General features: G+C 48.3%; 1 protein-coding gene across 3 annotated transcripts; it reads left to right on the top strand.

Annotated features, from left to right (window-relative positions):
* The first annotated feature begins 88,787 nt into the window (after positions 1–88,787).
* Positions 88,788–237,723, top strand: LOC147097981 (pleckstrin homology domain-containing family A member 2-like). Of its 3 annotated transcripts, none has more exons than XM_085971172.1 (12): positions 88,788–89,143; positions 123,016–123,179; positions 156,078–156,134; positions 165,112–165,160; positions 178,746–178,843; positions 182,973–183,113; positions 211,879–212,028; positions 213,978–214,046; positions 219,546–219,610; positions 219,771–219,834; positions 231,060–231,143; positions 236,914–237,723. In XM_085971172.1, exons 2-12 carry the CDS (start codon positions 123,039–123,041, stop codon positions 237,325–237,327), a joined length of 1,332 nt encoding a protein of 443 aa, XP_085827298.1. In that variant the 5' UTR covers positions 88,788–89,143; positions 123,016–123,038; the 3' UTR covers positions 237,328–237,723. The 3 variants fall into 3 exon arrangements, with proteins under 3 accessions (XP_085827298.1, XP_085827300.1, XP_085827299.1); XM_085971174.1 differs by having other exon boundaries at positions 231,060–231,116; XM_085971173.1 differs by lacking the exon at positions 88,788–89,143 and adding an exon at positions 122,320–122,514.
* Positions 237,724–276,018: the final 38,295 nt, after the last annotated feature.

Raw genomic sequence — 276,018 nt, forward strand, 5'->3', positions numbered from 1 at the left:
TCCGCCACGCTCTGCATTCAGACGGCACTAAATAATTCAGCGTTTCCACGCTGAAATAGGGGCAGTAATTCATTAAAATGTGAGACAGGAGGCATTTGCAACAATCATCTTTAGTTAGAAATCTTTGTTCTGCTTTATTTCTGTTGTCGGTTTATAACATTTGAGCTTTTAGAATCGTATATTTTTGTACTGCTTTCCATTGACGCTTAGGAATTTTGGAATTTATATTTAGACTGCTGTCTTTCATCACTCAGAATGCATCAGCTCTCAGTAGATTACATACAAGCCCTGGAAGAAAGTTATATTAGTTGTCCTGCAGTGTCAGCTGTGGCTCAGTGGGTAGCACTCTCACCTCTGAGGTCAGAAGGTTGTGGGTTCATAGTCCCACTCCAGAGACTCGAGCACAATAACCTAGGCTGATGCTCCCAGTGCAGTGCTGAGGGAGGGCTGCGCTGTCAGAGGTGCCGTCTTTCAGATGAGATGTTAAACTGAGGCTCTCAGGTGGAAGTAAAAGTTCCCATCACTATTTCGAAGAAGAGCAGGGGAGTTCTCCCCGGTGTCCTGGCCAACATTTATCCCTCAATCAATGTCACAAAAAACAGATTATCTGGTTGTTATCACATTGCTGTTTGTGGGATCTTGCTGTGTGCAAATTGGCTGCTGCGTTTCCCGCATTACAACAGTGACTCCACTTCAAAAAGTACTTTTTTGCTCTTTTTTGCTGCTCACGATGCGGTCTCCTCTACATTGGGGAGACCAAACGCAGATTGGGTGACCGCTTTGCGGAACACCTCCGTTCAGTCCATAAGGGTGACCCCGAGCTTCCGGTCGCCTGTCATTTTAATTCAACGCTCCATTCCCACTCGGACCTCACCGTCCTTGGCCTCTTGTATTGTTCCACGGAAGCGCAACGTAAACTCGAGGAACAGCACCTCATCTTCCGATTAGGCACTTTACAGCCTTCCGGACTCAATATCGAGTTCAACAATTTCAGATCATAACCTCGGCCCCTATTTCATTTTTTCTTGTAATTTTTCCACTCTTCCCCCCCCCCCACCCCTTTCCTTTTGTTTCGCTCTCACACCTGGCAGCTATCCCTTGCCCTGCCAGTACACTTTACACCCAATCTCAGCCTATTACCATCTCGTCTAGCTTCTAACACCTTTCATTGTCTCCTTTTTACTTCTTTTGTTTCTTTTATTCTTTTGTCCGATTGCAGCCCTGCCTCCGATCCATCTTTTCTTTCCAGTTTTGAAGAAGGGTTCGACCCGAAACGTCAACTCAAATTTCTGTCCACGGATGTTGCCTGACCTGCTGAGTTTTTCCAGCATTTTCTGTTGTTATTTCAAAAAGTACTTAATTGGCTGTAAAGTGCTTTGGGACATGCTGATGTTGTGAAAGGTGCTATATAAATGCAAGTCTTACTTTTCCTTGTACTGTACTGGCATCCCAGTGATGCAGTCAAGAGATTTGCTCACAACATGGAGAAACGGGAGCAAGCAGATATAATCCAGGGTCCTATCAGATAGTCTGGGAGACTGGAAGGTATAAGATCATCACTTCACAAGTGTATTAGTACATTTTATACATGGGGGTAATATATAGTTGTGTGATAGTTAGCAAACCACAGAGGCTGGTGTCTATTTTCCGCTAGAATCATATCAAGGGGCTGAGATAATGTCATACGGTGCTCAACATCTCAAGCCTGGGATTTCCCGATGCACACTTTAAGCAAGGTGAGCCCACACACGACACAAACATGGAATTCAAGAGGGCGGTTTTATTTCAATACCGGCAAGTTGTGTATTTTTAAGGAGATGGAAGATCTCGGCGACTGAACAGAGGCTTTTGAAGGTGGGGAACAATGTAGAAAGGCCGAGGGGTTTAAGAGATAAATTCCAGAGCGGAGGGCAGTGATGGTGAAGGCTCCAATGCTGCCAGTGCAGCAGAGGAATGGGGGTCAGCAAGACTCAGACCACTGGAGGGATTAAGCTGGCATGTAAGGTTGGAGGAAGCTGCAGAGATAGAGTGGAGCAAGGCCATGACGGGATTAATAGATAAGGGTGATGATTTTGAAATCCAAGACTAGGCCTATACTCTCTAGAGTTTAGAAGAATGAGAGGTGATCTCATTGAAACATACAAAATTCTTACAGGGCTTGACAGGGTAGATGCAGGGAGGATGTTTCCCCCTGGCTGGGGAGTCTAGAACCAGGGGTCACAGTCTCAGAATAAGGGGTCGGCCATTTAGGACTGAAATGAGGAGAAATTTCTTCATTCAGAGGGTGGTGAATCTTTGGAATTCTCTACCCCAGAGGGCTGTGGATGCTCAATCGTTGAGTATATTCAAGACTAAGATCGCTAGATTTTTGGATATTAAGGGAATCGAGGGATATGGGGATAGTGCAGGAAAGTGGTGTTGAGGTCGATGATCAGCCATGATCTTACTGAATGGCGGAGTAGGCTCGAGGGGCCGAATGGCCGACTCTTGCTCCTATTTCTTATGTTCAATGCACGTGGGATGAGGAACACCTGGAGGTCGGTGAGGACAGGGATGATAGATGAGCAGGACACAGTAGGGAGGAAGATTCAGGCGGCAAGGTCTAGAGGTAACCTAGAGCTCAATAAACTAATGCAGAAGTCAAGACAAGTGGGTTAAGGTCACCTCACATTGCTAACCATGATCTACCTCTGCTTACCATATACATGGCATTGAGCAACCCAGTGTCAAACTAAAATAAAGGCGTTGCGTACTCTTGTGTGAGTCCCATAACACAAGATGAGTAATCAAAATGCAGTGACAGTCAATTAGCTCCAAGACTGTCATTGTATCCTGCAGAGGGGGTTTTGGAGTGCATTAACGGGGGGAAAGAGAGTTTCTTCCACCAGTTTTGGCACTTCTTTGTCTCTTCCTGGTGAGTTGCATAATTCTAGGAGATGAGTGACTAACGGGGAAATGTGGCGATAGTTTTGATGCTTGACACAGAGGATTACCGGGTGACTCAATACTTACGTAGTTGCACATGAACGATGAGTGTTATAAATCTCATCATTCATCAAGAAACTACTCGTGAAATAACGCTGGACGGCCAGCTGGTGGCGCCGTCCAAGGAGTATAAATACTCAGGTGTCAGCCCCAGCTTGCCAGGGACATTTTGTAAGACAAGGAACTAGTGAAGTACAACTAGACCTCCATGTTCTGAAACAAGTTGATTAAAGCCTTGCTTTATGCTCGAACCAAGTGCGTAGTGAGTTTTATTACATCAATGAGTAAAATGGATTACTTTCTAAAACACTGTTAACCTACAATAAGTGGAATCTAAATGACATTTAAACAATTACAAAGAAATCCGAGAGTGACTGGTTGGTGTACAACGGATTGCAGCATGGACTGGAGGGATAAGGATTCGCATTTCCGATTTTCAAGGAGTGGAGTTCTTGACATCAGCTGGGTTTTTTCAGGGGGAGGACGGGCGGTTTTCCACGGAGCAACCATGGAAGTAGCTGTGGTCTGGAACGTCCTGACTCGAGTTAGCATTGACGTGGGATGAAAATAAATGAGCGTGAAAAATTCAGAAGGAATTGACAGCCAAGTCCCCCTCTTTGTGCCTGGTTGTATAGGGAAGTTAGCAGTTGCCTGGAAGCAAACCATCTGTTGGTCCTCTTGGCCAGGGAATGGTGGTTGCCATGGGGAGGCCTGAAGGTGTGAGGAAGAAAGAAATACTGTCTCAAGGCTGCAATACATCTCAGCATTTAAATAGTAATTGTCCGGCTCTCAAAGTTTACAATCATTGTTCATGGCATCATCTAAACCTCTCGATGTGTTACAGGCACAGTAACGTAGAACTATTCCTACATTATTATAATAATATCCTATGCTTATCCAGTTTTACAAAATGAGGTGGCGAGCTTTGTTAGTGAACTCAGTAATATCTATTATCCTTGACCTGTCATGATTACTGTTGGACTTGGAATGATTTATTACAATGAGGAAAGATTATTTTAGGTTTAAACAAGGCTTTCAATGTTCAGATGCTATCAAGCAGCTGCCAATGTTATTCATAGGATGGAATGCAGAAGTTACAGGGGGAGAAACTTATTATCGCCCCGTCTGAGGCAGTAACTTTCGAAATCCAGAAAAATTAGCACCAGGCACTAATGATTCTCAGGTTCCACGAATTTGGGTGTTAGCGCTCCAGGAAGGAAGTGGAGTGCTAAATCAGGTGCTACCACTTCCCTTGGAGCGCTAACAGTTGGCAGGAGGGGGCGGTAGCGGTGCAGCGCTGCCCAGTGTCGAGGGCAGCGCTGTTGGGAACGGAGGTTCCTTCCCTCCCTTAAAGGGATGGGCCATCGCTGCAGGCTCTGCAATGGAATGAGGTCCCTCATCGCCGATGGCAGTGGGAAACCGCCACAATCAGCCCCAAGCACTCCAGCAGAGAGTGCAGGGCCGATCGATCGCGGCCCAAGAAAATCATAAAAAATTGCTGTTAAGCTTCACGAAAAATGTTTTCCCCTCCGCAGCCATCGTCCCCTTTAAACAATGCTCCCGAAGCGCCCGGCCTCCCGAACAGCGCCTCCTGCAGCTGTCGGTGTTGTCACCCAGCGATGCTGCAGGGAGCTTGGGTCCGGGGCGCTACCGGGGCGATGCGCAGGATGATGATGTCACACTCTCCAGACGCAGGAGACCATGGCGCTATGGGTTACCGTCGCCGCAAACCTCCAGGTGAATTTAGCGGGAGCCGTTTCTTTTGCCGCGCTCGGGCGGTATGTCATTAGCGCCCCATTATCGGCCTCCCAAGGTGCTAACGGGAGGCGCTAAGGTACCGAATTTCTCCCCCACAATGCTTTAACCCAACAACCTGGTTATCGCAGCAGGAGTCTGGTACAGCACCACAATAAGAGTTATTCTCATTGCAGCAAGCTTTGATTTAGAAATTCGTTGAAAAGTGAATCCTACTGTTGAAAAATGCTAGGAGTCAGCATTGCAAAACTACCTTCTTGCAATTTAGTATACTGTATTCGCTGCTCACGATGCGGTCTCCTCTACATTGGAGAGACCAAACGCAGAACAAACAATGTTCCACATATCCCACAAAAAGGCAGGCATAGCTAGGACCCATGTGGGTTCCCACAGTAACACCTTTAATTAGGAGGAAGTGAGTGGGGTCAAAGGCTATTTTAGATCTTGTATTGTGTAATGAGACAGGGTTAATTAGCAATCTCATAGTAAAGGATCCTCTGGGGCAGAGTGATCATAATATGATAGAATTTCACATTAATTTTGAGAGTGACTTGCCTAAGTCCAAAACTAGAGTCTTAAACTTAAATAAAGCCAATTACATAGGTGTGAGGGGGGAGTTGGCTAAGGTAGATTGGAAAAATAGATTAAAAGGTATGGGAGTAGATAAGCAGTGGCTAGCATTTAAAGAATTTAAATAATTCTCAACAAAAATACATTCCATTGAGAAACAAAAACTCCATGGGAAAAGTGATCAATCCGTGGCTAACTAAAGAAGTTATGGATAGCATTAGATTGAAAGAAGAAGCTTATAATGCTGCGAAGAATAAGCCTGAGGATTGGGAGAGTTTCACCAAAAAATTGATAAAAAGGGGAAAAATAGAATATGAGAGAAAACTAGCAAGAAATATAAAAGCAGATTGTAAGAGCTTCTATAAGTATATAAAAATGAAGAGAGTAGCAAAAGTAAACATTGGTCCCTTAGAAGCTGAGACAGGAGAAATTATTATGGGGAATAAGGAAATGGCAGAAACGTTAAACAAATATTTTGTATCTGTCTTCACAGTAGAAGACCCAAAAAGCATACCAAAAATGGTGGGGAACCAAGGGTCTAATGAGGGTGAGGAACTTAACGTAATTAATATAAGTAGAGAAAAAGTACTAGAGAAACTAATGGGACTAAAAGCCGACAAATTCCCTGGACCTGACGGCCTACATCCTAGGGTTCTAAAAGAGGTGGCTGAAGAGATAGTGGATGCATTGGTTTTGATCTTTCACAATTCCCTAGATTCTAGAATGGTCCCAATGGATTGGAAGGTAGCAAATGTAACACCGCTATTCAAGAAAGGAGGGAGGGAGTAAACTGGGAACTACAGGTCAGTTAGCCTGACATCAGTCGTCAGAAAAATGCTGGAATCCATTGTTAAGGAAGCGGTATCAGGGCACTTAGAAAATCATAACATGGTTAGGCAGAGTAAACATGGTTTTATGAAAGGGAAATCATATATTACAAATTTATTAGAGTTTTTTGAGGATGTAACTAGCAGGGTAGATAAAGGGGAACCTGTGGATGTAGTATATTTGGATTTCCAAAAGGCATTCGATAAGGTGCCACATAAAAGGTTATTACACAAGATTAGGGCTCTATGGGTTGGGGGTAATATCGTAGCATGGATAGAGGATTGGTTAACAGACAGAAAAGAGAGAGTAGGGATAAATGGGTCTTTTTCAGGTTGGCAGGCTGTAACTAGTAGGGTGCCACAAGGATCAGTTGGGGCCTCAACTATTCACAATCTATATTAATAAGAAAGAAAGAAAGACTTGCATTTATATAGCGCCTTTCACGACCACCAGATGTCTCAAAGCACTTTACAGACAATGAAGTACTTTTGGAGTGTCGTCACTGTTGTAATGTGGGAAACGCGGCAGCCAATTTGGGCACAGCAAGCTCCCACAAACAGCAACGTGATAATGACCAGCTAATCTGTTTTTGTTATGTTGGTTGAGGGATAAATATTGGCCCCAGGACACCGGGGATAACTCCCCTTCCCTTCTTCGAAATAGTGGCCATGGGATCTTTTAAGTCCACCTGAGAGAGCAGACGGGGCCTCAGTTTAATGTCTCATCCGAAAGACGGCACCTCCGACAGTGCAGCACTCCCTCAGCACTGCATTGGAGTGTCAGCCTAACTTTATGTGCTCCCACAACCTTCTGACTCAGAGGCGAGTGTGTTACCAACTGAGCCACATCTGACACTAGATGAAGGGACCGAGAGTAATGTATCCAAGTTTTCCGACGATACAAAGCTAGGTGGGACAGTAAGCTGTGAGGAGAACAGAGAGTCTGCAAAGGGATATAGATAGACTAGGTGAGTGGGCAGTAAGGTGGCAGATGGAGCATAACGTAGGGAAATGTGAGGTTATTCACTTTGGTAGGAAGAATAGAAAAACAGAATATTTTTAAATGGTGAGAAACTTTCAAATGTTGGTGTTCAGGGAGATTTGGGTGTCCTCGTGCAAGAAACACAGAAAGCTAGCATGCAGGTACAGCAAGCAATAAGGAAGGCAAATGGCATGTGGGCCTTTATTGCAAAGGGGGTTGGAGTATAAGAGTAAGGAAGTCTTGCTACAATTGTACAGGGCCTTGGTGAGACCACACCTGGAGTATTGTGTTCAGTTTTGGTCTCCTTACCAATGGAAGGATATACTTGCCTTGGAGGCGGTGCAACGAAGGTTCACTAGATTGATTCCTGGGATGAGAGAGTTGTCCTATGATGAGAGATTGTGTAGAATGGGCCGATACTCTCTGGAGTTCAGAAGAATGAGAGGTGATCTCATTGAAACATACAAGATACTGAGGGGGATTGACAGAGTAGATGCTGTTTCCCCTGGCTGGGGAGTCTAGAACTAGGGGGCATAATCTCAGGATAAGGGGTCGGCCATTTAAGACTGAGATGAGGAGGAATTTCTCCACTCACAGGGTTGTGAATCTTTGGAATTCTCTGCCCCAGAGGGCTGTGGATGCTGAGTCGTTGAGTATATTCAAGGCTGAGATCGATAGATTTTTGGACTCTAGGGGAATCAAGGGATATGGAGATCGGGCGGGAAAGTGGAGTTGAGGTCGATGATCAGCCATGATCTTATTGAATGGCAGAGCAGGCTCGAGGGGCTGAATGGCCGACTCCTGCTCCTAATTCTTATTCTTATGTTCTTATTTCTCAGCGTGTGGCTCAACCCGCCTCGCTGATCTCCCTCTACTCCGTTAGTTTCTTCTATATCGACAGTTGCTGCCGCTGAGGCTCCCCTCTCAACCAATCTTATTTACTCTGTTTTATTTTCCAAGCGGTGCATCCCTGCCTTCTCTTCAGCGAGAGCGATGGCACATCTGTCTCACAAATCGAAGGGATAATCAGCCCGGAGCCACCCTGGCACAACAGTGGCATCGGGCAAGCTCCTCACAGCCAGTCACTTGCCAGGATGCAATGGTGGATGCAGAATTACCGTGGGGTGGGGTGGGGGCGTCGCAGGAAGGAAGAGGAAACAAATAACTTAGCACCTTCAAAATAAAAATGACATTTTAAACTGGGTGCATTCCCCGTCACCTCAGCTTCATGCTGAAGATTCCTCATCGACCAATCCAAAGAGCGTTCCTTTCGTTGCACCTGATGTATTTAGGTCAGTCTGGTTAACATTATTGCCAGTATGTTTTCCTTTCTTAAAGTCTATTTTTCTCCCCTTACTCTGGGGTCTGGCTCCCTGGTAGAGCCCCCCTCAGTTGAGCTATACTCTGGAATGCTGATCCTCACTTACGGCACAGATGGAGGCCATTCGGCCCATCGTGTCTGTGCCGACTGAAAAGGAGCCATCCGGCCTAATCCCACTTTCCAGCTCTTGGTCCGTAGCCCTGCAGGTTACGGCACTTCGAGTGCATATCCAAGTACTTTTTAAATGCGATGAGGGTTTCTACCTCGAGCACCCTTTCAGGCAGTGAGTTCCAGACCCCCACCACCCTCTGGGTGAAAAACACTCTCCTCAACTCCCCTCTAATCCTTTTACCAATTACTTTAAATCTGTGCCCCCTGGTTATTGACCTCTCTGCTAAGGGAAATAGGTCCTTCCTATCCACTCTGTCTAGGCCCCTCATAATTTTATACATAATTTTAAGGGAACGGTAACATAATGGTAATGCTACTGGACTAGTAATCCAGAGCCCTGGACTAATAATCTGTTGACATGAGTTCAAATCCCACCACGGCAGCTGGGGAATTTAAATTCAGTTAATTAAATAAATCTGGAATAACAAGCTAGTGTCAGTAATGGTGACCATATCATAAAAACCTGTCTGGTTCACTAATGTCCTTTAGGGCAGGAAATCTGCCGCCCTTACCCGGTCTGGCTGGTATGTGACTCCAGACCCACAGCAATGTGGTTGACTCTTAACTGCCCCTCTGAAATGGCCCAGCGAGCCACTCGAGGGCAATTAGGGATGGGCAATAAATGCTGGCCTTGCCAGCAACGCCCACATCCTGTGAACGAATAAAGAAAAAAACGCCTCAATCAAGTCTCCCCTCAGCCTCCTCTGTTCCAAAGAAAACACTTGGCCGACAAGGAGTGCTGCTTGAGCCAAACCCTTTTGAATCGGCAACCTATGATTTGCAGCGTGGTGCTGCTTCCAAGTGGCCCAGCACTGCACGCTGAGGTTTCTAATGACTACCTAAAAATGCAACTGCGTGGACCAGAAGTCCTGTTAAAAAGACACTTCGGACTAGATTTTATGAATGGAGATGTGTTGGAGGTGGGACTGCTGCTTGCCTGGTTTCAGTCCCGCCTCCATCAGCCTCTGACCGCCCGGCGGGCTCAGTAGGCCAATTAGGGGGAAGTCAGTGACAGAGCACGTCAACGTATGATGTGTCATCTGTCAAGAATTTTTGAAAGAAGAAATGTCATCGTTTGACAGCTCTGTGAAGCTGTCAAAACACTGACATTCTGTGTAGTTTGATGAGTCCTTGTGTTCAGGACTCATCAAACCTTTCTACTTTGTAGAACTCAGATGACTGTTGGATCGGAGGATCCAACAGCCAGTCTGTGATCTCTACAATGGAGATGTTGGGTCTCTGGCTCCACAGCGGCTGAAGGCTGTAGGCAGAAACAAAGGTAAGTTAACATTTTCTAACACTTTACACTCACCACACATACTTACCACTTCACACTTGCACCCATCACTCACCTCTACATTGCAATTTCAGACTCCCTCCGACCCCTGCAGACCTCCTACTCGGCTCCTACACCCTGGCGGGGTTCCCCCAGGTCGGGAAGCCCGCACTTCGGAACAAAAAATGGGGATAATCTTATTTTCTGCCTGTTAACTTCCTGTTAACACGCAGTTAATAGGCTTTAATCCCTTCCCGCCTCCAAGGAGACGGGACCCCGGGGTAAGAGGGCACGGAGGTGGGTTGGGGGCGGGTTTGCCACCTGTCCCCAAGTTCTGCAACTTTCCCGGCAGTCTCGCCTCCATACCCGCCTCCTCAGGGCTGGGAAAATACAGCCCATGGTTTTCTTTTTCCTGCTCTGGTTCAATGCTAAAAAATAAATAAAGTTAGCAGAGCTTGGATCCTGCCAGGCCCACTGTAACAATGCACGCCTCTGAAGAAACGTATTAGTAAAAGGGAGAGTTGAGAGTAAAATGGCCTGGACCACTATGTGGATGTCGCTGCAAGTCCCATGTCTGCAAGACAGCTCTGTGGTATCGCCAGTGTTAGGGTAGGTGCAGGGGACTGCGCTCTGCCAGTTTTATTTATATTTAAAAATGAGTGGGTGTATTTCGCGTGGGCTGTGCAAAATATCCCAGTTAGAAAATAAAAGACTAAGTACAGGCAGCCAAGTCTGAACCACAATGACTGCACGAGGGGGTTTGGGCTTTTAGTGTGAAAGTATGGATGTTGACAGTACAGCTACAAGCTGACCACTATTTTTCCATTGTGCTGAAAACCTTCACACTCAAAATATTTTTGGTTTAATGCTCATGTGCTGGTCTTGTATTTCTGTGATAGAAATCGCTTAGGAAAGTCACGTATGCAATGTTCACACAATCTCAAAACTTGTTCCAACACTGTCTTGGGTAGGCTGACCGTACGTCCCCATTTCCCGGAGACAATCCCCGTATGAGGTACAGTGCCCCCGGGCAAATGGCGTCCTCGGTTCAGGAAACGCGTCCCCGAATAGAACTACATTCATCGGTCCACTGGTCGGCAGGAGTTGGATTTTAACTTTATATTTGGATAAACTGGAAAAATTCAATCTTTTTTTTTTAACACGAATGTACAGAACCCCCAGGGGTGGGGGAGCTTCTCGTCCCGTTCATGCCCGGTTTGAGTTCAGGAATGGACCCCAGGAGCTGGTTGAACGGAGGCGACCATGGCGGCCCGGCCTTCCCACAATGCAGCGCGGCAGAGAAAAGGCCCCGTCGATAGCTCGGGCCGCACTGCACTCTGGGTGGGGGGATTGAGTCACCTGACCCCGTGTTTCGGCCAATAGTGACGGGCCGGAGGGCGGAACCTTTAAAATGCACGGGGGAAGCCGAGGGCAGGGTGAGAGCTGGTGGGTGAGTAGATTTACTTTACCTCAGAGATCAGCATGGTGCATCGCGTTTTCCTTTCAATGAATAAGACAAGCTCTAAATTCTCCCACCGGGAAGAGGTTTCTGAAACCTTCTGAGACAGAGGGTGTTTCACACCTTATGTGGAAAATCTCAGGCTGTTTGGAGCAGATTTAAAATTGAGAAATTAAAACTAGGGGTATTCGGGAACGAGTATAGATGGTACAGCACTATTACCAGAACACACACAAGATTCGGTGTGAGGTGAAAATAAGAACATTACATAAGAACCTAAGAAATAGGAGCAGGAGTCGGCCATTTGGCCCCTCGAGCCTGCTCCGCCATTCAATAAGATCATGGCTGATCTACTACCTCATCTCCACTTTCCTGCAGTATCCCCATATCCTTTGATTCCCTTAATATTCAAAAATCTATCGATCTCTGTCTTGAATATACTCACGACTGAGCCTCCACAGCCCACTGGGGTAGAGAATTCCAAAGATTCACCACCCTCTGAGTGAAGACATTTCTCCTCATCTCAGTCCTAAATGGCCGGCCCCTTATTCTGAGACTGTGACCCCTGGTTCTAGACTCCCCAGCCAAGGGAAACATCCTCCCTGCATCTACCCTGTCAAGACCCGTAAGAATTTTGTATGTTTCAATGAGATCACCTCTCATTCTTCTAAACTCTGGAGAATATAGGCCTAGCCTACTCAATCACTCCACATAGGACAACCCCCCCATCCCAGGAATCAGTCTGGTGAACCTTCGTTGCACTCCCTCTATGGCAAGTATATCCTTCCTTAGGTAAGGAGACCAAAACTGTACACAATACTCCAGGTGTGGTCTCACCAGGGCCCTATATAATTGCAGTGTCTCCTCGTGTATTCCACTAGCAGAAGCAAAAAAGACCGGTTTTCCTGGCTACTTTGCTGTGCTCCCATGCTGAGTGTCCCCGGATTCAGTTTTGAAAATATGGTCACCCAAGTCCTGGGGCATTTCCCCCCCCCCGCCCCCCCCCCCCCGCTTCCACAACTGGTGCTCAATCAAGGCTCTTTCCAGAGGAAGATCTCACTGGTTCAGTATTTCTTCAGACTCTCAAACTCATGGAGGTCTGTCGGAGTGCAGCTGACAGCGGACCCGAGCCCAATTTGACTTGCACGTTTCACTCTGGTGTGGAAGGCCATATTTTGTTTTAATACACTTCCACTAAACATCAAAAGAGGGTAGCCCTATTCACCGAACACAAATTAAAACGGACGTTTGCAATCACCAAATGGATGGTGGGGGGGGGGGGGATTACGAAAGACGGGTCCCTGCTCACTCAAAAGAAAGAAAGACTTGCCCTTCACAACCTCAGGACGTCCCAAAGCACTTCACAGCCAATGAAGTACTTTTGAAGTGTAGCCACTGTTGCAATGTAGGAAAGCTCTCCTGGTACAACAATTCTCGTACACGGAAGGTCCCAAGTTCCTGTGATGAAGAATATTTGAATTTAGCCGCAGGCAAGATGTCTCTTGGCTGGGCCGCTGAATTGGTGTGCTTCATGACAATACCGCACTGAGATTATCGTTCGGTACTGCAGACACCTCTGTAATGATCAGTAACCTGTCATTCTGGAATGGTACACTAGGTGGTGCTGTATGTATATAAGAGTGGGCTACCCACGATGCACTAGGCTACCCACAAGGCAGCAGTCAAGATGGAGGCCTCTACAGATACTGTACCTAGTCCACATGTGCTCAATAATGTGTCTAGCAAAAGCTAGCTGTTCTTAATAAAAATGACTAGTTATTAATGAACATAACATGGTACCAGGAGTGGTAAGATCTGCTGAATATTGTGCAATGCGACATGGAGAATTTGAAGCCACCAGAGCATTTGAAACTCACAGGAAATGTCAACTACAATTGGCAGACTTTTAAACAACAATTCGAACTCTACATTGCTGCCATTGGGTACGGTACGAAGCCAGACGCAAGGAAAATAGCGTTGCTGCTCACGGTTGCAGGCCCACAGGCGATAGAGGCATTTAATACATTTGTATTTAATCCAGAGGAAAACAGAGAAAAATTAGACGATGTGCTAAAGAAATTTGATACACATTGTTCTCCAAAACGAACGAAACCTATGAGAGGTATGTTTTCTGTTCTCGGACACCAGCAAAATGAGGCTTTTGATAGTTTTTTGACTGATCTGAAACTGAAAGCACAGACATGTAATTTCCCTGAGCTGAAATCATCCATGATTCATGACCAGATTGTGTTTGGTGTTCAGGATAAAAAGGTCAGGGAACGTCTGTTGAGAGAAACCGAACTGACATTGGAAAATGCTGTGAAAATATGCCAAGCCAGTGAGCTAGCTCGACAGCACGCGAAGACTTTCAGTGAAATCAATAATGATGCGATTGTAGTAAGTGCTGCTGTCGGTGCTGTGTCTAATAAGGGGAAGAAACATGGGCAGAACAGAAATGAAAAGCAATCGGAGGAAGGAAATTTTAATTGTAAACGCTGTGGTTACAAACACCAGTTAAAAACAATGTCCAGCATTTGGAAAAATGTGCACAAAATGTCATGGAAAGAGTCACTTTGCCAAACAATGCTTTTCAAAAGTAAAAACTAAGAAAGGGCAACGAGTTAATGTAATTGAGGACACTGATTTAAGTGAGACATGTTTTGTAGGAATGGTGTCATGTGACAATATCAAAAAGGATACAGAAAATGTGCAGCCCTCAGGAATTAACAATGCTGAACATAAAGTTAATGCAGTAAAAGAGGACAAATGGATGATCCCACTGCAGGTAAATGGAGCATTAGTTACATTGAAACTAGACACTGGGGCAAAAGCAAACTTAATCAGTATGAGTGACATTAACAATTTGAAAGAAAAGCCCAAAATACAGAAAAAGTCAGTACTACTGAAGGACTATAATGGACAGAAAATAGATAGCTTAGGTGTATGCAGACTTAAAGTGACAGTCAAAGACAAAGTGCATCATCTCATGTTTTCTGTTGTGGCTGAAGGACTTGATTCACTACTGGGTGACAAAGCTTGTGAGGACTTAGAACTGGTCAAGAGAGTCTACCGTATAAACTGTGCCATAAGCAGACCAGATGACTCGATGGATTCTGTAGTGAATAATTTCCAGGATGTGTTCAAAGGATTTGGAGTTCTACCATTCACTTACAAGATCCAGCTGAAGGAGGATGCTCAGCCAGTGGTACATGCTCCACGAAGAGTTCCAGCACCCCTGCGTGACCGGCTCAAGAATGAACTGGACAGAATGACCACACTAGGAGTCATCAGGAAAGTTGAAGAGCCAACAGACTGGGTTAACTCCATGGTATGTGTAAAGAAAAAGAACAATGATCTAAGAATATGTATGGATCCAAAGGACTTAAATGCAAACATAAAACGTGAACACTACCAGATTCCCAAGCGAGAAGAAATCACCAGTGAAATGTCAGGTGCCAGATACTTTACAAAGCTCGATGCCTCACAAGGATTTTGGCAACTAAAACTGGATGAAGAGAGCACCAAATACTGTACCTTCAACACACCATTTGGCAGGTATTGTTTCCTCAGAATGCCTTTCGGGATAATATCTGCATCTGAAATCTTTCATAGAGCGATGGAACACATAATTGAAGGTCTGGAAGGAGTTCGGGTCTATGTTGATGACATCATCATCTGGGGCTCCACACTGAAAGAACACAATGAGAGACTGACTAAAGTGCTACAGAGCATACGCCGGAATGGACTGAAGCTCAACAAAGCCAAGTGTCAGTTTGGCGTCCAGGAAGTCACTTTCCTAGGAGATAATCTACCTGGTAAAGGAATAGAGCCAGATATGGAAAAAGTAAACACCATACTCAAAATGCCCCGACCCACTGACAAAAAAGGAGTGCTACGCATCATGGGGATGATAAACTTCATTGGAAAGTTCATTCCTAACTTGTCAGCCAAGACAGCCTGTCTGCGAGACCTGCTACGTAAAACAAATGAGTTCGCATGGACAGAAAGACATGAACAAGAGTGGATAAACCTCAAAACAGTGCTGACAACCACACCTGTACTCACCTTCTTTGACCCAACAAAAAGAATCAAAGTGTCAACGGATGCATCAAAAGATGGCCTAGGTGCGGTCTTGCTACAAGCAGAGGGTGAAGATTGGAAGCCTGTTGCCTATGCCTCCAGGTCTATGACTGATACTGAGTGTCGATACGCCCAGATTGAAAAGGAATGTCTAGGCTTGGTAGTTGGACTAGAAAAGTTTCATGGCTACATATATGGACTTCCCACCTTCACAGTTGAGACAGACCACAGCCCACTGGTTGCCATCATAAAAAAGAACCTGAATGAGATGTCTCCAAGGATTCAACGACTCATGATGAAGCTGCAAAGATATGACTTTGAACTGATCTACACACCAGGCAAATACATAGTGTTAGCAGATGCACTATCCCGAGCACCCACAATGAGTCATGTGAGCTCTACTGAAGAAGACGTGGATGTTCATGTGAGTATGGTCACTGCTGCTCTGCCTGTGTCAGACACAAAATCAAAGCAAATAGCAGAAGAAACAGTAAAAGATACAGTATTACAAGCAGTAATAGAGAACATTCATCATGGCTGGCCAAAAGGTTCCTGTCCAAAATATTTTCACATAAGGTCAGAATTGAGTGTCGCAAGTGGACTATTACTAAAACAGAACAGAATAGTCATTCCACAGGCTCTACGTCAAGACGTGCTCAAAAGGATTCATGAGGGACACCTCGGAATTGAAAAATGCAAAAGGAGAGCAAGAGACACTGTTTATTGGCCTGGCATAAATAAGGACATTGAGAACATGATAGGCAAATGTGAGACATGTCAGAAACACCAAAACAAACAAGCAAAGGAACCAATGATAGTAGCTGACATACCAACCGCACCATGGCAAAAGGTTGGTATGGACCTTTTTCATTTAAATGGTAAAGACTATCTAATAGTGATTGACTACTATTCTAACTATCCTGAGATGGCGCTGCTCTCAAGCACCACAGCAAGCAGTGTCATAATGCATGTGAAATCCATCTTCGCCAGACATGGAATTCCCAGGATTGCCGTTAGCGACAATGGTCCGTGCTTCAACTGTAAGGAGTGGCAACAGTTTGCAGCACATTATGACTTTCAATACAGCACATCCAGTCCTTTGTATGCTCAGTTGAATGGTAAGGCAGAGAAAGGTGTTCAAGTTCTCAAGCAGCTACTGAAGAAAGCAACAGAAAGCAAGTCTGATCCTTATCTCGCCCTGCTGAGCTACCGAGCCTCACCTTTAGACTCTGGTTCTTCACCTGCTGAACTCCTAATGGGTCGCAAGTTGCGTACCACGCTACCCTGCTGTGCAAAAGAAAAGCAGAGTAAGGAACTGAGACAGAGACTTCAACTGTTAAAGCTGAAACAGAAATCATACTATGACAAGTCATCCAAAACTCTGAAACCATTGACAAGGGATGATGTTGTCAGGATTGAGGATCCAGATGCATGGAACAGGAAAGCTACAGTTCTTGAGGAAGTAGGACCAAGGTCATACACTGTTAGAACTGAGGAAGGACAGATTCTCAGGAGGAACCGCCGTTCCCTCCTAAAAACACAAGAGACTATCGAAGAGCAAATCGATGACAATGCCGCAACTGAATCTTGTCACTCACCACCAGAACAATCTAACACAAACACACATACAGGCTCTCATGAAAACACATCAGACTTACCTGTGCTGAGAAGATCCACACGTGAAGTAAAAAAGCCTGATAGACTTAATCTTTGAGTACAAAGAAAACTACATTGAAAATGTATTGACTGTTGAAGATGTTTATGTTGTTATTGATTGATATTGATTGATACTGATTTTGTTTAACCTCAAAGGAAGGGGGATGTAATGATCAGTAACCTGTCATTCTGGAATGGTACACTAGGTGGTGCTGTATGTATATAAGAGTGGGCTACCCACGATGCACTAGGCTACCCACAAGGCAGCAGTCAAGATGGAGGCCTCTACAGATACTGTACCTAGTCCACATGTGCTCAATAAAGTGTCTAGCAAAAGCTAGCTGTTCTTAATAAAAACGACTAGTTATTAATGAACATAACAACCTCCTGTCACCCAACACAGAATGGCACTGACAATGGTTATACAGAAGGCGGTGCGAAAGATTGCTCTGTCCTTCGAGTCACGTGATATGGGAAGGAAATGAGGCTTATGATATAAAATATGAATTTACAATGCCACCCAAGTCCCTTAAAGTGCTCCTGTAATTTAATGTATACAGGAGTGTTGGACCTGTGCGAAATGGCATTGTTCCTCTTTAAAACTCTTACTTCCTGTCAGAAGCCACCCATTATAACCCTGGTCCACTGTCATAATAGTGTTGAACAACCCCTCATAGGAAAATCGGAACTGGAGCCTGTTCCGCCATGATCATGGCTGATCTGTATCCTAACTCCATTTACCCACCTTGGCTCCATATCCCTTAATACCCTTGACTAGCAAGATTCTATCGATCTCAGATTTTAAATGATTAATTGAGCATCTACTGCTTTTTGTGGGAGAGAGTTCCTTGCTTCTACCACCCTCTGCGTGAAGAAGGGCTTCCTAACCATCATCTTGTCATGCGATGTCGAGTTACACTGAAAAGTTGAGAGCCTCACGCTGGCATATAGCGGGGGCAAAGGAAGCTACAAACTATATTGAGAAACCTAACGTCCAATTAAATATTGGGAAGACCGAAGCCATTGTTTTCAGTCCCCGCCACAAACTCCGTACCCTAGCCACTGACTCCATCCCCCTCCCCTAACATCTATCTGGAGGCTGAACCAGACTGTTCGCAACCTTGGTGTCATATTTGACGTTGAAATGAGCTACCGACCACATATCCGCAGCATAACTAAGACCGCCTATTTCCACCTCCGTAACATCGCCTGTCTCCGCCCCTGCCTCAGCTCATCCGCTGCTGAAACCCTCATCCATGCTTTTGTTACCTCTAGACTTGACTATTCCAACACAGTCCTGGCTGGCCTCCCACATTCTACCCTATGTAAACTTGAGGTCATCCAAAACTCAGCTGCCCGGGGCCTAACTCACACCAAGTCCCGTTCGCCCATCACCCCTGTGCTCGCTGACTTACATTGGCTCCCGGTTAAGCAACGCCTCGATTTCAAATTTCTCATCCATGTTTTCAAATCCCTCCATGGCCTCACCCCTCCCTATCTCTGTAATCTCCTCCAGCCCCACAACCCCTGGAGATATCTGCGCTCCCCTAATTCTGCCCTCTTGAGCATCCCTGATTATAATCGCTCCACCATTGGTGGCCGTGCCTTCTGTTGCCTGGGCCCTAAGCTCTGGAACTCCCTGCCTAAACCTCTCGGCCTCGCTACCTCTCTCTCCTCCTTTAAGCGCTTCTTAAACCTACCTCTTTGACCAAGCTATTGGCCATCTGCCCTAATTTCTCCTTATGTGGCTCGGTGTCAATTTTTTTGTCTGATAACACTCCTGTGAAGCGCCTTGGGACATTTTACTACGTTAAAGGGGCTATATAAATACAAGTTGCTGTTGTTGTTGATATACAAAACTGCAACCAAAACGGAAATCACATTGGGCTGGATGTTGCCAATGGGGGTGCATTGGGGGCGGGACTGCTGGTTGTCGGGTTTTAGTCCCGCCCCCAATGACATTTAGTCCCGCCCCCAATATTTTCCCTTGATTGACCTTGTCAAGCCCGTCCTGCCAGCTTAGCCAGCCAATTAAGGGAAAGCCGGTGACAGAGGACGTCAGCTTATGATGTTTCATCCGTTGAAAATTTTTGACAGATGAATTGTCAGCGTTTGATAGCTTTGAGAAGCTGTCACTCAAACACTGACAATCTCTGTTCTAAGGTGCATCCTAGTACTGAAGACTCACCAAACCTCTCTCCTCAGCAGAAATCAGATGGCTGCTGCATCTGAGAATGCAGCAAACATTCTGTCATCTCTGCTGTTGAGATGAGGCACCTCCAGATCCCCAAGGGTTGAAGTCTGCAGGAAGAAGCAAAGGTAAGTAAACTTTTTCTAACACTTTACACTCACCTCTCATAATTACCTCTCCACACTTACACCCATCACTCACCTCCACAGCGCACTTTTTGATCCCTCTCACCCCCGCAGACCCACTGCTCGCCTCGCTGACCCTGGCGAGGTTTCCCGACGTCGGGAAGCCGCACTTAGAGGGGTAAAATGGGGTTAAGCCTCAAAACTGCCTGCTAACTACCTGTTAACAGACAGTTAATTGGCTGTAATCCCCTTCCCGCCTCGAGGAGACGGGTCCCTGCGCGAGTCGGGGACCCGCCTCCTGGGAAGATGGCACGGAGGCGGGTTGGGAGCGGGTTCGGCCCCCACTCACAGTTTCTGCCATTTTCCCGGCAGTTCCGCCTCCACTCTTGCCTCCCCAAGACTGGCAAAATCCCCCCCCTTGAGTCTGGGAGCTGGAACACACTCCAGCCTCTGATTACAATGCTCCAGCTTATCTCTCACTTTATATGCTATATAATGTAAACTCCCTCGAGCACACAACCACATGGTTTATTCTTAATCTATAGCATTCCTATCTGCCTATAATTCTGTCCAATAGTACAACTGATGCAAAACTGTTTACACCAGCCCAGCGATAAATAGGTTCTGGGAAACATGGAATATGCCTTGAAGCACAAAGTCAGCTGTGCACAGACCAAACTGAGTGTGAATCCGCTGAGGGAGTATTTTGTCTCGTCATGCCCAACTCTGCATAATTTGATAGATACAAAAGCGAGTCAGTATTCAAAGGGGGAGAAAGGCCTGCTGACTGGTCAGCTGTCTGCTCCGGTTACCAGAGCAAAATTGCTCACTTTATCTTTGGAGAAAGAGGGTTCCTCAAGCCCTTTCTATAAAGGCAGCTGTAAATTCAGATTATTTCCGACTTTGCCGAGTATTCATTGGCGTAGACGTTCGCCTCGGCTGGTGGCGCAGAACGAGCGGTATCAGATCGGCTGCCCGTTAGACACAGCTCCATTTCAAACCGAGTATCAACTGCTGCCTATAGCCTGCGGCCGATCCGACCCCGCCCGTTTTGCGCCTTCTAAGTTATGTTTGATGTCTTTCTCAGTCAGGCCTCTTACACCCCATCTAGAGCCATCCTTTGTTCCTTAACCTGTCCCATTACCACCTCCTCCCGCCTTGAATACCTCTTAATGTCTATCAATGTCTCTTAATCTCTCCTGCTTTCTATCCTATCACTGACCTTCCCTTTTGTTCTTTCCTCCCCTCCCCCTTCTCCCAGCCCCTAAACCTGTTCCATTTCCTGCTTTTTTCCAGTTCTGATGAAAGGTCATCGACCTGAAACGTTAACTCTGTTTCTCTCTCCACGGATGCTGCCCTGGCCTGCTGAGTTTTTCCAGCGTTTTCTGTTGTTATTTCGGATTTCCAGCATCCGCAGTATTTTGCTATCGTACTCTTCCGGATCTTATCGATCCTTTGTCAACTAGCCAAGGGCACAGGTGAGCAGTACGGTGTCTCTTTACTTCTTTCCAAAAATGAGCTGGCCGTTACTGTCAAAACTCATCCAGCGAGGGGGGGCGGAATCTATCTACAAATGTCAGTCGAGCCTCGGTTCTGAATTCAGATCTCCTGGTCCAGGGTCCAAAGGCATTGGCATCTGAGGACTGAAATATAGGAGCATAGGAACAGAAGGAGGCCATTCAGCCCCTCGAGCCTGTTCCGCCATTCAATGAGATCATGGCTGATCTGTATCCTAACTCCCTCCGCCCGCCTTGGCCCCGTATCCCTTAATACCCTTGGCTCGCAAAAGTCTATTGAGCTCAGACTTAAAATGATTAATTGAGCATCTACTGCTTTCTGTAGGCGTGAAGAAGTGTTTCTCAACTTCTCTCCTGAACGGCCTGGCTCTGATTTTAATGAGGAAACACTGGAAAAACTTGGGCTATCGTAAGGAGATGTGTTAGAAGGGGCGAGGGGGGGAGTGGGAACAAAAGTATTGAAAGTAGTAAATAGGGGAGAAAAAGTAAATCTGGAAGGCACCTTCTTGTTAAACCAAGATATGAGTTTAGAAATAAAAACAGAAAATGCTGGAAATACTCAGCAGGTCAGGCAGCATCTGTGAAGAGAGAAACAGAGTTAACGTTTCAGGTCAGTTCTGACGAAGGGTCATCGACCTGAAACGTTAACTCTGTTTCTCTCTTCACAGATGCTGCCTGACCTGCTGAGTATTTCCAGCATTTTCTGTTTTTATTTCAGATTTCCAGCATCTGCAGTATTTTCTTTTTGTATATGAGTTTAGAAGGTTAAGGGGGATCTACTCAAGGTCTTTATTATCTATATATATAAAGTGGTTGGTTTGTCTGTTTGTCAGTCTGTCTGTTTGTCTGTCTGTCTGTTTGTCTGTCTGTCCGCTATACACTCAAAAGTTATAGAGCGTACCTATACGTATGTTATATCAAAAGAAAGGTTATGATCAGGGGAGTCTAATAGGCATATTTACTTTTTGGTCAGACAAAAATTGTTCGGACAGTAGACAAAAAACGTTCAAAAATCTGCTCATTAGCGGTTGACCAATCCTACCTCTCATTAGCATTGAGTGACGTGATGGTGGACCAATCCTACAGTTCAGTGACCTGATGGTTGACCAATCAGTGCATCACGGGCGGGACCTAATCCTGCAGCCTCCCGAAACTTCGCCGCCATTTTTTTCATCTCCACAGCGACAGCGCCAGCCAAACAAACCCCCACATTGCGGCTCCTGGAGCAGGAGGTGAGTTGGAGTCACTCGGCCCGGGCCTCACAACCGCTCAGCCCGAGACACAGTGGATTGAGAGAAACTCTTTCCTCTGGTGGGGGAATCCAGAACAATAGGGCACATTCTTAAAATTAGAGCTCGGCCATTTAGGAGTGAAATCAGGACGCACCTTTTCACACAGATGGGGAGTGGAAATCTGGAACTTGCTTCCCCCAAATAGCTGTGGATGCTGGGTCAACTGCTATGATCAAGACTGGGACTGATAGATTTTTGTACGGTAAGGGTGCCAAGGGAGATGGAGTTACGGAGCAAAGATGGGTAAATGGAGTTGGAGGTCAGCCATGATCTAACTGAATGGAGGAACAGGCTGGAGGGGCTGAATGGCCTCTGTTCCTATGAGGGCGCAGGTTACAAGACAAGTTCTTCCTCACAGGCAGAGCTGTCAATACATGAAACAGACGTCCAGGTAGGGGAGTAGACACCTTGCAGACCTTTCACAACATAACTTGCGATGAGGAGCGAAAGCTCGTTTCTGGATGGATGAGCTTAGTTGGGTCAAATGGCCTTCCTCATCCAGATTTACCTTGTGATCGCGAGCTGTAACTCCAGGGTATAAGTTAGTTTTTTTTATTTCAGAGGGCAGCTGTACGCCACCTGGAACTGATTTCAAACCAAACACCGAGCAGGTTGCTTTAAATCAGGTGGGGGTTAATGTCTTGTCACGTTTCTGCACGACACACAAAGGATCTCGTGAGCTGCATCGCTCGTTCCACAAAAGCAGCTGCCACGCATGGTTTTCACAGGACTGCTTCTGTTCCTTGTGCAGACATTAAGGAAAATGATGAAAGCTGACTCTAAAAGCAACTGTTTCTCTGCTCTCCATGTGCAACTGAAAATTGCAGGCAGAACTGCAAAAATGGCAAGACATTAGCCCCAACCTGATTCTAAGCAATCTGCTCTGTCTTTGGTTTTGAAATGGGCTGGTGCCACAGCAATGGAGAATTGCAAATGTTACACCCTTGTTCAAAAAAAAGTGCGTAAAGATAAATCCAGCAACTACAGGCCAATCAGTTTAACCTTGGTAGTGGGGAAGCTTTTAGGATCGATAATCCGGGGCAAAATTAGCAGTCACTTGGACAGGTGTGGATTAACTAAGGAAAGCCAGCATGGATTTGTTAAAGGCATATCGTGTTTAACCAACTTGATCGAGTTTTTTGATGAAGTAACAGAGAGGGTTGATGAGGGCAATGCGGTTGACGTGGTGCACTTGGATTTCCAAAAGGCATTTGACAAAGTGCCACATAATAGGCTTGCCAGCAAAGTTGAAGCCCATGGAATAAAAGGGACAGTGGCTGCATGGATAAAAAATTGGCTAAATGACAGGAAACAGAGAGTAGTGGTGAACGGTTGCTTTTCGGACTGGAGGAAGGTATACAGTGGTGTTCCCCAGGGGTCGGTTCTAGGACCACTGCTTTTCTTGATATATATTAATGACTTGGATGTGGGTGTACAGGGCACAATTTCAAAATTTGCAGATGACACAAAACTTGGAAGTATAGTGAACAGTGAGGAGGATAGTGATAGACTTCAAGAGGACATAGACAGGCCGGTGGAATGCGCGGACACATGGCAGATGAAATTTAACGCAGAAAAGTGTGAAGTGACACAGGATATATAAACTAAAGGGTACAATCCTAATGGGGGTGCACAAACAGAGAGACCTGGGGGTATGGGTGCACAAATCATTGAAGGTGGCAGGGCAGGTTGAGATGTGAAGGAATAAGCCATATAACCTATTCAGAAAAATACACCATTCTATGAAAGAATTCTGGCCTTACTAAAACATGACAAACTGGGTCTGGAAATCTAGAAACCTAACTATGAAAAAGCTGTGATAGCATTCTGGCTATAGAGATAAGATAGGTTGTTGACACTGTATCAATAACCTTATTGAAACAGAAGGTTAAAGGCTCCTGATAGTCTGAACCTTTGGGAAAAAGACAATAGTTCACCCTGTACTAGGTGTTCTCATTTACACCTCGTAAAGAAGCACAAAAAAGTAACAAACATCTGCCTTCGTAAAAATGACATCAAGTAAAATGCACCTGCTGTTACACCGTTTTTTATGATAAACTTAGAACACCTAGAGAGGGGACATAATTCTGTAATGCTACCAGCTGAGGTGACTGGAAGAATTGCAGGGGTCAGCAGAAAAATGACTAGAGATAATTAGCTTACATCAGCAGAAAACCTTAAAGGAAATACCACTGGAAAAGGGTATAAATATTGAACTCTCAAATGGGAGAGTAGACTCGCTTTAAAGGAGTAAAGCAATTCTTGGATTCAGAGGCGGCTCTGTAAGTCTCCAACTCTTTGCAACTCGGGGATCAAAGGTGTTTGATTTTGGTGGATATCCTGAATAAACTTTAAGAACTGTAAAACTATAGTGAAGTTAAGATTTGAGAGTAAGAATCCCTGATAATAAGATTGTAAAGCTTTCTCTTTTTGGAATTGTTAATGTTGCGATTGACTCACCAACTGTAAACTGCATGTCGGTTCTTTAATAAATCTATATATTTTTAGAATTGTCTCACAAACTCGCGAACTCAATCTCTGTACACTCTTTGGTGAGGAGTTGCAGAATTCTGTGGGAGTTTTCCGGACCCTCATAATATCCGGAACGTTACAGTCTAGCTAAACTTATTAAAAGTGCTAACAACATAAAATGCTGGAAAAACTCAGCAGGCCAGGCAACATCCATGGAGAGAAATTGGAGTCGATGTTTCGGGTTTTGCTATCTAATTAAAAGTGCTATTTGGAGGACGGTAACATTTTCAGGTTGTTCCTTTCCTTTAGGGAGAGATAGTCCAGACCTTTAGACCCAATTAAGCGTCTTTAGGATTCGGCCACCTCAAACTTTAGTTGAAAGTGAACGTCTGAGGAATATGCCTGATCCGGGGTAGCCCTAAAGGGGCTAGGACTAGTAATTATCCCTTCAGAGAAAGCAATTAAAAAAGCTCACGGGATCCTGGGCTTCATGAATAGAGGTAGAGAGTACAAAAGCGTGGAAATTATGATGAACCTGTATAAAACACTGGTTCGGCCTCAATTGGAGTATTGTGTCCAATTCTGGGCACCGCACTTTAGGAAGGATGTGAAAAGGGTGCAGAAAAGCTTTATGAGAATGATGATTTCAAGAATGAGGGACTTCAGTTCCATTGATAGATTGGAGAAGCTAGGGTTGCTCTCCTTAGAGCAGAGAAGATTGAGAGGAGATTTGATAGAGGTATTCAAAATCATGAAGGGTTGAGAAAGAGTAGATAGAGAGAAACTGTTCCCGTTGGTGGAAGGGTCGAGAACCAGAGGACACAGATTTAAGGTGACTGGCAAAAGAACCAAAGGCGACATGAGGAAAAACTTTTTTACGCAGCGAGTGGTTAGGATCTGGAATGCACGGCCTGAAAGCGTGGTGGAGGCAGATTCAATCGCGGCTTTCAAAAAGGAATTGGATAAGTACATGAAGGAAAAAAATTTGCAGGGCTACGGGGAAAGGATGGGGGAGTGGGACTAGCTGAAGTGCTCTGGCAGAGAGCCAACACAGACTCGACAGGCTGAATGGCCTCCTTCCATGCTGTAACCATTCTATGATTCTACGATTCCTTAGCAACCACACATTAAAGGTAAGGGACCAAAATTAACTCATTATTAAAATAATCCCTGAAACCATAGCTTCAACAAGACAACTTGCATTTATATAGCGCCTTTAACATAGTGAAATATCTCAAGGCGCTTCAGAGGAGCATTGTCAAACAAAATTTGACATCGAGCCACATAAGGAGATATTAGGGCAGGTGACCAAAAGCTTGGTCAAAGAGGTAGGTTTTAAGGAGCGTCTTAAAGGGGGAAAGAGAGGTGGAGAGGTTTAGGCAGGAAATTCCAGAGCTCGGGGCCTAGGCAGCTGAAGGCACGGCCGCCAATGGTGGAGCGATTAAATTCGGGGATAACAACACGTTGTTGTCTCAGATGAAAACAGACAACATTTCTGTATATGCCCCAAAACAGAAAACCCATTGGAATGTTGTTGGACAAGGCTCACAAGCACTGACGAGCGGTGGCGCAGAGTGAAGGGAGATGAATTTCGATCAGCTTTCACTTCCAATTCGTTCCATTCAAGTCGATTTGATCTGCGTTTTCAAAAAAAAAGATCTCGTCCCCCGTGGGTTCCAGACATTGCACACTCGCCTACCCAAAGAACAATATTCAAATTAGAAAGAAAGATCGCCAGAAAGTATCATTTGATTTCCTGTGTCTGTTGCGTTCTGCATCTGCGCTCTACATTGCAGCAGTCCAGATATTGCTGTTGGAAGCCAGATCTCCCTTTCCCTGACAATATCTTTATGAAGGCTGTTTATTTTATTTAAGCAGCGAGAAATTCCAAGTGATAACCTTTAAGCCATTTCACTGTGAGATATGGCCACATGCTCCCCTTTCTCAGGCTATTTACAGGCCTATATTAAAAATGATCTAAATATTTACAATTGCCGTGTCATTTTCTCTTGGCCTTTATAAGGGCTTAATGAGGAAACAACAAGAACACGTTGTTCCTTACAAGAACATAATTCATTATTTTTTCCCCCCCATCTTGATCATAACTCTAACTCTACACCAATAGTCCTCTTCACAATTGTTACTTCTAAAGATGTGCAGGTTAGGTTGATTTGGCTATGATAAATTGACCCTTAGTGTTAGGGGATTAAATACGTGGGGTTACGGGGATAGGGTGGGATATGTGTCGGTGCAGGCTCGATGGGCCGAAATGGCCTCTATCTGCACTGTGGGGATTCTGTGATTCTGTGATAAACCAGCTAAAATATGAGTCGCACAGGAACGGTAGCATAGTGGTTATGTTACTGGAAACCTAGGGTGCGATCTCGCCAGCCCTGGGGAGGCAGGTATGGAGGCGGGACTGCTGGGAAAATGGCAGAATCTGGGGGCGGGTGCCCATTCCGCCCCCAACCCGCCTCCGTGCCATCTTCCCAGGAGGCGGGTAGCTGACCCGCACTGGTTCCCGTCTCCTTGGAGGCGGGAAGGGGATTACAGCCACTTAACTGCCTGTTATCAGGTAGTTAACAGGCAGATAAGAGAATTATCCCCATTTTACCCACGCAAGTGCGGGCTTCCCGAAGGCTGCGAACCCCGCCAGGGTCACCAAGGCGAGCAGTGGGTCTGCGGGGGTCGGAGGGGTGCCAAAGTGTGCTGTGAAGGTAAGTGTGGAGAGGTGAGTATGTGAGGTAAGTGGAAAGTGTTAGAAAAAGTTTACTTACCTTTGTTTCTTCCTGTAGGCTTCAATCATTGGGGATGCGGAGAGTCTCGCATCTCCGTGGCAGAGGTTACAGATGGCTGCTGCATTCTCCAATGCAACAACCATCTAATAAAGAAAGAGGTTTGATGAGTCTTGGGGGTCGATTTTCCCGAAGCTGTCGGGAAGAAGGCGGGACTACAACTTTCGGGTTTTAGACCCGCCTACATCGATGTCTGGCCAATCCGCGCAATTTTCCCTTGATTGACCTTGTTGAGCCCGCCCAGCGGGCTCAGCAGGCCAATTAAGGGCCACCCGGCAACAGGTGATGTCAGACTGCAATTTCATCTGTCAAGAGTTGTTGACAGATGAAATATCAGTGTTTCACAGCTGTTTGAAGCTGCCAAACACTGACAGTCTGAGTTCTAACATGAGTCCTTCTGCACAGACTCAGTTAGAACTCTCAGCAGCACTTAAAGCTGAAGGCTGTCACTTTTCACAGATCGCAGCCATTCAGCTTTAAGTGCCGGCTGAGTGATGGACTCCCGACGCCTACAGGAAGAAAGGCTGTTAAGGTAAGTACAGGTAAGTAAAAGTTCTTTACACACTTTAGACACACCAAACACACTTACCTTTGCACTCATGCACCCATCACTCACCTGAACACCGACATCGCGACCCCTCCAACTCCTTCAACCCGACGGCCCGCCTGCTCTAACCTGGCGTGGTTTGGAGCCATCGGGAATCCCACATGACACCCCTCAAAGTAGGGATTAGGCTAAAAACTGCTTGTTAACTACCTGTTAACAGGCAGTTAATTGGCACTAATCGCTTCCCGCCTGGGGTCGGCGGGTCCCAGTGCAGGGCGGGTACCCGCCGCCTCTGAAACTTGCGTGGAGCGGGGTTTTGGGCGGGATGGTGTCGGGACCCCCGAATTCGGGATTTTCCCCCCCACGTGCCTGAAACCCCGCCTGACGGCTCCAGGAAAATCGACCCCTTGAATTCAAGAACTCATCAAACTACAGAGAATGTCAGTGTTTGACAGCTTCACAGAGCTGTCAAACGATGACAATTCATCTGTCAAAAATGTTTGACAGATGAAACGTCATACGCTGACGTTCTCTGTAACCGGCTTTTCCTTAATTGGCCTGCTAAGCCCACTGGGCGGGCTTAACAAGTTCAATCAAGGGAAAATAGCGTGGGTTGGCCAGAACTCAATGAAGGTGGGGCTAAAACCCGACAAGTGGGAGTCCCGCCTCCAAAAGCTCCCCATTGGCAAAATCCAGCCCTTGAGTTCAAATCTCACCAAGGCAGCTGGGGGAATTTATATTCAGTTGACTAAATAAATCTGGGATTTAAAAAAAAAGCTAGTGTCAGTAATGGTGACCATGAAACTACCCGATTGTTGTAAAAACCCATCTGGTTCACTAATGCCCTTTAGGGAAGGAAATCTGCCGCCCTTACCCGGTCTGGCCTATATGTGACTCCAGACCCACAGCAATGTGGTTGACTCTTAACTGCCCTCTGAAATGGCTGAGCGAGCCTCTCAGTTGTACCAAAACTGCTCAAGGGCAATTAGGGATGGGCAATAAATGCCGGCCTTGCCAGTGACACCCACATCCCATGAATAAAAAAAAGGATCAATGTTGGTGTTCTGGAAAAAGTGTTGATTTGAAACATGACTGCCTGAATTCCATTCTTCTATTTACAATGGATAAGTACTTTGCTGAAGGCTTTTACTTGAGTCGGGGCAGAGCGCTATCATTAATGATGATAAATGCCATAACAGAAAAGCAAATGGCACAAGCAAGAGTGTCGAACTCCTTTGTCCTAGTACACGGCACTTAAAAAATTTACTGTATTTATTTTCCTCAGAAGGTTGACAGAGGTGAGGAACCACTAGAATGTGCATCTGCTCCATTGTAGGTTGTACAGAATAAATGGCAATATTGCCGCTGCTTCAGTTGCTCTCCACAGTAGCTTCCTCACTTGGTATCACTCCTACCTGCCCGCTGTGTCTGTTGTGTCAGCTGTGGCTCAGTGGGCAGCACACTCTGCATCTGAGTCAGAAGGTTGTGGGTTCACAGTCCCACTCCAGAGACTTGAGCACATAAAGCTAGGCTGGCTCTCACAGTGGAGTGCTGCTCTGTCGGAGGTGCCATCTTTCGGATGAGACGTTAAACCGAGGCCCCATCTGCTCTCTCATGGTGGACGTAAAAGATCCCAAGGCACTATTTTGAAGAAGAGCAGGGGAGTTCTCCCCAGTGTCCTGGCCAATATTTATTCCTCAACCCACATAACAAAAACAGATTATCTGGTCATTATCACATTGCTGTTTGTGGGAGCTTGCTGTGCACAAATTGGCTGCCGCGTTTCCCACATTACAACAGTGACTACACTTCAAAAGTACTTCATTGGTGCGTTGTGAAAGGCGCTATAGAAATGCAAGTCTTTCTAACCTAGCCAGCACACTGCCAACAGTGACCTCTCCCATCCCTGTATGGTCACCTCAAAGTGTTTCCAAGGTTGTCTTCCGTTCCTCATTGACATGCTGCACCTTGACGACATGATGCAAAGGCATCGGGGCAGCTTCTAAGTGAATGCTGACTGCGCCCAGCTCTACCTCTTCCAGATCACCCCACATGGAGCAGCAGGAGTAGCTCCCGGTCTCAGCCACACCTCTATGGAGAGGGGTCAAGCCAAGGCCATGCTGTTTCCCCACAGGGAAGGAAAGAGAGTATAGAGGAGAAGTGTCTGTGGGTGACCAGCCCTGCAGTCGGTTGACAAGTGGCATTGGAGAGGCTTGGAAAACATCTTCTACCAACCTAGTCTCAGTGGGCAGCACCCTCGCCTCTGAGTCAGAAGGTCGTGGGTTCAAGTCCCACTCCAGGGACTTGAGCACAAAAATCTAGGCTGACACTCCAGTGCAGTACTGAGGGAGTGCTGCACTGTCGGAGGTGCCGTCTTTTGGATGAGACGTTAAACCGAGGCCCCGTCCGCTCTCTCAGGTGGTCGTGAAAAGCGCAATAGAAATGCAAGTCTTTCTTTCTTTTCTACTCCACTGCAAGGCAAGAGGGTAAAGAACTAAAATCAACAAGCAAAAATAAAAAGATATTGTTTGCTGAGTTCGTGCCCGGAGCAGCCCGCCTCTGATCCTGTCATTTTTGAAAAGTTAATTACATTTTCTTTAATTGCCTGTTGAAAACATCAGTCTATGTGCGTTGAAATCCGAGATGATTGCTTTGAAATGACAAAATGGACAAAGCTCGTTTGAAATAGGCCTCCAGTGTGGCATGGGCAAATATTATTCAATAACCGGATCCGTTCATTGGCTGAGAAAGTCTCTGTTGCTTTACCTTGGCAAACCAAGACTATAGAACACAACTGGGTGTTATGAAAGGCAACGGGTCAAAGGTGAGGTTATATTTACATGGGCAGTTGGCATGAGATGTTAACAGTTTAGAGCAAACATGTTGCACTAGGTTTGCACCCTGCATCCTAGAATCTTCTCCAAAACAGTGTGGGACAGTGGGCAGGGCTCGTTTACCTGCCTGCGCCTTGTTCTCTTAAAGCTATTCATGTGTCTGCCGCTGATTGAACTAAGGAGGGGGTGTGTTCAAATCCCTCCATGGCCTCATCCCTCCCTATCTCTGTAACTTCCACCAGCCCCACAACCAAGGGGCCCATTCACAGTGTCGCGCATTTAACGCTGGAAAACCCGGTCCCTTGCTGCGCGGGAGCGGCAGAGAACTGCGCGGCTGCACGGCTGCGCAGCTTAGAGGGAACGTTGCCTGCAACCCTCTGAGACCTCTGCGCTCCTCCAATTCTGGCCCTCTTGCGCATCCCCGATTTTAATCGCTCCACCATTGGCGACCGCGCCGTCAGCTGCCTAGGCTCTGAGCTCTGAAATTCCCTCCCTGAACCTCTCCACCTCTTTCTCTCCTCCTTTACAGGGCAGCACGGTGGCATAGTGGTTAGCACTGTTGCCTCACAGCGCCAGGGACCCGGGTTCAAATCCGGCCTCGGGTGACTGTCTGTGTGGAGTTTGCACATTCTCCCCGTGTTTGCGTGGGTTTTCTCCGGGTGCTCCGGTTTCCTCCCACAGTCCAAAGATGTGCGGGTTAGGTTGATTGGCCATGATTTAAAAAAAAAAATTGACCCTTAGTGTTAGGGGGGATTGGTTACGGGGATAGGGCTTGGGTGGGATGGCTGTCGGTGTAGGGACCAGGTGCTAGGGTTTGGATGATCAGCCATGATCTCGTTGAATGGCGGAGCAGGGCCAAATGGCCTGCTTCTATGTTTACGGCGCTCCTTAAAACCTACCTCCTTGACCAAGTTTTTGGCCAATTGTCATAATATCTCCTTATTTTGTTTGACAATCGCTCCTGTGAAGCGCCTTGGGAGGTTTTACTACAATAAAGGCGCTATATAAATGCAAGTTGTTGTTGTTGACATTTTCCCGTCGACATATATTTCAAATCAGAAACATACATTGTTATTGCTGTTTCTGTCGATTTTTAGAACATTTCTGCCTCACTTTTCACACGGCAGCTTGTCAAGTGTTAAGTCTGTGTGTTCTAGTTATTGTTAATAAGAATCACTGCACACAGACCACAAGAGTAAATTCAACAGGTCTTTACTAGTCGGAGGTCAGGCTGAACTGCCCAATAAATCATTACACAGCACTTATATACCGGTGTGGTCACCACCGGTATTACAGTATACAGCAGCCAAGATAAAGTAGTGCATCTCTTAAAATAGTTCTCTTAAAGGTGGAACGGTTACATACACCACAATCCTCCCTTTTTAGCTTAACAGTATATATTCCCCATTAAACATAACATAATAACATATATACACAACTTCATGTAAAAAACAGTTCACAGATTCAGTCTCTGAGGAGGCCTCCTGATCCGAGACGGATAACGCCTTTCAGGGGTCTCTGGTTCTCGTTGCTGGGGTGACTCATCTAGTTGATCCCCTATGGATAGGACATCATCATCAGGTATATTCACTTCTGAGGTAGATGCTTCAGGTTCACTAACTTCCTCCACGGTTGTCTCTGTCGTAACCATGGGCTCGACCCTTGTTCTCGATCCCACCAGTTGGTCAGCATGACGTCGCATTACATTTTCACCAACATCTACCGTGTACATCAGGGGTCCTTGTCTGGCCCGAATTGTTCCAGATTGCCATTTCTCGTTTTTATAGTCCCTGGCTAACACCGGTTGTCCTATTTCAAAACTCCGAGTGGGCTTGTTATTGATATGCTGGAACTGTTTGTTTTCGACTTCCCTCCGCACATTTGGTTTTAACAAGTCCAACCTGGACCGCAACCTCCTGTTATAGAACATCATGGCAGGACTTTGGTTTGTTGTTGCATGGGTGGCGTTTCGATATGCCAGTAGGAAATTGTCCACCTTGTGTTGCAGTGGAATCTGATCTTCGCTCATGGCCTTTATTGCCTTTTTGAACGTCTGTACAAACCTCTCGGCCAGCCCATTCGTAGCTGGATGATATGGGGCAGAGGTATAATGTTTCACCCCATTCTTCTTCAGGAATTTCTGGAATTCCTCTGACACGAACTGTGGTCCGTTGTCTGAACATATTTGCTCTGGCAATCCATTTCTTGCAAATATCGTTCTTAGCACCGCGATCGTCTTCTCCGAGGTAGTGGTAGTCATTTTAATCACTTCTGGCCATTTAGAATGTGCGTCCACCGCAATTAAAAACATGGAATCCATGAATGGACCAGCAAAGTCAATATGTACACATTGCCATGGGGTTGAAGGCCATTCCCATGGATGCAGCGGTGCAATTGGAGGTGCATTTTGGACTTTTTGGCACCCTGAGCAGCTTTTCGTCAGATCCTCTATCTGTTGGTCGATACCCGGCCACCACACATAAGCCCTAGCAAGGCTTTTCATCTTGACTCCCCCCAGATGACCTTCATGTAGTTCTTTTAGAACTCTCTCTTAACTTAGGAGGGATAATCACCCTTGTTCCATACATCAATGTTCCCTGACAGATGGACAGCTGTTCTCGTCTTGCTGAGAATGCCGGTAACAGTGGATCACCATGGGCTGGCCATCCCTTTACTGTCAATTCGTAGACCCGGGACAGTGTCGGGTCATTCCTAGTCTCCCTTTCAATATTTGCATTGGTGACAGGTAAACATTCGATGATGGTCGAGTGAAATAACTCCACCGGGTCAACCGTCGGTGCCTCCTCCTCAGTAGGTAGTGGCAGGCGCGACAGCCCATCAGCATTACCATGCTGCTTTGTACCTTTGAATTCTATCTGATATTGATGTGCCCCTAGGAAAAGGGACCATCTCTGGAGCCTCTGTGCTGTCATCACCGAAACACCCTTCTTAGGGTTAAAAATGGATACCAACGGCTGGTGGTCTGTCAGCAGTGTAAACTTCTGGCCCTGCAGGTAATGATTAAACTTCTTTACTCCCCACACAAGGCTGAGAGCCTCCCTATCTATCTGAGCATAGTTGCGCTCAGCGGAGGTCAATGATCTGGATGCAAATGCGACTGGCCTTTCCAAGCCATTTGGCAACTTGTGTGAGAGTACTGCTCCAATACCATAAGGAGAAGCATCACAAGCTAAACGAATAGGTAGCGTTGGGTTGAAGTGAGCCAACACTTCCTCTGAGGTGATCAATGCCTTGCTTTTGCGAAAGGCCTTCTTACAGTCCTCGCTCCACTTCCATGGTACTTCTTTCTGCAAAAGAGCGTTCAGCGGGTGCAGCACCGTGGATAGATTTGGCAGAAACTTATGGTAATAGTTAATCAACCCTAGGAACGACCTCAACTGGGATACATTTTCCGGAGCGGGAGCCTTCACAACAGCTTCGATCTTGTCAGGTGACTTGTGCAGCCCCTCCTGGTCAATGACATGACCACAGTACGAGATCCGTTTCTGAAAGAACTCACATTTCTGGCGATTAACTCGAAGTCCATATTCCTTCAATCTGGTGAGCACCAGTTTCAAATTTGCAAGGTGTTCCTCATCGTCATCTCCTGTAATCAGGATATCGTCCAAGTAACATTGAGTGCTTGGAATTCCCTGTAATACCTGCTCCATGGCCCTCTGCCAAATTGCTGGAGCCGAAGCCACTCCAAAAACCAGTCTATTATATCGATACAAGCCTCTGTGCGTGTTGATTGTGAGATACTGGCGCGACTCTTCCTCAACTTCCATCTGTAAGTACGCTTGCGCCAGGTCTATCTTGGTGAAGTGTTTCCCGCCAGACAATGAAGCAAAGATATCCTCAATCCGCGGAAGCAGATATTGCACCGTGTGAAGCACCGGATTAACCGTGATCTTGAAGTCTCCACAGATGCGGACCTTCCCCGGTTCCCCTGGCTTGTTACTCGATGAACGCTTCATGACGGGAACAATGGGCGTGGCCCACTCACTCCAGTCCACCTTAGACAGTACTCCTGAACGTTCTAGCCCTTCCAGCTCAGCTTCCACAGCAGGTCGTATCGTATAAGGTACCGGTCTGGCTTTGAAAAATTTTGGGTTTGCATGTTCTGCAATCTTGATTTTTGCCGTAATTCCTCTCAGTGTTCCCAGTCCCTGTTGGAACACCTCTTTAACCTCATCCAATATTCTGGACAATCGTTCAGGTTTGACATCTTTTTTTTTTCCGGAATCTACCGTTATTGCTTTTAGGGAGTGCCAGTCCATATTTATTTTCCTGATCCACTCCCGTCCCAGAAGTGGTGGACCTCCCTCAGGTAGTACATATAAGTCCATTCCTTGGTGTTCTTTGCCCTTGTGTACCACCTTGACTTTTATCTTTCCGATGGGGTATACTCTTTGCCCCGCGTATGTCTGCAATACTATCTCCGTATCCCGTAGGGGAATATGTGTGAATAACCTTTTGTAATCTTGCTTATTCATGACCGTCAATGCCGATCCGGTGTCCAATTCCATCTTCACTTGGACTCCTGCTATCTGAAGTGTGACCCAGATAGTTTGTAGGTCAGCTTCCTTACTCACATTGTGAATTCTCAGACTACCCAGTTCCTTGCTGTTGGAGTCTGAATCCGAATTCTGTTCATCCGAACTCTTCTCAGCCACCTTATGTACCTTTCTGCACTTTTCCTGCGGTGACTTTTTGTTGCTGGTCTTCTTTCCTGACCGGCATACTTTAGCTATGTGACCAAGCTTGCCACATTTTCTACATTCCTGATTTTTAAACCAGCATTGGTTCTGATCGTGTGTTGTCTTTCCACAACGATAACATTTCGCTGTACCCAAAGCCATTTGATCTACGCTGAGTACCGCTGCCTTCAGCTGCATTTCCGCAGTGCCTCTCGCTGCGGCTTCGTGCGATGCTGCAATAGTGACAGCCTTATCAAGTGTAAGATCATTCTCTTCAAGCAGCCGCTTTTGTGTTCCTTCTTTCGACAATCCACACACGAATTTGTCTCTCAGTGCCTCTGTCAGTCTTTCCCCAAACTGACAGTATTTCGCTAGCTTACGCAGTTCAATTAAATACTCTGCGTTGCTTTCCTCTTTCAGTTGCGTTCTCGCATAAAATTTAAATCGTTCCGCTAACATCAGCGGTGTGGGGTTCAAATGATTTCTCAGGACAGCAACAATATTAGCGAAAGCCTGATCCGCCGGTTTAGCTGGTGATAGAAGATGCTTCAATAGCCCGTATGTCTTCGCACCCATTGAGTTTAGTAAGGTTAGTGCTTTATCTTCATCTGATACTTTATTTGCCTTACAATAAATCTCTATGTGTTCTACATACGTGGCCCAATCTTCAACATCGGAATCGAAATCGTTGATGTTACCACGCTTAGGCATCCTCGCAATCTTCCTGAAAAACAAAAAGAATTTTTTTTTTTTTTTTTTTTTTCAAAATGGCGGTTTCCCGCGCTTGTCTTCTTCCCCCGCCTACGAAAATGGTGGCTTCCCGCGTTTGCCTTTCTCCCCCGCTGGCTGTAATGGCGATTGCCGTATTGCTGCGTTCGCCCTCCCCAGCGGTTCTCAAATCGTGCCTCCCAGCCCCTCTTGCAGTCCGGTCCTTTCCCCCGGCTGCGGCTGAGTTCTCCGCGTTTTTTAAAAAATTTTATCCCGCGCCTCGCGGCCTCGGTAGCTGCCCGGCCTTTTTCCCCGGTCGCGGTCGAGCTCTCTCTCGACGCTGTTGCGTCTCCCAGCCCGCTTGCAGCCCGGTCCTTTACACCAGCTGCGTTTGCATTCATCGCGGCTCCCGCGCCTTACGCTGCCCCAGTCTCAGCGCCTCTGGCCCCGACTTCTGTCCAGCTCTTTTCCCCGGCCGTGGTCGAGTTCTCCGCCCTTATATCCTCCGTTTTTCCCTCCCCTACTTCACAGCCAACGTGGCCGACTTGCTGCTCGTCGCTGATCGGCTTACCCACCACCGTGATAGAAGGGATGATCACTGCCTGTTGCTGATGGAAGGCTTCGTGTCAGGATTCTTCCTTGCTCTTCAGACCCGAGTCTTTTCTCAGCAGGATGATGAGGGCGGATACCTCTTCTCGACGCCCGTTAAACTGCCTTGGATATATCTCTGCCGCAGGGTAAGATCGTCATCGTCGCCACTGTTAAGTCTGTGTGTTCTAGTTATTGTTAATAAGAATCACTGCACACAGACCACAAGAGTAAATTCAACAGGTCTTTACTAGTCGGAGGTCAGGCTGAACTGCCCAATAAATCATTACACAGCACTTATATACCGGTGTGGTCACCACCGGTATTACAGTATACAGCAGCCAAGATAAAGTAGTGCATCTCTTAAAATAGTTCTCTTAAATGTGGAACGGTTACATACACCACATCAAGCTGCTGGTTTTTTTTTCCGAACTAGTGAAACATCTAATGGAGTGGAAAATGTTACACGGGGTGACATCAGGGGAACTCGTGCAAATCAGAATCCGACAGGGCGAAAGAGCTGAATTGATGCATGCTGGTGAAGCAACAGGTTGAGGGAGCCACCAGTTAACTCACATCTCTTGCACTGTCGGACTCCAGCTGCTCATCGAAGCTGTGTTATAACAGAATTACTCTTCGGGTCGACAGCAAAGGACAGACGCACAACAAGGCGGAGAGGCATCAAGATCTTCTGTAACTGCTTGATGTCAAAAAGATTGGGTCGGATATTCCGATCCCTGCGGGTGTGTACGCACTGTGCACCCACCCATAGGGACATCGGAAATGCCAAGCGCATGCGCTGAAAACTGGCATTTCCGATCTGTCAAGAATCCTCTCGGCAGATCCTCCGCCTGCCCTGGAGAAGGGCCTCTGCGGGGGGAGAGTTCCGGTTTCTGGAGAACCTCCGCCTGCTGAAAACCCTTAGAAATCTTACACCTGGTCAAAGCGGGTGTAAGGACTGCTTTTACCAGCATAAGATTTGAAATAAAGTAATAACAAAAAAAAATTTTTTTTCACTCATTTATCATTTAAAAATACTTTTTAAAAAGGTACAGTACGTTTATTTTTAGCCCTGTAAAATACTTTTAATTAATTTTTTCAAAAAATTAAATTTTTGTTTAAAATATTTAAATTATTGTAATTTCAACTAATTTTAAAAATGTGATTAAAATTTTTTTTTTAATGCTTTAAAGTGTTTTTGGGGTGACCTCCATTCATATATTTGACAGATTCTCTTCTTTGATTGGCTCCCCATTGGTCCATGTGATCCCAGGGACGCTTGCGAACCGCCTGCGCCCCTGGGATACGTGGGCCCTGCGCACCTGGAGTTGGAGAGGCCCAGGAACGGAAGTGTCTGGACCTCGGGAGCCTTCAGGTAAGTGCGGGAAGCCTCCGATCGGAAAATACGGCCCGGTATAGTTACGGAGAGGGCAAGCGTGGGGTACTTGTAGCACCCAGCAGGGGATAATCCCACCACATGTGCATGCTGATCCTCCGACCAGCCCTCCCTGTGAGTGTCCACTTCTCGTCACGAACCGGACCTTTGACCTCCCACCTGTAACTTGTGTCAAAGTTTGCAGGACTAGTTATTGAATGTCATTTCTGCTCACATCACACTGCCCTGTGTAATAGCATGTTACAAGCCTTTTACTATTCTCAAATCAACCAAATCACAACATATGAGCAACTTTTAAAAACCATTTAGATGCTTAAATACCTAAAATTGAAAGTCTGCATGAAATTGTGCAACTTAAAACATAAACAGTCTCGATATATTAGAAATATAGAAACATAGAAAAATAGGAGCAGGAGTCGGCCATTCGGCCCTTCGAGCCTGCTCCGCCATTCAATATGATTATGGCTGATCCTCAATCTCAATACCATATTCCCGCTCTCTCCCCATACCCTTGATGCCTTTTGTGTCTAGAAATCTATCTATCTCCTTCTTAAATATATTCAGTGACTTGGCCTCCACGGCCTTCTGTGGTAGAGAATTCCACAGGTTCACCACCCTCTGAGTGAAGACATTTCTCCTCATCTCAGTCCTAAATGTCCTACCCCGTATCCTGAGACTGTGACCCCTTGTTCTAGACCCCCCAGCCAGGGGAAACATCCTCTCTGCATCCAGTCTGTCTAACCCTGTCAGAATTTTATACGTTTCAATGGGATCCCCTCTCATTCTTCTAAACTCTGGTGAATACAGGCCTAGTCGACCTCATACGACAGTCCTGCCATCCCAGGAATCAGTCTGGTGAACCTTCGCTGCACTCCCTCTATGGCAAGTATATCCTTTCTTAGGTAAGGAGACCAAAACTGCACACAGTACTCCAGGTGTGGTCTCACCATGGCCCTGTATAACTGTAGTAAGACATCCTTGCTCCTGTACTCAAATCCTCTTGCAATGAAGACCAACATACCATTTGCCTTCCTAACTGCTTGCTGCACCTGCATGTTTGCTTTCAGTGACTGGTGTACAAGGACACCCAGGTCCCTCTGTACATCAACATTTCCCTATCTATCACCACTTACCACATTGTGCAGGAAGTCTGCTGTTCACTGAGAACAGGCTTTCGGTACCAAAATACAGTACTCAATTCACAGAACTGTTTCTGGACAAGGCATGGTGAGAATAAATGGAGGTTTAACACAAAAATGAACAAACACGAACCTGAACTGCACTTTTATTGATTTGATTTGCTGTGACGTGATGGGAAGGGAACTCCTGCTCCATCTGGCTCCACAGAAATGAAACCTTTAATGGTGGATTGTGGCCATTTCTTGAGCGGCCTTCAACTACTGCTGGCTAAACCACCGGGTACAAATAGGCGGTGCTTGCATGGCACAAGCAATGCCCATTTGCATCTGAATTTTGCATTGGAGTCCTATTTTACTCAATAGCCTCTACTTGTCCGATCAATAGAACAATTTGCATTGGACGGGACAATTAACAAACCAAAATCACCCCCTCAAGTAAGATGCACGCACTTGTTTTTTACATATCCGGAGTTAGGATCCCGATTTGCATGTGCAAGGTGCCTAATGCTCATTTCAGCCGGTGCCCTGGACGCCTAAAAGACGCCCTCTTCCAATATGGCTACTGTCGGGCTTGCAGGCCGAATCGGGCGCGGAAGGTCGCGACCCCAAATTCGTCCCCTTGTCGATCATTTTACGTCCACAAAATGGACAAAATGCAGTTGAATTTCTCCCCCCCCCAATATATTTTTATTTCCCCCACTTTTCCCTGCATCACTGCCATCTGGCTCAGTGGGCAGCACTCTCGCCTCTGAGGCAGAAGGTCGTGGGTTCAAGTCCCGCTCCAGAGACTTGAGTGCAAAAATCTAGGCTGAAACTCCAGTGCGGTGCTGAGGGAGTGCCGCACTGTCTGATGTGCCGTCTTTCTGATGTGCCGTCTTTCTGATGAGACGTTAAACCGAGGCCCCATCTACCCTCTCAAGTGGACGTAAAAGATCCCGTGGCACTATTTCAACAAGTAGGGGAGTTATCCCCGGTGTCCTGGCCAATATTTGTCCCTCAACCAACATCACAAAAACAGATAATCTGGTCATTATCACTGTGGTAAACCACTGTTTGTATTCCACTGTGTACATGCCTGTACATGCCTCGGCTGACTCCTCCCACGAATCCAGGTATAAAGGTGACTGCTCCACAGCCCCTTTGTATTCTGGGCTGGTCGACCACTCGAGGCACACCTTCATTCTCTTGTTAATAAAAGCCTGTAAATTACTCGCTTAATCTCAGTCTTTTGAGTTATTGATAGCGCATCAATCACATTACTGTTTGTGAGAGCTTGCTGTGTGCAAATTGGCTGCCGCGTTTCCTACATTTGGGACTGCACTTTAAAAGTACTATCATTGGCTGTAAAGCACTTTGGGACATCTTGAGGTTGTGAAAGGCGCTATAGAAATGCAAGTCTTTCTTTCTTGCGGTCAGGAAAGGTGGGACAGTAACCCAGAGCCGATGAAATCAGATCCTCGTAAACTTCCAAAGCAGCCAAAGGAGACACACCGCCTCTAAATGTCCCTTGCGAAAACAGCCGGGCTTCCATGTCGTCCTTCCCCATTCCAGTGCAGCTGTGCTTATGAAATCAACAGCGTAGGACATAATGAAAGAAAGACTTGCATTTATATAGTGCCTTTTACAACCACTGGATGTCTCAAAGTGCTTTACAGCCAATGAAGTACTTTTGAAGTGAAGGAAACGCGGCGGCCAATTTGCGCACAGCAAGTTCCCACAAACAGCAATGTGATAATGACCAGATAATCCGCTTTTATTATTTTGATTGAGGGATAAATGTTGGCCAGGACACCGGGGATAACTCCCCTGCTCTTCTTCGAAATAGCGCCGTGGGATCTTTTACATCCGCCTGAGAGAGCAGACGGGGCCTCGGTTTAACGTCTCATCCGAAAGACGGCACCTCTGACAGTGCAGCACTCCCTCAGCACTGCCCTGGAGTGTCAGCCTAGATTTATGTGCTCGAGTCTCTGGAGTGGGACTTGAACCCACAACCTTCTGATTCAAAGGCGAGGCGTGCTACCCACTGAGCCACAGCTGATGGGGGGAAAAAGATCATCTCGCACCACGTAACGGAGCCATAGCTCCTTTCTCAGCTGTGCCACAGCACAGCACTACCGAGATCTTTATAGCTGGGGGTGTTATATAGCTGAGAGCCTTTATAAGGAGGGGGAGAGGTCCTGTTCCTTCTGTACTGCCTGCGATTCCAAATAGCTGGAAATCAAGTCTCGAGGAAGCAATTTAGGGTTTGTTAATTGTCCCGTCCAATGCATATCTTTCTATTTATAGGACCAGTCGAGGCCCTTGAGTAAAGCTTTGCTCCCGTACAATGTCCTCGCATTGCCATTCCAAATAAAGCCAGAAGGGCTCCACCAATAACACTCTTCACTCACAGCTGTTTCCGAGCAACAGCTTTGCCACGTACGTTCACAGACGGGAGCTTTTATTGGCAGCTGTCACTGATGAACAGCTCCGGCATGCAACTTCAATTACCTCTGCCCATATTTAATAAGCCGCGTTGGTACGGCCCGCCTCTCACAAAGCCACAAACCCCTTGCGGCCTCGCGGTCGTGCTGGCAAACGCGGCCGCAAGATATATTGGCGGTCGCCCAACTCATTAGGCCATACACTTCTAGGGGGTAGGGTAGCATAGTGGTTATGTTGCTGGACTAGTAATCCCATAGGCCTGGACTAATGAGCCGCCAGACGTGAGTTCACACTCCCACCACGGCAGCTGGGGAATTTAACTTCAGTTAATTAAATAAATCTGGAATAAAAAGCTAGCGTCAGTAATGGTAACCATGAAACTACCGGATTGTCGTAAAAACCCAACTAGTTCACTAATGTCCTTTAGTGGAAAGAAATCTGCTGTCTTTACCCGGTCTGGCCGATATATGGCTCCAGACCCACAGCAATGCGGTTGACTCTTAACTGCCCCTCTGAAATGGCCGAGCGAGCCACTCGGTTGTACCATACTTGCTACAAAGAAGTATATGAGCACTGTGGGAGTGCCTTCACCACACGGGACTGCAGCGGTTCAAGATGGCGGCTCACCACCACCATCTCAAGGGCAATTCGAGATGGGCAATAAATGCTGGTTTTGCCAGCGACGTCCACATAGAATCATAGAATGGTTTGGGAAAAAAAGGAGGCCATTCGGCCCGTCGAGCCTGTGCTGGCTCTCTGCAAGAGCACTTCAGCTAGTCTCACTCCCTCCCGCCCTTTCCCCATAGCCCTGCAATTTTTTTTCTCCTTCGGGTACAACAACAACAACAACTTGTATTTATATAGCGCCTGTAACGTAGTAAAATGTCCCAAGGCGCTGCAGAGGAGTGTTATAAGACAAAAAATTCTACACCGAGCCACATAAGGAGAAATTAGGGCAGAGTTGGTCAAAGAGGTAGGTTTTAAGGACCGTCTTAAAGGAGAAAAGAGAGGTAGAGAGGTGGAGAGGTTTAGGCAGGGAATTCCAGAGCTTAGTGCCTAGGCAACAGAAGGCACGGCCGCCAATGGTTGAGTGATTATAATCAGGGATGCTCAAGAGGGCAGAATTAGAGGAGCGCAGATATCTCAGGGGGGTTGTGGGGCTGAAGGAGATTACAGAGATAGGGAGGGGGCGAGGCCATGGAGGGATTTGAAAACAAGGATGAGAATTTTGAAATCGAGGCGCTGCTGAACCGGGAGCCAATGTAGGTCAGCGAACACAGGGGTGATGGTACTTATCCAATTCCCTTTTGAAAGCGGGTACGAATAAAAAAGGGTATGTAGGGCTCAAGATGGGGTGAGGGAATGGAGGGATTAAAAGACAAGGACAAGAATTTTCAGTTGAAGCACACAACATGGTTTGTGGCCTATTACATATGTGGTAAGAGAAATATCGTTAAGTAGGACGGTCATCAGACACAGGCTTCACGGATAATGGTTTGATTCGTACACAACCAAGGGCAAATGACCTTTTTGTACCATTTTGCTTTTGACAGTAAGTGCAGTGTTTATGGTAACTTTATATTGATGTAGACTCGATAGCAGCTTCACACCGGTTTGAAGTAACTGCAAACCAATGAGTTGCTTGGTATTTTTTTCTTTAGCTTGCCACGTCAACTCAGTCCAGGCCAGTTGGCAACGAAATGTTTTCACAGCAAAGTCTGGCTTTGATTAGAAAACGTTGCTTTTTAGTCCGGTTTTCTCCATTCACCCCCTGAAGGTGATGAGACATGATGGAGACATGATTCTATGGTGGCCAAGAGCTTTCTGGTAGCTCACCCTTGTGGCTAGACTTCATGGGAGACCAGACGCAGTCTGGGGCGAAGGAAGAAAGAAAGAACTTAAGGGCGTAGAAATTCATCTCGAACGGTGGCACTAAATGGGCGGTTTCGGATTGGCCGCCCGCTATACGCAGCGTCTGATATTCGGTCTCATTGCCGACCCGATAACGCTGGTTCTGCAGCACCGCCCGAGATGAATTTCTCGGTCCTTGCATTTATATATTGGCCCGTATTTTCTGATGCCTACGGGTGGGTACGGGCTGTGCACCCACCCGTAGGGACATCGGAAATGTCGGTTTTGGGCATGCACAGCGCCTGCGCTGAAAAACGGCATTTCCGATCTGTCAAGAATGCTCTCGACAGATCGGACGCCTGCCCTGGAGAAGGGCCTCTGCGGGGGGGGGGAGAGTTCCGCTTTCTGGAGACCCTCCATCCACACAAAACCCTTAGGAATCTTACGCCTAGTAAAAGCAGGCGTAAGGACTGCTTTTACCAGCATAAGAGTAAAAAGTAATTTTTTTTCACTCATTTATAATTTAAAAATACTTCTAAAAAAGGTAAGTTTATTTTTAGCCTCGTAAAAAACTTTAATTATTTTTTTCAAAAAATTTAATTTCTGTTTAAAATATTTAATTTAATGTAATTTTAACTCATTTTAAAAACGTGATGGTTTTTTAATAATTTATTTTATGTTTTAGTGTCTTTTTGGGGTGATCTCCATTCATGCTTTTGACGGGTCTATCTGTCAAAAGTATGAAGGGAGATTCCCTTCACCCATTGGCTGGCCTGGCCCGCGTGATCCCAGGGACGATTGCGAACCGCTTGCACCCCCCGGGATACGTGGGCCCTGCGCATTTCGACTGTGGAGAGGCCCAGCATCGGAAGGGACCGGACCTCGGGAGCCCTCAGATAAGGGCGTAGATTTTTTTCCAAAAGGAGGCATCCGCACACAGGAAGCATCCGATCGGAAATTATGGGCCATTACCTTTCATGGCCTCATGACATCCCAAAGAGCATCACAGCCAACCAAATTGTAATGTAGGCAGACGTGGTAGCCAGGGTTGTGCCCAACATGATCCCTCAAACAGCAATGAGATAAATAATCTGTTGGTGAAGGGATAAGGGACAGTGGAGGATCTCCCCTTGCTCTCCTTCGAACAGTGCCATGGGATCTATGTCCATGTGAGAAAGCAAGTGTGGCCTCAGCTTACCGTCTCACCTGAAGGAGGGCACCTCTGACAGTGCAGCTCTCCCTCAGTGCTGAAGTGAAGCGCCAGCGTGGACAATGCGCTCAGTGTCTCTGGAGTGGGACTTGAACCCACCTCCCATTCTGACCCAGAGGCCAGAGTGCTGACCAGTCAGCTGAGCCTGACACTGGCTATCAGAGCACAAGCTAATCCTGTCCTCATCTGACATCTAGAGCAGTGGACTTTTCAGTGAGATTCGCTGGCTTGTGACCAAGAACGAGGGCGGCCAGCTAATTCTACCTCTCTGGAGAGAGAAGCAGAGTTAACGGGCCTGATTTTGTGGCTTGTGTGGGAAATGGTCGGATTCCCCCGAATGTGGGGTTCTGACACACAAAAAAATGGGGTCAATTTTCTGGCCGCCGTCGGGCGGCTTTTCATGCGGCCGGGGGCCGAAAATCGGCGAAAAAGCGGGTCGGGACCCCCCACCGCCTGATTCCCCGCCCCGTCCGACTTTCAGACCGCCGTTTCCCCGCGACCCGCTTCAGTCCCAGCCGCCGTTGGCGGGACTGGTCGTCGGCACACTAATTACCAATTATCAGCTTGTTGAGGTAGTTATTCCGGGGCCGTTGCAACTTTGGGGCTTTCCCCACATCAAACCCGCCTGCGGGGAACCCCACTGCTGAGACCTGGCGTGAAGCTTGCCGGCTTGCTTGCTCTCAGCTGCAGGTCAATCGGAGAAGCTGCGATTTAAAGGGCCAGCACTTGTATGTTGAAGGACCTTGTTGTTGCAGGTTTGGGGCTACTTCTTCAAGGCTTAGGCACAGCTGTGGAAGGTTGGAGCCTCACACACTTCTCCAATGTGATCTCCTGGGAAGCCCCTCTCGCCACCCTCGCTCAGCGCTTCCTCAGCGGAGGCATCTACGAAAAGCATGGGACGCCTTTTTTTCCTTCCCTTCTTGCCATTAGAGGATCTCCAGCAGCAGAGGCGGCAGCAGCAGAACCAGGAACAGCAGGATGAGCACCAGGAGCACCAGGCTGCTGCTCACTCACCTGAAGCTGCACAGGCCAGAAGGGGCCAGTGCTTGGAAGTGGCTTGAGAGCACCTTGCTGCGCTTTAGGGGGTCATGGGGACCCATTTCTGCACTGGCAGTCCTACTCAGAAGGACTTCCATGAAGATCTGGTTTCTCTGTTCAACAGATGGCCAACGCTCCTCAAGAGATGTCATTCTCTTATGAGCACTCACCATGTTTTCCGTACCCTGGCGAGTTATCTCCTCCATGGAGGTTGCCAACCTTTCCATGGTGATGCATTCATGCGCCAATGCGTCCACAAAGGCTCTGCTCATGGTCGCTATGGACTCCTCCATTCGCTACACACTCACAGCGACCCTGGAGACAAAACCTGCCAGAGACTCCTGCATCTGTGCATGGAGATCCATCACCTCTTCTCTTGCGGATGGACCCAGAGGCAGAGGGTCGACATGCAGCGCAGCTGAGCTGAGCTGGCAGAGTCCTGCGCCCTCCGACGAGGACTCTCCACTGCTGTCCCTGTCTCCAGAATCTGCTGAGGCTCACTTGTGAGCTGTGAAACACCAAGTGACAACACTACTCTATGTCCCGAAGGTCCCCCCGAGGTGTGAGTGTCTGCACTGGTGCTGGGTGCGCTTACTCCTGCTGACGCTGTGCCCTCAGAGGTTGGAACTTCCTCTGAGGAGTCTGGCTGCACAGCCTCTTCCTCCTCCACAGTGAGGACGGGGGCTCTGGATGGTACTGTGGGGGAGTAAAGGAAGGAGTTAGAGATGTAATGCCAAGGTTCTTCTGGTGACTCCCAGCGAGTTGGCATCTGCTGACACCTGCATCCATGCATCTTTGGTCTCAGTGGGAGGCCTCTTCCTCCCTGACCTAGGGAAGAGGACCTCCCTGTGGGCCCTAGCCCCATCCAATAATGCCTGCAGTGAAGCCTTGTCGAATTTGGAGGCAGCTCGGGGTCTGGCACTGGCCACAGCTGCTGCAGGCTCCTCTGCCATCCTGTATGGTTCGTTTGGAAGCCTTCAGAGGATGCAGTGCTTGCTATGGACCTTGAAAGCACCACGAATGATGACATCATACTGTGGGGATTTCTGACTCGAATTGGACAAGGCTTCCCACATGCTGGGAATTAATTGGCCACTTGAGGGAAAATTGCGTGGAGCTGGCTGACACTTTTTTATGTCTGTCAGAAACCCCACATTCGGGGAAACCCGACCATTTCCCACACAAGCCAAAAATCGGGGCCAATGTGTCAGCCAGCTCCACGCAATTTTCCCTCAAGTGGCCAATTAATTTCCAGCATGTGGGCAGCCTTGCTAATTGTCCATTTCTAGTCAGGAAGCCCCATAGTATGATGTCATCATTCGTGGTGCTTTCAAGGTCCATAGCAAGCATTGCTTCCTCTGAAGGCTTCCAAACGAACCATACAGGGTGGCAGAGGAGCCTGCAGCAGCTGTGGCCAGTGCCAGAGCCCGAGCTGCCTCCAAATTCGACGAAGCTTCACTGCAGGCATTATTGGATGGGGTTAGGGCCCACAGGGAGGTCCTCTTCCCTAGGTCAGGCAGGAAGAGGCAGAAGTAAGTGCACCCAGCACCAGTGCAGACACTCACACCTCGGGGGGACCTTCGGGACATAGAGTAGTGTTGTCACTTGGTGTTTCACAGCTCACAAGTGAGCCTCAGCAGATTCTGGAGACAGGGACAGCAGTGGAGAGTCCTCGTCGGAGGGCGCAGGACTCTGCCAGCTCAGCTCAGCTGCGCTGCATGTCGACCCTCTGCCTCTGGGTCCATCCGCAAGAGAAGAGGTGATGGATCTCCATGCACAGATGCAGGAGTCTCTGGCAGGTTTTGTCTCCAGGGTCGCTGCGAGTGTGGAGCGAATGGAGGGGTCCATAGCGACCATAAGCAGAGCCTTTGTGGAGTCATTGGTGCATGAATGCATCACCATGGAAAGGTTGGCAACCTCCATGGAGGAGATAACTCGCCAGGGTATGGAAAACATGGTGAGTGCTCATAAGAGAATGACATCTCTTGAGGAGCGTTGGCCATCTATTGAACAGAAAAATCAGATCTTCATGGAAGTCCTTCTGAGTAGGACTGCCAGTGCAGATACAGGTCCCCATGGCCCCCTAATGCGCAGCAAGGTGCTCTCAAGCCACTTCCAAGCGCTGGCCCCTTCTGGCCTGTGCAGCTTCAGGTGAGTGAGCAGCAGCCTGGTGCTCCTGGTGCTGATCCTGCTGTTCCTGGTTCTGCTGCTGCCGCCTCTGCTGCTGGAGATCCTCTAATGGCAAGAAGGGAAGGAAAAAAAGGCGTCCCATGCTTCTCGTAGATGCCTCCGCTGAGGAAGCGCTGAGTGAGGGTGGCGAGAGGGGCTTCCCAGGAGATCACATTGGAGAAGTTTGTGAGGCTCCAACCTTCCGCAGTTGTGGCTAAGCCTTGAAGAAGTAGCCCCAAGCCTTCAGCAACAAGGTTCTTCACCATACAAATGCTGTCCCTTTAAATCGCAGCTTTTCCGAATGACCTGCAACTGACAGCAAGCAAGCCGGCAAGCTTCACGGCAGGTTTCATCAGCGGGGTTCCCCGCAGGCGTGTTTGATGTGGGGAAAGCCCCAAAATCGCAACGGCCCCTGAAAATCGACTTAAACAAGGTTTAATTGCTTATTAGTGTTCCAATGGCCAGTCCCGCCAGCGGCGGGCGGGACTGATTCGGGTCGCGGGGAAACGGTGGTCCGAAAGTCGGACGGGGCGGGGAATCAGGCGGGGGGGGGGGGGTCGCGACCTGCTTTTTCGGCGATTTTCGGCCCCCGGCCACCTGGAAAGCCGCCCGACGGCTGGCAGAAAATCGGGGCCAACGTTTCAGGTCTGGGCCCCTTCATCAGAACTGGAAAAAGCTGGAGATGTAACAGATATTAATCGTTAACTCTGTTTCTCTCTCCACGGATGCTGCCTGGCCTGCTGAGTATTTCCAGCATTTTCTGTTGTTATTTCAGATTTCCAGCGTCCGCAGTATTTTGCTATTATAATTCTACCTCTCGCCAGCTGTCGGGTGGCAGCCAGGTAGCTTCTTTGGACTTCTGGCTTGAATTTGCACTTATTTCCTCAGCATAATGACAAACAGAAACAGTTTCAAATTAACAAACATGATTAGGGCTGTGGGTTTGCAAAGCTGTTTGGGTTTTCATTGCTTTCAACAAAGTAATAATGGTTTGCAAATTAATACTGTACTTCATAAATGATGGAAATAGTTTGTCATTTCACCTGAGCAGACTCATGGGGGCCAATTTTCCTGGAGCCGTCAGACAGGCTTTCAGGCGTGTGAGGGGGGGGGGAAAAAAAAAAAAAAAAAAATTGCAAAAATAGGGGGTTGCAACCCCCCCCCCCCCACCAAGCCTGATTCCCCGCCCCGTCTGATTTTCACCCAGGCGTTTCTGTCCAACCCGAATCAGTCCTGCCTGCAGCAGGCGGGACTGGTCTTCAGGCACCTTAATCACCAATAATTGGCATCTATAATGCCATTTTAAGGGGCCCTTGCTATTTTCAGCCTTTTCCCACGTTAAACACGCCTGGTGGGAACCCCGCTGATGAACAATATCGGATTGCTGACTATCAGCTGCAGGTCAATCAGGAAAGAAGAGATTTAATCAGACATCATTTGTAGGTTGCAGGACCTTGTTCTTTCAGGCTTGGGGCAACTTGTTCCAGGCTTAGGCACAGCTGTGGAAGGTTGGAGCCTCACACACGTCTCCAGTGTGAGCTCCTGGGAAGCCCCTCTCACCACCCTCACTCAGCACTTCCTCAACAGAGGCACCTACCAGAAGCATGGGAGGCTTTTTTTTCCTTCCCCTCTTGGCATTAGCAGACCTCCAGCCCCATTCGCGAAATGACACACGCCACAACTGCAGAAGTTGCCATCAGAAATTTTATTTACAATAACCAACTGATGGCATTTTTCAAATAAACACAACATTTCACCCAAGTGACTACCCTTGTGACTATTAGTGCTTTATTTTCCTCTTACGCGTGCTCCTACGTAGTGGTTCCCCTGTGGCTTCAGCAGATGTGGAGGCCCCTTGCTCACTTTCCTGCTGCTCCTGTCTCGACACCTTTGGCGGGTGTCCTCTGGGATGGCGAGCCGCGAGGGCTCGCCAGCAGTCTGCTGCTTCTGCGGCTGTGCAGGGGTTGAGACCTCTATCTCCGTTGGGTGTGGACTCCGGCGGGGCTCTGACTGAGGGCTGTACAGTGGCATGGAAGTGTGAGCACTTGGAGAGGAGCTCCCACTTCCTTGAGGTCTGCCACCAACCTCCCTCTCATGGGTCAGGTCACCCTCAGTGCCTGCAAGTGGCTTGAGAGCAGCTTGCTGCACATCAGGGGGGCCATGGGGACCCGTTTCTACAATGGCAGTCCTACTCAGAGGGCCTGCCATGAAGGTTTGGTTTCTCTGTTCAATAGCTGACCATCGCTCCTCCAGAGATGTCAGTCTATTCTGAACACTCACCATGTTTTCAACACTCTGGTGACTTAGCTCCTCCATGGCCGTAGCCATCTTCTCCTCTACTGTAGCCATCCTTTCCACGGAGGTTGCCATCCTTTCCGTGGTGATGCATTCATGCGCCAATGACTCCACAAAGGCTCTGTTCATGTTCGCTATGGACTCCTCCATTCGCTCCACACTCGCAGTGACCCTGGAGACAAAACCTGCCAGAGACTCCTGCATCTGTACATGGAGATCCATCACCTCTTCTCTTGCAGATGGACCCAGAGGCAGAGGGTCGACATGCAGCTGAGCTGAGCTGGCAGAGTCCTGCGCCCTCCGACGAGGACTCTCCACTGCTGTCCCTGTCTCCACCATCTGCTAATGCTCACTTGTGAGCTGTGATACACTGGGTGACAACACTACTCTATGTCTCGAAGGTCCCCCCGAGGTGTGAGTGTCTGCGCTGATGCTGGGTGCGCTGAATTCTGCTGACGCTGCGCCCTCAGATGTTGCAGCTTCCTCTGAGGAGTCTGGCTGCTCAGCCTCTTCCTCCTCCGCTGTGGGGACGGGGTCTCTGGATGGTCCTGTGGGGGAGTAAAGGAAAGAGTTAGAGATGTGATGTCAAGGCTACATGCACATTGGATTTTGCAAATGTTCATAAGTCCAAATGATGTAGCTCCTGAATCATAACAGCGACTCATGCTATGTCAATGAGAGAGATGGAAAACTATTCTGTCACCAGCTTGCGGGACTGCTCCTGTCTCTCCTTCCCCAGCTTCCGCAGCCACATCAGCCCCGACAATTTCCAGCACTCCTTCCTCCCAGGGGGTGAGGTGGGCTATTGAGGGTGGGCCTCCTCCAGTCCTGGCTCGCTCTCTCCTGTTGTGAGCTCCCTTTTCCTGCAATGAGGGAGACAAGTGGAGTTTGAGTGAGAATGAAGGAGTGAGTGTAGAGATTGCATAGCATAGATACTTAGAGGGAGACAAAGATGGCGTGAGGCTGCAAGACCAAGAGGGAGTGTGAGGGCTGCATGGTGGAATAGTTATGTGAATGTGAGCATAGAGAGAGAGGGAATGGGTAAGGGTGCATGGATGTGACTGTGAAGTGGGATGTGGAGGAAGAGAGTGCTAAAGCTGAATGCTGGTGGGGAAAGGCAATGGGGATCAGTTTGAGGGTGATGGAAACTTCATACTTACTTTTCCTGTACGGTGAAGGTCATGGAATTGTTTCCGACACTGTATCCAGGTTCTTCTGGTGACTCCCAGCGAGTTGACATCTGCTGCCACCTGCATCCATGCAGCCTTGGTCTCAGTGGGAGGCCTCTTCCTCCCTGACCTAGGGAAGAGGACCGCCCTGTGGGCCCTAACCCCATCCAATAATGCCTGCAGTGAAGCCTCGTCAAATTTGCAGGCAGCTCGGGGTCTGGCACTGGCCACAGCTGCTGCAGGCTCCTCTGCCATCCTGTGTGGTTCGTTTGGAAGCCTGCAGAGGTTGCAATGCTTGCTGTGGACCTTAAAAGCACCACAAATGATGACATCATATTGTGCGACTTTCTGACTGGAAATAGTCAATTAGCAAGGGTTCCCACACGCTGGAAATGAATTGGCCAATTGAGGGAAAATTACATCAATCTGGCAGACCCATTTACATTCGTGTGGGAACCCCGACATTCGGGGAACCCGACAATTCCCCACACCTGCGGGAAAATCGGCCCCATGGAGTCATGGTGAATAACAGTAAACGGTGGGGCTAGAAATAGTACCTGAGCTCGACTACTTCTCGCTATGTCCATGATTAATCACAGATTGTGCTTAGACAACTTCATTTTGCCACAAAAAACAACGGCCCGTATTTTCCGATCGGAGGCTGGCCCCCTGCGTGCGGAGGCCTCCGATCTGGAAAAAATCTACGCCCTTACCCGAGGGCTCCCGAGGTCCGGCCATTTCCGCTCCTGGGCCTCTCCACAGTCGAAATGCGCAGAGGCCCACGTCACCCGGGGGCGCAGGCGGGTTCGCAAGCGTCCCTGGGATCACGTGGGCCATGGGGAGCCAATGGGAGGAGGGAATCTCCCTTTATAGACCTGTCAAAAATATGAATGGGGATCACTCCAAAAACACATCAAAACATTAAATTATTTTTTTTTTTTAATCACTTTTTAAAAATTAGTTAAAATTAGAATAAATTAAATATTTTAAACAAAAATTTAAAATTAAAAAAAATAATAATTAAAGTTTTTTACAGGGTTAAAAATAAACTTACCTTTTTTAAAAGTATTTTTAAATTATAAATGAGTGAATTTAAAAAAAAAAAACTTTTTTAAAACTCTTATGCTGGTAAAAGCAGGCCTTACGTTTGCTTTTACCAAGTGTAAGATTTCTCAGGGTTTTCTGCGGGCGGAGGTTCTGCAGAAAGCGGAACTCTCCCCCCCGCAGAGGCCCTTCTCCAGGGCAGGCGTCCGATCTGTCAAGAGCATTCTTGACAGATCGGAAGTGCCGGTTTTCAGCGCATGCGCTTCACTTGCCTGAAACCGGCACTTGCGAGGTCCCTGCGGGTGTGTACACAGCTCGTACCCACCCGTAGGGATCGGAAAACAAGCGCCAACAATTGGTGTTCTTTTGCACGGGAGGGAACATTTTCTAGGCCCAGTGCTACGTGGGCGCAATGCTTCCTGAAATTGCACTGGGCTCATCTGACAGAATTCCCCGAGATCGGCAGCCGCACTCCACCGCAGGCACAGCACTGGCAGTGGCTGCGGAGCTCGCTTCAGCCATTGCCTGCGGTGCCCCATTGACACTCCAGACATGGGCCTCTATCCGTCGCTTGTCCCCAGGGTCAGTTTCGCGTCTCCACACTGGGCTTCATCTCACGACATGTTTGCCTGGCATTTCTTACCTGCCCTCCTCCCCACCCATTTCCCACTTCAGCCTAGTCAAAGGCTGCCGGTGACTATAGGGCTTGAAGGCTGGAAGAAGTTTTGCTCGTTGAAGCGCCCACTCACCATTAAACTGTCACATCGCCCCAAGCTTCACCCACACACTGATTTCCTGGCCTTCTATTAGGCTAGCTCCATGCACAGAGTCAAAGCTGCATTGGAAGCCGCGAATAATTGCGCCAATGATAGGACCACAGAAACTTGGCTGCAGTCAGCATGCTACACATCTGGCGAGATCAGCTGTGGCTCAGCTGGTAACACACTCGCCTCTGAGTCAAAAGGTTGTGGGTTTAAGTCCCACTCCAGGGATTTGAGCACAAAAATCCAGGCTGACACTCCAGTGCAGTGCTGAGGGAGTGCTGCACTGTCAGAGGTGCCGTCTTTCGGATGAGACGTTAAACCGAGGCCCCGTCTGCTCTCTCAGGTGGACGTAAAAGATCCCATGGCCACTATTTCGAAGAAGAGCAGGGGAGTTATCCCCGGTGTCCTGGCCAATATTTATCCCTCAATCAACATCACTGAAACAGATGATCTGGTCATTATCACATTGCTGTTTGTGGGAGCTTGCTGTGTGCAAATTGGCTGCAGCGTTTCCCACATTACAACAGTGACTACACTCCAAAAAAGTACTTCATTGGCTGTAAAGTGCTTTGAGACGTCCGGTGGTTGTGAAAGGCGCTATATAAATGCAAGTCTCTCTTTAGAAATCAGCCATTCTGTACCGAACTTCACCGGGACCTGCAAATCTATTCCCATGAGTGGATTTGATTAGGTGCGTTAGAAGGTATTTCACACAACTTTCTATTCCAAATTAATTAGAGACCTGATTAAACAAGAGCTGAAGTGTCTGGAAAAATGAATGGCCATATCTCTGCTGTGAGCACAGTGAAAAAAAGCAGAGCTTTATCATTCTGAGGCAATGCAAATTCATGGCAGGGGAAGAAGGCGGAGGAGGAGGAGATATCTTCATGTGTGGGTACATCTGTCTCGCCTCCGTGTCTCCAGAGATTTGGCTATCCCAGCAAACCATTCCTGACCGCTGTCAGGAACTGCAAACTAATTTAGAAGCAGACTTGCCGTGAGCACAGGGTCCTGAAGAGCAGTGAAAGTGACAGCTGTTCTCATTCTTTCGATACATCCGGCATCTTTCAGTCCCCTGTAGGTGTTGTTGTAGATTCCAGCCAGTCGACCATCCGCCGACTGACCAGGACAAGCGAAAGGTGACGTCTTAGGGCATCTTTGAGTAGACCCGACACAAGGAGTAACAAAAATAAAACACGCTGGATTTCCTTGCTGGCCTTGAGATTCACAACACATGCTAAAAAACGCTCTCCCCTCCACAGAATGCAGCCAGATGCCACAACTGTTTTCACTTGTGCTTCTTGTCAATGATGACTTTGCTCATTTCCCAGCTTCCGGTCAAAGGTCATCTGTTCCTCATCAGGCAATGACTATCTCCAACAAGCGAGAGTCTAACCAGCGCCCCTTGACATTCAACGGCATTACCATCGCCGAATCCCACCACCATCAACATCCTGGGGGTCCAGAAACTGAACTGGACCAGCCACATAAATACTGTGGCAACAAGAGCAGGTCAGAGGCTGGGTATTCTGCGACGAGTGCCTCGCCTCCTGACTCCCCAAAGCCTTTCCACCATCTACAAGGCACAATTAACATAGAAACATAGAAGATAGGATCAGGAGTAGGCCATTCGGCCCCTCAAGCCTGCTCCGCCATTCAATGAGATCATGGCTGATCATCCAAACTCAGTACCCTGTCCCTGCCTTCTCCCCATATCCCTTGATCCCTTTAGCCTTAAGAAATATATCTAACTCCTTCTTGAATATATTTAATGAATTGGCCTCAACTGCCTTCTGTGGTAGAGAATTCCACAGGTTCGCCACTCTCTGGGTGAAGAAATTCCTCCTCATCTCTGTCCTAAATGGCTTACCCCTTATCTTTAGACTGTGACCCCTGGTTCTGGACTCCCCCGTCATCGGGAACATCCTTCCTGCATCTAGTCTGTCTAGTCCTGTTAGAAGTTTATAAGTTTCAATGAGATCCCCTCTCATTCTTCTAAACTCCAGCGAGTATAAGACCAATCGACCCAATCTCTCCTCATATGTCATTCCTGCCATCCCAGGTGTCAGTCTGGTGAATCTTCGCTGCACTCCCTCCATGGCAAGAACATGGTAAGGCGTGTGATGGAATACTCTCCACTTGCCTGGATGAGTGCAGCTCCAACAACACTCAAGAAGCTCAACAAAGCAGCCCGCTTGATTGGCACCCCATCCACCACCTTAAACATTCACTCCCTCCACCACCGGCGTACCGTGGCTGCAGTGTGTACCATCTACAAGATGCAATGCAGCAACTCGCTAAGGCTTCTTCGGCAGCACCTCCCAAACCCGTGACCTCTTCCACCTAGAAGGACAAGGGCAGCAGGCGCATGGGAACACCACCACCTCCAAGTTCCCCTCCAAGTCACACACCATCCTGACTTAGAAATATATTGCCGATCCTTCATCATCGCTGGGTCAAAATCCTGGAACTCCCTCCTTAACAGCACTGTGAGAGTACTTTCACCACACGGACTGCAGCGGTTCAAGAAGGCGGTTCACCACCACCTTCTCGAGGGCAATTAGGGATGGGCAATAAATGAGGATAACCAGGGAAAGAGTAGGGCCATTAGGGACCAAAGTAGCAATCTGTGTGTAGAGCTGGAAGATGTGGGTGAGGTTTTAAATGAATATTTTGCATCTGTGTTCACTATGGAGAAGGATGATGTAAGCATAGAAATCAGGCAGGGGGATTGTGATATACTTGAACAAATTAGTATTGAGAGGGAGGAGGTACTAGTGGTTTTAGTAGGCTTAAAAGTGGATAAATCCCCAGGCCCTGACGAGATGTATCCCAGGCTGCTGTGTGAGGCAAGGGAGGAGATTGCAGGGGCTCTGACACAAATTTTCAGAACCTCTCTGGCTACAGGGGAGGTGCCAGAGGACTGGAGGACAGCTAACGTAGTACCATTATTCAAGAAGGGTAGTAGGGATAAACCAGGGAACTACAGACCTGTGAGCCTAACATCAGTGGCAGGGAAATTATTGGAAAAAATTCTGAGGGACAGAATTAGTCTCCACTTGGAGAGGCAAGAATTAATCAAGGATAGTCAGCATGGCTTTGTCAGGGGGAGATCATGTCTAACCAATTTGTTTGAATTTTTCGAGGGGGTGACTAGGTGTGTGGATGAGGGTAGTGCAGTTGATGTAGTCTACATGGACTTCAGTAAGGCTTTTGACAAAGTCCCACATGGGAGACTGGTCAAGAAGGTAAGAGCCCATGGGATCCAGGGCAATTTGGCACATTGGATCCAAAATTGGCTTAGTGGCAGGAGGCAGAGGGTGATGGTCGAAGGTTGTTTTTGTGACTGGAAGCCTGTGTCCGGTGGTGTACCGCAGGGATCGGTGCTGGGTCCTTTGCTGTTTCTAGTGTACATTAATGATTTAGATATCAATGTAGGAGGTATGATCAGTAAGTTCGCAGACGACACAAAATTGATGGCGTGGTAAATAGCGAGGAGGGATGCCTCAGGCTACAGGATGATATAGACAGGTTGGTTAGATGGGCAGAACAGTGGCAAATAGAATTTAACCCTGAAAAGTGTGAGATGATGCATTTTGGGAGGACTAACAAGGCAAGGGAATACACAATGAAGGGTAGGATTCCAGGAAGGACAGAGGATCAGAGGGACCTTGGTGTGCATGTACATAGATCCCTGAAGGCAGCAGGACAGGTAGATAAGGTGGTTAAAAAGGCATATGGGATACTTGCCTTCATTAGCCGAGGCATAGAATGTAAGAGCAGGGAGGTTATGATGGAGCTGTACAAAACGCTAGTTAGGCCACAGCTGGAGTACTGTGTGCAGTTCTGGTCGCCACACTATAGGAAGGATGTGATTGCATTAGAGAGGGTGCAGAGGAGATTCACCAGGATGTTACCTGGGCTGGAGCGCTTCAGCTATGAAGAGAGACTGGACAGGCTGGGGTTGTTTTCCTTACAGCAGAGAAGGCTGAGGGGGGACCTGATTGAGGTGTACAAAATTATGAGGGGCATAGATAGGGTAGGTAGAAAAGAACTTTTCCCCTTAGTAGAGGGGTCAATAACCAGGGGGCATCGTTTAAAGGTAAGGGGCAGGAGGTTTAGAGGGGATTTGAGGAAGAACTTTTTCACCCAGAGGGTGGTTGGAATCTGGAACTCACTGCCTGAAAGGGTGGTAGAGGCAGGAACCCTCACAACATTCAAGAAGCATTTGGATGAGCACTTGAAACGCCATAGCATACAAGGATACGGACCAAGTGCTGGAAAATGGGATTAGAATAGACAGGGCTTGATGGCCGGCGCAGACACGATGGGCCGAAGGGCCTCTTTCTGTGCTGTATAACTCTAGGACTGTATGACTATAAAATGGCCAACCCCTTATCCTGAGACTATGCCCCCTAGTTCTAAAATCTCCAGGCAGGCGAAACATTTGTGGCCAAAGCAGTTCAACGTTGACAAATGTGAAGGAGTAGATTTTGGGACTAAGAGGATGACTATGTTGCTCTCACTGGGAAGCTTCTAAGTGGAGTGGGGAAATGGAGATCTGGAGGTACAGCTGCACTGATGTTTAAAAACAGGATTGCAAATAGGAATAGCCGTAAAAATGGAAAATGGGATTCAGGGTTTTAGATGGATTTGTGTGCCAGACTTGGCTCAGTGGGTACCACTCTCGCCTCTGTGTCAGAAGGTCGTGGGTTCAAGTCCCACTCCAGAGACTTGAGAACATAATCTAGGCTGACACTCTCAGTGAGGTGCTGAGGGAGTGCTGCACTGTTGGAGGTGCCGTCTTTCTAATGACACGTTAAACCGAGGCCCCGTCTGCTCTCTCAGGTGGATGTAAAAGATCCCACGGCACTATTTCGAAGAAGAGTAGGGGAGTTATCCCTGGTGTCCTGGCCAATATTTATCCCTCAATCAACATCACTAAAACAGATGATCTGGTCATTATCACACTGCTGTTTGTGGGAGCTTGCTGTGCACAAATTGGCTGCCGTGTTTCCTACATTACAACAGTGACAAAGCATTCAAGTGGCTGTAAAGCTCTTTGGGATGTCCTGAGGTCTTGGTTTAACATCTCATCTGAAAGATAGCACCTCCGACAGTGCAGCACTCCCTCAGCACTGCGAAGTCAGCATAGGTTTTTGTGCTCAAGTCTCTGGAGTGGGACTTGAACCCACAACCTAATGACTCAAAGGTGAGGGTGTTGCCCACTGAGCCATGGCTGACTCAGAGAATCAATAAGATTACGAGGGAATCTAATAGAAAGGTTCAAAGTTATGAAAGGGTTTGAGTGATAATTTCAGGGCCAATCGCCACATCATGGAGTCAGGCAGGAAGGCCCAACTGCCAGCCTTGTTTCGTTGCGAATTGCCAAGCAGATTTACGGAGGCCTTCGGGGAGTGCTCGCATTTCCATTGCATCGCCTAATTATATGCAATCCTCTTTAAACCAGTCCCACAGTCAGCTCCAAGGGGGAAATATTCGGTTGGTTAGCGCCGCCCATTGGGACCTCCGGGGGGCGCTAACGACTTACTGCCCGTGCACGGCGATTTTAGCGCCACCCGCGAAATTGAACTGGCGGTTTGCTGCGGCGCTAAACACAACCGCCACGATCTCCTGCGCCCGGAGATCATGACATCATCCAAGTGCGCATCACCCCGATAGCGCCCAGGACCGGAAATTGATTCTCGGCCCCTGCCTCAGCGCCTGGTGCTAGGAACGACAGGTAGAGGGGGGCGGTTTTCAGTCGGCTGGGAGCAGGGGGAGCGCTATTTAAAGGCGCGCACTGAAGGAGTTTTGGTTGTCAGCAAGACATTTCAGGTTCCCATTTCTGTAACCTTTAGTACTACCACATTTAAAAGAGTTAATGGGGGGCTGTACTAACTTGGGGCGTCACCCTCCAGTTTCACTGTCGGAGGCAGCGGAGGCGGAGAGAGAGAGAGAGTGGAAAACGTGGCCAGAGGGAGGAGGGCCAACAGGGCTCTGCACAGGAGACCTTACCCTCCCAGGGTATTCCGGGAGCAGTTCTCATATATCCATCCGTCAAAGGAGCAGTGTTTTAGAAGGCTCCGCTTCAACAAGGAGGTGGTCACAGAGCTCTGCTACCTCCTGCAGCCAGAGCTCCAGCCTCAGCTCAGGACCTGGACATCTCTGTCGGTGGCGGTGAAGGTGACGGTGGCTCTCAATTTCTACGCCAGCGGCTCCTTCCAGGCTTCAATGGGGGAATATTGCGAACATTTCCAAGTTCGCTGTTCATTGCTGCATCCGGGAGGTCACAAATGCTCTGTACAAAAGGAGAAGGGAGTACATTTCATTCCCCATGACCCGAGACAAACAGCGTGAACATGCATGTGGCTTCGGTAGGATAGCGGGCTTCCCCATGGTAAAGGGCGCCATTGACTGCACGCATGTGGCATTGCGGGCACCTCACCAAAATGCAGAGGTTTTCCGCAACCGCAAAGTGTTCCACTCACTGAACGTACAGTTGCTGTGCGACCACAGACAGCGCATCCTCGCCGTCAATGCCCGCTATCCTGGCAGCAGCCCCGATTCATTCATCCTGCGCCAGACCGGTGTCCCAGAACTGTTCCAACCACCGCATCAAGCACGCGGCTGGCTCCTCGGGGACAAGGGTTATCCACTCACCACCTGGCTGATGACACCGCTCCATAACCCCAACACTCCTGCTGAGCTCGCCTACAATGAGAACCATAGCGCCACCAGGAACCTCATTGAGCAGACGATCGGCACGCTGAAGCAACGGTTCCGGTGTCTTGACCGCTCTGGAGGGGCCCTGCAGATCGGGTGTCGGTTTTCATTGTTGTGTGCTGCGTGCTTCACAACCTGCCCATTCTGAGGACCCAGCCATTGCCACCAGGGATTGGTGGACCAGCTCAGGAGGAGTAAGAGGGAGAGGAGGAGGAGGAAGCAGAGGAGGAGGCAGAGGAGGAGGATGAAGAGGAGGAGGAGCAGCAACAACGTGTGAGGGAGACGCTCAATGTTGCTTCTGCAAGGACCGTTCATGACCGCCTCATTACACAACGCTTCCGATGAATGAGAGAGCAGATGGCATTGGGATCAACAACCACATCACTACAGTCAGCTCGCCAAAGTCAGCTATGACCGGCCAAAGCTCCAATGAGAAACATGAGCAAAATTATAACCTTCAAATAAATATTTTAATCCTTCTGAACAACTGTATCTTATTAAGCACAACCAATAACAAACAAACACAACAATTTATTAACAAAGACAACTGGTTCTTAGCACATCGAAATAATTCTTAACAAAGTGAACAGTATATTTACAAACACATTCCATCTTTGGTACAAACACTCCCCCCATTTGGTCGAAAACTTTTAGTTAGTCGGCCTTCTTCACTGATCTCCCTCCCCTTCGAACTTCCCCCCCTCCCAAGCCTACTGCTCCTCTGTAACGTGGCCCCAGAGGCTGCAGCAAGGCTGGTGGAAGGCTGCTGAATCTCGGATCCAGAGACTACAGATGGCCTTGCAGGAGGCCCTCGACAAGCTCTGGGCCTGGAGGGCCCGGCTGCAGACGGCACCAACTCTGCATGGGCGGCTGCAGTCTGGGCTGGCTGGGTTACAGGCTGCGGCAAGTGCAATGGCGGAGTGGCAGAGGTGGGAGCAGGAATGCTGTCATCCTGAGAGAGGACTGCACCTTCCTGCTCGACTGACACACTGCCACTCCCATGGGACAGAACCACAGCATCTGGAGCAATCTGCTCGAGCACAGATTGCTGGCCTGCTGCGGCACCGTGAGATCCCCGGTGGACAGTGGTCACCCCAGTGGCGATGGCAGCAGTCAGCACTTGCGTGGCATCAATCTGAGACTGCATGAGAGCACTCTGAGATTGGATGGCACCAACCAATGACTCGACTCCAGCACTAAGCCGTTGCGTTGCGTCGGCCTGTGCTGCAATAGATGCTGCCACCTCACCCATTATACATGGCATGGGCTCTGGGTCCCCACGGTCTCACTGCAATTTCACCATCCTCTGCAGCGAGGCAAGGATGGGTTCAAAGGTTTGCATACAGATGACAGCTGTGCTGGCGGCGGACTCCTCCATGCTCCTAGCCAGTGCATCCATGCTCTCGGGCACCCTTGCCATTGCACCCATGAGCTCAGTGTGCATGCTCATCGCCTGCATATTCATCGCCGCGATATCGAGGTCCTCATCCGAGTCCTGTGCAGCAGAACTCGTGCACGCACTCACCCTCCGGGGAGAAGGCCCCCGAGCTTCCTGTTCCCCATGGTGTTGCTGCAGCCCGCTGGGTCCCAGAGCGTCACCCACATCAGAGCCAAGTCCTCTGCTCCCCTCCAGTGACCGTGTGGCCCCAGTATCGGATGTCTCGCCCTCAGGAGACGCAGGTGGTGAGGCTCCGGCTGCATGTTCCTCCTCCTCTCCAGTGTCGCTTCCACTGGGAGGCTGAGGGACAGGCTGGTCAGCTGGTGGCTCACTATCTGAAAGCAGGAAGGTACAAGAGTGACTTTAATGTGAGGGGAGGGTGGCAGAAAGGGAGCAAGGAATGGAGACAGTGGCCTAGAAATTCGGTTGTGGGTCCGCCAGGGCTTTAGCGCCCGAAATTTTGCGCCGGCGTTAATGCCGCTGCGCCCAACGAAAATTCGGTTGCCCCGGGCCCAGACGGCGGCGGGCGCTAATGGAGGGTTTTTGCGCCTCACTATGGGCGTTCAGTGCAGTTTTGAGGCGCTAATCCCCCGCTGCGGCACCCGAGGCGGTGCGGCAGGCTGGGGTACTGCAGGCCTCCTCCTTCTCGCGGGCCACACACATCAGTGCCGCGGGGGGGTGGTGGAGGAGTCCGGGGAGGGAGGTGCGGGCAGGCGGCCGCCGGGAAAGCGGCCGGCCGCCGCTCCACCTTTATGAGCCGGCGCAAAGGTGTGTAACATCCCTTTCAACAATCGTTGGTTGCGGCTGCCACGGGCGAGGCGGCCGCAACTGAATTTGGGCTTGGGGCCGGGTTACCACGGCAACCGGGACGCTGCGCACACCGATGACGTCATCGGTGCCGGCGCAGCGCTACCGGCTAACGCCGATGGTAGGGCCCAACGCAATTTCGTTACCAGCTATAATTCCGGCGCAAGACCCTCTAACGCCTCTAATTGGGCGCTAACCCCACCGAATTTCTAGGCCAGTATACTTAGATGGAAAGTGGGAAGGGCTCGTGTTGTGAGGGGGAAGGGGTATGAGAGAGGAGGGAGAGTTGATGAACATACCATTGCTGTCCCCAAGGGGGTTGACCTCTCCAACGGCCACGGCGCCCACGACCTGGGCCGCGTTGATGCTGCGCACTCGCTCCTCCAGCTGTGTAAGGGGATGCAGCTCCGCCTGACCTGCTCCCGTGCGTTGTTGCTCCCTCCTGTTATGAGAAAGCTTGGCCTGCAAGAAAAAGGAGAGCGTGTGAGTGAGTGAGTGAGTGTGCAGCCATGTGTTTGGCAGATGTGCTTACCATAATTGAATGGCCGTTAATATCTGCAAGGTGTGAGATGTGGACGTGGCTTTTAATAGATGGGCACAGATGTTGGGTGAGTGATGGGGATTTGGGCCACCTCCCTCCACATCCTTGTGAACTCCCGGGGCAATGGCCTCCTGCCAGTGTCTGGGGACAGCACTGCCCGTCGGCGTTCCACAGCACCAACCAGAACCACCAATGCCTGGTCACTAAACCGGCGAGCTCTCTCCCTGGGCCTCTGAGCAGCCATGAGATTCCTGCTTCAAGATTTGCACCTCCTCGCAGGCCCAGGTCACAAGTAGCAATGATCAGGGTGAGGCTGTGCAGCGTGATGGACCCTCCCCTTTAAGAACTGGGAGGCGCCAGTCTGTCTGAGGACCAGGTGATTGACAGCGCCTGAGCTTGAGTAGCGCTCTGAGGTAGCGCCCCGTTCCCCGACACTAGCGCCCTAAGAGCAGTGTGAAGCGCTTGATTTAGCGCTCCAATCACCTCCAGGAGCGCTGGAGGCGAATTTTGCGGTCGCCGGTGATAATTTGCGCCGAGCGCTAAGTTTTGCGCCCGGCCGATGTTAGCGCCTCAAAATGGTCGATACCGAATTTCCCCCCTCGCCAAGTGTTTTCAGGCTTCTTTACACCTTGTCCACTCAAGATGGGCGTTTCTGAGCTTCACTGCTACTTAACTTGAAAAGTTGGAATCTTAAAGCAGCCATTGACAGATGGGCAGTAATTTGCAACACCATTAAACGTTCACTGATCAGAAACATAAGCCTTGATAAAGAAAAATAGTAAACGACACAGGAACGGAGTAGACTAATGGGCTTAGAGTTGATAACTCCCGATAGGGATTTAGACTGACGCCGGCACGATGGGCTGAACGGCCTCCTTCGGTGCTGAAATGTCTACGCTTCTATATTTGACGCAGGTAGCATTCTTATCAAAGTCCTTACTTCAACATTTTGATGGGAGACTTGAAAAGCCCCAACAGCGACTGTGTAATTTCTCAAACATCTTTTGAGCAGATGAAGCATAATCCGTCATGTCTGAGCGCGTGCACTCATTTTATAAATGTTTGAATTTTATGAATACTTTTGGCTATCTATTGAAACCACATGACAAAAGCATTCCAAATCGGACGTTCCTGGAAAATCTGCTTTTGAAAGGAGTGCATTGTGCTCACTTTTCAGGTGGCTATCTTTACACAGAAAAAGGTGATGCTATCCAACATTCCCATTGCAGCTCCGATTCCACGCTATCTTGTGAAGATTCGTCTAGTGGGAAGAGGGGAGGACTCGAGTGGCTGGTGTTTCTCGAGCAAGATACTCGATCAGCTCGAGTCACTTGCTTTGGCATCTTAAGCAACACGATAAATCATATGGCCAACAGGCCCTCATCAAACATACGAGATCCTGCAAGACCACATAATCCCCATTTAATTGTTCCATGCTTGCCTGTTGAACATTGGCCCGCGTACTGTAATTTTTGTCCATATGTTCAATCTTATTTTACAAGTCTATAGACAATGGCAAACTGTTCCTGTGGTAATCCTCGCATTAGCTATGGGTCATTCATGCTTTAATTCATAACTATACTGAATGGTTTTCAAAACGCATCCAAAAGTCTGCTGCCCGTGTCCTAACTCACACCAAGTCCCATTCACCCATCACCCCTGTGCTCGCTGACCTACATTAGCTCCCTGTCCGGCATCGCCTCGATTTTAAAACTCTCACCCTTGTTTTTAAATCCCTCCGTAGTCTCACCCCTCCCTATCTCTGTAACCTCCTCCAGCCCTACAACCCTTAAAGACCTCTGTCTGGTCACACCCCAGTCTTCTCTTTTCTAGCCTTTCCTGGTAAGTATATCCTCTCAGTTTTGGTATCGTCCTTGTGAATCCTTTATTGCACCTTCTTCAATGCTTCTATATCTTTTTTATAATATGGAGACCAGACCTGTTCACAGTACTCAGAGAGTGGTCTAACCAGGGTTCGATACAACTTTAATATCATTTCTCTGCTTTTCCAATTCGATCCCTCTAGAAATGTACCCCGGTACTTGGTTTGCTTAATTTATAGCCTTGTTAACCTGTGTCGTTACTTTTAGTGATTTGCGAATGTGTACCTCTAGATCCCTTTGCTCCTCTGTTTAATAACGGCACTGTAGATTACACTCTGACAGTGCTCAAAAAATATTTGAATCAGGGGATGTGGCATCATACTCATCACTAGCTTCCATGTTCGTAGCCTTGACATCTTCCACCATTACACAAAAGCCAAGAGGTGAGAGGGGATCTCATTGAAACTTATAGGCCTAGAAATTGGGTTTTGGCTTAGCCAGGGCTTTAGCGCCGGAAGTTAGTGCCGGCGCTAAGACCCCCTGCGCGCGCCAAAAATTCAGCAGGGCCGCGCCCAAACGGCTGCCGGCGCTACTGAAGGGTCTTTGCGGCGGTAAATCGGCGCTAACTGCCGTTTCGCGCCGCAATTCCGGCGCTGCGGCACCCGATGCGGTGCGGCAGGCTCGGGAAGTGCAGGCCTCCTCCTTCCGTTAAGGAGGAGCTGCCTGCACCCGGCCGCGGCCCGCGCAAATCTGTCTAAAAATGAGCCCGGCACCTCGGACAAGTGCCGGGCTTGCATCTGTTCCGGGGGGTGGGGGGGAGAAGTCCGGGGAGGGAGCTGCGGGCAGGCGGCCGGCGGGAAAGCGGCCGGCCGCCGCGGGGCCTTTAATGCGCCGGCGCAAACTCATGCAAGACTCTGTTGCCAGAGTCTTAGTTGCGGCTGCCACGGGCGAGGCGGCCGCAACTGAATTTCGGCGCTAGGGCCCGTCGGCATGGCAACCGGGACGCTGCGCACACCGATGACGTCATCGGTGCCGGCGCAGCGCTACCGGTGCAACGCCGATTTAGGGCCCCAGGGAATTTTTAAACTGGCCATAACTCTGGTGCTAGTCCCTCTAGCGCCTCAAAAGCGGCGCTAAGGCAACTGAATTTCTAGGCCTCTGTTGCCAGAGTCTTAGTTGCGGCTGCCACGGGCGAGGCGGCCGCAACTGAATTTCGGCGCTAGGGCCCGTCGGCATGGCAACCGGGACGCTGCGCACACCGATGACGTCATCGGTGCCGGCGCAGCGCTACCGGTGCAACGCCGATTTAGGGCCCCAGGGAATTTTTAAACTGGCCATAACTCTGGCGCTAGTCCCTCTAGCGCCTCAAAAGCGGCGCTAAGGCAACTGAATTTCTAGGCCATAAAATTCTAACAGGACTAGACAGACTAGATGCAGGAAGGATGTTCCCGATGGCGGGGGTGTCCAGAACCAGGGGACACAGTCTAAGGATAAGGGTTAAGCCACTTAGGACTGAGATGAGGAGGAACTTCTTCACCCAGAGAGTGGTGAACCTGTGGAATTCTCTACCACAGAAGGCCGTTGAGGCCAATTCATTAAATATATTCAAGAAGGAGTTAGATATATTTCTTAAGGCTAAAGGGAGCAAGGGATATGGGGAGAAAGCAGGGACAGGGTACTGAATTTGGATGATCAGCCATGATCTCATTAAATGGCGGAACAGGCTCGAGGGGCCGAATGGCCTACTCCTGCTCCTATCTTCTATGTTTCTATGTGAGGGTGAATCCAGCCCACCCTCCCGGGAGCAGCTTTAACGGAACGCCACAGGAGCGAACCTTCCCTTGCAATATACTGGATGGGGCACTTCAGCCGCAGAGTCGAGAGGAGATCTCACGTTACTTAAGATCCCGAAAGCTTTAAGACGGGTAGAGTTGCTCCTGAACTCTTATGGCCAGTCTCACGTTTGTGCAGAAGAACCTTATAAAGAGTTAAAAACAGAAAATGCTGGAGATACTCAGCAGGTCGGGCAGCATCTGTGAAGAGAGAAACAGAGTTAACGTTTCAGGTCGATGACCTTTCATCAGAACTGGCCTGAAACGTTAACTCTGTTTCTCTCTCCACAGATGCTGCCTGACCTGCTGAGTATCTCCAGCATTTTCTGGTTTTATTTTAGATTTCAGCATCCGCAGTATTTTCTTCTTATAATGAGTTACTTTGTTTCTAAAGTTGTCATTGTCCAACTGTAGATGCAGATTTCCCAATGACAGATAGCAAGGGCTCGAGGATAACCCTTGCCCTTTGACAGTTGACTGAAACGTTGGTTGAAAAGTGTAGTGTATGTACCTTTAAGGGGAGAACTACTTTTTACAGCTCCTGTATACTGTAGTACCGGCAGTGACCACACCTGTATATAAACCCTGAGTAGGGATCTGTACAGTTAGTTTTAGAGTAACCCTCATCCAGTAAACACCTGTTGATTGTTCCCTGCAGTCTCTTGTCTAATTATTGAAGGACACACAACATGAAGATACACGGATCTAACATTCGCGACGAGAAGATTCAAACCTACCTGCAACTCTGCATCACCTCCCAGGGATTCGCTCCTGGAGAACAGTGAAAGAAGAAGGCCGAGTCCAGAAGCACGGGCGTCGCCCATCCAGCGGAGATTGAGCATCGCAGGGGAGGCTGTTGAGAGCTGGGCTTGGTTCTCCAGTCACGGTGGTCCAACGAAACGGGCTGGCAACAGGTACAGCGCAGACCCTTCCCGGACAGCGGCGGCTAGAGCCGACCGACGGCACAGAAAAAGGCCAAGCAGCGTCGACGGGAGAAGAGAGAGAGAGTAGAGCGCACAGGGCGCAGCCGGTGTTCAGGACCGAGCGGCGTCGATGGGAGAAGAGAGAGAGTAGAGCGCACAGGGCGCAGCTGGTGTTCAGGACCGAGCGGCGTCGACGGGAGAAGAGAGAGGGTAGAGCGCACAGGGCGCAGCTGGTGTTCAGGACCGAGCGGCGTCGATGGGAGAAGAGAGAGGGTAGAGCGCACAGGGCGCAGCCGGTGTTTAGGACCGAGCGGCATCAACGAGAGAGAGCAGAGCGCAGCCGGTGTTCAAGGGCCAAGCAGCGTCAACGAGAGAGAGAGGCGCGCAGGAAAACGCGCAGAGCGCAGCCGGTGTTCAAGGGCTCAGCAGCGTCAGCGGGGAAGAAAGGAAAGCGCGGGAGACACCATTTTGAGCCGCAGCGGAGAAGAAGGGAGAGCGCGGGAGACGCCATTTTGAGCCAGTCTAACCACACCCAGGGATGCCGAAGAGTGGCAGTGTCACAGCGTTCGACAATGAAGTCGAAGATTGGACGACATATGTCGAACGCATAGAAGTGTACTGCAAGGCGAATGAAGTGCCAGATGACAGGAAAGTGCTGGTATTGTTGAATTCAATGGGTGCAAAAACGTATGGCTTACTGCGAAACCGAGTAACTCCAGAGAAGCCAGTGGAAAAGGATTTTGAAAACATAGTGTCAATCCAACAGGACCACTTAAACCCCACACCGCTGCTGATAGCGGAAAGATTTAAGTTTCACAAAAGGAACCAGCATAAAGATGAAAGTAATGCTGAGTTTTTAACGGAACTGCGCAAGCTTTCGAAACACTGCCAGTTTGGAACGGGACTAGCAGATACTTTAAGGGACAAGTTTGTGTGTGGGCTTCAAAGTGAAGGAACCCAGAAACGGCTTCTATCAGAAAAGGATCTTACGCTGGACAAGGCTTTCAGCATGGCAGTATCACACGAAGCAGCAGCACGGGGCGCAGCAGAGATACAACGGAGACCGCAAGAATATGGCACAAATGAAATGTCATACGGAACAGTGAAGTGCTATCGCTGCGGCAGAACAACACATGACCATAAGGATTGCTGGTTCAAGGACCAAGTGTGCAGACAGCGTGGAAAAGTAGGACACATAGCAAGAGTCTGCAGGTCGGAAAAGAAAACCAGCAGCAAGACATCTCCACAGGAGAAGTACAAGAAGGTACATAAGGTGACGGAGAGTAGTGCAGACGAACAGAAAAGTGATACAGACTCTGGAAGCAAGGAGCTGGGTTGTCTGAAACTACATAATGTGATCAAAACGGAGGATCACCAAACTATCTGGGTCACGCTCAAGATAGCCGGAGTCCAAGTGAAAATGGAATTGGACACAGGATCAGCCCTAACAGTCATAAACCGAAGGAACTACAAGCGGCTATTCTCACATATACCCTTGAGAGATACACAGATTGTCTTGAAGACGTACACGGGGCAAAAAGTCTACCCCAAAGGAAAAATAAGGGTGAACGTTATATATAACGGCAAGGAAACACCAAAAATGGACCTATATGTATTGCCAGATGGAGGACCACCACTACTAGGACGTGAATGGATCTGGAAGATACAGCTAGATTGGCATTCCATACAAGCACTGACTGTAGAAGCCAAAAAGGATGACGAAGTCAACCTGGACGACTGTCAAAAATGCAAACTGACGCACAAGAAGTGTTCCAGGAGGGACTCGGAACACTAAAAGGCATAACAGCGACGATCAAAATAGAGGAAAATGCAAGCCCAAAGTTTTTTAAGGCCAGACCGGTACCTTATGCGATCCGCCCAGCCGTCGAAGCAGAGCTGGAAGGTTTGGAACGTTCAGGAGTACTGTCCAAAGTGGACTGGAGCGAGTGGGCTACACCCATCGTTCCTGTAATGAAGAGGTCGTTGAGTAATACGCCTGGGGAACCAAAGAAGGTTCGCATCTGTGGGGACTTTAAGGTGACAGTGAACCCAATCCTTCACACTGTACAATATCCGTTTCCGCGGATTGAAGATATTTTCGCCTCACTATCTGGAGGGAAACGCTTCACTAAGATTGATCTGGCCCAGGCGTACCTGCAAATGGAGGTGGAAGAAGCCTCGAAACAGTACCTCACGATCAACACTCATAAAGGTCTCTACCAATACAACCGGCTGGTGTTCGGGATAGCATCAGCTCCGGCTATTTGGCAAAGGGCAATGGATCAAGTCCTGCAAGGGATTCCAGGGACCCAGTGTTATTTGGACGACATCCTGGTCACGGGCGAAAATGACAGTGATCACCTCGCCAACCTGGAGCAGGTGCTCACTAGATTGAAGGAATATGGGCTCCGAGCTAATCGCCACAAATGCGAGTTTTTCCAGAAGCAGATCTCGTATTGTGGCCACGTTATTGATGAAGAGGGGTTACATAAGTCCCCTGAAAAGATTGAGGCAATAGTCAAGGCTCCAGCACCGGAAAATGTGTCACAACTGAGGTCGTTCCTCGGGCTGGTGAACTACTACCATAAGTTCTTGCCGAATTTGTCTACAGTACTACACCCACTGAACACCCTACTACAAACGGGGGTACCATGGAAGTGGAATGACGAATGTAAACGAGCTTTCCAGAAGTGCAAAGAATTGATCACATCAAAAGAGGTGTTGGCTCATTTCAACCCAGCACTACCAATTCGGTTGGCGTGTGATGCATCACCCTATGGCATTGGAGCGGTGCTGTCGCACAAATTCCCGGACGGCTCGGAGAGGCCAATAGCCTTTGCGTCTCGGTCACTAACCTCAGCCGAGCGTAACTACGCCCAGATTGACAGGGAGGCCCTCAGCCTAGTGTGGGGAGTGAAAAAGTTCAACCACTATCTGCACGGGCAGAAGTTCACCTTGCTGACTGACCACCAACCACTTGTCTCCGTCTTTAATCCAAAGAAGGGCGTTCCGGTGATGACTGCGCAACGGCTACAAAGATGGTCCCTTTTTCTAGGGGCGAACCAATATGAAATAGAGTATAAGGGCACGAAACAGCATGGAAACGCTGATGGGCTATCACGCCTGCCACTGCCTACTGCGGAGGAAGCACCAGCAGTGGACCCTGTCGAAATATTTTATTCGACTATAATTGAACGCTTGCCAGTAACTAACGCTGATATAGAGAAGGAGACCCGAAATGACCCGACACTGTCTCGGGTATATGACTTGACGGTGAAGGGATGGCCAACACATGGCAACTCACTGTTGCCAGCATTCTCATCCAGAAGAGAACAGCTGTCAGTATGCCAGGGGACCTTGATGTGTGGATCCCGAGTGGTAATTCCACCCAAGTTAAGGGAGAGAGTGCTCAATGAGTTTCACGAAGGCCATCTGGGAGGGGTGAAAATGAAAAGCCTTGCTAGGGCTTACGTGTGGTGGCCGGGGATCGATCAGCAAATCAAGGACCTGACAAAGAGCTGCTCAGGATGTCAGAAGATCCAAAATGCACCACCACATGCCCCTCTACACCCATGGGAGTGGCCCTCATCTCCATGGCAACGGGTGCATATTGATTTTGCTGGTCCACTCATGGACTCAATGTTTTTAATAGCCGTGGATGCGCACTCGAAATGGCCTGAGGTGATCAAAATGTCCTCCACCACCACGGAGAAAACTATTGCAGTCCTACGGACCATATTTGCCAGGAACGGCTTGCCAGAGCAGATTTGCTCTGATAACGGACCACAGTTTGTGTCCGAAGAGTTTCGAAGATTTATGAAAAGGAATGGGGTAAGGCATTACACATCCGCCCCATATCATCCAGCCACAAATGGATTGGCTGAGAGGTTCGTACAAACCTTTAAAAAAGCAGTAAGGGCCATGTGCGATGACGACATTCCACTGCAGCATAAGGTGGACAATTTCCTGTTAGCCTACAGAAATGCGACACATGCAGTCACCAACCAGACCCCGGCCATGATGTTCTTTAACCGAAGGTTGAGATCTCGTCTGGATTTGCTCAGACCAAATGTACGAAGAGATGTTGAGAATAAGCAATTCCAGCACATCAATGAGAAGCCAACAAGGAGCTTCAATGCAGGGCAACCAGTCTTGGCCCGCGACTACCGAACAGAGAAATGGCAACCAGGAACGATATGCACACGGCAGGGGCCACTAATGTACACAGTGGATGTTGGGGAGAACATTGTGAGACGCCATGTTGACCAGATCCTACAGTCACAGGAACGAGTCAACCCCATGTCTCGCGTACCTGGTGATGAACCCGACATACAGGTAGCATCTACCCCAGAAACAGTAGCATCGGAAGCTGATGAACCAACCGATGACAGGGGGCCAGAATCGCCTCCGCACCAAGAGCAAGACACTCAGGAAAGGCGCTATCCAGAAAGGATCAGGAAGCCTCCCCAAAGACTGAATTTATAAATAGACTATTTTCAGTTAATGTTGCATGTTAAAAGTGTTAATTGTAATTAGTTGATATTTAATTGTTAAATGAATGTTATGGTACTGTTAATCTAAAAGGGGAGGAATTGTAGTGTATGTACCTTTAAGGGGAGAACTACTTTTTACAGCTCCTGTGTACTGTAGTACCGGCAGTGACCACACCTGTAAATAAACCCTGAGTAGGGATCTGTACAGTTAGTTTTAGAGTAACCCTCATCCAGTAAACACCTGTTGATTGTTCCCTGCAGTCTCTTGTCTAATTATTGAAGGACACACAACATCAAGATACATGGATCTAACAAAAAGCACGCGCATTGTCCGCGCGAGACAAAACACGTTAATGATGTATTTTGGTGGAAACACTTTCTCACAGGTTCAGATGTGGGACTATTTTGCAATGTTGGTAAACACTACATCAGTAACCTCCTCATGACAGCGAACGTTCGCTGGTCAAAGTCTGTAATGATGTCACTTCAGTCTCATTGACAGAGGAAGAACAAGATTAACTAGTGTCGGGTTTCACTCTCTTTACATAAGTATCAATTGACTTAAATTGCCTTATTCACATATTTCGTGTGCTCTCAGCTTTGTATGTACACTTCAATCACCTGTATTCTCAAATTTGTGAATGTTGCATAATGGGTCTACATTCCTTTTTTTCCCAAACCTTTACGAGCACAGAGAAAGGAAGACTTGCATTTATGTATCTTCTTTTACAACCACCAGACGTCCCAAAGCGCTTTACAGCCAATGAAGTACTTTTTGAAGTGTAGTCACTGTTGTAATGTAGGAAACGTGGCAGCCAATTTGCGCACAGCAAGCTCCCACAAACAGCAATGTGATAATAACCAGATGATCTGTTTTAGTGAGGTTGATTGAGGGATAACTATTGGCCAAGACACCGGGGATAACTCCCCTGCTCTTCTTCGAAATAGTGGCCGCGGGATCTTTTACATCCACCTGAGAGAGCAGATGGGGCCTCGGTTTAACATCTCATCCGAAAGACGGGACCTCTGACAGTGCGGCACTCCCTCAGCACCGCACTGGAGTGTCAGCCTAGATTTTTGCACTCAAGTGGGACTTGAACCCACGACCTTCTGACTCAAAGGCGAGGGTGCTACCCACTGGGCCACTGGCTGACGCACGGCGAAACCCAAATGAAACCGTGAAGAAACACAAGAGAAGATGAAGGTAGTTTATTAACCGTGATCCTTGTAGCCATTATCAGTGCTGTCGAGCCCTGTAACAAGCTGGCCAACCGCTCCCTTTGCCTATGTTACTGTTGATCAGGATTTTCGCCCATAGCCTGTGACCTTTCGGGAATGCTTGAGACAGCATTTCAAACTGTGCCCAAACAACCGACAACTGCACCTTCTGATCAATAAACAGCTTTATCGTGAGTCTATGCTCGCCTTTCCCGCCTGCAGGAATGCATTACTTTCCCCGCTGCTCGTATAATGCGCCTTCCAATAAGTTGCACAGGCCTGTCACTTGCATATCATATTTCACCCCAATTCTGATTGGTGTCTTCAAGATTACCTGTGTGTAATGTGAACACTTGAATAACAGGAAGTTGGCATGCACTTCAGAACCCTGCGAATATCACGTGACACCCGACTGCACGCAGAGCAGCAATAGGTGTAAATGGAACCCGACATGTAAGAAGTCTAGTTTCCATGGAAGGAACACGAGATATAATTTCTCTTGCTTGCCCTTTTAAAAAGTTCCCCTCCCCCAATTTTGTCTCCTCCTCTCCTGAAGACGTTGGGGGAAAGATTCGGCTGCTTTGCACCTCCCGTTAGTGCCCCGAGGCAAAACACCTAGTGCCCGGGCCCGGCGCCGCTAACGCCTCCCGCAAAATTCAGCAGGAGGTTAATGGCGGCGGCAGTAGTCAGTAGCGCCCCTGCGGCGCAGCGCGTCCCGGCCAAAACTTCGCTCGCGTCCCCTGACCTACCACCGGACGCTGTGTCTGACAGGGTCAGGGTGCCATGTTTGCAGCCGGGGGTGGCGATAATGAAAGGGCAGGTGCTGGGCGGCCATTTTGTTTGGGCCGTCTGCCAGCACCTTCCCCCTCTCGCCTCCTCCTGCGGGGTGCCGGCCGCGATCGGTCAGCCCGTCGCTCCTCTTGAGCGCCGGGCTCGTTTGCCAGCACCCTGCTCCCCGGTGGTCCAGCAGGGCCCCAGTGCGCGGTACTAGGCCCCTCCCCTTTAATCAGGGGAGGGAGGCCTGTGTTACCGCGGCACTACCTGCCGACGTGCGTGGCGCTGTTGCACGTAGCACCACGATATTCAATGGGAGCGCCCCAAGAGGGAGGGAGAGCCCCTCCAGTAGCCCGCCTCCTGCTTGGGGCACTACCATTCAATTTTGGGTGCGGGGTTGCCAACTTTTTCGGGGCGCCCTGGCGAAGTTAGCACCAAAAGGGGGCACGACCCAATTTTTCCCAGATTGTCCATTGCTGCCATTCAGTTCCAGGATTCCGGGCAGCCTTTCAGTACCTCACCCAAGTGGACATTCTTCATGTGCGGGCTCAGGTGGTAAAGGGTAGGTGTTCCTCCTCAGCGCCCAGGGTGTAAGAGCCCAGTAGTGGCAGATGCCCTCATCGCAAAATCTGGCACAAGCTACTCGCGGTTTTCATGACCACTGAACAGAAAATCAGGAGAGCTTCTGCTCCTCCAAGCTCTGGGACCCCGCTGCTGAAATGATCAGCACCTGGAATGGACTTCCAGAAAGAGTAGTGGGGGCTGAGACTCTGGGATTGTTACAATGAATGCTACAATGGCTTTAGGGTCTTTTCGGATGGATGAATTAAGATGGGCTGAATGGCCTTCTTCATCCGTAATTATCTTGTGATCGTGTGAAGTGCGCATCTACCCTTTAGTGAGTGGCAGTAGCCATTTGATGGTGGAATACACCCCAGATGCAGCAGACCCTGTTCTCAGCTAACGTCCACACATACACAGGTCACTTCGATTGCGAACAGGAAGAGGACGAGGAAGCCCGGTTGACTTTGCTCCTCCGTAAGCCACAACCGCTGGGACAGTGAGGTAGATCTCGACCGTGGAAAGCCCTGCAATTGGGACTGAATAAAATCTGGCCAGTCATGGGCTGACACCAGACATCAATGACCGGGACAGCTGCTTGATCGCCGTACAAACCCCGCTGGTTCACGAATATCCTGCAGGGAAGAGAACCTGCCACTGCTACCCAGTCTGGGCCTACACGTGGCTCCAGTTCCAGACTACATGGATGACCCTTCATGTCCTAAGGGACAACAGTGCACAGTTCCGGTCTCCATACCATAAAAACGAAACAGAGACAATGGAGAAGGCGCATAAAAGATCCACAAGGATGATACCAGAATTTCCCTTCGCAGAGTGGTCAAAAACCAGGGGGCACAGATTTAAAGTAATTGGTGGAAGGTTTAGAGGGGATTTGAGGGGAAATTTCTTCACCCAGAGGGTGGTGGGGGTCTGGAACTCACTGCCTGAAAGGGTGGTAGAGGCAGAAACCCTCACCACATTTAAAAAGTACTTGGATGTGCACTTGGGATGCTGTAACCTGCAGGGCTACGGACCAAGAGCTGGGAAGTGGGATTAGGCTGGATAGCTCTTTGTTGGCCGGCGCGGACACGATGGGCCAAAATGGCCTCCTTCTGTGCTGTAACCTTCTACGATTCTATGACTGGATATACTTATCAGGAAAGGCTGAACAGGCCTGGGCTCTTTTCTCCAGCAAAGAGAAGGCTGAGGGGTGACCTGATAGAGGTCTTTAAAATGATGAAAGGGTTCAACAGGGTAGATGTTGAGACGATGGCCGTGATTTTGCCAGCACTCAGAGGGCGGGTTTGGAGGCGGGTCCGCTGTCAAAATCGAAATGATTGACAGCAGGTTGGGAACCCACTGTGAACCCGCCTCTGTGTAAGTTCCCAAAGTGTCAGGTCTGCGATTTCAGAACAGACCCGACACCAAGCGGCGGGGGAGGCATTTAAGACAGTTAAATGCTTGTTAAACACTTGTTAACTGCTGTTTTGCCAGCCTATTTCTATTTTACCACTTTTTTAACAAGGTTCATGTTGTTCGGACATCACATCAGGTGAGTAGGTCGGGTTTTCTATGTCTCCCCATTGTTGTGAATAGGTGACAGCTGCAAAAGTGGTATGAAAGCTACCATTTCACAGCTGGTCACTTTCCAATGTCAGAAGCTTGAGCCTTCAGGATTTGGAAGACACTTTTGAGCGGTATGCAGTTTGGAAGTGTTTGGAGTAAACTCTCTATCCACTGTCACCTCCTTGGAGAAGCTCTCTCACCACTGACAGATCGCTTCTGTCATCTCAACTTCAGCTGCCATCTATTCCAGCAACATCGGTGCCCTTGAAAAAAATCTCACCTCGGTCCTCTTCCCGCTTCCTATTAATTGGCTGGGAACCTCGCCCTGTTAGTGCAAAATCACTCGGAGAGTGCGGGCTGCAGTAGGCAGCGGGCTGGGCGAAATCGCGGCCGATGTTTCCACTTGTGGGGGGAGACCAAAACTAGGGGCCATAAATATAAGACAGTCACCAATAAATCCAATGGGGAATTCAGGAGGAACTTCTTTACCCAAAGAGTGGTTCGAAAGTGGAACTCGCTAACACAAGGAGCAGTTCAGGTGAATAGCGTGGATGCATTTAAGGGGACACTAGATAAGCACACGAGGGAGAAGGGAATAGGATACATTGATAGGAAATCATTCAGCAAGTGATTAAGAAGGCCAATGGAATGTTGGCTTTCATTGCTAGGGGGATAGAATATAAAAATAGGGAGGTATTGCTTCAGTTGTACAAGGTATTGGTGAGACCGCACCTGGAATACTGCGTACAGTTTTGGTGTCCATACTTAAGAAAAGACATACTTGCTCTCGAGTCAGTACAAAGAAGGTTCACTCGGTTAATCCCGGGGATGAAGGGATGGACGTATGAGGAGAGGTTGAGTAGATTGGGACTCTACTCATTGGAGTTCAAAAGAATGAGAGGCGATCTTATTGAAACATATAAGATTGTGAAGGGGTTGGATCGGGTGGATGCGGGGAGGATGTTCCCGATGATGGGTGAAACTAGAACTAGGGGGCATAGTCTTAGAATAAGGGGCTGCTCTTTCAAAACTGAGATGAGGAGGAACTACTTCACTCAGAGGGTGGTAGGTCCGTGGAATATGCTGCCCCAAAAAGCTGTAGAAGCTACATCATTACATAAATTTAAAACAGAAATAGACAGTTTCCTAGAAGTAAAGGGAATTAAGGGTTATGGGGAGTGGACAGGAATTTGGACATGAGTCTAGGTTCGGATCGGTCATGGCCCTGTGGGTAGCGGAGCGGGCCCAGGGGCCGTGTAGCCTGATCCTGCTCCTAGTTCGTGTGTCTAATTCTGTTAGATTCAGGAGATGGTTCTGTGATAGTAGATTGGCGGTTAGGATCAGATCAGCCATGATCTTATTGAATGGCGGAGCAGGCTCGAGGGGCCGATTGGCCTACTCCTGCTCCTATTTCTTATGTTCTTATGTTCTTATAAGAGGGGTTGGAGGAGGCTCGTGTGAAGCATGGACCAGTTGGGCCAAATGGCCAGCAATCAATGCTGCCTTGCTGGTGTCGCTCACATCCCAAGAATAAATACTCAAAGAAAGTCCACAGCTACTGGCACCCAAATGAGATCAGCTAATGCACCACAGACTGGAGGAGGAACCTGCAATCTTCCTCGCCCGTCCCACGGTGGGTGGGACAGCTAACAACTGAGCCACCAGGGGAGCTATAGCTGCAGCAGTCTGTTCGACTGGTAAACTAAACACCAATGGCATAAACCACGTTGGCCTAAAGTCAAAATGGTGTAGAGGCTGCTGACATATCCCCAGGTGGCTGAAAAAGTCAAGCAAAAAAAAATACAGGGCTACAGGCTGACAACTGCAGCAAACTTTGCAGCTCACACTGCAGCCAACTGAAAGGCTGCCGTGTGACCTGACAGCGACAGATAGTTACTAAGGCAACCATTGCTGTTTGAGGTCCTGCGTGAGTCAGAGGCACTGTGCAGATTCCTGTTGAATAGCTGTAAAAACGCCAGTTTTTTGGAGCGCTGAATCAGCAGTAGGTACAGGTCACAGTCTGCAAATTAAAATTTCTAAAGACACTAACGGAAGAGGGAAATAACAATGAGCTCTGGGAAATCCAGATCTATCGAAGCCAAGTATGCAACCAGTGATGGGGCAATGATTTATGAACTTGCTGTATTTTGCACTGTCCCTTTTCACCTCCTTTAGGGGGGATTTACTGCACATTATGAGGCAGAAGCTGGAAGCCGACGTTATCTCGAGTACTGTGCCCTCAGTTGGCTAACTCCCCCCACCCCCAGCTAAACATGCGCGGAGCCAACGGTGAAATGGGATCACCCTGTGCCAATTCACAGCCGCTAGTCGTAGAAATGAAAGAGAATTCTTAGAGGGCGGAAAATGTTATCTCCACAGGAGATGAAACATTTCTGACAAAGTACAGAACATATGTAAATAAGTGCAATGAATTGAATCAGTTGGTAGCTTTCTCGCTTCTGAGTCAGAAGGTTGTGGGTTCAAGTCCCTCTCCAGAGACTTGAGCACAAAAATCCAGGCTGACTCTCCAGTGCAGTGCTGAGGGAGTGCTGCACTGTCGGAGGAGCCACCTTTTGGATGAGATGATAACCCAAGGCCCCATCTGCTCTTTCAGGTGGACGTAAAAGATCCCGTGGCACTATTTCGAAGAAGAGCAGGTGAGTTCACCCTGGTGTCCTGGGCCAATATTTATCCCTCCACCAATATCACTAAAACAGATGATCTGGTCATTATCACATTGCTGTTTGTGGGAGCTTGCTGTGCGCAAATTGGCTGCCGCGTTCCCCACATTGCAACAGCGACTGCGCTTCAAACAAAGTACTTCATTGGCTGTAAAGCGCTCTGGGACGTCCTGAGGCTGTGAACGCAGCTATAGAAATGCAATCTTTCTTTCTGTTCCTAACGGAAAAAAGTGCTTCCATTGCTTTGCTGGGTGATTGCTGCAGTGCAAGTGGTCAACCTCAAAATCAGCTGTTCCTGAGGGCAGGAAAAATGTGTGAACATGGAAATATACCAGGGCATTAAGGGTAAGCAGCTGATTGAAGAGCGAGAGCTGCTGACTTACGAGACGGCCAGCCAGGCAATCCTCAACTCCCTGATCGAATTCTTATGGAAGCGCGTGACTTGTGTTTTTAAAATACTTTTTAAGGGCTTTTATTATGTTTCTCCCCTTCCCCTCTCGGCATCATGTCTGACGGAGTGCCTCTGAGGAGGTGGCCCTTCCAGGCTCCTGCCCAGGGCAGTCTGTAACGGGCCATTTGGAGGTGTGTCAAAGTGACCTCATTGTAGTTCTCTCTTCTAACCTTCCTTCCACCTCATGGGGAAGGACGCAGCCTCTGCTCAGTATCTATACACCTTGGTACTGTCTGGGTGGGAGAAAAGACATCGGGAAATGCACCCAACAACATTGTGCATTTATATAGCGCCTTTAACGTAGTAAAACGTCCCAAGGCGCTTCACAGGAGTGTTACAAGACAATATTTGGCACCGAGCCACATAAGGAGATATGAGGGCAGATGACCAAATGCTTGTTTAAAGAGGTAGGCTTTAAGGAGCGTCTTAAAGGAGGGGAGAGAGGCGGAGAGGTTGAGGGCGGGAATTCCAGAACTTACAGCCTAGACAGCTGAAGGCACGGCTGCCAATGGTGGGGCGAAGGACATCAGGGATGCAAGTGGCTACAATTGGAGGAGCACAGAGATTTCGGAGAGTTGTAGGACTGGAGGGATGTTACAGAGATAGGGAGCGGCAAGGCCACAGAGGGATTTGAACACACTATGGAGAAGGACGATGTAGACATAGAAATAGGGCGGGGGGACTATGATATGCTCGAACATATTAACATCGAGAGGGAGGAGGTGCTAGCGGTTTTAGCAGGCCTAAAAATGGATAAATCCCCAGGCCCGGATGAAATGTATCCCAGGCTGCTGTGTGAGGCAAAGGAGGAGATTGCGGGGGCTCTAACACATATATTCAGGACCTCTCTGGCCACAGGGGATGTGCCAGAGGACTGGAGAACCGCTAATGTAGTACCATTATTCAAGAAGGGTAGTAGGGAAAAACCGGGGAACTACAGGCCAGTGAGCCTAACATCAGTGGTAGGAAAATTATTGGAAAAAATCCTGAGGGACAAAATTTGTCTCCACTTGGAGAGGCAAGGATTAATCAGGGATAGTCAACATGGCTTTGTCAAGGGAAGATCATGTCTGACTAATTTGATTGAATTTTTTGAGGGGGTGACTAGGTGTGTGGATGAGGGTAACGCAGTGGATGTGGTATACATGGATTTCAGTAAGGCCTTCGATAAAGTCCCGCACAGGAGACTGGTCAAGAAGGTAAGAGCCCATGGAATCCAGGGTGCCTTGGCACATTGGATACAAAACTGGCTTAGTGGCAAAAGGCAGAGGGTGATGGTCGAAGGTTGTTTTTGTGACTGGAAGCCTGTGGCCAGTGGGGTACCACAGGGATCGGTGCTGGGTCCCTTGCTGTTTGTGGTCTACATTAATGACTTGGATATGAATGTAAAGGGTATGATCAGTAAGTTCGCGGATGATACAAAAATTGGTAGGGTGGTAAATAGCGAGGAGGGTAGCCTCAGTCTGCAGGACGATATAGATGGGTTGGTCAGATGGGCGGAACAGTGGCAAGTGGAATTTAACCCGGAAAAGTGCGAGGTGATGCACTTTGGGGGGACTAACAAGGCAAGGGAATACACAATGAATGGAAAGACCCTAGGCAAGACGGAGGGTCAGAGGGATCTGGGTGTGCAAGTACACAGATCCCTGAAGGCGGCGGAACAGGTGGATAAGGTGGTAAAAAAGGCATATGGGATACTTGCCTTCATTAGCCGAGGCATTGAATATAAGAGCAAGGAGGTTATGATGGAGCTGTATAAAACACTGGTCAGGCCACAGCTGGAATACTGTGTGCAGTTCTGGTCGCCACACTACAGGAAGGATGTGATCGCGTTAGAGAGGGTGCAGAGGAGGTTCACCAGGATGTTACCAGGGCTGGAGCGCTTCAGCTATGAAGAGAGACTGGGCAGATTGGGTTTGTTTTCCTTGGAGCAGAGGAGGCTGAGGGGGGACATGATTGAGGTGTACAAAATTATGAGGGGCATAGATAGGATGGATACTGAGGAGCTTTTTCCCTTAGTAGAGGGGTCAATAACTAGGGGGCATAGATTCAAGGTAAAGGGCGGGAGGTTTAGAGGGGATTTGAGAAAGAACTTTTTCACCCAGAGGGTGGTTGGAGTCTGGAACTCACTGCCTGAAAGGGTTGTGGAGGCAGAAACCCTCACAACATTTAAGAAGCATTTGGATGAGCACTTGAAATGCCATAGCATACAAGGCTACGGGCCAAATGCTGGAATATGGGATTAGATTAGACAGGGCTTGATGGCCGGCGCGGACACGATGGGCCGAAGGGCCTCTATCCGTGCTGTATTACTCTATGACTCTATGACTCTATGACAAGGATCAGATTTTACCTTCAAGGCGTTGCTGGACCGGGAGCCAATGTAGGTCAGTGAGCGCAGAGGTGATGGGTGAACGGGACTTGCTGTGAGTTAGGACACGGGCAGCTGACTCTTGGATGAGTTTACGACGGGTGAAAGATGGGAGGCCGGCTAGGAAAACGTTGGAATAGTGGAGTCTGGAGGTACCAAACCCATAGCACAATACACCACCGCATCACTCACATGATTCCTTATTACATACAGCTTCAAAATGACGAAGAAACTGCTTTTGTCTTGAATTGGTACAAGTTTCTCCTCAGCCTCAGAGGAGCACAGTGGAAGAGAGTAGCAACCGTATTCCTCACAAGGTCATCCTTCTTTTTAATTCACTTATGGGATCTGGGCGTCGCTGGTAAGGCCAGCATTTATTGCCCATCCCTCGTTGCCCCTGAGAAGGCGGTGGTGAGCCACCTTCTTGAACCGCTGCAGTCCGTGTGGTGAAGGTGCTCCCACAATGGCTGTTAGGGAGGGAGTTCCAGGATTTTGACCCAGCGACGATGAAGGAACGGCCGATATGCTTCCAAGTCAGGATGGTGTGTGTGACTTGGAGGGGAACTTGGAGGTGGTGGTGTTCCCATGCGCCTGCTGCCCTTGTCCTTCTAGGTGGAAGAGGTCGCGGGTTTGGGAGGTGCTGCCGAAGAAGCCTTGGCGAGTTGCTGCAGCGCATCTTGTAGATGGCACACACTGCAGCCACGGTGCGCCGGCGGTGGAGGGAGTGAATGTTTAAGGTGGTGGATGGGGTGCCAATCAAGCTTTGTCTTGACCAAGTGTGAAATGGTAGTCGGAAGCCAAACAGATACAGTGTTGTCCAAGGGTGAACTTGGATTCGGAGTCATAGTCACAAAGATTTAAATGTGGAGTGATCAGGCACCTGACCACCCAAATACAAATTCTGAGTTAACTGAACAGGAAGCTGAAGATTGCCCCAACCAGACGGAGTGTCTGCTTTGTGAGCTAATCTGAAACTGCTTCTGAGTGTGCTTAGCCACTTCTAAGCATGAGCAGCTCAGTACATTGGGTCTCGGGGGAGTAGAATAATTGGGTTGCCTTGCTGAAAAGACACCTTTTATCATCTGATCTTGAAAATACATTGACGTCAGACACAGAGGAGACCAAGAGCCCAGGCTTTCTCACATGAGCTCATGTGCTTCTGCCTGAGAACGCGCTCTGCCACTTCTAACCACAAGTAGCTCAGTCGCTTGGCTCTTGGGAGAGTAAAGGTGTCGGCTTGCCTTGATGAAAATGCATCTGATCATGAAACTGCACTGACATCAACCAGGGAAGAGACGACAGTCTGGACCATCGTACACTCCCCGTTGGGAGTAGGGAGGCTCCAATATCTTAACATCAAGTCTGGAGGCCACCCACAGAAACAACAGTGCGTTGACATCAAAGAAAACCTTTGGGCTGTTGGACACAGAACGGTCCAAGTTAACAAGCCTGTTACAAAGTGCCAAATGATTGAGGACTTCATGTTATCAAATTCTTACTGAGGGATTATTGACCAAATGTATTAAATTTGGATCACAAACCACATGTCCCTCAATAGTTTTATCACAGCTTAAAAGTGCGTAGCGTATTCTTCGGCCTACTGATTTTTCAAAAAGTAAGACTTTTGAACAGAATGCTTGTAGTGTATGTGATCACACCAGTGTTTCTGCAGGGCACAATGTCTACCTTTACTGTAACCATAGCAATATGAAACCATCTGTGCTGTTTCAATCTATTTCAGCAGAGAGAAAGAACATAACAGAATAGAGGGAATTTGGGGGACTTTTGATGGGAACATACAGTTACAGCTGGCCCTACAGATATATATACACACACGCAAATATATAGACAATACATAATAGCACAACCAGGTGAACATAAATAATACATCCATGGTAGATACATGCATAGTGTGTGTACATGCACATGCTAACATCATGCATATACATAGATGTAGTGTTGTCACTAAGTTTATCTAGCAGACTGGGTCCAAAATGTTGTGGAAAAATTACACTTCGACGCACTTTGATGTTGTGCAACAAGCCTTTTGTGTGACATCCTTAATTCAGAGCCTCTCATTATTCACACCACTGACAGACCTGTAACCACAAGCACATCGTGCTAGTGTTACCGACCTCAAAATGTTCTCTCCAGGCATAACCCATTTTTTGGGGAAGACGAAGGCTGGAATTTTACCGGCGCTCAGCGGGCGGGTGAGGAGACGGGTCCGCTGCCAAAATCACAAAGATTGACAGCTGGTCGGTATCCCGCTGTAAACCCGCCTCATTGTCAGTTTCCCAAGTGTCGGGTCTGTCTGCGCTTTACAGACCCGACACCAAGTGGCGGGTCAGCCAATTTAGATACCTAAAAGCTTATTAAAAGGTAGTTAAGAACCACTTTCCCATGTACTTACCGTTTTACCAGGTTTTCAACGAGGTTCCCGGAGAGTGGGTATCACATCAGGTAAGTATGTCGGGTTCTCAATGACTCTCCATTGCTGTGAATAGGTGACAGCTGCAAAAGTGATATAAAACCGACCATTTCACAGCTGTACGCTTCTCAATCTTAGAAGCTGGAGCCTTCATGATTTGGAACCCACTTTTGAGCTGTATGCAGTTTGGAAGTGTTTGGAATAATCTCTCTATCCACTGTCACCTCCTTGGAGCAACCTCTCTCGCCATTGACCGATCGCTTCTGTCATCTCAACCTCACCTGCCATGTATTCCAGCAGCATCGGTGCCCTCGAAAAAATCTCACCTTGGTCCTCAGAATCTGACCACGATCAGCCCCAACACCAAAATCACCAGGCACACCAGCAGCACCAACAACACCAGCCTGCTCCGCAATCACCTGATGCTGCACAGGACACAGGGCATCAGCACCGGACCACAGTGCTGCCCGGGACGCCAGTGACGGCCTCACCATGGCCACATTTACTTCACTTGAGCATCCCTACAATGTCCAAGCCATTCCTTTCACACTCATCATCAAAGCGGCTGGGGTTACCCTTATGTCTCACCATTCACTGCAACTCACTAAGCCACTTCCAAAGGATCATCTAAATCTGTCCAAGACCGCAAAGTGTTGAAAATAAAGATTTCAATGTTTGACAGCACATTACCAGAAACTTCACATGAACATTGGCTAAAACATTCGATTGCCTACCCTTGTGTGTTATTAGTTGGTATGCTTGCAGTAGGATGAGGGTGAGTGTGAGGGGTGGCTAGTGAGATGGGGATGTGATAATGTGGATAGAGCGGGATGGGTGGAGGTGCAAGGTAAGTTGGTGTGCGTGAGGATGTGCAGGAGTAGGGTAGGAAAGGCAAAGTGATGGGGATGTGATGAGAGGCACAGCAGGATGAGGTTGAGTGTGGCTTGGCAGTAACGTTTCGTGATCTACTGAGATCATTGAAAGGTTTGCACCACTGCAGCTGGGTCCTCCCGATGACATCCCTGCTTGTGTCCTCCTGTGCAATGTGCAACCAGACTGCGTTGGTCTCCTGGGGAGGTCTCTACCGCCCATTGGAAGTGAAGAGAACCTCCCTGCGTGCTGTGACTCCCTCTGTAAGCATATGGAGTCATGGGAGAGCCTAGGTGCAGCCGTGCACCTTTGTGCAGTGCTTGTCAGTGTTTGCAGCACCTCAATGCTGCAGAACACTGACAGCACAACTGTCAAAATGAACGTGGACATGGCCCCTTTAAGGAAACCGGCTGATGATACGTCATCAAATGATGTCATCAGACCCGCTTCCTTTTAATTGGCCGGGAACCTCGCAGGGCGGGCTTAACAAGCCCAATCAATGGAAAATTATTCTCACAGAGCGGGATGGAGCTGGGAGCGGGGTCGCAACCCGTCACCTACCTCGGCCGCACTGAGCCTGTCTCGCTAGGCGAAATCGCGGCCCCAATCTAGCATTGAACTACTGGGCATTTATTACACTTCAAGGAGTCATCGTATAAAAATGTTACATATTAAACTTCACTGGAAACCTAGGGGGGTAAAATTGGGTCGCGCCCCCTTTGGGGCACTACATTTAGCACCCCGAAAAAGTTGGAAATTCAATGGTAGCGCCCCAAGCAGGAGGCGAGGCACTACCGTAAATGCTCCCCCTCCCTCCTGGGGCACTCCCATTCAATATCGCAGCGCTACGTGCAACAGCGCCACCCGTGTCGGCAGGTAGCGCCGTACTACTGCAGGCCTCCCTCCCCTGATTAAAGGGGAGGGGCCTAGCACAGCGCGCACCGGGGGCCCTGCTGGACCACCGGGGAGCAGGGTGCCAGCAAAAGCGCACGGCGCGCAAGAGGAGTGTTGAGCTGACCGATCGCGGCCGGCACTCCGCAGCAGGAGGCGAAGAGGGGGTGGGTGCTGGCAGGCGGCCCAAAAGAAAATGGCCGCCCGGCACCTGCCCTTTAATTTGTGCCACCCCGGCCGCAAACACGGCGCCCTGACCCTGGACAGACACAGCGTCCGGCGGTAGGTCAGGGGGAGCTGCGCACGGCAATGGCGTCATCAGCGGAGGTGCAGCGCCGCGGGGCGCTAACCAGCTACCGCCACTGCTAACCTCCCGCTGAATTTCGCGGGAGCTGTTAGTGGCGCCACGCCCGGGTGCTAGGTGCTTTGTGCCCCATTGGGGGCGCTAACGAGAGGTGCAAAACAACCCAATTCTTCCCCCCTAGTGTTAGCACAGATATTTACACACACACACTTATGATACGCATGGGGGCGCACACAACTTAACACATACACACACACACGGCGCACATATAATAGACACACAGCACTGTCACAAACAGCTCATATGCATGCATGATTATCACACAGAGACACAGACCAGAAATGTTTGCATAGTCCACACCGATTGCATTTATCTTCAGTATACTCACCACAATCTCAGCACACTTACACAGAATACATGTAGCAGATACAGCCAGCGCACCACACACCCAAAGGGTACACACATCTATACTGTGGCAACAAAAGCAGGTCAGAGGCTGGGTATTCTGCGGCGAGTGTCTCACCTCCTGACTCCCCAAAGCTTTTCCACCATCTACAAGGCACAAGTCAGGAGTGTGATGGAATACTCTCCACTTGCCTGGATGAGTGCAGCTCCAACAGCACTCAAGAAGCTCAACACCATCCAGGACAAAGCAGCCCGCTTGATTGGCACCCCATCCACCGCCTTAAACATTCACTCCCTCCACCACCAGCATACCGTGGCTGCAGTGTGTACCATCCACAAGATGCACTGCAGCAACTCGCCAAGGCTTCTTCGGCAGCACCTCCCAAACCCGCGACCTCTTCCACCTAAAAGGACAAGGGCAGCAGGCGCATGGGAACACCACCACCTCCAAGTTCCCCTCCAAGTCACACACCATCCTGACTTGGAAGTATATCACTGATCCTTCATCGTCGCTGGGTCAAAATCCTGGAACTCCCTCCCTACCAGCACTGTGGGAGTACCTTCACCACACAGACTGCAGCGGTTCAAGGAGGCATCGGACCACCACCTTCTCAAGGGCAATTAGGGATGGGCAATAAATGCTGGCCTTGCCAGCGACACCCACATCCCATAAACGAATTAAAAAGAAAATGACATACAATGCACGAACATTCACACGGCCATTATGCAGACCACAATCTTAGTGCGTGCGTGTAAATTGACCCCCATTCTCCTGTATAACACAGGCAATTTCTACTGTGGAACTGCGCCGATTGCACGGGAACAGATCATGTACAGGGGGAAGCATAAGATTTAGGAGCAGGAGTCGGCCATACGGCCCCTCGAGCCTGCTCCGCCATTCAATAAGATCATGGCTGATCATCGACCTCAATTCCACTTTCCCGCCCGCTCCCCCTATCCCTTGATTCCCCATGAGCCCAAAAATCTATCGGTCTCAGCCTTGAATATACTCAACCACTCAGCATCCGCACTGGGAGGGGTCAGCAAGCAAACCTCAGGCATTATTTCATGCCCAACCCCTTCTGCTTGCCATTGGTCAGCTGGCTGCACTTCAAATCCAATGGTGCTTGAGTGCATCTTGAGCCATGCCTGCATGAACTCCCCCCCCAAAATTCATGCCAAAATGTGCAAATGATGAAGTTCCAAAGTTTTTGCCAGATATTCATTTACAACACTTCTGCTTTGGGAACCTATTTGGATTGAGCACTGGCGAAGTATAACAGCGCCTGTAGTTACATTCACAGACAAAATTAAAACATGTATTTGTGAAATGTCTGAAAAATTTTCCTGCACTGTATGCCTGCATTTCTTGGTGAGGGCAGGGGGAATTCTAACTCTGCACCACAGTTGACTAAAAAAAAAGACTTGCATTTGTAGCATACTGTTCACGACCTCAGGACGTCCCAAAGCGCTTTACTGCCAATGAGGTACTTTTTGAAGTGTGGTCGCTGTTTTAATGTAGGAATCGCGGCAGCCAATTATGCACAGCAAGCTCCCACAAACAGTGATAATGATCAGAAATTCTGGTTTAGTGATGTTGGTTGAGGGATAAATATTGGCCCAGGACACCGGGGAGAACTCGCCCTGCTCTTCAAAATAGTGGCCATGGGATCTCTTACATGGTGGACAGAGTTTAACTCAATTTAACATCTCATCCGAAAGATGGTGCCTCTGACAGCGCAGCACTCCCTCAGCACTGCACTGGAGCGTCATGCCTAGATTTTTGTGTTCAAGTCTCTGGAGTGGGACTTGAACCCACAAACTTCCGACTCCGAGGCGAGCGTGCCGCCCACTGTGCCACGGTTGACACCAGTTTATGAATTCCCCAGTGGGTAGAGGTTGGCACAGCGGCATTGTGTACCAGTTTATTTCCCGCAGTTTTTAAAAAATCCCCCCCCTGAACAAAGTCCTCTGGACGGTCAGAGAGAGAGGGATGATGCATGCAAAAAGCACCAGTGGTAATAAAGGGGGGCTTTGAATCATTGAGTCCCAGTCAGGCCCCAACCGGCTGGGGAAAGGAGAAATAAAGCTCGCCGCAGCTTTTTTTTTTGCAAAAGGTTGCAAAGGCTCTCCAAAAAAAAATGGGGAAGTCAGACAGAAACGTCTTGATGGGTAACTAAACCGCACCTACCAACTGGTCCAGCCCCTTTAAACTCTGCTGGTGATTTGCATGCACTGACACACCCCTCGCTTTACCAGCTGCACAGAAACTCGGCAAAAGTCTACAGTTTTTTTTAATCTTTCCCCCCACCCCCCCTTAACATTTGTAGCTCATATAATCTGATCACTGCCTCCACATTAGAGGAAAAAAAGGACTGATCTTACAGCGAGCAGTTCCCATTTATAGTTAACGTTCATATCCGGACTGGGTGAATTGCTTTGGTGACTAGTTTTTGTAAATTTCACCCGGAAAAGGCCAGAGACAGACACACACAGAGAGAGAGAGAGAGAGAGAGCATTCTTTTGATCACAAACTAATCTGCCGTGTTTAAAAAGCGGTGAGAAGGTTGGATTTTTTTTCTCTTCAGTTGCAAGATTTTCATCTCCGTGTTCTGAGCAGACACAACGTTCAATGAGCCAGGCTGCCGAGGGGGCTGCGTGCGAGGGATTTCTGTTTCTGATTTGGGGTGAGTTTATGAATATTGGTCGTTTTTACTCCTCCTGTGCAAGTGTGTGACAATTGCACTGTGAATCGCTTTGGCTCTGAGCAGCCTTTAATTATTAGGCAAAAGCCAGCAGAGGTGCGAAGTTGCAAGCCCCAGGAGTCGGTTTTGGTGCAAATATTTTGCTGGATTCTGAATTTTTTGCACCATTTATTCGACCCCTTGTCCCCCCCCCCGCCAATCTCCTCCTCTTTATTTGCAGTTGGTGCAGAAATACTTCCACGCAGCCTCTGAGCAGTCAACAGTAAACGTTGCAACTTAAACGCAAGATCTTTTGAGGTCCAGGATTATCAAGATCAAGTATTGCCTGTGGGGTTGGGTGGGTTGACTTAAAAAAAAAGCACCGGGGCTGTGAATTGTGAGGCTTGTGACACTGTTGAGGGTGGAAGACGTGATGTGCATGCCGTGGTGCAAAAGTTCAAATTCGAGGCAGGGACCAACTTTTTTTTTTCCTGTACAGCTGCAGGAACGACGCCTGTGGTATTGAGGTGGTCACTGTGCTGCCCCTGTAAATGTGGGGGACTGGCAGAGCAGTGCCCCCACAGCTATGAGTGTGACATGACATGGCATTCATACAAGCGGTGCATTCCATGCCACAGCACCCAACTGATGCACTTACCTCCTGTCCGACCAACTCAGATTTTGCAAAAATTGTACCAGGGCGTCAGTCAGCAGGCATGCGCGTGATATTGTTGAGTAAATGTAGACTAGAGAGGGTACAGAGGAGATTTCCGAGGATGTTGCCAGGACTGGGGAATTTTAGCTATGAGGAAAGATTGGATAGGCTGGGGTTGTTTTCTTTGGAACAGAGGAGGCTGAGGGGAGACTTAATTGAGGTGCATAAAATTGAGGGGCCGAGACAGAGTGGATAGGAAGGACCTATTTCCCTCAGCAGAGGGGTCAATAACCAGGGGGCACAGATTTGAAGTAATTGGTAGAAGGATTAGAGGGGAGTTGAGGAGAACTTTTTTCACCCAGAGGGTGGTGGGGGTCTGGAACTCACTGCCTGAAAGGGCGGTAGAGGCAGAAACCCTCATTGTGTTTAAAAAGTATTTGGATATGCACTTGAAGTGCGGTAACCTACAGGGCTACGGACCAAGAGCTGGAAAGTGGGATTAGGGTGGATCGCTCTTTTGGCCGGCACAGACACGATGGGCCGAATGGCCTTCTATGCCACAACTTTCTACGATTCTATGATTGTGTGAAAGATTCTTGTTTCTCCCTCTTCCCCCCCCCCCCCCCACCACCTTTCTGATTTAAATTGGGTTGTAACAACCAGCTTTAAAACAAATGTGTTCTCTTGTGATGGGCATCGCTGGCAAGGCCCTGTATTTATTGCCTATCCCCAGTTGTCCTAAGAAGGGGGTAATGGGCGCTCTCTCTCTGAACCGCTGCAGTCCTCAAGGAGCCAGTGCTGCCATGATAGCGCTAGGGTGGAGCAGGACCAAAAAATTCAGAGGGAGGGGGGAAAAAAATTGGAGGAGTCGGTTGCACCAGCCCCCTTCTCGCACACTTCCTGGCCATCTATTCAGGGTGGGAGCTTGGGAGCCGGTCACCTTCCCTCTCAGTGACCATGGAGACCAAAAGAGAGTAAAAAAGATCTGAAGAGAAAGGTGTACATTTCCACTGGCTATCAAACGATTCCTGAGATGAAGGGGTGGGAGTATGAGGAAAGGTTGAGCAGGTTGGACCTATACTCATTGGAGTTTAGAAGAATGAGAGGTGATCTTATTGAAACATATAAGAGGGGGCTCGACAAGGTAGATGCAGAGAAGATGTTTCCCCTCATGGGGGGAATCTAGAACTCGGGGGCATAGTTTCAGAATTAAGGGTCGCCCATTTAAAACTGAGATGAGGATGAATTTCTTCTGAGGGTCATAAACCTGTGGAATTCTCTGCCCCAGAGGGCTGTGGAGGCTGGGTCATTGAATATATTCAAGGTGGAGAAAGACAGATTTTTGAACAATAAGGGAGTGAAGGGTTATGGGGAGCGGGCAGGGAAATGGAGCCGAGCCCAAGATCAGATCAGCCGTGATCTCATTAAATGGCGGAGCAGGCTCGAGGGGCCGAATGGCCGACTCCTGCTCCTATTTCTTTTATGTCTTATGTTCTTATATAAAATTACTAACGGCCCATCGCAGACGAACTTGAATCTATTCACCGTGTCTTCTGACTACAAAGTATAATGCACTTTAGGCAAACAGGAATGCAATAGAAATATAATCACAATAGCAAACCGTTAACTATGGGGCCAAATACGTACTTACAGTGGTTCTAAAAGCATATTGGTGTATGGAATACTTTTACACTTTTATTGTGACATTATTACACACACAACTTGTTGCTCAAGAATTACAGACAAGATACAACTGACAATGTTAAAGAAAAGGAAGACTTGCATTTCTATAGCGCCTTTCACAATCTCAGGACATCCCAAAGTGCTTTACAGCCAATAAGGTACTTTTTGAAGTGTGGTCACTGTTGCAATGTAGGAAATGCAGCAGATAAATTGCGCACAGCAAGCTCCCACAAACAGCACTGTGATAACGACCAGATAATCTGGTTTTTGCTATGTGACTACACCAAACACAAAAATACCGACTAAGATTAAAGAAATGCTCAGTGATATGGTCATTGAATACAGTCGAACGCAAGTGTGAGTGTGTAATGAGTCCGGTGTGTAACTATATAGACTGTCTCAAGTCATTAGCAGCATTGCTGAATCAATTAGGTATTGCACAGTCACCTTTCATTTCTACTTGAAGCTGCCTTCACGAGGATAAATCGCAAGACGGCAAATAATTCAAGATTTTTGCTTTAGAAAAATGCACACTTTGGAACAAATGGCCTGGAATTTGTATGAATTCCTTGGCTTGAATTTTCAAATGGGTTTTTGCAAGAAGGAAAACTCCTGCATTTATATAGTGCCGTTTATCTCCCGAGGATGTCCCAGAGTGCTTCACGGCAATGACGCTTGAAGTTATGCCGGAAAACGCAACAGCCAATTTGCGCACAGCAAGGTCCCACAGGCAGCAATGAGTTAAATCATCTGTTAACCTGTGCTTTTGTTTTTTTTATTAGTTTATGGGATGTGGGCGTCACTGGCAAGGCCAGCATTTATTGCCCATCCTTAATTGTCCCGTGAGAAGGCGGTGGTGAGCCGCCGCCTTGAACTGCTGCAGTCCGTGTGGTGAAGGTACTCCCACAGTGCTGGTAGGGAGGGAGTTCCAGGATTTTGATCCAGCGACGCTGAAGGAACGGCCGATATATTTCCAAGTCAGGATGGTGTGTGACTTGGAGGGGAACTTGGAGGTGATTGCTTCAGGGATGTATGTTGGCCAGGGCACTAGAAGTCCCTGCTTGTCACGAATAGTGCCGCGGGATCAGCTGATGGGCAGATTTAACGTCTCATCCGAAAGACGGAACCTCTGACAATGCAGCACTCCCTCAGCGCAGCACTGAAATGGAGACTGGAGCCGTCTTGCATAAGAACATAAGAAATAGGAGCAGGAGTCGGCCATACGGCCCCTCGAGCCTGCTCCGCCATTCAGTAAGATCATGGCTGCACCCAACTGGTCGCGATGAACCAGTTTGGTCAGTACCGCAGCACTTTGCTGTCGGAAACGGCGAGGCCAGTGTCAAGTCAGTCTGTCTGCCACAGCTCCTTTACTCCCCCAAAATGCCTCTGTGTGTTCACACCATTAAAAGGGTGTTATTGTTCTGCAGGATGGTTCTGTTTTGACGTGCTCAACCCCATGACATCATGCACAGAAACCTGACAGATCTTGCCGCCTAAAAACAGGCGACTGGACAGAGCAAGGCAGTTCTTCCAGTGACAGTGTGGCGTGTTCGGAGTGGGGGTTTGTGGAGAGAAGCATGTTGCCCCCCCCCCCCAAAAAATGATTGTATCATGCATTACTTTAGAAGAGCTTCATTGGGTGGAGTCGACTATTAAACACTGTTGCAGGCACGTGACTGCGTTGTCTTTTCAGATCTTGGCGTTGCGATTCCACCTTTTTCAAAGTCTGCGACGGAAGAGCGAGCGGCGTGCTTCTCCGAGCATTTACAATTACTTGACCCACTTCACTCCCTTTTTAAAAAAAAATATTTTTTCTCTCTCTTGGCGATTTTCTCATCTACCCTCCTCGGCTGAGGACCTTTGACTGCTTGCCTAACTAGCCAATAATAACATTATTGGTCTGAGCGATATGCGCTCGGAGACAACTTGGCCATTCGATGGGGTGGGTGGGGGGGGGGGCGAGGCGGGGAGGGGCATTATGGCTGAGCCAATCCTGACATCAGCTGAGATGCACACACTGAATAGCGGTCAGCAACGTTCCCGTTAAGCTCTGCAGCCGTACAGCGGTCTGGAGGTCCCGCGCAGGCCGCTCAAGGAAATAACTGCGCAGGCGCGGAAAATTGAATCGGCCGCACAGCCAGTTAAAGGGCCCGCTTCACCCCCTCCCCCCCCCCGCAAAAAAAAATTACAGGGAACTTTAGAGGTCAGGGACAGGAATCCTGGCCGATTTTTTCCCCCCCATCCCCCACAATCAAGGGGACCGAATCCCTCCCCAAGGTCGGAACCAGACTGGGAGATGAACGTGAGACCTTCCTAGCATGAGTGACTCAGTGATTTGCTGGAGAAACGTGTTGAGTCAATGTGGGAAAGCACTTAAAAAGAAACACTGTCTGAAAATCACAACTAACTGGCGGTTAGCAGTATTTCTGGCATCAGTTTTTGAAATCGCCAAGTCGAATGCAGCTGCATTTAAAACCGAACCGAGACTGTTTAAGACTGTAATGAATAATGATCTAATCAGCAGTGGTGGTTAGATTGATTACTACAACACAGGTAACTGCAATGGTTTCATTAAGTTTTCATGCATTGTTTCATCATTTGATTTTCTAATAATGTTTCTTGTGCAATGTCTGGCGTGAAGATGGAAACTTTTTTTGTTATTTTCCATTTCCCCACCCGCCCTGCCCCACCATGTACAGCGTCAGTCGTGGCTAAGTAGGTAGCACTCTCATATCTGGGTTAGAAGGTTGTGGGCTCAAGTCCCACTCCAGAGACTTGAGCACAAAAATCTAAGCTGACACTCCCAGTGCAGTGCTGAGGGAGGTGCCATCTTTCGGATGTGTCTTTAAACCGAGGCCCCATCTGCTCTCTCGGGTGGACGTAAAAGATCCCGTGGCACCATTTTGTAGGGGGAGTTATCCCCGGCGTCCTGGGCCAATATTTATCCCTCAATCAACATCACTAAAAGACAGATTATCTGGTCATTATCACATTGCTGTTTGTGGGAGCTTGCTGTGTGCAAAATTGGCTGCTGCGTTTCCCACAGTACAACAGTGACTGCCCTTCAAAAGTAATTAATTGGCTGCAAAGCGCTTTGGGACATCCTGAGGCCTGGAGAGGCGCTATATAAATGCAAGTCTTTTTTCCCTCCTCAGTTGGGCGATTAATGCAGTCTAGCCCACAGGCACTGCTATGGTGGTCGCTCGACGAACCTGCCTAGCGTTGCTCCGAAGAGCTTCTCCTCGGAAAAGCTCGTCCTGCCACCTCCACATAGAAAGAAAGACTTGCAATTACATAGCGCCTATCATGACCTCAGGACATCCCAGAGCGCTTTACAGCCAATGAAGTACTTTTTAAAATGCGGTCATCTGTTATCACATGGCAATCTTGCCTCCCTCCTACTCACAGAACTTAGATCAGAGGAGCAACAATCCTGCCTCTGAAGGGAAGAAAGACTTGCATTTATATAGCGCCTTTCCTGACCACCGGACGTCTCAAAGCGCTTTACAGCCAATGAAGTACTTTTGGAGTGCAGTCACTGTTGTAAGGTGGGAAACACGGCAGCCAATTTGCGCACAGCAAGCTCCCACAAACAGCAATGTGATAACGACCAGGTAATCTGTTTTTGTTATGTTGATTGAGGGATAAATATTGGCCAGGACACCGGGGGCAACTCCCTGCTCTGCTTCGAAAATAGTGCCATGGGATCTTTTACGTCCACCTGAGAGAGCAGACGGGGCCTCGGTTTAACGTTTCATCCGAAAGACGGCATCTCCGACAGTGCAACACTCCCTCAGCACATGCTGAGTTCCTGGAGTGGGATTCAAACCCACAACTTTCTGACTCCGATGGCGAGGGTGCTACCCACTGAGCCACGAGCTGACACTGTAAACCTCCGTGTCATCTGAAGCTCCAATCTAAATGTTGCCTGAAATTCTATCTTGGAAGTCAGGAGTTTCAACAGGTCAGTGCGCACTGCTCCAGAAAAAGATGGCGATTCGAATGTGCTCACTTATCCGGGTTAATATCGAGAAGATGCGGCCCTTGCCCAAGCAACTTTTCCTGTTCCTAAGCGTGCCAGTGACCTCCTGACTGATCTCAGAATAATTAACGTTTGAACTTGGTGGAGATTATTTTTTGTTTTTGGCAAGCTGACAGATGATGATGACACTAAACAATGGAGTGGAATATCTTTTTTATTTGCAACACTAGAACGCTAAGTGATTTGGCCGAGGGCAGTGCTTATATATAATTAAAACTTAAGTTTTTAAAAACATGCCTGAATGAACTGCACAGGGCAGCCACGAATCTTAAAGGCAAAGCGCTGGCAATGTAAATTGTTCAACGCCAGGGCAGCTTTTAGCTCCATTTCACTGGATGGCCCTTCTGCCTCCCCTTCATATTTCATGTGGCGAGCACTGTGTGGGACTATGAAATTATTCTCCGGATGTAGTTCCCTTTCACATTGTTACTCACCCACTAGAAAGTCATTTCTTTGTGTTTAAAATTAGTTTTTGCTGTCATTTTTCCTCTTGCACGTGTTGTGACTACACTTCAAAAATAGGCAATTGATTGTAAAGCGCTTTGGGACGTCCTAAGGCTGGGATGGGCTTGAGGGGCTGAATGGCCTACTCTTTTTTTATTATTTGTTTAATGGAATGTGAGCATCACTGGCAAGGCCAGCATTTATTGACCATCCCTAATTGCCCTTGAGAATGTGGTGGGGAGCCACCTTCTTGAACTGCTGCAGTGGTGAAGGTACTGTTAGGTAGGAAGTTATTATGTTTCGCAATGGTTAGTTACAACTGAGTGGCTTGCTCGGCCATTTCAGAGTCAACCACATTGCTGTGGGTCTGGAGTCACATATAGGCCAGACCGGGTAAGGACAGCAGATTTCCTTACCTAAAGGACATTAGTGATGGGTTTTTACGACAATATTCCAGATTTATTTCATTAACTGGATTTAAATTCCCAGCTGCCTTGGTGGGATTTGAACTCATATCTCTGGATTACTAGTCCAGTGACATTACCACTATGCCACCATTCCTATGTTCAGTACATCATAATGGCCTGAGTGGTATTTTTTTGTGTCAGTTTTCTCCTCCACACTGCTGCTGAGGTGCGATTCCATTCCCAGTAACACTCTCTGGCACCCCCTCCAAGTGGTGATTATTCACCTACGAGACTCAACAGTTGGTACAAAAGCAAAATACTGCGGATGCTGGAAATCTGAAATAAAAACAGGAAATGCTGTAAATACTCAGCACCTGTGGAGAGAGAAACAGTCAACGTTTCAGGTCGATGACCTGACGTGAAACGTTAACTCTCGAGTTCTGACGAAGGGTCATTGACCTGAAATGTTAACTCTGCTTCTCCCTCAACCGCAGGTGTTGGGTGGCTATTCGACATTTGGGGCATCGCAGCCGCACCCGAAGTCCTATACGCACGCCTTAAGAGAATAGTTTGGCTATCGGACAGTTCTTAAAACAGTCAGGATCAGCCCACCCTGAAACTAGCAGTGTCACAGCACAACACCCCTGAGCCGACAGTGTACAGCTCCACGGGCCGCTGGGGCATTGGCTCTTCACCCCTCCTGTCCCCCCCCCCCAGCACTGAGGTAGTAATCTCCGCTGCGGGACCCGGTGGGGGTGGTGAAGAAAGGGAGTTTCCAAGGGCTACTCTCGCATGCCTTTCTCGGTGTTTGGTGAAGAGCTTGGATCTATGCCCAGGCCCTGCGGTCTCCAGTACAGAAGCTACTTGAGATAATTGGGGAGGGGAGGGAGAGAGAGAGAGAGAGAACGGTAGTGTGGTAGTTATGTTACCGGACTAGTAATCTAGAGGTCCGCCACTAATAATAATGATCGAGGTGTTCAAAACCCACCACTTTAAGAATCTGAATTCAGTTTAAATCTGGAAATTAAAAGATTTTGAAGTTTACAACACAGAAAGAGGCCATTCAGCCCATCATGTCTGTGCCAGGTTTTTTTTAAAAGAAAGAGTCTGGAAATAAAGAAACAAAGTGGTATCAGTAAAAGTGCCCGCGAATCTGTCAGCTTGTCGTTTTTAAAAACTCAAGTGGTTCGCTAATTAGGGAAGGAAACCTGCCCTCCTTACCTACTTGTGACTCCAGTTCCTCAACAACGTGCTTGACATTTAACTGTGCGCTGACCAGCAGCAAGCCACTGTGTTGTATTAACTCGCTTGCACCTTCTCTGCTCGACCACAGATGGGCAATAATAAATGCCAGCGATGCCCAGCTCCCGAGAACGAATATTAAACAGCCCACACATCCATTTAAAAATAAAACGGCTGCAGACAAGATACCTTCACCTTCACCGTCTTGACCCTGTCCCTTTAATTGAAAATAAGTGAAAGATGCTCAGTCCATGACATCCCAAATATGTGATTATTTGCCTACTTTACAACAGTGACTAAACTCCAGAAGTACTTAATTGGCTGTGAAGCGCTTTGGGATGTCCTGAAATTGTGAAAACCTTTCTTTAAGTACAAAGAAAAGTGACACAGTGGACTACAGATCCCTTACACCCCTCCCCTTCCTAAAAAAAAAGGGGAGAACGTTCTCGGGCAAGTGTAACTGTAATGATACAAAGATGAGTGGGAAAGCAAGTTGTGCAGAGGACTCAAAGAATCTGCAAAGGGATATAGACAGGATAAGTGAGTGGGCAAACGTTTGGCAGGTGGAGTATAATGTGGGAAAGTGCGAGGTTATCCACGTTGGCAGGAAAAATAAAAAAAGCAAACTATTATTTAAATGGAGTAAGATTACAAAATGTTACAGTTCAGAGGGACCTGGGGGTCCTTGTGCATGAAACACACACAATCAAAAAGGCAAATGGAATGTTGGTCTTTATTGCAAGGGGGTTGGAGTATAAAAGCAGGGAAGTCCTGCTACAACTGTACAGGGCATTGGTGAGACCACACCTAGAGTACTGCGTACAGTTTTGGTCTCCTTATTTAAGGAAGGATATACTTGCATTGGAGGCAGTTCAGAGACGATTCACTAGGTTAATTCCAGAGATGAGGGGGTTGATTTATGAAGAAAGGTTGAGCAGGTTGGGCCTATACTCATTGGAATTTAGAAGAATGAGAGGTGATCTTATTGAAACATATAAGATACCGAGGGGGCTCAACAAGGTAGATGCAGAGAGGATGTTTCCCCTCGTGGGGAAATCCAGAACTCTGGAGCACAGTTTCAGAATAAAGGGTCGCCCTTTTAGAACTGAGATGAGGAGGAATTTCTTCTCAGAGGATCGTAAATCTGTGGAATTCTCTGCCCCAGAGAGCCGTGGAGGCTGGGTCATTAAATACATTTAACGTGGAGATAGACAGATTTTTGCAAGATAAGGGAGTGAAGGGTTATGGGGAGCAGGCGGGGAAGTGGCTTTGAGCCCAAGATCAGCCATGATCTTATTGAATGGCAGAGCAGGCTCGAGGGGCCAAGTGGTCTATTCCTGCTCCTATTTCTTATGTTCTTATGTAACTGAGGAAAGTGTCAGCACGTTTACTGTGATTCAGACCACAAGTGTGGCAAAGTGTCAAGGTGGTAAAATGCTACAAAGTGTGAACTGTGTATTCGGCCTGAGTATGAGTTCAATAAAACTGACCCAGTGTTGTATAGCGAGAAGCCTGGGCATAATTACAATCCGTTAGCGTGAGAGAAACAATATCAGCTTTTTGCTGTTTCTTTTCTCCCCAGGGTAGTGCTATCACAGTTATTCACCTCGCCAGAGACTTGAGTACAAAATTCTAGGCTGACAGCGCTGCACTGTCGAAGGTGCTGCCTTTCGGATGAGACGCTAAACCGAGGCCCCGTCTGCGCTCTCAGGTGGGCGTAAAAGATGCCATGATACTATTTAGAAGAAGAGCAGGGGGGAGTTCTGCCCGGTGTCCTGGCCGATGTTTATCCCTCAATCAACATCACTTAAAAAAAACATTATCTGGTCATTATCACATTGCCGTTTGTGGGAGCTTGCTGTGCGCAAATTGGCTGCCGCGTTTCCAACATTACAACAGTGACTACACTTCAAAAGGTATGTCATTGGCTGTAAAGCGCTTTGGGACGTCCGGTGGATGCTATATATATGCAAGTCTTCCTTACTATCTCAGCATTGACGGATTGACCGCTTACACAGTTGTCCTCTATCTCCTTTGCATGTGGGATGTCCTGAGGTTGTGAAAGGCGCTATATAAATGCAAGTTTTTCTTTCTTTTTTCCTCCACACCCTTGCTCTGACTGGAGATCAGGCAAGAGGAAAATTGGGTCTGTTTTGGTTAGAACATGTCATTCTGGGTTTATTTGACAGCATTATGTTAAAATGATGAAGGGATGGGACAGAGTCGATGGAAATGGACTGTTTGCGGTGGTTGAGAATGAGGTGACACACATGGTGGATTAAATGTAACAGATTTAGGACGGAAAGCAGGAGAATTTTTTTTTTACACAGAGGCTTCTGAGGATGGGGTTTCCAGTACCAGAGTTGGTGATTTTTAAACATTTTTTTAATTCGCTTATGGGATGTGGGCGTCGCTGGCAAGGCCAGCATTTATTGCCCATCCCTAGTTGCCCTTGAGAAGGTGGTGGTGAGCCGCCTTCTTGAACTGCTGCAGTCCGTGTGGTGAAGGTGCTCTCACAGTGCTGTTAGGGAGTTCCAGGATTTTGATCCCGCGATGATGAAGGATCGGCGATATACTTCCAAGTCAGGATGGTGTGTGAATGGAGTGGAACTTGGAGGTGGTGGTGTTCCCATGCGTCTGCTGCCCTTGTCCTTCTAGGTGGAAGAGGTCGCGGGTTTGGGAGGTGCTGCCAAAGAAGCCTTGGCGAGTTGCTGCCGTGCATCTTGTAGATGGTAAACACTGCAGCCACGGTGCGCCGGTGGTGGAGGAGAGACAGTGCCAACATTTAAGAATAGGTGGTGGAAGGGGGCTATGGGAACCGAGGCGGGCACATGCGATTAGGACCACTGCACGTGTGGAGGATAAACACCAACAGGGACTGGCTGGTTGGGCCGAACGGCCTGTTTCCGCTTTGTCACTTGTCGGTAATTCCTTCTGTGTAACGAGGTGCCTTGGGCCTCTCCACAGCATCAGACAGCACCCACCTGGACTAGGTCCCACCTTTCCCAGTGACGTATTTACAATTCGACAAATGGAATGACGTTGGAGCCTGTCATTGCACGTGATGTTGGCATGATCCGAATGACACGTGACTCTTCATCCTCGAAACAAAAAAAAGGGTTTGTCAAATGTAATGTCCGTGTGTGATTGAGACACGAACTGCAGAAGTTGGTTATAACAGGTGTTTACTGAATGGAGACAAAACTGGAACTACTATACAAAGTTACTGTACCGGCTTATATACAGGGGTGGTCACTACTGGTACTGCAGTATACAGGGGCTGCAGAATATAGTTCCTTCTTCAAGGTACATACACTACACCAAACATTCCTTTTGTGGAGAGAATGTACATTTGAGAGAGTTCAAGGCAACATTTCTATTGACTCGTTTCCTGGACGAGGCCATGACGTTTTAAGTCTGATGAACTGGCTGGACAATGACCATGCGGGACTCTCCGACCCCATTTCTCTCACACACACACACACACACACACACAAGCAGTCAGTCTTTTATGGTGAGTCATTTCATGTCAGGAATGAGAGGTTTTTCACTGTCATTTTTCAGGCCTTGTTAACAATTAACGCCACAGAGAGCGAGACTATCCTGGCCAGTGACTGGTGCAGTGACACGGCACTTTAGGAAATTGACTGTTCACGTTAAACCCTGCTGCAACAGACTCTTCACAAAAACAGATTGTCTGGTCTTTATCACGTCGCTGTTTGTGGGAGCTTGCTATGCGCAGATTGGCTGCCGCGTTTCCTACATTACAACAGTGACTCCACTTCAAAAAAAAAAGCACTTTATTGGCTATAAAGTGCTTTGGGTCATCCTGAGGTCGTGAAAGGTGCAATATAAATCTTTCTCTTCATTTTTTTTTCATAAGGCATGGCAAGGCGTGGAACCTACACTGAAACAGCCTGACTTGAAATCTGATCTTTTCCCTACTAGGCTTGTGGGTTTTGTAAACTCTGTATCACCAGGCTTTACAGCTTTCTCATTGGTTCGGTCTGATTTCTTTGTGGCTCAACAGAAAATCCTGTCGTTGCTGCTTTCACTTGTTGTGAAACTAGCTTTCGTCTAGGCTGTCGGTATTGGGGGAGATTCGACAGGAAAGTTGTTTTATCACATAAGAAACATAAGCAGGAGTCGGCCAGTCGACCCCTCGAGCCTGCTCCACCATTCAATAAGATCATGGCTGATCCAATCTTGGCCTCAACTCCACTTTCCCGCTCTCTCCCCACACCCCTCGACTCCCCTGTAGTTCCAATGTCTGTCAATCTCCGCCTTGAATATATTCACTGACCCAGCCTCCACAGCTCTCTGGGGCAGAGAATTCCACAGATTCACGACCCTCTGAGAGAAGAAATTCCTCCTCATCTCCGTCTTAAATGGGCGACCCCTTATTCTGAAACTATGCCCCCTCGTTCTAGATTCCCCCACGAGGGGAAACATCCTCTCAGCATCCACCCTGTCAATCCCCCTCAGAATCTTATGTTTCAATAAGATCACCTCTCATTCTTCTAAACTCCAGTGAGTATGGGCCCAACCTGCTCAACCTTTCGTCATACGTCAACCCCTTCATCCCAGGAATCAACCGCGTGAACCTTCTCTGCACTGCCTCCAATGCAAGTATATCCTTCCTTAAATAAGGAGACCAAAAGTGTACGCAATACTCCAGGTGCGGTCTCACCAGCACCACGTAAAGTTGCATCAAAACTTCCCGACTTTTATACTCCATTCCCCTTGCAATAAAGGCCAACATCCCATTTGCCTTCCTAATTACTTGCTGTACCTGCATGCTAAGTTTTTGTGTTTCATGTACTAGGACCCCCAGATCCCTTGTACCGCAGCATTTTGTACTCTCACTCCGTTTAAATAATTTGCTTTTACATTCTTCCTTCCGAAGTGGATAACCTCACATTTTCCCACAGATCTCATAACTGCAGCGCCTCTTTTCAACAGCCTTCCCGTGCCGCAATCACATCAAGTTACGTCCAGCTTGTCAGTCAGCTTGTCACACTTCTACAGGTTTTTGTCTTTTCGGGGGGGGATTCAGTTGCCAGGAAATTCCTTGTGATTGCAAACCCACTTCCAGTCGCCAGATTGACCTCCTTGACCAAGCTTTTGGTCACCTGTCCTGATATCACGCCATGCAGCTCAGTGTCTGATAACGCTCCTGCAAAACGCCTCGGGACGTTTTACTACATTAAAGGCGCTATATAAATGCAAGTTGTTGCTGTTGTAGACGGGAGTTTAATTGTGTGTAATTAATATCAAAAATATCATTACAGTCACTAATTTGGCATAAAGTGAGGTTTTCCATACCTCTGTTCCCATTTCCCTCCCTGTTATGATCTCACCATTTTGTCCACCTGCCTAGTGGAGAAGATGCCCAGATAACTCTGGTCCTGGGCCTTCTCCCCATCCTTCAGAAGATTGAAGGCGGCATATGACCACAGCACAGAAATGTCTCTACCTCCAATTTTCCTTCCGCACCCTCCCAAAAAACAAAAATTAGGGAGTCACCTGACCTGCATTTGGTGGCTTCCCATTCGCCTCTCCGCTGAGGGGGTACCTATTCCAGCCACGCCACTGTTGTGGGGAACAGACGTCTGGGTGGCAATGAGGTCTGTCGATCCCTGCCTCTTGTGTTCCCTCAATCGGCTCACCCAGCCTACCGAAGCCAAACAAGAGACCCTGTTGTAAGATGGGAGCCCAGGGTCTATGCAGCAGCAATCTGAATATTCATGGGCTACTCTGACTGGCCTGAGACCCTCTGAGGATTCTGCTTCAGACGTCCCTGGTGTTCCCATGCGCTCTATGGGAGGCTGCAGGGCAGACAGCTGTTTGTCCATCACTGCACAGATCCATCCAGTGCGCTCCTCTGTACTCCTAGACCGACCTTGCATTTTACGTATTTTGCAGGGACTTAAGTGACTCCTGTAAACGATCGCACTTGCCCAGCAACCTCCTTCTTGAGGCCGGCCCTACGAAGTCAGAATCCCGAGATGGCAGTGCCCGCTTCTAGTCTGCCGCCCCCCACTTGTTCCTCTTCACTTGTGACCTATGAGATAGAAACATTAGAAACATAGAAGATAGGAGCAGGAGTAGGCCATTCAGCCCCTTGAGCCTGCTCCGCCATTCAATGAGATCATGGCTGATCATCCAAATTCAGTACGCTGTCCCTGCCTTCTCCCCATATCCCTTGATCCCTTTAGCCTTAAGAAATATATCTAACTCCTTCTTGAATATATTTAATGAATTGGCCTCCACTGCCTTCTGTGGTAGAGAATTCCACAGGTTCACCACTCTCTGGGTGAAGAAATTCCTCCTCATCTCTGTCCTAAATGGCTTACCCCTTATCCTTTGACTGTGACCCCTGGTTCTGGACTCCCCCGCCATCGGGAACATCCTTCCAGCATCTAGTCTGTCTAGTCCTGTTAGAATTTTATAAGTTTCAATGAGATCCCCTCTCATTCTTCTAAACTCCAGCGAGTATAAGCCCAATCGACCCAATCTCTCCTCATACGTCATTCCTGCCATCCCAGGTATCAGTCTGGTAAATCTTCGCTGCACTCCTTCCATGGCAAGAACATCCTTCCTCAGATAAGGCGACCAAAACTGCACACAATACTCAAGGTGTGGTCTCACCAGGGCCCTGTGCAACTGCAGCAAGACGTCCTTGTTCCTGTACTCAAACCCTCTCGCTACGAAGGCCAACATACCATTTGCCTTCTTAACCGCCTGCTGCACCTGCATGCTTACTTTCAGTGACTGGTGCACAAGGACGCCCAGGTCTCGTTGCACTTCCCCTTCTCCCAATCTATTGCCATTTAGATAATAATCTGCCTTCCTGTTTTTGACACCAAAGTGGATAACCTTGCATTTATCCACGTTATATTGCATCTGCCATGCTTCTGCCCAATCACCCAACCTGTCCAAATCATACTGGAGTTTCTTGGCATCCTCCTCACAGCACACACGCCCACCCAGCTTTGTGTTGTCTGCAAACTTGGAGATATTACATCTAGTTCCCTCGTCCAGATCATTAATATATATTGTGAATAGCTGGGGCCCAAGGACCGATCCCTGCGGTACCCCATTAGTCACTGCCTGCCACTCGGAAAAAGAGCCGTTTATTCCAACTCTTTGCTTTCTGTCTGCCAACCAGTTCTCTATCCAAGTCAATACCTTGCCCTCAATCCGATGTGCCTTAACTTTACACGCTAATCTCTTATGCGAGACCTTATCGAAAGCCTTTTGAAAATCCAAATACACCGCATCCACTGGTTCTCCCTTATCTATTTTACCAGTTACATCCTCAAAAAATTCCAGTAGATTAGTCAAGCACGATTTACCTTTTGATTCCTCGCTTTAAACACCATCTGGGATATGTGTAGCTGTATTGGTGTTGGGCGGAGGTGGTGTGAGGAGTGACGCAGGGTGCAGCAAAGTGCTGGTTTGCTTTAGGGACTCTGGCTATGCTGACGGTCTGTCAAACCCAGGCCTAGAAGAGTCCCTTCGAGCAGTCCCTGCACCGCAGTGTACTGCTCGTGGGGTTTTTGAGGTTGAGCCTTGCCTTTGCGTCACTGGCTGAAGAGAGGGATCAAAACCCAACAAGACCAGGTGGGTTCCGACCTCAGCTTGGGGGAGATCTCTCTGGCCCCGGCCTCCCCGACTCCCTCGATGGTAGTGCGGCCAGCAATGTCCAGGCTGGCCTCCTGGGGCCAGTGTTTGTGGCGTGCACAACTGGGACCAGGTACCGTGCACTGAAAGCTGTACCACAGCCTTATCTTGAGATCAGCCACCTTCTGCCTGTCATGTGAGCTGGTTCTTTAGGGCCTGCAACAGCACTTACTCTGCCTGCAATCTGCTCTCAAGCTTTCTGAACAGTGTCAGCCGTGGCTCAGTGGGTAGCACCTTCGCCTCGGAGTCTAGAAGGTCGTGGGTTCAAGTCCCGCTCCATGGGACTTGAGCACAAAAATCTAGGCTGACACTCCCAGTGCGGTGCTGAGGGAGTGCTGCACTGTCGGAGGTGCCGTCTTTTGGATGAGACGTTAAGCCAAGGTCCCGTCTGCTCTCTCGGGCAGATGTAAAAGATCCCATGGCACTATTTCGAAGAAGAGCAGGGGAGTTATCCCCGGTGTCTTGGCCGATATTTATCCCTCAATCAACAAACCAAAAACAGATTATCTGGTCATTGCTATTTGTGGGAGCTTGCTGTGCGCAAATTGGCTGCCGCGTTTCCCACATTACAACAGTGACTCCACTTCAAAAAAAGTACTTCATTGGCTGTAAAGCGCTTTGGGACGTCCGGTGGTCGTGAAAGGCGCTATAGAAATGCAAGTCTTTTTTTTCACGTCGCTGTTGTTGTTGAGGCAGATCACCTCTGTGCCGTACAGGTCAGTCCCTGAATCAAACCTCCAGCACATCGTCATCGAAGCACATCATCCTCACTCCGCAGGCATCCATTCTACAGCAGGGTGGTTGAGAAAGCCCCCGGCTTGCTCTCCCCTCTAAATGCCGGGGTTTAAATGCCTGCTTGAGCCATTTCACTGCATAATAATCATTTCCGAGGCCCACCCTGGACAGTGTGGGTGTGAGATCGCACGGAGACCAAACACAGCAGTATTGGGGTTGAAGAGCAGAAATTCTCCTAAAAACCCTCAGTACTCCCAGTTAACGCCTGAATAGCAGTTTTTAGGCTAACTAATTTGTGTTTACTTTCCGCCACTCACTAGCGCTGGAACTGCAATACCAATTCTACAACACAAATTAGGAAAAGAAACACTCAAAATCTTATTGACTATGTTTAAAAAGGTTGCATTTTAAGCTAAAACAAGCCAGTGATCTGCGGTGGATAATATTTAACGGGGTCGACACAATTTGAATTATATGTGTGGCATGAAGGAACCTTAGTAAAACTGAAGTCAATGGGAATCGGGGGGGGAAACTCTCCACTGGCTGGAGTCATACCGAGCATAAAGGAAGATGGGTGTGGTGATTGAAGGTCAGTCATCACAGCCCCAGGACATCACTGCAGGAGTTCCTCAGGGCAGTGTCCTAGGCCCAACCTTCTTCAGCTTCTTCATCAATGACCTTCCCTCCAACATAAGGTCAGGAATGGGGATGTTCGCTGATGACTGCACAGTGTTCAGTGCCATTCACAGCTCCTCAGATAATGAAGCAGTCCATGCCCGCATGCAACAAGACCTGAACGATGTTCAGGCTTGGGCTGATAAGTGGCAGGTAACATTCGCGCCACAGAAGTGCCAGGCAATGACTATCTCCAACAAGCATGAGTCTAACCACCGCCCCTTGACATTCAATGGCATTACCATCGCCAAATCCCCCACCATCAATATCCTGGGGGTCACCATTGACCAGAAACTTAACTGGACCAGCCACATAAATACTGTGGCAACAAGAGCAGGTCAGAGGCTGGGTATTCTGCGGCGAGTGTCTCACCTCCTGACTCCCCAAAGCCTTTCCACCATCTACAAGGCACAAGTAAGGAGTGTGATGAATACTCTCCACTTGCCTGGATGAGTGCAGCTCCAACAACACTCAAGAAGCTCGACACCATCCAGGACAAAGCAACCCGTTTGATTGGCACCCCATCCACCACCTTAAACATTCACTCCCTCCACCACCGGTGTACCGTGGCTGCAGTGTGTACCATCTACAAGATGCACTGCAGCAACTCGCCAAGGCTTCTTCGGCAGCACCTCCCAAACCCGCGACCTCTACCACTTAGAAGGACAAGGCATAAGGCAAATGGGAACATCACCCCCTCCAAGTTCCCCTCCAAGTCACTCACCATCCTGACTTAGAAGCATATCGCCGATCTTTCATCGTCGCTGGGTCTAAATTCTGGAACTCCCTTCCTAACAGCATTATGGGAGTACCTTCACCACATGGACTGCAACGGTTCAAGAAGGCGGCTCACCACCACCTTCTCGAGGGCAATTAGGGATGGGCAATAAATGCTGGCCTTGCCAGCGATGGCCACATCCCATAAATGAATTGAAAAAAGAAATTAATTCTCAAAGCTGAAGTGAATTCTAAAATGTCTTCTGAGGAGGCTTTAGACCAGCGCCAATGCTCTGGATAAATCTGCAGCTGGCAGTTTGCACAGGACACCAACATTTGAAAATGCTTGCCTGGGTCCCCCCCAAGCCAAGTGGCATCAACGAGTTAGCAAGATGTTGCCCTGCTCTTCCGTTACGGTATTCACAGGCGGCACAAGTAAATGGGCCATTTTATTTTTTGCAAGTCAATGGAATCGGAACGACAAGAAACAGAAGGTTGTTCAGATCCAGTTGCGACAAGATATTGCTTCTCGCTGTTGACAATGCCACAGTGTGTGCGCCTGGAATGAATTGCTTGCACATGCTCGGCTGCTGTGAGCTGAATTATGCGAAGAAAAATAGTTTGAAATTGTGGTAAAGGTGGGGGGAGTAGAAGAGGCTTCTGTGCAGAAATGGTGCAGAAAGAAAAAACAGACAGACAATCGAAGGACACATCAGCAAAAGGAAGGTAAATAAATAGGGATTCTATATTTCCAAATGGAGAAGATTCTTTGAATATATTGTGTGCACACAGACAAGGCAGGGTTTTGTGATGCATTCAATTAATTTGGAACTCTGGATAAAATTACCGGGCTCACCCATCATTGCACGTGAACCCTGACCCTCGGGCCCGACTGCATGTGAACCCTGACCCTCCGGCCTGACTGCACGTGAACCCTGACCCTCGGGCCTGACTGCACCTGAACCCTGACCCTCAGGCCCGACTGCATGTGAACCCTGTGTCTCAGGCCCGACTGCATGTGAACCCTGTGCCTCAGGCCCGACTGCACCTGAACCCTGACCCTACGACCCGACTGCATGTGAACCCTGTGCCTCAGGCCCGGCTGCATGCGTGCCCTGCTCCTCGGGCCAGACTGCTCCCTGTCCCTTTTATCGGTGCAGTCACGCACCACAAGTTCAGCGTCGGTGTAAAACCACTAAACTAGGACTTTTCAAAATCAGGGTGTGAGGGTCCGAACTGCCACCATGAAGTGGGGGAGGAGATTCCCTCTGTTTCAGGCCCGGTCCTGACACTAGATTCAGGTTGCATTTACAACACAACTTCAGAGGTGACGCAAAGTGAAACTGCTTTGCACTGACCCTGCGGTGGGCGTGTAAAGGCAAAGTTTGCTTCACATAGACTGACGCCGATGGTTTCTGGGGCAGTAATCTGAATCTAAGGTTGAGATGGCAAAAATGACAATCTGGAGCAGGGTTCACATGCAGTCAGGCCCGAGGTGCATTTTTGCTGCGACGATCTGTAACCGCTTCAGAACCCTTTGATGCGATGACCACACTTCATCTACTTCCACTATTCAATGCACGCTGATTAGAGAATAAAAATCAGTCGGCGTTTAAACGAGTCTGTAAATTTGTGTCTAGATTTTAATCAGTCTAGAAATCATCGAAGCATAAAATAGTACAGCACAGAAGGAGGCCATTCGGCCCATCGAGTCTGCGCCGGCTCTTTCGAAGAGCAATCCAGTTAGCCCCACTCCCCCGCTCTTTCCCCATATCCCTGCAATTTTTTTCTCCTCCAAGTATTTATCCAATTCCCTTTTGAAGGCTACTATTGAATCTGTATTCACCGCCCTATCAGGCAGCGCATTCCAAATCCTCACCACTCGTTACATAAAAAAGTTTTTCCTCATGTCGCCTCTGGTTCTTTTGCCAATCACCTTAAATCTGGGCCCTCTGGTTATCGACCCTTCAGCCATTGGAAACAGTTTCTCTTTATTGACTCTCTTCATGATTTTTAACACCTCTGTCAAATCACCTCTTGGCCTTCTCTGCTCCAAGGAGAACAAGCCCAGCTTCTCCAGTCTTTCTGTATTCCCTCATCCCTGGAACCATTCTAGTAAATCTCTTCTGCACCCTCTCCAAAACGTTCACGTCCTTCCTAAAGTGCGGTGCCCAGAATTGGACACAATACTCCAGCTGGGGCCGAACTAGTGTTTTATATCGGTTTAGCAGAACTCCCTGGCTTTTGTAGTCTATGTCTCTATTTACAAAGCCCAGGATCCCATTAACCTGTCCTGCCACTTTCAAAGATTTGTGCACAAGCACCCCGGGTCTCTCACATGATGTATAAACAAAGGAAGGCTATGATTAAAAGAACTCCACTTGATGGTTTAGTGGGTAAGTACACTGTATAGTGTGGTATGAAGCCCTATAGGCCAGAGGCCTGAGCTTTGATTTCTCCCAGCCCATGCAGGGCAAGCTTATCTCAGCTATGAACACTGCACTTCCCAAGTCATTATAATCAGTCTCTGCAACGCTAGGTTAAGGAGGGAGTGAAACTCCGCCAGGGTTCCGGCTGCTGATGGAATCCTATTGACGTGTGTGTGTGTCGTCTTCTTCTTAGGCAGTCCCTCGGAACCGAGGATGACTTGCTTCCACTTTAAAAATGAGTTCTCAGGTGACTGATGAGTCCAATGTGGGACCTACAGTCTCTGTCACAGGTGGGGCAGACGGTGGTTGAAGGGGCGGGTGGATGGGGTGCTTGGGTTGACGTGCGCTTCTTCCGCTGTTTGCGCTTGGCTTCCGCTTGCTCCCGGCGAAGAGACTCGAGGTGTCCGGCGCCTTCCCGGATGCTTCTCCTCCACTTTGTGCAGTCTTGGGCCAGGGATTCCGAGGTGTTGGTGGGGATGTTACACATTTTTTCAAGGTGGCTTTGAGGGTGTCCTTGAAGCGTGTCTTCTGCCCACCTGGGGCTCTCTTGCTGTGCCGGAGCTCCAAGTGGAGCGCTTGTTTTGGGAGTCTCGTATCGGGCATGCGGGACGATGTGACCCGTCCATCGGAGCTGATCGAGCGTGGTCAAAGCTTCGATGCTGGGGATGTTGGCCTGAGCGAGAACACTGATGTTGGTGCACCTATCCTGCCAATGGATTTGCAGGATCTTGCGGAGGCAGCGTTAGTGGTAGCTCTGCAGTGCTTTGAGCTCAGTTGAAGGGTTGTCTTGTGATAACCTCCGTGTTTAAATAGATGCTGATGGACACTTGGGCAGGTTACTGGGGTTGGGGTGTGTGGAGGGGGGGTTGGGGGATGCTGCAGGTGTCTGAGTTACCCCAACCAGAGTCTGCACAGAGAGAGGGGACAATACTGGTCAAAAAGGCTCCACTTCATAAAGTTTGGAAGTTAATAAAGACAAAAGAGGAAAGCATTGGGCACAGAGTGTCGGCAAGTATATTCAGTAAGTGAATTGAATTGTCACGCTGTTGCGTCACATGTTTGGCAATGATGAGCTGGAAGGTTGTGAATTCTAACGAAGGCGGCTGATTAGCTTGTGACATTTCAAAAACAGAGGCTAGCATTGTGGACGCCACATTTTAAAAGTGTCTCCCTTTTGGAAAAATAGCAGATTTCAGACCTGTAGCCAGCTCCTTGGGAGCTTTGAAAAGGCAAGGGTTCCACAATCTCTATACGCCTGGCTTAGTGTTTAGGACCCAGCGAGCTGATGGTGGCAAAGGAATTTTAAGACGTTGAAAAGAATGGGGAGAAGTGATGTTATCGGCGATGACCTCGGCGCGCTGTCGTTTTTGGAGGTTTATCTGGACAGTGGCATCTTTGCAGAACCTGGGGACTCGTGCAAGACGCACTGAAACCATGTTGGGTTGTTTTTTTTTTAGGTCTGTGCTAATTCTGGCCTCACAATCGAAACTGTAATTATTTCAGGCTGGACTGTCAGGACAGTCTGCACCAGCCCAGGTGGCCTTGAGAACCTGCGCTCAGCCGCACCCTGTCTGTAGCAAGGGCCGCCATAGACGAGACGGTGGCCCAGCATTTGTTTCTTAACCCTCACGTTGACAAAAGTGAAATTTGCAATTGGTTCGATTTTTTGTTTTTTGTTGTTGTTGTTGTTGAAATGTTTCAGCTGCGTCCCGTTCTGATTTTCAACAATGGAAAGCTGTTTTAAAAAAAAAAAAAGGTTTGCATTTATATAGCGCCTTTGACAACCTCAGGACGTCCCACAGTGCTTTGCAGCCAATGAAGTACTTTTGAAGTGGAGTCACTGTTGTAATGTAGGAAACGTGGCAGCCAATTTGCACCCAGCAAGCTCCCACAGACAACAATGCGATAATGACCAGATCATCTGTTTTTAGCGAGGGTGACTGAGGGAGAAATATTGGCCCAGGACGTCCGGGGGAGAAAGCGCTTTGGGACGTCCTGAGGTCGTGAAAGGCGCTATATAAATGCAAATCTTTCTTTCTTTCAAAGGATGATAAAAGGCCTTTCAGCCCACCAATCACTCCTCTAGTGTGCTACCTACCTCAGCATGGCATCTGACTAAAGCTCGACCATCCCTAACATCTCCTGCCTGGTAGATTGCTCCAGAGCAATATCGGCCTTTGCACAAAGGTGCTGTGTGTTCTATTTTGAAAGGGATCGGGTCGATTCTCCAGCCCCAGTGAGGGAGACGCGCTCTCAGACATTGCAGGCATGCAGCCTGCGACTCCTCCATCCATTCATCTGAATGGGTATAGGAATCACAGGCTGCAGGCCTCCGATTCACTGTCTGCAAGCCTGAATCCCTGCTGGGAGCATGGGATAGACCCCCGCTCTGTGATCGTTAAGCTACTTGGCCAGTGACTTGAAACTCCGCTGTTACATAATGAGCAGGGCTCGGGTGTCACATCTGGTGTGTAGATGAACGAGCTGAGAGAGTGAGACTCACATCGGCAGCTCTGCAGGCACCTTGCAGCTTAATCTTCCCCATTCAGATCTTTCCTCTTGAATAGAGGAGGCTGAGGGGTGGCCTGATAGAGGTCTTTAAAATCATCAAAGGTTTTGATGGCGTGGATACAGAGAGAATGTTTCCACTTGTGGGGAAGAGCAAAACTAAAGGCCGTCAATATAAGATAGTCACCAAGAAATCCAACAGGGAATTCAGAAGAAACTTCTTTACCCAGAGAGTGGGTAAAATATCATTAAATATTTTCAAGAAGGAGTTAGCTATATATTTCTTAAGGCTAAGGGGATCAAGGGATATGGGGAGAAGGCAGGGACAGGGTACTGAATTTGGATGATCAGCCATGATCGCATTGAATGGCGGAGCAGGCTCGAGGGGCCGAACGGCCTACTCCTGCTCCTATCTTCTATGTTTCTATGAATGTGGAACTCGCTACCACAGGGAGTGGTTGAGGCGAATAGTATAGATGCTTTTAAGGGGAGGCTGGACAAACACATGAGGGAGAAGAGAATAGAAGACTATGCTGATAGGGTGAGATGAGGAGGCTCACGTGGAGCATAGACTGGTTGGGCTGAATGGCCTCTTTCTGTGCTGTATATTCTATGTAATCCTATGTGAGATTGGCTCAGCACCGCTAGCAGGTGCCTCGCCAACACGATGGGCTGAACTTTGTCGTAGAATTTCAGTTCTTTCGCTGTAACTGATGTGGTAGATCATTATCACACTTGTGCAGCGCGCCGATGTATAAGTACTCCGCACCAGACTGCGGATTTACACCCACTCTCTGCCCGGCCTGGACGGCCGGATCAGTCCCGCCATCCGGATTGGGGCGCGGGGGTTGGGAAATTCCACTTCACCAGCTCCCCGCCGGTCTCACGGAGGGGCACAACTTCCTGGCTGGGCTTTTAGGCCGAGTAAGCTGCTCTCGCCTAACATGTACATGTGCTTAATTAACATGCAGTCGACTCCTCGAAATTCCAAGTCCGTATCGGATAATTCCATACGTTTTTTTTTAGCACAAAAACTAGCTTGACTTTATCCGGAGCAGACTACGGTTGGTTTTGTTGTTCATGCAATAACGTGCGATTTCTCGGGGTGTCTACACAAGTCCTGCCCGCAATGCATCACATGCCGAGCGTTAAAGGTCAATCACTTTTTGGCCTTCCAAGAAATAGATTTGTAAAGGTGAACTGCTTGATCTCTGCAAGCTGAAAATATGCACGTTGGTGTCTCATTCAGTGCTCCTTTATCACTCTCTGTTTTGCAGGCTGGAGAGCGGCTGAATGAAGGGTTACCGCACAAGTTCATGTGCATGAGAGGTATCCCGCGTGCTCCCGCCACCATCCACTGAGCCAGGCTTACAGACCCAGAGAACTGCCTTTGCAGTTTACAAGGGGTCGTCGTGATGGGCTTGCGCCACCCGCTGCAAGCTGACCTGCCGACAATCTCGAGCAGCAAAGTCACAACGGCCCTCAACTTGTGTGCCTCCAGGCCCTTCAAGGCTACCGTATCTCCATCAGCCGGTGCGGTGCTGAGGGAGCACTGCACTGTCGGAGGTGCCGTCTTTCGGATGAGACGTTAAACCCGAAGCCCCGTCTGCCCCCTCAGGTGATCCCGTGGCACTATTTCGAAGAAGAGCAGGGGGAGTTATCCTGGGTGTCCTGGCCAATATTTATCTCACAATCAACATCACTAAAATAAACCAGATTATCTGATCATTATCACGTTGCTGTTTGTGGGAGCTTGCGGCAAATTGACTGCCACGGTTCCCACATTACATTGACTACATTTCAAAAAGTACTTCATTGGCTGTAAAGCACGTTGGGACATCCTGAGGTCGTGAAAGGCGCTATAGAAATGCAAGTCTTTCTTTGCTTAAGCAGCAGGCAACATAGAGCCTGGACACAACATAAAAATGGGAACAATTCATAAAAGTGCACAGTGTACAATAAAAGAGTCGGGCAACATCTGACATTACCAGGGCCCCTCATAAATGGTACAACCTTGTAGTAAACTGTCATTCACGTCCTATTTTTCACGCTGCGTATTTCACTGTTACACAAGTAGAAAATATCACTCTATTGAGACGTATTAAAAGACGAGACGACTACAGCATTTTCAGTTCCAGTAAATTCATCTCGCGTTTGAGCCAGGTTCAATTTTGTTCGCTTAACATTCAGTGTGGAGCATTCCCACATATGTTTGGGTCCTAGTATTTAACGTGAATTACCTCCGCATTGTATTTTAAGGGATTGAATTTTAATATAGGAATGTAGTAGTCATTTGTCAAGTATTTTTAAACTTGCTATCTATGGACGGCTGAATTAGAAAGAAAGAAAGACTTGCATTTATATAGCACCTTTCACGACCTCAGGACATTGCAAAGTGCTTCACAGCCAATGAAGTACTTTTGGAGTGTAGTCACTGTTGTAATGTAGGAAACGCGGCAGCCAATTTGCGCACAGCAAGCTCCCACAAGCAGCAATGTCATGTTGACCAGACAATCTGTTTTTTCAGTGATGTTGATTGAGGGATAAGTATTGGCCAGGACACCGGGGATAACTCCCCTGCTCTTCTTCGAAATAGTGCCCTGGGATCTTTTACGTCCACCTGAGAGCAGATGGGGCCTCAGTTTAACGTCTCATCGGAAAGATGTGCAGCAATCCCTCAGTACTGCACTGGAGTGTCAGCCTAGAAGTCTCTGGACTGTCGGAGGTGCCAACTTTTGGATGAGACGTTAAACCAAGGCCCTGTCTGCCCTCTCAGGTGGATGTAAAAGATCCCACAGCATTATTCATAGAAGAGCAGGGGAGTTATCTCCGGCGTCCTGGCCAATATTTATCCCTCAGCCAACATAACAAAAACAGATGATCTGGTCATTATCACATTGCTGTTTGTGGGACCTGGTTGTGTGCAAATTGGCTGCTGCGTTTCTTAGATTACAGCAGTGACTACACTTAGACTCATAGAATCATACAGGACAGAAGGAGGCCATTCAGCCCATTGCGCCTGTGCTGGCTCTCTGGAAAAAGCTATCCAACTTTTAAAAAGTTCTAATTCCCAAAACGGCAGCGGCGCAAAACATTTTCGAGCTGAGGGAAAGATTCTGACTGACTGCGCACGGCACGAGATGCCTTCCTCCCGCCAAATCTGCGCCTGTGTTTTGCACCGGAAGGGCTAGTTTGTAAACTTTAGCCTTTCGTGTCTGATGCGGGCAGGCGAAAAAATCCTCTGATCTCCTATCTTGTAAAACTTCCCATTTCGCATATTAAAAGCAGATACTAGTGCAGGCAAGGCACTTAACTTTCTGAGGTGAGAAGATAATTTCTCTACCCCGGGGGGCTGTGGAGGCTCAGTCGTTGAGTATATTCAAGACAGAGATCGATAGATTTTTGGATACTGAGGGAATCAAGGGATTCTAGACACAAAAGGCATCAAGGGGTATGGGGAGAGAACGGGAATATGGTATTGAGATAGAGGATCAGCCATGATCTTATTGAATGGTGGAGCAGGCTGGAGGGGCCGAATGGCCGACTCCTGCTCCTAATTCTTATGTTCTTATCCTCTGCTGTACATTGAGGGAGTGAATACATGATGAAGCCCTGTGGGGAAAAAATACATATTCTATGGGTGGACTGAGCTGATGACAAAGAGAACCACAGCTCTCCTCAACCCACACAAGCTCCCCTATCGCATCTCGGGGGAATACTCCCCTAGAGTCCAAAAATCTATCGATCTCAGCCTTGAATATACTCGACGACTGAGCATTCACAGCCCTCTGGGGTAGAGAATTCCAAAGATTCACAGCCCTCTGAGTGAAGAAATTCCTCCCCATCTCAGTCTTAAATGGCTGACCCCTTATCCTGAGACTATGCCCCCTAGTTCTAGACTCTCCAGCCAGGGAAACAACCTCTCAGCATCTACCCTGTAAATCCCTTTCAGAATCTTATACGTTTCAACAAGATCACCCCTCATTCTTCTAAACTCCAGAGAGTATAGGCTCAATCTACACAATCTGGAGAGTATAGGCCCAATCTACTCCATATGATGAGTGAGAGAAGGGTGGACTGGCAACACGGTGACCCAGTCAAGGGATTCACTTATCAAAACCTCAAGACTGTGTCACAGTCCATGATGCAACCTCCCATTTCTCTCATTTGTGTAATGCCTTATGTCTCAATGTTCTGGTCTTCTGACTGTTGGCTGCCTTTCCAGCTGTCATTACAATTAGCCATTGGTGCAAAGCTACGCTGATTCTAAGTTACTGTGCCTTCTTTATGAGTCTCCATGTGACAGTAAGAGAAGGCAGGGAGCATTGCAGCTCTCAGTCAGCTCTTTTATTTGGACTGACTTTACTGTGATGTCAGCCCTCAAGTGCTCGCAGCCAGGAGTATATTTTGCAGTTAAGCAATTAAATAGATTAAAGAGAGCATTGTGGATGCGTGCAACACGCTTACGATAAAAGCAGCTGATTAACTCCTTCAAAAAGCAGCTGGATAAATGAGTTTACACAACTGGACTGAAGGTTACAGAGATGAGAATACTCCACTGCCCGCATTGGTTTCCTGTGCTGGCGTGGAGGGCCATCTATAGAGGGCCGTAATGTTGGATCGTGGAGGGGTGGGAATAGACGGGTATCCCGCAATTTCACTCGGGGATGGGAGAGATTTATACAGAAATTTAAGGCATTTGAAGCGTGAATCTAATAAAGCCTTTAAGAGCCACGGGATGAAGGGAAACGGTGAATGCAAGTTCAATGTGGCAACCCAATCTTTGGCCGCGTCGAATTTAGTTTTATAGGGCGTTTCAAAACAATGCACTTTACTTCATGAAACCTTGGAAGACGCAATGCGCCCATTTTACTAACCGTGCAGCAGCGAGAGGGAAAGAGGAAGCTGCATGTCTGCATTATCATTTTTCTGCCTCCTCGTTCTTGAGATAATCTCTGCAGATTTTTGCAGCTCTCTGTTGCAATTTCGTAAGTGACGTTTTCAGTTGTTTAGGTGTGAAGTCCGGAACAATGCCTTCTTTACAAGCAGCCCTTTTCTCGTGACCGAAATGTTTTCTGTTTCTCTGCACAGAGGAGCAGGAGGAGGCCATTCAGCCCCTCGAGCCTGTTCCGCCATTCAATGAGATCTTGGCTGATCTGTGCCCTAACTCCATATACAGGAAACTCTCTTTTTACCGGCACCTAAATAACCGGAAATCTCTCTTAACCGGCAAAATTCAGGAATAGGTTCAGGTAAGTTTTACTTCATATTAGTGGCCATGTAACCAGGGTTCCTGGATCTGTAGCCGTGTAACTGGGGTTCCTGCACCTATTGCCATGCAACAGGGACGCCTGGATCTGTGGCCGTGTAACCGGGGTTCCTGCACCTGTTGCCATGTAACAGGGACGCCTGGATCTGTGGCCGTGTAACTGGTGTCCCTGCACCTGTTGCCATGCAACATCGGGACGCCTGGATCTATGGCCGTGTAACCGGGGTTCCTGCACCTGTTGCCATGCAACAGGGACGCCTGGATCTGTGGCCGTGTACGGGGCTCTCGTACCTTAGTAAGTATACCTCTCTGTAATCCGGACTTTTTGATCAACCGGCAGCACGCCGGTCCCGGATTAAAAAAAAGAGTTTCCTGTAGCCGCCTTTGCCCCATTATCCCTTAATACCTTTAATTAACAAAAAGCTATCAATCTCAGATTTAAAATTAACAATTGAGCTGAGAGTGCCAAACTTCTACCACCCTTTGTGTAGAAGTGTTTCCTCACTCCGCTCCTGAAAGGCCTGGCTTTAATTTTTAGACTATGACCCCTGGTCCTAAAATCCCCAACCAGTGGTCTCTGGAATTTATTTTCTTGCAAAATCTTTTTCTGACAATCCGTCCAGAGGTTGTGAAGACAAGAAACAGAATTTCTTAAGGTCATGACAAAACTAGAGTATATTTCAAAGCTCTGTGTGCACCGTGGGAGTGTATACAGTAGTAATGGATGTGCATCAAAAGTGTCATTTTATCAAGCCAGTCTTGGTCAGTTGGTAGCACGCTCGCTTCTGTTAGAAGATTGTGGGGTCAAACTCCACTAAAGACTTGGGGGGACAAATTCGTTTGGTTAGTGCCTCCCGTTAGCGCCTCCGGGGGGCGCTAACAGTGCGCTAGGAACTTGGCGCCCGAGCGTGGCGATTTTAGCGCCGCTCGCGAAATTGACCAGTCGTTTTGCGACAGCACTAAACACTACCGCCACGATCTCCTGTGCCCGCAGATCGTGACGTCAGTCAAGCGTGCAACGCCCCGGACCAGATATTGAGTTGCACCCCCTGCCTTCGTGCCTGCCGCTAGGAACGACCGGTAGAGGGGAACGTTTTCAAGTCGGGAAGGGGCTGGAGGAGCGCTATTTAAAGGCGGGCACTTCCTGCCTTTTCACGTCGGCAAAATTTTTGGTTTTAACGCTGTCCTAAGGAGTTTTGGCCCTCAGCACCACTTTTGAGGTTCCTAAGTGCCGAGCTCTTTCGCTGGGCCTATCCATTAGTGCTTCCAAAACAATTGCCTTTGAGGTCTCTCCAGGCCGAGATTCAAGGCTGCAGTTAGCAGGGTGTGGCTGGCCAGCAAGATGGCCCCTCCCCTTTAAGAACTGGACGGCGCCAGTCTGTCTGACTTCCATGGTAACCGGCATCGCCTGAGCTTCGGTAGCGTTCTGAGGTAGCGCCTCGTTTGCGCCTTAAGAGAGGTGTGTAGCACCTGATTTAGCGCTCAGAGGTGAATTTTGCAGTCAGAGGCGATAATTAAGTGTAAGAAAATCTCATATCAATGCAGGGGGACGCCCCACAAATGAATATAAAATGGTTTGATGTGAACGTCCATCATAGCAAAGGTAGCGGCCCAGATTTCCCCATCAGCGTTATTTTCTACCTGTTTAAAATAAATGTCTTCACGCTGGAGTTACAATAAAACAAATCAGAAATGCTAGGATGGCCTCATAAATAGAAATTGGTTCGGTGCTCATTGTTCTGGCTGGAGACACAGGGCCCTTCCTATTGGTTTGTCTATGAGTGTCCTGCTCTTTGGTGGCCTGGTGGTTACTAGGGAAATGTTGGCTGTGCAGCAAGCACTTTCTATAGTGGTGGGATCAAATGAGCACGGCTGTTGTGGTTCGGACAGTGACCACATTTGGTCCGGCCCGAATATGGAGCGAAAACTGAAAGCGAGTCCGATCGGTGTTACCTCGCAGGCTGAACAATGAGGCCCATTATGGAGAAAGCAAATCACGTGACAATATTAAGTCACGCGAGCAAGATATACAGGAAACTCTTTTTACCGGCACCTAAATAACCGGAAATCTCTCTTAACCGGCAAAATTCAGGAGTAGGTTCAGGTAAGTTTTACTTCATATTAGTGGCCGTGTAACCGGGGTTCCTGGATCTGTGGCCGTGTAACCGGGGTTCCTGCACCTGTTGCCATGCAACAGGGAAGCCTGGATTTGTTGCTGTGTACGGGGCTCTCGTACCTTTTACTATACCTCTCTGCAATCCGGACTTTTTGATCAACCGGCACCACGCCGGTCCTGTCGGTGCCGGATAAAAAAGAGTTTCCTGTACTTGAAAAGGAAAAGGAATTGCAGGGCTATGGGGAAAGAGTGGGGGAGTGGGATGAACTGGATAGCTCGTTCAAAGAGCCGGCACAGACACGATGGGCCGAATGGCCTCCTTGTATGATTCTATATTTCATTTCCCCCCCCCTGCCCAGTTTCATTTCCTCTTCTGTTGAAGGGTCAGACTCCTGCAGGGGCGTGCTCCACACACAAGGTACCTTCAGGTACCTCGTTCAAACAGTTCCTCTTCATGTACACGCCTGCGCACTTGAGTGTGATCCCATCCTTACCCCATATCTACACATCCACACTTCCAATGGGCTCACTCAGGAGCAGGGACCCTGGCTAAGTTTATTTTATCCCCCCAAAGTCAAGGTCATCAAGGCCAATTGCAGCACATAAGAATTAGGAGCAGGAGTCGGCCATACGGCCCCTCGAGCCTGCTCCGCCATTCAATAAGATCATGGCTGATCATCGACCTCAACTCCACTTTCCTGCCTGATCCCCATATCCCTTGATTCCCCTAGAGTAAAAAAATCTAACTGTCTCAGCCTTGAATATACTCAGCAACTGAGCATCCACAGCACCTCTAGGGTAGAGAATTCCAAAGATTCACAACCCTCTGAGTGAAGAAATTTCCTCATCTCGGTATTAAATGGCTGATCCTTATCCTGAGACTATGCCCCCTAGTTCTAGACTCTCCAGCCAGGGGAAACAGCCTCTTAGCATCTACCCTGTCGATCCCGTTCAGAATCTTAAGTTTCATTAAGATCACCTCTCATTCTTCTAAACTCCAGAGAGTATGGGCTCAATCTCTCCTCACAGGACAGCCCTCTCATCCTAGAACCCTTCTTCCAGCCCAGCCCAGCCAACTCGGCACAGGCTGAGAATCAAGACGAGAACCTTCCTCGTCTGCTGGCTCAGCTCGATTACTGGTCAACACATTTTACCAACAGCTGCAATCGGAGGAGTTGGGAATGGGAAGTTGCATGGATTTAAAAATGGTGGTTTATCATTATTGAAACCATATCGAGGAGAAATGATGCTTGACGTAATAAAACTCACTACACACTTGGTTTGAGTATAAAGCAAGGCTTTAATCAACTTATTTCAGAACATGGAGGTCTAGTTGTACTTCACTAGTTCCTTGTCTTACAAAATGTCCCTGGCAAGCTGGGGTCCACGCCCGAGTATTTATACTCCTTGGACGGCGCCACCAGCTGGCCGTCCAGCGTTATTTCATAAGTAGTTTCTTGATGATGAGATTTATAACAATGCTAATCTGGAACGCAATACCTGAAAGGGTGGTGGAATCAGATTCCATGGGAACTTACAAAAGGCAGTTGGACATGTGCTTGAAGCGAACTCAATTGCAGGGTTATAGGGGAAAAAGCTGGGCTGTGGGACAAAATTGGACAACTTTTTCAAAGAGCCGGCAAAAGGAAACAACGGGCCGAATGGCCTCCTTCTGTGCTGCATGATCCTAAAAGAACAGAAGTGTTGGATGGGACGACAGACTGCATTTCAATCGCATTGGCTGCGACTGACTTTCAGAAACCCTGTGAGCATTGCTATCGCAGTAGGATGAGGACACCGGATTAAATTACAAACTTATAAGTGATGGATTACAACTTCCAGCCAACCGTCCATTATCTCGCGTCTGCAACAGGCGCATTACGTTGTAAAACGATGATTATTTATTGTCACCTTTCCGTTCACGCGATGTGACACAGGAGCAAACTTTCGTGACCCCCCTGAATTGTAAACCCATATTGCAAAACGTGCCTGGAGATTACGAGCCAGCTGTTAAATTGTAAATTATACGACAGCTTGGCTACATTACACACAATAACAGTGGACGCAGATTGTGTTATGAGACTTTGACCCAATGTGTGGGGTTGGATTACTAGTTTTAAGATGTACTTTGAAACCCTCAATAACCAGTTTTCAATTTTCACCGACAAAATAAATGCCTTTTTTTTAAACTGTTCAAGGACTGTTCATCCTTTCTCACTTATGATATGCGATAGATTTTTGAATATTAAGGGGATCAGGGGATATGGGGATAGTGCAGGAAAGTGGAGTTGAGGTAGAAGATCAGCCCAGTTTCTGCTGCTGCTCCATTCCTCTTTGAGACGGGCAATCTCAGGTTGTGTTATGAGACTTTGACCCAATGTTTCAAAAACTGAGATTGATAGATTTTTGTTCGGATTTTTTTATTCATTCTCGGGATGTGGGCGTCGCTGACAAGGCCAGCATTTATTGCCCATCCCTAATTGCCCTCAAGACGGTGGTGGTGAGCCGCTGCCTTGAACCGCTGCAGTCAGTGTGGTGAAGGTACTCCCACAGTGCTGTTCTGGAGGGAGTTCCAGGATTTTGACCCAGTGACGATGAAGGAACGGCCGATATACTTCCAAGTCAGGATGGTGTGTGACTTGGAGGTGGACTTGGAGGTGTTCCCACGTGCCTGCTGCCCTTGTCCTTCTAGGTGGTGGAGGTCGCGGGTTTGGGAGGTGCTGCCGAAGAAACCTTGGCGAGTTGCTGCAGGATTACGGAACCAAAGTGGGTAGATGGAGTTGAGATACAGATCAGCCATGATGTCGTTAAATGGTGGAACAGACTTGAGGAGCTGAGTGGCCTCCTCCTGTTGCTATGTTCCAATGAGACACCTTTTGAAAGCGGTATAGGACCAGCAAAACTAAGTGCAATCACAAGTTAAAAATGCAATGAACTGGGACTAATGGGCAAAAGTATACCTGGGAGTTAGAGGATAGGACATTGAAAGGACAGAACTGAGTACGCTAAAACTATTCGTTATAACTAAATCATTTAACAGAATGATTACAACAAAGAGAACCTCCAATCATAATATTTTGAATAATCTTCCACTACATGTTAACTGTTTCCTATGAGATACATAAAAATCATTTATATTGTAATAATGTAAAGAATTATTTGCCACGTGCTAACGTATATTGTCATTTATGTTAAAAATTCTTTCAATTTATCCGACACGGAAAGCCAACGATAGACATTTAACACCTGGTATTATTTCTTCCTCAGTGTGATGATTAGTGAGGATAGAAATGCCGTATGTGGATCGATACAGTCGTGTTTGTGGGTTCCTGGACATTGAGGAGATTGAAGGCAGTGGGAAGTTTCTACGGCGGTACTTTATTTTGGACACGGCGGACAATGCGCTCTTGTGGTACATGGATAACCCCCAGGTTTGTTTTCCGTGACGTCGTTGTTTGTGGCGTGTCATCTTGTATATCGGGCTGCTGTAATGTTTTGGTGAAACAAGGTGTCGGAACATTGGACGCATTGTTTATATTGGCCTGGACTTCTCTACCTTTATGGTCGCCTCCAGCTTGCTGACCACTAACCTACATAGAGAGGGTAACAACCAAAAGCCCTGAGCTCCTGTATTCTCAGTGGCACTCACTCAGAGAGTGAGGGGAAAGGTCAGCAGAAATTTCATTACGCACAGGGCTGTTGGAGCTTTGTCACAGGGAATAGTTGATCATAGCGTCTTTTAATGATCGGAACAGGAGTAGGCCATTCAGCCCCTCAAGCCTGTTCCACCCTTCAATGAGATCATGGCTGATCTGTATCTTAACTCCATCCACCTGCCTTGGCTCCATATCCTTTTACACCTTTAGCTAGCAAAAATCTATCGACCTTAGATTTAAAATGATGAATTGAGCCCCAGCAACTACTGCCTTTTGTGGGCGAGAGTTCCACACTTCTACCACCCTTTGCATGAAGAAGTGTTTCCTAACTTCTCTCCTGAATGGCCTGGCTCTGATTTTAAGGTTATCTCCCCTTGTCCTAGACCCCCCCACCAGTGGAAAATGTGTGTCTCTATCTACCCTATCAATTTCTTTCAAAATCCTAAAAACCTCAATCAAATCACCCCTTAACCTTCTATATTTCAGGGAGTACAAGCCTAGTTTTAGTAAAGGGAAAAAAGAATAAATATCTGAAGCAAATTGTCATGGGGAAGTGAGCAGCGCAGTGGGATTAGTTTGAGATTGCTCGAGGTAATGTATGGAATGGTCTTGTTCTGCGCTGTAGGCTTCTATGGTTATAAAGGCTACACAGCTGAGGCTCAGTATTCTTCCCAAGTGATTTTTGTGGAGATTACTGAGACTTCATGTAACCTGTCCCTGACATCATTTTGCCTGACTGACCCTGTCTGGCTAACTCTTCCGGCTCCAGTGATAATTATACTCCACCACTGAACTCATCTTGATTGTCTTCTGGTCCCGATCTTGCTCCCTTACTGACTGAATTACCAGCAGTTGAGGCATTCAAGCTACAGTGTAAAGAATATCCAACTGGGGAAAATTATAAATGTAGTTGTTAGTGATTTATAGGTCAAAAATTGGGAATTTTTTTTTATTTTTTTATTCACGGCAAGTGGGCGTCGCTGGCAAGGCCAGCATTTATTGCCCATCCCTAGTTGCCCTTGAGTAGGTGGTGGTGAGCCGCTTTCTTGAACCGCTGCAGTCCCGTATGGTGAAGGTGCTCCCATAATGCTGTTAGGGAAGGAGTTCCAGGATTTTGACCCAGCGACGATGAAGGATCGGCGATATACTTCCAAGTCAGGATGGTGTGTGACTTGGAGGGGAATTTGGAGGTGGTGGTGTTCCCATGCGCCTGCTGCCCTCGTCCCTCTAGAGGGTTTGGGAGTTGCTGTCGAAGAAGAGACGTACATATTCTCGCGGGGCAGATTTTCAAAGTGGCACCCTCTAAAATCTGTCTTTTTTAAAAATATCTCTACATTTCCACCACATGGAGATTAGAAATGCCATCCAGGCGAAAGAGTACAGTGATTTTTATCAGGGAAATGAACTGACGAATTTCAACATATGCGCTTTGAAGTAGGCTGTTCATTTTGCAGTAATGATCTTCACATGATAAAAAGTGGTAGCAACTTCAGGCTGCGAATGTTTGAAACATTCCAAGGCCCGGAAAGCCACGTTTCATTGGGGCACCTTGAATTTCAATCCCTGGTACTGTTTAGCAATGAGTTTCTTCTTTTGACAATGTATTCGTCTTCATTTCCCTCTCCAAGTAAATGAATTTGCTCCAGAAATGATGAATCCAGCTGCGATGCATTAACCCAAGTGGCTGCTGCAAATCCAGCAGTCATTCCCGCCAATGCCTGATTTTTTTTTTTGAAATGTCACAATCAAAGTGATTTAATACAGAAGTGAAAGGCAATTGATTAATAAGATGTGTGACATCATCTCATCTGGATGCTGTTAGGGCCCAAGGAATAACAACGTGTGTTTCAGATTACCAAACCAGTTGTAAATTCGCCATGCCCGTTTCTTCACAGCCCCAACAAGTGCTGTTAGAGTTTGGGATGGGTCCACGCAGTGACAGCCTGCCTTTCGAATTTGAGTATCGTTCTGCAAATGGCCCAGTTGAAAGAAAACAACAGCAGCAATTTGCATTTACACCGTGCCTTTAACGTATGAGGAGAGATTGGGTCGATTGGGCTTATACTCGCTGGAGTTTAGAAGAATGAGAGAGGATCTCATTGAAACTTATAAAATTCTAACAGGACTAGACAGACTAGATGCAGGAAGGATGTTCCCGATGGTCGGGGAGTCCAGAACCAGGGGTCATAGTCTAAGGATAAGGGGTAAGCCATTTAGGACAGAGATGAGGAGGAATTTCTTCACCCAGAGAGTAGTGAACCTGTGGAATTCTCTACCACAGAAGGCAGTTGAGGCCAATTCATTAAATATATTCAAGAAGGAGTTAGATATATTTCTTAAGGCTAAAGGGATATGGGGAGAAAGCAGGGACAGGGTACTGAATTTGGATGATCAGCCATGATATCATTAAATGGTGGAGCAGGCTCGAGGGGCCGAATGGAATTTTTTGAGGATGTAACTGGTAAAATAGATAAGGGAGAACCAGTGGATGTGGTGTATTTGGAGTTTCAGAAGGCTTTCGATAAGGTCCCACATAAGAGATTAGCGTGCAAAATTAAGGCACATGGGATTGGGGGCAAGGTATTGACTTGGATAGAGAACTTGTTGGCGGACAGAAAGCAAAGAGTTGGAATAAACGGGTCGTTTTCCGAGTGGCAGGCAGTGACTAGTGGGGTACCGCAAGGATCGGTCCTAGGACCCCAGCTGTTCACAATATATATTAATGATCTGGACGAGGGAATTGGATGTAATATCTCCAAATTTGCAGACGACACAAAGCTGGGTGGGAGGGTAAGCTGTGAGGAGGATGTCGTGAAACTCCAGTACGATTTGGACAGATTGGGTGATTGGGCAGAAACATGGCAAATGCACTATAATGTGGATAAATGTGAGGTTATCCACTTTGGTGGCAAAAACAGGAAGGCAGATTATTATTTGAATGGCAATAGATTGGGAGAAGGGGAAGTGCAAAGAGACCTGGGTGTTATTGTGCACCAGTCGCCGAAGGTAAGCATGCAGGTGCAGCAGGCGGTTAAGAAGGCAAATGGTATGTTGGCCTTCGTAGCAAGAGGGTTCGAGTACAGGAACAAGGATGTCTTGCTACAGTTGTACAGGGCCTTGGTGAGACTGCACCTTGAGTATTGTGTGCAGTTTTGGTCGCCTTACCTGAGGAAGGACGTTCTTGCCATGGAAGGAGTGCAGCGAAGATTCACCAGGCTGATACCTGGGATGGCAGGAATGACGTATGAGGAGAGATTGTGTCGATTGGGATTATACTCACTGGAGTTTAGAAGATTGAGAGGGGATCTCATCGAAACCTATAAAATTCTGTCAGGCCTGGACAGACTAGATGCAGGAAGGATGTTTATGATGGCCGGGGAGTCCAGAACCAGGGGTCATAGTCTAAGGATAAGGGGTAAGCCATTTAGGACTGAAATGAGGAGGAATTTCTTCACTCAGAGAGTGGTGAACCTGTGGAATTCTCTGCCACAGAGGGCGGTGGAGGCCAGTTCATTAAATATATTCAAGAAGGAGTTGGATATATTTCTTAAGGCTAAAGGGATCAAGGGATATGGGGAGAAGGCAGGGACAGGGTACTGAATTTGGATGATCAGCCATGATCTCATTGAATGGTGGAGCAGGCTCGAGGGGCCGAATGGCCTACTCCTGCTCCTATCTTCTATGTTTCTATGTTAACGTTTCAAAGGAGCGTTGCCAAACAAAATCAACCTGGCCCAAAAGCAAAATACTGCAGATGCTGGAAACCTGAAATAAAAACCAAAAATGCTGGAAATACTCAGCAGGTCAGCCAGTATCTGTGGAGAGAGAAACAGAGTTAACGTTTCAGGTTGATGACCCTTCATCAGAACTGGAAAAAGCTGGAGATGGAACCGGTTTTTAAGCAAGTGCAGGGGCAGGGAAAGGGGGGGAGGGGAGGTGAGAACAAAAGGGCAGGTCTGGGATAGGATGGAAGGCAGGAGAGATTAAGAGACATTGAGAGATGGTGCAAGGCCAAAGGAGATGGTAATGGGACAAGTTAAGAAACAAAAGATGACTCTAGATGAAATGTAAAAGGCAATGGCAGGATGATCAACAGCTGCCATGTGTGAGAGAGTAAAAAATGATATTGCCGAGGCCCAAAGTTCAGAATTCCCTCTCGAAATCTCTCCGCCTCTCTCTCCTCCTTTAAGCTGCTCCTTAAAACCTACCTCTTTGACCAAGCTTTTGGTCACCTGTCCTTATGTGGCTCGGGTTGATTCCTATGCTCCTGCTGGCCTACTTTTGTTTTTACAAATTCTGTCAGCTGTGCCACCTTGACAGTTGGGTCAGTGCACTGCCCTTCCACCTCTGGCACCTGGGTTTGAATCTGGTCCACACTAGTGAGCTCAATGTCTGAGCACTGCTGGCTGTGAGTTTCTTACTCTCATAGCAAACACAAGGGAAAGGGAGATGGTGCGACTCTGGTGCGCCATTGTAAAGTTAGAGAATCTGGAATAAGCAAAGTCGACTTTGGTGGGTTTAATTTTTTTAGGTGCATAGTTTACGCTAAACATTGACATTGACTGCTTGCATGGTGTAACTAATGGTGATAATTAGCGTGGTCACTGTCATCTGCCCACTCCCTATCTTAATGCCTATGGCGATATTTTTTTTTATTCGTTTATGGGATGTGAGCATTGCTGGCGATATATTTCCAAGTCAGGATGGTGTGTGACTTGGAGGGGAACTTGGAGGTGGTGGTGTTCCCATGTGTCTACTGCCCTTGTCCTTCTAGGTGGTAGAGGTGGTGGGTTTGGGAGGTTCTATCGAAGAAGCCTTGGTGAGTTGCTGCAGTGCATCCTACAGATGGTACACACTGCAGCCACGGTACGCCGGTGGTGGAGGGAGTGAATGTTTAAGGTGGTGGATGGGGTGCCAATCAAGCGGGCTGCTTTGTCTTGGATGGTGTCGAGCTTCTTGAGTGTTGTTGGAGCTGTACTCACCCAGGTATGTGGAGAGTATTCCATCACACTCCTGACTGGTGCCTTGTAGATGGTGGAAAGGCTTTGGGGAGTCAGGAGGTGAGACACTCGCCACAGAATACCTAGCCTCTGACCTGCTCCTGTTATCACAGTATTTATGTGGCTGGTCCAGTTACGTTTCTGGTCAATGGTGACCCCCAGGTTGTTGATGGTGCGGGATTCGGCGATGGTAATGCCGTTGAATGTCAAGGGGAGGTGGTTAGACTTTCGCTTGTTGGAGATAGTCATTGCCTGGCACTCTGTGGCGCGAATGTTACCTGCCACTTATCAGCCCAAGCCTGAACGTCGTCTAGGTCTTGCTGCATGCGGGCATGGACTGCTTCACTGGGGATATGTCAAAGCTAACTGCATGTACACTTTTTGATTCGCATTATTTCTCACATTTTATTGCTGCCCCTCTTCAAACCAGACTGAAGAAAAGAGAGATCCTGTTAAAAAAAATGATCTCGGGACAGTTGGCACTGAAGCAAGAATGAAGTTGGCAGCAGCCATGTTCTTTGTTGCCACTGCTCCCTTTGGAATCATAGAATGATACAGCACAGAAGGAGGCCATTCGGCCCATTGTGCCTGTGCCGGCTCTTTGAAAGAGCTCTCCAACTCGTCCCACTCCCCCATAGCCCTGCAAATGTTTCCACTACAAGTATTTATCCAATTCCCATTTGAAAGTTATTATTGAATCTGCTTCCACCGCCCTTTCAGGCAGCGCATTCCAGATCACAACAACTCGCTGCGTAAAAAAAATTCTCCTCACCTCGCCTCTGGTTCTTTTGCCAATTACCTTCTATCTGCGCCTTCTGCCACTGGAATCAGTTGCTCCTTATTTACTCTATCAAAACCCATCATGATTTCTGAACACCTCTATTAAATCTCCTCTTAACCTTCTCTGCTCTAAGGAGAACAACCCCAGCTTCTCCAGTCTATCCACAGAACTGAAGCCCCTCATCCCTGGTACCATTCTAGTCAATCTCCTCTGCACCCTCTCCAAGGCCTCCACATCCTTCCTAAAGTGTTGTGCCCAGAATTGACCCTCTCTGTTCTAAGAAGACCAACCCCAGCTTTCTTCTCCCTTCTGTTGGTGACACCACCCACAATATAAATAGAGCAGTTCCAGAGGCGGGATTAACTCGGAATGTGTTGAGACACATTCCGCATGCAGCTTTGAAGGTAAACAAGCTGTAAGTGGAATAAGATTGGGTGGTTTCAACCCACTTCCTTGTGGGTGAGCAAAGCCACAAAACTGGCCAAGGTGCAACACAAATTAGCAGCCCCCCTTGAACTGGTGCAGAAATGACAATGCCACACAGGTGTGATCTTCTGATACTGGGTTCGAGCACACTGTCGGGGCAGAATTGAAACACCTTTTACCCTGTATGTCAGCCGTGGCACAGTGGGTAGCACTCTCACTTCTGGGTCAGAAGGTTGTGGGTTCAAGTCCCGCACCAGGGACTCGAGCACAAAAATCTAGGCTGACACTCCCAGCGCAGCGCTGAGGGAGTGCTGCACTGTCGGAAGTGCTGTCTTTCAGATGAGACGTTAAACCGAGGCCCCGTCTGCTCTCTGAGGTGGACGTAAAAGATCCCACAGCCACTATTTTGAAGAAGAGCAGGGGGATTATCCCCGGTGTCCCGGGCCAATATTTATCCTTCAAACATCATCACCAAAAACAGATTATCGGCTCATTATCACGTTGCTGTTTGTGGGAGCTTGCTGTGCGCAGATTGGCTGCCGCGTTTCCTACATTACAACAGTGGCTCCACTTCAAAAAGTACTTCATTGGCTGTAAAGCGCTTTGGGACGTCCTGAGGTTGTGAAAGACGCTATAGAAATGCAAGTCTTTCTTTCTTTCTTTCTTTCTTTCTGCATTTGACCCAAGACAAGATTCAAAGAAGAAACCCTTCTATTTCCCAGAACTAACGCCCCTCGTCTTGATGAGCACAAAATGAAAGGATAAAACCTTTTTAAAATGGTGCCAGCAATACCTCCATTTTGCAGAGTCATAACGGCACAGAAGGAGGCCATTCGGCCCATCGAGTCTGTGCCGGCTCTCTGCAGAGCAATCCAGTCAGTCCCATTCCCCCGCTCTATCCCCGTAGCCCTGCAAGTTTATTTCCCTCCAGTGCCTATCCAGTCTCCTCTTGAAAACGTTGTGTCTCCGCTTTCACCATTTCCGTCGGCAGTGAGTTCCAGGTCCTCACCACTCACTGCGTAAAATTTGTTTCCTCACGTCCCCCCTGTATCTCTTGCCCAAAACCTTAAATCTGTGTCCCCTAGTCCTTGTACTATCAACTAGTGGGAACAGCCTTTCCCCGTCTAGCCTATCCAAACCCGTCATCATCTTGTACACCTCTATCAAATCACCCCTCAACCTCCTTTGCTCTAATGAAAACAAATTCAGCTTCTCCAACCTGTCCTTGTAGCTAAGATCCCCCATCCCCGGAACCATTCTGGTAAATCTCCTCTGCACCCTCTCAAGAGCCTTCACATCCTTCCTAAAGTGTGGTGACCAGAACTGGACACAATACTCTAGTTGTGGCCTAACCAGCGCTTTATAAAGGTTCAGCATAACTTTTCTCTACTTTTGTACTCAATACCTCTATTTATGAAACCCAAGATCCCATATGCTTTGCTAACCACTCTCTCAACATGTCCTGCCACCTTCAGGAGCCTATGCACATTAACATAAGAAATAAGAGCAGGAGTCGGCCATACGGCCCCTCGAGCCTGCTCCGCCATTCAATAAGATCATGGCTGATCATCGACCTCAACTCCACTTTCCCGCCCATTCTCCATATCCCTTGAGTCCAAAAATCTATCTGTCTCAGCCTTGAATATACTCAAAGACTCAGCATCCACAGCCCTCTGGGGCAGAGAATTCCAAAGATTCACAACCCTCTGAGTGAAGAAATTCCTCCTCATCTCAGTCATAAATGGCCGAACCCTTCTCCTGAGACTATGCCCCCTAGTTCTAGACACTCCAGCCAGGGGGAAACAACCTCTCAGCATCTATCCTGTCAATCCCCCTCAGAATCTTGTATTTTTCAATGAGATCACCTCTCATTCTTCTAAACTCCAGAGAGTATCGGCCCATTCTACACAATCTCTCATCATAGGACAGCCCTCTCATCCCAGGAATCAATCTAGTGAACCTTCGTTGCACCGCCTCCAAGGCAAGTATATCCTTCCTTAGATAAGGAGACCAAAACTGTGCACAGTATTCCAGGTGCGGTTTCACCAAAGCCCTGTACAATTGTACCAAGACTTCCTTTATCTTATACTCCAACCCCCTTTGCAATAAAGGCCAACATGCCATTTGCCTTCCTTATTGCTTGCTGTACCTGCATGCTAGCTTTCTGTGTTTCTTGCACGAGGACGCCCAAATCTCTCTGAACACCAACATTTGAAAGTTTCTCACCATTTAAAAAAATTCTGTTTCTCTATTCTTCCTACCAGAGTGACTAACCTCACATTTCCCTACATTATACTCCAGTTGCCACCTTACTGCCCACTCACTTAGTCTATCTATATCCCTTTGAAGACTCTGTGTTCTCCTCACAGCTTACTCTCCCACCTAGCTTTATATCATCAGCAAACTTGGATACATTACGCTCGGTCCCTTCATCTAGGTCATTAATATAGATTGTAAATAGCTGAGGCCCCAACACTGATCCTTGCGGCACCCCACTAGTTACAGCCTGCCAACCTGACAGACCCGTTTATCCCTACTCTCTGTTTTCTGTCCATTAACCAATCCTCTATCCATGCTACTATATTACCCCCAACCCCATGAGCCCTAACCTTGTGTAATAGTCTTTTATGTGGCACCTTATCGAATGCCTTTTGGAAATCCAAATATACTACATCCACTGGTTCTCCTTTATCTACCCTGCTAGTTACATCCTCAAAAAACTCTAATAAATTTGCCAAACACGATTTCCCTTTCATAAAACCATGTTTACTCTGCCTAATCATGTTATGATTTTCTAAGTGCTCTGATACCACTTCCTTAACAATAGATTCCAGCATTTTCCCGATGACTGATATCAGGCTAACTGGCCTGTAGTTCCCAGTTTTTTCTCTCCCTCCTTTCTTGAATAGCGGTGCTACATTTGTGACCTTCCAATCCGCTGGGACCATTCCAGAATCTAGGGAGTTTTGGAAGATCAAAACCAATGCATCCGATATCTCTTCCACCTCTTTTAGAACCCTAGGATGTAGGTCATCAGGTCCAGGGGATTTGTCGGCTTTTAGTCCCATTAGTTTCTCTAGTACTTTTTCTCTACTTATATTAATTACGTTAAGTTCCTCACCCTCATTAGACCCTTGGTTCCCCACCATTTAACTCCCAGGTCCTGCTGTCCCTGCACACTCTTTAAAACGTTGACATTAAGTGTATATTGCCTCTCCCTGTTCCATCTGCCAAAATGTATCACCTCACACTTCTCTGTATTAAATTCCATCTGCCACTTTCATCCTTGTTATCTTCTGTGGTGCAGCTTCCTTTATCATTTTCCAACAGAATTTGTCCACATTTACAGTGTACAGCGTTTTACTGAGCAATGATTGAGAGATGGTGGCAAAATGTCCAAAAAAAAATGTAGAAGTATTCGGAAAGCAAACCTCAAACTGAATCATAAGTGGCCCAGGTAAGTACAGTGCAGGTAAAACATGGACCTACTCCTATTTCTAAACTAGGGTTTGGAAAGCTCGGTGATTGCCACACTTGGGTCCATCCTCATTCAGAAAGCAGCAGCGTGTGACAGAAGCCAAGTTTTTGTGGCCAAAACCTTGTCTGACACTTCCTTCAGTTGTCTGGCAACAGTCGGTTATAGTACACGCACTTGGAGGTGATGTGACGTTCTTGAAGATCATCTTTTTCTCAAGATAACGTCAAAAGCACTGCCACCACGTGACTTTTTTATCACCTCAATTTTCCTCCCTCCCTAATCTCCTGAAGAGGATACCTCCCTTAGCAGAATGCAACAAGGGCTTGCCTTTAATGTAGAAATAACGTTACAAGGCGTTTCGCAGAGGCACGGTTTCCTTGTTAATGGACGGCGAGCCAAAGAAAGAGCTATTCGGACAGGAGGGAGGGAGGGAAGGGGAGAGGGAGGGAGGGAGGGAGGCAAATCCCCTGCAACTCTAATAAATTTGTCAAACGCGATTTCCCTTTCATAAAACCATGTTGACTCGGCCTAATCATGTTATGATTTTCTAAGTGCCCTGATACCACTTCCTTAACAATGGATTCCAACATTTTCCCAGCGACTGATGTCAGGCTAACTGGCCTATAGTTTCCAGTTCAAAAACGGCCATTATAAAATGCTCAACTTTCAGGGGAAAAAGCCTTCCTTGCCCTTGCTACCGCTCAAAAAAGAATGACTTGCATTTTTATAGCGACCTTTGGATGTCCCAAAGCACTTTACAGCCAATGAAGTACTTTTTGAAGTGCGGTCACTGTTGTAATGTGGGAAACGCGGCAGCCAATTTTGGCACAGCAAGCTCCCACAAACAGCAATGTGATGATGACCCGATCCTCTGTTTTTACTGAATGCTGATTGAGGGATAAATCTTGGCCCAGTATGTTGCTGCACAAACTTGTACCAGTCTCACACCGTGCAGGATGATTTGCTATCAGACCTGAGCCTTTAGCTCCACTGCAATGAGTGATGGCGTGACATCTGATTGCATCAGTCTGCCAGACAGATGAGCTTGGTGTCAGACAGTGCTTTGAATAGCAACAAATATCATTTTGTCAGACACCGGTGTCTGAATTAGAGTTGCAGTAAACCAGTGGATTCAGAGAACAAACAGCAAGACTGCAGTTCGACTGGTTGATGAACATTATCTGAACTTTAAGATCATTTCTTTACAGGAAAAGAGTGAACTGATTCCAAAAAAAAATTGCATCCTGACTACATTTCTGACTTTTAGAGTCTGTCAGTGATCTGATATGTCAAAATACTGAAGTTTACATTACCACACAAGTGCCAGGCAATGACTATCTCCAACAAGCAAGAGTCTAACCACATCCCCTTGACATTCAACGGCATTACCATCGCTGAATCCCCCACCATCAACATCCTGGGGGTCACCATTGACCAGAAACATAAATGGACCAGCCACATAAATACTGTGGCAACAAGAGCAGGTCAGAGGCTGGGTATTCTGTGGCGAGTGTCTCACCTCCTGACTCCCCAAAGCCTTTTCACCATCTACAAGGCACAAGTAAGGAGTGTGATGGAATACTCTCCACTTGCCTGGATGAGTGCAGCTCCAACAACACTCAAGAAGCTCGACACCATCCAAGACAAAGCAGCCCGCTTGATTGGCACCCTATCCACCACCCTAAACATTCACTCCCTCCACCACCGGCGTACTGTAGCTGCAGTGTGTACCATCTACAAGATGCACTGCAGCAACTCGCCAACGCTTCTCCAGCAGCACCTCCCAAACCTGCGACCTCTTCCACCTAGAAGGACAAGGGCAGCAGGCGCATGGGAACACCACCACCTCCAAGTTCCCCTCCAAGTCACACACCATCCTGACTTGGAAGCATATCGCCAATCCTTCACTGTCGCTGGGTCAAAATCTTGGAACTCCCTCCCTACCAGCACTGTGGGAGTACCTTCACCACACGGACTGCAGCGGTTCAAGAAGGCGGCTCACCACCACCTTCTCAAGAGGGCAACTAGGGATGGGCAATAAACGCTGGCCTTGCCAGCGACGCCCACATCCCATGAATGACATTTTTTTTTAAATACAGGGGCTCAGGAATACATGGGCGAGGTGCCGCTGGGAGCCATTACCTAGATTGGGGCATAGAAATTAAAGTATTTGGTAGAAGGATTAGAGGGGAGTTGAGGAGAACTTTTTTCACCCAGAGGGCGGTGGGGATTCTGGAACTCACTGCCTGAAAGGGTGGTAGAGTCAGAAACCCTCATCACATTGAAAAAGTACTGGGATATGCACTTGAAGTGCCGTAACCTACAGGGCTACGGACCAAGAGCTGGAAAGTGGGATTAGGCTGGAGAGCTCTTTTTCGACCGGCACAGACACGATGGGCCGAATGACCTCTTTCTGTGCCATAAATGTCTATGATTCTACCTTCCTTGGACACAGAGGGATAAAGGAAGAGACTGTGCGGTCCATGGGAAATTTAAACTGGTTCTCTTTTGCTTATTTTCATATTTATATCTATTTACATATTCATATTTATATCTAAAATTGGCCCAACATTTTGCCCGGAGCAAGTCATCCAATTATAAATACCCAACACTCCCACTGCGACCAAGTCAAATGAGCACGCCCTCGTTTAACTTAAATTATATTTAACAATTTAATGTATGACATCTGTACACAGCTGGGTTAATACCTCCAATGTACAACAACCAAAACATCTGCACAACGATATTATAATTGTGTCCTTAGCAGAAAGGTAGTCTCGCACGGTGTGCTGCCTCCCGGGTGCCAGGGTAAAGGTCAGCACGGAACGCATGCAGAACATTTTGCAGGGGGTACGGGGAACATCCAGAAGTCCTGGCCCATGTTGGAACCAATGCCGTAGGTAGTGAAAGGGTTGGGGTCCCACGGACAGAATTTCAGGAGCTGGGGAGGAAGTTAAAGAGCAGGACTTCAAAGGTACAGGAAACTCTTTTACTGCCGCGGGATCTTTTACGTCCACCTGAGAGAGCAGACGGGGCCTCGGTTTAACGCCTCATCTGAAAGACGGCACCTCCGACAGTGCGGCACTCCCTCAGCACTGCACTGGAGTGTCGGCCTAGATTTTTGTGCTCAGGTCCCTGGAGTGGGACTTGAACCCACAACCTTCTGACTCAGAGGCGAGAGTGCCGCCCACTGAGCCACAGCTGACACTTCTGAATGTTTCTGAATTGAGGTCAATTATTTCACTCGAAACAGCAGTGGTCCCTGGCCTAGGCCCTGAGGCCCCACACTCAGTACTTAACCTCCCCCCACCCCCCCCCCCCCCCGACTCTGAAATAACTCCTCTAACAAGTACAGGAAACTCTTTTATCCGGCACCGACGGGCCCGGCGTGGTGCCGATTGATCAAAAAGTCCGGATTACAGAGAGGTATACTTGCCAAGGTACGAGAGCCCCGTACACGGCCACAGGTGCAGGAGCCCCGGTTACATGGCACTTGTGCAGGAGTCCCGGTTACGCGGCCACAGATCCAGGAGTCCCTGTTGCACGGCCACTAATATATAGTAAAACTTACCTGAACCTACTGCTGAATCTTGCCGGTTAAGAGAGATTTTTGGATATTTAGGTGCTGGTTAAAAGAGAGTTTCCTGTAGTAATCTTTTGATTACTCCCAGCACCCCATACGAGTGAGCACAGGAGCAGTAAGATAAGGCAGGTTAACGTGTAGCTGGAGAAATGGCGCAGGAGGGAGGGCTTCAGATTCCTGGGATATTGGCACCAGTTCTGGGGCAGGGGGGACCTGCACTAGCTGGACGGGTGGCACCTGAACAGGACTGGGACCAATGTCCTCACGGGGAGGTTAACTAGTGCTGTGGGAGGAGGGTTTAACCTAATTTGGCAGGGGGAAGGGCACCAGGATGACGCATTAGAGAGGAGATAGAAGGTGCACAGAGGATTGGGAGAGACAAATAGCATCTGAATAAAGAGTAGTTCAGAAATAGGAGGGAATCAGACCGGGGGGAAATACGAGGCTGGCAATTATACTGTCATTGTAAATGCTAAGAGCGTGGTAAATAAGGTTGGTGAGCTACAGGCACAAGTAGCCACATGGGATTATAATATAGTAGCAATAATGGAGTCTTGGCTTAAACAAGGGGAGGAATAGGCACTTAATATTCCTGGCTACAATGTATACGCGAAAGATAAGGAAGGGAAAACAGGAGGGGGCTGGCAGTTCTGATCAAACATACTGTTACAGTACTAGAAAGGGATGATGTACTTGAGGGTTCAAAGATAGAATCTATTTGGTTAGAATTAAGGAAGAATAAAGGAGCTATTACACAACTGGGTGTTTACGATAGGCCACTAATACAGGTAGACTATCCTTTATCCGAACTTCCGAAAACCTCTTAAAAACCGAAAGTTTTTTCGTTCAGCGTAAGTCGTGCACATGACATGACCAGAGTGGCGCACGACTTACGCTGAGCAGGGCAGAGGGTCACAGAGTTCCCTCCTGGATAGGAGATTGCAGGCCGAGCCGGGCAGTGTGAAGGAGGTACCGGGAGAGTGAACCCAATAATACAGCGGCCCGTCCGATATTCTTTTCTCCCCACCCGCACCCCCCCCCCCCCCCCACCCGACCCGAACCGAACCGCGGCCCGTCCGATATTCTTTTCTCCCGACCCAACCCAAACCGCGGCCCGTCCGATATTCTTTTCTCCCCCCCCCCCGATATTCTTTTCTCCCCCCAGACCCCGACGCGCCCCCCCCCCCCATCCCCCGACCTGGACCGCGGCCCGTCCGATATTCTTTTCTCCCCCCCACCCGACCCCCCGACCTGATTTGCAGGCCAGCTTAGTAGGAGTCAGCCAATATCCGGCTTTCCAGAGAAGCAGGAAGGGGAATGAGACACGGAACAGTCGCAAGAGGTAGCCTGAACTTTTACAATTTATATTAAATACAAATTTCCCAGTCTTATAATAATACCTTCTGAAATCCGAAAAATTCCGAAAACCGAAACTCAGCTGGTCCCAAGGCTTTCGGATAAGGGATAGTGTACCTGTAGTGGGAAAGAGATCGAGGAGCAAATTTGCAGGCAAATTTCAGAAAAATGGAGTAGTGATAATGGGGGACTTCAATTATTCTAATATAGACTGGGATAGTAACAGTGCAAAGGGCAAAGAGGGGGAGGAATTCCTGAAATGTGTACAAGAGAACTTTCTTGATCAGTGTGTTTCCTGCCCAACGAGGAAGGAAGCAGTGCTGGATCCAGTACTGGGGAATGAAGTGGGGCAGGTGGAGCATGTTTCAATGGGAGCGTATTTGGGGAACAGTGATCATAATATCATTTAGGTTTAGAATAGCTATGGAAAGGAAAAATCAAATGTGTGAAAATAACACAACTAGAGGAGGGCTAATTTCAGTGAGTTGATCTGGCCCAGGTGGACTGGAATCAAAGATTGGCAGGTAAAACAGTAAATGAGCAATGGGAGGCATTCAAAGAGGAGATGGTTCAGGTAAGACTAGACACATTCCCACGAGGGGGAAAGGAAGGGCATCCAAAGCTAGAACTCCCAGGATGACTAAAGATATAGGGGGGAAAATTCAGTTGGCTGCGCCATCCGTTAGCGCCTTAAGAGGGCGCTAAGTGGGGCGCAAACCAACTAGCGCCCGGGCACGGCACTGTCCATGCCTCCCGCCAAATTCCACAGGAGGTTAGTGGTGGTGCTAACCGGTAGCGCTGCGCCGCTGGCGATGACATCATTGGTGTGCGCAGTGCCCCGCTCACGATCTTTGGGAGCGCCCCCTGAATATACCGCCGGACGCTATGTCTGACAGGGTCAGGGTGGCGTACCTGCGGCTGGGGAGGCGCAATTTAAAGGCGAGGTGCGGGGCGGCCATTTTTGTTGCTGGCTGCCTGCCAGCACCTGCCTGCGCTCCCATCCCCGGCCTCCTGAACTCCACCCCCGCGGAGTGCCGGCTGCGCTCCAAGAGCCTGGCACTTCTCTTGGGTGCCGGGCTCTTTTGCCTGCACTCCCGATCCCCGGGGGGCCCAGCTGGGCCCCAGGTCACGCTGCACAAGGCTCCTCCCCTTTAAGAAGGGGAGGAAGGCCTGCAATACCGCGGCACAACGTGCCGCAGCGCCACGATATTCACTCGCAGCGCCCCAAGAGGGATGCGGGGCGCTTCCAGTCGCGCCCCGCTTCCCTCTTGGGGTGCAACCACTCAATTTCCGGCACGGGGACACTAATTTTTCCGGGGCGCTACTTTTAGCGCCACGGCGAAGTTAGCACCTCAATTGGGGCGCTACTCAATTTTTAGCCCATAGAGTTTAAAATGAAACAGAAAAAGGAGGCTTATAATAAATGTCAGGCTCATAATTCAGTGAAGAACCAAACAGACTACAGAAAGTACAGGGGAGAACTGATAAAAGAAATGAGGGGCAAAGAGACTGCATGAGAATTGTGGTAAACCACTGTTTGTATTCCTGTTTGTCCTGTTTGTATTCCACTGTGTACATGCCTGGACATGCCTCGGCTGACTCCTCCCACAGGTCCTAGTATAAAGGTAACTGCTCCCCAGCCCTTGGTATCCTGGACCGGTCGACCACTCGAGGCAGACCTCCATTCTGTTGTTAATAAAAGCCTTTAGTTACTCTTCTAACTCTCAGTCTTTTATGAGTAATTGATAGCGCATCAAGAATAGATTAGCAGGTAACATAAAAGGGAACGCCAACGTCTTTTTATAAACATATAAATAGTGAAAGGGTAGTCAAAGGAAGGGTGGGGCCGCTTAGGGACAAAAAAAAAGAGCTCTTCGTGTGGAGGCAGAGGGCATGGCTGAGGTACTAAATGAGTACTGTGCGTCTGTCTTCACAAAAGAAGAGGATGCTGCCAATATTGCAGTAAAGGAGGAGCTAGTAAAAGAAAGACTTACATTTATATAGCGCCTTTCATGACCACCGGATGTCTCAAAGCACTTTACAGCCAATGAAGTACTTTTTGAAGCGTAGTCACTGTTGTAACGTGGGAAACGCAGCAGCCAATTTGCGCACAGCAAGCTCCCACAAAGAGCAATGTGATAAAGACCAGATACAGTAATCTGTTTTAGTGATGTTGGTTGAGGGATAAATATTGGCCAGGTCACCGGGGAGAACTCCCCTGCTCTTCTTCGAAATAGTGCCACGGGATCTTTTACGTCCACCTGAGAGGGCAGACGGGGCCTCGGTTTAACGTCTTATCCGAAAGACGGCACCTCCGACAGTGCAGCACTCCCTCAGCACTGCACTGGAGTGTCGGCCTAGCTATGTGCTCAAGTCTCTGGAGTGGGACTTGAATCCACGACTTTCTGACTCGGAGGCGAGGGTGCTGCCCACTGAGCCATGGCTGACACTAGTAGAGAAATTGGATAGGATAAAAATAGATAAAGAGGATGTTAGAGCTCAAAGTAGAAAAGTCACCTGGTCCGGATGGGATGCGTCCTCGGTTGCTGAGGGAAGTAAGGATTGAAATTGAGGAGGCTCTGGCCACGATCATCCAATCCTCCTTAGATATGGGAGTGGTGCCAGAGGGCTGGAGGATTGCAAATGTTACACCCCTGTTCAAAAAAGGGGAGAGGGATAAATCCGACAATTACAGGCCAGTCAGCCTAACGTCGGTGATGTGGGAAACCTTTAGAGACAATAATCCGTGGCAAAATAAATTGGCGCTTGGAAAAATATGGGTCAATAACTGAAAGTCAGCACGGATTTGTTAAAGGCAAATCGTGTTTGACTAACTTGAATGAGTTCTTTGATGAAGTAACGGAGAGCTTCGATGAGGGCAGTGCGGTTGATGTTGTGTCTATGGACTTTCAAAAGACGTTTGATAAAGTACCACGTAATAAACTTGTTAGCAAAACTGAAACCCATGGGATTAAAGGGACAGTGGCAGCATGGATACGAAACTGGTCAAGGCTTTCGAGAGGGTGCAGAGGAGATTTACTGGAATGGTAACAGGGATGTGAGGCTTCAAAGAGAAACAGGGGTTGTTCTCCTTCGAGCAGAGAAGGTTAAGGGGAGATTTGATAGAGGCGCTCAAAAACATGAAGGGTTTTGATAGAGAAATTGTTTCCAGTGGCAGGAGGGTCGGTAACCAGAGGACACAGATTTAAGGTCATTGGCAAAAGAACCAGAGGGGAGATGAAGAAAAAAAAGTTTACGCAGCGAGTTGTTGTGATCTGGAATGTTCTACCTGAAAGGGTGGTGGAAGGGAAGCAGATTCAATTGAACCTTTCAAAAGGGAATTGGATAAATACTTGAAGTGGAAAAATTCCAGGGCTATGGGGAAAGTGCCGGGGATTGGGACTAATTGGGTCGCTCTACCAAAGAGCCGGCACAGGTAAGGATGGGCCGAATGGCCTCCTTCTGTGCTGTATCATTCTATGATTCTATAAATTTTAATATCCTTTAATTTTTCTGCCTCCTATCTGTTTCTTTTCATGTTACATGCGCCAAGAGTATAACTTATCACAAAGGCCATCTATTATGAATGACAGATTGCTAACATCTGGACCACAGCTATTCCTTTAACCTATCTTTGCGCGCGTTGCAATGCTCCATATCTCAGCTGTCCGTTCCTCCAACTCCCACCAGAAGAAATCGTCATGGCTGAAATGTTTCTGATTTTATTCTTCCTGCTCAATATCCAACGGTAACCACTTGAGATCCCTCGACTGCGGTGTCGGCTGGGAGGTCGCGCGTCTCGAGTCCAGTCCCGATTGTGTGCAAGGTTTCAAATCCGCAAAAACTCTGGGAAACCTCAAACAGCCAGGCTTCACGCCAAAATTCAGATCCTACAACAACTCGGGCAAATTGGCATCTCTGGCATGTTTTGGCCTGTCTTAGGCAAGTGGAGAAAGTTGCCTCAAGAAGGCCTGATTTGGTTTAATATTTACAGCAACAATAGTTTGATCTACAACAGGAACCAATCATGGTGATTGAAGTGCTACAGATGTTCCCCATACTAGGGTAGAATGGGGCAGCTCGCAGACGGAAAAGCTGAAGTAAAGGCAGGAAACTAGGCCTGGCAAAAAGGGGAGGGAACTGAAGACTTCTGCCTTCATTTTGGATTAACAAATACCATTATAGATCAGTGCTACAAACTGCGATAAATTATGACATATTTATGCAACAAGGACAATTCCCCCAAGCCAACATAGAACAGGCATTGTGTCTGTACTAATATCACAAATGAGAGTAAGTAGCGACAGTGTTGTCCAGGACGTTAGCCATGAGGCACATCTGGCTAATTGGGAAACCAGATGTGGCGAATTGCATTTCTGATTCGTAAATAAACACGAGTAATAGACACAGTCATTGAACGTGTGATCTAGCGTCAGCCGTGGCTCAGTGGGTGGCACGCCTGCTCCTCTGAGTCAGAAGGTTGTGGGTTCAAGTCCCACTCCAGAGACTCGAGCACAAGAATCCAGGCTGACAGTCCAGCACTGTCGGAGGTGCCGTCTTTCGGATGAGACGTCAAGCCGAGGCCCCGTCTGCTCTCTCAGGTGGACGTAAAAGATCCCGCGGCACTATTTCATTGAAGAGCAGGGGAGTTCTCCCCGGTGTCCTGGCCAAAATTTATCCCTCAATCAACATCACTAAAACAGATTATCTGGTCATTATCACATTGCTGTCGATCAGTGTCCCCTGTAATTTTTTTTTTGGTGCTCTCAATGATGTCATCGGGCCGCATCATGCATAGGTAAAGAAGGAACCCTGTTGGCTCCGGGCGGGTGTCCTTGCTGCCTGCTCAGGAGAGCAGGTTAAAGTTGCAGATGTTGCGACCTTTCGGTCAAGTGAGAACCAGGGCTACTTTACCTGCCCACTTGCAAGGTCTCTGCTGAGCGAGTAGGGTCGAAATTGCCCCCAAAATGTGTGTTATTGAGCAAGCATGTGTTAGAGACCAGATGTTTTTCTACAATCTCTCCCATTCTGAGGGAGTCAGAAACTATTGGCGCTTTTGTAGAAAGTATATTATGGAACATGTAATAAAGGGGCAACAGGAACTTTCTCCCACATCTTAACGTTATTTTAAAGAAGTCAGAACATCTCTAGATCTACACTTATGAAACCAGCAGGCTATTCACACTCCTAGCTTGTGTAAAACCTTATTGGATTTAAAAGATCAAAGTTGAGAAAAGAATCACTGAAGAGATGATAATCTGGCCCCGATAATCAAGGGACACAGTGGCAGACATACTATGGCACTGCAGTAGCAGTCACTGTCATAGTGCAGGAAGTGCGGCAGCCAATTTGCGCACAGTAAGCTCCCACACACAGCAATGAGATAAATGAGCAGATATTCTCTTTTTTTAGTGATGTTGACTGAAGGATAAATGTTGGCCAGGACACCGAGGATAACTCGCTTGCTCTTCTATGAGTAGTGCTGTGGGATCTTTTACATCCACCTGAGAGAGCAGATGGGACCTCGGTTTAATGTCTCATCCAAAAGACGGCACTGGGAGTGTCAGCCTGGATTTTTGCGCTCAAGTATCTGGAGTGGGACTTTGAACCCACAACCTTCTGACTCAGACGAGAGTGCCACCCCACTGAGCCCCAGCTGACAGAGATCTTTGTGCGTGTCAGTACGTGTGTGTCCAGACATAAGGGGGGGCGTGAAATCGGTCTTGGGCAGCAGCCCATTTTACATTGCGTGCGATTTTCTTCAGCATTGAAGCCAATAGTAAATGTTAGCGATTCGTTGTCACCCGTTTTGCACTCCCTCCCAAGGCACATTTCTAATTTCTACCCTGAGGTGGGCTTTTGCTGTGATGTCCTCTCGAGCCAAACACTGCGTCCACACTCAATGGACTCTAATTAAGAATGGCCATTTGGGGCAAATCACTGAGGAGCTGCGGAAATGTTCCGCGCCTTCAGGAGAGGGGCGGGGTGGGAGGGGAACAAACAACTTAAAAAGCTACAAACAAACTGGCTTTTACAGAGACACGGGTCCATTTTGAAAACCGAGTGTTACAAAGCTACACATCTCAAATACAAAGTACTCCTGCACTCCAGAGCAAATTGCAGGGTAAAGTGGAAAGGATGCACTTATTACATCAGCCAGTATAATAACATTTCAGAACTGTCATCACATTGCCACCGTGCTGGAGATTAGTCAATGCATTGGCCTCCCACTGAACAACACACTCCGGGTCGGTTTAATGAATTACTGTGTTTGGCCCATAACCTTGCACAAAGGGAACTCTGCTCAGGAATTCAGCTGCGGAGCTCACGGCCCCCCCCCGCCCCGCACGATTTTCCATCAGCTGTAGCTCAGTGGGCCGCACCCCCGCCTCTGAGTCAGAAGGTCGTGGGTTCAAGTCCCACTCCAGAGACTCGAGCACAAAAAATCTAGGCTGACACTCCCAGTGCAGTGCTGAGGGAGTCGGAGGTGCCGTCTTTTGGATGAGACGCTAAACCGAGGCCCCGTCTGCTCTCAGGTGGACGTAAAAGATCCCGTGGCACCATTTCGAAGAAGAGCAGGGGAGTTATCCCCGGTGTCCTGACCAATATTTATCCCTCAATTAAAATCACAAAAACAGATTATCTCTTGACCGTGCCAATTTGTGCTGGCGCCTTGTCCCTGGGCGTCAGACTCCGTGTCCACCTTATCCATCCTCAAAATTTGGATTATCTGGTCATTATCACATTGCTGTTTGTGGGATCCTGCTGTGCGCAAATTGGCTGCCGCGTTTCCCACGTTACAACAGTGACTCCACTTCAAAAAGTACTTCATTGGCTGTAAAGCGCTTTGGGACGTCCGGTGGTCGTGAAAGGCGCTGTCGAAATGCAAGACTTTCTTTTGAGTTACTATTAAAAGAAAAATCGTTGAGTTAAAAGGCAGCAGCTTTGGACCTTTTCCGGTGCTTTGAGCCCAGGCGCGAGCGGAGATGGCTGATCTCAGCTGGGGCCACAGCAGGAAAGCAGGGTCTGAGGAGGAAGAAAATCAGTCCCGATTCCCTGTCCTCATCGCCGTCCACCGAGCCCTGTAGGAAATGGTTTTGCGAAACTGTTGGATGGGGACAGCCGGTGAAGCCTTTCCTGGTCAACTAGCTTGCTCACTCATTTTTATTTTCGCATCAAAATTTTGAGGATGGACATGGTGGACACGGAGTCTGACGCCCAGGGACAAGGTGCCAGCACAAATTGGCACAGTCAAGAGAGAAAGGGAAGAGAAGTGCAGCAAGTGAACGGGAGGCATCAGCGAACATAACCTAAGAGTTATTTTTACTCGTTTATGGGATGTAGGCGTCACTGGCAAAGCCAGCATTTGTTGCCCTTGAGAAAGTGGTGGTGAGCCATCTTCTTGAACCACTGCAGTCCGTGTGGTGAAGGTACTCCCACAGTGCTGTTAGGGAGGGAGTTCCAGGATTTTGACCCAGCGACGATGAAGGATCGGCCGATATACTTCCAAGTCAGGATGGTGTGTGACTTGGAGGGGAACCTGGAGGTGGTGGTGTTCCCATGCGCCTGCTGCCTTGTCCTTCTAGGTGATAGAGGTCGCGGGTTTGAGAGGTACTGTCAAAGTAAGTTTAACACAATCTGCTTTAGCAGCTTTTGAAGGGTTTTTGTACAAGATACTGGGTTATTTTGCACGAACGCGTTCCATCCTCCAGTCTCCTGTTCATTGTACTGTCCTGTTCTGTTATGTGATTGGTGTGCAGTACTTCACATATCTCATATCTGCAGCCCGTATCTGTTTCAACTAGAACAGCACTTAAAAAAAAAAAAAAAAAAAAATCCAGAAAGTGGTTGCTGGAATAATGCAGCCACAGCGTAGCTATCATAAATGGACTTGGAATAGCTAGATTTATCACTGTCATTCCCATCAGTGATGGGGAATGTTTCCCAACGGCCTTCACGACAATTGGGGTCAAAACAAACAGAAATAAGAAGTGATGGAAAGCACATCTTCAGCAGCGACTCATTTGAGTGTAAAATGGTGAGGTGCGGGAGATGGTGCACGGGATTGATTTCCGGGACTTGCCAGCGTTCTTCACAGGCGAACCTAAACAAATAAGCAGAGGCGGTAAAATCCGTGACCCTTGATTGAAGTCCAAGGGTTGCCCGACGGTGGAAACTACCAGTTGCAGCAGCCCTGGAGCGGGCTGAGAGGAGAGCATTACGTCAGCCGCTGTGGGGAGGATCCCGGCCATGCCTTTGTTTGGCACGTACTTGCTTCCCGATCAGATGGCAATGGCTTCACATCCTGGCGCCGACTGCCACTTGAATCCTCCTGACTCTGACAGAAACACGGCTCTTCAACACTTTGATGCTCCTGGCCTGTTATGGGATGGTGAAGGAGGAGTCACACTGGTGCCTTCTGACACCTACCTTCTATCAGAAGATCAAGACTCCACTTTTCTTGCAGGCTCTGCAAGTTTGGAGTGAGCTGACTTTTTACAAAATCTATTCTTTTAGTTGTCTATTGATTCTCGGGGATGTGGGCGTCGCTGGCAAGGCCGACATTTGTTGTCCAACCCTAGTTGCCCCGGGAAGGTGGTGATGGGCCATCTTCTTAAGCCACTGCTGTTTTAGTGGTTCAATAGAACTGCGTGGCTTGCTAGGCCACTTCGGAGGGCAGTTAAGTGCCAAGAATGTTGGCGAGGAACTGGATTCACATCGGCAGGTTTCTTCACCCAGTGTCAGCTGTGGCTCAGTGGGCCGCACCCTCTCCTCTGAGTCAGAAGGTTGTGGGTTCATAGTCCCACTCCAGGGACTTGAGCACAAAAATCTAGGCCGACACTCCCAGTGCAGTGCTGAGGGAGTGCTGCACTGTCAGAGGTGCCGTCTTTCAGATGAGACGTTAAACCGAGGCCCCGTCTGCTCTCGGGTGGGTATAAAAGATCCCATGGCACTATTTCAAAGAAGAGCAGGGGGAGTTAGTCCCAGTGTCCTGGCCAATATTTATCCCTCAATCAACATCACTAAAACAGATTATCTGGTCATTACCACATTGCTGTTTGTGGGAGCTTGCTGTGCGCAAATTGGCTGCCGTGTTTCCTACATTACAACAGTGACTGCACTCCAAAAAGTACTTAATTGGCTGTAAAGCGCTTTGAGACACCTGAGGTCATGAAAGGCGCTATAAAAATGCAAGTCTTTTTCTTTTTAAAGGACCTTAGTGAACCGGTTGGGTGTTTAATGCAATCCGATAGTTTCATAGTCACTTTAACTGATACTCCTACTAGCTTCATAGTTCCACTTTTTTTTATCAACTGAATTCATATTCTCAAACTGCCTTGGTGGGATTTGAACTTGCGTTCTCCTGGATTTTATAGTCCAAGCTTCTGGATTACTCTTCCAGTAAATGTAACATAACCACGATACTACCGTAAGCAGATAGTGTGGTGACAAGAAATGTCTTGGAGGAATGTAAGGAAGGGGGTGGGGGAAGCCTGGAGAAACCCATGTTTATAGTTTGTGTGTGTTGCTGAGGTTCTGGTGGAGTGCCACAGCGGCGTCTGATGTGGGTTCATGGACACCGCTCCTTACTAGATGAGTTCCCAGTTTGCGGTTTGAGCATCACTGGGGTGCCACTGAACGGTGGTCTGGTGCCACCTCGCCTTGAAAGAGATGATGGGCAGTCGAGGTGCCCATTGCTGGGCTGTGGAGCAGCACTGGCCAGAGGGCTGGGAGCAGGGCACCAGCCTGTCCTCTCCGCCATCGACTGGTGCATCATCTGAGCGATCAAAAGGAGATCGACAAAAAAAAACATTAAGAAAATGGTGGACGACAAGACGATTACAATACTGAAGCTACTACTGAATAGAAACATAGAAGATAGGAGCAGGAGTAGGCCATTCGGCCCCTCGAGCCTGCTCCGCCATTCAACGAGATCATGGCTGATCATCCAAACCCTAGCACCCAGTCCCTACACCAACAGCCATCCCACCCAAGCCCTATCCCCGTAACCCCACGTATTTAATCCCCCCTAACACTAAGGGCCAATTTTTTATCATGGCCAATCAACCTAACCCGCACATCTTTGGACTGTGGGAGGAAACCGGAGCACCCGGAGAAAACCCACGCAAACACGGGGAGAATGTGCAAACTCCACACAGACAGTCACCCGAGGCCGGATTTGAACCCGGGTCCCTGGCGCTGTGAGGCAACAGTGCTAACCACTATGCCACCGTGCTGGGGTTTATTTCATATATAGAGTTCTGGATGTCTACAACTAATGGCAAGTTTGTAGTTTAATTGGGGCGTTGAGGTGGTTTAAATATAGCACAAGAGATATCCAGGAATGGTTATAAGGCTTATGCCTATCCCCGTCTTTCGGATGAGACGTTAAACCGAGGCCCCGTCTGCTCTCTCAGGTGGACGTAAAAGATCCCATGGCACTATTTAAAAGAAGAGCAGGGGAGTTATCCCCGGTGTCCTGGCCATTATTTATCCCTTAATCAACATCACTAAAAAACAGATTATCCGGCCATTATCACATTGCTGTTTGTGGGAGCTTGCTGTGCGCAAATTGGCTGCTGGGTTTCCCACATTACAACAGTGACTACACTTCAAAAAATACTTCATTGGCTTTGGGACGACCTGAGGTCATGAAAGGCGCTCTATATCTTTTTTTCTCATTATAACAGGAGAGTTGAAACAGCTTTATTGGGTTTATACTGTGCTCCATTGATCTTGTTCAGTTTCCTCCCTTTCTTTCTTTCCGCCCCTCCTACAGGCATTGGCTTCCTAAATGGGATAAGCCTTCATTGATCCCAGTTGCCCTCTGGCAGCTTGGCCAAGTGACCATAATTTATTGGTCAGCCCTTGGAAGGAAGTGTGGGCAGGCATATTGAACCCTGGGAGGCATCACGGCCAAGTCCAATCCTGTCCCCCCACACACACGCACAGGGGTCAACAGCTGAATCAGCGGCTTATCTTTCCCTTCCTAATTCGTGGGTGTTGTGGCCAATGAAGGTGCTCCTGCCCTCGCCCTCATGGAGCTCAACTAACCGGGCACAGATCGAATTTGACCCTTCTTATTAATGAGACCTAATGGAAGGTGTATGAGAGAACTTAGATCTTGTCCAGTGCAGCAGATATTTTAGCAGAACACTGAGCTTAGCTGAGCAGAAATTTGACGGTTTGGCTCGGGTTCAATGGTAAGAGCATAAGAAGATAAGAGGTAGGAGCAGGAGTCGGCCATTTGGTCCCTCGAGCCTGCTCCGCCATTCAGTAAGATCATGGCTGATCTTCTACCTCATCTCCACTTTCCTGCCCTATCCCCATATCCCTTGATTCCCTTAATATCCAAAAATCTATCGATCTCTGTCTTGAATATACTCAACGACTGAGCCTCCACAGCCCTCTGGGGCAGAGAATTCCAAAGATTCACCACCCTCTGAGTGAAGAAATTTCTCCTCATCTCAGTCCTAAATGGCCGACCCCTTATTCTGAGACTGTGACCGCTGGTTCTAGACTCCCCAGCCAGGGGAAAAATCCTCCCTGCATCTACCCTGTCAAGCCCTGTAAGAATGTTGTATGTTTCAATGAGATCACCTCTCATTCTTCTAAACTCTAGAGAATACAGGCCTAGTCTACTCAATCTCTCCTCATAGGACAATCCCCCCATCCCAGGAATCAGTCTGGTGAACCTTCGTTGCACTCCCTCTATGGCAAGTATATCCTTCCTTAGGTAAGGAGACCAAAACTGTCCACAATACTCCAGGTGTGGCCTCACCAGGGCCCTATATAATTGCAGTAAGACGTCTTTACTCTTATATTCAAATCCTCTTGTAATAAAGGCCAACATACCATTTGCTTTCCTAATTGCTTGCTGTACCTGCATGTTAACTTTCAGTGATTTGTGTACAAGGACACCCAGGTCCCTCGGAACACCAACATTTCCCAATCCCTCACCATTTAAAAACTACTCTGCTTTTCTATTTTTCCTACCAAAGTGGATGACTCCACATTATATTCCATTTGCCCACTCACTTAGCTTGTCTATATGGTGTTTTAGTCGTTCCCACAATCCAAATTCTTTTCCCGTTTTCACTCTGCTCTTCTGAAAGTGCTACCTGACGCTGTGGTATAATTGCACAGGCACTTACCCATCACCCCCCCTTCAGTAATTCACCTGTGGGATCATCCTTCGAGCAAGCGCCCAGACGACCATTGTCGGCAGGCTGTTCGGCAAGGGGGAGGGGCATTGCACCACCTGCCCAGGGCACTGCGGCCGTGGTTTAGTGCCCTCTGATGCCACCCTGGCTGAGGTCAACCCCCGCAGCTCAGAACGGGCAGGGGTGAAGTCCTGAGCAGTGAGCCTCGGGTCGTGCATTTACAAAACTGAGCCATCTTATGTGGAACCCCCCACAACACCAACCCCCCACCCCCTCCAGTCCCAAACACAGCCCTACTCTATCAACCCTCCGAAGTATCGGTAGAGGAAACTTCATTTTTGCATTTTAGTTCACTTGGACTTCCTGCATTGTTTCAACAGCCTCAGCAATTGGACATGTCGCAACAGTTCCTGAACAGATTCTCAGCCATCAGCTCGACCACTGCATTGTGTTTCAGGAGCCGATTAATAGATGTCACCCCACCACATCATTGTACTTTAAAGCAGCGACTGAGCTCTGAAAGGCTCATCTCTTCGCCCAGTATCCCCCCACCCAATGAAATCTAAGTGCGCACCGTTATCTGGCTCTCTCTGTGTTGTGCACATAGAGAAGGGAATTAACTTCCGCATTACACCGGGGTAGTTACAGCAAGGCTGTGGGTGATGAGTAATTGTTCTGGTTACATCTGCGAGCCTTGCCCTTTTTTTGACTGTGGCTTCTAATCAGCTGAGCAACTCCCAGGAATTCCTCACCCTCCCCCACCATGCCAGTGAAGCTCAGAGACCACAGTAGCTCGAACCGTTTGAGCGCAAGATAATTATATGCGTTCAGCAGGCTGGCATGTTTGTGCTGCCACTGCTTAATCAAGATCAGACACCTGAATGTGGAAGAAAAAAAAAATCCAAACTGTGCATCGCACGTACATTGGTTTAATTTGACCTTGACCGTGACCCCCTACCTTGTGAGCCCTGCTGGCAAGTGGTTGTGGGGTTGAGCGTGAGATTGGGCCCAGCTGATGGCCTCCCTACAGTTTGAATAATCTGCTGGCGCTCATCGTCCAGACTCGTTACATCAAGGCCAGGCCCCAGCCAGAGGGCCTGCGCGACTACCAACAGCATGAGAGGACGCCTTGAGCGCAGTTTTAAGCCCCAAGGACGGGTGGGCCGGGAAGGTCAAATTTAAAAATTCTCAAAGCCGCCTCAGACACGCCCCGGGTCAGGAGGGCGGGCGACCAATCCGCACTCGGGAGGCAGGTCGGTTCATAAAATCCTTTCAGGAGGTCTCCGTTTTTGAGAGGATTTTTTAAAATTTTTAACCCGTGGAGGCCGGGTTTTCCCAGGCCTCCGGAATCCCGACAGGTAAAGTAGGCGAGAGGGGCCGGATCCGTGAGGTGAGTGCCTTGATGGCACTGCCTGTGGCCCAGGTGGTGCGGGAGTGTTTTCCCCAGGCCCAACAAGCTTCCCTCCATGTGATCAATCGATCGACCCCCCTCTCAGCGATGTCCGACCCCCCTCTCTCCGACCCAACCCCCCTCGGCGATGTCCGACCCCCCTCCCTCCGACCCAACCCCCCTCGGCGATGTCCGACCCCTCGGCGATGTCCGACACCCTCCCTCCGACCCAACCCCCCGCGCGATGTCAGACTTCCCTCCCCGGCTGCGTTCTCACCCGATGGACAAGGAAGCCTGTCGAACTGGCTGTCGGGCGGGAAAGCTGTTGATAACATTTTCAAAGACGTCCTGCGGTTAATTTCTGCAGGACGTGCGGGAAACCCTTACTTCTGGGATCCCCACCCCCTCCAAAAATCAACCCCCCCTCCCTCCCACCCACGCTCTCTTCCCAGCTCCGAGTAAATATCGGGGCCCTTGTGTCAGGCATAAAATGGAAGAAAATTGCGAAGAACAAAATGCAAGTGATAATTGGGCGGTGGTGCCGTCTTGCTGCTGAATGCCCAGAGTTCGGGGTGTAATTATGATTCCGAATGTGCATAGTGACAAAGATCAGCACCACATGTTAAAGTAAAGTCTCTGTGTGAAGTATGCCCTCACCTCTCTCCCTCTCTCTCTCTCTCAGTTCTGTATCATACTATAATCACACCTGGTACTAAATCTCTATTTCTTGTGTGACTCTATTGCTTGTGGAGGTTGACAATTCACATCTGTGACTCCCTGCAGAGTCAACCTGGAGCATCTCCACTGGTCAAGAAGCGAGTTACACAGCACAGAAAAGGCCATTTGGCCCGAGAGGTCCGTGCCGGTGTTTATGCTCCACACCAGCCTCCTCCCACCCTTCTTCATCTCACCCCATCAACATAACCTTCTATTCATTCCTCCTTTATGTGTTTATCTAGCTTCCCCTTAAATGCATCTATACTATTCGCCTCAACCACTCCCTGTGGTAGCGAGTTCCACATTCTCACCACTCTCTGGGTAAAGAAGTTTCTCCTGACTTCCCTATTTGATTTATTAGTGACTATCTTATATTGATGGCCCCTCGTTCTGGTCTCCCCCACGGCCCCTAGTTCTGGTCTCCCCCACAAGTGGAACCATCTTCTCTATGCCTGCCCTATCAAATCCGTTCATAATCTTAAAGACATCAACAGGTCACCCTACAGTCTACTCTTTTCCAGAGAAAGAGCCCCAGCCTGTTCAATCTTTCCTGATAGGTACAACCTCTCAGTTCTGGTATCATTCTAGTAAATCTTTTTTTGCACCTTCTCTAGTGCCTCTATATCCTTTTTTATAATATGGAGACCAGAACTGTGCCCAGTACTCCAAGTGTGGACTAACCAAGGTTCGATACAACTAACACAACTTCACTACTTTTCAGTTCTACCCCTCTGGAGTCAGTGCATCTGGCTGGGCTTGGGGGCTGAGCAAAAGATTGGCACCCCATCTACCACCTTAAACATTCACTCCCTCCACCACCGGCACACCGTGGCTGCAGTGTGTACCATCTATAAGATGCACTGCAGCAACTCGCCAAGGCTTCTTCGGCAGCACCTCCCAAACCCGCAACCTCTACCACCTAGAAGAACAAGGGCAGCAGACGCATGGGAACACCACCACTTCCAAGTTTCTCTCTAAGTCACACACCATCCTGACTTAGAAATATATCGCCGATCCTTCATCGTCGCTGGGTCAAAATCCTGGAACTCCCTCCCTAACAGCACTGTGGGAGTACCATCACCACACGGACTGCAGCGGTTCAAGAAGGCGGCTCACCACCACCTTCTCGCGGGCAATTAGGGATGGGCAATAAATGCTGGCCTTGCCAGCGACGCCCACATCCCATAAACGAATAAATTAAGTCAGAAAATGATTACTATTGGCAGGTACTGCTGCATACTGAGCCAATAAGGGCCTTGTCAGGGTCTGACAGCTCCCGATTGGCCAGTCTGAACATATGTTTCCGTTTAAGTCATTAGAGCTTCTCCAGTACACATGTGGGCCAACTTCAATGTGATGGCTTTCTAAATAGAGCCATTGAATGCACAAACAAGGAAATTATGCTAAACCTTTACAAATTACCTGAGCTGGGGTGTTGTGTCCAATTCTGGGCACCACAATTTAGGAAGGATGTCAAGGCCCTGGATAGGGTACAGAGGATGTTTAGCAGGTTGATACCAGGGATGAGGGGCTTCAGTTATGTGGCGAGACTGGAGAAGCTGGGATTGTTCTCCTTACAGCAGAGAAGGTCAAGTGGAGACCGAATAGAGGTGATCAAAATTATGAGGTGTTTTGATAGAGCACATAGGGAGAATCTATTTGCTCTGGCAAGTGGGTCGGTAACCAGAGGTCACAGATTTAAAATAAATAATTGGCAACAGAACAAGAGGGGAATTTTTTTCACACAGAGGGCTGTTAAGATCTGGAACGCCCGACCTGAAAGGGTGGCGGAAGCCGATTCTATGGGAACTTTCAAAAGGCACTTGAAGAGGGCTCATTCGCAGGGTTAGGGGGAAAAAGCTGGGGAGTGGGACTGAATTGGACTCGAGGAGCCGGCACAGGCACGACGGGCCGAATAGCCTCCTTCTGTGCTGCAAGATTCGAAGAAAGCGGAGGCACAAAATGACATTAAAATTTAGCACCAATTCATTACATACGGCTGCAAACGTCTCTTTAAACCAGAACTGGGTGGGGTAGTTTGCACAGGAAATGCTCCCCACAGCTCTTCCTGCTCCTTTAACCAAAGGCCCGCCCCTTATTCCTTTTTAATTGAGGGCTTATATTTGTGCCCTTTGTTTTCTGATAAATTAATTATTGCAAAAAAAACCACAGTTTCAACAGGTGGTGTACTGACAGCACAAGGTCATACGTCGTGCACACTGGTTTCTCTGATAAACACCAACCCACACGGGGCAAAAACTGAAGTGCGCTGTTGATTTGGCTTGCGCATCTCGCATAAGTGTGGGGTAAAGAAGGAAAGACTTGCATTTTATATGGCGCCTTTCGCATTCTTGGGACATCCCAAAGCGCTTCACGGTCAGCTAAGTACTGTTGAAGTTGCAGTCACGGCTGTAATGAGTAAATGTTGGGCTAAGGAAACCTTTCAGTGGATTGCAGCAAGTTAATCACAACAAATAAAGCACGCGATTACACAGTCATGTTCACCTCGAGGCTAGGAATCTACCTTTGAGCGTATCACGCCAGTGCTGCAATCAAATGAGTTACTTTCGGCGATGGGATGGGGCAATTTTAACCCTACCCGCTCAGCAGACACCTGGCGGGCGGGCGGTTAAAATCGCCCCTGGTTCTTAACCTGTCCGAAAGCCGCCATGATCGCAACATCTGCAATTTTAACCCGCTCTCCTGAGCAGGCAGCAAGGACACCCGCCCGGAGCCCAACAGGGGTCCTTCTTTACATATGCCTGTTGCGGCCCGATGACATCACTGAGGCCCGACTGTAATTTTAACTCGGGCCTGAGCGGGGAATCCACCTGGAGTTAAAATTGGGGCCAAAGACCCAACCCAAAGAATAAAGCAGTCGTCCTAGGGTACATAAACTATAACCACTACAGAAGCACTGACGTTCAGTTATATTGAATTAAAACTCGAAGCTTTCCTATCGATCAGTTGCTACCCCAAACTGTTCGGTGTATCACCTATACCTGAGCAGCAGTTGGTACCCAGTCTTTCATGCGCTCCACAATTTTAAGGGAAGCTGAGAAATGCAGGCTTTTCTTTGTACCAGGCCGCGGTAGAAAAGCCCACTGCTTTTAGGATGTCAGGCAGTGGCTCAGTGGGCGGCACTCTCGCCTCTGAGTCAGAAGGTTGTGGGTTCGAGTCCCACTCCAGAGACTTGAGCACATAAAGCTAGGCTGACACTCCAGTGCAGTGCTGAGGGAGTGCTGCACTGTCAGAGGTGCCGTCTTTCAGATGAGACGTTAAACCGAGGCCCCGTCTGCTCTCTCAGGTGGACGTAAAAGATCCTGCGGCACTATTCTGAAGAAGAGCAGGGGGGAGTTATCCCCGGTGTCCTGGGGCCAATATTTATCCCTCAATCAACATCACTAAAACAGATTATCTGGTCATTATCACGTTGCTGTTTGTGGGAGCTTGCTGTGCGCAAATTGGTTTCCCACATTACAACAGTGACTACATTTCAAAAGTACTTCATTGGCTGTAAAGTGCTTGGGGATGTCCGGTGGTCATGAAAGGCGCTATAGAAATGCAAATCTTTTTATTTCTCAGGTATAAAAATCATGGAAACTTGCAGAGCAGGAGAATGTTGCACATCCTCCGATGTTTCAGTTTAGCATTATCTATTTACTGGGGCTCCTGCCTTTTAGCTTGGGTCTGCAAACCAGCTTGTTCTACATGCACCGAGTGTACATGCACAAGAATAACTGTCTAATAATCTCCTTTTTGTTTTGGTTTCTTTCAGAATCTTCCACCTGGAACCCAATGTGTAGGCAGTCTGCAGTTACCCTACATCTCCAAGGTATTCTATCTATCTAGTGTTTGCAGGGAAATTTCCATATTGCATTCGGTGTGAAATAATACCTGCCTTCAAGGGAGAGAAAATGAAATGGGGCGGAGAATTATTTGGGCTGATTCCCCAATCAGATGTTGTCGGTGAGGAGTTTTTTTTATTCATTCATGGGATGTGGGCATCGCCGGCAAGGCCAGCATTTATTGCCCATCCCTAATTGCCCTTGAGAAGGTGGTGGTGAGCCGCCTTCTTGAACCGCTGCAGTCCGTGTGGGGAAGGTGCTCCCACAGTGCTGGTAGGGAGGGAGTTCCAGGATTTTGGCCCAGCGACGATGAAGGAACGGCCGATATACTTCTAAGTCAGGATGGTGGGTGACTTGGAGGCGAACTTGGAGGTGGTGGTGTTCCCATGCACCTGCTGCCCTTGTCCTTCTAGGTGGAAGAGGTCGCGGGTTTGGGAGGTGCTGCCGAAGAAGCCTTGGCGAGTTGCTGCAGTGCATCTTGTAGATGGTACACACTGCAGCCACGGTACGCCGGTGGTGGAGGGAGTGAATGTTTAAGGTGGTGGATGGGGTGCCAATCAAGCGGGCTGCTTTGTCCTGGATGGTGTCGAGCTTCTTGAGTGTTGTTGGAGCTGCACTCATCCAGGCAAGTGGAGAGTATTCCATCACACTCCTGACTTGTGCCTTGTAGATGGTGGAAAGGCTTTGGGGAGTCAGGAGGTGAGACACTCACTGCAGAATACCCAGCCTCTGACCTGCTCTTGTTGTCACAGTATTTATGTACTACTGTACTACTTCTATTTAACCTAGCATTCAAGTTCCATCCGCCCCAACCCTGAAACATTTAAACAGTTGATTATTTATTGTCTTCTTTCTGCTGTTGTTCAATTTGGGAGACTGCACAATTATCCAAAAAAATGCCTTTAGGTTGAAAAACAGTCCCAGTATCTGATTATTCAGCTCATCAGATCCCGGAATTGTAGAGATTGACACACAGAAACTAAACTCCTTGAGCTGTTTGACTACGATGCAGGCTGTGCTCCCTTCGCTGTTTAAAAATGGAAGGCAGCAGGTGGTCAGTCGACAAAAGAGGCGAATGCCTTTTGTTCGAGAACAACAACAGTGTGCATTTATATAGCGCCTTAAACGTAGTCAAATGTCCCAAGGCGCTGCACGGGAGCGGAAATCAGACAAAAATTAACAGCGAGTCAAAGAAGGAGACATGAGGACAGGTGAAATAACAGAAAATGCTGGAAAAACTCAGCAGGCCAGGCAGCATCGGTGGAGAGAGAAACCGAGTTAACGTTTCAGGTCGATGACCCTTCGTCAGAGCTGGAAAAAAAGCAGGAAATGGAAAGCAGGTTTAGGGGCTGGGAAAAGGGGGAGGGGATGAAAGAACAAAAGGGAAGGTCAGTGATAGGATAGAAAGCAGGAGAGATTAAGAGGCGTTGAGAGACATTAAGAGATATTCAAGGCGAGAGGAGGTGGTAATGGGGCAGGTTAAGGAACAAAGGATGGCTCTAGATGAGGTGTGAATTGCGCTGGCAGAATGAAGGACAGATACTGATTGAGAGTAAAGATAGACTGCGTGCTAATAGAACCTGTTTCAAAGGTGTGTGTTAATGTGCCCAGCATGACGGACACAGATGTAATTGCGCTGGTGCTTTCGCTGTTGTGAATTGACTGCCAGGGGCAGACAGCCAGCGTTCCATGATTGCCACACAATTAGAGGGCCGTTGTAAAGTGGGATTGAGGAATGAATCACTGTCACAGGGCGAAAAAACATCAGTGCTGCTTAGGTGCCAACCGGAACCCAAACTGATGGGTTACATCATCTCTAAGAAATGTGTTTGAGCTTCAAAAGAAAAAAACAGCCCGCTTCTCCTGGGACTTTCCCTTGGTCAGCAGCTTTCCCGGTATGTCCTGGGCCAATAGGAGCGGGCTCGGAAATACATCTTATCTATTCAGAGTCCGAGAATATCAGCACTTGCTGAGAAGAGCTGCAACAACAGCCAGAAAAGTTTGCATCATTGTAAGCTTGCAGTCTTTATGGGGATGGTGCTCCCATGATGGTGTTTTGTCGGAATTTTGACTCGTAAGTTCATAAGAAATAGGAGCAGGAGTAAGGCTGAAGGGATCAAGGGATACGGGGAGAAGGCAGGGACAGGGTACTGAGTTTGGATGATCAGCCATGATCTCATTAAATGGCGGAGCAGGCTCGAGGGGCCGAATGGCCGACTCCTGCTCCTATCTTCTATGTTTCTATGAGTCGGCCATTTGGCCCCTCGAGCCTGCTCCGCCATTCAATAAGATCATGGCCGATCTTCTGCCTCAATTCCACGTTCCCGCCCGATCCCCACATCCCTTGATTCCTTTAGTATCCAAAAATCTATCGATCTCAGTCTTGAATATACTCAACGACTGAGCCTCCACAGCCCTCGGGTAGAGAATTCAAAAGAGTCACAACCCTTTGAGTGAAGACATTTCTCCTCATCTCAGGCCGACCCCTTATTCTGAGATTGTGACCCCTGGTTCTAGATTCCCCAGCCAGGGGAAACATCCTCCCTGCACCTACCCTGTCAAGCCCCTTAAGAATTTTCTATGTTTCAGTGAGATGACCTCTCGTTCATTGACCCAGCGACAATGCAGGAATAGTTATCTGTGTCCACATAAGGATGGTGTGTGACTCGGAGGTGATTGTTTATCCATGGCATCACTGCTCTTGCGCTTCTCGGTGGCTGGGGCGGGGGCGGTTTTGATTGAGCTGGATGAGTTCCTGTAGATCATGCAGCCACCGTGTTCCGGTAGTGGAGGGTGAGATATTGAGTCCGGTGACGGAGCTACCGATCAAGCAGACTGCTCTGTCCTGAATGAGGTTGAATTTTCAATGTTCTAGCTGCACCCATCCGGGCGAGGGATGAGTATTCCATCGCATTCTTGTGCCTGGTGGATGGTGGCGAGGCTGTGTGGAGGCGGGCCACTCATCGCAGCGTATCCAGCCTCAGGCCTGCTCTTGTTGGCGTGGTGTTCGTATGGTTGATCCAGCTAAGCTTCGGATCAGTGGTGACCTCCACCCCCCCCTCCCCTCGATGCTACAGTAGGGGGATTTGCCAATGTTGGTGCTATCGAAGATCAAGGTGGAGGTGGCTGGGCCTTTTCTGGTTCTAGACAGTCGGGGCCAGCACTTATGCGACACGAATGTTACTTCCCACTTGCCAGCTAGATGTTGTCCAGGTCCTGCTGTATGGGCTGCTTCTTTAGCGGAGGAGCTGCTCATGTATGGAGTGGTCAGCTGGTGCGGCATCTTCTGCTTTCTGCGGACAAAAGAATGTGGTGGGCATCCCAGGTATTCACCGGTAAGTGATTGACTGGGTTTCAGAGTTAATTGTTAACGTGGGCTACACTAACCCATGCCTGAGAAAATAAATCTGCAGTTTTCGGTCCGTAAGGCACTCGGTCTACTCGTGGAAACTGTAGCCTAGTCGTGAAAATAAGAAAGGTGTTGGGCAAAAGCTTGACCTGTAACACCCATATCCTAAGGGATTTGTTTCCCACTAAGTACAGGATGAAGACCAGGTGAATAGTTCGCTCTTTGGAGAAAATGGCTTCATAAGAAATAGGAGCTGGAGTAGGCCATTCGGCCCCTCGAGCCTGCTCCACCATTCAATAAGGTCCTGACTGATCTTCTACCTCATCTCCACATTCCTGCACTATCCCCATATCCCTTGATTCCCTTAATATCCAAAATTCTATTGATCTCTGACTTGAATATACTCAACGACTGAGCCTCCACAGCCCTCTGGGGTAGAGAATTCCAAAGATTCACCACCCTTTGAGTGAAGAAATTTCTCCTCATCTCAGTCCTAAATGGCCAACCCCTTATTCTGAGACTGTGACCCCTGGTTCTAGACTCGCCAGCCAGGAGAAACATCCTCCCTGCATCTACCCTGTCAAGCCCTGTAAGAATGTTGTATGTTTCAATGAGATCTCCTCTCATTCTTCCAAACTCCAGAGAATATAGGCCTAGTCTACCCAATCTCTCCTCATAGGACAATCCCCCCAATCCCAGGAAGCAGTCTGGTGAACCTTCGTTGCACTCCCTCTATGGCAAGTATATCCTTCCTTAGGTAAGGAGACCAAAACTGTACACAATACACCAGGTGTCGTCTCACCCAGGGCCCTATATAATTACAGTACGACATCTTTACTCATACTCAAATCCTCTTGTAATAAGGCCAACATACCATTTGAGTTTCCCACTCAAAGTGTGGCTTTTGACACCACTTTCTGACTTCCCGACCCCCCCACCATTTGAGAAGCAGTCACATCAACAAGCAGATTTTTGGCATGCTTACCTCACGGTTCCAGTGCTTGACTCTCTGTGAGAGGGCTGCTGGGAAATACGGCCTACAGAGTGGGCTGATGGGTAGTGGTGCGCTGTATCCTGCAGATTGCAACCGGGAAATAAGAGGCAGATACGAAAATGACGGGCTGGAAATACTGGTCCATCGTGCCAGGAGCATTATGACTAGATACTTCCCCCTGTCCCTGCCACCTCCCCCACAGCCAGGTAGTACGCTGGGACAGCCCAGAAAAACTGGAAAAACGCCCAGGGACAATAAAACTCTGGAAAATTTCTCTCCGAGCCCCTCAGGTGATTGAAACCAGTCCAGGAGATCACACTGAGACGTGCGTACGTTAACCGATGTTCCCTTTAATTTTGGGGGGGATGTGCGGCCCCTTTAGCAGGCTGCGCGGCCTCTTCAAATTCCCGCCCATGCGCGTTTTTTCCTGTTACAAAGCCAGACAGCAGCCTACGCAGGAGCCCCAGACAGCTGCGTGGCCCTCACAGCTTAAAGGGAACATTGCCGCTAACTGTTAATCCACTTACCTTCTATATGGTGCGACCTCTGCCCCAGCCCAAAATCAGCTCCCTCTTGAAGGCATACAGAGAGTCAGCACACACTGCCCGCATCCCAGCGGCTCACAACCCTCTTGGGAAAGAAGAATCGCCTAATATGTAACCCATTCCAACTTTGGCGCAGTTCAAAAGCATAGTTCCCTGATCCTCCCCAATCTGTCAACCTGAAATAATCGATCAGCAAGCCCTCGGAGAGGGTACAGAGGAGGTTTACCAGGATGATACCAGGGATGAGGGACTTCAGTTATGTGGAGAGATTGGAGAAGTTGGGATTGTTCTCCTTGGAGCAGAGAAGGTTAAGGGGAGACATAATCGAGGTGTTCAAAATTACGAGCGGTTTTGATAGAGCAAGTCGGGAGAAACTGTTTCCTCTGGCAAGTGGGTCGGTGACCAGAGGTCATAGATTTAAAATAATTGGCAAAAGAACAAGAGGGGAAATGATGAGAAATTTCTTCACACAGAGGGTAAGAAATGTCTTCAGACAGAGAGAAGTTAAGACCTGGAACGCACTACCTGAAAGGGTGGTGGAATCCGATTCCGCGGGAACGTTCAAAAGGCAATTGGAGATGTGCTTGAAGAGGACTCGATTGCAGGGCAATGGGGAAGAAGCTGGGGTGTGCGACTGAATTGGACGGCTCTGTCCTGACGGGCTGAATGGCCTCCTCCTGTGCTGTAAGATTTTACGATTCTATGATCAATAGGCATGCAATCCAGTCCGTTCATTATTTATTTTATAAGCAGCAACAGACCATTGCACACTGAAACGCTAATAAATCAATAGGTTCAGGACAATTGTAAAATGAAGAGTTTCCGTTGATAACTCTCCATTAGTTTCCAACATTATTAAACCCTGCATATTTGTGTCTTGGGCTAACTCAGTTCTTTCCAATCTCCCTGATTTGTTTGCCCCTATTATTAATATGTCCTTGTCTGTGTTTCAATCCTTTGTGAAATGACTCAGTTCCAGGCCTCTCCGCTATTGTGAAACGGGTTGTTAGAGGGTGTGTGTGCGCAGCAATGATTGACGCTCCCTCCAATTTTCCCTTCCTCTAAGAAGTACTGTCGCTGAAATCTCCAGCTGAGATGGGGGAAGCTCTGGGTTGAACCAGAGTTTCATTAGAATCATAGAATAGTACAGCACTGAAGGAGGCCATTCGGCCCATCGAGTCTGCGCCGGCTCTTTCGAAGAGCAATCCAGTTAGTCCCACTTCCCCGCTCTTTCCCCAGATCTCTGCACATTTTTCTCCTTCAAGTATTTATCCAATTCCCTTTTGAAGGCTACTATTGAATCTGTCTCCACCGCCCTATCAGGCAGCGCGTTCCAAATCCTAACCACTCGTTGCATAGAAAAGTTTTTCCTCCTGTCGCCTCTGGTTCTTTTGCCAATCACCTTAAATCTGTGTCCTCTGGTTGTCGACCCTTCTGCCACTGGAAACAGTTTCTCTTTATTGACTCTATCTAAACCCTTCTCTACCACAGAAGGCAGTAGAGGCCAATTCATTAAATATATTGAAGAAGGAGTTGGATATATTTCTTAAGGCTAAAGGGATATGGGGAGAAGGCAGGGACCGGGTACTGAATTTGGATGATCAGCCATAATCTCATTGAATGGTGGAGCAGGCTCGAGGGGCCGAATGGCCTACTCCCGCTCCTATCTTCTATGTTTCTATATGATTTTAAACACCTCTTTCAAATCTCCTCTTAGTCTTCTCTGCTCCAAGGAGAACAAGCCCAGCTTCTCTAGTCTATCCACATAACTGTAATCCCACATCCCTGGAACCATTCTTTTATATGACTTTGATGCTGTTTTGCCCTTTTTAATAATGGCTATAGCCTTGTAATAACCTCACCTCACACTCATAAGTAACAAGTACTTGGAAGTATGCGAGAACAGGCATGTTTTTCAAAGCCATTTACACACACATTTAGAAGGGCTGTTTTTCTCTAACTAATTGCAGGGTATAAATTGTGTGTCAGTGGTTAAACTTGGCGCACAGTGCAAGTGTAGGTCACTGTTTCACAAGAGGAAGATTTCAGCAATCCGGATTAGAAGGTGCTTCCAGTTTGTGTTAGTCAATACATTTTGCCATGTATGAAGATTGAGCAGGTAATACAGAAACCAGCTGCATGCACGCAAGAGAAGTTCAGTGCTGGGCTCTGGAAGTGCAGTAGCTGCTGCCCATTTTCTTTAAGTGTGTGTGTGTGAGAACATGGTTCCTCTTATTGGTTTTGGTCTTCCCCAGCCGCCCCCTCCCCCCACACCATCACAATGTAACCTCTTCCGTCGGGTACGGTAGCATAGTGTCACTGGACTCATAATCCAGAGGCCTAGACTAAATGATCCAGAGTTCAAATCCCACCACGGCAACTGGGGAATTTAAATTCAGTTACTTAAATAAATCTGGAATAAAGTGCTAGTGCCAGTAATGGTGACCATGAAACTACAGGAAACTTTGGTTTATCCGGAGGTTGTATGTCCGGAAACCTCGATCCACCGGCAGAAATCGGGAGCCGTTTTGTTAGGTTTTTTTTCTTCTCGTGGCTTTTTTTTTCAACAGTCAGGCTCTGCAAAGTCTCTCTGAAGCTGTTGCTAAGCTACAGAGATGCTTCCAAGGTACGGCCGACTGTTTAGAAGCTGTTGCTAAGCAACAGGGTTTGTTGCCAGACACGGAGCTGCAAATCTCAGTATGCTTCAACATTAACGCTGGTTTGTCCGGCAGTTTTGATAGATCGGCAACAGCTCGGTCCCGTCGGTGCCGGATATCACAAAGTTTCCTGCATTGGATTGTCATAAAAACCCATCTGGTTCACTAATGTCCTTTAGGGAAGGAAATCTACCACCCTTACCCGGTCTGGCCTATATGTGACTCCAGACCCACAGCAATGTGGTTGACTCCTAACTGCTCTCTGAAATGGCGGCTCACCACCACCTTAGGGTTAGGGATGGGCAATAAATGCTGGCCTTGCCGGCGACGCCCATGTCCCATGAACAAATTTTAAAAAAGTCGAGGAGAAGGGCTGGAGAATTATACAATGCCATTGTGCGGCCAGTGCTGGGCCTTGAAGGAAACCAGCCCTTCGTGTGGGGAAATGCCAGGTCTCTTGGCACCTTTCCCTGGGGAAAGAGCAGGGAGAGTGGGACTAACTGGATTGCCCTTCGAAAGAGCCGGCGCAGATTCGATGGGCTGAATGGCTTCCTTCTGTGCGGGACTATTCTATGAAACTCTGGTTCAAACCAGAGCTTCCCCCATCTCAGCTGGAGATTTCAGAGACAGTACTTCTTGTATTGTTAACGCTCACTGAGAACAAATGTGAGATTGGTCTCAGTTTGTTGTGTGGAGATGAAAAAATAAGGCACAAACTCAGCGACTAATGTGATTTTGATGAATTTAAATGAAGCCCTCACGGAAAAGCATGTTTCAAACTGAATGGTTCAAAATGAGACGGAAGGCAGCCTAGAAAAAGCTATTTTCAGTACCTGTCTCATCCATAATATATCTCTAGAACATCGACATCTTCCCGCTTGGAGCTTTCATTCTTCTCAGCTTTCAGCTTCTAATAGCAAGTCAGCTTTCAGCTTGCAATCATCCAAATAATCATTACATGTCATCCAGCTATCCCTGTTGCAGTGCAGTGCTTCCAGGCTTTATGATGGGAAACCTCATTGAAAGAAAGAACTTGCCTTTCAGGATGTCCCAAAGCGCTTTATAGCCAATGAAGTATGTTTTGAAGTGATCCCTGTCGTAATGTAGGAAACACGGCCGCCAACGGAATTCCCCACTGGGGCACGGTGGCATCGGCGGGAAGCACTGACTGGAAAACCAAGGGCTTGTAGCCCCGGATCTTCTGTCCATTGTATGGGCCCATGATTGCCTGGCCAGAGCTCCCTCCGAGTGCTGCTCCACACTCGGGGGAGCACCAGATGGTGGCGGGGGGTGGGGAATCAGCCCGTGTGTCTCAGAACCTCTATTCCGCTGTTGTTCGTTGTAAACCCATGAAGTACTGTTGAACAAGTGGACGTTCAGTCAGAACGTTTCTCATCTTAACTTTTATTTGGTTTTCAGGTCAGTGAAGCCACTGCAAAGCAGAAACCAAAGGCGGAATTTTGCTTTGGTAAGTGTTTAAGTTTGATGTGGATATTTACGTATTAACACTGTGCACCTTTAGTCATCCTTGGACTCGCTTAAGCCTCATTCTCCGGTATAATTGGGCGCTGTACATGGTCAGTACAAAACCATACCGGCACGGGCTCGACGGGCCGAATGGCTTCCTTCTGTGCTGCAAACATTCTATGATTTGATGGTTTAAGTCCTTTCTACTCTCAAAGTTGAGGAACGCATCCCCAAGTTTTCAAACAGCAGTCATGTCCAACGTGGTAGAGAGGTCCTGATATTGTGATGGACAAGCTTAGAGATCAGAAAAACTGCCCTGTTGAGAAATATTTTTCATAAGAACATAAGAAATAAAAGCAGGAGTGGGCCATATGGCCCCTCGAGCCTGCTCCGCCATTCAATAAGATCACGGCTGATCATTGACCTCAACTCCACTTTCCCGCCCGATCCCCGTATCACTTGATTCCCTTAGTGTCCAAAAATCTGTCGATCGCTGCCTTGAATATACTCAACGACTGAGCATCTACAGCCCACTGGGGCAGAGAATTCCAAAGATTCACAACCCTCTGAGTGAAGAAATTTCTCCTCATCTCAGTCTGAAAAGACCGACCCCTCATCCTGAGACTATGCCCCCTAGTTCTAGACTCTCCAGCCAGGGGAAACAACCTCTCGGCATCTACCCTGTCAATCCCCCTCAAAATCTTATACTTTTCAATGCGATCACCTCTCATTCTACTAAACTCCAGAGAGTATCGGCCCAGTCTACTCAATCTCTCCTCATAGGACAGCCCTCTCATCCCAGGAATCAATCTAGTGAATCTTCGTTGCATCGCCTCCAAGGCAAGTATATCCTTCCTTAGCTAGGGAGACCAAAACTGTGCACAGTACTCCAGGTGTGGTCTCACCAAGGCCCTGTACAATTGTAGCAAGACTTCCTTACTCTTATACTCCAACCCCCTTGCAATAAATCTTCAGCAAACTTGGATACATTGCACTCGGTCCCCTCATCTAAGTCATTGCTGCAGATTGTAAATAGCTGAGGCCCAAGCACTGATCCTTGCGGCACCCCACTAGTCACAGCCTGCCAACCCGAAATATGCCCTCCTGCCTGAGAGGTAATTCAATTAATGCAGAGAAGCTGTGTTCAGGAATAGGCCGGCTGTGCGCTCTTCACCACTGGTCTGCGCTCTTCACCACTGGTCTGCGCTCTTCACCACTGGTCTGCGCTCTTCACCACTGAACTGGGGTTCGGTTCCTGCTGGGAACCATGGAGTGGAGGGCAGGCAGCTGAAGTCAGCCACTTGATGGGGTAAAAAATTACACCCTCCTCAGAACTGACTTCCACCGCTGGCGTATCAGTGGCTTGAAGAATCCAGCGATTCTCTTGCTGCTCCTGCACGAGTTGTTGCACGAGTATGCAAGGCAGTAGTTCGAATACTGTCCGATGCAATAACCTTTTGAAGGCCCCACTTCAAGCGAAAAATATTTTCAAACAACTTCTCTATTTCATGTTTTTGATTTGTACATCTCTTGTAGTGAGTGTCGCACAGACTCCAATCTGTTCAGCTATCACCTTGTAACCACAAGTGTTTGAATCCATCTGGTTACATGTGGCATTTCTGAGCTGCAGTCCTTGCAGTATTTGCATATAACTGTAATCAATTATTGTTATATAACAAGTGCTTATCTCTTTCGAAAGCACATGTTCGGAATCGTACCTGTCAAAGAGCTATTAAGTTTCACCAGAAGGCTTTTGGAAAAGGGCAGTTTCTGGAGTTTTTAACTCCAGCAGACATACTGCGTGATGGGGGCAGATTCGATCGCGGCTTTCAAAAGGGAATTGGATAAATACCTGAAGGAAATAAATTTGCAGGGCTACGGAGGAAGGGCGGGGGGAGTGGGACTAGCTGAAGAGCTCTTGCAGAGAGCTGGCACGGGCTGGACGGGCCGAATGGCCTCCTTCTGTGCTGCAATCCTTCTGTGATTCTATGCGTGTTGTGAGTGGGTTGCAATCTCAGTTGGTTGTGTTTATATTTCCATGTTCATAAAGGAAAAGAAAAGAAGGAACTTGCATTCTATAGCGCCTTTCACAAACTCAGCACGTCCCAAAGCGTTTTACAGCCAGTGAACTACCTTTGAAGTGTAGTCACTGTTGTAATGTGGGAAACGCGGCAGCCAATTTGCGTACAGCAAGCTCCCACAAACAGCAATATGATAATGACCAGATCATCTGTTTTTTTAGTGATGTTGATTGAGGGATAAATATTGGCCCAGGACACCGGGGAGAACTCCCCCCTGCTCTTCTTCGAAATAGTGCCGCGGAATCTTTTACGTCCACCTGAGAGAGCAGACGGGGCCTCGGTTTAATGTCTCATCCAAAAGACGGCCCCTCCGACAGTGCAGCGCTCCCTCAGTACTGCATTGGGAGTGTCAGCCTAGATTTTTGTGCTCAAGTTTCTGGAGTGGGACTTGAACCCACGACCTTCTGACTCAGAGGCGAGAGTGCTACCAACTTTTAACACATTTAACACACATAACATTGTGTAATCTCTGTTTACTGGCTCTTCCCTCCCGTCACCCCACTGCCCCACCCGACTTTCTTTTTAAAATGAAACCCGAGATGTGATTCTGTAAAATAGTGAAATCATGACCTGGAATCCCTGGATCCTGAATTAAAAATTTGGATTTCGAATTGGCCAAAAGTAAAACAGGCAGACGACTTCTCCGTCTCCATCTCTGGGGATAGGTTATTGACCAATATTCACTACAAGCCCACTGACTCCCACAGCTACCTGGACTACACTTCCTCCCACCCCGCCTCCTGTAAGGACTCTATTCCATTCTCCCAGTTTCCCCGTCTCCGCCGCATCTGCTCCGACGATGCCACCTTCCACACCAGTGCTTCCGACATGTCTTCCTTTTTCCTCAACCGAGGATTCCCTTCTACCGTGGTTGACACGGCCCTCAACCGTGTCATTTCTATCTCCCGCACTTCTGCCCTCACCCCTGCCCCTCCCTCCCGGAACCACGATAGGGTTCCCCTTGTCCTCACCTTTCACCCCACCAGCCTCCACATTCAACGGATCATCCTCCGGCATTTCCGCTACCTCCAAAGTGATCCCACCACCAGACGTATCTTCCCCTCCCCTCCCCTTTCAGCATTCCGTAGGGACCGCTCCCTCCGAGACACCCGAGTCCATTCCTCTATCACCCCCAGCACCCCTTCCCCTTCGCCTGGCACCTTCCCGTGCAAGCGCAGGAGATGTAACACCTGCCCCTATACCTCCCCCCTTCCCACTGTCCAGGGCCCCAAACACCCCTCCCAGGTGAAACAGCGATTTACTTGTACTTCTTGCAATCTAGTATACTGTATTCACTGCTCATGATGCGGTCTCCTCTACATTGGGGAGACCAAACGCAGATTGGGTGACCGCTTTGCGGAACACCTCCGTTCAGTCCGTAAGGGTGACCCCGAGCTTCCGGTCGCCTGTCACTTTAATTCACTGCACCATTCCCACTCGGACCTCACCGTCCGCGGCCTCTTGCATTGTTCCACGGAAGCTCAACGTAAACTCGAGGAACAGCACCTCATCTTCCGATTAGGCACGTTACAGCCTTCCGGACTCAATATCGAGTTCAACAATTTCAGATCATAACCTCGGCCCCTATTACATTTTTATTTATATATTTTTTTCCCCCACCCCTTTGTTTTGGGTTTTCCCTCCCACCCCCCTTTCCTCTTTTTTTTACATGGCAGCTGTCTCCCATTCTGCCAGCACATTTCACACCTAATCTGAGCCGTCTTTTGTCTCCACTAGTCCTATCATCATCTCGTCTGGTTTTGAATACCTCTTAATGTCTCTTCACTTCTTTTGTTCTCTCCCAGCCCTGCCTTTCGATCTATTTCATTTCCTTTCCAGTTTTGAAGAAGGGTTTCGACCCGAAACATCGACTCTAATTTCTCTCCACGGATGTTGCCTGGCCTGCTGAGTTTTTCCAGCATTTTCTGTTGTTAGTCCTGTTATTTAACCCGCTCGCCAGGCACAACTGGGGTACTTTAAATAATCCTGCCAACCCACTCATCGGAGCCATAAGCTCAAGTTTGTCGTCCTTTTTAAAGGGGTATTTAAAAGCCACGGAGGTACATTGTGTGGTAAACCACTTTTATCGTTCACTACCGTTACACTATGGTTATCACTGTTATATCGTTACACTATGGTTATCACTGTTTACACTGTTGTATCACTACACGAGGTCGCCTCTTGCCACGCTGTTATACCTGGGCTGACCACTGCTGACTCCGCCCATAGCTCCGCCTACTTGCCCAGGTATAAAGGTGGTCGACCGGCTGGTATTCCTCCTTGTTGGATCCGATCACCCACGAGGGTGGGCTCTGTTATTTAGCCAATAAAAACCTATAGTTACTTTCTTAACTCGTCGCTTTTCATTGGATGAATTGATAGGTATATCAATTTTATTGGCTAAATTTTAAAATGTCTAACGAACCGTCAGACCAGCCAGACGCCCAGCTACAACAGCCACAGCAGCCGGCCTGGCTGCGAGCCCTCCGACCGCCGTACCTGGATCTAAACCCACAGGCAGCAAACTCAGCCCTCGACTTCAAACACTGGCTGAGCTGTTTCGAATCCTACCTGGGAGAATCCGGCGTGCCTCAGAGATCCAAACTAAGAGTGCTGACCGCCCAAGTGAGCCCTAAAGTATTCGCACTCATACAGGACCTTACTACATACGAGGCCGCCATCAACCTGCTGAAACAGCAGTACCGGAGCCCGGTAAATTCTATGTATGCCAGACACCTCCTAAGATCCCGCCCGCAACAGCCAGGAGAGTCTGTAGATGAATTTTTACGGGCGCTACAAACACTCGGCAGGGACTGTGACTTTAAAGCGGTAACGGCTGCAGAAAATACTGAAGAGAATATCTGCGATGCCTTCGTGAAAGGCCTTCGGTCCGACTACTCACGGCAAAGACTGCTCGAATCAAAGGATCTCGACCTGAACACAGCTGCAGCCCTCGCCCGCTCCCTGGAAGTGGCCCATCGGGACCTCGAGGCGTATTCCAGGTACTGTACTGCGCGACCCTGGGACTCCGGCCCGACCCCGGCCGCAATACCCCTCGCAACGCCGCCTCCGGGACCTACCTCAGCGTCGGCGTCCCAGAACCGATCGGGACCGCCACCCCCGGTACCGGCTGCAACATCGGACCCCCGCGATCGGGCCGCCGGCTGCTTCTTCTGTGGCCAGGCGAAACACCCGAGGACGCGCTGCCCTGCGAGAAACGCGACTTGCTCCCATTGCCAGAAGAAAGGCCACTTCGCTAAGGCCTGCAGGGGGAGAGCCACAGACGCCAGCAGTGCCTCATGCGAATTGTGGGGGCGGCCATCTTTCATCCAGGCCACAGATGCCAGTATCCCCTCGTGTGAGTCGTGGGGCGGCCATCTTTGATCAAGGCAACCGACACCAGCAATGCCTCATGTGAGTTGTGGGGGCAGCCATCTTATTCAACCTCCTGGGCGCCGCCATTTTGTCCACCACAGTCGACCGCCACCTTGTTGCCAGACCCGACCACCGCCTCACCCGCAGACTACAGCAGCTCGCTCAGCCATACACTAGCCTCTGTCACACTGGACCAAGCTCGCCCGCATCACCTGTCCAAGTCCATGATGGACATCAAAGTAAACGGCCACGCCACGACCTGCCTGTTCGACAGCGGAAGCATGGAGAGTTTTATACATCCAGACACGGTGAGCCACTACTCCCTCACTGTCCGGCCAACGCGCAACCGGATCTCGATGGCATCGAGGTCCCATTCTACAGACGTCAGCGGCTACTGTATTGTGACCCTGTCGGTTAGGGGCACGGAGTATAAAAATTTTAAACTCCTCGTCCTGCCCCAGCTCTGCGCTGCCGTCCTACTAGGGCTGGACTTCCAATCCCACCTGCAAAGTGTCACTTTGGCATACGGTGGACCCCTCCCCCCACTCACAGTCGACAACCAGCAGCCTTTAAACCGCCCACCGCATACCACCTGCGGCCTATCCACCCTCAAGGTCCCGCCCCCCTCCCTGTTCGCTAACCTCACCCGCGACTGTAAACCCGTCGCCACCAAGAGCAGGCGGTACAGCGCCGGGGACAGAGCTTTTATTAGCTGTGAGGTGCAGCGTCTCCTGAAGGAGGGCATCATCGAGAGGAGCAACAGCCCCTGGCGTGCCCAGGTCGTAGTCGTTAAGACCGGCGATAAAAACCGCCTAGTCATCGACTACAGCCAAACCATAAACCGGTACACCCAGCTGGACGCATACCCCCTTCCCCGCATATCTGATATGGTCAATCAGATTGCGCCGTACCGGGTATTCTCCACCATCGACCTTAAGTCGGCCTATCACCAACTCCCTATCCGCCCTGAGGACCGCCAGTATACAGCCTTCGAGGCGAACGGCCGCCTCTACCACTTCCTTAGGGTTCCCTTCGGCGTCACCAACGGGGTTTCGGTCTTCCAAAGGGAGATGGACCGGATGGTTGACCAGAACGGGCTGCACGCCACGTTCCCCTATCTAGATAACGTCACCATCTGCGGCCGCGACCGGCAGGACCACGATGTTAATCTGGAAAGATTCCTCCGTACGGCCCAACGGCTGAACCTCACCTACAATAAGGAGAAATGTGTGTTTAACACCTCGCGCCTTGCCATCCTCGGCTGCGTAGTAGAGAACGGAGTCATCGGCCCCGACCCCGAAAGAATGCGCCCCCTCATGGAGCTTCCCCTCCCCCACTGTCCAAAGGCGCTGAAGAGAACCCTGGGGCTCTTCGCCTACTATGCCCAATGGGTGCCAAATTATGCGGACAAAGCCAGACCCCTCATGAAGTCCACCTCCTTCCCCCTGACGGCAGAAGCGTGCGCAGCCTTCTCCCTCATTAAGGGAGACATTGCTAAGGCCACAATGCACACGGTGGATGAGTCTATCCCTTTCCAAGTGGAGAGCGATGCATCCGACTTCGCCCTAGCCGCAACCCACAACCAGGAGGGGAGACCGGTGGCCTTCTTCTCAAGGACTCTCCAGGGCCCTGAGATCCGACACTCTTCGGTTGAGAAGGAGGCCCAGGCGATCGTGGAGGCTGTACGACGCTGGAGGCATTACCTGGCAGGCAAACGATTTACCCTCCTCACCGACCAGCGTTCGGTCGCTTTTATGTTTAATAACAAGCTGAGGGGCAAAATCAAGAACGACAAGATCTTGAGGTGGAGAATCGAGCTCTCCACCTATGATTATGATATCTTGTACCGGCCCGGTAAACTGAACGAACCCCCAGATGCTCTATCACGAAGTACATGCGCCAACGTGCAAACTGATAGACTGCAGACCCTCCACAATGACCTCTGCCACCCCGGGGTCACCAGACTTTACCACTTCATTAAGGCCCGCAACCTGCCATACTCCATCGGGGAGGTCAGGACCATGACCAGGAACTGTCAAACTTGTGCCGAATGCAAACCGCATTTCTTTAGGCCGGACAGAGCAAGCCTGATCAAGGCCACCCGCCCCTTCGAGCGCTTGAGCATCGATTTTAAGGGGCCCCTCCCGTCCTCTGACCGTAATGTGTACTTCCTCAACATCATTGATGAGTACTCCCGTTTCCCCTTTGCCTTCCCCTGCCCAGACATGACCAGCACCACGGTCATCAAATGCCTGAACGACCTCTTCGCCTTGTTCGGGTTCCCGAACTATATACATAGCGACCGGGGCTCCTCCTTCATGAGCGAGGAACTTCGCCAGTTCCTATTAGTGAGAGGTATCGCTGCAAGCAGGACCACCAGCTACAACCCCCGAGGGAACGGCCAGGTGGAAAGAGAGAACGCGACTGTCTGGAAGGCCGTTCTCTTAGCCTTAAAGTCTAAGGGCCTCCCAACCTCTCGCTGGCAGGAAGTCCTCCCGGCAGCGCTGCATTCCATCCGGTCACTGCTTTGCACTGCCATTAACGCCACCCCCCATGAACGAATGTTTGTTTTCCCCAGGAAATCGACTACGGGAACCACGCTGCCAACTTGGCTGACTTCTCCGGGGCCCGTCTTACTGCGAAAGCATGTGAGGGCCCATAAAACGGACCCTCTGGTCGAGAGGGTGGTCCTCCTGCACGCCAACCCCCAGTACGCCTACGTGGCATACCCAGACGGGCGGGAGGACACAGTCTCCTTACGAGACCTTGCACCCTCGGGCACCCCTGAGACACCACCGTTACCCCCCACCACCCCCCCAAATCCAGCCCAGGTAGACGGCATGCCGGAACCCCACGAGCCTTCGTCAACCACGCAGACACCAGCATTAACACCGGAGACTGCAACACCGCCGCCGCTGCTGCGCCGATCAGAAAGACTTACGAGGCCTCCGGACAGACTGACATACCCGAACTGGTAGTACACTTCACCCCGCCGGACTCAAATCTAAACAAGGGGTGAATGTGGTAAACCACTTTTATCGTTCACTACCGTTACACTATGGTTATCACTGTTTACACTGTTGTATCACTACACGAGGTCGCCTCTTGCCACGCTGTTATACCTGGGCTGACCACTGCTGACTCCGCCCATAGCTCCGCCTACTTGCCCAGGTATAAAGGTGGTCGACTGGCTGGTATTCCTCCTTGTTGGATCCGATCACCCACGAGGGTGGGCTCTGTTATTTAGCCAATAAAAACCTATAGTTACTTTCTTAACTCGTCGCTTTTCATTGGATGAATTGATAGGTATATCACATTGTTAACAGGGCGCAAAAAGCTTTGCGTTTCCTGAGGAATGAAGTGTCAAGCCACGTTACCTCGAACGCAAAAAACGTCAAGCAAACTGGAGACAGCATGCAACCAGGATTTGAACATCATAGAAACATAGAAAGTTACAGCACGGAAGGAGGCCATTTCGGCCCATCGTGTCCGCGCCGGCCAACAAAGAGCTATCCAGCCTAATCCCACTTCCCAGCTCTTGGTCCGTAGCCCTGCAGGTTACAGCATCCCAAGTGCACATCCAAGTACTTTTTAAATGTGATGAGGGTTTCTGCCTCTACCACCCTTTCAAGGCAATGAGTTCCAGACCCCCACCACCCTCTGGGTGAAGAAATTTGCCAAGTTGTGAAGAAATAGTCAACCTTGCCTCGAGAGGAATGCCAAAGGCTTGGGAGATGGAGCAAAGCAGCCAGGATTTACCTTGAGTAATACACGAGGCAGCTCGACTGTTTTCCCAACGGATGAAGACTCAGCTCTTCACGTTTGGAGGCCCTTCCCCAAGTAGAACCATTGGCCAGATTTCAAGTCGTGCTGATAGTGAGCTGAATTGACGCGCATTGATGTGGAGATAAAGCAGGTGTTATAAATCAACCACAAGCTAGCAACGGATGAAAGAAATACGTGGGCAGGTTGTTAACGCCAACAGAACAGTCTCCGCAAGTTCATTCTGTGTGACCTTTCAGCTTGTCTCCAAGTGCAACTTCGAAGTCAGATGTGAGCCAACATCCCTTCTTGATTGTCACAGCTTAAGAAAAATAAAATAAAGGAAGTTCAGAATGTTCTGTTTGCTTGTGACACCTTTTGTTCTACGGTTTTCACTGCATTGTAGAGGTCAGGCTGGCTTCCAAGTAAGTTTTGCTTGAGGTTTGCCGCCTTCTCCCCACACCTGTCTCTGGGTCTCGCAGGTGCTGTAAACAGTGCCGACCCTGCCCGCCATCTCCGGGCCCAGCATGGCGCGCTGCCACCTTCTGGGGAGAGTGCCTTGCGGTACTAAACGGGGTAAAGCCCCCCTGCACCAACCTCATGAAGCAGCCAGCCCCACTTCACCAGCAATCCAACAAGCGACACAAAGCCCTGCCACTTTCTCACAGACTCTGTGCGTCGGTGCTGGGTTTGCCTCAATTCATTTTTCTCTTCTTCCCACCCACTCGGCTTTTACAAAAGGCTCGTAGAACTTTGCCCCCCCCCCACCGTGAGGCCACCTACCCTTCACGTGGGGGGGGAGTTGCATCTCTTTGAATGCGAGCGGCAGCCCTTAAAGAGCTGCTGGCTGGCTCGGACATCCAGCCTGCGCAGCAAGAATGTTCCCTGTGCCTTGGGAACGGCGTGCGCAGGGAGGGTGTGCAACTGATTTTAAATGGGCTGACCATGCAAATTCACTTGAGATCATCTGCCCCGTCGGAATGGAGCACGCGACACTTGCACTGCAGTCCCCAGACTGCTCAATGACGGGAATAATCGGCCTTGGTGCAGCATTCCAGTCTTTGGGGGTTTAACGTGTCTCTCGATTCATGTTTTTGTTTCCAGCTCTTTTTTTTGGCTTGGACAGATTTGGTGGGGTAAAGAGTGAAAATTGGCATTTTGAAAACATTTCTGTTGTGCCCTTGTGATGATGGCGAACCTGCACACTGGTGCACCTGAGAGAATCGCAGCCGAAAAGATGAACAAGAATGTTCGCCAGGAGTAGCTGTAGCCGGCAAAGGCCAAGGGGGAGTGACATAAGAAAACTACTAGGCACTTGGTCTAAGCGTTAAACAAAGCTTTAATCAGCTGTTTTACAACATGGCGGTCTAGTTGTGTCCTTCACTAGTTCCTGTTAAAGAATGCCCTGCACAAGCTGGGCCCGTGCCCGAGTATTTATACTCTCCCTGGACAGCGCCACCCGCAGGCCGCTCAGTATTTTTTCATAAGTCTTTCTTTCATGAATGACTGATTCATGTCAGGGAGCTCTACATACATTTCAATGGACTGAAAGCTACGCGAGCCGCAAATCGGCTCTGCACCCAAATTCCCTGTATGAACGCCCGTCGTACGAAACTGCGCTGGGAGGGTTAAATTGTAATGTTTGAGGCAAGATCTCCTTCAGGAGTGGATTTCATGTGAAACAGAGCAGGACGACCAGGCCAGATTCCCTCCCCCATCTAGTTCAACCGAAGAGCCCACCCCAATCCCACTGTGATTGATGCAACCGAACCTCCACACTGCAAAATACATCGGGCTGGATTTTACTCACCGAGACGAGTTGGGGGCGGGACTGTTGCCTTCCGGGTTCTAGTCCCACCCCCAGCGACGTCCGACGCACCGACGCTATTTTCCCCTGATTGGTCTTGTTAAGCCCGCCCTGCGGGCTTGCTGGCCAATTGAAGGAAAGCCGGTGTCAGATGACGTCAGTTGATGACGCTTCATCTGCCAGTTTTCTGAAAAGCACATGAACCATTTATTTTTGACAGATGGTTTGACAGTGTTTGACAGCATTGAGATGCTGTCAAACACTGACAATCACTGTACAAAGGTGAGCCCTTGCACCCAGGCTCTCCAATGACTCCTTAGGATGAAACAGATGGCAGCTTTGGGTGAGGGTACAGAAGCCATCTGTCACTTCTCCCAATGAGGTGAGGCCACACAAACACTTCAAAGCTTGTCACCTACAGAAAAATCTAAACACATTAAAAATGACTATCCCAACATTTCCTTACCTCTGATACTCACCAGTGTCCCATTGGATCCTTTACACCACTTCTGCAGCTGTCATCTGTACACAAACATAACAACAGACCCACATCACGCCTCACTTACCCTGGCAGAGTTCCCCGATGTCGAGAAGCCCACAGCAGAAGTCGCAAAATGGGAAAAAGCCTCTTAACTGCCTGTTAACAGGCAGTTAAGTGGCTATAATCCTCTTCCCGCCGCAAATCGGGGACCCGACTCCCGGGAAGATTGGTTGGAGGCGGGTTGGGAGCAGGTTTGGGACCCGCTCCCATTCTTTTTGATTTTCCCAGCAGTCCTGCTCCAACCCCACCTCCTCAGGGCTGGTAAAATCCAGCTCATCCTCTCCGTTCTACATCAAAATCTTATGTTCTTATCCCTCGGTAAGGAACTCGGTTTCTGACAATTACTGTGAAGTACTTTGTCTCAAATCTTTCCCATGGTCATTGTCACATTTTTGGTAGCACGGAAGGGACTGTTTAACAGGAATCACCTGTTAGTGTGGGGAGAGATTCTAAAGATATCCTTACAGTAAGGAGCTCTGTACTTTCATTTTTGCTAATTTAAACAAGTTTCACTTTCCACCTTTCCAGAACAGGGGACATTCTTGCAAGAATGCAAAAGATAGCCAGCCCAGCACTACGACACACACTCAAATTTCAAAGAAAGACTGACTTGCACTTCTATAGCGCCTTTCACTACCTCCGGATGCCCCAGAGCACTTTACAGCCAATGAAGTACTTTTTTTGAAGTGTAGTCACTGATGTAATGTAGGAAACGCGGCAGCCAATTACCGCACAGCAAGCTCCCACAAACAGCAATGTGATAATGACCAGATCATCTGTTTTTTAGTGATTGAGGGATAAATATTGGCCCAGGGCACTGGGGAGAACTCCCCCCCTGCTCTTCTTCGAAATAGTGCCGCGGGATCTTTTACGTCCACCTGAGGGAGCAGACGGGGCCTCGGTTTAACGTCTCATCTGAAAGAGGGCACCTCCGACAGTGCAGCACTCCCTCAGTGCCGCACTGGAGAGTGTCGGCCTAGATTATGGGCTCAAGTCTCTGGAGTGGGGCTTGAACCCACGACCTTCTGACACAATATGAGTAATAATAAGAGTCAAAATAGAGTAAATGCCAAGTTGGTGACCTTGATCATCGGCTGTTGCTGTTGCTGACAGCAGCCCTTGCTGGAATGTGCCATGTGTGAGCACTGCATGGGTTCAGCTCAGCTGGCCAACGTTCCCTGTCCAAGCTCACACGTAAACAATACCACGTGGGCAAGATACCAGGGCTGGCCTGGCCCCCTTTGTGGAACGGTGACCCGGTCAAGGAGACCGAGAATTGAAGAAAGGAGGGGAGAAAATCTGACGACGAATGTTATTTTAACCCAAGTTATCATTGTTTCTGTTTGACGATTTATTTATTTTTTTGAAATATCCTTCTTTTTGATTTGCCCTGCACCGCCTGGCCAAGGTTCGGCGGGTGGCCGTTCCCCAGGACATTGCCCATGACCAGCCCAGCGTGGGCACACATGCCCTGGGGTGACTTCCCCTCACTTGCAGGGTCCCAGGACAGCAGAGCGCAAATCAGCTGCACCTCATTTGGGCGATCGCAACCCTGACCCCATGTCTCACTGCTCCACCACCTCTCCCAACTCCATTATAGATCAATGGCTTGAATTCTACTAACTATTTACTTGTACAGGAAACTTTTTTTTATCTGGCACGGACGGGACCGACGTGGTGCCGGTTCATTATCCGGATAACCGAACGCTATAGTAAAAGATACGGAGCTGAGAGCTCCGTATAAAGCAACAAACCCTGTTGCTTAGCAACAGGTTCAGAACAATGGCCACAAGTTGCAAGCATCTCTGTAGCTTAGCAACAGCTGCAGCCACACCCTTGCACAGCAACACATGGAGGAAGGCAAGTAATAAAAGTTACCTGAACCTACTCCTGAATTTTGCCGGTTAACCGACATTTCCGGTTATTTAGGTGCCGGTTAATCGAAAGTTTCATCGAAAGTTTCCTGTACGTGTATTTTGCTGATCACGGACTAACCAAACCATTTCTGTTTTAATTGCAGTTATAAATGCCGGCCTTCGCCGCTACTTTCTACAAGCCAACGATAAGAATGATTTACTTGACTGGGTTGATGCCTTAAACAAGTCGTGCAAAATTACAGTAAGTTTTTTTTCCCAACTTTCCTTCCCTTTTAAGTTCTCTTGGGCCACACACTCTTGTCACCTGCCTCAACTCGGTGGTTGGATTTGGAGAGAGGACAGGCGACCATCTCTGGCAATTCAGCCTAGGTCACTTTCCTTCACCGCATGCTATCTCTGGCCAAAGCCCTGAGCGTTCTGATATGGGGTTCCTGGCAGCAGCCAACCTTGCCTTCGCAGGAACAGCAGGAGGCCGTTCAGCCCCTTCGAGCTTGCTCCGCCATTCGATTAGATCACGGCTGACCCGTACCGCAACTCCATTTACCCGCCTTAGCTCCTGAATCCCTTACCGAATTTAAAAAAATCAATCCATCTCCGTCTTTGAAAGCTCCAATTGTCCCAGCATCTACAGCCAGTTTGCGCACCGCAAATGCGCGAATGACCAGATTAAAAAAAAAACGAAAATGGTGGAAACACACAACCGGTCAGTCAGCATCTGTAGATAGAACAGACAAGGGTGTGGACCCTTCTACAAAAGAGGCAGCAGGGCACGTTAATACAATCAGGAAAAAGAGGAAGGGTAAACAATACGTATCTATATATATATATATATAGATAGATAGATATATTCTAAAGACACACAGGGACTAACCCAGAGAAGAATGTGAGTGGAACAGTGAACAGATTATCTCAGTAAAGTAACAGAGGGTAAAGCCACTGATAAAACCACATTGTATCAGCTTCAGCTGAGGTGCTCAAACTAGAGGAGCCGCACTCGGCAACGGAAGTTGGTGAAATATAATAAACAAGCACACAAAGCTCGGGGGAACGGTGAGCCAAGTATTGGGATGCTGCCGTGAGCACCAGACATTAGGACATTAAAAATCCATTGCATAATTAATACGCCGAGCACCGAAATCCGTAATGCAATCGCAGGAAGCAACCGAATATTGGTAAACTCAGGTTCTTACACCACTTTGATGGTTTACAGTCTGGTTTTCATCCTCTTGTGGCAAATGATCACTAATGTTTGATTTCAAAATGATTTTTGTCCCTTTTTATTTATCAGCTCTCGCCCTCCATTTTCAAGCTAAGGGGGTGGGGACGGCAGGGGGTTGTGGGTGGGTGGGTGGAGTCTGGTAGCATTGGGGTGTAACGTGGGATTGGGCTGCTTCGGGGCTGGTCCCGTGCTTTGGCAGTAGTGGGATCTGGCAGCACTGTGGAGGGGAGGGGAGGAGGCACAGCTGCTGGCAGCACTGAGGGTAGGTGTTGAGGTCGGACAGGACTGAAAGGAAACTTGCATTTATGTAGTGCCGTTCACAACCCCAGGACGTTCCCAGAGCGCTTTACAGCCAATGAGGTACTTTTTTTGAAGTGCGGTCACTGTTGTGATGTAGGAAACGCGGCACAGCCAATTTGCGCACAGCAAGCTCCCACAAACAGCAATGTGATGATGACCAGATGTTAGTGATGCTGACTGAGGGATAACTATTGGCCAGGACACCGGGAGAGGGTGCTGGGGAAGGGGAGTGATGTAAAAAGGCTACTGAGCACTTGGTTTGAGAATAAAACAAGGCTTTAATCAACTTTCAAAACCATGAGATTTCTAGTTACATCACTAGTTCCTGGCTACAGAAACATCCTGAGCAAGCTGGGCCCACGCCCGAGTATTTATACTCCTTGGACGGCGCCACCAGCTGGCCGCCCAGTGTTACTTCATGAGTCCTGATAAGATTCACGACAGGGAGCATTTAGGGAGTGGGGAAAGGGAGCATTTAGGGAGTGGGGAAGGGGAGCATTTAGGGAGTGGGGAAGGGGAGCATTTAGGGAGTGGGGAAGGTGCACTGGAGAGCTGCACAAGGCAGTGAATTGAAAGTGCAGTGACTGATAAAACAGCAGTGGGAGTGAGAACTCTGCTCGATAATAAAATGGATACCGTCAGGGCCCCCCATATAGTCGAGGTGCTATTGTGAGCGAGTGTCAAACGTTCACTTTTTTTTTGTACGACTGAACTCCCTTACGAGCTGAAGTGTTTGGGTTATTTTTCTGTGCAGAACCTGATGCTGAGCGGCCTGTTTAGCTCCCACCAACCTGAGCAGGCTGTCTGCGGGCTAGTTCTGGTTCAGGAAATGACATTTCTTTTTTTTTTTAATCATGTCTTCGGTTTCCTGCCGTCACCAGTAGCCCTTACTTTGAATTGCGCTTAACATGTGTTGTAAAGAAAAATGTCCCCGGTTAGAAATCTCTCATTGAAACCCCCTCCTCCCCATATAATAAAAAAAATCATTGCTGTTGTGCTTTTGTGAAAATTATGGGTGATTAGATTTGAGAGTAAGCCTGCAGTGGGCAATTCAGTAAGTGCCACACTGATAGGGATCTATCGCTGGGTTATCTCATGATGGTGAAAGATCCTGTGAGCAGAAGCAAGATCCTTTTCCCAAATGAAACAAAGTAGGCTACGCACCACACCACTGCAGTGTCCTCTGTTGTTATACGTACATTTTCATTGTCCTCAGAGAAAAAGAGAGTGGGGGGGAATTTCTGAAGCTTTAAATATAAACAATCGATTTTTAACCCTACTCGCTCAGTGGAAACTTGACGGCTGAGCAGTGAAAATCGCTCCTGGCTCTTAAAAGCCGCCAGGATCGCAACATCTGCGATTTTAACCCGCTCTCCTGAGCAGGCGGCAAGGCCACCCGCCCGGAGCCCAACAGGGGTCCTTCTTTACGCCTGCATGTTGAGGCCCGATGACATCACTGCGGCCCGACAGTAGTTTTAAACTCGAGCCCGAGCGGGGCCTCCACCTGGAGTTAAAATCGGGGGGGGGGGGGGGACCGACAGTGATCTTATCAAAACGGCGGTTGAAGATCTGTTCCGATGCCCGCGCTCCTTCTGCCATCAGTCAGTGGACGGATAGTCGGCTGAGTGTGTTGTGGTTGTTAGCTAGAGTTTGGAAGGTATCGTGGGGCTTGCGGCCAAACACGACGCTGTAACATTTTGTCCGATGTGTGAAAACGGGCTGAAATCGAGCATAGCCTGTGTGAACAGCGGCGATGGCGCTGTGGCGTCCACAGATTTTCTTTTGGGGACGGGGACGGGAGGGGGGCTAATTTGCTTCATAATTGACGTGCTTGGTGGCACTGCGAAAACAGGGGTGGCTCTGTGAAAACAGGGCAAACCGTTTCCTTAATCTCCCGAGACCACAAAGCTGGCCTTTCTGAACCTCTACATCAATGAACTGTGTGAGGAATCTGCTTCTCGCACTGTGGCCAAATACAGAGACTGGTTGACCAAGTGTAACCTTTGACCCCTGATGATGTGTGTGTATATATACAATGGCCCAGAAATTCGGGTTGGGGGCTTCCCGCGGGTGCAAGCCCCCGACCTGCACTTACCTAGCGCGCCGGCCGTTGAGCTGTGGGCCCCCGTGGGATTCCGATCCTGGGCCTCCTCCAACTGCCGGCGCGCAGTGCTTGCGTATCCCAGGGGCGCAGTTAGTTCGATGCGTCCCCTGGGATCACGTGGGCCATGGAGAGCCAATGGTAGCAGGGAATGCTTCATTCATAAGTTTGACAGGAAGGGCTGTCAAACCTATAAATACTATAAGCCCCAAAACATCACTAAAACTTCAAATAATTTTTTTTTTAAATCACATTTTAAAAATAACTATAAATTACATGAAATAACTATTTTAAACAATAATTTAAATTTTTGAAAAAATTTATTACATTTTCTAACGGGGCTAAAAATAAACTTACCTTTCTTTAAAGTATTTAAAAATAATAAACCTGTGGAAAAAATGATTTAATTTTAATTAATTCACCACTTACCTTGTTAAAAGCAGGCCTTGCGCCTGCTTTTTAAAAGTGTAACTTCTGGAGACTTACCCTCCCGGAGAAACCTGCAAAAAAAACATAAGTTCGATGCGCACATGCGCTGCCTCTCCCGCGCACGCGTTCCACCTGTCAACCCTTTCTTTCAGGGGAACGGAAGTGCCAGTTTCCCGTGCATGCGCAGTGCACGCACAAAACCGGCACTTTCGTTGGGCCTACGCGTGAGTACCCCGTGCGTACTCACCCGTGGGGACCCGAATTTCTGGGCCATTGTTAGTATTTTTTGTTGATGAATTTCTTTTCATTTTACATTGGCAGGTGCCAAAGGGCAAGGTGAATGACCCACAACCCAGCACCGAAATTAAAAACCCTACAACTGATGCCCAGACTGGGAGGAAACAGATTCCATACAAGACTGAAATCATTGGCGGTGTTGTAGTGCAAACGCCCATCACACAGGTGAGAACTGACTATCCCACAAAATCTACTTGCCTCTTGTAAGAGCAAAGACGTCTTACTGCAATTATACAGGGCCCTGGTGAGACCATACCTGGAGTACTGTGTACAGTTTTGGTCTCCTTACCTAAGGAAGGATATACTTGTCATAGAGGGAGTGCAACGAAGGTTCCCCAGACTGGTTCCTGGGATGGGGGGATTGTCCTATGAGGAGAGATTGAGTAGACTAGGCCTATATTCTCTAGAGTTTAGAAGAATGAGAGGTGATCTCATTGAAACATACAAAATTCTTACAGGGCTTGACAGGGTAGATGCAGGGAGGATGTTTCCCCCTGGCTGGGGAGTCTAGAACCAGGGGTCACAGTTTCAGAATAAGGGGTTGGCCATTTAGGACTGAGATGAGGAGAAATTTCTTCACTCAGAGGGTGGTGAATCTTTGGAATTCTCTACCCCAGGGGGCTGTGGAAGCTCAGTCGCTGAGTATATCCAAGACAGAGATCGATAGATTATTGGATATTAAGAGAATCGAGGGATATGGGGATAGTGCAGGAAAGTGGAGATGAGGTCGAAGATCAGCCATGATCTCATTGAATGGTGGAGCAGGCTCGAGGGGCCGAATGGCCGACTCCTGCTCCTATTTCTCATGTTCTTATGTTCCCCGTCTAAATTTTGGAATCACTTCATTAAATACATTTTCACTGAGGTTTCTTTTGGAATGGAACACTTTTGTCAGCATCAACAACACCCTGCATTTATATAGTGCCTTTAATATAGACAAACGTCCCAAGGCGCTTTGCAGTGTGAGGAAAATGGAAGCCGAGCCTCGGGAGGAGAGATTAGAAGTGGCGTCCAAAAGCTTTGTCAAAGAGGCGGGTTTTAAGGAGGGCGTTTAAAGGAGGAGAGGGACGTGGAGAGGTGGACGGGGTTAGGGAGGGAATTCCGCAAAGTGGGAGCTAAGGTGGACGAAGAGAAGGGAGAGGCCAGTCAGTGAAATGGAAAGTTCTTGGGCTGGGGTCTAGGACTTTCCGAGACTATTGAGATAGCGAGGGGTAAGGCCATGGTGAGGTCTGATTTTCATCGCTCCACCATTGGCGGCCGTGCCTTCAGCTGCCTGGGGCCCTAAGCTCTGGAATTCCCTGCCTAAACCTCTCCGCCTCTCTACCTCTCTTTAAGATGCTCCATGAAAACCTACCTCTTTGACCAAGCTTTTGGTCACCTGCCCTAATGTCTCCTTATGTGGCTCGGTGTCAAATTTTGTTTGATAATCGCTCCTGTGAAGCACCTTGGGACGTTCTACTACGTTAAAGGCACTATATAAATGCACGCTGTCGCTTTAAATATTGAAAAGTGAGGTGATGCGGAGCCAGATGCAGTGCTAATAGGTTAAAGGATAAGACGATACATGATCAGTGGTGTACATTTAAGGAGTTATTTTACAAATTCCAAAAAAAGTATATTCCACTGAGAAAAAAAGGGTGTAAAAGAAAAGACAGCCATCCGTGGCTAAGTAAAGAAATTAAGGATAGTATTCGACTAAAAACAAGGGCATATAAGGTAGCCAAATCTAGTGGGAGGATAGAGGATTGGGAAAACTTTAAAAGACAGCAAAAAATAACAAAAAGATTGATTAAGAAAGGGAAGATACATTATGAAAGTAAATTAGCAAAAAATATAAAGACAGATAGTAAGAGTTTTTATAGTTATATAAAAAGAAAAAGGGTGGCTAAAGTAAATGTTGGTCCCTTAGAGGATGAGACCGGGAAATTAATGGTGGGAAATATGGAGATGGCAAAAACACTGAATGAATATTTTACATCAGTCTTTACAGTAGAGGACACCAAGAATATCCCAACACTTGACAAGCAGGGGGCTATAGGGGGGGAGGAGCTAAATACGATTAAAATCACTAAGGAAGTAGTACTTGGTAAAATAATGGGACTCAAGGCGGATAAATCACCTGGACCTGATGGCTTACATCCCAGGGTTTTGAGGGAAGTGGCGGTAGGGATTGTGGATGCATTGGTAATAATCTTCCAAAACTCCCTGGACTCAGCAAAGGTCCCGGCAGACTGGAAAACTGCTAATGTAACACCCTTATTTAAAAAGGGCAGTAGACAGAAGGCTGGAAACTATAGACCGGTTAGCCTAACATCTGTGGTAGGTAAAATTTTGGAGTCCATTATTAAGGAGACAGTAACAGGACATTTGGATAATCATAATTTAATAAGACAAAGTCAGCATGGTTTTATGAAGGGGAAGTCATGTTTGACAAATTTGCTGGAGTTCTTTGAGGAAGTAACATATAGGGTGGATAAAGGTGAACCAGTGGACGTAGTGTATTTAGACTTCCAAAAGGCATTTGACAAGGTGCCACACAAAAGATTATTGCTTAAGATAAAAAATCACGGGATTGGGGGTAATATTCTGGCATGGATAGAGGATTGGCTATCTAACAGAAGGCAGAGAGTTGGGATAAATGGTTCATATTCAGACTGGCAATCAGTAACCAGTGGTGTTCCGCAGGGGTCAGTGCTGGGTCCCCAACTCTTTACAATCTATATTAACGATTTGGAGGAGGGGACCGAGTGTAACACGTCAAAGTTTGCAGATGATACTAAGATGGGAGGGAAAGTAGTGAGTGAGGAGGACATAAAAAACCTGCAAGGGGACATAGACAGGCTAAGTAAGTGGGCAGAGATTTGGCAGATGGAATACAATACTGGAAAGTGTGAGGTTATGCACTTTGGCAGGAAAAATCGTAGAGCAAGTTATTATCTTAATGGCAAGAAACTTGAAAGTACTGAAGTACAAAGGGATCTGGGGGTCCTGGTGCACGAAACTCAAAAGGTTAGTATGCAGGTGCAGCAAGTGATTAAGAAGGCCAATGGAATGTTGGCTTTCATTGCTAGGGGGATAGAATATAAAAATAGAGAGGTATTGCTTCAGTTGTACAAGGTATTGGTGAGACCGCACCTGGAATACTGCATACAGTTTTGGTGTCCATACTTAAGAAAGGACATACTTGCTCTCGAGTCAGTACAAAGAAGGTTCACTCGATTAATCCCGGGGATGAGGGGATGGACATATGAGGAGAGGTTGAGTAGATTGGGACTCTACTCATTGGAGTTCAGAAGAATGAGAGGCGATCTCATTGAAACATATAAGATTATGAAGGGGTTGGATCGGGTGGATGCAGGGAGGATGTTCCAGATGATGGGTGAAACTAGAACTAGGGGGCATAGTCTTAGAATAAGGGGCTGCTCTTTCAAAACTGAGATGAGGAGGAACTACTTCACTCAGAGGGTGGTAGGTCCATGGAATATGCTGCCCCAAAAAGCTGTCGAAGCTACATCATTACATAAATTTAAAACAGAAATAGACAGTTTCCTAGTAGAAAAGGGAATTAAGGGTTACGGGGAGCGGGCAGGAATTTGGACATGAGTCTAGGTTCGGATAGGTCATGGCCCTGTGGGTAGCGGAGCGGGCCCAGGGGCCGTGTAGCCTGATCCTGCTCCTGTTTTCATGTGTCTAATGCTGTTAGATTCAGGAGATAGTCCTGTCATAGTGGATTGGCGGTTAGGATCAGATCAGCCATGATCTTATTGAATGGCGGAGCAGGCTCGAGGGGCCAATTGGCCTACTCCTGCTCCTATTTCTTATGTTCTTATGTTCTTATGTTCTTCTTCCCCACTCTGTTCCCACATTGTGCCTCAACTCCGGCCCGATAGACGAACAGATCTCACTGTACTAGAGTAGATTATTGTCCACTTCCCACAGCCCCTCCGAACGAGATTGCCATTTTACTGCCAAATTATGAGTGGTTTTGCGATTCAGCCCACGTTGCATTTCTTTGAGCGAAGAGACCTTTAGCCCATCGCTCTGCAATGAAAACGTTCCTTAAACCCAACACCGTTAAAAGTGCACATGCTTCCTGCAACTGGTAACCGTGCGCTTCATCAGTGCCGTGGATTAGGTCATTAATCCAGTAGCTTTGCATATGGTGATAGGAGAGTGCAAAATGTATGTCACACACATGCAGCTGAAGCTTATGCAAAGTTTACTCAAATATCCATCAGCTTTGCTGCATTCACACAAAACACTTCCCGAGTTTTGTTTCTCGAAAGCCAGAGCTCGGGTCATAACTAATCTCACCGGTTGGCCGTTTCAGCACCGGCATTGTGGAAGAAAACCTTGCTTTCGCGCAAACCCCCTTGTGCATTTCCACTTCTTTAAAATAAAAAGAGACTGCCGGACAAACCGGACGAGTGCAACTCATACTCCTGAAATGCAGCCACATCTGGCTTGGCTTGTGTGAGGATGTGATGCACAGAGCGAGGGCCAGACTTTAATATTTAACAGAGTTTCAGACCGGAGTTCACAGTACACCAACCGGCTTCACGTGACAGGAAGAGGCACAGGGGACTGCCATATTCGGCAGTGCGCTAGAAGAAAACTGTTATTTATTTAAAGGCAGGAGGTGAGACAGTTCTTTCTTGTGCCGTGGTAGAAAGTGACAGAGAGAGAGTTATTTTTGCAGCATGATAGATTAAGCAAGCTGAAGGTGAGAAGTTTTTTTGCGGTGTGTCTCAAACGAGAGAAACCAACAGCAAGATTGATTTCTTTTTTTACAAAAATGTATCACATGAAATAAAACAAAATGAGGCACGTTTATCACTATTTTTCGCCCAGTGTGGTGAGTTTGTGGAACAATCACAGCAAACAGTTTGACATGAATCAGTCATTCATGAAAGAAAGACTTATGAAATAATACTGAGCGGCCTACGGGTGGCGCTGTCCAGGGAGAGTATAAATACTTGGGCACGGGCCCAGCTTGCGCAGGACATTCTTTAACAGGAACTAGTGAAGGACACAACTAGACCTCCATGTTGTAAAACAGTTGATTAAAGCTTTGTTTAACGCTTAGACCAAGTGCCTAGTAGTTTTCTTACGTCACAGTTCATCTTATTTATTAACATATTTTAAATGCCTACATTTATCCTTATAATCTTTTGCATCAGGGATGATCGAGTAAGCCGAGACCGAGATTGATAGATTTTTTGCCAGGTAAGGGCGTGAGGGTTACGGAACCAAGGCGGGTAAATGGATTTAAGATACAGATCAGCCATGGTCTCATTAAATGGCGGACTGGCTTGAGGGGCTGAATGGCCTCCTCCTATTCCGATCAGGAAAGGCTGAACAGGCTGGGGCTCTTTTTTTCTCTAGAAAAGAGAAGGCTGAGGGGTGATAGAGAGGTCTTTTAAGATTATGAAAGGGTTTGATAGGGTAGACGTAGAGATGTTTCCACTTGTGGGGAGGGGGGGGAGGGGGGTGAGGCCAGAACTAGAGGCCATCAATACGAGATAGTCACCAATAAATCCAACAGGGAATTCAGGAGAGACTTCTTTACCCAGAGAGTGGTGAGAATGTGGAACTCGCTACCACAGGGAGTGGTTGAGGCGAATAGTATAGATGCATTTAAGGGGAAGCTAGATAAACACACGAGGGAGAAGGGAATAGAGGGTTATACTGATAGAATTAGATGAAGCAGAGTGGGAGGAGTGGAGCATAAACAGTGGCATAGACCAGTTGGGCCGAATGACCTGTTTCTGTGCTTTAGACGCTATGTAACTCTATGCTCCTGTAATCTGTGGGAAGCTAATAGTCCCTGAACTGCTGGGACAATGGAACTGCCAGTCAGTCTCTGTCCAGTGATGTAGGTTGTCAGATTGTTTGGTCAACGGGGAAACTTTCAAAAAACCTCTTCTCCAATTGGGTGGAGCCCCATGATGAGGCAATTTCTACCGACCTTAACCTGCTATGCTGAGTCACTCGTCAGAAAGGAGCCAACACAAATTGGCTGCTTTAGGTTGGTGGGGCGGTGGGGGGGGGGGTAATTCAGATGGTTCTGTACTTAAAAGAAACCTGCATTAACAACCGAATTAAGGTTTTTAACTTGGTGTTGCTGGGTTTGCACGCTGAGGCCCATGTTTGGATTTCTGCAACAATAGGCCGAATCCACCAGCAGCTTTATACAACCGCTCTGCCGGTCAGAGAGTACAGGCGACAGAGTGAGAAGCGATGTTTGCCATCGCCTACGCTCCGCGAACATAAAAGCAGGTTGAGGGTCCACAACCCGCCCATTTCCCAAACCAGAGTCCGATCGCATTTCTGCTTGATTTGTTACTTTTCGATGTCATCTCGGTGAGACCTGAATATGTCTCTGTACCCCCTCTTGGCAAAGACAAATAAGAGTGTGGTCTACAAGGCTGGTAGGCACAGCCCAGGTGGGGTGCTTCTGAAATGGATCAAAAACTGGCTGAAGAGGTGGAGCTGTACATGGAGCTGGATCGGCATGGCAGGAAATGGGAGATGTGGCTCAGGGATGGGGACTTTGGCTGTCTACAATGTAGACACTCCCAAGTCTGTAGATGGTGACATGAATCAGTCATTCATGAAAGAAAGACTTATGAAATAATACTGAGCGGCCTATGGGTGGCGCTGTCCAGGGAGAGTATAAATACTTGGGCACGGGCCCAGCTTGCGCAGGACATTCTTAACAGGAACTAGTGAAGGACACAACTAGACCTCCATGTTGTAAAACAGTTGATTAAAGCTTTGTTTAACGCTTAGACCAAGTGCCTAGTAGTTTTCTTACGTCAGATGGCATGAAACTGGGAGGGACTGCCAACAACCGGGAATAGGCACTACCCCTAAACCCCTCCGTCTCTCCACCTCCCTTTCCCCCTTTATAGACCCTCCTTAAAACCCACCTCTTTGACCAAGCCTTTGGTCACCCCTCCCAATATCTCCTCCTTTGTCTCAGCGTCTATTTTTGTCTCCTTACACCTCTATATGAATGTAAGTTGTTGTAGAAGATCTGGAGGTGCACTATTACTAGAAAAGTTGCACGCAAGTTTTTGACCCATGGATCAGAGAGCACCATTGTATCGGGAGTGATGAGGATTAGAGGCTGTCTTGAGATTTAGAAGGGACAAGGTCATTGAAGATGGAGGTGAGGCAGGGATGGAGACGGGCAGCACAGGCATGAGTCTCTCTTAGGCAGTCCCTCGGAACCGAGGATGACTTGCTTCCACACGAAAAATGAGTTCTCAGGTGACTGATGAGTCCAATGCGGGACCGACAGTCTCTGTCACAGGTGGGGCAGACGGTGGTTGAAGGGGTGGGTGGGTGGGGTGCTTGGGTTGACCTGCGCTCCTTGCGCTGCCTGTGCTTGGCTTCCGCTTGCTCCCGGCGAAGAGACTCGAGGTGTTCAGCGCCTTCCCGGATGCTTCTCCTCCACTTTGTGCGGTCTTGGGCCAGGGATTCCCAGGTGTCGGTGGGGATGTTGCCCTTTTTCAAGGAGGATTTGAGGGTGTCCTTGAAGCGTTTCCTCTGCCCACCTGGGGCTCTCTTGCCGCGTCGGAGCTCCGAGTAGAGCGCTTGTTTTGGGAGTCTCGTATCGGGCACGCGGGCGATGTGACCCGTCACAGTGTTCTCGCTCAGGCCAACATCTCCAGCATCGAAGCTTTGATCACGCTCGATCAGGCATGAATATCTGTACCGGCGGAGGGCCAGAAAAATGGAAGGTTGGGGTTAGAGAAAGAGTGTGTAAAGCAGTCAAGGGGTGATTCTTTCCAAGGTTAAAAAGTGAAAGCAAGGGGTTTTTGGCCTGTCGGAGGACTGTGTATAAGGAAGGAAATAACAAAGCGGTCTGAGAAAGCTCTGCCGCAGCTGGAGATCTTGGCCTCGTGTGCTCAGGAGATTGAGGAAGTAGCCGTGTGTGTGATTGGGGAATCACCGTGCGGGGGGGAGAAGCTGAGGAGAGACGAGTTCCAGATCGCCAACGATCAGGAATTACTGAGTCCAGAGACCGGACAGAACAGGGAAATTTCAGTGAGAGGGTAGCACGTGGTGAATTAAGTTGGCCCAGCGATGTGTCATGGGAAGCCACAGCCTCCTGGATCTCGCGTTGGGTGACCGAGGAGGAATTCCCCAGAGTTTTCCTTGAACTTGGCCGAGCAGGTTTTTCTTCCCCTCCCCCACACGTTAGCACACCACGAGTGATGGGCCTGACGGTCGAGGTGGGAACTTCTGGGCCTTATAGTTTCTACTCAACTTAAGGGGAAGCCTGGCCATGTGGGAAATTGGTTTCCTATGGCTCTATTGTATCAGCTGTGGCTCAGTGGGCAGCACCCTCGCCTCTGAGTCAGAAGGTTGTGGGTTCAAGTCCCACTCCAGAGACTCGAGCACATAAATCTGGGCTGACACTCCCAGTGCTGTACTGAGGGAGTGCTGCACTGTCGGAGGTGCCATCTTTCAGGTGAGATATTAAACCAAGGCCCCGTCTGCTCTCTCAGGTGGGTATTAAAGATCCCAAGGCACTGTTTCGAAGAAGAACAGGGGAGTTATTCCCAGTGTCCTGGGCCAATATTTATCACTAAAACAGATGATCTGGTCATTATCACATTGCTGTTTGTGGGAGCTTGCTGTGCGCAAATTGGCTGCTGCGTTTTCCACATTACAACAGTGCCCGCACTTCAAAAGTACATCATTGGCTGTAAAGCGTTTTGAGATGTCCGGTGGTCGTGAAAGGCGCTATATAAATGCAAGTTTTTCTTTTTATTATCGGCGCCTCCTCCCGCCATTATACCTTGAGAATTGTCACGCACCTTTTCGGGTGGTGGGGGGGTGAGGTGAGGGCGGGTGGGTTGCAGTCCCACCCCCCTCGCTCCCCTCTCTTTTTTCGTATTCTCCTTCCCACAGAGGCCGCAAGAAACAACGTGATTGGAACTTTCCCGGAGCTGCTAAAAGAAAACATTCACGTCAAATAAAAACTAAAAACGCAAATTTCACGTGTAACTTCCCACCAGCCCAGAAGTTCAGTGAGGTGCGGTGAGCTTTTTGTTTAAATGTTAACGCTCAGGCTGGCTGGGTGGCTGAGTTCAGGTTGCCGTCATGTGACGGGCTTGGTCTGGCCGTTTCTGGTCAAATTATGGTTCGGTTATCTCATCAACCAAGTCAGTCACTCGCAGCGACCACAAGACGAGAATTACTAATTTAGAAATTGCATTTACATTAAGCTCACATCTGCGTCGCTCTTCCTCATTTTTATATATATATTTTTTTAATCTTTAACCGTTTGAGCACCAGAATAGATTTTTGGCGGTTTTCTTAAACGCGACCCACACGTAATCTTCCGCAAGACACTGAACACCTCTCCTCATGAGCATTCTGCAGTGTACCCGCGCACGTCCTGGGGCTGCACCGTATTCCATAATTATTTCGGATTGCTGACATGCAGGAATACATTTTATTTGGTGCACGGCAGCGGTTCCGCGGCCTGTTCGAGGTCAGTAACCCTTACCCTGCCTGCAGGTCCAAGGGGATGGTAGGTTCGATTAGGTTTTTTTCAGTTTTCAGTTCACACTCGTTATGATTGCAATAGCAAAGCTCCCCAAATGACAGGAGCGGCTAATTAATGTAATAATGAGGCCAACCAGCAAAAATAAGCACTTAAAAGATTTTAAAAAGGAACAATTTCTGTCTAACTTGTCTCCCCTTTCCCACCTTCTTATCTCCTTGTCATTAATAAGAACATAAGAAATAGGAGCAGGAATAGGCCATGCGGCCCCTCGAGCCTGCTCCGACATTCAATAAGATCATGGCTGATCTTTTACCTCATCTCCACTTTCCTGCCCTATCCCCATATCCCTTGATTCCCTTACTTCCCAAAATTCTATCGATCTCTGTCTTGAATATACTCAACGACTGAGCCTCCACAGCCCCCTGGGGTAGAGAATTCCAAAGATTCACCACCCTCTGAGTGAAGAAATTTCTCCTCATCTCAGTCCTAAATGGCCGACCCCTTATTCTGCGACTGTGACCCCTGGTTCTAGACTTCCCAGCCAGGGGAAACAACCTCCCTGCATCTACCCTGTCAAGCCCTGTAAGAGTTTTGTGTGTTTCAATGAGATCACCTCTCATTCTTCTAAACTCTAGAGAATATAGGCCTAGTCTACTCAATCTCTCCTCATAGGACAATCCCCCCCATCCCAGGAATCAGTCCTGGTGAACCTTCGTTGCACTCCCTCTATGACAAGTATATCCTTCTTGCCTATTTTCATGGAATCTTACGGCACAGAAGGAGGCCATTCGGCCCACCGTGCCTGTGCTGGCTCATTGAAAGAGTTCTCCAATTAGTCCCACTCCCCCTGCACTTTCCCCATAGTTCTGCAGACTTTTCCTTTTCAAGTATTTATCCATATCCATTTTGAAAGTTATTATTGACTCCGCTTCCACCACCCTTTCAGGCAGCGTATTCCAGATCATCATAACACACTACATAAAAACAATTCTCCTCATATCGCCTCTGGTTCTTTTTACCAATTATGACACTTGACTTTTTTTTTAATCATTCCTGGGATGTGGGCATCGCTGGCAAGGCCAGCATTTATTGCCCATCCCTAATTGCCCTTGAGAGGGTGGTGGTGAGCCGCCGCCTTGAACCGCTGCAGTCCGTGTGGTGAAGGTGCTCCCATAGTGCTGTTAGGGAGGGAGTTCCAGGATTTTGACCCAGTGACGATGAAGGATCGACGATATACTTCCAAGTCAGGATGGTGTGTGACTTGGAGGGGAACTTGGAGGTGGTGGTGTTCCCGTGCATCTGCTGCCCTTGTCCTTCTAGGTGGAAGAGGTCGCGGGTTTGGGAGGTGCTGCCGAAGAAGCCTTGGCGAGTTGCTGCAGTGCATCTTGTAGATGGTACACACTGCAGCCACGGTGCGCCGGTGGTGGAGGGGGTGAATGTTTAAGGTGGTGGATGGGGTGCCAATCAAGCGGGCTGCTTTGTCCTGGATGGTGTTGAGCTTCTTGAGTGTTGTTGGAGCTGCACTCATCCAGGCAAGTGGAGAGTATTCCATCACACTCCTGACTTGTGCCTTGTAGATGATGGAAAGGCTTTGAGGAGTCAGGAGGTGAGACACTTGCTGCAGAATACCCGGCCTCTGACCAGCTCTTGTCACAGTATTTGTGTTATTGTACTCCTTCTATCTAACCTAGCATTCACGATCCATCCACCCCTCCGTCCAGCCCTGGAACATTTAAACAGTTTATTATTTATTGTCTTCTTTCTGCTGTTGTTCAATTGGGAGATGGCACAATTACCCGAAAAAATGCCTTTAGTTTGAAAAACAGTCCCAGTATCTGATTTCTCAGCTCATCAGAACCCGGAAGTGTAGAGATTGATACACAGAAACTAAACTCCTATGCAGGTTAGGGTTAATTTTTGAATAATGCACTCGATATAAGGGGACTCTTTCCACTTTGGAACTCCTCGGACATGCCAGGACCACGCATTTGGAAATTGATAAAATAATCGTTACTGTTTGAGCACAGTTCCCTGATACGTGCCCCTGACGAGCCTTGGGCGAGCAAAAATTCTCCCCTTATATTCTGTGTATAAGATGTTAAAAAGAATTTATGTAGCACCTGTCACATCTTCAGGACATCCCCTGAGGCATTTTACAGTCAGTCAATTTCTTTTAAAGCGTTGCTAAACATGGCGGCCAATTTACGCACAGCAAGATCCCACAAACAACGAATGAGAGGAACGACGGGTTTATCTCTTTTTGCTGCTGGTTGAGGGATAGGTGTTGGGTCTCTGGTGCGTTCACATTGTGTAGAGGGAGAGAGTTTTCTCTGCTCCCCTTCCTGAAACCCAGGGCTCACGCTGGGGTTCGGCTACCCTGTGGCACTATTTCCTTCACTGCTGCCCCTTGGGATCGTTTACGTCCACCTGAGAGAGCAGACGGGGCCTTGGCTTAACATCTCATCCAAAAGACAGCACGTCCGACGGTGCAGCACTCCCTCAGCGCCGCACTGGGGGCGTCCGCCTGGATTACGTGCTCAAGTCTCTGGAGTGGGCCTTGGACCCAGGACCTCTGACTCACACACGAGAGCTATTACTGAGCAAAGGCTGATAACTGAATGACAAATCAGGGCTTAGAGCTACATACAGGACTATAGCTGTGATCAGGAATTGCAATATTATCTGAATAAACTAGAAATAATAAATGGAATAATAGGCATCTGAAAGGGATTGCAAGATGCACATTTCATGAAAGGATTTAGGTTACAAGGTGTCACCTGATCCTTCAAAACACACAAACTTTGAATGACCTCAGAATACCTTTTTAACCCAATATTAGATGTACTCTGAACTTTCTGTGGCGATTTCAACTTGTGATAGTTAGTCATAGTGCGACCGGCAAGATCCCGGGTCAGGTGATCTCCACTGGGGCAGGAGTGAGGAGTACCACTGTCGCCCTCGGTGGCCGGGGAGCCGGAGGGGAAAAATTCCAGCCAGGACTCCCATTCCCGGTTGCTAACCAATGATCCCGGCTGGAAAGTGCTTGGGCTAGAAATTCGTCTCGGGTGGTGGGGCATAACGGGCGGTATCGGATCGTCAGCCGTGGCTCAGTGGGCAGCACCCTCGCCTCTGAGTCAGAAGGTCGTGAGTTCAAGTCCCACTCCAGAGACTAGAGCACAAAAATCCAGGCTGACACTCCCAGTGCAGTACTGAGGGAGTGCCGCACTGTCGGAGGTGCCGTCTTTCGGATGAGACGTTAAACCGAGGCCCCGTCTGCTCTCTCAGGTGGGTGTAAAAGATCCCATGGCACTATTTCGAAGAAGAGGAGGGGAGTTATCCCCGGTGTCCTGGCCAATATTTATCCCTCAATCAACATCACTAAAAGTAGATTATTGGGTCATTATCACATTTGCTGTTTGTGGGAGCTTGCTGTGCGCAAATTGGCTGCTGCGTTTCCTGCATTACAACAGTGACCACACTTCAGAAAGTACTTCATTGGTTGTGAAGCGCTGTGGGATGTCCGTTGTGAAAGGCGCTATAGAAATGCAAGTCTTTCTTTTACACACAGCGCCCGATATTCAGTTGCATTGACTGCAGTGGAACTGACTATCGGGCGCTGCGTAGAACGGGCGGCCGATCTGATATTGCCTATCTTGCGCCACGGCCCGAGGTATTTAGGCAATGTGTGTAAACAGATTTGGGCTGCTCTGTGATGTTCCCCTACAACTGAATGAGTGACCAGCACTCGGTGGCAAGGGTTCACCCACGCAGCACGGTGGCATAGTGGTTAGCACTGTTGCCTCACAGCGCCAGGGACCCGGGTTCAAATCCGGCCTCGGGTGACCGTCTGTGTGGAGTTTGCACATTCTCCCCGTGTTTGCGTGGGTTTCCTCCGGGTGCTCCGGTTTCCTCCCACAGTCCAAAGATGTGCGGGTTAGGTTGATTGGCCATGATAAAAATTGGCCCTTAGTGTTAGGGGGGATTAAATACATGGGGTTACGGGGTTATGGGGATAGGGCTTGGGTGGGATGGCTGTCGGTGTAGGGACTGGGTGCTAGGGTTTGGATGATCAGCCATGATCTCGTTGAATGGCGGAGCAGGCACGAAGGGCCGAATGGCCTACTCCTGCTCCTATCTTCTATGTTTCTATGTTTCTATGTAAACGGTGTGGTCTCAGCGGGCTGCTGCCACCCATAGGATTACATCGGATATACGGCACACAAACAGGCCATTCGGCCCAACCAGTCCATGCCGGCATTTATGCTCCACTCGAGCCTCCTCCTGTCTTTCCTCATCTAAATCTATCAGCATAACCCTCTATTCCCTTCTCCCTCATATGCTTGTCCTGCCTCCCCTTAAACGCATCTATACTATTCACTTCAACCACTCCCTGTGGTAGCGAGTTCCACATTCTCATCACTCTCTGGGTAAAGAAGTTTCTTCTGAATTCCCTGTTGGATTTCTTGGTGACTATCTTGTATTGATGGCCTCTAGTTATGCACAAGTGGAAACATTCTCTCTGTATCCACTCTCAAAACCTTTCATAATTTTAAAGACTTCTATTAGGTCACCCCTCAGCCTTCTGTTTTCAAGAGAAAAGAGACCCAGCCTGTTCATCCTTTCCTGATAGGTATAACCTCGCATTTCTGGTATCATCCTTGTAAATCTTCTCTGCACCCTCTCCAGTGCCTCTATATCCTTTTTATAACATGGCGACCAGAGCTGTACGCACTCGGCTAACTTTTTTTATTCGGTCATGGGATGTGGGCATCGCTGGCAAGTCCAGCATTTATTGCCCATCCTTAGTTGCCCTTGAGAAGGTGGTGGTGAGCCGCCATCTTGAACCGCAGAGGACAGTTAAGAGTCAACCAGATTGCTGTGGGTCTGGAGTCACATATAGGCCAGACCAGGTAAGGACAGCAGATTTCCTTCCCTAAAAGACATTAGTGAACCGGATGGGTTTTTATGACAATCCAGTAGTTCCATGGTCACCATTACTGACACCAATATTTTTAATTCCAGATTAATTTAATTAATTGAATTTAAATTCCCCAGCTGCCTGTGGCGGGATTTGAACTCGCGTCTCTCGGTTCATTAGTCCAGGCCTCCGGGATTACTAGTCCAGTAACATAACCACTATGCTACCGTACCCGTACCGAACCCCAGCGTGAGCCCCTGTGTCCAGGAACGGAGCCGAGAAAATCCTCTCGCTCTACACCGCACTGGGCGCGTACGAGAGGTCAGCTGGGCGAGATTAGCCAACACCGACCTTCGGTTTTAAAATTAAAAATTGCGCTGCTGTTTTTTTTGATCACCAGTTTGCGAGCGCTTTTTTTAAAGCTAAGCTTCTTTCACAAAAAAAACGAAATGGTTTGAATCAGGGGAGTTGTGCAGAATGCAGTGGAAAATTTCAGCTGCTTCAATCATATTCTAACCAACTGTGAGAATTATCTCGGCCTTATTCGATCAATCACATCTGTGCAGTTGCTCAACTCAATTCCGATCTGCACAGAGTAAAACCACTTCAGCTTTCAAACACTGGGAATTGTACTGCAAGGTGAACAAGTGTTGCCCCGGGTTTCTTCACTTTGTTCTGGGACGTGTGCTGTCGTAATGTTCTTTTTTTTTTTGCAGAAGTGTCGCGAGCCTGCTCTTCCGTGGAATGGATTCAGCACTCACTCCCAGCAGGGGACCATGCTCAACGGGAACGCAGGTCAGGGAATCAGCGCTGCAAAGTTGTAGCCCTGTCTCTGGCCCGCAGGCCCGGTTTCCCTATTGGGAGCGTGGGATCAGTGAATTTATGCTCTTGTCCCTGTTGGAGGACTGAAGCACTGATCTGGTGCTGGTACCAGGGCCGGAGTTTAAATACATTGGCCCACATTTGGCTGTCATATAGCTTTTTGTTGGCCAAAGGGTATTAAGGGATATGGGGCAAAGGCGGGTATATGGAGTTAGGTCGCAGATCAGCCAGGATCTCGGTGAATGGCGGAGCAGGCTCGAGGGGCTCGATGGCCTCCTCCTGCTCCTATGTCAAAATAACGGTGAGGCTAATGGCACACGCTGTTATTCGTGCGCAAATTTTACAGCAACTTCAGGCGAGGGGCAGATGTGCGGCTAAACCCGGAAATCCAAAAGTTGCTGTCGGAGATGTGCCATTGGCTTCGCAAAAATGACATCTTGCCGATTGGCTCGCCATTGAAATGCATTGAGCGGCATGAAGTTCCTGTAATTGCTGGGTCGATACAGACTGAACTCGCCACAGAAAGTTAAGTCTTATCCGTTTCATTCTAACTGCCCCTTTAACGACGTGAAAAGGGTTAACTACAGTCCCTTTGGCACTGAAAAAGAACTATTACAAGTGTGGAGTCTCATTCCTTCAGGTTTGAATCATTGGAGATCTAAAAATGTTAAATTTTAAAACATTGCAAAAACCTTTTTTATCTCTCTCAGTATAATCTTTCTTTCCCTCTCTGTACCTGATTTGACATTTAATTTACACACGCTAATTTACACTTTCTTCTCGGTCTGTTTATTTCGCAGTCCTTCAATCTGGTTGGTTAAGGAGATACACAGTTGCTTGCCGTGTTCACTCAGGTCCCAGATGCCCTGTTTCCCCTCACTGCGCCGTTATCAGCTCGCACATGCAGCAACCCGCCACGCAAAATAAAAATTATAAACACCTAAAATGTGCAAGGGCCAAGTGCAGAGCACTGCCACACAAACTATGGGCCATTAGAATCACTGGATAGGGCTGATTCTGTGATCAGACGCTCCCAGTGAGGAGCGGTGCTTGTAGGGAGTGGACTGCGGGAAGTTTCAGATGCAGCTGAGTGTCATATTTCTTCTATGGAAAGAAAAAAAGACTTGCATTTCTATAGCGCCTTTCACGACCTCAGGACGTCCCAAAGCGTTTTACAGCCAATGAAGTACTTTTCTTGGAGTGTAGTCACTGTTGTAATGTAGGAAACGCAGCAGTCAATTTCCGCACAGCAAGCTCCCACAAACAGCAATGTGATAATGACCAGATAATCTGTTTTTGGGATGTTGATTGAGGGATAAATATTGGCCAGGACACTGGGGAGAACTCCCCTGCTCTTCTTCGAAATAGTGCCGCGGGATCTTTTACGTCCACCTGAGAGGGCAGACGGGGCCTCGGTTTAACGTTTCATCCGAAAGACGGCACCTCAGTCACTGCAGCACACCCTCAGCGCTGCACTGAGAGTGTCAGCCTAGATTTTAGTGCTCAAGTCTCTGGAGTGGGACTTGAACCCACAACCTTTTCATGGTGTGTTCCCTGCAAGAGCTGCTCCCCTGTGGGAGAGCTGGGTTCAGAATCATCCCTTGTACCTCTTGGAAGGGGTGAAAATAGTGTGCAGAAAGAGTTCTTTTGTTCACACGCTCCAGTTTTCTGCTGTCTTCTCTGGCAGGCATTGGTGCCAATGAAGTGGCCTCTCTCCAGGTGTGTACCTAGGGCATTGAGTGTAGGCCGGACACGTAAAGGAGCATCACCAGCTGCGCCTCAGTGTCCGCACACGCTCCCTTTCCAGCTGGAGTCAGGAGATAGTGATCAGAGGTGGGAACTCCGGCTGGTTCTTCCCCACCACCCCCCCCCCCCGCCCCCGCTCCCTTCCCTGCAGACCAGGGGTGCTGAGGCTAAGTGTAGCAGCTCTGTTATTGTCCCAGCTGGGCTCAGCACAGGCACCATCCAGGACAAAGCTTGATTGGCACCCCGTCCACCACCTTAAACATTCACTCCCCCCACCACTGGCACAACATGGCGGCAGTGTGTACCGTCTACAAGATGCACTGCAGCAACTCGCCAAGGCTTCTTCGGCAGCACCTCCCAAACCTGTGACCTCTTCCTCCTAGAAGGACAAGGGCAGCAGACGCATGGGAACGCCGTTACCTCCAAGTTCCCCTCCAAGTCACACACACTACCCTGACTTGGAAATATATCGGACGTTCCTTCACCGTCACTGGGTCAAAATCCTGGAACTCCCTAACAGCACTGTGGGAGCACCTTCACCACACGGGCTGCAGCGGTTCAAGACTCTATGTATCTATAGTTGAGGGCAATTCATTAAATATATTCAAGAAGGAGTTAGATATATTTCTTAAGGCTAAAGGGATCAAGGGATATGGGGAGAAAGCAGGGACAGGGTACTGAATGTGGATGATCAGCCATGATCTCATTAAATGGCGGAACAGTCTCGAGGGGCCGAATGGCCTACTCCTGCTCCTATCTCCTATGTATCTACAGGAAACTCTCGATTTACCGGCACCTAAATAACCGGAAATCTCTGTTAACCGGCAAAATTCAGGAAAGTTTTACTTCATATTAGTGGCCGTTCCTGGATCTGTGGCTGTGTAACCGGGATTCCTGCACTTGTTGCTAAGCAACAGGGACGCTTGGTCTGTGGCCGGGGTTCCTGCACCTGTTGCTAAGCAACAGGGAAGCCTGGATTTGTTGCTGTGTATGGAGCTCTCGTACCTTTTAACTATACCTCTTTGTAATCCGGACTTTTTGATAAACCGGCACCACGCCGGTCCCGTCGGTGCCGGATAAAAAAGAGTTTCCTGTATGTATCTAAGAAGGCGGCTCACCACCAGCTTCTCGAGGGCAATTAGGGATGGGCAATAAATGCCGGCCTTGCCAGCGATGCCCGCATTCCGTGAATGAATAAATAAAATTTAAAAATGGGAAAATCAAAACTTGGGACCCTCTGGCCTGTGTAGCTTCGTAACACAACACATGGTGTGTTTGCTCGCTGAACCATTGAGGGAAGCACAGTGGGGCAGAGGTCAAATGTCAAGAGAGTGTTATGGTAGGCTCCTGCCGTGGTTGTGCAGTGTGGTGAGGCTGTTGGCGCTCCGACTTCGCGCTGTTTACACTTCGGGTTGGATTCAGAGCGCCGACACCAACACCAACTGTTGACATCAGGGGCGGGCGAGGCACAGCTGTACAGCCCTGCAATATTAAAAACCACACTGCCATCCTGTATGGGTGAGATGGGAAACCATGATCCGTGTGCTTCAATTGGAGGTTGTGGCGTATTAAGGAGTGCCACAGTGAGATTGATGAGAGGACATGTTATAGGGTTTCTTTTTGTTGATGAGGAAATTGCACCCAAAATGAAAATCCACAAATGTTAGAATGAGAAATCATAGCACAGAAGGAGGCCATTCGGCCCATCATGCCTGTGCTGGCTCTTTGGTAGAATTATCCAACTAATCCCACTCCCCCGCTCTTTCCCCATAGCCCTGCAAATCTTTTCGTTTTCAGGTATTTATCCAATTCCCTTTTGAATCTGCTTCCACCGCCCTTTCAGGCAGCGCATTCCAGATCACAACAACTCGCTGCGTAAAAAAAATGTTTCCTCGTCTCGCCTCTGGTTCTTTTGCCAATCACCTTAAATCTGTCTCCTCTGGTTACCGACCCTTCTGCCACTGGAAACAGTTTCTGCTTATTAACTCTTATCAAAACCGTTCATGATTTTAAACGCCTCTATTAAATCTCCTCTTAACCTTCTCTGCTCTAAGGAGAACAACCCCAGCTCCTCCAGTCTCTCCACATAACTGAAGTCCCTCATCCCTGGTACCATTCTAGTCAATCTCCTCTGCAGCCTCTCCAAGGCCTCGCCATCCTTCCTAAAGTGCGGCGCCCAGAATTGGACACAATACCTCAGCTGAGGGCCTAACCAGTGTTTTATAAAGGTGCAGCATAAATAAGATATGGAGAGGTTCTGTTTATCTTATGCTTAGTTTTATTACCATCTATAACAATCATTTTATATTTTGTCTGAATGTCATTTTGTTTCAAGTGGCAGCAATTGCTTTTCAGACACGAAAAAATATCTTTTTCTGCTTAACTGGTTGAGAAGCAAAATGTTGTAGAAAGCCCGAGTTTCTTTTGAGGGACTTTTGAACACTGACATTTTAACATACTGTTAGTAGAATAGTGATACAATAGTTTGTGCCCAGAACAAGCTGAGACACAGAGTTAACCACAAGTTCAACTGGAGTTGTTCAAACATATACTGGGCCCTGGGGAATCTCTTACTCACACACTGGTACCCACACGACAAGCCCGTCTTCAATGCTCCCCTGGCCGGCCGTCCATCTTCCGCCCTCCATAAACCTCAACTCATATAAAACTCTGCTGCCCGTATTCTAACCCGCACCAAGTCCCGCTCGCCCATCTCCCCTGTGTCCTCTGGCCGACACTGGCTCCTGGTCCAGTAACGCCTTGATTTTAAAATTCTCATCTTCTTGTTCAAAAATCCCTCCGTGTACTTAGCTCCTCCCCCATCTCTCCAACCTCCTCCAGCCCTGCAACCCTCTGAGAACTCGGCGTTCCTCAAACTCTGGACTCGTGCATCCCCTCCGCTCCCGCTCCCTTCGCCTCACCACCGGCAACTGTGCCAACAGCTATCTGGGCCCTAAGCTTTGGAAATCCCTTCGTAAACCTCTGTGTCTCCACCTCTCTCCTCCTTTTAAGACCATCCCTAAAACCTATCTCTGACCAAGCATTTAGCCACTGGTCCTAATAATCTGTGGCTTGGTGTCAATACGCTCCTGTGAAGCCTTGGGATGTTTTCCTGTGGTGCTATATAAATGCAAGTTGTCCACGCGCCATGGAACTCCCAGAGACCCACTCTGTGAGACACCTGACCCTGCTGCACCCAGTTCTCATAGTGCCAAATGTGGAAATAAAAGCCCCTGGATACAGTGTTCTGGGGAAATGACCACATAATTAGTTTCACTGGAGTGCCCTGTCCCTCACCCAGGATACTAGGGCCAGGAAAGCAGCAGAACAAGGAGTGAAGGTGTGTAAAGCCTTGAATTCTGTTTCCTTTATTGATCAAACAGAATGGATCAATAATTAATGCCTCCACATTGGTATTATTCCAGTTAGCCGGAAGGTCAGGCTGGCTGTTTCCATAGACATCTCTACGGGATGTCGCCAATGTCATTACAAGGGTGGCTTGCGAAAAAGGTGAGTGAGATACAGGAAATCAAAACCTGTTTGGAGGTCTTGTGTTCTATTTTCACACGGTGCAAAGTCCTCTCTAGCTTCCCAAGTTATTTTCTTCTCTTTTCTTTGTCATCTCCCCCGAGCTGCCAGAAGGGTGGGTTACTGGTTGTGTTTCAGGCCACCTGACGACACCACTCTGACTGGTCGCTGTACAAAATGGTGATTCTGACACGCTCTCCTCCCCCGGTGTGGAAAAGCAGCAGCCCTCTGATTCGACACTTGGTCCATAGTGACGTAACCGAGAGTGGAAACCAGCACGATGGCGGGAACACGGCACTTCAGCCGTGGCTCAGTTGGGTAGCACCCTCGCCTCTGCGTCAGCAGGTCGTGGGTTCAAGTCTCGCTCCAGGGACTTGAGCATATAAAGTTAGGCTGACACTCCCAGTGCTGAGGGAGTGCTGCACTGTCGGAGGTGCCGTCTTTCGGATGAGACGTTAAACCGAGGCCCCGTCTGCTCTCTCAGATGGATGTAAAAGATCCCATGGCACTATTTCGAAGAAGAGCAGGGGAGTTATCCCCGGTGTCCTGGGCCAATATTTATCCCTCAATCAACATCACTAAAACAGATGATCTGGTCATTATCACATTGCTGTTTGTGGGAGCTTGCTGTGCGCAAATTAGCTGCCGCGTTTCCCACATTACAACAGTGACTACACTTCAAGAAGTACTTCATTGGCTGTAAAGCACTTTGAGACATCTGGTGGCCGTGAAAGGCGCTATATAAATGCAAGGCTTTCTTTCTTTCACATACCATTGAGCCCAGAGCGACTCTTGTTTTTTTTTAGATGCGATACCACAGTTGGTTGCCACCTGTCCACTTTGCGATGGTGCGGTCTGCAAAACCAGTGGGATGCCTGGAAATCTCGAAACTGTAAAACAACACGGTGCAGTTAACCCAGGAACAGGTTTCACACAGACACAAAAACGGACCCAGGTTTTTGAGGGCGGCTCATTATCAGAATGATCAACAGCTGCAGGTGCAGTTTGAGTGTGCACAGGGAAGACAGAGGAACTCCGATTGTAGACGGAGCTAAAGAACAGACTAGTGGTGGGAGAGAAAAAGTGTCCAAGTTTGAAGAGATGGGGACAATTAAAGGGAAGTGCTACAACTCGGAAAGCCTTTGGAAAGAAAAGACTTGTATTTATATAGCGCCTTTCACGACCACCGGACGTCTCAAAGCACTTTACAGCCAATGAAGTGTAGTCACTGTTGTAATGTGGGAAACGCGGCAGCCAATGTGCGCACAGCAAGCTCCCACAAACAGCAATGTGATAATGACCAGATAATCTGTTTTCGTGATGTTGATTGAGGGATAAATATTGGCCCCAGGACACCGGGGTAACTCCCCTGCTCTTCTTCGAAATAGTGCCGCGGGATCTTTTACATCCACCTGAGAGGCCAGACGGGGCCTCGGTTTAACGTCTCATCCGAAAGACGGCACCTCCGACAGTGCAGCACTCCCTCAGCGCCGCACTGGGAGTGTCAGCCTAGCTTGGGTGGTATCGCAACCCAATATCAGCCGCTGCCGAGGCCGTTTAAGGGGCAGGGGACCACAAAGAAGCAGCTCAAAATGAAGGGAAATCAAACCCAAGGTGCAGGCAAGTGACGGAGCCACCCTGCTGAGGTGGAGGGGCATGAGGTGGTGGCCCTCTGTGCTTTGGCACCATCCCGATAGGCCAACATTGCCACCTACCTGCAAAGAGGTGGAACCAAGCTTCATTCCAGAACAGATGATTACTATCACCGCATGTGTTTGCCCCAAGCTCCATAGTAACTGTAGGTATCCTTGGAGCAGATAATGCCACAACTCTATCTGCTCTTCAGCTGATCCAGACCCTGAAAAGACCGTTTCTCACGGTCGTTGTCAGGTAAAGAAAACAAGCCTTTCATGACCTCAGGATGTCCCAAAGCGCTTTACAGCCAATGAAGTACTTTTGAAGTCACGGTTGTAATGTAGGAAATGTGGCAGCAAATTTGCGCACAGCAAGCACCACAAACAGCAATGTGATGATCTGTTTCTGTGATGTTGGTTGAGGGATAAATATTGTCCAGGACACCAGGGATAACTCCCCTGCTCTTCTTCGAAATAGTGCCATGGGATCTTTTACATCCACCTGAGAGGGCAGACGGGACCTCGGTTTAACGTCTCATCCAAAAGACGGTAGGTGTGCCAAGGCCTGCATAAGTGGCTGGTTGGCATCTTGGTGGTTGTGGCAAAGCTGGCTGTTCGTCCTCCCGGCATTCCTTCTTTCCTGCAGTGCCTTGGAAAATGTGGCGTACTGTGATTGGGGCGCTGCAAGCAGGCGGCCAGCATTAGGATTGGTTGGAAAGAGAGAAAGAACTTGCACTTACACAGTGCCTTTCACAGCTATAGGGCACCCCAGAGGGCTTCACAGTCAATGAATTACTGTTCCAGTCGAGTCACTCTTGGCAAACGGAGCAGCCAATTTGTAAAATGCAAGGTCCCACAAACAGCATATTAGATAAATGATCGATTCATCTGTTTTGATGGTGTTGGTGAGGACTTCTGGAGAACTCCCTGCTCCTCTTTAATAACAACAAGCACTTGTATTTATATAGCGCCTTTAACGTAGTAAAACGTCCCAAGGTGCTCCACAGGAGTATTATAAGACAAAAATTTGACACCGAGCCACATAAGGAGAAATTAGGGCAGGTGACCAAAAGCTTGGTCAAAAAGGTCGGTTTTAAGGAGCGTCTTAAAGGAGGAGAGAGAGGTAGAGAGGCGGAGAGGTTTAGGCAGGGAATTCCAGAGCTTAGGGCCCAGGCAACAGAAGGCACGGCCGCCAATGGTGGAGCGATTATAATCAGGGATGTTCAAGAGGGCAGAATTAGAGGAGTGCAGATATCTCGGGGAGTTATGGGGCTGAAGGAGATTACAGAGATAGGGAGGAGCGAGGCCATGGAGGGATTTGAAAACAAAGATGAGAATTTTGAAATCGAGGTGTTGCTTAACCAGGAGCTAGTGTAGGTCAGCGAGCACAGGGGTGATGGGTGAACGGGACTTGGTGCGAGTTAGGACACAGGCAGCCGAGTTTTGGATGACTTCAAGTTTACGTAGGGTGGAATGTGGGAGGCCAGCCAGGAGTGCGTTGGAATAGTCAAGTCTAGAGGTAACAAAGGCATGGATGAGGGTTTCAGCAGCAGATGAGCTGAGACAAGGGCGAGACGGGCGATATTACAGAGGTGGAAATAGGGGATCTTAGTTATGCTGTGAATATGTGGTCGGACACTAATTTTGGGGTCAAAAAGACACCAAGGTTGCGAACCGTCTGATTCAGCCTCAGACAGATGTTAGGGGAGAGGGATGGAGTCGGTGGCTAGGGAACGGAGTTTGTGGCGGGGACTGAAAACAATGGCTTTGGTTTTCCCAATATTGGAAGAAACTTTCTGCTCATCCAGTACTGGATGACAATTTAGAGACCGTGGAGGGGTCGAGAGAAGTGGCAGAGAGGTAGAGCTGGGTGTCGTCAGCGTACATGTGGAAACTGACGCTGTATTTTCGGATGATTCTCTGGCTACGATTAGGTAGCTAAGAATGGAACCAGGTGAGTGCAGTCCCACCCAGCTGGATGACGGTGGAGAGGTATTGGCGGAATAGGATGGAGTGGTCAACCGTGTCAAAGGCTGCAGACAAGTCGAGAAGGACGAGGAGGGATAGTTTACGTATGTCGCAGTCACAGAGTGCCATGGGATCTTGTATTTCCACTTGAACAAGTAGACTGGGTCTTAGTTTAACCTGACAGCACTTGCAGCAATGCAGCACTCCCTCAGTATTGCCCTCAAGTGTTAGCTCAGATTATGCATTCAAGACCTGGTTAGTCAGATACTGGGTTGTGTTTGTGTGCCATCAGATCTGCTATGCTAGCTTTCATTCAGGAGCCTCCGCAGACACTACGGGCTGGATTTTCTCAATGAGAAGCTTTTGGAGGTGGGACTGCTGCTTGCCGGCTTTCAATCCCGCCTCCATCAGCTTCTGGCCAACCAGCGGGATTTTCCCCTGATTGAGCTTGTTAAGCCCGCCCAGCGGGCTCAGCAGGCCAATTAGGGGGAAGTCACTGACCGAGCACGTCAACGTCTGACGTGTCATCTGTCAAGATTTTTTGAAAGAAGAAATGTCAGCGTTTGACAGCTCTGTGAAGTTGTCAAACACTGACATTCTGTGTAGTTTGATGAGTCCTTGTGTTCAGGACTCATCAAACCTTTCAACTTTGCAGAAATCACCTGGCTGTTGGGTCGGAGGGTCCAATAGCCAGTCTGTGAAATCTACAATGAACATGTCGGGACTCCGGCTCCACAGCGGCTGAAGGCTGTAGGCAGAAACAAAAGTAAATGAACATTTTCTAACACTTTACACTCACCTCACATACTTACCACTCCACACTTGCACCCATCACTCAGCTCTACATCTCACTTTCAGACCCCTCCGACCCCGCAGACCTCCTACTCGTCTCTGACACCCCGGTGGGGTTCCCTGAGGTCGGATGGAAAAATGGGGCTAATCCTATTTTCTGCCTGTTAACTACCTGTTGGGGGCGGGCTTTCCACCCGTCCCCAAATTCTGCAACTTTACCGGCAGTCCCACCTCCTCGGGGCTGAGAAAATTCAGCCCAAATGATCTGCCAGTCAAGGTATGTTCACCTCTGTCTGCAGATGTTGGTGTGTGGGATCTAGTGGACGGGCACAAAGCACCTCTCTCGTAGCTTGACCTGCCTGGAACCCTTTTCCAAATACCCCCAAACAGAAGGATTCCCATTGGACAGTGTTGTCCAATACGTTAGCCCCCCAGCCACATCTGGCTAATTGGGAATCCAGATGTGCCTAATTGCATTTCTGATTAGTCAATAACAAATCAGTAAGAGACACCACATAGAAACATAGAAGATAGGAGCAGGAGTAGGCCATTCAACCCCTCGAGCCTGCTCCGCCATTCAATGAGATCATGGCTGATCATCCAAATTCAGTACCCTGTCCCTGCTTTCTCCCCATACCCCTTGATCCCTTTAGCCTTAAGAAATATATCTAACTCCTTTTTGAATATATTTAATGAATTCGCCTCCACTGCCTTCTGTGGTAGAGAATTCCACAGGTTCACCACTCTCTGGGTGAAGAAATTCCTCCTCATCTCTGTCCTAAATGGCTTACCCCTTATCCTTAGACTGTGACCTCTGGTTCTGGACTCCCCGGCCATCGGGAACATCCTTCCTGCATCTAGTCTTTCCAGTCCTGTCAGAATTTTATAAGTTTCAATGAGATCCCCTCTCATTCTTCTAAACTCCAGCGAGTATAAGCCCAATCGACCCAATCTCTCCTCATACATCATTCCTGCCATCCCAGGTATCAGTCTGGTGAATCTTCGCTGCACTCCCTCCATGGCAAGAACATCCTTCCTCAGTTGGACATGTGACCTCATTCGCATGTGCAATTGAACATTTTTGTGCCTTTGTTGGTAAAACGATAAAACGAAAAGCAGCCTGTGCTTGGCTTGCGTGGTTAATGAATGGTGGTAGATTAAGTAAATAAACGCTCGTGAAGTGCATTTACTGTACCCTGTATTGTGCGAGTGTGTGTAAGGCGTTCTCTACTAAAATTAGTGCTCGTGGCTAAAACGGTATCGGTGTAGCCACATCCGTGGCTCGTCAGTGATTTCTGTTGAATCACACCACCATTAGAAGAAAACCATTGATGCCAATAATGGGGGAGGAGAGGCAAAAAAAAGAATGAGAACGAATTGGCACAAAGGCCCGAGTATCAGTGGTGCAAATAATTTAAAACCAATTCCAGAATGCCAAACGTGCACCAACTTAATCGTCCTCTCCATGGCCGTCTGCATAGTTACCATTTCGGGGCAACCCTGGGCACCCATTTCACAGGGGTGTGACCTCAAACAGTTGTCCCGCACTCCCAAACATCGGGAAATGGCAAACAGGACCAGCTCGCCTCCATATTTTAATACGGAGCTGATGGGCTGGGTTTTAATACTGGAGGCGTGTAGGAGGCGGGACTAAAACTTTCGGGGTTGTAGTCCCGCCTCCATCGAGATGCGGCCAACCCACGCGATTTTCACTTGATTGACCTTGTTGAGCCCGCCCAGTGGGCTCAGCAGGCCAATTAAGAGCCACCCGGCAACAGGTGACGTCACAGATTGACATTTCATCTGTCAAGAACTTTTGACAGATGAAATATCAGCGTTTGACGGCTGTTTGAAGCTGTCAAACACTGACAATCTGTACTCCAAGTTAATTCCTTCCTCTCAGGCTGATTTAGAGATCTCTCCAGAACAGAAAGCTGAATGCTGCAACTTTTGACAGCTCGCGGCCATTCTGCTTTCTGTGCCAGTGAGATGAGGGACTCCCGAGACCTGAAGGATGGAAGGCTGTAAAGGTAAGAAAAGGTAAGTAAAACTTCTTTAAACAGACCAAACACATTTACCTCTGCACTCATGCACCCATCACTCACCAGAACAACGGACATCTCGAACCCTCCAAGCCCTTCAGCCCGACGGTCCATCTCGCTAACTTGGCGTGGTTTGGCGCCGTCGGGAATCCCACACTTCAGGAATAAAAATAGGGATTAGGCTAAAAACTGCCTGTTAACTACCTGTTAACAGGCAGTTAATTGGCACTAATCCCCTTCCCGCCTCGGGGAGGCGGGTCCCAGTGCGGGTCGGGTACCCGTCTCCTTTGAAACTGGCATGGAGGCGGGTTGGGGGCGGGATGGGTTTGTGCCCCCCCGATTTCGAGATTTTAACCCCCCACACGCCTCCAATCCCGCCTCCACAGCCCAATGAAAATCCTGCCCAATGCTTCCAACCAACACATTTCATGCAGACACTTCTTAGACACAAAGTGGGCCGAGACTGGGTTTTGAAATGGAAGTCTATTTTCTCCACTTGTTTCAGTATGCTATAACGAGGAGTCATAACTTACTATAAATTGGTCCACTTTCACAGACAACGAAGCAGACACAACTGAAAGCATGATCCCACCAACAAGCTCCTATATCGTACCCCTTTTTTTTAGAACTACATAGAGGCCTAGAAATTGGGTTGGGGCGCCAAAGTGGCGCAAAAGTCGCCTGAGCGCAGGATTTAGCGCAGCGTTCGAGGCTTTAGCGATCGTCAGATATTCAGTTTCATTGCTCCTCGAGGGACACGGGGCGAGGCTCGAGGTGCTCCGTGTCCCTCTTAGGGCGCTGAAACTGAATATCGCAGCGCAACGTGCCGCAGCGCCACACGCTGCGGCACGGCACGCTGCGGTACTGCAGGCCTTCCTCCCACTGTTAAGGGGGAGGTGCCTGCAACAGCGCGATCCCCGCTCGCAAGTGCCGGCAAATGAGCCCGGCACCAAGGAGAAGTGCCGGGCTTTCGGGAAACAGCCGACATTGCCGCGGGGGGGGTGGTTAGGAGGTTGGGGACGGAGGTGCTGGCAGGCGGCCGCTGAAAAGGTGGCCGCCCCGCACCTCCACCTTAACTTGCGCCGCTGCCGGCACAATAAGGCCCCATGAACCGGGCGCGGGTAGTGAGCGGCGCAACTGCCGCGTTCGCTACCAAATATCGTGAACGGGGCACGAATGGGGCGCTGCGCACACCGATGACGTCATCGGTGGCGGCGCAGCGCAAATGCCTAACGCCACCATTAGCGCCCCTACTGAATATCACGGAAGACGCAGCCAGTGGCGCTCACAGGTGGCGCTACTCACCCAATTTCTCCCCCAGAATGTCCAGCACAGAAACAGGCCATTCGGCCCAGCTGGTCTATGCCGGTGTTTATGCTCCACACCCACCTCCTCCCACCCCTCTTCTTCTGACCCTATCGACATGTCCTTCTAGTCCTTTCTCCCTCATGAAAAAAAGTTTGACAAAAGACGGAACTCCAATTAAGTTTTATACTTCCACCTTTTGAGCGCTTGAATCATGATAAGGAAGACGGGCTTCTGATATCGATAGTTTTTTTTTAAGGTTCTTCCAAGCTTGCTGACTATATCTTGTCCAAAGATGCTAATCTGTCTAATAGTCTGTTCATTCCGATTAGGAATATTTGTTGCATTAGAATAAATGGATCCTTTGCTTAAAGATTTCCTAGTGCGGAAAAAAAATTAAACTTGTTAATTTTCCCAGAATGCCTGGTGGTGCAGTTCAGCATCGGACTGGGCAATTCCGTGCCTTAAAAGCAACATGAACTCTGCCTGTTCGGGTGGGCATAGGCGATGATTGGCGGGCGAGCGGGGGGAGCTCAGCCACTGTCCTGGCCAACGTTCAATCAACACCATCAATGTGATCAATGGCGCGTTCCGTGGGCAGCTTATGATCTGACAATCAGCTCACAGTCCGTTCTGCTTTGGCCTAAAGGTGAATGGGGGCGAAAGCCAAGAGGCTGCTGAATCCACTGCACACAGCGGGCTGCAACGTTCCACGAGCTACAATCTGTTGACCGGGAACAAGCAAACGTTAGGACCTCAGGTTTTGAAGAGCGGGTTCTGCGTGAAACAGGGCATTGTGGTGAGTACCTTTCGCAAGTGTGCGTCTTTCGCGGTTTGCTTCTGAATATGAGCCGCAATCCTATCGTCACGTGGAGGTAATGATGGAGCTGTACAAAACGCTAGTTAGGCCACAGCTGGAATACTGTGTGCAGTTCTGGTCGCCACACTATAGGAAGGATGTCATTGCATCGGAGAGGGTGCAGAGGAGATTCACCAGGATGTTACCTGGGCTGGAGCGCTTCAGCTATGAAGAGAGACTGGACAGGCTGGGGTTGTTTTCCTTAGAGCAGAGAAGGCTGAGGGGGGACGACCTGATTGAGGTGTACAAAATTATGAAGGGCATAGATAGGGTAGATAGAAAGGAATTTTTCCCTTAGTAGAGGGGTCAATAACCAGGGGGCATAGTTTCAAGGTAAGGGGCAGGAGGTTTAGAGGGGATTTGAGGAAAAACATTTTCACCCAGAGGGTGGTCGGAATCTGGAACTCACTGCCTGAAAGGGTGGTAGAGGCAGGAACCCTCAACATTCAAGAAGCATTTAGATGAGCACTTGAAACGCCATAGCATACAAGGCTACGGACCAAGTGCTGGAAAATGGGATTAGAATAGATAGGGCTTGATGGCCGGCGCAGACACGATGGGCTGGATTTTCATTAAGCTGTCGGGAAGGAGGCGGGACTACAATTTTCGGGTTTTAGTCCCGCCTCCATAGACGTCCGGCCAATCGATGCGATTTTCCCTTGATTGACCTTGTTGAGCCCGCCCAGCGGGCTCAGCAGGCCAATTAAGGGCCACCCGGCAACAGGTGACGTCACAGACTGAATTTCATCTGTCAAGAGTTTTTGACAGATGAAATATAAGTGTTTCACAGCTGTTTGAAGCTGTCAAACACTCACGGTCTGACTTCTAACCTGAGTCCTTCTACGCAGACTCAGTTAGAACTCTCACCGACACTGAAAGCTGAAGGCTGTCACTTTTGACAGATCGCAGCCGTTCAGCTTTCAGTTCCGGCTGAGTGATGGACTCCCGACGCCTAGAGGAAGAAAGGCTGTTAAGGTAAGTACAGGTAATTTAAACTTCTTTACACACTTTAGACACACCAAACACACTTACCTTTGCACTCATGCACCCATCACTCACCTGAACACCGACATCGCGACCCCTCCAAGTCCTTCAACCCGATGGCCCGCCTGCTCTAACCTGGCGTGGTTTGGAGCTGTCGGGAATCCCACACGACACCCCTCAAAATAGGGATTAGGCTACAAACTGCCTGTTAACAGGCAGTTAATTGGCACTAATCCCTTCCCGCCTCGGGTCGGCGGGTCCCAGTGCGGGGCGGGTACCCGCCTCCCTTGAAACTTACGTGGAGGCGGGTTTTGGGCGGGATGGTGTCGGGACCCCAGAAATCGGGATTTTTGCCCCCTGCACGCCTGAAAGCCTGCCTCACGGCACACTGAAAATCTGGCCCAATGGGCCTCTTTCTGTGCTGTATAACTCTATGACTCTATCCCATTCCGGTTGTGCCATATTGGGAGCTCATGCATTTGACTCCCAATCAGGAAAAGATGGGCCTGAGATTGGTCCCAAACTCCTTGGTACCAGTAATTTGGTGGTGGGCGCCCAAAGTGCCCTGATGTTTTGAGCTTTGGAGCCATTTATTATTGGGCCTAAAGGCCTGTCTACTAAGTGCCCGTTGGGCTCAGCTCTGGACAGCGTGGGCCCAAAGCACGGCTGGCTCTTCGAGCCTGTGTTGTGTACAAGGGCCCAGGTCTTATTGAAAGGAGGCCCAAGCCTCATAATTCAGCTCCATGCCGAAGCAATGCTCAGTGCACTAAAGATGGAATGGGCAAGCTTTCTCAGGTTATCAGGTTCAATGCCCTGCCGTTCCTTGTTCTCAGTTATCCTTTGTTTCCTCATATGCCTTTGCACAACACCAACAGTCACTAATAAATTTATAATTAATATTGCAGAGAAAAAGCTGGAAGAGGAGATACTTCACACTGGATGAAAATTCTTTCAGTTACTTCAAATGTGAATCGGTAAGTTTAAATAGGGGCATGTTTAATATAAAGACTTGCATTTCTATAGCGCCTTTCACCACCTCAGGACATCCCAAAGCGCTTTACAGCCAAATAAAGTACTTTTGAAGTGTAGCAATGTAGGAAACGTGGTGGCCAATTTGCGCATAGCAAGATCCCACAAACAGCAACGTGATAATGACCACATGTTTTAGTGATTTCGATAGAGGGATAAATATTGGCCAGTGCACCAGGAATATCTCCCTTGCTGTTCTTCGATATAGTGCCATGAAATCCTTTACGTCTACCTGAGAGAGCAGACGGGGCCTCAGTTTAACGTCTCACCCGAAAGACGGCACCTCCGACAGTGCAGCACTCCCTCAGCACTGCACCGGGAGTGTCAGCCTGGATTTTGTGCTCGAGTCTCTGGAGTGGGACTTGAACCAACAACCTTCATGACTCCGAGACGAGGAGTGCTGCCCCACTGAGCCACGGCTGACACCTATATATGTAAGAAGTCACACAACACCAGATTATAGTCCAACAGCTTTATTTGAAATCACAAGCTTTCGGAGCGCTGCTCCTTCTTCAGGTGAAGTGGAGAAATGCATAAAGACACAGCTTATATAGTCAGAGAATCATGTCAGATTCTCTGACTATATAAGCTGTGTCTTTATGCATTTCTCCACTTCACCTGAAGAAGGAGCAGCGCTCCGAAAGCTTGTGATTTCAAATAAAGCTGTTGGACTATAACCTGGTGTTGTGTGACTTCTTACATTTGTCCACCCCAGTCCAACTCCGGCATCTCCACACCATGACACCTATATAGTAACGTTTGGTGGTTTTGAACCAACTGCTATGTCCGTGCAAGTTTAGTTTTTACTTAAAGTTTCATCAAAATGGCAAGTTGTTTTAAAAAGAAAGGCCTTCGGACTCGGAGGCGAGAGTGCTACCAACTGAGCCACAGGTGACAGACACAACGGGGTAGATTTTCCCGAACCAGGCGGGACTTCAACTTTCGGGTTTTTGACCCGCCTACATCGACGTCCGGCCAATCCGCACGATTTTCCCTTGATTGACCTTGTTAAGCCCGCCCAGCGGGCTCAGCAGGCCAATTAAGGGCCACCCGGCAACAGGTGACGTCACAGACTGCAATTTCATCTGTCAAGAGTTCTTGACAGGTGAAATATCAGTGTTTCACAGCTGTTTGAAGCTGTGAAACACTGACAGTTTCAGTTCTAACATGAGTCCTTCTGCACAGACTCAGATAGAACTCTCAGCAGCACTCAAAGCTGAAGGCTGTCACTTTTCACAGATCGTAGCCGTTCAGCTTTAAGTGCCGGCTGAGTGATGGGCTCCCGACGGCTACAGGAAGAAAGGCTGTTCAGGTAAGTACAGGTAAGTAAAAGTTCTTTACACACTTTAGACACACCAAACACACTTACCTTTGCACTCATGCACCCATCACTCACCTGAGCACCAACATCGCGACCCCTCCAACTCCTTCAACCTGGCGTGGTTTGGAGCTGTTGGGAATCCCACACGAAACCCCTCAAAATAGAGATTAGGCTAAAAACTGCCTATGGCACTAATCCCTTCCCCCCTGGTTTCGGCGGGTCCCAGTACGGGGCGGGTACCCACCGCCCCTAAAACTTACGTGGGGCGGGGTTTTGGGCGGGATGGTGTCGGGACCCCCAAATTCGGGATTCCCCCCCCCCCCCACACGCCTAAAACCCCGCCCAACGGCTCGGGGAAAATCGGGGCCAATAACTCTTTTCTCTAGTTGCATTCCGTTCAAAGAGAATGAGTTGTACAGGACCTTGGTGAGACCACACCTGGAGTACTGAGTGCAGTTTTGGTCTCCTTACCTAAGAAAGGATATACTTGCCTTAGAGGGAGTGCAGCGAAGGTTCACCAGACTGATCCCTGGGATGGCAGGATTGTCGTATGAGGAGAGATTGGATTGACTAGGCCTGTGTTCACTAGAGTTTAGAAGAATGAGAGGGGAATCTCGTGGAAACGCATAAAATTCTGACAGGGCTAGACAGACTGGGTGCAGGGAGGATGTTTCCCCTGGCTGGGGGGCGGCGGGGGGGGAGTCTAGAACGAGGGGTCACAGTCTCAGGATATGGGGTAGGACATTTAGGACTGAGATGATTCTTCCAACATTCGATGGAATCTGGAACAGTTCCCATGGATTGGAGGGTAGCTAATGTTACCCCACTATTCAAAAAAGGTGGTAGAGAGAAAACGGGGAATTACAGACTGGTAAGCCTGACATCGGTAGTGGGGAAAATGCTAGAGTCCATTATAAAAGATGTAATAGCAGAGCACTTGGTAAACAGTGACAGGATCGGATAAAGTCAACATGAATTTACAAAAGGTAAATCGTGCTTGACTAATCTACTGGAATTTTTTGAGGATGTAACTGGTAAAATAGATAAGGGAGAACCAGTGGATGTGGTGTATTTGGACTTTCAAAAGGCTTTCGATAAGGTCCCGCATAAGAGATTAACGTGTAAAGTTAAGGCACATGGGATTGGGGGCAAGGTATTGACTTGGATAGAGAACTGGTTGGCAGACAGAAAGTTGAGAGTTGGAATAAACGGGTCTTTTTCCGAGTGGCAGGCAGTGACTAATGGGGTACCGCAAGGATAGGTCCTTAGACCCCAGCTGTTCACAATATATATTAATGATCTAGACGAGGGAACTAGATGTAATATCTCCAAGTTTGCAGATGACACAAAGCTGGGTGGACGTGTGTGCTGTGAGGAGGATGCCGAGAAACTCCAGGATGATTTGGACAGGTTGGATAATTGGGCAGAAGCATGGCAGATGCAATATAACGTGGATAAATGTGAGGTTATCCACTTTGGTGTCAAAAACAGGAAGGCAGATTATTATCTGAATGGCAATAGATTGGGAGAAGGGGAAGTGCAACGAGACCTGGGTGTCCTTGTGCACCAGTCGCTGAAGGTAAGCATGCAGGTGCAGCAGGCGGTTAAGAAGGCAAATGGTATGTTGGCCTTCGTAGCGAGAGGGTTTGAGTACAGGAACAAGGATGTCTTGCTGCAGTTGTACAGGGCCTTGGTGAGACCACACCTTGAGTATTGTGTGCAGTTTTGGTCACCTTATCTGAGGAAGGATGTTCTTGCCATGGAGGGAGTGCAGCGAAGATTCACCAGGCTGATACCTGGGATGGCAGGAATGACATATGAGGAGAGATTGGGTTGATTGGGCTTATACTCGTTGGAGTTTAGAAGAATGAGAGGGGATCTCATTGAAGCTTATAAAATTCTGACAGGACTGAACAGACGAGATGCAGGAAGGATGTTCCCGATGGTAGGGGAGTCCAGAACCAGGGGTCACAGTCTAAGGATAAGGGGTAAGCCATTTAGGACAGAGATGAGGAGGAATTTCTTCACCCAGAGAGTGGTGAACCTGTGGAATTCTCTACCACAGAAGGCAGTAGAGGCCAATTCATTAAATATATTCAAGAAGGAGTTAGATATATTTCTTAAGGCTAAAGGGATCAAGGGATATGGGGAGAAAGCAGGGACAGGGTACTGAATGTGGATGATCAGCCATGATCTCATTGAATGGTGGAGCAGGCTCGAGGGGCCGAATGGCCTACTCCTGCTCCTATCTTCTATGTTTCTATGTTTTAAATGTCTTCACTCAGATTGTGGTGAACCTATGGAATTCTCTACCGCAGAAGGCTGTGGAGGCCAAGTCATTGAATATATTTAAGAAGGGGATAGATAGATTTCTGGACTCAAAAGGCATCAAGGGGAATGGGGAGAGAGCGGGAATATGGTATTGAAATAGAGGATCAGCCATGATCATATTGAATGACGGAGCAGGCTCGAAGGGCCGAATGGCCTGCTCCTGCTCCTATTTTTCTATGTTTCTAATGGAACACAGATGTTATGTAAAATATGAACAATGCAAGGCCAGTACATCAAGCCCTTATACCCTGACACCATACTGACATGGTGCATCATAAAAGCCTTGATGACTATGTTGCATTATCTATATGGCCTCAACCATCTGTATCGATAAGAAATTATCGAAGGTCATTCTTTTTCTTCCTCCGCTTTCCATCCCCATGAATTGGGAACGTTAAAATGATACGGCACCAACACCATGAACCATTAACCAAATTGAGAGTTTTGGCATTGCTAGAAACTAGTTCCTGAAAGCATTCTCTCAGCCTTCATAACTGCGCCTGACTGGAATGTCCTTCTAAATATAAATCGTTTTGCAGCATGCCTCCAAAAATAGAGCGTGTGGAATGGGCTTCTCAGACTTTCATTTCATTAAGGATTAGCATTGGTTGTCCATCCATGCTCGATAATTGTTCGATCATGTGTTCGAAATCATGAGCGGTTTCGATCGAGTAAATAAAGAGAAACTGTTTCCAGTGGCAGAAGGGTCGGTAACCAGAGGACACAGATTTAAGGTGATTGCCAAAAGAACCAGAGGCTACAAGAGGAAACATTTTTTCACGCAGCGAGTTGTTGTGATCTGGAATGCGCTGCCTGAAAGGGCTGTGGAAGCAGATTCAATAGTAACTTTCAAAAGGGAATTGGAGAAACCCTTGAAGAGAAAAAAAAAATTAAAGGTCTATGGGGAAAGAGGGATTAATTGGATAGCTCTACCAAAGAGCCGGCACAGGCACGATGGGCCGAATGGCCTCCTCCTGTGCGCTATCAATCTATGATTCTATGAGTCATTTTGATTTCCCCGGTGTTTTGCCCCTCCTGACGGTGCTGATTAATACTGGGTGTGGTTCCGTGGTTGCAAATAGCCCCCCAGTACCTCCGTCAAATGCCCATTCTTCAGGTGCGAGCTTAGAGAGTGAACGCCTCAACCACGAGTCCAATTGCTCCCCATCCACAGCAAGCTCAGTGACTTTCCAGTCGAGATCACTGGGCAGCAGTCAAAGCGCTTTACAGCCAATGAAGTACTTCTGAAGTGGGGTCAATGCGGCAGCCAATTTGCGCACAGCAAGCTCCCACAAACAGCAATGTGATATTGACCAGATAATCTGTTTTTTTTTGTTATGTTGGTTGAGGGATAAATATTGGCCAGGACACCGAGGACAACTCCCCAGCTCCTCTTCAAGATAGTGGCCATGGGATCTTTTACATCCACCTGCGAGAGCAGACGGGGCCTCGGTTTAACGTCTCATCCAAAAGACAGCACCTCCGACAGTGCAGCACTCCCTCAGCGCTGCACTGGGAGCGTCAGCTTAGCTTTATGTGCCTGGAGTGGGGCTTGAACCCACAACCTCCTGACTCCGAGGCGAGGCATGCTGCCCACTGAGCCACGGCTGTGACGAGGTGCTGAGGCAGTTGTGGTGCCCACCATGAGCTGTGCTAACTCGGTGGAGACCAGGATTCGAGTCTCCGGACTCACCACCGTACCGTGGCATTCACGACAAGCCACTGTGAGGTAGGCACCTATCTCGTTGTGACATTCAGAACTGATTGCGTTATTTAAATGATGCCGTTTCAGGAAAAAGAACCACTTCGCGCAATACTGCTGAAGGATATACATAAAGCCCAAAACTGCAGCTGCAGGTAAAGGATGTGACTTGTTTTGAGAAGATCCTTGCATGAATTATATCCAATCTGTGGCGTGATTATTCAACGTTTTCGGGCTATGCGTTTGCTCTGTGACGGGAATAAAATGCGCAGCCTCGTCTTTAGTCTTAACTTGTTCTGTTTTTTTTTCCCCCAGTCAAGCACTGATGAGGGATAATTTGTTTGAAATAGTCACGACGTCTCGAACTTTCTACATTCAGGTAAGTCTTTTGAAAATATTAAAGTATTACACTCCAGCTGCATAACTGGGCACATTTTAAAAAAAAAGCAAATGAGTGCAGTTTAACCCCGGCGTGACTATTCCAACGCACTCCCCACGTTCCACCCTCCGTAAACCTGAGGTCATCCAAAACTCGGCTGCCCGTGTCCTAACTCGCACCAAGTCCTGTTCGCCCATCACCCCTGTGCTCGCTGACCTACACTGGCTCCCGGTTAAGCAACGCCTCGATTTCAAATTTCTCATCCTTGTTTTCAAATCCCTCCATGGCCTCCTCGTCCCTCCCTATCTCTGTAATCTCCTCCAGCCCCACAATCCCACCGAGATCTCTGCGCTCCTCTAATTCTGCCCTCTTGAGCATCCCTGATTTTAATCGCTCCACCATTAGTGGCCGTGCCTTCAGCTGCCGAGGCCCTAAGCTCTGGAATTGCCTGCCTAAACCTCTCCACCTCTACCTCCTTAAAACCGACCTCTTTGACCAAGCTTTTGGTCATCTGCCCTAATATCTCCTTATGTGTCTCGGCGTCAAATTGGGTCCTGTGAAGAGTCTTGGGAAGCTTTACTACGTTAAAGGCGCTATATAAAGACAAGTTATTTTTGTTGTTGTTGTTATTGGAAACACAAGCAACCAAGATAAAAACACGACGCAGAAGTGGACTCAAAGTCTTGAACGTTCAGATTTAATGCAATTAATGCTGTTTTCAACAAAGTTTAGAGTCCGCTTCTATGATCATTGCTAACCCCCTACCATAAGGTGCAAGACTCTTAGGGGCTTATCTTCTGAATGCATGTTCTGGCTGAGAGCATCAGCGACCCACAGCCAATGCACTCTCTGATCAGAGAATCACAGAATGACGCAGCACGGAAGGAGGCCATTCGGCCCAGCGTGCCTGTGCTGCACTCTCTGATCAGAGAATCATAGAATGACACAGCACAGAAGGAGGCCATTCAGCCCAGCGTGCCTGTGCTGCACTCTCTGATCAGAGAATCATAGAATGACACAGCACAGAAGGAGGCCATTCGGCCCAGCGTGCCTGTGCTGCACTCTTTGATCAGAGTGTGAATCTTTTTTGCTGGAATCTGTGAAGCTGTTCTCGTTGCACGATTGCAAGTTATTGAAGGCACCATGAAACGTTTTAGAACAATTTCTCTGGTCAGTCACCTAACAGTAGACCCACCATGCCCATCAGCATCCAATCCCCTTTGAAAATGTCTCTTTTTCTCACATGAACAGTAGTCCTGTTTGCTTAGAACATAAGAACATAAGAAATAGGAGCAGGAGTCGGCCATTCGGCCCCTCGAGCCTGCTCCGCCATTCAATAAGATCATGGCTGATCATCGACCTCAACTCCACCTTCCTGCCCGATCCCCATATCCCTTGATTCCCCTAGTGCCCAAAAATCTATCGATCTCAGTCTTGATTATACTCAACGACTGAGCCTCCACAGCCCTCTGGGGCAGAGAATTCCAAAGATTCACCGCCCTCTGAGTGAAGAAATTTCTCAAAAGAAAATTCTTGTCATAAACACCAGCTCAAGATAAACGGCCAGTCAATTTAAGACTGATACCTGGGATGGCAGGAATGACGTATGAGGAGAGATTGGGTCGATTGGGCTTATACTCGCTGGAGTTTAGAAGAATGAGAGGGGATCTCATTGAAACTTATAAAATTCTAACAGGACTAGACAGACTAGATGCAGGAAGGATGTTCCCGATGGCGGGGAGTCCAGAACCAGGGGTCACAGTCTAAAGATAAGGGGTAAGCCATTTAGGACTGAGATGAGGAGGAATTTCTTCACCCAGAGAGTGGTGAACCTGTGGAATTCTCTACCACAGAGGGCAGTTGAGGTCAATTCATTAAATATATTCAAGAAGGAGTTAGATATATTTCTTAAGGCTAAAGGGATCAAGGGATATGGGGAGAAGGCAGGGACAGGGTACTGAATTTGGATGATCAGCCATGATCGCATTGAATGGCGGAGCAGGCTCGAGGGGCCGAATGGCCTACTCCTGCTCCTATCTTCTATGTTTCTATGAGTTTAAAGAAGTTTGTGCGCGCTCCACGATTATGTACGTTCAGTAACTTATTCGGCAGGCCAGATTGATTACTGGTGTCGAGTTCCATTGAGAAGTATGAGGAAAGGCAGAATCTTTGGCTGCGATTTTATTAATGGAGGCGGGGTGAGTGCGGTCAGCTAGTTTCCGGCTTCCAGTCCCGCCCCCAGCTGCTTCCGCTCCACAGACGTGATTTTGCCTTGGTTGACCTTGTTAAGCCCGCCCTGTGGGCTTGCCGGCCAATTAACAGGAAGCCGGTCAGATGACGTCATTTGATGAAGCGTCATCTGCCAGTTTCCTCAAAGGGACCACGCACAACTTTATTTTGACAGTTGATTTCTCAGTGTTTGACAGCATTGAGGTGCTGAAAACACTGAATCACTGCACAAAGGCGACCTCTTGCACCCAGGCTCTCCAATGACCCCCTCCACAGGCTGGAATAGATGGCAGCTGCAGGTGAGGCGACAGAAGCGATCTATCACTGGTGAGAGAGGTTCTCCCAATGAGGTGGCACTGGACATGGATTTCAAAACTTGTAAGCTAAAGGAATCTGTAAATGTTTTTAAAATGCAGTACCCAACATTTTCTTACCTCTGAAACTCACCAGTGCACCATTGGATCCTTCACACCACTTCTGCAGCTGTCATCAATCCAGAAACATTACAGCAGACTCACAACATGCCACACTTACCTGGCGTCGTGTCTGGACCTTGGGAAACCCGAGCCAGAAGCGGCAAAATTCAAAAATAGGCTGACAACTACTGACAGGTACCTGTTAATAGGCAGGTAACTGCCTTTAATCTGCTTCCTGCCGCTAGGTGTCGGGTCCATTCGCAAATTGGGGACCCGACATTTGGGAAAGCTGTTTGGAGGCGGGTTGACGGCGGGATCGCAACCCGCTGCCAATCAAAACGAATTTAACCTCTGACCCGCCCTCTGAGCGCCGGCAAAATCGCGGCCTTTGAGTCTGTTTCTAAACAAATTGGCAGCCATCCACTGAAATGCTTTGCGGGTATTCGATGCTACAGGGTGTAATTTGCTGCTTGCAGCTACTCTGAGATGGCAACACCTGCACCTTGGAGCAGGCAAGAAACCACGGCCGCATCTCACCAACCCCTGCGGCTCCCCAATAATGAAAAAGGTCCTGGCCTTCCTGATCTCGGACCCGTCTGTTCGGCAGCCCAACCCTGTGCAATTACAGGCCTAGAACCTAGCTAGTCCCAGGCTGGTTTCCCAGCCAATCCCCTGCCCTCAGGAAAGGCCAAGAAACACCGCATGATAAGGGGCGGCGCTATCAACCCTCACCAGGTTCTGCATCTCCTCGAAAATCCCTCGGAACCTTCCGGTCCTTTCCCCGAACTGCCGCAACAGGGAGTTTCCAGCTGTGTTCATCACCGGTGGGTTCGAATCACAACAGAGGCGACAGCAGACTGGCTCAACTCGTCGACAGGGATCAGAGATGCCCTTTCAACAACCGGCAAAGTCTGCCAAGACTCCCCGAGTAGGCAGAGTGCGTGAGGTCCATGATGATGCATCGAGTGTACTGCAACCCCGCATCTGGCCCACAAATCCCACCTACCCCTGAGGGGCGAAAGGCGGAAAGGCTACAGCCTGTAGATGCCGTACATGATCAACTCCTATCCCTTCACTCAGCTATTCTGGACAGTGGTACAGATGGCCACAGGGAGCAACGGCAATCCCCTGCAGATCTGAGCTGGTGTCTGCTAGCAAGGTAGGAACACAGGGACAGGAAGAGGCCATTTAGCCCCCTCGAGCCTGTTCGGTCATTCAAGGAGATCATGGCCGGTCTGTGACCTAACTCCATATACCTATGCCTAGCACCTATATTCCCCCCTGTAACACACAGGCTGGCCCAACCCTCACGGCTAGCGGGAACGTACCGCAGTTCCATGGTGGAGATCCAGCCTCCCCAAAACAAGCTCGGGTGAAATATCTGTGGGACAGGGCGGACTGAAAGTGTGATGGAGGGACGCCACCTCCTGGCAAATCCCCTGGAGCTCGGGAAGTACCGAGTGGTCTGGAGCCGACTCCTGGAAAAAAGAAAGACTTGCATTTCTATAGCGCCTTTCACGACCACCAGACGTCTCAAAGTGCTTTACAGCCAATGAAGTACTTTTGAAGTGTAGTCGCTGTTGTAATGTGGGAAACGCGGCAGCCAATTTGCGCACAGCAAGCTCCCACAAACAGCAATGTGATAATGACCAGATAATCTGTTTTAGTGATGTTGAATTGAGGGATAAATATTGGCCCCAGGACACTGGGGATAACTCCCCTGCTCTTCTTCGAAATAATGCCGTGGGATCTTTTACGTCCACCTGAGAGAACAGACGGGGCCTCGGTTTAACGTCTCATCTGAACGACGGCACCTCCGACAGTGCAGCACTCCCTCAGCACTGCACTGGGAGTGTCAGCCTAGCTTCATGTGCTCAAGTCCCTGGAGTGGGACTTTGAACCCACAACCTTCTGACTCAGAGGTGAGAGAGTGCTGCCCACTGAACCACAGCTGACACTGGAGGCCCACAGCAGCCAGGCAGCACCACCCCCGCCCCCCCCCCCGCATTCCCCGTAGAGACTCGGACACCCCCCCGTGGAACTGGAAACGAGCGTCGGAAGATCCTTCCCTGACCCAGGGAACGTTGCCAAACTACCCCCAAACAGCACACTGTTCCTGTGCGCAATGTACAGACTCTCCCCGCCTATTCCTGTACGTGCTGTCTGCCAGAATGCATAAAATAAATCTATGCCCAATGCCTTAAGCAAAATGAAGTTAAAAAAGAAACAAATTTCCTTCCACTACATCAAAGTAAATGATTACCATGGTTACTGAAATTGGGGGCAGTCCCTTTAACCGTCGAACCAATGCTGTTTACTTCCAGTACCTGCCCCTGACTGCTGAACCATTTAAAGATAAATCATGTTGTTGTTGAGTAACGTGTATTGAATTATAACTCGTCACTTGATAATATACAATACACCAAAATAATAAAGCTTGTTTTTGGAGCGGTGATAGACCATTGCATCCTTTTTGAGAAATCAATCCTACCTGTCCCTCACTTGCATCCCTTTCCAGAGATACATCTGATTGCCTCTTAACCCCATTTGTACTGTCTGCTTCAGGGCCCTTTCCTGGTTGCTTGTTCCACAAGTATTTCACCCTTTAGGTGAAAAAGTTCCGCCTGTCTTCCCTTCTTACGCTCGGAGTCTCCGAACTGAGAACTGCCAGGATGACACAGCTGTAATTCCGATGTACCTGTTGAAGAAGTTTGCATTTACACCGCACTCTCCACATCCTCCGCATGTCCCAAAGCACTTCACGGCCAAGGAATTACAGTCATGGAAGTCCAGTCGCTGTTGTTTAGGCAAACGTGGCAGCCAGTTTTCGCAAAGCAAGATCCCACAAAGAGCAAATGAAATAAATCATCATTTTATCCATCTTTGGTCTTGGTTGAGGGGATAAGTCTTGGCCAGGACACCGAGAAACTCCCCGCCTCTTAAATAATATAGTATTACAGCACAGAAACAGGCCATTCGGCCCAACTGCTCCGTGCTGGTGTTTATGTTCCACACGAGCCTCCTCCCGCCCCTCTGCATCTCACCCCATCAACATAACCTTCTATTCCTTTCTCCCTCATGTGTTTATCTAGCTTCCCCTTAAATGCATCTACGCTAATCGCCTCAAACACTCCCTGTGGCAGCGAGTTCCACATTCTCACCACTCTCTGGGTAAAGAAGTTTCTCCCGAGTGCCCTTTTGGATTTATTAGTGACTATCTTCTATTGATGGCCCCTAGTTCTGGTCTCCGCCTGCAAGTGGAAACATTTTCTTTACCTCTACCCTATCGAACCCCTTCCTAATCTGAAAGACCTCGATCAGGTCACCCCTCAGTCTTCTCTTTTCTAGAGAAAAGAACTGTTCTTCGAATAATGCAATGGGATCTTTTACATCCACCTGAAGAGGCGGAACGGGCCATCAATTTAACATCTCATCCAAATCCTAGCATCTCCAACAGAACGGCACTCCCTCAGTGCCGCACTGTTAGGTTTCTTTGTGTTTTATTTTGAAGCACGAAGCGGCTCGAAGTGTTTTCAGCAGATATTTTGACGGTGTGAGGTGATGGTGTGAAGTGAAGTCCCCACTTTGCCGGCGGTGGAAAAAGAAGCTTTCTTTGTAACCGTTGCACTGGTCTGCGGAGGACCGGATTGACAATGCGCGCGACAGCACCACCTGATGGTAGGAAAGCAATACTGCACGCAAAGGCCCAGGAATCCTTTTCTCGTGCTGCGTATCCTTCTCCGGCCAGCAGGTCGCACTGTTGTACAGTAGAACTTCACAAAGTAATTCTGGATGTTCTCTGGGATTCCCCTGTATATTTGTGCTGCAGATTTTTTTTTTAAACCTTAAAATTGCTCGTTGATCTTCCATGGCGTGGCACATGGTAAATCAGGAAATGTGGGCCTCGAAATTCGTCACGGGCGGGGACGCAAACGGGCATTACCGGGTGGGCAGCCTGTTGTACGCAGCGCCGGATATTCAGTTCCAATGCAGTCATGGTCTCTCTCTCACCTGTATTGTCATTTCTCTCACAGTGACTTCATGATGATGAACAGGATGGGTCTCTTTTCTCTTGAAAAAAGAAGGCGGAGTGGTGACCTAATAGAGGTCCTTAAAATTATGAAAGGTTTTGATAGAGTGGATACAAAGAGAACGTTTCCACTTGTGGGGAAGAGCAAAACTAGAGGCCATCAATAGAAGATAGTCACCAAGAAATCCAATAGGGAATTCAGAAAAAACTTCTTTACCCAGAGAGTGGTGAGAATGTGGAACTCGCTACACAGGGAGTGGTTGAGGCGAATAGTATAGATGCATTTAAGGGGAGGCTAGACAAGCATATGAGGGAGAAGGAAAGAGAGGGTTACGCTGATAGGATGGGAGGAGGCTCGAGTGGAGCATAAACATGGACTGGTTGGGCCAAATGGCCTGTTTCTGTGCTGTATATCCTGTGTAATCCTATGTAATAAAATAAATCTATGCCCAATACCTTAAGCAAAATTAATTTAACAAAAGAACCAAGTTTCCTTCCACTACATCAAAGTAAATGATTACCATGGTTACTGAAATTGGGGGCAGTCCCTTTAACCGTCGAACCAGTGCTGTTTACTTCCACTACCTGCCCCTGACTGCTGAACCATTTAAAGATAAATCATGTTGTTGTTAAATAATGTGCGTTGAATTATAACTCGTCACTTGATAATAGGCAATTCACCAAAATAATGGTATTGAACTGAAGTTTGTTTTTTGGAGCGGTGATAGACCATTACATCCTGTTTGAGAAATCAATCCTATCTGTCCCTCAGTTATGTCCCTTTCCAGAAATACATCTGATTGCCTCTTAACCCCATTTCTACTGTCTGCTGCAGGGCCCTTTCCTGGTCACTTGTTCCACAAGTATTTCACCCAAAGTTCCAAAGTTCTGCCTGTCTTCCCTCCTTACGCTCGGTGTCTCTGAACTGAGAATTGCCAGGATGACACAGCGGTCATTCCGATGTACCTGCTTAAGAAAAAAGCTTTCATTTACATAGCACTTTCTATGTTTTTCTTTATTCGTTCCTGGGATGTGGGCATCGCTGGCAAGGCCGGCATTTATTGCCCATCCCTAATTGCCCTCGAGAAGGTGGTGGTGAGCCGCCTTCTTGAACCGCTGCAGTCCGTGTGGTGAAGGTACTCCCACAGTGCCGTTAGGTAGGGAGTTTCAGGATTTTGACCCAGCGACGATGAAGGATCGGCTGATATACTTTCAAGTCAGGATGATGTGTGACTTGGAGGGGAACCTGCAGGTGGTGGTGTTCCCATGCGCCTGCTGCCCTTGAGCTTCTAGGTGGAAGAGGTCGCGGGTTTGGGAGGTGCTGCCGAAGAAGCCTTGGCGAGTTGCTCTTGTCCTCTGCATATCCCAAAACACTTCAGTAAGGAATTACATTCACAACTGTCTCTCTCTCTTTCTCTTCTCATTCCCTAACTCTTCCTCTTTTGTTTCGCTCTTTTTTTTCTTTCCTTACGGGTGACAGCTGGTGGGGAAAGAAGCCACCGACAGCAGGAGACGCTCCTGGGTGGGGGTTGCAGGGGACGTGTGGCCTCCGGTGGCACCATCCCTGATCATTTATCCAAACTAATTTTACACATCTATAGGGGGGAAAATTGAGTCACGTCCCTTTTGGGGCACCAACTTTGGCGGGGCGCTACTTTTAGTGCCCTGAAAAAATTAGCGCCCCCGTGGCCGATTTTCCCAGGTAGCGCTCCGAGAGGGTGAAAGGGCACTACTGGAAGTGTCCCGCCTCCCTCTTAGGGTGCTGCGAGTCAATATCGCGGCACGTCGCGCCGCGGTACTGCAGGCCTTCCTACCCTTCTTAAAGGGGAGGGGCCATGCGCAGCGCGACCTGGGACCCAGCTGGGCCTCCAGGGATCGGACTGCCGGCAAAAGAGCCCGGCACTCAAGAGAAGTGCCGGGCTCACGGAGTGCAGCCGGCACTCCGCGGGGGGCGGGTCAGGAGGCCGGGGACGGGAGCGGGGGCAGGTGCTGGCAGGCGACCAGCAACAAAAATGGCCGCCCCGCACCTCACCTTTAATTAGCGCCTCCCTGGCCGCAGGTACACCCCCCTGACCCCGTCGGAAATAGCATCCAGCGGTAAGTCAGGGGGCGCTACCGAAGATCGCGGCCGGGGTGCTGCGCACGCCGATGATGTCAGCGCTGGCGGCGCAGCGCCTCTTAGGGCACCAACGGGAGGTGCAGAGCAACCAAATTTTTCCCCCATAAATATAAAACGGCCAGAAAACAAAAGTGTAACAGGAAGTAGAACCTGGGAGGCAAAAGGTGCAGAACTTTGCCTTGGAAAGGTTTCCTGGATCAATTCTGGGCCTTAATCTATGTTCCAGCAATCAATTCGTAGTCAACATTTGTTGCTGTTCCCTCCAAAGTCAGCAGCACTCCTGCTAGTAGAGGTAGCGCCCACTATCTAAATAGTTGGCTTCGGTCCACATCTCCGTCGCCAGCCCCGTCTCCAACTGGACCATAAATGCAAGGTGGCTTGTGGTTGGAGGTAGAGGTGGCCCCGTTCTTGGCTGCCAGTAATCTGATTGGCTCCCCATCCACCACCTTAAACATTCACTCCCTCCACCACCGGCGTACCGTGGCTGCAGTGTGTACCATCTACAAGATGCACTGCAGCAACTCGCCAAGGCTTCGGCAGCACCTCCCAAACCCGCGAACACTACCACCTAGAAGGACAAGGGCAGCAGGCGCATGGGAACACCACCACCCCACAAGTTCCCCTCCAAGTCACACACCATCCTGACTTGGAAATACATCGGCCGATCCTTCATCGTCGCTGGGTCAAAATCCTGGAACTCCCTCCCTAACAGCACCGTGGAGCACCTTCACCACACGGACTGCAGCAGTTCAAGAGGGCAGCTCACCACCACCTTCTCGAGGGCAATTAGGGATGGGCAATAAATGCTGGCCTTGCCAGCGACGCCCACATCCCATAAAAAAACAAATTTAAAAAAAAACGAGCCAGGCATTTGGGTGGAAAGCCACCAGCTCGGGTGGAACAGTTACTGTTAGCGCAGCATTGCAAAGTGCTATTGTAGAAAGCGCCGCACGGGTCCTATAGCACGGGGAGTGGCGGTCGGCTTTGCCGAATCTCTTCAAGAAGCAGTTCCGCGCTATAATTGTAAAATTACAGGAAACTCTTTTTTATCCGGCTCCGACGGGACCGGCGTGGTGCCGGTTTATCAAAAAGTCTGGATTACAGAGAGGTATAGTTAAAAGGTACGAGAGCCCCGTACACGGCCACAGATCCAGGCGTCCCTGTTGCATGGCAACAGGTGCAGGAACCCCGGCCACAGACCAAGTGTCCCTGTTGCACGGCAACAGGTGCAGGAACCCCGGTTACACAGCCACAGATCCAGGAACGGCCACTAATATGAAGTAAAACTTACCTGAACCTACTCCTGAATTTTGCCGGTTAACAGAGATTTCCGGTTATTTAGGTGCTGGTAAATCGAGAGTTTCCTGTATACTGGTGCTTCACACTGGGGGAAAAAAAACCCTCCTGACATTTTTTAAGTAACCGGACCTTCAGCAGACGTTGGACAGCACTGTTGGATTGCAGTGCAGAATGTGTTTGGGTTACAAATAGACCAGCTGTAGTGAGTGGAATCGGGTGGGCGGGTGTGTGTACCCTGACCAAGGTTCCTGCGGGAGACCACACTCCGCAGCCGTCACTGTATTTGAAGCACGATTTCCAAAAGATCAGCAGAGCCATTTCCTGGTGGGCTTGGAATACCACATACCCAGAACTTGCCAGCAACCTGACTACAAATAACGTCTTTCAAAATTTAAGGGCTTTTTTTTCACCGACGAGTGCATAATATTATGCTACCGATCGTCACACTTGAGGGTGCTAACATTTTTTAATTTCCCAGTGGTGCGATTGCTGTGTCAGACTGTTTTGCGATTAAGCTGAAATACAGATATGCCAAACATAAACAGGCAGAACCAATATTTACAAATCCCCTGAGCAATCACTGCGGTTTGCCTGCCTCCCATCCAATACTGGAACTATTGTGATGCCTATTTAACTATTTTTAATGATTAAGTTAGTTTAGTAGTGAAATCACTTACGATTATATTTAAAATTCACTACAAACATACCTTCTCAAAAGAAAGAACTGGCGATTTATATAGCACCTTTCACCACCTCAGGACGTCCTAAAGCGCTTTACAGCCAATGAAGTACTTTTTGAAGTGTGGTCACTGTTGTAGTGTAGGAAACGCGGCAGCCAACTTGCACACAGCAAGTTCCCACAAACAGCAATGTGATAATGACCAGGTAATCTGTTTTTTAGTGATGTTGGTTGAGGGATAAATATTGGCCCCAGGACGACCGGACGTTTGACTGGCCCATATAATGAGACTGACTAATGCTGCACACAAATTGTAACTGTGCAAAGGGGAGAAGTACATTGAGCCAGTTAGCAAAGATAAGAAAGGGTTGTTGAAGTGAGTCACTTTATGTGCCTCAGTCTTTACTGTGCTGTGGAAGGTGAAGTAATTTGCGTTTTGTTCTATCGATACAGGCAGATAGTCCAGCGGAGATGCAGAGCTGGATGAATGCAATCAACGAGGCAGTCAAGGTACTCAGGGGCTCGTGCAATGCCGCAGTATGTTCCCTCCTACACCTAACACACTTCTATTTGTTAGAGTCCGTCGCGTATTAAAAAATGCAGTTAAATACAGGGAGCTTGACCCCAAATCAAAACTAAGAACAATTTGAAAAGTCACTAATAGTTATGTTGTTGTTAGTGGTCACTACTGCAAAACTACTGGTAGATAAACCGCTCTCAATACAGACCCTTTCAGGAAAATCAGCCATGTGGCTTTGTCAGATGCAGTGATGGGATTGTGGATAATGGCTTTAGGTTGTAAGAAAAGGAGTTCAAAATGGTATTAAGTGGCAGCATCTATATTTTCGCTCATCAATTTTCTCTTGTCAATTATCTGTCTCCTTCTCCTTTCCTGGAGGCAGTGAAACTTGGTGGGGACCAGATCTCCAGCATTGGTGGCCATTGTGTTCCTTGCCTATCTGTGTGTGTGTGAGTGTGAGCAAGATAACTGTGTGTGTGTGAGCAAGCTGATTGTGTGTGTGTGTGTGAGTGTGAGCAAGCTAACTGTGTGAGTGTGAGCAAGCTAACTGTGTGTGTGTGTGAGTGTGAGCAAGCTAACTGTGTGTGTGAGTGTGAGCAAGCTAACTGTGTGTCCGTGTGTGAGTGTGAGCAAGCTAACTGTGTGTGTGTGTGAGTGTGAGCAAGCTAACTGTGTGAGTGTGAGCAAGCTAACTGTGTGTGTGAGTGTGAGCAAGCTAACTGTGTGTCCGTGTGTGAGTGTGAGCAAGCTGACTGTGTGTGTGTGTGTGTGAGTGTGAGCAAGCTGACTGTGTGTCCCTGTGTGAGTGTGAGCAAGCTGATGGTGTGTGTGTGAGTGTGAGCAAGCTAACTGTGTCCATGGGTGAGTGTGAGCAAGCTGACTGTGTGTGTGAGTGTGAGCAAGCTAACTGTGTGTCCATGTGTGAGTGTGAGCAAGCTGACTGTGTGTGTGAGTGTGAGCAAGCTAACTGTGTGTCCGTGTGTGAGTGTGAGCAAGCTAACTGTGTGTGAGTGTGAGCAAGCTGACTGTGTGTGTGAGTGTGAGCAAGCTGACTGTGTGTCCCTGTGTGAGTGTGAGCAAGCTGATGGTGTGTGTGTGAGTGTGAGCAAGCTAACTGTGTGTCCATGGGTGAGTGTGAGCAAGCTGACTGTGTGTGTGAGTGTGAGCAAGCTAACTGTGTGTCCATGTGTGAGTGTGAGCAAGCTGACTGTGTGTGTGAGTGTGAGCAAGCTAACTGTGTGTCCATGTGTGAGTGTGAGCAAGCTAACTGTGTGTGAGTGTGAGCAAGCTAACTGTGTGTGTGTGTGTGCGTGTGAGCAAGCTAATTGTGTGTGAGTGTGAGCAAGCTAACTGTGTGTGTGTGTGAGCAAGCTAATTGTGTGTCCATGTGTGAGTGTGAGCAAGCTAACTGTGTGTGTGCGTGTGAGCAAGCTAACTGTGTGTGTGTGTGAGCAAGCTAATTGTGTGTCCATGTGTGAGTGTGAGCAAGCTAACTGTGTGTGTGCGTGTGAGCAAGCTGACTGTGTGTGTGTGTGTGTGAGTGTGAGCAAGCTAACTGTGTGTGTGTGAGTGTGAGCAAGCTAATTGTGTGCGTGAGTGTGAGCAAGCTGACTGTGTGTGTGTGAGTGTGAGCAAGCTAACTGTGTGTGTGTGTGTGAGCAAGCTAATTGTGTGTCCGTGTGTGAGTGTGAGCAAGCTAACTGTGTTGTTGTGAGCAAGCTAATTGTGTGTCCGTGGGTGAGTGTGAGCAAGCTGACTGTGCGAGTGTGGCAGGGGGGAGAGGAGATGTTGGGGCTGACCCCAATCGCCTGGCGGTCACATGGTCAAGCTTCTGGCAGGGTTTGCTGGGTCGTGATCAGAAGGAACTGCAACAACTGTCATTCATATAGAGGCTTTAATGTAGAAACACATCCCAGAGCGCTGGACAGAGGCTGGAGGACAGTGAGAGCTGAGCCGAAAGAGGAGAGATTAGGAGGTGTTTGATAGAGGTGTACAAGATTATGACGGGTTTGGATAGGCTAGACGGGGAAAGGCTGTTCCCGCTAGTTGATGGTACAAGGACTAGGGGACACAGATTTAAGGTTTTGGGCAAGAGATACAGGGGGAAGTGAGGAAAAACTTTTTTACGCAGCGAGTGGTGAGGACCTGGAACTCGCTGCCGACGGAAGTGGTGGAAGCGGAGACACTCAATGTTTTCAAGGGGAGACAGGATAGGCACTTGAGGGAAATAAACTTGCAGGGCTCCGGGGATAGAGCGGGGGAATGGGACTGACTGGATCGCTCTACAGAGAGCTGGCGCGGACTCGATGGGCTGAATGGCCTCCTTCTGTGCCTCTGTGCCTCTGTGGGATGATTAAAAGCTTGGTCAAAGAAGTGGGTTTGAAGGAAGGTCATAGGAGGAGAGAGAGGTGGTGAGATTTAGCAAGAGAATTCCAGAAGGTGGGACCTAGGTAGCGTCACTGGTGGTGCGAAGAGAGAGCGGGAGGCAGAGGATAAAGAAAAAAGACTTGCATTTATATAGCGCCTTTCCCGACCTCAGGACATCCCAAAGTGCTTTACAGCCAATGAAATACTTTTGAAGTGTAGTCACTGTTGTAATGTAGGAAACAGAGCAGCCAATTTGCGCACAGCAAGCTCCCACAAACAGCAGTGTGATAATGACCAGATGATCTGTTTTTGCGATGTTGATTGAAGGATAAATATTGGCCAGGACACCGGGGATAACTCCCCCTGCTCTTCTTCGAAATAGTGCCACGGGATCTTTTAATTCCACTCGAGGGAGCAGATTACGTCTCATCCGAAAGACGGCACCTCAGACAATGCAGCGCTCCCTCAGCACTGCACTGGAGCGTCAGCCTAGATTTTTGTGCTCGAGTCTCTGGAGTGGGTCTTGAACGGACGACCTCCGAGTTGAGAGTGCTGCCCACTGAGCCATGGCTGACACACCGAGAGTTGTAGGGCTGGAGGAGATTACAGAGATCGGGAAGGGTGAGGCTATGGAAGGGTTTAAAGACGAGGATAAGAATTTGAAATCTGAGGCATGAACATGCCGATTTTCCCCTGCCCTAACGCAGGATGCCGTGCTCCTGATTCAGCTCCATTGCACTGATCAGGCTGAGCAAATCACCCTATCTAGTCCCTGCCACACAAAGAAGGCTCGTCACTTAAAGTATAGGCACTTTTTTTTTATAAAGTTGAAATTGTAATTCTTTTTATCCATTCCATTTTAAAAATGCTTTATTTTCAAATTACTCGAACCCTTTCAAAGTTTGTCAATAGTTTTAGTTTATCAATGCTCCTGTTTCCTGAAGTCAGCCGGAACAACTTTTTTTTCACTTAATTTAAAAGATTCCGATTCCAATTCTTCATACTAGTGCCCAATCATGGGGGGAGATATTGGAGGGCAAATCACTTCGAGTCACTCCCACCAGGACTGGGGAATTTTAGCTATGAGGAAAGATTGGATCGGATGGGGTTGTTCTCTTTGAAACAGAGGAGGCTGAGAGGAGATTTAATTGAGGTGTATAAAATGATGAGGGGCCGAGACAGAGTGGATAGGAAGGACCTACTTCCCTTAGCAGGTAGTCAATACCAGGGGGTGTAGATTTAAAGTCATTGGTAGAAGGTTTAGAGGGGAGTTGAGGAGAATGGTTTTCACCCAGAGGGTGGTGGGGGTCTGGAACTCACTGCCTGAAAGGGTGGTCGAGGCAGAAACCCTCATCACATTTAGAAAGTACTTGGATATGCGCTTGAAGTGCCGTAACCTGCAGGGCTACGGACCAAGAGCTGGAAAGTGGGATTAGGCCGGATAGCTCCTTGTCGGCCGGCACAGACACGATGGGCCGAATGACCTCCTCCTGTGCTGTAAATTTCTATGCTTCTACCTCTAAGGGGGCGGTTCCAGCGTTGCATTAGCAGTGGGCTAGGAGCTGGCTGGCCTGTCCCTTCATTTTAATGAAAGTCACGTTAAATGGAGCGAGTAGAAATAAATGAGAAAAAGAATGGGGGGGGCGTGGGGGCAAATTGTTAAGAATACAATGAGAGCGGAAAAAAAAAAGCCATTTACCATTTATTTTTCTCAATTGCACCAGCTGCTGATGGCACATAAAAGTTTGGGCCGGCTGTCAGTTCATTTTAATGAGTATCGGATGGAGTCTGCAGCAAATCCAAAGGGGAAAGAAACAACTGCATTTGTCGACTCGTCATTTGCCCACTGACTGAAGTGCCAGGGGAATGAGTCAGAACGCAGATGGCTGCTCATTATCGCAAGCTGTGGCTTCGCTGCACAGTGGAGTTGAATTAACTCTCTCTTCCCTCACACGTTAACTCTCTCCTAAGGCCACACAGCAACTCTTTTCGAACGTCTGGTGTGAGCTCGCAACTGGGGGGGTGGTTTTTTTGGGGGGACAGGGCCGGCGTCGGGGCTCCTGGGGATGAGCGGCTTTAAGGGGATGCGCCCGGCGCTGCTCCAGGTCCTCCGGAGCAGGTCCTCACAGGGAAGCTTCACCGCTTTCAAGAACGTGTGCGGATCTTTTAACGGCAAGCCACTTTTATACCGTGAATGTGTTGGGAAATTTGTTCTCCTGTCGGTAGATTTTTGGGCTCTAGCGGAATCGAGGCATTTGGGGATTGGGCGGGAAGGTGGATTTGAGGTGGAGGATCGGCCATGATCTTATTGAATGGCTGAGCAGGCTCGAGGGGCCGTATGGCCTACTCCTGCTCCTAATTCTTATGTTCTCTGCTGTCATTATGGAGGCGATTTTGCCAGCCCTAGGGAGGTGGGACTGTCGGGAAAATGGCAGAATCTGGGAGCGGATACCCATCCCGCCCCCAACCCACCTCCGCGCCATCTTCGAGGCGGGTAGGGGATTAGTGCCAATGAACTGCCCGTTAGCAGGTAGTTAACAGGCAGTCTTTTGGATAATCGCTATTTTGCCACTTAAAGTGTGGGCTTCCCGACGGCTCCGAACCTCGCCAGGGTCAGCGAGGCGAGCCTTGGGTCTGTGGGGGTCGGAGGGGCCGAGATGTCCGGTGTGCAGGTGAGTGATGGGTGCATGTCTGCAGAGGTGAGTGTGTGAGGTGAGTGTTGAGTGTTTTAAAAGCTTTACTTACCTTTGCTTCTTCCTCCAGGCTTCATCCCTTCAGGTCTCGGGAGTCCCTCAGCTCACCGGCACAGAAAGCAGAATGGCCGCTGAACTGTCAACTGCATCAGCCTTCTGCTTTCTGCTCAGGAGAGCTCTCTCATTGAATCTTGAGTAAAGGCTCAACTTAGAGGACAGATTGTCAGTGTTTGACAGCTTCACAGAGTTCTCAAACAATGACAATTCATCTGTCAAAAGCTCTTGACAGATGACACGTCATACGTTGACGAGCTCTGTAACCCGCTTTCCCTTAATTGGCCTGCTAAGCCCGCTGGGCGGGCGTAACAAAGTCAATCAAGGGAAAATAGCGTGGGTTGGCCACAAGTCGATGGAGGCGGGACTAAAACCTGACGAGTGGGAGTCCCACCTCCAAAAGTTGCCCATTGAGAAAATCCATCCCTATGTTTCTAGTGCACATGGCTATACAGAATGATCACATGGCTTCGAGTGGGGTGGGGAGTGTATATTTTGTGATACACAAGGTATCACAATTATGTGGGACAGGCTGGAGGGACCCGAGGGTCTTTACCTGTCCGACATTGTTCGTATTATCGCAGGTTGCATGGTGTTTGGAAATGAAATCTCGGTTACATTTTTATTTTCCCGTGCTCAAGTTCTGTGTCTTTTTCTGCCATACTGTTCACAGGCAGGTCCAGTTCAATCCGCCTTCACCGGCAGAACGTCTTCATTCCTCCCCGCCGATTCCTCGACCGGGTCGAACCCTTCCCCCTCGCCGTCGGCGTGGCCTCTGTCTGGCGCCAGGCCGCAAGGAGAGGAAAAACGTCTGCTCTCCAAGTCTACCTCCGTGGTGCCGTCGTGGCAGCCGTGGACTCCTGTGCCAGCTGCTGCCAAGCCGCCTTTGTCACCAGTGGAGGAGCTGGGTGGGCATCAGAACCCCCTGAAAGCACCGTCTGAAGTAGCCAATTCACAGCCGGCCGTGAAGGAAGATGTGAATGGTCAGGGCAAGCGTCGCAGACACAGGTCGCAGCCAGTACCCCAGAAGGAGCAACAGTTCCAATACAACATAGATGACGACGGCATCCGTACTACAGATGTTTAATGACAGTACACGTATCTTTCCTATTGCCTGTTCCGCCTAGGATTAGCGACTCAAATAGTTCTTTTTTTGTTTTGGCCGGAAGTGCCCGCTTGTAAAACAGCTTAGCTTGCCATCGTCCGTGCCCTCCCTTCATAACTTGGTAAAGTCAGGAAGAAATGTTGGAGAATGAATGCTGAGGAAAAGCAGCAAAGTCTTGGCTGTGGCTGCTCGTTGGGTTTCCATTGGTACGTCTCGTTCCTACTGCAGCTGGTAGGGTTATCGCGCAGCCGTGTCCCGTCCGTTTGGTGACCGGAACGCAAAAAAAAACAAATGCCCAGCACTACCTAATATAGCCAACGGGTGTCCGGGATACACTTGTGATAAGGAATGTATTAAAATTGGAACCATTTTAAAATTCCTGAGTGTAGCAAAATCCTTTGTGCATATTTGTCATTGAAACGCTGTTGAATCAGAAACACAGACATAGAAACCAAAAAGAAACCCAACGTGTGCTGTGGCCCTGAAGCCATTGAGGGAAACAGAATTCAGACTGGGGTATTCCCTAATTATGAGATTGCGCTTCCTAAACCTTTGTAGCTGGAAATGGACATGGATCAATTTCTTGGAGAAGGGATGAATCTGGGAAGGAGCTGTAGTAATCCCTAAATCCGGTTTGCATCATACTTCATGCCTGTTGTTTCAGTATTGATGTTTGGCAAGGGACAAACATTTATTTCGTCTGCGTATTCCCAGGATTATTTTGTGTTTGTTGCTCTAGAATCATTTTTAGTTTACTGATCAGACAGCCTCGTCCTCCTGCTGTTCTGTATATTTCATCAAGGTTCAGGCATAGTCTGTGAACTGACTCAGCAACTGAAGACATCTCCAAAGCGTCCCAACACACCATCTAACCAAATTTAATAAACTCGGGAGGTAGACAACCCAGTCACTGAAATGTTACAGCAATGGGCTGTTAACTGGAAGGTCCAGACTTGATTCCATGAGCCTGCAAAATAGTCCTCTTCCAGCACATGTCCAATTGCCTTTTGAAGGTTCCCATGGACTCTGATTCCACCGCCCTTTCAGGAAGTGCGTTCCAGATCTTAACAACCCTCTGTGTGAAGACATTTCTCCTCATTTCCCCTCACCTTCTTGCAACTCTTTAAAAGTTTCTGTGGGGAGGGGTTTTCTGCCCCCTCTTTTACGTGCAACCTTCAAACTATACTTTGCTACGTGTTAAACATAACATAAGAGGTAGGAGCAGGAGTAGGCCATACGGCCCCTCGGGCCTGCTCCGCCATTCAATAGGATCATGGCTGATCCGAATCTAGACTCACGTCCACTTCCCTGCCCTCTCCCCGTAACCCCTAATTCCCTTATCAGCTAGGAAACTGTCTATCTCCGTTTTAAATTTATTTAATGTCGCAGCTTCCACAGCTCTCTGAGGTAGCAAATTCCATAGATTTACTACCCTCTGAGTGAAGAAGTTTCTCCTCATCTCAGTTTTGAAAGGGCAGCCCCTTATTCTAAGATTATGCCCCCTAGTTCTAGTCTCACCCATCAGTGGAAACATCCTCCCCGCATCCACCTGATCAAGCCCCCGCACAATCTTATATGTTTCGATAAGATCGCCTCTCATTCTTCTGAATTCCAATGAGTAGAGGCCCAACCTACTCAACATTTCCTCATAAGTCAACCCCCTCATCTCCGGAATCAACCGAGTGAACCTTCTCTGAACTGCCTCGAGAGCAAGTATATCTTTTCTTAAATATGGAAACCGGGGCTTTCTGTGGCTGTGGGCAAAGTTGGTGCTGAACCGCGAGGCATTGTATAAAAAATGTGAACATCTGCATTTTGAATCTGTAACATCTGGGTCCTGCTGCTTGTGAGCTTTTCTGCCCCAAGCAGATTGTCTGAACAAACTTTTCCCTCGGAAGGAGCAGGAGGGGGTGGGGGGGGGTTTGCTCAGAACCAAGCGGTCACAAACTACCGCTTCTCAGCACCTTTCAGACTCGAGTCAAAGTCAAATGTCTCAACAGTTTAAAATTAGGTTTAGATACAGCCATGTCTTTCAATCTTATGGCTCTGCACATCTCATTTAATGGATATCTTACTACAGTTATACAGGGCCTTGGTGAGACCACACCTGGAGTACTGTGTGCAGTTTTGGTCTCCTTACCTAAGAAAGGATATACTTGCCATAGAGTGAGTGCAGCGAAGGTTCACCAGACTGATTCCTGGGATGGCAGGACTGTCGTATGAGGAGAGATTGGGTCGACTAGGCCCATATTCACTAGAGTTTAGAAGAATGAGAGGGGATCTCATTGAAACGTATAAAATTCTGACAGGGCTAGACAGGCTGGATGCAGGGAGGATGTTTCCCCTGGCTTGGGGGTCTAGAACGAGGGGTCACAGTCTCAGGATACGGGGTAGGACATTTAGGACTGAGATGAGGAGAAATGTCTTCACTCAGAGGGTGGTGAACCTGTGGAATTCTCTACCACAGAAGGCTGTGGAGGCCAAGTCACTGAATATATTTCAGAAGGAGATAGATAGATTTCTAGACACAAAGGCATCAAGGAGTATGGGGAGGGAGCGGGAATATGGTATTGAGATAGAGGATCAGCCATGATCATATTGAATGGCGGAGCAGACTCGAAGGGCCGAATGGCCCACTCCTGCTTCTATTTTTCTATGTTTCTTAAGACTGCGGGGAAGGGTCACGTCAACTGATTTACCCAGTGATTGGCCAGTTGGAACATTTACAGCTCTGTTCATTTTTGGATATTTGCAGTCCAAGTCTGCTAATAAAACTGTTCAGTTCTACCGTAAGCTTTGTGTGAAATGCACTGCTGATAAAAAGGCAGTAAATGAGGAGACAAGCTTCATTTCTGTTGAAATGGCCCAGTACCTGAGATCTTTATGTTATGGGCACAGGCACAGTACTAGCTCATGCAGTATCTGCACTTGTAACAATTAAATGGTTATTTGTCGAACAATATAGGAACAGGAGGAGGCCATTTAGCCCCTTGAACCTGTTCCGCCATTCATTGAGATCATGGCTGATCTGTGACCTTACTCCATCGATATGATCCCATTTTCCTCTTTAAACTTGAGATATTGGGGGTCATTCTGACCATGCGACAGTGTAAAACGGGCGATGGCGAATCGGCTGCCTGTTTTACATCTCTCGCCATTGAAGCCAACGGAAACAAAAAATCGGGAGAGACGTAGAACGGGCTGCCGATTGGCTATCCCCCGTTTAACACATCGCACAAAGTCAAAATGACTCCCATCCTCCTTTAGAAAGGGACAATGCAAACAGGGCTGATGATCACTGATTTGTTCAAGGTTAATCATGCAAATGTTGTACAGGTTGCTGATAAACCTTCTGTTTCTTTACTTAAACATACGCGCACACGTAAACGGAGAGGCAGCCACCTGCCCAGCTACGACCTGAACATGTTTTGTGTGTGCACAACCAACAGACTGGAAATGGCAACCTCAGGAATGTGAAGCAGATTACAAAGGGCAGTGTCCCTACCTGTCTATCTTTACCAAAATCTCAGGTATAGAAGAAGCAACAAAATCTGCACAGGCAAACGTTGGAATGTATGCAGCGTGAGACTGTACAGACTGCTGACGCTCGCTTCCTTCATGTCTAGACCGTTGTAAATTTCTTTCCTCTCTCGCTTGACCAGTCATTGCCTGGTGCCAAAGATCCCGAGCCAGATTATGCTCTTGCAGATAAAACTAAATGAGCTTGATGGTGTGTGGTTATTAATTCCCTCGCACTTTGGCTGCGTTTTTTTGGTTCTGAGCCTGACTTAAGAACGAGCCGGTTTGGATTTGCTCGCTCTATGAAAGATAGCGACCAAGTACTTTCATCAAGGTTCACGATGAAGCGCTGAGAAAATACAGTTCCGGGAAAACAAAACCCTGGGCATCTCAAATTCCCGCTGTGCTCTGCGGCTGCCCTGAAGGGACGGCAATAATTTTAAAAAATACTTGGAAGTAAATATTTTAATTTTAGAAGTTGCAGCTTCAAGTTGGTTGTATCTATCTTTGTTCTTAATGTACACCAAATTCCTGGCAGCCGAACACAGTGGCATGCTTTGAGTGAGCCATGTACCGCTTGTTTCTGTGATGCCAGAACAAGTAAAAGGCCACACAGAACAATGCCTGGTTTTACTTTATAACTTAACATAGCTGAGCAGCCATCCAGCTTTTTGATTTTACAAATTATTTTATTATTATTCTTTCGTGTGGTAGCAGCAAAGCCAATCAAATGTCAATATCTAAGTCAGATATCCAGGCCAAAGCTTCCGGTGTAACAGCCTGGATGTCTTGTAGACTGCCTGCGAATTTCCTCTGAGGGCAGTGCTCAATGATGTGCTCCAGGGTCTGATTAGGAGCTCCACGGTCGTATGATGGGGACGCTTTAATCTTCCATCTATGGAGAAGGTAGCAGCATCTACCAGGACCAGTTCTGAGGCGGTTGAGGAAGGTTTGATCCTTCAGGTTGTATTTTTTTTATTTGTTTATGGGATGTGGGTGTCGCTAGCAAGGCCAGCGTTTATTGCCCATCCCTAGTTGCCCTTGAGAACGTGATGGTGAGCCACCTTCTTGAACCGTTGCAGTCCGTGTGGTGAAGGTGCTCCCACAGTGCTGGTAGGGAGGGAGTTCCAGGATTTTGACCCAGCGACGATGAAGGATCGGCCGATATACTTCTAAGTCAGGATGGTGTGTGTGACTTGGAGGGGAACTTGGAGCTGGTGGTGTTCCCATGCACCTGCTGCCCTTGTCCTTCTAGGTGGAAGAGGTCGCGGGTTTGGGAGGTGCTGCCGAAGAAGCCTTGGCGAGTTGCTGCAGTGCATCTTGTAGATGGTACACACTGCAGCCACGGTACGCCGGTGGTGGAGGGAGTGAATGTTTAAGGTGGTGGATGGGGTGCCAATCAAACGGGCTGCTTTGTCCTGGATGGTGTCGAGCTTCTTGAGTGTTGTTGGATCTGTGGAGTACTCTATAAGGAATCCATTCCGTATGTCGCAGTTCTTCCAGGCATTTTATTTATAGGTGAGATCTCATTGGGTGATCCCATCAATTTCCTCTTTGCTGCTACTTGGTAAGACTCAATGTTCAAAGAGTTTCAGCAACATTTATGGGGATGGGCGGACTGGGAGGTTCGACAGGCCCCTTGATAAGTTGCTCTGAATGCTTGGTCAGCAACTGAGGGCGTTTTGTGTCATATCTGAAAATCATTTGCAGCAGCTCAGGCTCTGACCAGGATCAACTTGTTTTCCTGAGAATACGGGAAGCCCAACAAGGCAAGCAGGCACCTCTGGAGGGTTATGACGGCTCGCATACTTCGCCCCCTGTATCATTCTATTGGTCCATCCGCAAACTCAAAATGAGTCGCCCGAGGCAACTAAAAGGGGTAACATATCAATGGGGCTTTATCTCATTCAAATTGAACAGTGCGGGTGCAGTGCTCCTTGGAGTCCATCTCGGGTGGAAGGTGGAGCCAAGACATTGGGCTGGATTTTCATTGGGCTGTGGAGTCAGGATTGGAGGTGTGCGGGGGGTTAAATTCCCGAAATCGGGGGTCCCGCCCCCAACCTGCCTCCATGCCAGTTTCAAAGGAGGCGGGTACCTGCTCTGCACTGGGACCCGCCTCCCCGAGGCGGGAAGGGATTAGTGCCTATTAACAGGTAGTTAACAGGCAGTTTTTAGCCTAATCCCTATTTTTAAGCTTGAACTGTGGGATTCCCGATGGCTCCAAACCACGCCAAGTTGGAGGAGTCGGGCCGTCGGGTTGAAGGGCTTGGAGGGGTCGAGATGTCAGTGTTCAGGTGAGTGATGTGTGCATGAGTGCAAAGGTAAGTGTGTTTGGTGTGTCTAAAGTGATTAAAGAAGTGTAAATTACCTTTTCTTACCTTTTCAGCCTTCCTTTAGGTTCAGGGAGTCCCTCATCTCACCGGCACAGAAAGCAGAATGGCTGCGAACTGTCAAAAATGACAGCCTTCAGCTTTCTGTGCAGGAGAGATTTCTAACTGAGTCTGTGGAGAAGGACTCAGGTTAGAAGTAAGACTGTCAGTGTTTGACAGCTTCGAACAGCTGTGAAACGCTGATATTTCATCTGTCAAAGCCTCTTGACAGATGAAATTTCAGTCTGTGACGTCACCTGTTGCCGGGTGGCCCTTAATTGGCCTGCTGAGCCCGCTGGGCGGGCTCAACAAGGTCAATCAAGTTAAAATCGCGTGGGTTGGCCGCATCTCGATGGAGGCGGGACTACAACCCCGAAAGTTGTAGTCCCGCCTCCAGCCCGACTCCTGAATGAAAATCCAGCCCATTGTCTCAAAAGGGCAGAATGGAACTCGGACAGCATGCCTCGCCAGGTAGTGTTGCCTGAGCCACTGTTGTGCATTTGGCTCCTTGCTCAAGAGTAGCATTGCCTCGACAGTTGGCTGACAATTCCGGGATAGTGCGGAACACAGGTGGACCTTAAGAGGCGACGAATAAAGCTCGTAGGTGCGGCCTTTGAAAGGGGACATGCGCCATAATTAGAATCACTGAATCTCTTAAACGCTCTCCCTCCAAACTTCTCCAAGACAATCACTTGGGAATCGAGCCTTCATCCTGCTGATCAACCCATCCTGGACTCGGTGTGGCAATTACTTTTGAAAATCTTCAACTTACAAAAAAAAAATAGACTTTTGTTTGCAAGAAAAATAAGGGTCCCTTAATCAGGTCAAAAATGAAAGCGTTCAACTAATTTAGATGCTTTGGGGGAGAAATTGAGTATAGCCCCGTTTGGGGCGCCAGCCTCGCCAGGGCGCTAAAAGTAGCGCCCCGGAAACATTCGCGCCCCCGCACCAGAAATTGAGTGGTTGCGCCCCAAAGGGAAGCGCGGCACTACTGGAGGCGCCCCGCATCCCTCTTGGGGTGCTGCGAGTGAATATCGTGGTGCTGCAGCACGTTGCGCTGCGGTATTGCAGGCCTTCCTCCCCTTAAAGGGGAGGGGCCTTGTGCAGCGCGATCTGGGGCCCAGCTGGGCCCCCGGGGATCGGGAGTGCAGGCAAAAGAGCCCAGCACCGAGGAGAAGTGCCGGGCTCTTGGAGCGCAGCCGGCACTCCGCGGGGGGTGGGGGTTCAGGAGGCCGGGGACGGGAGCGCAGGCAGGTGCTGGCAGGCGGCCAACAACAAAAATGGCCGCACCGCACCTCCTTTAATTTGCGCCTCCCCGGCCGCAGGTAGGCCCCCCTGAACCAGTCAGACATAGCGTCCGGCGGTAAATCGGGGCGCTTCCAAATATCGCGGCCGGGGCGTCAGCGGGGCGCTGCGCACACCGATGACGTCATCGGCAGCGGCGCAGCGCTAACGGCTAGCGCCACCACTAGGGTCCCACGGAATTTAGCGGTAGGCGTGGGCAGTGCCGCGCCCGGGCGTCAGTTGGCTTGCGACCCACTTAACGCCCTCTTAAGGCGCTAACTGGTGGCGCAGCCAACTGAATTTCTCCCTTTTTTATTTTTGGGGGGCTTTTTCCATCGGGTATTGCTGGTTCTCGGAGGAGCTTCAAGCCTGATCATATCGCAGAGGTTTATGGGGATGTGCTACACTGTGCACTTACAGCAGACAAAATGAAAGATGGCGATCAGTGACTTTCAGATGCATCGCTTTGGACACCCTCCTGTCCTGCCCAATGCCAACCCTGATTCTGAAGCTAGTTTTACTTGATTCGACACCTCAATTCACCTTTATGGGGCCTCAGACCTTAATTCAGTGTTCGCATAAATCTCTGCTTTAAGTACTTCTGATATTCTATGTTTCATTTTACAAATGCTTCCAAATTAGGAAGTAAGTGTGACCATAAGCATTTTGTACGCGCATCCATTTGATATTTGGGCTCGGAGACCAAGCGTTATAAAACATGTTTGTGGGTTTTTTTTTTAACTTATGGGCTGTCCCAGATATAGTTCAAAGAAGGAAAAAAAAACATATCTGTATCATAGTTAAAAGCTTTTTCTTGCCATCAGTCACCCTGGCAAATACTGTCCTTGTAGTCTGATGGTGACCTACAATAATTGGTTGCTCTCTTGCGATTAAGAGCAGTTTCATCTTGAATGAATGCAAACGCTGGTAATCTTCTGTTGCATTAAACAATTTCAAAATCCCATTGTTTTTTTTTTGGAAATATGTTCTGAATTACTTTGCATATCTGACGTAGACTGCGCAGTTTTCGATGATCTGTAAAAATTCCTACAATGCTGGGGGAAGGAGTGTTCACGTGCACGTTTGTGCGTGAGCTCTGGGTCAACTGCCCTTTGACATAATAAAACTCACTACGCACTTGGTTTGAGTATAAAGCAAGGCTTTAATCAACTTGTTTCAGAACATGGAGGTCTAGTTGTACTTCACCAGTTCCTTGTCTTACAAAATGTCCCTGGCAAGCTGGGGCCCACGCCCGAGTATTTATACTCCTTGGACGGCGCCACCAGCTGGCCGTCCAGTGTTATTTCATAAGTAGTTTCTTGATGATGAGATTTATAACACCCACCACTTGTATTTGCTCTCCGGCTGGGGGCAGGGGCGCAGTGTGGTTGCAATACCCCAGCAGTGTGTCCCAAGAGGATGTGGAGTTGAGCAGGCTCGAGTGTTGACTGGTTGCAGGCCCTACACAACCAAGTGATTTAAGGAAGTGGAGATAGATTGCTGCAGAAGGATTCTTGCTGTGAAACGCGGTTGAATGGGAAAACCGCAATGGTCGATGTGCAGGGCAAAAGGAAAAAACGTGCATCTTTCGCAACCTCCGGACGCCCCGAAACTCTTTACGATGTTCATTTGAAGTGTGGTCACTGTTGCAATGCAGGAATGGCATCAGCCAATTTGAGCACAGTAAGCTCCCACAAACAGCACCGTGACGATGACCAGATCATCTGTTTTAGTGATGTTGGTTGAGGGATAAATACTGGCCAGGGTGCCGGGAGAATGCCCTTCTTCAAAGTAGTGCTGCGGGATCTTTAACCTGCACCCGCGAGGGCAAGCGGGGGCCTGGGTTTAACGTCTCGTCTGAAAGCCGGCACCTCTGAGAGTGTAACAATGGAGTGTCGGTCTAGATTTTTTGTGCTCGAGTGCTCGGAGTGGGATTTGGAACCCACAACATTCTGACTCGAATGCGAGAGCGATGCCTACTGAGCCACTGACTGGCACACGAAACGCAAAGGATGGCTACAAAGCAGCAAACCGGGGCGGCAGGGGGCACAGCTAATTTCTATGCCAGCGGCCCCCAGGCAGAAGCAATTGGGTTTGCCTTGGAACCTACTGCCAATAGAGGAGTGGTTCGAGGCACTGCAGCACACCACTCATTCAACGTCACAAGGGGCAGTCTCAACAGGAGAAACCAACGTGCAGTGTCTGTCCGGGCATTCAATGCATCCATGATGCACCATAAAAGGTCAATGCATTTACTGCAACCGTTGAAGTCGGTGGAAATAATAGTCGGGAGAGACAGAGAACGAGCTGCCGCCTCGTGTTTCTCACCACCCCACAAAGCCAGGATCTACCCCACTGATTGCTCTTAACGGTTTGGGGGTCGTTATTGCTGTTGTTACAAACTATACTTTGCATGGGCGGGCTTTATGCTGGCGCTGGCTAGGAACAAAATGTTCAAATTCCCATCGTAAGTTTCCACCTTGACGAAGACGAGAATTCTAGCAATGCAGAAGCTTTGTTTTTTACTGCCAGATTTGCAAACAATCATTAAGACTTGGTGCCATCATTCCATGGTGGGACATGACTGCATACCTGAAAATCTTTGGAAACCAGAATACTTTTGAGCTTTCAGGATGGGGCTACATTTCTAACCTGTTCCCCAAAGCTCTGAATGCATCAATTCCATCTAGGTCACAATGTTGACTAGATATGTGTGTAAAAAAAGAAACATTTTATTAAGAACACATGCTTCTGGAACTGTATGCTTGAAAACTGCTAAACTGTCAGTAGGTGACCTACATTGGTTCCCGGTTAAGCAACGCCTCGATTTAAAAATTCTCAGCCTTGTTTTCAGATCCCTCCATGGCCTCGCCCCTCCCTATCTCTGTCATTTCTTCCAGCCCCGCAACCCTCCGAGATATCTGCGCTCCTCCAATCCCGGCCTCTTGCACATTCCCGATTTTAATCGCTCCACCATTGGCGGCCGTGCCTTCAGCTGCCGAGGCCCTAAGCTCTGGAATTCCCTCCCTAAACCTCTTCACCTTGCTACACCTCTCTCCTCCTTTAAGATGCTCCTTAAAACCTACGTCTTTGACCAAGCTTTTGGTCATCTACCCTAATATCTCCTTATGTGGCTCGGTGTCAAATTTTATTTGTTAACGTTCCTGTGACAGCGCCGTTTTACTACATTCAAGGCGCTATATAAATACACGTTGTAGGTGCGTTGTCTGATGCACTGAGTGATCTTTAGAAAATGCATAAAGATCCGGCAGTTTCTGGTGGAGATCATGCCCCCATCCCCTCAGATTTGTCTTCCCTCCATAGACTGTGGGCGGGGGCTTCTTCTAGGGAAGGAGCAGCTTTATGGCCGGGATAAGGGTGACCCCCCATCCCTTAAGAACATAAGAAATAGGAGCAGGAATAGGCCACTTGGCCCCTTGAGCCTGCTCCACCATTCAATAAGATCATGGCTGATCTTGGGCTCAAAGCCACTTCCCCGCCCGCTCCCCATAACCCTGCACTCCCTTATCTTGCAAAAATCTGTCTCTCTCCACCTTAAATGTATTTAATGACCCAGCCTCCACGGCTCTCTGGGGCAGAGAATTCCACAGATTTACGACCCTCTGAGAGAAGAAATCCTCCTCATCTCAGTTCTAAAAGAGCGACCCTTTATTCTGAAACTGTGCCCCTGAGTTCTCGATTACCCCACGTGTGAAAACATCCTCTCTGCATCTACCCTGTCGAGCCCCCCTCAGTATCTTAGATGTTTCAATAAGATCACCTCTCATTCTCCTAAATTCCAATTCTCACCCCCACCTTTCTGATTTTCATTCTAAGATGTCAGCAGGCACAGAACAACGCCCGCAGTTTCACACCGACAACTAACTGCACTAACACAACCGGAGCGAGAGAAAAGAACAAACAGAAGCTGAGAACAGCAAGGAACATGTTAAATTCTGCTGTTCTGAGCTCGGCCCTATAATCCCTGCACCACATTTGGCTTTTGAATAATATTTCTCCTGGAGAACGGGAACTTTTTTTTTACAACTCTTTGCAGTATTCCTTTTGATCTGTTCTCTGCTGTCAGCGTGGTCTCGCAGAGTGTGAGCAGAATGGCTTGCAGCTAACTGAACACTTTCCAACCATTACATTTTTACTACCTCTAGAGCTGAAATAGGAAATTACTAAGAGAAGGGGGGAAGTGGGAAAAGCAAAAATTGAAAGATCAAAAAGTATAGAAATCTTGAATCTTGGCGGGGCCTTCAGCTTTGAGATTCAAAGGCTTTAATGTACTTACCTCAAATTAATTTTTCTAAAATCCCACTTCTAAGACCAGGACTGGTGTTACTGTGTCAAATGGGCTGTATGAAGTACAGGAGCAGCTTCACAAAGGCTTTTGCCATTTCTTGTATATTTCAGCAATTATTCCATAGCCATATTCCATAGACACAACCTTCCCTAAAGATAACGTAAATAACTTGCGACATGAATCTTGTCATTCATGTGAAAATGACTTATACACAGAACACACACAGAAACCCCACAGTGCAGATAGAGGCCATTTCGGCCCATCGAGCCTGCACCGACACATATCCCACCCGATCCCCGTAACCCCTACACCAACACATATCCCACCCTATCCCCGTAACCCCACGTATTTAATCCCCCTAACACTAAGGGTCAATTTATCATAGCCAATCATCCTAACCCGCACATCTTTGGACTGTGGGAGGAAACCGGAGCACCCGGAGGAAACCCACGCAAACACGGGGAGAATGTGCAAACTCCACACAGACAGTCACCCGAGGCCGGATTCGAACCCAGGTCCCTGGTGCTGTGAGGCAACAGTGCTAACCACTATGCCACCGTGCTGCCCATATTATGTAATAATACTGGGCGGCCTGCTGGTGGCGCTGTCCAGGGAGAGTATAAATACTCGGGCACGGGCCCAGCTTGCTCAGGACATTCTTTAACAGGAACTAGTGAAGGACACAACTAGATCTCCATGTTGTAAAACAGTTGATTAAAACCTTGTTTAATACTCAGACCAAGTGCCTGGTAGTTTTCTTACGTCAACTTGCATTTATATGCATATATATATATATATATAGTGCCTTTAAACATCCCGAGACACTTCACAGGAACGTTATCAAACAATATTTGACACTGAGCCACCTCAGGAGATATTAGGACAGGTGACCAAAAGCTTGGCCAAAGAGGAAGGTTTTAAAGAGCGTCTTAAAGGAGGAGAGAGAGGTGGAGAGGTTTAGGGAGGGACTTCCAGAGCTTAGGGCCCAGGCAGCTGAAGGCACGGCCACCAATGGTGGAGCGATTAAAAGGGATGATAATACACATCAGTGAGGCACTATTTCTACTGCAGTTGTTCTGCCTGTATCACGTTTGATCTGATGGGCTCATAATTCACGGTACCGAAACACTGTTTCTGCTGTAGATGACAAGCTCATTACCGGTGAAGAAGGACATTCGGCCCATATCCATTCAAAAAGGTCCTAACACCTCCCCCCTGCCCCACTGTAGTATCCAAATGTTTCTGAGGTGATTCCAGGGTTTTTGTCCCAGATTCCGCCTTCATCCTTGCCAAACACGAAACCCTCGCGAGAAGCCCCCCAGACCCCGATCCCACTACCTCCCTTGTGTTGGTGGTCTTCAGGCCGCGCAATTCCCCATCTCTTCCCTTTTGACTTCTCGCTCGCTCCAGCTGGTAAATCGGCCGGTGGGATTTAAATACGGCCCGGAAGTTAAAACAGCCCCGCCCTCAAAGAGCTTCTGGCTCACCCGGCCACTTACCCGCCCAGAGTAAAAATCGGGCCCCATGTTCTCCTTTTTGAAGAAGAGGTGGGATAACAGCGAGCTCAGGGTTGTGTTCAAAGGCAGAAATCCATACTGGGGTCTGGACTGCATCAGGACCTGCAGCTCGAGCAGTTCGCTCACATCACCTGAACCCAGAGTTGGGTAAATGCTTTGAAATAGTCCAAAAATAGGTGAGCCTTCATGAAATGGAAATAATGAACACACCAATCAATTGCTGGCAGATAGATTGTGAAAAAAAATAGGCGGAGGAAACCATTCACAAACTGTAACATCGACATGGATGCTGAGAGGATGTTTCCCCTCGTGGGGGAATCTAGAACAAGGGGGCATAGTTTCAGAATAAGGGGTCACCCATTTAAGATGGAGATGAGAAATTTCTTCTCTGAGGGTCGTGAATCTGGAATTCTCTACCACAGAGAGCTGTGGAGGCGGAGTCATTGAATATATTTAAGGTGGAGATTGACAGATTTTTGAACCCAAGGGGAGTCGAGGGTCATGGGGAGAGAGCGGGAAAGTGGAGTTGAGGCCAAGATTGGATCAGCCATGATCTTATTGAATGGCGGAGCAGGCTCGAGGGGCCGAATGGCCGACTCCTGCTCCTATTTCTTATGTTCTTATGACATAAACCGCAGTGATATTCATAGAATCACAGAATAATACAGCACAGAAGGAGGCCATTCGGCCCATCGAGTCGAAAAGCAATCCAGTTAATCCCACACTCACCCCGCTCTTTTCCCATATCCCTGCAATTTTTCCTCCTCCAAGTATTTATCCAATTCCCTTTTGAAGGTTACTATTGAATCTGTATCCACCGCCCTATCAGGCAGCGCGTTCCAAATCTTAGCCACTCGTTGCATAAAAAAGTTTCTCCTCATATTCGCCTCTGGTTCTTTTGCAAATCACCTTAAATCTGTCCCCTCTCGTTATCAGCCCTTCAGTCATTGGAAACAGTTTCTTGTTATTTACTCCATCCAAACCCTTCATGATTCTATCAAACCTCCTCTTGGCCTTCTCTGCTCCAAGGAGAACAACCCCAGCTCCTCTAGTCTCTCCACGTAACAGTAATCCCTCATCCCTGGAACCATTCTAGTAAATCTCCTCTGTACCCTCTCCAAAGCCTTCATGTCCTTCCTGAAGTGCGGTGCCCAGAATTGGACACAATACTCCAGCTGGGGCCAAACTAGTGTTTATAAAGATTTAGCATAACTCCCTGGCTTTTGCGGTCTCTGCCTCTATTTATAAAGCCCAGGATCCCGTTTGCTTTATTAACTGCTCTGTTAACCTGTCCTGCCCCCTTCAAAGATTTGTGCACAAACATCCCCAGATCTCTCTGTTCTTGCACCCTCTTTAAAATTGTGCCATTGAGCTTGTATTGTCTCTCCTCAGTCTTCCTACCAAAATGTATCACCTCACGCTTTTTTCTGTGTTGAATTTCATAAGAACATAAGAAATAGGAGCAGGAGTCGGCCATTCGGCCCCTCGAGCCTGCTCCGCCATTCAATAAGATCATGGCTGGTCTTCTACCTCAACTCCACTTTCCCGCCCTATCCCCATATCCCTTGATTCCCTTAATATCCAAACATCTGTCGATCTCTGTCTTGAATATACTCAACGACTGAGCCTCCACAGCCCTCTGGGGTAGAGAATTCCAAAGACCACCCTCTGAGTGAAGAAATTTCTCCTCATCTCAGTCCTAAATGGCTGACCCCTTATTCTGAGACTGTGACCCCTGGTTCTAGACTCCCCAGCCAGGGGAAACATTCTCCCTGCATCTACCCTGTCGAGCCCTGTAAGAATTTTGTATGTTTCAATGAGATCACCTCTCATTCTTCTAAACTCTAGAGAATATAGGCCTAGTCTACTCAATCTCTCCCCATAGGACAATCCCCCCATCCCAGGAACCTTTGTTGCACTCCCTCTATGGCAAGTATATCCTTCCTTAGGTAAGGAGACCAAAACTGTACACAATACTCCAGGTGTAGTCTCACCAGGGTCCTATATAATTGCAGTAAGACGTCTTTACTATTATACTCAAATCCTCTTGTAATAAAGGCCAACATACCATTTGCTCTCTTAATTGCTTGCTGTACCTGCATGTTAACCTCCAGTGAGTCATGTACAAGGACACCCAGGTCCCTCTGAACACCAACATTTCCCAATCCCTCACCATTTAAAAAATACTCTGCTTTTCTATTTTTCCTACCAAAGTGGATAACTTCACATTTCTCCACATTATATTTCATTTGCCATGTTCTTGCCCACTCACTTAGTCTGTCTATATCACCTTGAGGCCTCCTTGCATCCTCCTCACAACTTACATTCCCACCCAGCTTTGTATCATCAGCAAACTTGGATATATTACATTTGGTCCCCTCATCCAAATCATTGATATAGATTCTGACTAGCTGAGGCCCAAGCACTGATCCTTGCGGTACCCCACTAGTTACAGCCTGTCAACCCGAAAATGACCTGTTTATTCCTATTCTCTGTTTTCTGTCCATTAACCAATCCTCAATCCATGCTAGTATATTACCCCCAATCCCATGAGCCCTAATTTTGTTTAATAACCTCTTGTGTGGCACCTTATCGAATGCCTTCTGAAAATCCAAATACACCACATTCACTGGTTCCCCCTTATCTATTCTGATAGTTACAACCTCAAAAAACTCGATTCATCAAACATCATTTCCCTTTCATAAATCCGTGTCGACTCTGTCCAATCCTATTATTATTTTCTAAGTGTCCTGTGACCACATTCTTAATAATAGATTCTAGCATTTTCCCTACTACTGATGTCAGGCTAACTCGTCTGTAGTTCCCCGTTTTCTCTCCCCCGCTTTTCCTAAATAGTGGGGTTACATTTGCTGCCTTCCAATCCACGGGAACTGTTTTAGAATCAATGGAATTTTGGAAAATGACAATCAATCCATCCACTCTCTCTGTAGCCAACTCTTTCAAAACCCTAGGATGTAGGTCATCAAGTCCAGGCGATTTATCGGCTTTCAGTCCCATTAATTTCTCCAGTACTATTTTTTTACTAATACTAATTTCTTTCAGTTCCTCATTCTCACTAGCCCCTTGGTTCTCCACTATTTCCGAGCATTTTTTTGCATCTTCTTCCGTGAAGACAGACACAAAGGACTGGGTGTAGGATTCGCAAAATTTCCACATTTCCCCAAAGGTTACTATTAATAAAAGGGACCCTGCGTGGTCATTTTAAAAAGGGTACCCAAAGATGACGTCCGCACCTCGTGACCAAAAGCCTGCAAGATTTTCAAAGCTTGGACTCGGTGGCACAAGCAGCTTTTGGGGAAATCGAAACCTAAAATATAGGTTCTGTGAAGAAGGACTTTGTATTTTGAAAAGCAGACAGCAGGACTTTGAATATGCATTAAGCCAAATCGTAGACAGACCAAAACCAGTTAGGCCTATACTTGAGGCCATCAAGTTGTTTGCATAAATAATCGGAAACAGCTTAAGGAAGCCATCGAGGCTGGACAGGCCGATTAAGATGCATTAATAACAATACAGCTCAGACATCAGGCCATTAGGTGCGATCAATGGCCAGTTAGTTTAGATTGCTACAATTATTTAAACTAGCCCGCCAAGATTGGGACAGTGAACTAACCTGATTTGGCGCGCAGATAAGGGCCATCTGAAGGAGTATAATTGTAGGCCCACCGGCGACCGACGCTCTCTTGCTCCTTGCCCTCGTGGCTGCTGCTCTTTTTCCCCTCCCGTGCTTGCCGCCTGGCCACTGCCCGTGTCTTTCCCCATCCCATCAGGGACGCCTGGCATTGCACCAGGCGGACACGGACAAACCAGGCCAGGCGAGGCGGGACGAGACGAGGTGAGGTGAGATGAGATGAGACGAGACGAATTGGGAGAGGATTGAAGAACGCTTCGAATAATCGGGCCTTCAATTCAGCCGACCTACGACTATCTTCATGCAAACTCCAACTGCCGCCCGAGGAAGAGGAACCATCATCCCTGCGAGGTAAAGTACCCAAGCAAAGACTTTAACCTTGGGGTACTTTTGCCTGGACGACGCCCTTGCAGCGCCCCGAGACCACGTGACGACGGCAGGCCCCAGAGAGCACAAAGAGCGAACCCCAAGCCCCAATGTTGTTTGAGCTCAGCAGATCTGTGATTGGTGAGCATGAATTCTGGCCCCTCATAGTTTAATCTAGTTAGGTATAGGGGGTGGGATAAGGATAAGGGGATTGTTAATATAGTTTGTTTTCCCTCGATGTGCCGAGTGTTCCCCATTCCCTGTATAAGTATAGTTATTTTGTATTTGCCTGTAATTTTATACTAGTAACTTCTCGTAAGACTGTGTTATTTTCTGTTTAATAAAATCTTGGTTTTCTTACATCCAAACCACCTGTCTACTCGAGTCTTTTCTGTATCGTCGCCTGTACCTAAGTCCGGTGTCTAGAACCCAGGGGCGTGGGAGCGATTCGAACCGTTCGCAAACAGTCAGGGGCATAACTGACTGGGTGCACGCGCCAACCACACTACCCCCCTACACTGGGTTTTCTGAATGGAGACGTATTGGAGGCAGGACTGCTGCTTGCCGGGTCTCAGTGCCGCCTCCATTATCTTCTGGCCAACCAGCGGGATTTTCCCCTGATTGACCTTGTCAGCAGGCCAATTAGGGGGAAGTCGCTGACAGAGCATGTCAACATCTGTGAAGCTGTCAAACACTGACATTCTGTGTAGTTTGATGAGCTCTTGTGTTCAGGACTCATCAAACCTTTCTAGTTTGTAGAAATCAGATGACTGTTGGTTCGGAGGATCCAACAGCCAGTCTGTGAAACCTACAATGAAGATGTCGGGACTCCGGAACCACAGCGGCTGAAGGCTGTAGGCAGAAACAAAGTTAAGTGAACATTTTATAACACTTTACACTCACCTCAAATACTTAACACTCCACACTTGCACCCATCACTCACCTCTACATCTCACTTTCAGACCCCTCCGAGCCCCGCAGACCTCCTACTCGACTCTCCACCCTGGCAGGGTTCTCCGAGGTCAGGAAGGTTGCACTTGAACAGATAAAATGTGACTAATCCTTTTTTCTGCCTGTTAACTACCTGTTAACAGGCAGTTAATAGGATTTAATCCCTTTCCCGCCTGGAGGAGACGGGACCCGGGGCAGGACGGCTTCCCGCCTCCTGGCAATAGGGCATGGAGGCGGGATGGGGGCGGGTTCGCCAGCCGCCCCCACATTCTGCAACTTTACCGGCTGTCCCGCCTCCATACCCACCTCCTCAGGGTGGCAAAATCCATCCCAAAGTATTTGTTTAATTTCTCTGCCATTTCCTTATTCCCCATTATAATTTCTCCTGTCTCAGCCTGTAAGGGACCCACATTTACTTTCGCTAATCTTTCCCTTTTTACATACCTATAGAAGCTTTTAAAGTCTGTTTTTATGACTCTTGCTAGTTTACTCTCATTCTATTTTCCCTTTCTTTATCAATTTCTTGGTCCTCCCTTGCTGAATTCTAAAATCCTCCCAATCCTCAGGCTTACTGCTCTTTTTGGTAACATTATAAGCCTCTTCCTTTGATCTAATACTATCTTTAACTTCTCTTGTTAGCTACGGTTGGATCACTTTTCCTGTGGGGTTTTTGTGCCTTAAAGGAATGTATATTTGTTGTAAATTATGTATTAATTCTTTAAATGCTAGCCATTGCTTGCTACCATCATACCTTTTAATGTAGTTTCCCAATCTACCTTAGCCAACTTGCCCCTCTTTCCTACATAGATTGCTTTTAGGTTTAAGACCTAGTTTCGGATTTAACTAAATCACTTTCAAACTTAATATAAAATTCTATCATATTATGGTCACTCTTCCCTAAGGGCCCCTTTATTACAAGTTTCTTAATTAACCCTTTCTCATTGCACAATACTAGATCTAAAATAGCCTGTTCCCTAGTTGGTTCCTCAACATACTGATCTAGAGAACTATCTTGCATACATTCCATGAATTCGTCCTCCACACTATTACTGCAAATTTGGTCATCTGCCACATGTCTGCCCATTCCTCCAGCCTGTCTATGTCTTCTTGAAGTCTATTACTATCTTCCTCACTGTTTATTACACGTCCAAGTTTCGTATCATCTGCAAATTTCAAAATTGTGCCCTGTACGCATGGGGTACTCACGCGTAGGCCCAACGAAAGTGCCGGTTTCGTGCATGCACGGCGCATGCGCAGGAAACCGGCACTTCCGTTCCCCTGAAAGAAGGGGTTGAGAGATGGAACGCGTGCGCCGGAGAGGCAGCGCATGTGCATCGAACTTATGTTTTTTTTGCAGGTTTCTCCGGGAGGGTAAGTCTCCAGCAGTTACACTTCTAAAAAGCAGGCGCAAGGCCTGCTTTTAACAAGGTAAGTGGTGAATTAATTAAAATCAAAACATTTTTTCCACAGGTTTATTATTTTTAAATACTTTAAAGAAAGGTAAGTTTATTTTTAGCCCCGTTAGAAAATGTAATTAATTTTTTCAAAAATTTAAATAATTGTTTAAAATAGTTATTTCATGTAATTTATAGTTATTTTAAAAGTGTGATGATTTTTTAAAAATTATTTGAAGTTTTAGTGATGTTTTGGGGCTTATAGTATTTATAGATTTGACAGCTCTTCCTGTCAAACTTATGAATGGGCATTCCCTGCTATCATTGGCTCTCCATGGCCCATGTGATCCCAGGGGACGCATCGAACTAACTGCGCCCCTGGGATACGCAAGCACTGCGCACCGGCAGTTGGAGGAGGCCCAGGATCGGAATCCCACGCGGGCCCACAGCTCAACGGCCGGCGCGCTAGGTAAGTGCAGGTCGGAGGCTTGCACCCGCGGGAAGACCCCCGACCCGAATTTCTGGGCCATTGTTTCTAAAAGCTTCCCCACCACCGACGTTAAACTGACTGGCCTACAATTGCCAGGTTCATCCTTCTCCCCTTTTTTGAACAAGGGTGCAGCATTTGCAAATCTCCAGTCCATTAACTTCTATTTGACTGAAAGATACAGGAAAACCAAAGTTCCCGTTTATTAACGCCCTTTTGAGGTGGCCACGTCTGACAGTGGATTGTTGGCAGATGTGTAATGCTGCTGACTGCAGTTCACTAACGCCCCAGAAATGATTCAATACATTTTTCCAATTAGGAACTTGCAAGGGCCAGATTAGTACAACGACTGCCCGATACCACATACAGATGCTGGGCATTAAAAAGGGGGAGATATGAGGTGGTTACAGATTGTTGCCGACTGTGGTCTACATCAGTTCGGAAACAGTTCCATTAAATTAGTTGTTGAAATTCAAACTTCATACAGTCAGGGCCTCAGGGACAGAAATAATGGGGGGAAGTTTAACCCCCAAGAACGGGTGGGCCGTTAAAATAATTGATTTTTGGATCGCGACCGCAACCCAGCACCAATGCGCCACTTCCGGGTTTAACAGAGGCCTGTTTGGATCCCTGTGAGTTACCTACTCACCGCAGTTGGGACCTTAATTAGTGCAGGCGGACGGGTAGATATCGCAGCAATTAACGTCCTTAGGAGACGTTAATTAGGTCTTTTTAAAATTGAATTTGACTGAACTTTAAATATAACGTCTCCAGCACGGGTTTCGCGGTTCGTGAATCTCGCCAGTGAAACGGAGGCACGATTGAGCCATAGTTCATAAAGTCAGCACGTGTGCCTCAGAGATATTTGTAATTCTGTCGCCAGCTACCTGCGAGTTCCCTGTCTCTCCTTCTCCGATTGAGAGGGGTGCAGAAATCTCCCAGGCATCCTCCTCGGCAGCTGTGAGCTGGACTACTTGTGGCGGTCCACCCCCAGTCCTCTCCCTCTCCATTGTGTTTTGCGCTCTCTTCTCCTACAAGGGATGAAAAAAACACACCTGTGAGTGAGTGAAGGCCGGGTATTCACCCAAAGGATTCAGTGCATTCGGTGAAGGTGACGATCAGACAGATGCATCACAATAAGGATTGGAGTAAGTGGCAATGATGGATGGATAAATGGGGAAGTGATGAAGTGCATAGAAAGTGAAAGCTAGGTGCTGCTGAAAGTTGAGTGGGTGTGAGGAGTGATGTGGTGGAGTATGTTTGGCAAGACAGAGTGAAAGGGCAGGGGGGTGGGGGCGGCTTAAACCACAGGATGTTGGTGAATCAGCAAATGTACTGATTTTTCCTGATCCGGTTAGGTCATTAAATCACTTCCTGAACTGCATCCAAGACCGAGGCACAAAGCTCCTGCTGCTCACCTCCTCAGCTACCTCCAACCGTGCCTTCTTGGCTGGAGCCGCAGGTTTCTTCCTCCCATTGCTGGAAAAGTCTGTCCCTCCTGGCTCCTCCGATTTGTCTTTGTACATTGACCCTTTAACTAGAACGGAGATCATATCGTGTGGGTGCGCATCGCGCCCGCTGCGCAGCCTGGAGACGCAAAAACCCGGAGGAAAAGAATTTGTTGCTTCAATTCAGTTACGATCAGAAGCCGCCTCAGCATTAATATCAGGGCTAAAGCTTTCAGATTTTAAACGATAAAAAAAAATCTGGTTCCCTCGATGGTTCATCGGATAAATAAACCATGTGGTGCAGTACTGCTGCCTTAGCTGACCTCATCTGGACAGCAATAGAGCAGCGTAATCGGCCTCAGGATCCCTTGAAGTGGGAGGGAGAAAAATATATAAGCCAGAGTTTCTACTCCTGATTGCTATTCAGCAATCCACAACAGTGGCATGTCGATGCCAGGTGAGAACATGGTGAAACTCATGATATCCTTCACTCCAATACTCACTCGCTTTATTTACTTCGGAAGAAGGCATATTTGGGTGAGATACCAGAGGGCTACTGCCCCACTCACCTAGACTTGGGTACCTTTAGGAGTAACTATGGGAGAAAGATCATAGGGGAAATTGGATAGAGGAAAAAAGAACTGCACACAACAGTTCTACACTGATAAGAAGAAAGAAGAAAGGCTTGCATTTATATAGCGCCTTTCACGACCTCAGGACGCCCCAAAGGGCTTTACAGCCAATGAAGAATTTTTGAAGTGTAATCACTGTTGTAATGTAGGAAACACGGCAGCCAATTGCACACAGCAAGCTCCCAAAAACAGAGATTGGGTCGACTAGGCCTGTATTCACTAGAGTTTAGAAGAATGAGAGGGGATCTTGTGGAAATGTATAAAATCCTGACTGGGCTAGACAGACTGGATGCAGGGAGGATGTTTCCCCTGGCTGGGGGGTCTAGAACGAGGGGTCACAGTCTCAGGAGATGGGGTCGGACATTTAGGACTGAGATGAGGAGAAACTTCTTCACTCAGAGGGTGGTGAACCTGTGGAATTCTCTACCACAGAAGGCTGTGGAGGCCAAGTCACTGAATATATTTAAGAAGGAGATAGATAGATTTCTAGACACAAAAGGCATCAAGGGGTATGGGGAGAGAGCGGGAATATGGTATTGAGATAGAGGATCAGCCATGATCATATTGAAGGCTCAAAGGGCCGAATGTTCCACTCCTGCTCCTATTTTTCTATGTTTCTATGTGATAGTGACCAGATAATCTGTTTTTGTGATGTTTGTTGAGGGATAAACGTTGGCCAGGGAATAACTCCCCTGCTCTTCTTCGAAATGGGCAGCACGGTGGCATAGTGGTTAGCACTGTTGCCTCACAGCGCCAGAGACCCGGGTTCGAATCCGGCCTCGGGCGACTGTCTGTGTGGAGTTTGCACATTCTCCCCGTGTTTGCGTGGGTTTCCTCCGGGTGCTCCGGTTTCCTCCCAGAGTCCAAAGATGTGCGGGTTAGGTTGATTGGCTATGATAAATTGACCCTTAGTGTTAGGGGGATTAAATACGTGGGGTTACGGGGATAGGGTGGGATATGTGTTGGTGTAGGGGTTACGGGGATCGGGTGGGATATGTGTCGGTGCAGGCTCGATGGGCCGAAATGGCCTCTATCTGCACTGTGGGGTTTCTGTGATTCTGTGTGAAATAGTGGCCGTGGGATCTTTTACATCCACCCGAGAGAGTAGATGGGGCCTCGGTTTAATGTCTCATCCAAAAGATGGCACCTCCGACAGTGCAGCGCTCCCTCAGCACTGCACTGGGAGTGTCAGCCTAGCTTTTTATGGTCAAGTCCCTGGAGTGGGACTCGAACCCACGACCTTCTGACCCAGAGCTGAGCCACGGTTGACAGGTAGGAAGCAGTGAGCAACTGCTGAGTGTCTGATCTCAGTGGGGCTGTCAGGGGACAACCATCTCCTGAGGCAAATAGTACCAACCATGGGGAGACCCCGGGAACATAGGAACAGGCCATTCAGCTCCTCGACCCTGAGTTCCACACTTCTACCACCCTTTGCATGAAGAAGTGTTTCCTAACTTCTCTCCTGAACGGCCTGGCTCTGATTTTAAGGTTACGTCCCCTTACCATGGACTCCTCCACCAGTGGGAAGTGTTTCTCTCTACTTACCGTATCAATTCCTTTCACCTTATCTGAGGAAGGATGTTCTTGCCATGGAGGGAGTGCAGCGAAGATTCACCAGACTGATACCTGGGATGGCAGGAATGACGTATGAGGAGAGATTGGGTCGATTGGGCTTATACCCGCTGGAGTTTAGAAGAATGAGAGGGGATCTCATTGAAACTTATAAAATTCTAACAGGACTAGACAGACTAGATGCAGGAAGGATGTTCCCGATGGCGGGGGAGCCCAGAACCAGGGGTCACAGTCTAAGGATAAGGGGTAAGCCATTTAGGACAGAGATGAGGAGGAATTTCTTCACCCAGAGAGTGGTGAACCTGTGGATTTCTCTACCACAGAAGGCAGTTGAGGCCAATTCATTAAATATATTCAAGAAGGAGTTGGATATATTTCTTAAGGCTAAAGGGATCAAGGAATATGGAGAGAAAGCAGGGACAGGGTACTGAGTTTGGATGATCAGCCATGATCTCATTGAATGGCGGAGCAGGCTCGAGGGGCCGAATGGCCTACTCCTGCTCCTATCTTCTATGTTTCTATGAATCCTAAAAACCTCTATCATGTCACCCTTTTACCTTCTATATTCCTGGGAATAAAAGCCTAGTTTATGTAATCTCTCCTCATAATCTAACCCTTGGAGCCCTGGTAACATTCTAGTGAATCTACACTGCACTCATTCCAAGGTCAATATATCCTTTCTAAGGGTCGGTGCCCAGAACTGTACACAATACTCCAGATGTGGTCTAGCCAGGGCTTTCTATAGCTGTAGCAACACCTCCTCCCCTTTATATTCTAGCCCTCTAGATATAAACAACAACAACAACTTGGATTTATATAGTGTCTTTAACATAATAAAACGCCCCAAGGCACTGCACAGGATTATTATAAAACAAAAAATTTGACACCGAGCCACATAAGGAGAAATTAGGGCAGGTGACCAAAAGCTTGGTCAAAGAGGTAGGTTTCAAAGAGCGTCTTAAAGGAAGAGAGAGAGGTAGAGAGGCAGAGAGGTTTAGGCAGGGAATTCCAGAGCTTAGGGCCTAGCAACAGAAGGCATGGCCGCCAAAGGTTGAGCGATTATAATCAGGGATCCTCAAGAGGGCAGAATTAGAGGAGCGCAGAATTAGAGGAGTGCAGATATCTCGGGGGGGGGGGGGGGGGGGGGGGGTGTTGTGGGGCTGAAGGAGATTACAGAGATAGGGAGGGGCGAGGCTGTGGAAGGATTTGAAAACAAGGATGAGAATTTTGAAATTGAGGCGCTGCTTAACCGGGAGCCAATGTAGGTCAGCGAGCACAGGGGTGATGGGGGAACGGGACTTGGTGCGAGTTAGGACACGGGCAGCCGAGTTTGACCGAGGATGATCTCAAGTTTACGTAGGGTGGAATGTGGGAGGCCAGCCAGGAGTGCGTTGGAATAGTCAAGTCTAGAGGTAACAAAGGCATGGATAAGGGTTTCAGCAGTGGATGAGCTGAGGTAAGGGCGGAGACGGGCGATGTTATGGAGGTGGAAGTAGTGGATATGTGGTCGGAAGCTCATTTCACGATCAAGTATGACACCAAGGTTGCGAACAGTGTGGTTCAGCCTCAGACAGATGTTAGCGAGAGGGATGGAGTCAGTGGCAGGGACTGAAAACAATTGGCTTCGGTCTTCCAAACATTCCATTAGCCTTTTTGATTGGCGGGGGGGGGGGGGGTGGGAGCAGGAGACAACAAATTCCAATATAAGGAGGGGGGAGCATATTTTACATTTTTATAGAAAAACTCAGTATTTAGTGGGTTAATGGAATACGCAAGCATTAAATCATGAGGACAGAACATTTCAAAAGAAAAAGGAACACATCAGTGAAAAGTGAATAAAAATTATTTTTTTTATTGCCTTTGGAGTTCCTCGTGTTTGTTATAAATCCAATGTGTCAAAGACTGAACAAAATAGATTCCTTGTGCTGTGTTCGGACATGTTCAGCACCAGGAGATAACTGGTGAGCGCTTTCTCAAGAATGCACCCATCTTATTTGGTACACACTGTGGTTTCAAAAACATTTTGTTTTGAAGAAGAGGTCTTGTTGGTGGAAAGCAACTCTTAACAACATATTTGTTATGATTCGCCTCAGCCCACACAATATATGGAACACTGGGTAGAAATTTCATAGTTTTCTTTTGTGATTCATGGTGGCTTGTGTGACTCTACGTGCATTACTCATGCCGACAGCAGTTTCAATAGTCTGGAATGGCTGTGGAGCATGCCCACATCCTGGAGATATTGTCTTCATGCCCATTTGCTCATTAAGGGGTAGCTTTTACGAACTTGCAGGGAACACAGATTTGCAAGGACACAAAAGCAAAAATGCTGCGGATGCTGGAAATCCGCAATAAAAAGCGCAAATGCGGGAAATGCTCAGCAGGTCGGGCAGCATCTGTGGAGAGAGAGAAACAGAGTTAACGTTTCATGTCGATGACCCTTCGTCAGAACTGGATAATTTTACGCAAGTATGGTGGGGCGGGGGAGGGGCAGGGAAAGAACAAAAGTGAAGGTCTGCGATAGGGTGGAAGGCAGGAGAGATTAAATGACAAACGGGATGAAGGCAAAAAGAGATGGTAAAGGTACAAATAAAGAAACAACAGATGGTTCTAGAAGAGGTATAAATTTGTCATTTAATCTCTCCTGCCTTCCGCCCTTCCACACAGACCTTCCCTTTTGTTCTTTCCTCCCGTCCCCTCCCCTCACCCCCCTGCCTCTACACTTGCTTAAAACCTGTTACATCTCTAACTTTTTCCAGTTCTGACGAAATGCAGGCAAATGGACAAAAGAACTGCAAGTGCTGGAAATCTAAAACACCAGAAAAATGCTGGAAATACACCGGTCCATCAGCATCCATGAGGAGAAAAGAGAGGCCATCATTTGGATGTTGATCCTTCACTAGCACTGGTAAGTGGAAGATAAGTGAGCCCTTTAATGGAGCTGAAGTCAATGGATGGAAAATTGGAAACAGCACACACGCAGTTTTCTTGGCTGTATGTGTGGCCCAGTTGGAGACGCGAGTCTTGGAAAACCTGCTCTATTATCTCAGCCTCGAAAATGTGTTACTGCCTTTCACTGCCTTCTAGGTCTCTCCTCAACTCCATTTACCCGTCTTTCATCCAGATTTCTTGATACCCTTACCTAATAATAATCGGTCTTCAAAATTTCAATTAAAAAAAAAAGTTTTGATTTTATTTTACAACACTCAAGAAGCTCGACACCATCCAGGACAAAGCAGCCTGTTTGATTGGCACCCCATCCACCACCGTAAACATTCACTCCCTCCACCACTGGTGCGCCGTGGCTGCAGTGTGTACCATCTACAAGATGCACTGCAGCAACTCGCCAAGGCTTCTTTAGCAGCACTTCCCAAACCCGCCACCTCTTCCACCTAGAAGGACAAGGGCAGCAGGCGCATGGGAACACCACCACCTCCAAGTTCCCCTCCAAGTCACACACCATCCCGACTTAGAAGTATATCGCCGATCCTTCATCGTCGTTGGGTCAAAATCCTGGAACTCCCTATCCAACAGCACTGTGAGAGCACCTTCACCACACGGACTGCAGCGGTTCAAGAAGGCGGCTCACCACCACCTTCTCAAGGACAATTAGGGATGGGCAATAAATGCTGGCCTTGCCATCGACGCCCACATCCCATAAAAACAAATTTTTAAAAAAGCTTTGCCCGGTCACTTAGTCTGTCTGTACCCCATTGTAACTTCCTGCTTCCATCTGGACAATTTACTGTGCCTCCTAACTTCATGCCATTTGCAAACTTGGATATACAACTCTTTCTTCATCCAGGTCATTGATGTATATGGTAAAAAGCTGAGGCCCCAGTACAGATCCTGGGAGAACACCACTTGTCACATCCTGCCAATCAGAGCACATTCCCTTTTCCCCTTGTCCCTTGCCTCCCAACCAATTACCAACGATAACAACTTGCATTTATATAGCGCCTTTAACATAGCAAAACGTCCCAACGCACTTCACAGGAGCGTTATCAAACAAAATTTGACACCGAGCCACATAATAGGACAGCTACCTAAAAGCTTGGTCAAAGAGGTAGTTTTAAGTAGCATCTTGAAGGAGGAGAGAGAGGTAGAGAGCAATGTTTCTGTTAAGCTGGAGGTCCCGCGCGGGCCGCTCGGCAGTTTTAAATGTAAAAGACTTCGCACGCACGATAATTTGAATGGGCCGCGCAGCCCGTTAAAGGGGCCGCGTACCAAAAAGAATTAGGGGGACCATTGGTAGAGAGGCGGAGAGGTTTAGGGAGGGAATTCCAGAGCTTAGAGCTTAGGCAGCTGAAAGCACGGCCGCCAATGGTGGAGCGATTAAAATGAGGGATGCGCAAGAGGCCAGAATTGGAGGAGCGCAGAGATCTCGGAGGGTTGTGGGGCTGGAGGAGATTACAGAGATAGGGAGAGGCGAGGCCATGGAGGGATGAGAATATAAAATTTGAGGCGTTGCTGGACCAACCCATGTCAAAAGGTTACCTCCAATTCAGTGTGCTTGTATTTTTGCTAATAATCTCTTGTGTGGAACCTTATCAAATGCCTTCTGGAAGCCCATATTAGACAACTGCCATAGACACTTCCCTGTCCACCATGTTACTGACCTCAAAAAATTCAACTAGGTGAGTTAGATATGACCTACCCTTTACAAATCCACGCTGACTCTCTCTGAACAGCTCATACTCGTTCAAGTGCTTAGTCACTCTGTTCCTGATGACAGGATCCAGTAAGTTCCCCATAACTGATGTTAAACTGTTAAACTGACGGGTCTGTAGTTTCCTGGTTAATCTCTCTCTCTCCTTTCTTAAATAATGGAGTGACATTTGCAATTTTCCAATCCAAAAGCACAGGTCCTGAATCTAAAAAGCTTTGGAAAATTATAACTAGCGCATCTGCAATTTCCCCATCTAGTTCATTTAATAGTCTAAGGTGGAAACCATTATGTGCTGGAGATCTGTCTAAATTAAGTCCCATCATTTTCTCCATTGCTATTTTTTTACTTACATTAAATCGAATAAGTTCCTCCCCTTGACTTATTTTTAGGTTCCCTTGTGAAAATGGTTACAAAGTCCTCATTTAAGAAGTCTGCCATTACTTTATTATCATTCATGGTATCTTGCCATTTTTACAATGGAAAGGTGCATATTCATGACTTTATATGCACGATATAGTCCAGTTAAGATTAACCCTGGTAGGATCAAATTCCATTTAAGACCAGTTTTCAGAATATCATTTCAGTCCAGCATTGTCAAATTTTTCAGCACAGCATCAATGAATGACAATTTTTTCTCAAATTTAAAACATGAAATGCTTATTTTTTTATGTTGGAACAGTAGAACCTGCAGGATGAGGAAACCTCATTTGTTATACAAGCTAGGTCCTTCGAGAGACCATGTACGATCAGCTCTTTCACAGACCCTATCCCACCCTCAAGGTGTCAGCCGTGGTTCAGTGGGCAGCACCCTTGCCTCTGAGCCAGAAGGCTGTGGGCTCAAGTCCCACTCCAGGGACTTGAGCATAAAATCGAGGTTGACACTCGAGTGCGGTACTCCAGGTGTGCTGCACTGTCAGCGATGGCAGCTTTTGGATAAGACGTTAAACCGAAGCCCCGTCTATCCTCTCGGGTGGATGTAAAAGATCCCGTGGCACTATTTTGTAAAACACCAGCAAAGTTCTCCCCAGTGTCCTGGCCGATATTTATCCCTCAACCACTAAAACAGATGACATGGTCATTATCACATAACTGTTTGTGGGAACTTGCTGTGCGCAAATTGGCTGCCGCGTTTCCTACATTACAACAGTGACCACACTTTAAAAGTACTTCATTGGCTGTAAAGTGCTTTGGGACGCCCTGAGGTTGTGAAAGGCGTTATGCAAAATACAAGTCTTTCTTTCAGTTAAGCTCCAGAGGGAAGCTTTGATATAAACACTCCCAAAGATAATCAATACAAAACATTCATCCATTCTTGTACTTGTACTATTTAACCCTGGCCTCTACCTTCCCTGTGTTAGAATGTTACACAAACAATCGGAGGGGAAAGGGCCACTGTGCAATATCTCCACATCATACTTTGAATCGTCAGTGTTCTCGCTCAGGCCAACATCCCCAGCATCGAAGCTTTGACCACGCTCGATCAGCTCCGATGGACGGGTCACATTGTCCGCATGCCCGATACGAGACTCCCAAAACAAGCGCTCTACTCGGAGCTCCGGCACGACAAGAGAGCCCCAGGTGGGCAGAGGAAACGCTTCAAGGACACCCTCAAAGCCTCCTTGAAAAAGTGCAACATCCCCACCAACACCTGGGAATCCCTGGCCCAAGACCGCACAAAGTGGAGGAGAAGCATCCGGGAAGGCGCTGAACACCTCGAGTCTCTTCGCCGGGAGCAAGCGGAAGCCAAGCACAGGCAGCACAAGGGGCGCACGTCAACCCAAGCACCCCACCCACCCGCCCCTTCAACCACCATCTGCCCCACCTATGACAGAGACTGTAGGTCCCGCATTGGACTCGTTAGTCACCTGAGAACTCATTTTTAATGTGAAAGCAAGTCATCCTCGGTTCTGAGGGACTGCCTAAGAGAGCGAGAAGAGACTTTGGGCTCGATTTTGTTACTGGGGTGAGCTGGGGTCGTGTAATCTGCATTTCGTGTTAGCCACCCGATTCTAAATCGATGTGGGAGAATGAAGCGATTTTAACTTAAGTGGGCAATTGAGTTCCAGCGTGTGGGAACCCATGGCGCAATTAGTTTTTTCAGTCTGAAACTCGCCTCCGATGACGTCATCATTGCTGCTGCATTTAAGGTCTGCAACAAGCCTTGCTTCTTCTGCAGACTGCCAACCTTTTGGCCTTTCATGTTAGAGGGACCTGGAGGCAGGATGACCAGCGAGAGATCTAGGTCTGCTCCCAGGTTTGATGACGTTGCCCTGCAAGCTTTAGTGGAGGGAGCAAGAGCCAATAAAGAGATGCTCTTCCCTTCTTCAGGGAGGAAGAAGCCTCCCCAGCAAACCAAGGCTGTGTGGATCCAGGTGGCCCAGGAGGTCAACTCTTTGCCGATAACCCGCAGAACCTGGCTTCAGTGCAGGAAGAGGTTTCATGACCTTCTGCGCACTGGAAAAGTGAGTATGACTTTCCCATCACCCTCAATCTGATCCCCATTGCCTCTCCTCACCAGCACTCAGCTTTAGCAATCTCTTCCTCCACATCCCACTTGACACTGACATCCATGCACCCTTACCCATTCCCTCTCTCTCTATGGTCACATTCACCTAACTATTCGACCATGCACCCCTCACACTCCCTATCACTGTGCTGCTATGAAAACAACTTACAACACACAGGGAGGGCCCTTGGTCTTGCCACCTCACTCCATCTTTGTCTCCTTCTAAGCATCTATACTATGGATTCTCTACACTCACTCCTTTATTCTCACTCAAACTCCACTTGTCTCCCTCATTGCAGGAAAAGAGAGCTCACAATAAGAGGGAAAGAGCGAGGACAGGAGGAGGGCCACCCTCAGTAACCCAGCTCACCCCCTGGGAGGAGGCGGTCCTGGAGATCGTGGGAGTGGAGGACGATGCGCAAGTGGGGGATGGACAGACGGGTGCATCACAGCAAGCTGGTGACAGAATAGTTTTCCATCTCTCTCACTGACATTGCATGAGTCGCTGATAATGATTCTGAAGCTCTAACAGATGGACTTATGATCATCTGCAACATGCAATGTGCATGTAACCTTGGCATCACATCTCTGACTTTTTCCTTTACTCCCCCACAGGACCATCGACAGCACCCGTCCCCACTAGCCAGGAGGAAGAGCCTGAGCATCCAGACTCCTCAGAGGAAGCTGCAACCTCTGAGGGCGCGTCAGCAGAATTCAGCGTACCCAGCACCAGCGCAGACACTCACACCTCGGTGGGACCTTCGCGAGATAGAGTACTGTTGTCACCTGGTGTATCACAGCTCACAAGTGAGCATCAGCAGATGGTGGAGACAGGGACAGCAGTGGAGAGTCCTCATCGGAGGGCGCAGGACTCTCTCAGCTCGGCTCAGCTGCATGTCGATCCTCTGCCTCTGGGTCCATCCACAAGATCAGCGGCGCTGAAACTCCAGGAACAGATGCAAGAGTCTCTGGCAGGTTTTGTCTCCAGGGTCGCTGCGAGTGTGAAGCGAATGGAGGAACATGAGCGGAGCCTTTGTGGAGTCATTGGCGCATGAACGCATCACCATGGAAAGGATGGCAACCTCCATGGAGGTGATAAGTCGCCAGAGTGCAGAAAACACGGTGAGTGTTCTGAATAGAATGACATCTCTGGAGGAGCGATGGTCATCTATTGAACAGAGAAACCAGACCTTCATGGAAGTCCTTCTGAGTAGGACTGCCAGTGCAGATACGGGTCCCCATGGCCCCCCTGATGTGCAGCAAGGTGCTCTCAAGCCACTTGCAAGCGCTGAGGGGGACCTGACCCATGAGAGGGAAGTTGGTGGCAGACATCAAGGAAGTGGGGGCTCCTCTCCAAGCGCTCACACTTCCATGCCACTGCAGAGCCCTCAGTCAGAGCCCCACCAGAGTCCACACCCAACCAATATCGGCGTCTCACCCCTGCACAGCCGCAGGAGCAGCAGACTGTTGGCGAGCCCTCACAGGTTCGCAACCCCAGAGGACGCCCGCCAAAGGTGTCGAGACAGGAGCAGCAAGAAAGTGAGCAAGGGGCCGTCACATCTGCTGAAGCCACAGGGGAAGCACCACGTAGGAGCACGCATAAGAGAAAGATACTGCACAAATAGTCACAAGGGTAGTCACTTGGGTGAAATTTGATGTTTAATGTTAAAAAGCCATCAGATGGTTACTGTAAATAAAAAATCTGATGGCTACTGCTGCAGTTGTGGCGTGTGTCATTTCGCTAATGGGACTTCCACATTGAGGGCTTAGGATTACTTGGTATATGCCTCAGTTGAGGAAGCGCTCAGTGAAGGTGGCGAGAGGGGTTTCTCAGGAGGTCACACTGGAGATGGGTGTCAGGCTCCAAACTTCCACAGCTGTGGTTATGCCTTCTTAAAGTTCCCCCAGACCTGAGACAACAAAGTCCTGCCACCTGAAAATGATGATTGATCAAATCTCCTATTTAATGGTGGAGCGGCAGCTAATAGTCAGCAATCCAATTGTGCTCCCGCCAGGTTTCACCGTCATGTTTCAGAGCAGGCGTGCTTCACGTCGGAAAAGGGTTAAAATCACCAAGGCCTTTCAAAATGAGATAATAGAGGCAATTTAGTGCTTGTTAAGGGCCTTAAGGGCCTATCCCGCCTCTTGGAGGCGGGACGGAGACGGGAGCAGTAAACACGATTTATTTAAAATTGCTTGGAGGCGGGATGGAGGCGGGGTTGGGCTCGACCGCCACCTTTTGCAATTTTAACACCCCACACGCCTCCATTCCCGCCTCCACGGCCCTGTGAAATTCGAGTACTTTGAATCTGTAATTTATTAAGGACTACATGAAATAGTTCTTGTACTATGTTAAATCGTAACACTTAAGTGTGAAGTGAATATTCAACAAATTGAAACTAGATTAAATATTTTCATTAGAAAGTAGCGATAACTAGCATTGCTGTAATCCCTTTATGACCTCATTATGTCCCACAGTGCTTCACAGTGAATGAAGTGCCTTTTTAAAAATTCGTTCCTGGGATGTGGGCATCGCTGGCAAGGCCAGCATTTATTGCCCATTCCCAATTGCCCTTGAGAAGGTGGTGGTGAGCCGCCTTCTTGAACTGTTGCAGTCCATGTGGTGAAGGTACTCCGACAGTGCTGTTAGGGAGGGAGTTCCAGGATTTTGACCCAGTGACGATGAATGCTCGGCGATATATTTCTAAGTCAGGACGGTGTGTGACTTGGGAGGGGAACTTGGAGGTGGTGGTGTTCCCATGCGCCTGCTGCCCTTGTCCTTCTAGGTGAAACAGGTCGCGGGTTTGGAGGTGCTGCCGAAGAAGCCTTGGCGAGTTGCTGCAGTGCATCTTGTAGATGGTACACACTGCAGCCACGGTACGCCGGTGGTGGAGGGAGTGAATGTTTAAGGTGGTGGATGGGGTGCCAATCAAACAGGCTGCTTTGTCCTGGATGGTGTCGAGCTTCTTGAGTGTTGTTGGAGCTGCACTCATCCAGGCAAGTGGAGAGTATTCCATCACACTCCTGACTTGTGCCTTGTAGATGGTAGAAAGGCTTTGGGGAGTCAGGAGGTGAGACACTTGCCGCAGAATACCCAGCCTCTGACCTGCTCTTTTTGCCACAGTATTTATGTGGCTGGTCCAGTTAAGTTTCTGGTCAATGGTGACCCCCAGGATGCTGATGGTGGGGGATTCGGCGATGGTAATGCCATTGAATCTAGGGAACTGGGATAGTCAAATTGCGCACATCATGGTCTAATAAAACAGCAATGAGATAAATGACCAGCTAATCTGCTTTTTAGTAGCATTGGTCGAGGGATATATGTTGGCCAGGACACCGGGAGAATTCCAATGATCTTCTTCGAAAAGTGCCCTGGAATATTTTACATCCACCTGAGAGAGCAGGTTAAGCCTCAGTTTAACATTCCATTTGAAAGACGGCATCTCTGACAGTGCAGCACACCTCCACTACTGCATTGAAGTGTTATAGAGTCATAGAGTAATACAGCACAGATAGAGGCCCTTCGGCCCATCGTGTCCATGCCGGCCATCAAGCCCTGTCTAATCTAATCCCATATTCCAGCATTTGGCCCGTAGCCTTGTATGCTATGGCATTTCAAATGCTCATCCAAATGCTTCTTAAATGTTGTGAGGGTTTCTGCCTCCACAACCCTTTCAGGCAGTGAGTTCCAGACTCCAACCACCCTCTGGGTGAAAAAGTTCTTTCTCAAATCCCCTCTAAACCTCCCTCCCTTTACCTTGAATCTATGCCCCCTAGTTATTGACCCCTCTACTAAGGGGAAAAGCTCCTCAGCATCCATCCTATCTATGCCCCTCACAATTTTGTACACCTCAATCATGTCCCCCCTCAGCCTCCTCTGCTCCAAGGAAAACAAACCCAATCTGCCCAGTCTCTCTTCATAGCTGAAGCGCTCCAGCCCTGGTAACATCCTGGTGAACCTCCTCTGCACCCTCTCTAACGCGATCACATCTTTCCTGTAGTGTGGCGACCAGAACTGCACACAGTATTCCAGCTGTGGCCTAACCAGTGTTTTATACAGCTCCATCATAACCTCCTTGCTCTTATATTCTATGCCTCGGCTAATGAAGGCAAGTATCCCATATGCCTTTTTTACCACCTTATCCACCTGTTCCGCCGCCTTCAGGGATCTGTGTACCTGCACACCCAGATCCCTCTGACCCTCCGTCTTGCCTAGGGTCTTACCATTCATTGTGTATTCCCTTGCCTTGTTAGTCCCCCCAAAGTGCATCACCTCGCACTTTTCCGGGTTAAATTCCATTTGCCACTGTTCCGCCCATCTGACCAACCCATCTATATCGTCCTGCAGACTGAGGCTACCCTCCTCGCTATTTACCACCCTACCAATTTTAGTATCATCCGCGAATTTACTGATCATACCCTTTACATTCATATCCAAGTCATTAATGTAGACCACAAACAGCAAGGGACCCAGCACCGATCCCTGTTATACTGGATTATGTGCTCAAGTCTGAAGTGTTGCTTGAACCCACAACCTTCTGACACAGAGGTGAGTGTGCTTCAACTGAGCCAAGGCTGACAGCGTATGCTGCACAGGGTGAGCCCAATAAATACGGGGACTCCGAGTTAAACTTTCAAAATTGCACTAAAAATCTTAGCAGATCTTCCAATTAGGGCTTCCTCCAATTGGAGACAAGTTTGCCGGCTTTAGCCAAGTCTTATTGGAAAGAAAAAGTGGGCAGAACATGTGCTCATCAAGTAATGCCACCCACAGGCTGAAGGATCCCCCCATCCCAAATGAAGGTTTGGGACCAAGGGCAACCTGGGAGAAAGGAAAAGATGTTTCTAATTTTCCTTTTGTTTTTCAGGAAAAAAAAGGTTAGAACTCTGCATAGCAAACAGTTTCTCAGTGGAATATAATGTTTACGTGACATGGACCTAATTATTTACAGCTTTGAACTGTGGTCATGATATCTTACCAAATAGAGGGACTGTCATCTCAAATAACTTTGGAATTTCCTCTCATGCACTTAATTTAGATTTCCTTATGTAAATAATTACTCCTACCGCCTACAGACACCGGAAACTAATACCGTTGGAACCAACTAATGAGGATGCTCTGAGCATTAGCACATCTCAAGTAACAGTGTCTAAACTGAATACGGATGATTCCTGTTAACGTTGTCACACAAATGTTTGAATCTTTAGGTCTGTCATGTTTTTATTTTCCAATGTACTGTTTATTCCGCCGTGTGGAGCTTGGCACCGTATCTGCGTTTTATAGTCAGCAGGCTGGAGTAATCTGGTCAGCAGATATTTCCCATGGCTGGCGTCAATGAGGCCCCGTCAATGGCAGCAGGAAGTCTGGTTGAAACAAAATGAACCAGACGGTGTCGGGTTTCCCCTCCGTTCAAGCTGCAATTTCTTGTTACCCTCGCGGTGCCCAGTTCGTAGCCCAGCTGGGACCTGGCAAGATCCAACCAACGGGGAAAAGTGACTCTGGGGAAAGATTGGATAGACTGGGGTTTGTTTCCTTTGGAACAGAAGAGGCTGCGGGGAGATTTAATTGAGGTGTGTAAAATTATGAGGGGCCGAGACAGAGTGGATAGGAAGGACCTATTTCCCTTAGCAGAAAGGTCAATAACCAGGGGGCAGAGATTTAAAGTAATTGGTAGAAGGATTAGAGGAGAACTGAGGAGAACTTCTATCACCCAGAGGGTGGTGGGGGTCTGGAACTCACTGCCTGAGAGGGTGGTAGAGGCAGAAACCCTCATCACATTTAGAGACTTGCATTTATATAAAGTTTATTTATTTATTCACCACATTTAAAAAGTACTTGGATATGCACTTGAAGTGCCGTAACCTACAGGGCTACGGACCAAGAGCTGGAAAGTGGGATTAGGCGGGATAGCTCCATTTCGGCCGGTGCGGACTTGATGGGCCGAATAGCCTCCTTCTGTGCCATACATTTCTATGATTCTAACATTCTGAGTGACCAGCAATTTCTAGGAGTTGAGCAGACAACACTCTAAGTCAGGGCCAAATACTGTACTTGAGCTGCTAGTCACCACTTACCATCGTAAAATTAAAGCTATGTGACACCCCGACTGAACAATGCAAACAGGCAGTCAGCTTCTTTTTACTACTTGTTCTTGGGATGTGGGCAACACTGGCAAGACTGCATTTACTGCCCATCCATAGTTGCGCTGGGAAGATGGTAGTGGGCCTTCTCCATGAACCGCTGCAGTTCCTGTGGTGATGGTCCTCCCACAAAAGTGTTTGGTAGGGAATTCTAGGATATTGACCTCGCGACGATAGAGGAATGGTAATATATCTCCAAGTTGGGATGGTGTGTGGAGGGGAAACGTAGAGGTCTTGGTGTTCCCAAGATCTTGCTGCTCTTGTCCTAGGTGGTAGAGGTCACCGATTGGAAAGCGCAGTAAGCTTAGTGAGTTAGAAACATTAAAAAAAAATAAGAACAGGAGTAGGCCATTCGGCCCTTCGAGCCTGCTCCGCCATTCAATATGATCATGGCTGATCCTCTATCTCAATACCATATTCCCACTCTCTCCCCATACATCATTGTTGCAATACATCCGGTAGACAGTACACACTTGCAGTCACTGCGTGCCAGTGATGGAGGGGATGGATATTGAATCCAGTGGCAGCTGTGCTGATCAAGTGCTAGATGGTGCCGAGCTTCTTCAAGTGTTGTTGCCACTGCGTCCATCCAGGAGCGAGTGGTGAATATTCCAAGAGCCCACTGTTGACTCTAATATTTCCGTGAATTGGGAAAAATTATATGGAGAACAATTCTCAGTAAGGGGGTGCAGGCAGTGGACTTGCACAGTAGACTGTATCCAAGAATGAAATGTAGCAAAATCTGCAACGAAAGCAACATCTGCAGATGATCTTGTTGCTTTCCATCCTACGAGCGCATGCCTCCATGATGTCATAGAGTCATAAAAATTTAATAGGGCTTTCGGTGCAGAGAAGGCCAGTCAGCACAAGAGGCCAGTAACGTCTGTGGAAGCATACCCCAGTGAGGAGCCAACACCTTCAAAAGTGGAGGAGGGGAGGACACGAATTGGCAAGAGCAAAAAAAAATGACATGGCAGTAACAGTATTGGAATGTTCGCACCCCAAGTGTAATTCTTCACTCAGATTTATTGTGATATGAACCATAATTAGAGCAACCTTTAAAAAAAAAATCAGCTGCTTTGTATGTCAAATATAATGACAGCTGTTACAGCAAACATCTTCAAGTAGAAGACGGCCCTTCCATATTACAGAAATCCCTCTGCACTAAATGGAGGACTACTGTTTGCAGCTACCTCGTGTCAACAGTGGTCTTGGCCACTTGGTGATGGATATTGCCAAAAAGGCCCACCCGTCAACCATATTGACTAGTTATAGCCTGGAAGACAATACATGTGGTTACATAATACGTAAGCCTTTGCCAGCTCCACAAAACCGATTAAATATCTAAGGGAGTCACTGGTGGCCAACAGACTGAATAAGTACTATGAGAGTGGCTACATTTCAAGAGTGCAGTACTTGATTGGCTGTGAAGTGCTTTGAGATGGCCTGAGGGCACGGAAGGCGTTCTATGAATTTGAGGGTTTTATTCCTTCTTTCGGTAGCGAGTTTCATTGGCCCGGAATTTGTGGTGGGTAATAACAGCGAATGAACAGCGCTCGCTTTGAAACTGATCGCAACTTCAGGATGTAGCGCACGCGCGTCCCAAGGCGGAAATCCTGAAGTTGTGGTCAGTCATTCACAGGCTGTGCTGTGCGCCGCACCCCCTGCCCGACCCACACCATAGCCGGTAATCAGTGAAACTGACAAAAACTTTGGCTTTTCTGCGGTGATATCGCTGTTAAATACCCCATTCAAAGTTAAACCTTGTTGGATTATTAACCGGGGTTTTAACAACATATTGACTGCTAAATGAACACTATGGGCACGATCTTGCCAGCCCTGGGGAGGCGGGTATGG

The sequence above is a fragment of the Somniosus microcephalus genome, chromosome 30 (genome assembly GCF_052327205.1).
Source record: "Somniosus microcephalus isolate GS21.2 chromosome 30, FLI_Smic_1.0, whole genome shotgun sequence".
Taxonomy (NCBI): domain Eukaryota; kingdom Metazoa; phylum Chordata; class Chondrichthyes; order Squaliformes; family Somniosidae; genus Somniosus; species Somniosus microcephalus.

Excerpts from the sequence above, each read along its gene's own strand:
- LOC147097981 (XM_085971172.1), top strand. The coding sequence starts at position 123,039 with ATGCCGTATGTGGATCGATACAGTCGTGTTTGTGGGTTCCTGGACATT. Across the intron at positions 212,029-213,977 it reads GCGTGAAACAGGGCATTGTG|AGAAAAAGCTGGAAGAGGAG; the intron begins GTGAGTACCTTT and ends TTAATATTGCAG. Across the intron at positions 219,835-231,059 it reads CTCGAACTTTCTACATTCAG|GCAGATAGTCCAGCGGAGAT; the intron begins GTAAGTCTTTTG and ends CTATCGATACAG.